The 240,424-nt window shown below is 44.0% G+C and overlaps 7 protein-coding genes across 14 annotated transcripts; 4 read left to right on the plus strand and 3 right to left on the minus strand.

Moving 5' to 3' along the window:
• The first annotated feature begins 2,105 nt into the window (after positions 1 to 2,105).
• mdga2a (MAM domain containing glycosylphosphatidylinositol anchor 2a) lies at positions 2,106 to 135,508 on the plus strand. 2 transcript variants are annotated; one of them, XM_029125631.2, is made up of 17 exons: positions 2,106 to 2,903; positions 30,706 to 30,845; positions 41,071 to 41,245; positions 50,038 to 50,234; positions 51,900 to 52,038; positions 54,026 to 54,295; positions 68,632 to 68,961; positions 71,873 to 72,166; positions 87,982 to 88,251; positions 104,322 to 104,470; positions 116,099 to 116,276; positions 123,340 to 123,360; positions 123,823 to 123,978; positions 126,879 to 127,043; positions 128,403 to 128,533; positions 128,750 to 128,849; positions 131,334 to 135,508. In XM_029125631.2, the coding sequence occupies exons 1-17, from the start codon at positions 2,831 to 2,833 to the stop codon at positions 131,420 to 131,422; spliced, it is 2,877 nt and encodes a 958-aa protein (XP_028981464.1). In that variant the 5' UTR covers positions 2,106 to 2,830; the 3' UTR covers positions 131,423 to 135,508. The 2 variants fall into 2 exon arrangements, with proteins under 2 accessions (XP_028981464.1, XP_028981466.1); XM_029125633.2 differs by having other exon boundaries at positions 51,906 to 52,038.
• A 24,467-nt stretch (positions 135,509 to 159,975) lies between these two features.
• im:7136021 lies at positions 159,976 to 163,135 on the minus strand. Of its 2 annotated transcripts, none has more exons than XM_010879497.5 (4): positions 162,048 to 163,135; positions 161,572 to 161,781; positions 160,690 to 160,861; positions 159,976 to 160,508 (listed from the first exon to the last, which is right to left on the minus strand). In XM_010879497.5, exons 1-4 carry the CDS (start codon positions 162,712 to 162,714, stop codon positions 160,304 to 160,306), a joined length of 1,254 nt encoding a protein of 417 aa, XP_010877799.2. In that variant the 5' UTR covers positions 162,715 to 163,135; the 3' UTR covers positions 159,976 to 160,303. The 2 variants fall into 2 exon arrangements, with proteins under 2 accessions (XP_010877799.2, XP_010877797.2); XM_010879495.5 differs by having other exon boundaries at positions 160,690 to 160,906.
• Positions 163,136 to 163,944: 809 nt separating this feature from the next.
• On the plus strand, positions 163,945 to 175,230 carry mis18bp1 (MIS18 binding protein 1). Its single transcript, XM_029125647.2, has 16 exons — positions 163,945 to 164,465; positions 164,593 to 164,712; positions 164,941 to 165,227; positions 165,817 to 165,890; positions 166,090 to 166,214; positions 166,525 to 166,615; positions 169,500 to 169,606; positions 169,751 to 169,959; positions 170,226 to 170,304; positions 170,766 to 171,999; positions 172,244 to 172,407; positions 173,085 to 173,227; positions 173,485 to 173,630; positions 173,980 to 174,067; positions 174,254 to 174,302; positions 174,398 to 175,230. Exons 1-16 carry the CDS (start codon positions 164,192 to 164,194, stop codon positions 174,493 to 174,495), a joined length of 3,288 nt encoding a protein of 1,095 aa, XP_028981480.2. The 5' UTR covers positions 163,945 to 164,191; the 3' UTR covers positions 174,496 to 175,230.
• A 3,233-nt stretch (positions 175,231 to 178,463) lies between these two features.
• Positions 178,464 to 184,623, plus strand: tpp1 (tripeptidyl peptidase I). The gene is made up of 13 exons (XM_029125336.2): positions 178,464 to 178,606; positions 178,963 to 179,034; positions 179,139 to 179,278; positions 179,474 to 179,624; positions 179,855 to 179,976; positions 180,188 to 180,363; positions 180,604 to 180,802; positions 181,181 to 181,369; positions 182,186 to 182,258; positions 182,544 to 182,664; positions 182,901 to 183,059; positions 183,400 to 183,525; positions 183,919 to 184,623. Exons 1-13 carry the CDS (start codon positions 178,596 to 178,598, stop codon positions 184,060 to 184,062), a joined length of 1,683 nt encoding a protein of 560 aa, XP_028981169.2. The 5' UTR covers positions 178,464 to 178,595; the 3' UTR covers positions 184,063 to 184,623.
• Positions 184,624 to 185,508: 885 nt separating this feature from the next.
• yy1a (YY1 transcription factor a) lies at positions 185,509 to 190,794 on the minus strand. Its single transcript, XM_010879492.4, has 5 exons — positions 190,151 to 190,794; positions 187,486 to 187,648; positions 187,148 to 187,208; positions 186,797 to 186,955; positions 185,509 to 186,255 (listed from the first exon to the last, which is right to left on the minus strand). Exons 1-5 carry the CDS (start codon positions 190,671 to 190,673, stop codon positions 186,073 to 186,075), a joined length of 1,089 nt encoding a protein of 362 aa, XP_010877794.2. The 5' UTR covers positions 190,674 to 190,794; the 3' UTR covers positions 185,509 to 186,072.
• Positions 190,795 to 190,906: 112 nt separating this feature from the next.
• degs2 (delta(4)-desaturase, sphingolipid 2) lies at positions 190,907 to 200,336 on the plus strand. Its single transcript, XM_010879491.5, has 3 exons — positions 190,907 to 191,342; positions 197,711 to 198,453; positions 199,466 to 200,336. The coding sequence occupies exons 1-3, from the start codon at positions 191,261 to 191,263 to the stop codon at positions 199,607 to 199,609; spliced, it is 969 nt and encodes a 322-aa protein (XP_010877793.1). The 5' UTR covers positions 190,907 to 191,260; the 3' UTR covers positions 199,610 to 200,336.
• A 55-nt stretch (positions 200,337 to 200,391) lies between these two features.
• Positions 200,392 to 240,086, minus strand: evla (Enah/Vasp-like a). Of its 6 annotated transcripts, none has more exons than XM_013137632.4 (14): positions 239,704 to 240,086; positions 216,085 to 216,253; positions 215,685 to 215,862; positions 208,928 to 208,985; positions 207,618 to 207,688; positions 206,147 to 206,959; positions 205,566 to 205,810; positions 205,171 to 205,289; positions 204,858 to 204,885; positions 204,151 to 204,181; positions 203,991 to 204,051; positions 203,454 to 203,511; positions 202,106 to 202,163; positions 200,392 to 201,753 (listed from the first exon to the last, which is right to left on the minus strand). In XM_013137632.4, the coding sequence occupies exons 1-14, from the start codon at positions 239,706 to 239,708 to the stop codon at positions 201,716 to 201,718; spliced, it is 1,932 nt and encodes a 643-aa protein (XP_012993086.2). In that variant the 5' UTR covers positions 239,709 to 240,086; the 3' UTR covers positions 200,392 to 201,715. The 6 variants fall into 6 exon arrangements, with proteins under 6 accessions (XP_012993086.2, XP_012993085.2, XP_034153486.1 ...); XM_013137631.3 differs by lacking the exon at positions 239,704 to 240,086 and adding an exon at positions 234,986 to 235,459; XM_034297595.1 differs by lacking the exon at positions 239,704 to 240,086 and adding an exon at positions 232,870 to 232,994.
• Positions 240,087 to 240,424: the final 338 nt, after the last annotated feature.

Consider the following 240,424-nt stretch of genomic DNA (forward strand, 5'->3'; position numbering starts at 1 on the left):
ATTTTTGAAAGATTTCAATTTACCCTTGTGTGTTCCGGTGCTTCCCCAAAATACTCGGCCCCCAGACCCATCAAACCCATCTAAACTGGCTATGAGATGAGGCACTTTCATGGTGCCAGTTATCCCTGAATTGGACTTAAAACATGGAAATATAGGGCTACCGTGACCTGGTTTGACCTGGTTTGCGATCACCATGGCCAGCCTCAACACCAGGACGGGCCAGCCAAATAATTCCGGATACACCGCCTTGATATATTTCCTTGCTAGCACCGTTTTTATGTCCCCTAAATAATAATATTTGTTAATGTTCTGTTACTTATGATGATACGTTCCCCAATGTTCTCTCCGATCCACTTTGTGTTCTTGTGTAGAACATACTATATACCTGGAAAATGCATATTGTCATATTTATATCTATACATTGTGTGTATCTGTATATAAACGGTTTGCATGTAAAAACACTTGTTAACATCTGGGCCAATATGATTGTAAGCTCATCCATTTCAACTACTCTATCCAGGGGACTGTCATGACTCGTATTTCCCTGCCGAACCTACAGGTGTCAGTACTTACGTCCGATTGCATCTACATGTTACAGGAGACCGAATGCTCAAATGAATTGAAAACTGCATTGATTCTGACCATGTTGTGATCCTTCTCCTGTCACAAAATTGGCTCCTGTTTAGGCCAACACAGAACTCCTTAATACAATCCGCTTGGTGCGATTCCCAGTCAAGGTTAAAATAATCGATGATAATCACCAAATTTGATAGAAATGTGGCCAATTGGTCCATTGGGTGATTTAGCATACCTTTACATAGCAAGGAGTGTGCCAAGCTGCCATCAAGGCAAGGTGTGGCTACTTTGAAGAATCTACAATATAGAATGTAAGTTTGAAAGATAATTGTAGGCTAGTAATTGCTAGGTAAAGAAAGACCAGTTTGTGCAGAGAAGTTGCGCGCCCGACGTGAGCTTGATATGTTTCTATATAATGTGCACAATAATGACGCTTCCCTGTGGTCTCGGCCCAAGTGTTCTAACCATCTCTATGATTGAAATGGTTTTAGCTATTCCCAAAACGATTTTGGAGGCTATACCAGATAGTATAATCCTAATAGTTGACACAGAAAATATATCCAATTAATCCACTATTTCTTGAACAACACATCTTATCACAGTGTTAAACACTACAGTGAAGATGTGTAAAATTACCCCAATCTTAAGTCAGTGATTTGGCATATGCTATGATAATCCATCTCAAGAAGTGGTGACTGGAAGCAGCCCACTGCCCCATTGGTACAAAGTTCCCAGTGGAAAAATAGCAAATATTTTAATAGTTTGACATTGGCATTAAAGCATTGCTAGCCCTTGCCTGGTTATAAATATTGTACCTCCTGCCAATGAAGTATCAGAATTAAGATTGCACTCAAGTCCTATGAGAGAACTGGGCTACACTAAATGAAAAGGTGCCAGGGCAAAACAATTTCTCATCAATATTGTCCAAGACAAGAGTCCGTGATCTCTAAATCGCATTAGGGTTTCGCGGGTGAAGAGGAACAAGTAGGCATTGGACTAAACCCACACTGAATCCGTAAAACTCGTTATAACCAATGAAGAGTTTAGGCCTGTTTCCTCGCGCTCTCTGTCATACGGAGGATGATGGAGACAAACTGCGATATTAAATAGTACGTCTATACATCTAGTTTGCGGGCAAATCACACGCACAACTTAACTTCATATGTGATCTGCTTCAAAAGCAGATGCTTTTAACTCTCACCAAAGCCTCGGGAATTTGGTCTATGCGTCATACCTTGAAAATATAGTTTTGCCCGGAACATGCCTCTAGATGCCTGCTTCAGTAGAACAATTGGTCATAGCACCACATTCTCGTGGTTCGTTTTTCAGTGAGCTAGTGCCTCTCATACAAATTAGATCTGGGGAGTCACGCACTTGACGTAGGCGGAAAGCGGAGGGTTGGCGTTTCAGCGCAGCACGTATAGCGCGCAGCATGACTGACCATCTCAGAACACATCCTCTTCAAAAAATAATCTGTAGGCCTACAAAGTCATTTTGAGATTAACCCCCCCCCCTCCCCCCGCCGCAACTATCGATGACTCGCCGTTTGCTCTTTCGAGAGACACACTTGAGGTTTTAGGTAACCAAGCCAACATGAGTCAAATACGCGTTTAACACAGGGTGTTCTCATTCGCCGGTGATGGCACGTTCGCAGCATTTGGCCATAGCGGTAGCATGAACGCATCACATCCAGCGGCTCAGCCTCAGGATCTCAGAACACCTTTTGCCTCACTGTCCTCTCCGAACGCTGTGGCAAGCCTTTCGGTAGGGAAGCGAAAGCCGCAAGTGGATATCACAATGTGTTTAATCTCCGAGTAGCGATGGAAGCTGCTGGAATTGTCGAACTGGCTGTGGATACGCGTGGATACCACTGGACACCGAGTAAGCTTGGTTTCGAAAGAATTATCGGCGTTGGATCCTCGATGACTTTTACAATGTCACAATCAAGGAGATTCTCTTGAGGCTTGAAGTATGCACGGACATTGGCGATTTTGACTGATGTGTCATTCTCGGAACACAATTCACTTGCTTTTATGAATCACTGTGAAACAATAATTTATTCAAGTATACTGAAATATGGACTGAAACAAATATATTTATTAGACCATCAAATTACATTTCGCTACCAGGTGTTTCATCTAGATTTGCGCTGAATCCTGGTGCGGAACCGTGGGAACTCAGTTCTGACCAGCTGCATCTCGCCTTGGGAAGAACCTGTCACCATCGAAGTGGATATGATGACATTAACGTGAAGATGGGTTTAGTTTTCGGTCTGTTGTGGCTGTTCAACATCTTTTTGGGAGGCATTCATTGCCAAGGAGTGTATGGTAAGACAACGCGTTTCTGAATATCCAACAGATATAATTAATACCAACGTGACCTTGTGAAAAACGAATCCAGTACAAAATGTATGTTGTACGGTGCATCCGTTTGTTTTAGGCTGTGTGCTAGCCTATGACTCGCCCACAACGTTGTGGGCTACAACAGGTATGCACTTTATATCACCATTGCATTTCAACACAGTGGCACGCTGAAACCACAGGTGCTCTCAGGGCATTCGGGCTATTCGACCCAATCGATGGTGCATGGCTGGTTCGGATCACACCGAGGTAGCATTGGCCTCTGTTTCTGGGCGTCTGAATCCCGATATCACATCACCGGCGGTGTTTTATACCACCACCGCGCTTGTGCGTGCGGTAAGGCGACTGGGAACAACCCACCGCTGACCGTAAAGACACATTCTCCACCCATGACACCACCAGCCTGGCAAAGACATCAGCCTCGAATCTGACGTTGCCGATATGAGCGGGTGGAAATGTATATAATCTTGTATAGGTAGTGAATTTACATTTTGGAGTATTGTTACATATACATTGTCATAGTACATACAATATGAACGTTGACGTGTGAAATCAATGTTACATTTGAGAAATAGCAATTGTGGGCCTTTAAAACCAAGACCCATGAAATATCTTTAAATAGTGTTTAATTACCCCATTTCATTGACTATTAATTATAATTAGCTCAATGTGGTTTTCAGAGACTTACAGTTTTATTAGAGCAGGTCAGTGGCACTGAGAATATGTCCCCCAGAATCTCTATCGGTTAGTCAATCCCATGCCCGTCTGCAACTGGTAGCTTTTCTCGAGGGCTGTTCTTCATATTCGTTAAATCCCGCCAGTAGCTTGAGTTGTGCAGAAATCATTGGCCTTGTCTGTGGTTGAGTAGTATGCCTCTTCACCTGTTATGCAGCCGGTTCAGACCTCATGTTTTGCTGTTTCCCTCGCATCCACTACACAATTCCCTATTTTTTAACATGCTCTCCGTGCATGATATCCTACCACTATTAATTGTAACAAGTGATATAGAACAGCTGACAGTTATCTGTTTTCCGGGCACAGGTTGAGTTCCAGACCTTTCGACCTGGTGCTGCATACACGCAAGGGGAGGTCAAAGTAGTGTACATCATTGTTTTTGGCCATTTGTACCAAGCGACTCGTCGTTTTAGAATGATTTCCTGCTGGGATGTGACCGACGTCATATTATGTTGCATAAAGGTGTTATTATTCAATCTTACATCCATATTAGAGGAAATGTATTGCAGTATGTATTATGGCCTCTGGTGGTTAGTGCTTTTTAATTTACATCTACTTTCATATTACTAATGTGGGAACTTAGCAACATCAAGCCGAATGCGTTATTATAACAGCAATATCACAGGGGATGTAGTTCAACCGATAGTTGTGATTATCAGGAGAAAAAGCCCATCCCATTGTATGTGTATTGCATAGATCCACAGCATACAACATGTTACCTCAAGGATTCGACCCAACAACCTCTCAGTTACTGGCTAGCTGTCCTAACCACTAGACTGCCTTGCCAACTCATAAACATGCTGCCTAGTGTCTAAAAGTAATCTCTGCTCAACTTGGATAGCAGACATTTTTGTTTTAATAAATCCATTTATATTTTCCAGGTCATTTCTGAAAGCTTATTCAGTACCACATTCTTTTGTGGGCAACATGCCCACTACACTGCCTTTGGCAACGTAGTATTATTTCTGTGAATACACGAGGACCCATTGCAGGTTGCCACATCTTCACCGTCTGCACGTATTTATCTGAAGGCAAATGTTTGCCAAGATAATGGTTTATGTGATGAAGTCAAATTCCCTCCGACTGTCATTAACAAGAAACTTCAGGCAGTAACACAGTACAGTGTGCTGCAAGTATCTGGAAGAAAAATGATGGAGTCAACATCTTTTCCCACACAGCCAAGACCGACCCAAATTATTAATACTCAGTCCTCTGCCATATTAGAGCTTTGAAATATGCATGGCGATTAGAGGCTTCGGCTGATAATGGTACACCTCGACACTGGCTGGTGTGAAAGCATGTTGATTTTCATGCAGTTTCTTTGGTCCTTGTTTTGGCTGTTATTTAAGATCAGGTAGAAATGTAAAGTTAAATTGGCTTGGCAAGAAGACTAATTAACACCCAAACGGTCACCCAGTGGTATTTAGTTGTGCTCAGGGTCAGAATATGGTGTCAAATCTTTCCAGATTCACGTAAAATATGATTACACTTTCAGGATTACATTTTTCTTTAAAGCTGTACTGCGTCTTGACATTATCTGCATTGAACTGATGTTGCGATTTTTACAGTATACTTTTGGTTTCTACTATTTAACTGCAGTCATAGTATACATTCAGAATAGGAGCCTGCAGTTGCCGCTGAGAATGATTTAATTGCAGCTTAGATTAATTGTAGGGTGTCAAATCTTCGCAGTATTTAAATATAGCTTTCCTTTTCTTTCAGTGCATTTGAAGTCTCTACAAAACCTTGAACATTTCTGCTCAAAGGCTCCTTTTCACAGCCTAGACACATAATATGACTTCTGAGCTTGTCAAATTATTGCTGATTGTAAAAGTTGGAAAAAAAGTTTTGTTCTTGCCCTTTCAGTTCTTAGTTCTCCCTGCTCAGATTCCCACACCAGTGTCCTTGGATCCAAGCCCCCTCATTCCACAGCGTGGTGAACTATATTTAAATGAGCCTTCTCTAACCTGGCTGTTTGAGTCTGTCATCCTCAGATGGGTGGACCTGATCTCTGGGTCGGTTACCGTGGCATCTCAAAGCCAGGGTTCCTCCACTGGGTGGTATGGTAGCATGAGAATGGATCCTGTGTGGCTGAATAAAGGCAGGCTCAGTTCATTCAGACTTTCACATTCGCTGACACTGCCTTCTCCATCAGGAATCAGCACGACTTCGCAGCACGTGAGGGCCACGAAGATAACCCATTCCTGAGTCACTTTAACTTAGCTGATCGCCTTCGAGAACACGCCGCAGTGAGCACAAGTATTCGCTCTTATGTGCAGCGTTTGTGAAGACTGTTTTCTTTTTAATGTCACTCTCGAAGGCATCCGATCAATCTGCAGTCACTCTGTGGGCGATGTAATAAAGTATGTCCTGTTTGTCATTAACACTAGAGCATGTCTCCTTGTCTGTTATTAACATTGTTCAGTATGTCTCCTTGTCTTTCATTAACACTAGAGCATGTCCCCTTGTCTGTTATTAACATTGTTCAGTATGTCTCCTTGTCTCTAATTAACTTTGTTCAGTATGTCTCCTTGTCTGTTATTAACATTGTTCAGTATGTCTCCCTGTCTTTCATTAACACTAGAGCATGTCTCCTTGTCTGTTATTAACATTGTTCAGTATGTCTCCTTGTCTTTCATTAACACTAGAGCATGTCCCCTTGTCTGTTATTAACATTGTTCAGTATGTCTCCTTGTCTTTCATTAACACTAGAGCATGTCCCCTTGTCTCTAATTAACATTGTTCAGTATGTCTCCTTGTCTGTTATTAACATTGTTCAGTATGTCTCCTTGTCTGTTATTAATATTGTTCAGTATGTCTCCTTGTCTTTCATTAACACTAGAGCATGTCCCCTTGTCTGTTATTAACATTGTTCAGTATGTCTCCTTGTCTGTTATTAACATTGTTCAGTATGTCTCCTTGTCTGTTATTAACATTGTTCAGTATGTCTCCTTGTCTTTCATTAACACTAGAGCATGTCCCCTTGTCTCTAATTAACATTGTTCAGTATGTCTGCTTGTCTGTTATTAACATTGTTCAGTATGTCTCCTTGTCTTTCATTAACACTAGAGCATGTCCCCTTGTCTCTAATTAACATTGTTCAGTATGTCTCCTTGTCTGTTATTAACATTGTTCAGTATGTCTCCTTGTCTTTCATTACCCCTAGAGCATGTCTCCTTGTCTGTTATTAACATTGTTCAGTATGTCTCCTTGTCTGTTATTAACATTGTTCAGTATGTCTCCTTGTCTTTCATTACCCCTAGAGCATGTCTCCTTGTCTGTTATTAACATTGTTCAGTATGTCTCCTTGTCTGTTATTAACATTGTTCAGTATGTCTCCTTGTCTGTTATTAACATTGTTCAGTATGTCTCAATGTCTTTCATTAACACTAGAGCATGTCCCCTTGTCTCTAATTAACATTGTTCAGTATGTCTCCTTGACTGTTACTAACATTGTTCAGTATGTTTTGTTGTTGCATCCATTTGAATGTATGTAGTATATACAATATCTTTTAGAAAAAAATACTATAAAAATATTGCAAATGTTAAGTGCATACCTATTAAGTGCATGCACTGTCAAGTATGCTTTTAAGTCCACCTAAAGATTTTAGTCGTTTTTGTTGACACTACAACCTGTCATTTACAGAGCAGATTGGCCATAAATACTTTCTCAAATTTCTATCAGTAACATATTGGTATTTAACAATGTGGACCACATTCCTTCCTGGCGCATGGGTGCGGTCTACTGTGACTTAAACAATCTGCACGCTGAGGAATCAAAATGTCCCTGTGATCGTTTTGATGAATCATTCTGGCTGTGATGAGTTCAGTACTTTAGTCAGAGTTTGTTACATACAGCAGAAGAATATAGTTCACAGGACAAACAACAGTTCTGTCTGCTGTCCTCTGCAAACAAAAATAGTGATTGTTCACTGAGAAAAGCGTATTTTAAAGCGGCTGCTCCCCAGCCATTAACATCTATTATTAAGACACTTGTCAAATCCCCAGCATGCACTGCTCAGCATTACAGGGACTGCTGTGATTAAAATTGCTGGCGATGCTGGGTCAGTAGTAAAACAATGCTTATGCCATACTTGGGTTAAATCCCATCGCTCAGGGATCAGGACGGAGGAGATCACTGTCTGACGTCAGAAGTCCCAGGGACTGGAGCTGACATAGAACAAAGACAGAAAGGGGACACTTCTAGGATGTGTGACGGTAGGACAGATGGACAGATGGACAGATGACCGGAAGCGGGTCAAAACCGCATTGGTTTTCTTTCTGATATGTTGAGCATTTGATTAAGCTTCTCCTGCAGTGTAAGATGGGTTCACACTTCTGAAACAGTTGTCTCGTTTGAGCCAGTGGAGCGTAGTGAGGAGCAGCTAAAGAAAACAAATACTATTTGACCCATTGCAGGTCTGTGAATTACTTGTAAATATCAAGAAGATTGGTGCACTTTTTGTAATGTGAATCTCCACAGAGCTTGTTTACCCTCTCTGCTGAACAGTAGCCATGATTTCAAATAAATATTTCTGTAATCTCAAGAGGATTTTTGGAGGCTAAGAGTACCCATTATGCACTGATTTAAGCCTTTAGATCCTACATAGAGCATATTTACTAACATTTATATTGGATGCATTTTAGGATATATCGTAAATATAAAGAATTTGCCAAATGACATATTCTGTATGCATTTTTAACATTAACAGGCGTTTGTAAATACATTTTGGACAATGTTTGCGATACTTTGAATCAGTCGTAGATCTTTGAGAGAGATTCATTGTTCAGTATAGATGTTGACAAATGTTCTTCACCTTACTGGGTCACCGAGCTTCTCCGGGTCACACCTGTTGAGGCTTCGCCTTTCAGTCACATCAGCCTGGACCTCTGTCCTGTTTTTAGGCCACTCCCCCTTTTCTGCTCCCCCTTTGGGTACCGGCCTGTTGTCTTACCTCTGTGACTTCATTTACAGTGTTTATTGCTGGCTATATTTGTTTAATTTTGGAAATAAATTACTGGGGCAGCCCTCCGAGTAATGTTTCTACCATTGGTAATTTCTGTGGAAGAAGCTATCCAGTGGTTCTGGAGGGATGCGCGGATATTAATTTTAACTAAAGTCAGCAGTTCAAAAGGGTGAATTACGGTAAAAATCGGGAGGGTAACTGGAACGGAAGTTTCCAGAATTCAATAATTCATTGTAATGTAATTATTTGTTTTTTATTTGCTCCATTGTTTCCCAGCTAATTATCATCTGCTAAGGAGTCAAGATTGTTGTGATACACAATTACATAACCACACGTTGCATTTGAATAACTCTATTATACGGCTGGTTGGAACATGGAAAATAGGTCTCTTACACAACCTGGTATTCACCAAATCCTGGCAGTACATTATTTTTGCACTCACATCCCTCTCACTGACAGAAATTATGCTGGGTATTTATGTACATATATATCTAATATGTATTATATGTAAGGACAATATATGGTGTGTAAGAACATGATATGGTATGTGCGAACATTAAATTCTATTTAAGGACATGATATGGTATTTAAGGACATTATATTGTATTTAAGGACAGCTCATAATGAATTGCACCTTTGATTTAGATTAAAATTATATAAAATAAGGCTGGTGTTGAAAATATTCTCTACTAATATGATGGCTCTGAGAAAACTTTTATTTTATCATGATTGATGAATTATATATACCAACATTGATTGCTTATATATTGAGAAATGTTCCAGAAAAATACATGCGGTATATTTCTGCTAGATATCAGCGACCATTGCCTGATTGCATGCCTTACAGATGTCAGTATTCCAGTGTCATAACCATGTTTTACCACCACTGACAAATGTGAGAAATATTTGTGAACATGCCCAAAATGATCTAGACTGCATTTTTCAGTGGCTGAACTAGCACTAAAGTATTTTGCTTTTGTTTTTACCTCTATAGCAGATTAGCATGCCCCTAATATGAGGATAAGAGCCAAAAACAGATCTAATCCCTGATTTAATTCTAAAATCTCTGATGCTGTTCATAAAAGAAACTGGGCGGGGGCAAATGCTAGAAAAAAACATCTAGTTTGGACTTTCAAGACATTAAGAAACATATGTTAAAAATTAATTAGATAAGCAAAAGCAGATTACTATGTAAATACAGTATCTACCTGTAATAGATATCCTTCCAAATTATGGAAAACATTAAAAACCCTGAAGTACAGTGCCTCCACCACACTGCCACAACTATTACTGATCAAAATGCAATTGCTGATGCCTTTAATTGCCAATTCATTGCACCAGGTGATAATTTCGAGAAAATAAAAAACAAAAATGCAACTACCCCAAATGAATAAATGATGGAGGAATACATGAAAATCTAGTAATTATGCAGGAACATTGATTTTAAGGGTTAAGGGTTTTTGTTGAGTCCGTTCACTGTATAGAAGGTCCTTGATTCTTTTCTAGTTATAGACACCAAGAAAACCTCCAGGGCTGATGTGCTAGATCCAGGCTTACTGGTTAGTGCTGCTAAAACTAAAATAGAGCTCTTTGTCCGAGCACATGAGTGGCGATGTGGAAAACCGAATGCGTGTACAGAAAATGACGTCATACCTACTGTCAAATATGGTGGTAGATGTTTGATGATATGAGGCTGTTTTGCTTCCTATGGTCCTGAGGCCCTTGTTAAGGTCAGCAGCATCATGAACTCTACAAAGTACCAGATATTTGAGCCAAAAGAACAGTCCGCCTCTGGCAGGAAGCTGAAGCTTAGCTGCAAGTCCATCTCTCTGTATGACAGTGACCCCAAACACACCTAAAATAAAAGAGTGGTTAACAATCACAAAATCAACACCTTGCAATTGCCCGTCCACTCTGAGCCTGATCGCAAAAACTTGAACTTGAAAACCTGTTTCGTATTGAAGAGTGTAGTACATAAGATCTGATCTGAGAGGTTTCTGGTTTAAAATGGTTAAAAATACATAGATCTAACATTTACAATGTCTTCTCTAATCCAGAGGCGGAAAGAGTCATTCTACTCAAGCAGAGGTACTGTAACTTTAATTAAATGTTACCTTTTATATTGCCTAAATAGTCTAGTGGGCATGTTGCCCAATAAATTACTGGTATATAAAACTAGAAAAAAGATAAGAAAAATATATATATTTTGTTTGATTTCCCAGAAACATATTAAAGTACAGTATATTCAATAATAACAATGTTTGAAATGACTAAATAGCTCATTGCCTGTGTTGTTTATTTTATACAGTCTCATCAAGACGTCAGTTATTGTATTATATTCCCCCTTTTTTTAACCCAATTTTTCTCTGTTCCCCATCATGGTAATATTGAATTGGTATCTTGCCCTGTATCACTGCAACAACTCCCAAAATATTCTATAGAGTTTTGGATCGTGGCAAGCCTTTCTCCTAGGAATCCACTTTTAAATCTTAATTTATTTTTTTTTTACACCTTCTCTCCCAGAGAGGAGGTCACATGGGTCCTTGTGTGTGAGGGTACGCCTCACTCCCCTGTGTAGTGCAATGACACCAGGAAATCCCTGTTGAAGATGCTTCCAAAATATTTAAATCTCCAATGGGGCTATCCTAGCGAATCATTACCTAGCAGCGCAGTCAAGAATGTAGACCGCGGTGGTAAGCTTGTTGCTACAAAAGAGCGCTGTAGAACCTTTTTGTACAACCTATCAACAAAACAAAACAATTGAATAGATTTTTTTGGTCAAATCAGCAGTTGTCACAGAGTGAGTTTACAGGTACCCAGCCTAAAAACCCAAAGAGCAAGCAACAATTGCTTATGAAAAACTGCCTAGTAGGATCGGACCACAGGAAGAAAGTGGAGCCGGACTCTGAGGGGTGACCATCTTCTGTCTGTGCCTGGTGAAGATTAGAATATATGGCCTCATTGTGCGACCTCAATATCTTTGTATGTTCAGAAGACCAGTGGGCCAATCATTACTGGTGGGCTGTGTCCGGAGTCTTTAGGCTGAATCCAGATCAGCTGCACAACCAGGTGGACAAGGTCAGGATTGACCAGGTGGGCTGTGGGCAGTGGCAGCAGGAATCACAAGGCAGAATCCAGATCAGCTGCACAACCAGGTGGGACAAGGTCAGGATTGACCAGGTGGGCTGTGGGCAGTGGCAGCAGGAATCACAAGGCAGAATCCAGATCAGCTGCACAACCAGGTGGACAAGGTCAGGATTGACCAGGTGGGCTGTGGGCAGTGGCAGCAGGAATCACAAGGCAGAATCCAGATCAGCTTGCACAACCAGGTGGACAAGGTCAGACACAGCAATGCAGCCTGAGACGTGGCCCAAGAGCTCAGGTCCTCCTAAAACTCAACAGGACACAGCATATCTTGGCAATTCTTCAGATTCAAAAGGTTACCTCAGCATAATATTCAGACAGGACCCTTGTCCCCTGTCACATAAACTAATGCAATGTAATGAATTGGGACTGAAACCAGGCAGACTGACTCCAGTCCCCCGGGATAAAACCTTTGAGGACTAAAACTAGGGACAGAGACAGGTGGCAGTCCAGAGATACTGTGGCCCTTCTCAGAAGGTAGCAGAAGGAAATAACATCCAGTTTGCCAAGCACCGGACGAAACGGACACCATAAACAACACCAAAAATTCACATGCAGCTATTAGTGGTCACAATGTTTAATGAGGCCTACTCCCTCTTATTACTGTCAGTAGAAGAAAAAAAATAACTGCCTCTTTGGATATGATAAGTTGCTCTTTCTCTCCCAAACGAAACAAAGTGATTCAAGAATCGACAGAGACTGAAATTAAAGTTCCAAGCTGCAGGTTTAATGTTAAATCATCTTACCGCCCCTAACAGTTACATCAGTTTGTCATCTTGACAAGGGTGAATCCCTGCTTCCATCCGTGAAGAGTCTTACACAATGTGTTTGTCACATTTCTAAGTAAATCTTGTGTCTTTCATGCCATGAACCAGTCCTGAATGAAGGCCCTCGTGACTGTGGGTTCATTTCCTTCCTCAGAGGCTTCGCTAAACGGACAGAAGACTGTGTTCTCTAAACACCAGATACCGTCATTGTGCTAACCACCCCTGATTTACTTTTGTGTATCGTCAGTTCTCAATCTACTGTTTCCCTCTTCTAACACCATCCTGACTAGCAAAGCACACTACTTAACATCATCACTAGTTCCCCCATATTTAATATCCACACATGATATATCCCTGATCGCCTCCCCTGGTATATCCATTGATTATCCTTGTCATAATTAGTCTGTAGAACAGTTATACGGATGTGTGTGTCTGATATTACACAAATATTAGCCAGGCGACCCTTGCCTGTGTTTGTTTATTCTGTGCATGTGATGCATAAATACAGCTGTTTCGGATGACATCATCACCCCGCTCGCTCTCTGTCCGGAGTGATTGACAGATTCTAACCGAGACCGAAGGATAAAGTGCTTTTAAATCTGCCCAGGACTGTAACAGTTTTTTTTCCACACACAGACACACAAACATGCATGTACACATTAATCCCATTTCTCCCCTAACAAACTACATACCCTGGGAAGAGATCTCTCTTAGCAGCCTGTCCCTTTTCACTTCATCCTTAGCCAATTAATTGCTAGTCAGTGTTGAAGTTATGAACGTTTTAGCCAGTTAGCTTAACATTGTTCTTTGTCGTCGAACCAAAAAAAATAATGTCTGGACGGGATGTATGTTTATTAGAAGAAGTTATATATGGTATAGAGACATGATAGTATTAGTTATACATCAGGTATAACATGATTCACAGTATACAGCAGGAAGGCACTGTATATTTTTAATTTGATCGAATATAATTTATAAGCTGTAAGGACAGAATTAATTGTATGTAAGGACTGATTGCATTGTACGTAAGGACAAGGACTTCCGTTTGTTGAAAGACAGTGATATTGTGTGACTGCATCTGCTCATCTGTCCCTCGTTAATCTGCACTGCTCGCATAATGGCAGTCTCTGGCCTTAGGAGTCCATCTGCCGTATAGAGGAGGCCGGATGTTTTATCAACGCACCCAGATTTGGCGCTGGCAACGTCGATTGTAGATTAGAGAAACTGAAGCCCCTTCTCAATTAGGGTGCGAACGCCGTCGCTGTCCTTCCTCCGGCAGCGTTCGACTGGTAAGACGCGCACCGCTGTTCGGTTGACGTTAGCGGCTAATATTTGATTTGTTGCACACGATTTTTGATTTGTTGCACACGATATTTGATTTGTTACACACGATGCCGTTTGCCTTTACGGGGACCTCGTTGAGTCTGGTGACTATATTACAACTCAGGATTTATGTGGTAAACCACAGTAATTTATCCCTTTGACAGGATCTATTGTTAATTAACAGCTCGCTGCAAGGGGCTAGACCATGAGATAGTCTCAGGGTTTGGGAATGGTTTGAAGGTGACGGATCGCACAACCCTGCAAAATACACCTTTGTGACTGCCTGTGTGGGATTATTAAATGCCTTACAGTCAGACTGTACTGTTATGTATTGATATTTGGCGTTGCATGATAAACGATATGTGACGTCTTGGGAGGGCAGCGTTGGAGATTTTGCCCGTGGCTTTAAGGAGACGTTTTGTCCATTTTCAGCGCTGTGCCCTCAGGGGAGTGTGGCCCGGGATGGCGTTGAGTGGTAAGGCTTGGCTCGCGGCCCGGCCTGCTTCTCTTCCATTCCCGCCTTCTTCCTCTTATTACCCTCATTAGGCAAAGAACACCTCACCATACACACACACACACACACACAAACACACACACACACACACACACACTGGAGGCTGTAATGGAGAAATCAGTCATCTTATCATCTGGAGGCCACCAGGTAAAGCCCAGCGCTCCTTCCAGGTGGGCTGTGCTCAGTCCTGAGGTTATCACGAACAGCCGTGGCATTTACTAGTGAACACACTGAGAGGAGGACGCCTGTTAACATTGCAAAAATGACTCTCTTAGTGGCTTGAACCCCAGGGCGAATGGACTCCTGTGCCCTTATGCGAAAAACACCGAACATCCAGAACCCGGGCTACTGTATGTGATGTCTTGGCGAAATGACATCATCATGACGAAGCGTACCCATTCGTCCAAAACGGCAACATCACCTCCGATTGTGTCGGACCTGGGTTTCACACTGGCGGCCTCGATTCGTGTGGCTTGTCCCTTCCACGTGGGAGTGTAGTCCCTGTGTGAGGTTTCTATCCTGCTGATAATGTTCTCCTTTCCACGGAGCCTCTAAACATGGCTTTGCAGATATCTTACTGCATGACATTACTATGCTCATATTTAATTCCCCTCGCCAGTAGTGGTGGTCCCGCGATCAAGTGAGAAGGGTTTGGGAGACCGAAATATTGTTTATCTCGTCCTCCAGCAGCACCTATGTCACCAATTATTAATGATTCTATTAGAAGTTTTTCAAAGGCGCCCACCAGTGAGTGCACGGTTGGTTTCCAACAGCAGATTGGACCTTGTCCGGAACAACAGTGTTTTCAATGCCTGTACCATCAATTCCATCCAATCAATATCAATTTCGGGCCCTCTGTTAGCTTCCGATCAACCAGCCGATATGGAAAACCTTTTATAATCAGCCCTTACTGGTTCCAGCTGAGTCTGCCTGAGCTGCTAACTGATCACTGCAACTGCTAAGCACCTTACCCACACACATTTATGTCACTGCTCATGGTGAGCAACTTTGCACCTGATCCTACTGGATGTTTATGATATAGTGTATCTTTATACCCGTCTTTGACAGTTTTTTTCCCCCCGTTCATGTGTGACTAAGTATTTCTCTTGCTTTAGCTGTGCCTTTGGCCAGGTTGTCATTTGGAATGAGAATTGATTCTCAGTCAGCTCAGCTGATTCAACGATGGGGGAATAAGTCAAATAATAAATAATCTCACTAATATGATGTGCTTCGGTTGTGTTCTGAATTTGTGATAATGTTCATTACGAATTCATTAGACCTGTTTTTGTGTGCTATATTTGGATTTTTAATGGTAAAAATGGTAGTGTGGTACGGTAAGTACAGAAATACACCGTAAGGGGCCAGCCACCAATGAGTATTATCGAGTGAATTCATTTATTAGATACTGAACATGAATCAGACTTACAAAACAAACATTTTTGATGTGAACTTAGGGCAAAAATAGCTGTAGCGCTTTAGCTGTACATCAGATCGTGACGACCTTTAGAATACAACACAGTCACATTCCACAGAACCACACTGACACATGATAAAACACGTAGGTGGCTGTTTATTTATTTATACATCTTTTTAGAGTTACACCAGAGTGCCGTCATTTAAAAAATAATAAACTTTATTAAGTAGCCTGTACTGCGTACCATGTAGTACACAGCCTCTGGTCTTCACTGTGAGAGGGTGACTTATGAAGTACATCTGAGGTTACCGGCAGTGTGTTTCTGTTAAAGTTCTCTCTATTTCTGCATTTATCAAGCCATTAGCTGTAGATTTAGTGGGAAGGAGTGTTAATAAGTGATAATGAGTGTTAATGAGGAAATAGCACTGCAGATTACTAGGAGCAATATGGGCGCGATTCATTTTGTGCTTGGCTGCACGCGCAGAATGATTGTCTACTCAGGTTGGGTTTTCCCTTGTCAGCGGCACCTCCCCGGGAATGTTTTGTGGGATTTCACCTTGGCTCGCCCGTAGCTACCTCAGTCTCGTCGATGTCGAAGGTATGGCCCATCGGGAGCTTAAGACTTCAGGGGCACAGCTGACGCGGGAGAACATCTGTCACTGCTGCTGTCAACACTGCGTTTTAATATTCCATGAGAAAGAGAGATGGTGTCAGTTAACTGGTTCCAGTTACTGTAACCTCTGTCAGTTAACTGGTACCAGTTAATGTAACTGTTGTCAGTTAACTAGTGCCAGTTACTGTAACCTCTGTCAGTCAACTGGTACCAGTTAATGTAACTGTTGTCAATTAACCAGTGCCAGTTACTGTAACCTCTGTCAGTTAACTTGTTTTGCTTACTGTACCTATTGTTAGCTAGTGTAACTTGTCAGTTAACCGGTGTCAGTTATCCAGAATGACTGGTCAAGCACTTCACAGCCCTTACTTAGGCAGGTGCACACCCTCCGGGGATTCAGATTGACATGGGACGACTCGCTGTGGAGGCGGAGCCCACCCTTATTCTTCCTGAACCTCAGCTTCGTCATATCTGCCCTTTGCAAGACATTCATTAACATGAAAATGGGTAGAATTTCATCAGAACCAGATGCTCCAAGTCTTATGCCATTTCTCCTGTTTTCTCCGTCCCTGTGCAACTTCTCATCGTGGTCACTGAGAGTGCGTCAAAAGACCAGGACATGGTCTAGATTCTAGGGGCTTGGTATCAAAGGAAACATAATGAGTGATGATCTTGGCCCATCTGTCTGAGCCACCGCCTCCAGTGCACGTTTACTACTGCAGTATGGTTTCGAATACCGCCCACTGCTCTAAAGAAGAACTCTCTCCCGTATCTTGTACCACTTTCCTGTCAGATAACGCGTAGAAATGCCAGAAAAATATCTATAAAAGTAATACAAAGGATGAGATCCATCAACACAGTCATACCTTTTATCCACCTTCTAAAGGACCCACGGCGGGTAATGATGCGTACAGTGTCTACAACGCTGTATATGTAGCTGGTGAAAAAGAAGACATTAAAATATCTTACGGGCCTATTTTTAGAAACACTTTGTGTTGTTAAAGGAACATAGTGGTTCCCATATTTCACCTGGAGGTTTTCTGAAGCCGCCTGTAGCACTGCCTCTTTAGAAAGAGACACACTGTTGAATAATAAGGAAAAAAGCGGACTAGCCAACACTTCCAGGGAACAGCGCGTGTACGATTCATCCTGCGAATAAATGATTCTGAGAATTTAAAAAAACAAAACAGTGACTCATCTGTGAGTTTCAATGATCAGACAAGGACAAACGTTTTACAGAGGATGTGGTTTCAAGAGTTACGCTGCTATGCCTGATATTTTATGGATATATGAATATATATATATGTATGTACATATGTATGTATATAAATGCAAATAAAAAACTAATATCACTTGCCAATAGAGGTGTTCCCCCCAGAGATGGGATCAAACAATATCATAACTGTTTAAATTTCCAATATCAAACCCCTGATTAGGGACAGTAAGAAAACCCAAGTTTCTCCCCTCTCAGTTTCTTTGCGCCCAATTACGTTCCTGTCTTACAGCAGGTGCATGTTTTCTCAAAGCACAACAGGGCAGTTTACGCTGCCACACACCTGCTGAGGAGAATGCATTCCCTGGCTAACAAGCACCATACAGATTGCAGGCGCCTGTGCTTTTACAAGGAGTGGCTCTAAAATGACGTGACAAGGCCCCCACCCGTCCACCCTGGTCAGTGACGTGCCAGTTTCCTATGCTGGGCCCTGGGGCGTTATAGATATGCCGTGACCAAGACACCCGGCCACAGAGTCTGAAAACCTGGCATTTACAGTGGTTTCACCTTTCTCTCCAGTGCTTTGAGCAAACATTAGTTGCTGTCAAGAACAACCCCAGTCATGTTTAAAGAACGTCATGTTTAGGTCTTTTTTTTTTTTTTTTCTGACCCGCTGCTGTGTACATGGCATCAAATAGGCCTGCTAATCTGTCAGAAGAAACAGTGTTGTCAACAATTCTCGGTCAAATGTTGTAGACACTTCTTAATGTCTTGAGTCTCCCAGTGTTGGTGGGAATAACTTCATCAGGGGAAACTGAAGCTATACACAAACACTGTCAGGCATATTATAATTTATTTCTCTCAATCTAATTTATAAAGCCCTTTTTACAACAGCAGTTGTCACAACGTGCTTTTACAGAAACACCCGGCCTTAAACCCCAATGAGCAAACAACAGTAGTGTTGAATTTCAGTGGCTAGGAAAAACTCCCTAAGAAGGCCGAATTTTAGGAAGAAGCCTAGAGAGGACCCAGGCTCAAGCACACTTTGTGCCAGTTGTTTGGTCCCAATGTTTCGATAGCATCTTGACGTTGCACCTGATGTGAGTGTGTTTCTAACTGATACTCCTCACTTAGGTGGTTGGCCCATTCAGCGGTCCATTTCACGCCTCGTCCCCCACTGCCTTGGTGAAAGTGCTTCAGAGAAGTGGACTGAATGCCGGCACCGACGACAGGCTGATGAGAATTCACATTTCTGGCCTAAACTGCCTTGGTTGTTTGTGCCGTCGCCACTAGACCCAAGTGAACGAGCACATTTTAGGACCGGAGTCGGCAGAGCATAGGCTTAACTTCTGTATATACACCGGGCATGTGCAGGTTCTGATCGTCTTGGTCCATTCAAACAGCCCCTGACCTTTATCCCGATGGGCCTTAATTGCATTTGGTGCCTGCCAATTGCATTTGGTGCCTGCCATTGGCATTTGGTGCCTGCCATTTAAGTGCTCGCCCCGTGCATCATGAACTGCCTCCAGGCAGATGGAGTTGGATCATACAATATGTGCAGTAGAGAATGCGTTGACACGCCAGCCAGAACTTTGACAGATCCTCCCGAGGAGGATCTTAGTTTGAAACCAGCCTTAGCGGAGCTTTACGGGCGTGTTTCCGCTAGACACCAAGAATCATGCTTTATGCATTCTAGCAAGGGGGTAACATGGACTCGCAAGTCACAGTTACGTCTTGCACAATTTAACATGCTAGCTGCAACCGCAAATGTTTGGTGTGTGCTGTATTCGTTAACATGCCTACAACACTTTAACTAGGCTATTTTTCAGTGGTTTGAAATGTGGCTTCAAAGAAGGTTGGACTTGTGAAGTGACTCCAGTGTAATGGGCTCAGACCAGGGTCTCTACACTGCTGTGCACTTTATAGTCACAAATTTGGAAGATTATACATAGTTTTCAATATTCAAAGCTGTGCTTTATTAACCCATTTTAAATTCCTGTTGTCACCCAGTGATTTTTTTTCTCCAAAGATTGTACTCCAGAACCCAAGTAATGTTGGAATGCCCCATCAAATAATAGCATTGGTCTCACATAAATACAGTAAATGTTTGGTAGACTGTAGCTAGGTAGCGCAGCATTCAGGGTCTGTAAAAATAGATGACGTTTCAATACGGTTCATTATACCAAAGTGAGTGACCACCACTGCACATTTGAATGCAGGAATTGATAACTGTGAAAAAAAATGACATTTTCCACATGACCAAGTCGTTTTTGTGTTTGCCTTGCTTGTATCCTTCGGCCCCCGATGGAATTCTGTCATGGAAGATTAATGGTGTAATCTTGTGCTGCGTCACCAACTGTTTCCAAGTCTTTATGCAAGAGAGGTAATCTGAAATACGCCCGGTGGTTGGGTGATTTCAACACGTTTTGACGGTGCTTTATTCCGTGCATCGTGTGCTATCTTCTCGCTTCCTATTATGGATTTTCCCGATTTGTACTGGATTATGTAACTACAATGATAGTTTGCCATGGTGGAATTGAAATGATTAAATACTGCTGGCCAAACATCTGTTTGCACAGTCGAGGCCCAAAGTATCGGCCCCCTATGCACTTTCCCAAAATAACTCAGTCTTTAAAAATAAATTGAAACTGACTAGTGTTTGAAATTGACAACTTCAGTGTGAATATTACCGAACCTTCTTCATTCAGAACCAAATATGTCCAGAAAATAAACAGCAATGGCATAGACAACAACATTATTGACACACCAAACTCAATATAACACAGCCTTTGCCCAAAATAACTGTAATCAAGCTCTTCCTACAGCAATGTACATTGCTGTCCTCTGTACTGGCAGTTTAGCCCGCTCTTCTGCAAACTGCTCCAGTTCTCCCAGATTTGAAGGGTGCCTCCCAACTGCTGTTTTCAGATGACTCATTGCTGGCAATTTTAGAACAGTCACACGTTTTCTCTTGAACCATTTCAGGGTGCTTTTTGAAGTGTGTTTATCCTGCTGGAAGATGACCCATGACCCACGTTTCTGAAACTGTGTTTGACACTGCGCTCCAGAATTCCTTGGTTTTCTTCTGATTTGATGATGCCATACACATTTTCAAGGCACCCAGTGCCAGAGGCAGCAAAGCAAACCCCCAAAACATGTCTGAACCTCTTACATGTTTGGCTGTGGGTAAGCTGTATTTTTCTCTGAAGGCTTCATTTTGTTTTTTGTAAACATTGAGACGGTGTGCTTTTTCAAAAAGCTATAATTTGGTCTCACCTGTCTAATGGATATTGCCTCATAGGGATTGTGGCATGTTCGGTTGTGTTTTAACACATTGCAGTCTGGCTTTCTTACGTCTCTTCGTCAGCAGTTGGTTTCATAAACCTCCTTTCACTCAGTTGGCGAAAGATGGTGCGAGTTGAAACTGTTGTACCTTGTGTCTGAAGGTCAGCTTGAATCCGTGTGGTAGATTGAGGTGCTCTTTCCCCCATTCAAACAAGTTATGTCTTCCGGTCACGTCCAGGAAGGTTGGCTACAGAGGCATCGGCCTTAAACTTCTTGACAGCATTATGTGCCTTGGAAACAGGAACATTAAGATCTCTGGAGATTGACTTGTAGCTTTAAGGTTGTCAATACTCTAATCTTGTCACTGACCTCCTCTGGCAATCCTCTGTTTTTCTTTCTTCTGTCAGTACTCATTGTGGTAGACACAATGACTCAAAACAGGAGAATGACTATATTTTTCAATTCAAAGTGTTTGAATGGGTGATATATTGCTGATACCTGCTACTCGCCAAAGGTGATTTCAGTTCCAAAGTAAAGGAAAATCACCTGCTTGAATGTAATTGTTTTTAACAACTAGAAGACGCCAATAATATTATCCAGACGTTTCTATTTCTTTGTGGAATGAAAAACCCCACAGTTTTCTGAAAGAAATTATGCATTTTGTAAAGTGCAGGGGTTCCAATGCCTTTGACCGTTAGTGTATATAATGTTGGGTATCATGTCCTCTGAACCAGGCCCATGCAGCTGTAAGGTTGTCAATGTGAACAAAACTTTAATCCAGAAATAACTGATGGTCAGCCTTAATCGTTAAGGGGTTGTTCAGAAAGTTATTCATTTAGCCGGCATTAGGACATTCGAGTACATGTTCACTGTATATGCAAATGCGATCGCTTGGTCAATTAGCCAGAATCTTTGGACCACACTCAAAGCTTGGTACCGTTCAACTGTTATTTAGAGTCCTTAAAATAGGTTGTGTATGTTATGTAACTTGCAGGCGTATCATTTCTGATTCGCCGGCACAGAAGAGGAATTGCTCCAGGGGCCCAAACACAAGGGGGTTCGGTTGCATTTCCGAACAAGAGTTGCGGCTGGAGAGGGAGCCACGCGGATCTGTGTTTCAAAAGAAATCACAGCGACAATTGAATGGAACAAAAAAAACGGCCGTGCCGATGACACGGCGGAGGTATTTTTCTGAATCTGCTGTCTGGCCGTCGTCAGGTGTCCTGGGATCAGGCTGATCGAGTCTGAAATCTCCAATCCTGCCCAGGTCTCCCAGCAGTGGCAGATCAATCACTTCAGTGGAGGTGTTGGGCCTTAGCGCTGTGAAAAAAAGAGTGTGTTTTCCCTCACTATGTTACAACCATTATTACACAGGCATTGTCTTAGGCGACGGTATCACCGATCGCTACCTGAATATCATCAAGTGTGATCAGTGATTTTGACTATGCTACGTCTAAGCCTTTTAAATCAGTTTTCTTAATAGCACTCAGCAAATAAAGTTTGGTTGACAACTCTAAAATACTAACACAGGGCGTGATTTAAGAAACCCCAGCTCCTGTCACAGCAGAGCCTCTGACCTATGTAAACACAGTGACATTCTGCATGTGAATCAGTGGCTAGCTAATGGCTAGCTTTTTACAGTAGCTAATGCTATGGTTCTAGCTAGCAACTGTAAAAGGCTTTTGCAGTATGTACTGTATACCTAGAGAACACTAGTCCTGTTCCCAAACAATAACATATAGTGAAGGGACATTTCTGACGCAAAAAAAATGCTGTTATGGTGTTTTTTCCAGAAGTAGAATGTATAAATCTCAATGACTAGAAAATAGAGATGAAAGTGTTGGGACTTCTCATGAAAGCCCCTTTTTTCAGGTGGGTGATTTGATGAAAAATAAGACATACACATTGTATTTTTTACCGGCTGCTTCTAAATGAGCGTATTTAAAACATTTTCAAAAATCACCCGTCTCACACAGCTAAATACAAAATTAAGAGGCCAGTAAACGTCATTTTATATCTGTCTTGCTCTGGTTAGGGTCAGCCAAAGAGTGATATGCCAATTTCCTGGTACCTGCCTTACTGAACTCACCCTGACACAGATTTAGTGGAGTTGCTTCCAATCTGAGTACATGCATGCACACACAGACAAACATACACGCATTTATTCTCTCTCTCTCTCTCTCTCTCTCTCTCACACACACACAACCTCAGCCTAGAAAAGCTCTCCAAATAAAATTATTGAAAACTGATCCCTGTAGTCGGCTGTTTCCCACTGTGGTCCACCCACAACATCTGCTGCTGTTTTCTGAGCTTTTTGTTCAGATTAAATTTGTGTTTCATTTTTTTTCAGGGAGATAGAATGCCAGGTGTTGGGTTAGAATGGATGAGGGAAAACATGACAGAGGAACACTAAGTCGACCAAGGACGCGTTATCGGTTCTCCATATTTTAGACATTATTTGTAGCCCAATCCCATTTTCCCAAATGATACTCATTTCTTGCAATTGAATCACATCCCTCAGTCATGACACGGAGGATTAACATGTTTCTCCCCACAGAATCCACACCTACTTGAATTCAGCTCAACTTTGAATAATTCATGAAGAAATGGAAACGATTCCCCCTTTTCCCTTATTGATCGCGGTCGGTAATCTCCCCATTAGCACACCACAAAAAAAACTGCGGGATGTGTTAAAGTGAATTTGCTTTCCAGGTACGGTCCGGGCAATTATGGCAACTTGCTAGCTTGTAGTAAAGCCCAGTTTCCCGACCGGAGCTTTCCTCGTGCCTCCCATCCAGTGGACGCGGCGAAAAGCGTTTGTGAATCAAACCTCTAATCTAATCATCACCTTTCACGTGGAGGGCATGGTGCATTAAGGGATTAACTGTCTCTGAGCTATACTGTGAGCTGCTTTGCTAAATTTCATTACTGTGTCCCTCAATACATCAGGTGCTGTATTGCAAAACAATTTTAAATCCAGTTTCTGTGGCGCCCGATTGGTTGGTTAGTGGGATGATTGGGTGGTTGGTTGAGTGGGCGAGATTTTGATTCAGTCATCAATGTTTCCCTCCTCCCATTTACAGTGTTTACATGTAAATACATTTGCTATATGTTATTTTCCCCTACGGCTGGTGTAATTCAACCTGCTCACTGTAGCGTACATTTTATGATGATCAGGGTTGGTACGGAGTTAGCTGTGATTGCAGGTCCATGATGCAATGGGTTCTGAGGAACAATATCTGCTTGTCTACTTCTGAAGACAAAATCCTCTCAGTACTGTCAGAGTGTCGGTGGCTGTGGATCTGATGGAAAGAAGAACTACAGTGTACACACACCCGCCCGCCCGCCCGCCCGCATACACACATACACCCCCCCCCCCCCCCCCCCCCACACACACACACACACCCACAGCACAGTATTCATGCACAGGGTCTGATCTGATGGGAATGGGTCGGTGGATGCGTAGCGGAGATGGCACTGTGACAGGGCCTGACTGCGGAACTTCTCTGTGTGCCTGTCAGATGAGTCACTCTCCGTTCTGTGTGACGGCGCTAAACACTAAAGACCTTCAACTGGGCCAACTATTCCATGTTGTGTTCCTTCCCCAGAGAACCGGAGCGTTGCATTAACGGCAACAAGGATTCACTGGAGGACAACCCACACAGGGCTGCGTTCAGAAGGGCACTGTGTTGTGTTCGTTCAGCAGTTCAGTATGGTACTTGTACTTGCTGTATCACATAAAAATGAATTGCTTTGAACAAACGTGCCTCTCTTGACATTTTGTTTGGAATAATAAATCTGCTGTTTTCATGACTACGACCTGTGAGCTCCTACGCGTGTGGTTGTGAAGTCACGGGCGCTACCCTGGGCGATTGTCAGGCGCCCTGTGGCGGGTCTGCGTCAGGTCTGGGGGTTTTGTGCTCGCTTAAAGGGCTCAGTTATGCCTGAAAATGTTTAATTCAGTCCTGCAAGTTCTGTGGGAATTTGCAGAGCGACCAGCGTCTGAACAACAGTCATATCGGAGACTGTTTCAGCTGTGGCCCTGTGGAAAATGGTACCGAACTGTTGATGTTTCCCTAGCCTTTTTAGAATCTGTACTTATGACACTGCTGTACTAGTATTCTCATGCACAGGCTGTTCTTCTGGGATCGTTGGTGTGTTGGGGGGGGGGGTTCATTCTCTAGTGTTTCTATTTAAAACATTGTGAATGTTTCACCTCACTGAACAACCCCCCCCCCCACCCCAGCCTTCCCAACCGACCAGCGGTGTCCTCTCCAGCTCGTTGCTCCGGGTTAAACGGACATTCCACACACCAGAGCACAGATGGATCTGCAAGCCGTTTCTTTCCAGCAAATTGCAACAAGGTTATGCACCTTTGCTGCGTCAGCCATACGCCCCCCCCCACCCCCCACCCCCACCATGTGCCTCTCCCAGTGGCTGATGGGTAACAACAAGCACTCAGCACCCGCATTTAGTGACTACGTGAGCATAACGAGGCTCCGATGGAGATATGGCAGCCACGAGCATAGCGGCACAACAACGTCTCCAGAATGACAAATATTGCTTTATAAACGGGGGGCAGGGGTAAGAACAGAAACATGCTTATTCACAAGTGAGTGGGTATTGAAAATGTAATGATCATTTATTATGGTCTTGAAATTGCCTACGGTACAAAGACTGGTAGGAAGCTGGTGCCGCGATGGCAAAGGGCATGAAGGAGCCCTCAAATTGCTTCGTCACAGGCCATCCATTCGCTAATTTCACATCACTGTCACAAGACACACACACAGACAGACACACACACACACACACACACAGACAGATACACACACAGACAGACACACACACATTCTCGGATGGCTGCATCGCGTTTATCTGAGTGAACCTGGTGTAGTCAAACCGTACACTGTGTGAATGCTGTGCTTCACGCAATGAGTGGCATTTCGGCGCAACCAATTAGGTGGCTGATGTTCGTGTCTGTTTTGTTGCTGTCAGTGCATATCATCCAAAGCACCAGGGTATGTGATAAGGGCCAATGCTTTGTATTTATCAAGAAGAAAATTCGGAATAAATGCATGGACGTGACTTGGGCCTGTTGGATGGACAACTAAACCACCGATGTGGAAAGTAAACACATTCTACAGCCTGGGACCTGCTGGGTGGAACCTGAACACATTCTACAGCCTGGGACCTGCTGGGTGGAACCTGAACACATTCTATAGCCTGGGACCTGCTGGGTGGAACCTGAACACATTCTACAGCCTGGGACCTGCTGGGTGGAACCTGAACACATTCTACAGCCTGAGACCTGCTGGGTGGAACCTGAACACATTCTACAGCCTTGAGATGACCTTGTTGGGACCGTAGACATAGACTGTTTCAAATGTTTGGACACACTTTCCAATTCACTTGAATGATGCTGGACCGATACTGTACACCAGGGTGTAATTCAGTTGAACAGGCCGCTATGTTCTCCTACAGGGAGGTTCCAGAAACAGCAGATTGTTACATTCCTGGAAACAGCTGCTCCGGGAACATCTGGAGTCTGGTCTCCCCTGGAGCCGGGCCGTGCCGCCGGGCCGTGCCGCTGCATGTGGACAGGAGACGACGGGACACCGGCTCAGTCTGAACACACCCAAGCTGAGCAAGGGGTTGTGGAAGATCCGGTTCTGGGAGTCCCGGGCTAAAAGCGGACAAGTCGATTTGGAATGCGCGACTGCGGGTCAGAGAAGGCACCCGGGCTCATCTGTGTTTCGCTCACCTGCTTGCATTTGTGCATAGAAGCGGGAGAGGAATTGGTGTGTCGCACAGTTTGCCGCTGGAGGTTCTGCTATGTCATCAGTAATGCTTGAAGGGATCCTACATATATTTGGCTCAGTCTTTTCCCTCCTCCGGGCTCAAAGGAAGGGATCAATGTAAACCACCAAGCCTGGCTCCTAAAACAAACCTCAGATACATTTTGTATTTCAAACGAAACTTTCCAGGAAGAGCGGCTACATCGGTTCACAGTAGGACCCTAATACCATACTAAATACCAAAACAGGTCTTTGGCTAACTGCTCGTGTCTACTTCAAGTCTGACAACAGATTTGCTTGTTCAGACTGACTCGTATTGACCAGTGGTGGTGATGATGCAGGCTTTGGAAACAGCCGTTGCCAAGCTTCCATTCAGTCACACAGTGACCCCTATGGAATCAGCAGCACAATAATGAAAAGTAATGAGTCATTTATTCAATTACCACTCTATGAATAAAGCACAAGGGGAATTCCCTAAGATGGTGCCCATCACACGTCACGACAGAGGCTGCCTCTCTGTCTCCGCCTGCTTTGTCCGGTAACATCTCTGATAGTCTTTGGATTGGCCAGTAAGAGATTTTCCCAATGTAATTCCTGGTTTGTCCAGATTGGGTGGAGTGGGGAAAATCAATCCTTAAAGGGACTCAGGATGGCAACATGGTGGTTCTGCTCTCATCCCCAGGATGATAACACAATGGTTCTGCTCTCACCCCCAGGATGGTAACACGCCTTTTCTGCTCTCATCCCCCGGGGTGATAACACGGTGGTTCTGCTCTCATCCCCAGGATGGTAACACAGTGGTTCTCCTCTCATCCCCAGGATGATAACACAGTGGTTCCGCTCTCATCCCCAGGATGATAACACAGTGGTTCCGCTCTCATCCCCAGGATGATAACACAGTGGTTCCGCTCTCATCCCCAGGATGATAACACAGTGGTTTAGCGGGTGGACGGGGAGCGGAAGGAGGCACCGGCCAAGTTAGCAGGCCAAGGCGAGTCGGCCCGAGTGACAGGAGACCGTGTTGCGTTCCGTGGCAGTCTGGGGATCGTGTTTAGCCCTCCTCCAGTTGTCCTGTCATGTGTATCTAAGTGATTATCACGGAGGGCAGCCGGGCCACTCCGTCCAATCCAGGCTATTATCCTCCCGGCCCACAGCTGATTACAGTGATTGAGGAGAAAGAGGAGAGAGGAGCTCACTGTAAAAAATGGGATTACCGGTCCACGTGTGTGTGTGTGTGTGTGTCTGTGCGACTGTGTTTTTTGTGTTTGTGTCTAATGTGTTTGTGTGTCAACCCATTGTATCCTATCCAGCTGACCTAAAGGGTAAACTCTGAGTAATCAAAGCTGGGCTTTGTGTTTTTCACTGTACCTGGAATGAAAACACCACATAGGCCTAGCTCCCCTCAGCTTGAATTTATGGTTGCTTATTCAGGTGTGCAAATCAGTTTCTGTATTTTTTCTGTATTCGAGAAGCAGTACTGTCCCAGCTCTGCTTGAAGTGGTGACCTATAGCCAGCTCAGAGGCCACTGTTATCCAGTGTCCATGCTGGTCGTTTTAATTTTCTTTCTGCTTGGTTTGCCACTCCCACTGCTGTGTTTTTAGAAATGGTGCAGTTCAGGGAAATTAGTCTATTGAGGCGCCCAAAGTATGAATAACCATAGCAAGTAGTTGTTGATAGTACTGTATTACTATTATCTATATAACATCTACAGATGGAAATTGGGTTACACTCAAAATGACAATTAAATAACATTTTATTTCATTGTCATTTCAAGTTTTGCTAAACAAAATGTAACAGTAATTGTAAAATAACTGCTAAGAAAAGACATTAATGTTAGTCGCAGTCAAGAGTGATTGTGAGAAATAAATTTTACTTGTATTTGTTGAAGGTAATATATGTCATTTTATCCACAAAGAATAGAATGCAATATAGCTCAGCATTTGATATTATTTATAGTATACAGTCGTTTTTGCTCATCTTTATCAAGGATGCCAATCCTTTTGGACTTGTTTCTAGCTTCATGAATAACTTCCCTTGATCTAAAATATTTCAGTATTTCTATTTCTCATGTTTACAAGATGTTTTCTAGTCGGAGCTAAACAGGCTTGCTTATGCTTTAATAGTGTCAGCAGTTGAAAGGTTACACTGATTGGCTCGAGAGGGGCGCCATAGTAGACGACTTTACAGTCATCGGTCAATGTGACATCTGACACCACTGGCCTGATCTCAGCTTTGGTCAGTGATTTGTCTCAGCACTGGGGATACTCATTTACAAAAAGCATGGGGATGTAGTATCGTCTGTCGTTTTATCATCTGTTACAGCTGTTCTGTAGCTTATCAAACAATAGTTCTTATCATTATTTAATAAAGAAAATAGTTTTTTGAAACCCCTGCCGGCCTTGCCTCCCCACCGTTAGTAGTGCTGGGGTCAATGTGCGTCAGTCTTTATGGGACTCCCGGATCTAGACCACTTGAACAGTAGCAGCTTAAATTACAAGCTCTTCGGGATATACGGCAGGATTTATTGTGTCTTTCCTATTCTCTGTGGCCCTTTTCTTCTGTCGCAATCCTACACATTTCCGTATGTTAAACTCTGAACATATGCTGCTCCCCAAACCTGGGAAATGGCTCTAATTGACGTGCAGGGTGGGAACTCACTTCATTCTCGTCCTGTGGGGGCACATTTTTGTGATGCACGCCACAGAGAAGACTGACATCACAGTGCGACCACATTAGCAGAGTCATGTGGGGGAGAAAAGAGACTCATTTTGCTAAAAATAGATGATTGAAAAGTAGGCCAGGCTACTGTACATAGCATTCAGCTAGCACACAGGAAGAAGAATACTTTGTGCTTTTACCTTTGTTGAGCCATCCGATGAAAACAGCCTTAACCTTTAGCTTGTTTGCAATTTCAGGCCAGTGCTTTTCTATTAGCGTAGCTGATGGCTGTGTGCCTTTTTTTACACTGTGGGAAAACATTATATGAATAAGATGTGCCTTTTTCCAGCTCTTGAAGTCAGTCTTAGTGTAATGTTGTGCATTGGCCTTGTGATACACATTTTCAACATTCATCTGAACCCATTCATCGGATCTCCATGCAGCACATTTTGAACACTTTGTACCCGACCACTGCATTCTGGGAAATGGGAGGCTGCTAGAACCTCAATAAGAATAGGACGCCGTTACATTCATTTCGGAGCTACCTGGGGGGATGCCCGATAGTGTGGATCACTGATGCTCCGTCCCTGTGATATCGAATGCCTCAGCTGTGCTTGTTCGAAGGTGGAATCGATACTGAAAACGTCCTTGCTCGTTGGCCCGCCGTGCAGAGCCCTGTGCAGTCAAAAACAATGTGGATATTGTTGTCCCCAATTTTTTAAGATGAATAATATCCCTGGCTCCTGCATAAATCGTGCTCCTTTCAACTCCTCCGAGCTTTACATCTGCTGCGGAGATGTAGATAATTGCCTAAAGGTCATTGTATGGAGGAAGGGTCATTTTCTCTTTCGTGTCTCACATTTCAGTGCCAGACATTATACCCGTTCTTCATTTAAACGGTATGGACCGAGCTTCCGGACCTGTGTTTCTCATTGTTTCTATGTGCTTGGAGAGTCGGGGCCTTATAAACACGGAAATGAGCTCACTAAGGGTCTCCAGCGCGGTTCAGCTGCAGTACATTGTAGTGTAGAAGCGCCACTAGACCCCAGGTTCAATAACCCGCGCGTGTCGCAGTGGCTCTAAACCGGGAGGCGCCAGTAGTCAGTAGCTACATATTGGACTCTTACGTCTGATCACGCTTCAAAAAAAAAAAACTCAGGCAGGTCAATCGCCTGCCAGCTCCTTGTGGTCGTTAGCATTCTCCTCCTAGTGCTTGGGTTTACTAAATAACTCCACAGTTTTGCCCTGACAATTAGCTTAGACAAGTTGTTTAGCAGGATAGGATTAGTGAAATGGACTGATATGCTTTTAGTCACCGTTGTTTTTCTTCTCCTCCTAAGCACCTCCTACCGTCCGAATCGTCCACTCCGGCCACGCGTGTAACATCGAGGAGGAGCACTACACTGAACGTGTCTACACCATCAGGGAGGGGGAGACGCTGGAGCTGGCCTGCCTGGTCTCGGGCCACCCTCGGCCTCAGGTGAGTTCTTAAGGGTGTTATCACCCGGTCCGGTTTGCCCGAACGCACCTTATGCCCTGCACCGCGGGCCCACAACAGCACCTGGCCTTTGGTGCTCTGGTTAGGCTGGACTGGTGGCCATTTTGAGTGTACCAGTTGCATTGCTGTGGCCTCGGCATTGGAAGTGGTGTTACCAGAGCGGACACATCTGTGATGGGTGGACAGGCGGCCATTATTTGGTATGTCGTGTTGCCGTGGTTGTTGCTGTGGTCCAGTGGGGGATATCCCCTCGGGCGTTTCTATTTCTGGGGCTCCGGCGCAGCGTCCAGTTATTAGACTTCCCCTCAGCTGCCTCACCCCATCACCGCCTCTCGAACTGGGGAGCGCGGAGCGGCGGTGTGCCCGCCAAGCGCTCCCAGAATGGAGGCTTCTTTAGGCCCGGCGGCACGCTGTTCTGAGAAGGTCCCCGTGTGTGCAAATGAGTGCAGTCACACAACCGAGTGAAGAGGAGCGCCTTAGGGGAAATCGCCCTTAGGGGAAATCATCGGACATTCTCTGATACAGAGTCACCCCGACGGGGAATCAGACATTTACACCGGAAGCAAGAGAGGAGCCGAAAAAGAAGGGGTCAGGTAGGATGGGGGGAGGCGTCAAATCATTTCTCACTGAGACTTTCTGAATGTGTGCGATAGTCGCCTTTGATTACTCAACACATCTCAGTGAATGAATGGGGAGTCTAGTGTGGATTCGACTGAATAGACAGGGACATTTTGAGGATGTATTACGAGGTGATTAAACACATTATTGTGGGATTGGAAATGCGACAGGCCGGGACTGTATTCCCCGCTACGCCACAGGACAGCCCCCCCCCCCCCCCGCAGTAATGACATGTCTGAGATCCATCTCCCGTGCGTCGCCCGACTGTCCGACCTGTAACTCTGTGGACAGATGGCACCGCGGCGGCTTACAATGAAGCCAGCTACTATTTTCATTTCACTGGGTGGATGGTCTTCAAATCACGCTGTCGATTTCCAGTGCTTGCCCTCCGGGGGCTCGTCCGTGATAGAGCTACTGGGCACCATCCAGCCCTGGCATCAGCTGTCCTCGCCCCCAACTGACAGAAGTGTTAGCCTGCTAAAACCAGTGGTGTGCCAGCCAGAAGCACCGGGCCACAATGCCAAGAATATTGTTATTTTCTGCTGTTGTGGACTCAGCTGTGCGGGCAGATGTTCGGTCCAATTTTCAAACATATTTTTTGCTCGGCTGTGTGTCTTTTGCTCTGGTCTGGTACTGAATGTTTTCTTCGTCCGAGATGGGCAACATATCTCCCTCTTTTGGAGGATTAGGTTAGAACCAGTATGGTCCATTACATTGTATTTTTTCCATGGCCATTTGCTCCAAGCGAGGGGTAGGTTTGTGTTACATGTTGATTGAGAGTGCCAGTCACTTATGAAATACTGTAATACTTTAAAACCGTCGGCACCAAGCTCCTGTTTTAAATAAATGTAACTGTCATAACCAATTATAGATATCTGTGTGCCTTTTACTGCACTTGGCATGTAATTTATTTTTCCAATCTAAGTTTCAACTTTTCTACTCCAAAAGGAATGTAAATCAAATTTAGCCGACACCTTATATGTCATTTTCCCCCTCACAAATGAACATTAAACCATCTCCAATTTCTCCCAAACATCTGTCTGCTTTGTGATTTACCAAATATACATTAATATCACTGGATGTCAGCAGTGAGAATAGATTGACGGTGTAACTGGTAAGGGAATGACTATGTTTGGCGTAATTATTCTTATGGAGGTTTATTGTGTTCATGAAGTTGCATAAACATGATCAGTTATTTCCCCTCATAAACTGGGCAAAGGAGGACCGCTTGGTTTTCTTGGTGGGAGAGAAAAGTGTTTGACCTGTCTGTGTTCCTGACTGAACCTGTCTGTGTTCCTGACTGAACTTGTCTGTGTTCATGACTTGAACCTGTCTGTGTTCCTGACTGAACCTGTCTGTGTTCCTGACTGAACCTGACCGTTTCCTAGTTATTACTTATACATTACTGCAGCTGATATAAACTACATAATGGTTATTACACTATCATGGTTTTCTTTCCGTATTCCAAATTGAGCCAAATATGTAGTTCTATTAATTATATTAACTTAACATTTTTCTTTTTTCATTTGACTTTTAATTTGCTATTGTTACATTAACTCACAGGTTTGGGTGGTAGTGGGTGGGGGGCAGGTTTATCGTTATGTATTTTGGCCTTAGTGTGCCTGGCACTTCACACTGTTTAAATTAAATAACCCCCCCCAACCCAAGTACGATTACACTGATTTCTAATTGAATAACCCTTTGACATGGTGAGGACTTTTCTAGACTGTTCCAGGAAGACAACAGTTGACACAGGTTGAGCAGAGGTCTTTGGATTAGCCACTGTGCTTTTAAAATGTAACAGATGTTCTGACCTAATCCAGAGAGGGCTCTGATCTCATGGATTTCTCTGCCAATTCCACCAATGAATTTAGATGGGGCACCTTTTAGTTTTCCCTCCTATTAGCAGAATTCAAGCATGGTCTGCAATTTGTGCAGCAAGACAACATTATCCTAACAGATCAGAAAAATGTGACGACGGCAACACCAAGCTATAGTAAACCTGGGCTAACATGACCACAACAAGCTATAGTAAACCAACGCTAACATGACCACAACACGCTATAGTAAACCAGCACTAACATGACCATAACAAGCTATAGTAAACCAACGCTAACATGACAACAACAAGCTATAGTAAACCAACGCTAACATGACAACAACAAGCTATAGTAAACCAGCACTAACATGACAACAACAAGCTAAATCTGAACTAACACAACCACAATAAGCTATGGTACACCTGTGATAACATGATCACAATAAGATATTATAAACCTCTGCTAACATGACAACAAAAAGCTATAGTACACCTGCGCTAACATAACCACATCAGGTTATAGTACACCTGCACTAACTTGACCACAGCAAGCTATAGTACACCTGCGCTAACATAACCACAACAGGTTATAGTACACCTGCGCTAACATAACCACACCAGGTTATAGTACACCTGCACTAACTTGACCACAGCAAGCTATAGTACACCTGCGCTAACATAACCACAACAGGTTATAGTACACCTGCACTAACATAACCACAGCAAGCTATAGTACACCTGCGCTAACATAACCACAACAGGTTATAGTAAACCTGCGCTAACATAACCACAGCAAGCTATAGTACACCTGCGCACACAGCCCTGGGCCCCCCCGACTTTCAGTTTGCAATGTAAACGGTTCTATCTTAAATAGAACTAACAACGACATAACAATGTACAAAAGCCATGATTTGGTCATTAACTATTCCAAGTATTGTCCCTGTAACACCTCGGCCTACAGAGCCGAGGAGCCTATCAGTGTGAAGGTGAGTGAGTGTGGGTTGTCTTCTGTCACAAGGCACTAATATGTCGTATGTTAAAACAACCCCACACTTCCTTTTCAAGAGGACGTTTGAAACCTGCAACTCCGAAGAAAGGGTCTGACAGTTCAAAAGACATTCTGCATTACGGGGGAGGATTACTCTTTTGTGCGGGAGACTCAAGTCGAGTCTTCTACTTTAACCCTTCCTTTGCCGTATTTGGTTAAAGCTGCTCTGTGCCGTCTCTCTCCTCTCTCCCGCTGGCCGTCTCTGTTCGATGTGGAAAGGGTGGAAGGGAGAAGGCAGGCAAGTGAGACGAGGGGGTCGGGGCAAAGGGAGCGAGGGAGGGGGTAAAACGACGAACATTGTTATGTCATCCCTGTCGCACACCGACAGACCAACACACGTGTGCAACGCACACACACGCACGCACATTACACACATTACACAAATTACACACACTGAGAGTCCAAGATCAATTGTGCTGCCGGAGCTCCAGCCAACAACAAGTGAGGCCGACTGGTGGATCTGCAGTGTGTTGCTGCCGATGACAGACCACAGCGGCGTCTCCGACTATAAATAGCCTGGCAAACGGGCACGCTCGTCTGTCTTCTCCCACAGTGGAGCCCGCGTCACTGCAGCACTGATCAGGGGTTAACGTCCACCACCCATCCCCAGTCATCTGCCGCAGACGAACAGCAGCCAGACTGTGTGAACTCCGAACTCAGAATCCCACTTGGAAACGTTGCGAGGGCGCTTGGTATAACATTTAGGACGGAGCTGCTTAAGCATATTTCGTATGTTTCGGGGTTACGTCACTTCTGATCTGGAAGAAGGGGGATACCTCCGTCTTGTGATGAATCAGTTTACTGCGTAGGACGCCCGACACTGCCTGTGAGACCTGACATTCCCTGTGAGACCTGACATTGCCTATGAGACCTGACATTGCCTATGAGACCTGACATTGCAGTGCAGCCTCCTGAAGATCTGTTTTGTTATTAGCAGTCAATTCAGATAGCATATTGACAGTGATATTATCTGTGGCACTCTCCTCGTCTGTGGTACTGGGTCGAATTGGAATTCTCAACGCCTGGTTTAATTTCAGACTGTCTGGAGGCCTGGAAGTTTCAAAGCTTTGCTCTCTCTATTTGCCGAATGCCAAGCTCTGGTGGTCAAACAGAAACGCGAGGTTAAAGTTACTGAGGAGAGAGAGAACACAGTGCTATTAAGCCCCCCCCCCCCCTTACCCGCAGCCCAAAAAATAGAAAGCTAGTGTGGCTAAGCTAAGCCCCATGAATTCACTTTGTTATTCCTCAGCCAACGCCAATATGCATGTAAACAAATCCGCGCTACCTACCACCTTCAGCAATGCATGAAATGGATTTTATCCTCCCCGCTCGCCACGTTAAGCCAGATTGCGAGGGACTCGGTTCGCTGTGGGAAACGTGCGCCAGTCCCGCTGCATCATTACTGTTATTCTTCTGCCCCCCTCATGCCAGGAGAGAGCTCTCTAACCAAGCCAGACAAAAAGTAAATGTTTTACCTGGAGAATCAGGAAGGAGGGAAGTGATCCGCTTTCAATTAGCCTAGTGAGAGGGTGGGTGGGGTGTTGATATCCCCCCCTACCACATACCTTACAGAATAGATCTGAACTGCCGCTCAGTGGATGCTGGGCTTTATGGGGGGGGGGGGGGCGCGCTCAAGCAGCCCCTAATGATAAAGAAGGGTTTTGTTGCAATGTAGGTCATCGGCAGAGGCCGCGGCACTGACCACACCAGGGCTGAATGGGCAATTTTCCCCTACTTGTCCCCATGACCGGCAGAGTGGGTCCTCTGGATGGACCCAGGGAATCACACAACTGCTCGTCAAAGTGCCCTCCGGTCGAACCAGAGGCCGCGGCTACTGCCCGAGCGTGGCAGTCGTCCCCCTCTGCCGATCGTACACCGATCCTGTAAAGGCAGGAGACATGTGTTGTTACTTCCTTTCCTTTTAAAGGTTACTAACAGCTTTTATCTGTCAAGGTGCCATGGGGGGGGGGGGGGGTTAGTTTATTGTGTCCAGATGCACGACATGATCAATCATACATAACTTATACATGAGTCATGTGAAACACATAATACTACATCCTGAAACACATGGAACACAGCATAAACTAACACTCAAATCATGACCCTAAAATGAATGCTGAGAATCTATAACTTGAACCAGAAAACATGACCCTAAAATGAATGCTGAGAAACTAAAACCTGAACCTCAAAACATGATCCCAAAATGAATGCTGAGAATCTATAAGCCGAACCTCAAAACATGACCCTAAAATGAATGCTGAGAAACTAAAACCTGAACCTCAAAACATGATCCAAAAATGAATGCTGAGAAACTAAAACCTGAACCTCAAAACATGATCCAAAAATGAATGCTGAGAATCTATAACCTGAACCAGAAAACATGACCCTAAAATGAATGCTGAGAAACTAAAACCTGAACCTCAAAACATGACCCTAAAAAGAATGCTGAGAAACTAAAACCTGAACCTCAAAACATGATCCCAAAATGAATGCTGAGAATCTATAACCTGAACCTCAAAATATGATCCCAAAATGAATGCTGAGAATCTATAACCTGAACCTCAAAACATAACCCTAAAATGAATGCTGAGAATCTATAACCGGAACCTCAAAACATGACCCTAAAATGAATGCTGAGAATCTATAAGCTGAACCTGAAAACATTACTCCAAAATGAATGCGAAAAAAACATTGACCTAAAATGAGAATCTACACGTTAAACTCATTGTATTTGAAATCAAAACAACACTAACTTTTGTAGAACAGGGCCAAAAGAATGAAAACAAATCTTATTGTTTCAATAATTATGGAGGACATAAATACATTGCCCTGCAGAATTGTTGGCCATTTAACTGTTGTTTTTCGTCTTGATCTTACACTGAAAATTGTTCAAAGGAAAAACGATTAATTTACCAAGAAATTAGATTTTTTTTAGGAATAGTATGTCACACTTATTGAAACCTCTACAAGTAATTTGTGCATTTGGCTCTTGCAAATATAACGACACTGAGTCTTTTTTTATAACGTTTGAGAAGGTGAAAGTACACAAAGAAAGTGATCTGAGACCATTCATCCATGCAGAATCTCTCCAGATGCTTTAGAGTCTTTGGTCCTCCCTTGTGGAACCTTCTCTTAATCTCACCTCCCACAAGTTTTCTATTGGGTAAAGTTCAGAGTACAGGTGTGGGCACTTTGAAAACGTAATTCTGTGGTCGATGAACCATTTCTGTGTAAATCTGGAAAAATGCTTTGGATCATTGTCCTAGTGGCAGATACATGTTTTTAGAGCCATTGCCTAATTTATGATGGTCAGCTACCTTTTGTCTCATTTCATTTGACCACTTAACAGTTCCTAAAAGCTCAGATGAACTGAAGAGGCACTGTGTAGAATCCTGCCTCTAACATCTACGAGACTTAATATGAACAATATAATGACTCGTCTCCTCTTACTCCTCACTTTCTGAATGAGACCGGACGGGAATTGATTAGTCCAGGGTGGTTTAGGGTAGGGGAGATAGTACTGCAAGTGTCTAAAGTGAGTATGAGGAGATTACAAGTCAAGCTGATAGATGGACCGGTGAACACGTTTTAAAGAGGATTATCTCAGGCACTCGGGACAATTAAGTAAAAACAATATTTTAAAACTTTAACTTTCAACATTAACTGACTTCTGGTCATTTGCGTTGGAATTTATGCTAGTCGCACTGTTACAATCTTACATATGGCCCCTTTTAATAGTAGGGAAGACTGGGGTTAGTTGGCACTAGGGGTTGGTTGGCACACAGCTATTTTCTTGTCCTTTGAAGGTCCCAGAAACAAAACTGTAACATAAAATACCTGCACTCATCTACTATGTTAAAATATCTGAAAGTCACAAACCTTTTTGGTGAGGGTAACATTTCAGTTTTAAAGTATCGAAAGTAAAAAAAGTGGTCTGTGCATTAAACATATTATAAACCTGTTAGAGATATTGGAAATGTGTTACTTCTAGTTAATATACATAGGAATCAGCTACAGATTTGAAAGTCTGTGATGAGTGCTGGTAGCAGGCTAACATCATTTCATAGCAAAGTTTGGTCAAATGTGAACAGGGTTGGTTGGCACACTGAATTTGAAAGTACAGGAGCTTAGTGAAAAATATGGTAAGACGTATTATACAGTACATGTGTCTGTGTCTCTCTTTGTGTGTGTGTGTGTGTGTGTGTGTGTGTGTGTGAAAGGGGGCTTATAGGCTACTGTTGTAGTTAATGTCCATTCTAAAATATTGTACTGAATCCTATGGGATGGGCGGAAAGCATAGTGACTGAATGAGCCCTATTGAGTTCGATGTCCGGTTGTTACGGTTACAGGAAAGAGGGGCGGAGCTGCATGGGGTTTCTGGGAGGGGGATATAAAGCAGGTGAATTGAGACCTCTCGTTCTCTCTCAAGTGTGCCTCAGCCAAAGACGTTCTGTGTCACTTAATGCTAAGACTAACTATAGTGCTTCAAGGCTAGGTTTATTGTTTTGTTCAGCTCCCTAATACCCACTTGTGTACCAACCCCGGTCTCCCCTACATGTATTCTGGCATGAACGCACTCGCTCCAGACGACGCAGCGTTGCACACACGCCCCCAAGAGAGGAAGCAGGTAGCTTCCAGAAACTTCCGGGGGGAAGCTCCGCTCCCTCCCAAGGAGCAGCTCAGGGCTGAGGCCAGGGAAGGAGATCTGGTACCGCCCACGGAGTTGCAGGAGCTAGGGGAAGAGGACAAAGACAGTTTGGGGAAGATCAGTGGAGAGGCTGCCGAGACAACAACCTCCAGAGTCCACGCCTCCCAAACTGCCACCTGGAAGCTGCCACAGAGACGATGCCTCTTCCCCGTGGAAGGACTTGGTTCTTTTTTGATGAGGTCTCCACTCATCCTCATTTTCCTTCAATAAAACCAGGGCCCTATACACCTGTACTGTGTCAGGGCCCACCCTGTTATACACATACTTCTATTAGATTTGATATTTATATTAATTTCTAGGTATGCCAATAATCATGACACTTTTAAACAAATATATTTATTTGTTGATTTCTAATTTGTTTTTGGATACTTAACCTTGAAGGTTAGATTCGTTTCATACTTGAATTTAAGATCAAGCTGACAATTACATTTCTTCACAGCCTTTCCGCCCACCTTTAGCAATGGGGCCAATTGTTCGGGGGGGGAATTGAATCTGACCTTTAAAGGACTATGCAAATGAACAAACCAGTCTTGTTAGGAGGATTTCTGAGGAAAAGAATGTGTGCAAGCAAACAACACAAATGGAATGTTGAAATCAACGCAGGGCACATTCGCTGGGAGAAAGGAAGACATTCAATACATGAACTAGAATGAACAGGAACAAAACAAAAGACTAGACAGTACGAAACAACGCTACATACAGATAGACCAAAACAAAGACAAACATGGAACATTGGGGAAGCTGAATCTTCAGTAGGGTCTGCGAGGAGGGTGTCCGTGATGAAATCAGTGGGAGAGGGCGTTGGATTCACCGCCATGCCAGAACATGACAACGAACAATGAGTGTACTGTAATAACGAGTGCTTCGTCACGATTTGCGGAAGTACAGAGTAACATGTTTTGATAAAATAATTCTTAAGATTTAGCAAAAAACAAATACCAAAGAAAATGTTTAATAACACTATAAAACACAGTGCTGGCTCTGCAGTAGTCAATATAGCTGTGCAGCTATGGCCTTGTTGGTTAACTATGCAGAAATACAGTCATATTGTGTTCGTGCAGTAAACAATTGGTGACCAAAGCCATTAGCGCAGTGAAATGTTATGTGATGTCATCGAATGGGATATACTGAATAACGCAATATAATTTTTAACGCAATAATGTGGAACATTGTGTTTTTTTCCCCATATGAAAGTGGGAAAGGACTTTCTAAGAAGAGTTCATTTTGAAAACGATTTGAGAAGTGTCATTCTAATTTATTTCTGTTCAGTCTCATAACATCAGGAGCTGTTCTTTTCAGTAATATAGACATTTGTTATACCTTGGATTAGATTTGCCATGCTTTTTGTTTCGGATGCAATTCAGAATAGTTTGGAAACAAATGTATTTCACAACTGCACATTAATTACGTTTTAGCCCACAACACAACATATCTATTTTGGGGAATAGGCTTAAAGTTTCTAAATAGCCTCAGAAAGCAAAGGTACGGGTATTCTATATTTAGGCAGCCTTCAACGGACCATCAGAGCTTGTACAGTATATCGCACTATTTTAAAGTTACCTTCCAGTTACATATCATACCTAGCTATTCTGAATCGAACCAAAACACATACAGGAAGTGACTGCAACACATACAGGATGTGACCGCAGCAGCACTTTGTTCAATGATGCGGAATAATGGGGGCTGAGAACAGCACCGATTCCTGATACACTTGTTCCTAAGATGGGTTTGGATCCACCCTGACAGTTTTACCCATGATGTCCTTGTTATTCTTGAATATCACAGGCACGTTCTTCTGTGGTTGCTATTCTCAATACAGAGGATATAGACCTACAGTATAAAGAAAAGCATGCACTATATTGTCCGATTCGGAAACACACGTTGTGTATTTGTTGCGGTAGAAACATCCCCAAGGCTGACCTCATTAGCCGTTGACCAGTCTGTCAGCTAGTCCGACGTTTTTAGTCCTCAATCAGCAGATGGCCTCTGCTTCTCTCTCTGTCTCTCACCCCAGATTCGATGGACCAAAACAGCCGGCAGCGCTTCGGACCGCTTCCAGGACTCCAGCGTGTTCAACGAAACCCTGCGCATCACCCGGATCCAGAGGCACCAGGGGGGACGCTACTACTGCAAGGCCGAGAACGGCCTGGGCTCACCAGCCATCAAGTCCATCCGGGTGGATGTCTACTGTAAGTGTACAGGCCTCGCCTTTGTTGCCTGCCCACAGGCTCTTTTTCCTGTGTTCCCAAAGCACGTAGTCATGTATAGATCGGCTAACGCTACTCGCGTCTGCCTGGTGTTTTGTCGTCAGTGATGTGGTGTTAGTGAGAGCAGGGGCGTTGGACTGGGGGGAAAAGGGGTACTAAGTATATAGGGCCCTAATGTGTAGAGGGGCCCTCAGAAATGTTTGAATCTTGAATAAAGTGGGGAGGGGCCCTCAGAGACCGCCTATGTACAGGGCCCAGAATTTTGTGCTACATCCATGAGTGAGAGGCCCGAACAAGCGCCCCGAAAGCAAAACTACCACGGTTAGGGTGAGTAAACCCGAATGAGCCGAACACACTCTTATTGAGGTGCAGCTTTTGTTTGTGTAGTTTGAAAAAACGAGACCTCATTCAAGAACAGCTGATTTTATCCGATTCAATTTAGTTGATGTCTGATGACGGCAAATTACGTTTTTACTGAATTTGGAATGTGATTGGCTGTCATCTGCCATGTGATTGGTTAAATCTAAACACATTTTCACCTTTAAATGTTGTTGGTTACAAGTTCTTATTCAAAGTAAAAAAAACAACTGCACATAAATAAGTATATGAAATTATTAAATTAAAATAATCCACCTTAATCAGGACATTCTGAGGTGCACAAGACTGTCCGGTAATTGCAGACAATTGAGGCCATGGGTTATTATAAAATGTCCGTCTCTATTCGGCTGGGAAGATAGCTGGCTCCAAGCCGTTTTAAGGCCTGACGGTGCACATTGAGGACAGCGGATGAGGAAAAAAAGGGTCTTGTGTCTTCCTTCAATACAAACTGGCATCCCAATTTCCTGTAAGGTCCACTACTTTTGATCAGGGACCATAGTGCCCTAGTCCAAAACTAGTGCGCTATGTGGTAAATAGTATGCTGTTTGGGGCATAGCCACTGATGTTTCATGTCCATCAACATTATCTCAGGAAACATGCATCTCAAAAGGTGCAAATTGTAAATCTCAGTCTATGGCTGGGTACTAAGTTGTGGATCCACAAGGATAACCACCCGATGGGGCTCACTTCAAATTCCCGTGGAGTACTTCGCAGTGCTTCAGTCGTCTAAGTGTTGCGCTCCTTGAGGGCTAAAGATTGGGTTTAGCTATTAGATGGTGAATTCATTAATAGTTGTAACTGCTCTGTTAATGAGGATTGATAATTGCAAATTGTCTCAAACGGAGCATCATTTCAGATACTGAGCCTCTCAGACTTGACAGACTCTGGAGACTAGTTTCCCCATCTCTCTGAAGAGCATAGTCCTTCCCCCTCATTCGCTCCTCTCCTTTCGCAGCAACTTTTTAAGGCCTAATTAAAATCTGTGTTGTGGAGTACAAGGACTGTGCATCTACTCTGTTGTCGCTTGCTCTTTCGGGTTTCAGGCTGGGTGTCTGTAAAAGCACTTTGTGACAACTGCTGATGTGAAGGGGGATTTATAAAATGCATTTTATTGATTGATTGACTGAAGCACAGGACACACACATATATAGATTTCAACACCATTCGAGTACAGCATTTTCTTTTGTAGGGACTGAATACCTTGAACTCCGTAGATAATTAACAATCTTACTCAATGAAACATCATATAATATAACCAGATGACGCTGCACTTGTGCTAGCTTGCCCCTACTCAAACTGACTGAGAGAGTTGCATGCTCAGAGAGACGGTCCGGTAATTACTTCAAGATATTTATGAACTTTGACATTGCAGATATTCTCCGTCATTCCCCTTAAATTAATAACTGATCTTTTACTCAGTGTTCAATTTCTGATCAACAAAAATATTATAGTTTTTTTTGTTGAGAACCAACCAAACTTATGGTTATCATCATTTGATCAGAACATGGGGCATACGACTGAAAACCTTTGAAGCGGATTACAAACAAGGCAGGGTAGATCAAACTGCGTTACCTGTGTTACTCCAGGTAAAGGCTACTCAAGTTGGCTTAGAAAACCGCCAAGTGTCACACAGCCGGGTCACAGAACTGAAGGAACAGCCATTTTGAGATTACATTGGTAATCTTGAAATTATCACATTTAAATTTATTGAATAGAAGTACAGCAATACCTGCTGAATGATGTAAAGAAAGTGAGAAATATGGTCGATCGCCCCATTGTGCTTTCCAGAATTAAATGTAATTGTCACATGAGGGAGTCTCCTGAAAAATAATCATATCAGCATAGCTATATCTACTGTAAATAAAAATTGATTTTCCTTTTGTGCTGTCACTTATACCTCTAATGTTGAGAGAAATTACTTTTGGATAACTGACTCAGTCTGTCATTAATGAACAAAACAGAACTAGATGGAACTGAAGTGTACACTAGGCTGTATGAAAGAGAATTCTGAAGAATGTGAAGTACCAGATATTGATCAAAGTAAAAAGTTATAGTGAAATAGTAAATGTTAATTTGTACCTTGCCGGTCTGCTGCTGCTAGTACATCCTGGGTTGTTTGTATATACAGTGAGGAAAAAATGATTTGATCCCCTGCCCACTGACAAAGAAATTATCAGTCTATAATTTTAATGGTAGGTTTCCTTGAACAGTGAGAGACAGAATAACAACAAAACAATCCAGAAAAGTTGCAATGATCATGAGAACGGTGAGGAATCAGCCCAGAACTACACGGGAGGATCTTGTCAATGATCTCAAGGCAGCTGGGACCATAGTCACCAAGAAAACAATTGGTAACACTCTACGTCGTGAAGGACTGAAATCCTGCAATGCCCGCAAGGTCCCCCTGCTCAAGAAAGCACATGTACAGGTCCGTCTGAAGTTTGCCAATGAACATCTGAATGATTCAGAGGAGAACTGGGTGAAAGTGTTGTGGTCAGATGAGATCGAAATCGAGCTCTTTGGCATCAACTCAACTTGCCATGTTTGGAGAAGGAGGAATGCTGTCTATGACCCCAAGAACACCATCCCCACCGTCAAACATGGAGGTGGAAACATTATGCTTTGGGGTAGTTTTTCTGCTAAGGGAACAGGACAACTTCACCACATCAAAGGGACGATGGACGGGGCCATGTACAGTCAAATCTTGGGTGAGTACCTACTTCCCTCAGAGCCAGGGCATTGAAAATGGGTCATGGATGGGTATTCCTGCATGTCAATGACCCAAAACACACGGCCAAGGCAACAAAGAAGTGACCCAAGAAGAAGCACATTAAGGTCCTGGAGCGCCGTAGCCTGTCTCCAGACCTTAATCGCATAGAAAATCTGTGGAGGGAGCTGAAGGTTTGAGTTGCCAAACGTCAGCCTCGAAACCTTAATGACTTGGAGAAGATCGGCAAAGAGGAGTGGGACAAAATCCCTCCTGAGATGTGTGCAAACCTGGTGGCCAACTACAAGAAACGTCTGACCTCTGTGATTGCCATCTAATACTAAGTCATGTTTTGCATGATGTTCTCTCACTGTTCAAATAAACCTACCATTAAAATAGACTGATTCTGTCTTTGTCAGTGGGCAAACATACAAAATCAGCAGGGGATCAAATAATTATTTCCCTCACTGTACTTTTAAAATACCTTTTAAATTGTAACTCTCTTTCAATATAAAGTTTTTTTCCCTTCCTTTGTCATCCGGATTTCTTAACAATTATCTCATTATTGTTCACCTTTAAGTTGTACCCCTTTCTGCTCATCACTTATGTGTTCTTGGATATCTTTTGTTCAGGGGATTGTAAAGTGGGATGTATTCAATTATAGCAGCATTGGAGATGTCTCTTTCCTATGAATCAACTTTATTTTCCTGTACGCCTTTTGGGTTAGGACAGTGAGGTTAGGTCATCAATGACTCAACCTCACTAGAATCCCTCTTGACCTAGCTAAAATGTGCTTTAGGACTTAACTAGCTGGTTTAATTCCCTTCACAATAGAAACTCAATTGCTATTTAATAAGTTTAAATAACATGTTGACAAATGTCTCAGAGCTCAAAGGAATGCCGCCACCACAGTTTAGCCCCATTCCTTATATCTATAGGAAATAGCTGTGCCTTGCATTTTCTGAAAGGTTCAAAAGTCACACAAACTGTAGATTCCAATACTAATTCCTTAAATCTAAGAGTAATTGGTTGTTCTCTAAATGTTGCATTAGGTTTTAAACACAGGTCACTCAAATCAGTTTGTTACTCATCCAGAATCACCAATGCAATTTTAAGTATTGTTAGACATTTGAAATGCCTGCTAGCTAGCACAATTTTCTTTAACTTATTGTAGTAAAAACAGAAAGTTGTAAATCAAATTAAAATGTACTTAAAGACTCTTAAATCAAAATTCAAGACATTCGCTGTCTAAGTAGAAACGTGTGTCTTTCCGAGTGAGTTGCCCATCAAGACTTGATTTGACACCAAAAGGTTAAAACTTTCTAAAAACTGGCAAAATATTAGCTTATTTTCAGCTCTGTTTGTCTCCTATTTACTTTCATTGGCTAGATGGATATACATTTGTTCAATGGATGCGCTGTATCTAAAATCCCTTAAAAGACATATTCTGCAATCTTCTCCTTGCAAAATAACAGAGCTTCAGATTCCTCAACCAAAAAAATTAGGTTGTTTGGAATAAAGTGTTTCCCGGGAGCCTTGAGCTGGCAAGTACAAAAACAAGAAAAATCTGTCCCATCTGCATTATGGGAATGTGCTTTCAGATAGAGCGGAGGGAAAGATAGAGGGGTTGGTTCACTTCCAAGATGGAAGATAAACAGGACAGGAGATGGACAATGGCAGATAAAATTACCAGGGGGACTCAGTGAGCACAGAGCCATTACTCCTGTCTGGAAATCCTGCCTTACTGTCTTATGTCAACTCCTCTGTGGTTGAGAAGGCACACACGCACTTCTATCGATCCCGCCTGTTTCAGAACATTAGATGAGATGATCTGACTAATTATACATGTTTAAATTTGCTGTCATTCAGCGATGCCGTGTTGGAATGCTTCACAGTCGGCTGGCTGCTAGTTTGTCAAAATGAAAGACAGAGGACCGCAAGTTCAATAATCTTGTTTCTGTTGTTAGCATATACACTCATGGATGGTAACTCTGGAGTTCATTTGAAAGGGCAGTGCATACTGGGAAATTGTGTTGGAGGTGTGGTTTAGTATGTTACACGATTCCTTTAAGCCTGATACAACTCAAATCCGGACCCCGTTAGACTTGTTTGTTTTGGATAAAGACAAAAAAATGGTAAAGACTCAGATATGTTCAGTGCTGCCGGTTTCCTCAACTGTTTTGGGTAATGAGACGTCATTGGGATGTGCAGATTCAAAGCCATTAGAGACGTATCCATATAGACTCAAGGCTATAACCTCTGCCAAAGGTGCTTCTAGCAAAAATTGTCTGAGTTGGTGAGTACCTATACAATCAATTGTTGTTGTTTCTGTTGATCAATGGCAAGATTTAGATTTTATGTCGTAACATATTAAAATGTCAAAGTCCAATGGGTTGAATACTTTTGAGAGGCACTGTATGCAATGTCACCCTTTACATGTCACGTTTTGGATAAGCAGGACGCCAGGCGCAGAGTTAACGGAACAGCAATGGCTTCAATGAAAATAAACTAGGGCAGGAGAGAAAACAACGACAGGCATGCAGGCAGAACCACATAACACACATATACATATGTATACATATATAAATACATTATTATTTATATTAAATGTAGTATTTATTTTTGTTTGGGAGAGCGCAACCATGATGTCGAGTCACTCAACATTATTTTCTGACATTACATTTGAAAGATGTATGTGCTGCTACTGTGGCAAATCACTAAAACCATTATTTATTATTAAAAAATGCAAAGATATATTAATGGTTTGTATTAGTCTTGCTCTGGCCTTCTCATTGCTGGTAGGAAACTGCATTTTCAAGGTGCTTGTCTGCATCCCAAAGCAGTCCATAAAAGCCGGGAGCTCTCCTGTGGAGCACTTTTTAGCAATTATCAAGCTCTTGTCAAAATCACAGTTTTAAAAGCTCCCTCTTAATTGGAGTGAGACCTTTGGGGTCTACGTGGTTCTTTTAACTGAACTTTAAGCATTAATCTGACTGTCAAAAAAACTTTTTAAAGCACCGAAGTGGAGTGTATGTGTGTGTATTTGTGTGGGTGCTTTTATGTGTATGTCTTTTGTGTGTTTTAACTGACACTTATAGACGGAGTTCAGGATGACAGATTGAGAAAGTGTCAGTTTGTGTGATTTTAATGTTGTTTCTGAAGATAGAAGTTAGGATTGTCATTAATGATGTTCTCCAGAATAATCTCCTATATACAACCCCATATCCAAAGAAGTTGGGACGCTGCATAGAATGTAAATAAAAGCAGAATGCAATGATGTGTGAATAATTTCAATCTTATATTTAATAGTAAATAGCATAATGACAACATATCAGATGTTGAAACTGAGACATTTAATTGTTTCTTGAAAAAGATATGCCCACTTTGAATTTGATGTCAGCAACATGCATAAACAAATCTGCGATGGGGCAACAAAAGACTGGAATAGTTGTGCAATGCTAAAAAACTAAACCTGGTGGAATATCACACAACTAATTCGGTCAGTTGGTTACAGGACAGTAACATGATTGGGTATTAAAATGTCATTTCAGAGAGGATGGGTCTGTCAGAAGTGAGGATGGGGAGGGGTTCACCACTCTGTGAAAGACGGCGCGTGTAAATAGTGCAACAATGTAAGAATAAAATGTCTTAACGTCAAATTGGGAAGTGTTTAGGGATCTCATCATCTACGGTACACAATATGATTAAAAGATTCAGAGAATCTGGAGAAATCTCTGCACACAAAGAAACCACATATAAACAAGATCCAGAAACGCCGCCTTCTCTGGGCCCGAGCTCATTTAGGATGGATGTGGAAAACTGTTCTGTGGTCTGATGGACTTAACAGAAGAGGAAGGACGCTGCGTTAAAAGGCTTCTTATCAGCGCACAGTTTAAAAGCCAACATCCGTGATGGTATGGGGGTGCATTAGTGCACATGGCATGTCTGTGACGGCAGTATTAATACTGAACCATATATTCAGGTTTTGGGTGCAACGTATGCTGCCATCCACACATTGTCTTTTTCAGGTAACACCTTGCTTTTTAGCGTGACAATGCCAAACCACATTCTGTGTGTATTACACCAGCATGGCTCTGTAGTAAAAGAGTCCGGGTGCTAAACTGGCCTGCCTGCAGTCCAGACCGGTCACCCATTGAAAACATTTGGCGCATTATAAAACGAAAAATATGACAAAGGAGACCCTGAACTGTTAATCAGCTGAAATCCTATATCAAGCAAGAATAGGAAAACATTTCACTTTCAAAACTACAGCAGTTGGTCTTCTCAGTTCCCAAATGCTTACAGAGTATTGTTAAAAGAAGAGGTGATGCAACACAGTGGTAAACATGCCCCTGTCTCAACTTTGTTGAAATGTGTTGCTGATATAAAATAATAAATGGACATATATTTTTCCAAAAACTATAACATTTCTCAGTTTCAATATTTTATGTTTTCTTTTTATTATTTTCAGTTAAATATAGAGAGAAATTATTTGCACATTCTGTTTTTATTTGCATTTTATGCAGCATCCAAACTTTTTGGGATAATATATAAATATATAAAATATGTATTGATTGATTTAATGTTCATAAGGGAAGCACATTTAGCATTTAAAACAAAAGAGATTTCCTCTCATACCATGCACAACTTAGTATTGTTTATAGTATCATAGGATCTATAATGAGATAAAAGGAGAAGACTTGTTTGCAAAAGAAGACAACAGCTGTTAACCACTTAAACCAGCACACTTCAGTAAAGCCCATTCATGATGTGTAAATAGATCCCTGGGGTTTAGGAGATATCTAATTGCATTTTATGCATTTGCTGTAGTAAGCTTCCTGGCCAAAGATTGGGTGACCGAAAGTCAACAGTTTTTAATAACCAATTGATTGGTTTATATGTTTCTATACAATGCACACACACTGTAAGTTATAATGACATCAGCCAAATGCAGGAGCCAAAGATCAAGATGTCAAGACCTGACCCTTCACTGACTCTGCTGCTACACAGTGAACACACAACGAGTTAGCACTCTGCTGCTACGCAGTGAACACACACCGAGTTAGCACTCTGCTGCTACGCAGTGAACACACACCGAGTTAGCACTCTGCTGCTACGCAGTGAACACACACCGAGTAAGCACTCTGCTGCTACGCAGTGAACACACACCGAGTTAGCACTCTGCTGCTACGCAGTGAACACACACCGAGTTAGCACTCTGCTGCTACGCAGTGAACACACACCGAGTTAGCACTCTGCTGCTACGCAGTGAACACACACCGAGTTAGCACTCTGCTGCTACGCAGTGAACACACACTGAGTTAGCACTCTGCTGCTACGCAGTGAACACACACCGAGTTAGCACTCTGCTGCTACGCTTTGAACACACACCGAGTAAACACTCCGCTGCTACACTGTGAAAGTCCTGAGTGACCGATCAGAAACTTGCACCTCCACAAACTTTCAGGACTTTCCACAATGAATAAGTCTTCTGATGCAGGCAGAAATCCGACGAAGAAAACCTTTAATTTAGACTGCTTGACTACTGTACATCTTGGACAACCAAGAGCCTAACGAGCAAACAATCGGGCCTGTAGACCAAATGGCACCTATTTCCAACATGGGCTTCCTGTAGGCTTTCTCAGATTGTTAAAGGTCCTTGTCTCTGTATTCTATGTTCTCTCCGTAGATCTGGATGATCCCATCGTCACTGTCCACCAGAGCATTGGTGAGGCTAAGGAGCAGTTCTACTACGAGCGGACGGTGTTCCTGCGCTGCATGGCCAATTCAAACCCGCCCGTGCGTTACAGCTGGAGGCGTGGACGTGAGTTCCTGTCCCAAGGCTCGGACAAGGGCGTGGAGATCTACGAGCCCTTCTTCACACAAGTAAGCCCAAAGTCGGTGTCGCTCCCACCACAGGCCAGACGACCTCGACTTGTGGCCCTGTGATCTGGCGAACCACCTGGTGCAAGAACCCATGTCATTATTCTGTAGAACGGGTGCTTTTCACTGCATTTAAAAATCGAAATTAGATAGAATTGTGACAGTTGTTGCTGCCATGTTTTGAATGTGTCCAGAATTGTAAGAAAAAGGGTTTGAAATGTTGCTTTGTCCCGGTGTGTTCTGGCCCATAATGTTAGGTAATTCAAAGAAACAAATTGTGATTTAAAATCATCATTGTAAGGGTCATGACCACCCAGGAGATGGTATTGTGTCATCTTGTAGCTGTACAAGCATAGTCACCATTGTATACCGCGGGAAATTAGTCTTTTCTTTGTTTTGTTTTGGTTGGATGAGATCAAAGCAGTGTGATAGACACATAGAATATATTGTTTAGATTTTTTATTTCTTGTAATTCTCAAAATGTCTCCTTTCAAAATACATAATGTACAATATATGTCCCTCACTTGGACAAAAGAATATGCAAAAGCTGCCCAATTAGTAGGTGGGACAGGGGCACCTTCTTGCCATGAGCACCAAAAGGGGGGAAGCTGTTTTGTAAGGGTGATTTTGGTGACATGGGTTGTAAAGTAGCATCTGTCTTGTTAAAACAACTCATCTAATCCGTGCCAAGTCAGCTCCGCTGACAGGAGAGAGAAAAACGCTCTGACAGTGAGTCGTATATCTGACAGCTTCGCAAAGGCTGGTTTCGGAAAAAGACAAACTATGGCAGAGCAGGCAACAGCTTGGGCTTGTGGCATCCTGGAAAGCCCATAAATCAGACGTGCTCGTAATGAGCATAGGGAGACGCCACTTCAGGGGCTCACGGTGTGTCTTTACTCCCAGTGGAGTTTCTTAAACATGCACACACATACACACACAAATATACACACACAGGGCATCATTTTTCATGAAGACGCCAGTCTGGCATTCCGAGCGTGGCAGTGCTCATTATTAATTTCAATTCAGAAACATCCAGAAACATGTTCAAGGTATGTTGCCAGTAACAGAAACATGGCGGTGCAGGTGATTTCCGTTGAAAGAGCACTTGGTATCATGTATTTACAGTCTTGTGATGATGTGTGTGTAGTTCCGTGTTTTCTCTCTGTGTTTTGTCAAAATGCAGTGCGTTTTGACAAATCCTAGTACAAAACCCAACAGAATGTCAGAGTCAGTTGTACAACACAAACCCATACACTCACCTTTTCCTCAAATGTAACCAGTGTTTCTGTCTGAGTCATATATTTTAAATCACTGTGGTGGAAGATGGGTACAAATTAAATGAATGCAGGTTTTTGACTTTGGAGCCAAGAATTCATAAAAATCACCACATTCTTGTGATAGCACCAAAACGTACCTTTTCCCTGACTCATCCAAATTGACAGGTAATGAAGCTAACCGTACAGAAGGCTGGGGGATAAGATAACACACATCGTTTCAGGCAGAGAAATGAGCTCATTGTTGAAGTGCTGCTAAGTAAGCTGTTTGACGGGGGGTGACACAAAGAGACAAGGTCAACGCTTGTGCCGTCTTTCCCTTCGGTAGGGCACATTAGGAGAGACAGAGCCGAGGCCGGCCGACGCAACGCTTTACACTGTGTTTCTCTCCGAGTTGCAGGGTGAGACCAAGATTCTGAAGCTGAAGAACCTTCGACCTCAGGACTACGCCAACTACAGCTGTATCGCCTCAGTCCGTAATGTGTGCGGCATTCCTGACAAGAACGTCCTCTTCAGACTCTCCAACAGAACAGGTACACCTCGAGGCGTCTGAGGAACCGTTCTTGATGTTGTTTAGCACTCGGGCTGTCAGGGACCTGCCACTTCCCCGCCCTGGAGAGGTGCAAGGGCCCCCACCTGGCCCCCGAATGTCCGCTCACTGTCAATTCTCCCGGGCTTTGTCCATAACCTCTCCATTATACAGGGTAAAGCTGCAGCTGATGCGATCGGGGGTTTCTTAATTTATTACCAAAATGGGTGACTTTAATTTCTAAAGGAGTGCAGGTACTTGAGACTGGAAACACAATTTGCCGCTGGAGGAAGATTGGGAGGAGTGTCCACAGTCCTTCCATGTCGTCCTCAAAGGACATGTGGCCCGTATTTAGATTTGCATGCGTAACGTGTGCCCCCTGCGCCCCCAGATGACGTCTTTTTTAATTTGTCACGTTTAATGCTGTCATAGCAAATCATGGTAACCTCAGCCCAGCAGTGCTCCTTATTGCCTCTCACTCGGTAACAGATCCCTTTAAGGTGGCCTGACCTTAAAGGGACGTGTTACGGTTCAGAGGTGTGTTGGCTGGTCCCTGGATGACAGTATGCTCTGTGCTGCTTCAGTCACACAGAGGGTCCACGATAACAGTGGAGAAAAACTGGCTGTTATGTATCCTGCCCTGTCCCTTTAAAACACCACCCTGCATGTTTCCTGCCCTGTCCCTCTAAAACACCACCCTGGATGTTTTCTGCCCTGTCCCTTTAAAACACCACCTTGCATGTTTCCTGCCCTGTCCCTCTAAAACACCACCCTGGATGTTTCCTGCCCTGTCCCTCTAAAACACCACCCTGGATGTTTTCTGCCCTGTCCCTTTAAAACACCACCCTGCATGTCTCCTACCATGTCCCTTTAAAACACCACCCTGCATGTCTCCTACCCTGTCCCTTTAAAACACCACCCTGAATGTTTCCTGCCCCGTCCCTTTAAAACACCACCCTGAATGTTTCCTGCCCCGTCCCTTTAAAACACCACCCTGGATGTTTTCTGCCCTGTCCCTTTAAAACACCACCTTGCATGTTTCCTGCCCTGTCCCTCTAAAACACCACCCTGGATGTTTCCTGCCCTGTCCCTCTAAAACACCACCCTGGATGTTTTCTGCCCTGTCCCTTTAAAACACCACCCTGCATGTCTCCTACCATGTCCCTTTAAAACACCACCCTGCATGTCTCCTACCCTGTCCCTTTAAAACACCACCCTGAATGTTTCCTGCCCCGTCCCTTTAAAACACCACCCTGAATGTTTCCTGCCCCGTCCCTTTAAAACACCACCCTGAATGTTTCCTGCCCCGTCCCTTTAAAACACCACCCTGAATGTTTCCTGCCCCGTCCCTTTAAAACACCACCCTGAATGTTTCCTGCCCCGTCCCTTTAAAACACCACCCTGAATGTTTCCTGCCCCGTCCCTTTAAAACACCACCCTGAATGTTTCCTGCCCTGTCCCTTTAAAACACCACCCTGAATGTTTCCTGCCCCGTCCCTTTAAAACACCACCCTGAATGTTTCCTGCCCTGTGCCTTTGAAACACCACCCTTTCCTCTGCAACACGCACTGATGACACCCACGGTGTTTCACAGAAGGCTTGTTTATGCTGATTTAGTGAAGACATGGAAATGGGGAGTTGTGTGGTATTAATACACCTCTAAGATTCATGCAAACGAAGAATATTATCCACCAGATAGCTACACTTAGTTAAATATCAACCAGGAGCAAGATAGGATATGCTTTTGTCTTCAAGGAAACAAATTCACAGTGGAATCCCTTCATTGAGGGAGAGAGGGGGACATTTAGGCTTGTCAAAAGCTGCCAACAGAGGTGGGCAGAGCTACAACCCTCCTTGTGCCACTCGATCATGTTACATTTCTCTGGAATCTCAGAAAATAACCGGGTAGCTGTCAGGGGATTTTATTTCCGGGACGTCGGCGCGGACTCCCGGCCCTGTGTCAGGTGTTCTGTGTTATCCTGTGGTTCCAGCGTCTCCCAGCATCAAGCTGTTGGTGGAGGACCCGATGGTGGTGAACCCCGGGCAGACCGTGACCATGGTGTGCGTGACCTCGGGCGGCGAACCCGCGCCCACGCTCACCTGGGTGCGCAACGCGGACGACCTGCCCAGGAACAGCGTCCTGAACGGTGGGACCCTCACGCTGCCCGCCGTCTCCATGGAGGAAGCTGGCCTCTACAGCTGTGTGGCCAGCAACAACGTGGGCAACCCGGCCAAGAAGTCCACCGCCATCGTGGTCCGAGGTAAAGCCCCTGAGTGTCTCCAATACGCACCTGTTTTAGGAATGATATGTTGCCAAAACGTTCCCAAACGGTTGGTTAGCCTGAGGAGAACCTTATGGGCCCAAATGTTCATGAAACAGTGGGGTTAACAAGCCAGTTAGGATTCAGGCCTTTGTGAAAGAACCGAGGTAATGTCCGTTCTACGAGGTAATGTCCGTTCTACGAGGTAATGTCCGTTCTACGAGGCAATGTCCGTTCTACGCGGTAATGTCAGAAGTGTGTGGTAAATTCAACCTGTCTGTGCAGCGCTTGGAAACCGTTATTTTCTGATGTGTGTTCGGATCCTGATGACTATTAGGACCTGGCTTATGATGTAAATATCCTCTGTGGACAACTGAGGAAGACCAAAGGAACAAATGAAGGCTTGCTGTTGGTTCCTCCCAGTTGTGTTCTGCACCGCGCCGGCGTGAGGGGGAGGAAGTCTCTGCCGGCATGCTGTTTTATCGATTCCCAGGTAATGGCGTGTTCTGCGACCGTGGTCGGATATTTGTGATGCCACTTTAGCTCCTGAAAGGACCAGGAAGACCTGAGCAAATATTTCAACACAGCAACGAAAACTGGCTTTATGACCCACCCGCCCCGTTCCGCTGACCCACGACGAGCGCCCGCTCAGCGGAGATGCAGGAGAGGCTGATAGTCTCGTTCGAACGGGGCATGAGGGGCATACGGCGAAGCCGCATGGTGTTGCTTTTGTACGTAAACGCTCTGCGCTAATGTATATGCGTACGGCCGTTAGCGCCGTCAAACGTTAATCTGCATTCCTGCGCCTTAGTTATTCTCCTTCTGACGCCGATTTCTATGCAGCGAGCTACTGTACCAGAGTTTCGGCTACTGACCAAAAAAATAAAAGCCAGTTCCGTTCCACCCATGAGGCTCAGATGAAATTATAACTGGCCGGGTTTTTGGGCCGGCGCTGCAGCAGCTGTTGCATCTTATTTCACAGTCACCCCCTCTTCAAAGTGGATCGTCTGTGGGCGCAGAACTCTGCTGGCACTTCGGGACGGCCATAAGCCGAAGGTTTAGAGAGGAGATCCATTTATGTCTACGGGCCCTGACAGCACAGAGTCCCAAAACAGAAAGCTCCACATTTGCATTGGAAGGAGGTTTTTGTGTGTGTGTGTATTTGTGTGCATTTTGTGTGTTAGTTTGTGTGTGTGTTAGTGTGTGTTTTTGTGTGTTTTGTGTGTTAGTGTGTGTGTGTGTTAGTGTGCGTGTGCGTGTGTGTGTGTTACGGTGCATGTGTGTGTGTGTCAGCAGGGGTGTGTTTGGGGAGGTTTTGCCAAGGAGATGAGTCTACTGGCGAGGGACCGATGACAGATCAGGCTAGCAGCTCAGCTATAGGGTTCAGGGTTTCTGTTTTAAAATGGACTGAAAGTATCAACACCTAGAAAAGGTTTCCACTAATCACACTCCACATGATAATTCACATTTGCTACAGCTGAAAACTGGTTAAAATAAAGATCATCTGTTGGCAGTCCCAGAGGAATCACTGGGCCTGGTGACTTGACTCTATCAGCATTTTTGGTTTGTTCCTTCCATCTATTCCATTCTAACACTAAGAATTGTGTCCTCATCTAGATTGTTGTCTTTGTGCTTTGTGTAAAGGTCACGACTTGAAAGCCACAAATGAAACCTCAAAGAATGTTGAACGCTGTGTTGTAAATGCATAGAACGCGCTGGATGGAGTATTATGCAGTTGGCCTGTTAGTGCTTAGCTACACATTCAATACATGACACCGTTGCGCGACAAAACCGCGGCGCCCCGGGGCACGTCAACAACATGAATGTGTTGTCGCTATTCACTAACCGGGAAGATTATATAGTCGCCCCCGCCTCGTCGTTCTGTAGACGCTCGCAGAAAATCGTTGATGAGAAGACAGCTGCCTGTCTCCCCGATCCCCCATCGGTGTTCTGCCGCGCAGCCTTCCAGGATGACACGCGTAACCACTCGTCTGACAAGACCCCCGATGCGGTCCGTGCCGGGCAACCGCCCGGAGTGATGCTTGTGTCGCACGGATTCGCCCAGATGAGATGTTCAGCCCCTGGCGTCCTGGACAGACATTTTCAAACTCTGCCCCTCAGCACAGATGGCAGGATCTCATTTGGTGAGGCCAGGAGGGGGAATGGGCTGGGGCCGAGCGGGCAATATCGCACCGCGGTTTGGCACTTTGAGTCGTCTCGGCGTCTTCCTGCCACTTCACTCACGTTGAATCTCAGTGGTCATTTTGTGGTACACTTGGGAATGGAAAAAGTTCAAACATGATTAGGATGGTGGGAAAGCTACAGGGGCTGTCCGGGGGTAAACAGGTTTTATTTCTAGTCGCTAAAGTATATCATATAGTTTGGTTACCTTGACATTGTTGAAATGGACTGAGAAAAGGAAACGGAGTGATATTCTGAAAATAGATAAAAGGACTGACACTTTGAAAATAAGAAAAGAAACCAGTGACTCTGAAAGATGCATCCGCTCTGGAAAAGAAACAAACCGTTTCTTAGAGTGTGTGTGTGTGTGTGTTACCTCAGCAATGGCGAGACGTTACACTGACAACATCATCAATAACATAAGAAACACACAACACAGTTCCACTTAAGCTTATTACATCCGTTCGGTGAGACTCATCTTCATTGTCAAGAGCGGCCATTCGGTACCTCGGTGCCATTGAAAGCTGGCAAGACGATTGGGTCGTGAGGAAAATTACCTGACTCTGTGGTTTATAACTTATTTAGCTGGCGAGGGGGCGGGCGGAGCCCGGCCAGGGTTGAGCCTGCTGACCGTGCACAATGCCTTGGAACTCACCCCTTTCATTTATTTACACATCATCTCCACTCTGTCGGCTTCTCTGCGAGGCCAACAGAATAGGCAGTTGAGATATATTTAGTTGATGCTTTCTTTTGGAGGAAGGAGCACACAGTGGGGTTTATACAGTGTAGATTCCTTATCTTAAAGTGGGGGGGGGGCTCTGGGCGGGCGGCAGAGCTGGTGTTTGCCTTAGCAGATAAAGGGGTCGATCAATGGCCTTCCCTAGCTGTCTGTTGGGTGCGATGTCTCGGTGGGCTGCTGTCGAAGATACAGTCCTTGTGGAAGATCAGGCGGAGGATCTTGCAAAGTGCTGTCTGTGGTTGTGTAATGTTATTTGGGGGACTGGGTGGAGGGGGGCTCGTGTTAGCAAGAAAAGTCAGTGCTGTTTATGTACTGGATTTCTCACGTTTTTCCCGCGACCTAGTGGAAAACGGTGTTACGGTTTGGGGAGTTTCTTAACAAATCAGGTCGTGTTGAGAGGAATCTACATTCGGTGGCCAGGTCTTTAGGTGTATCTTTCTAATAGGCCAGTGTCATTCCTCAGGAATGTTGGTCAGTGCGATGGCATTGCACAGATTGATGCAAACCTGTGGCGTCTGTTAGGCCTGGACGTCCAAGGCTATATCCCCGGATCTTTTATCAATAGCCCCGGATCTTTTATCAATAGCCCCAGATCTTTTATCAATAGCCCCGGATCTTTTATGAATAGCCCCAGATCTTTTATGAATAGCCCCAGATCTTTTATGAATAGCCCCGGATCTTTTATGAATAGCACCGGATCTTTTATGAATAGCCCCGGATCTCAAAATATTTCTATATTTTTATATTTAAAAAAAATAAAAAAAATAGCCACTGATCTATTCATCTGTAATTCCTATCATGCATTGAAGCCCTCAAAAAAATATGATATTGTTGATTAAGAAACACCAATGTTTCATTCATTCGGCAGATCTACTTGGCACAATTTGGCGCGTGTGCGCATTTTGTGTGAGTCCGCAAAAAGTGCACACAGCCCATTAAGTCCACGGCTTGATCCTGTCTCGGACATCGGCGTGAAGTGAGAGGAACCGGGAGGATCTGGGATTCATCATAACACACAGTTTTAGCTGATAGGAGTGGAACCTGGTGTAGTTTGCTGTCGCAATTAAGCCTCTGTGACAAGGACCAAGGAGTGTTTTCCCAGATGCTGTTCTGCAATAGCCAAAGCTGTTTGTCTGTTCGTGGTTTGCTCGTTAGCTTTCGTGCTTCATGCCATTTGTGTTGGACCTCTAATAAAATAACGAATCAAATATTTCGAATTATTTAAAAAACAAAGCTTTATAAGGTATATTGAGATTGTGGTTGTGCGCTGGGTGGGAAGACTTCAGTACATTATATTCATTACATTTCACATTGTTTGGTAGAATAAACCGACATAGCTAAATTGTATCTAAACTGTGTGCAGGAAAACATTGGTAGAGCTCATGTTCATTAAATTGTTTTGGTTTTCAGAGCGATCCATACTTCTCAGTAAGAGCGTAATTGTTCACTGCCAGGGAAAATATTCCCTTGGCGTCTTGCTATTCCTCACGACCCAAATATACTACTCAAAATGCATGTGCCATATCTCACAGTCAATTAAAAAATAGATCTTGTAGATGTTGGTTATTGTGTGATTTATATCTAGCACATAGCAGCGCTGCGGTGAGGAACAAGGGCACATGGCCCAATGACCCAACTCTAGTGCTGCTGTTTGGGAGTGCAGTGTGATAGACTGTGCAACACTGAAATCAGGTACTTCGACAAATCTCAAAAAAGGTTTAGCTATTCCCCTAATATGTCAGTCATAGCAAAAGCTTTAAAATGTCAACATGGGAAGAATTACCCTACATTCTCTTGGCCAAACTCGTTCTTTGTTTATGTCAGTGTCCACACGTGTTGCTGGGGACTCTACACTGACTACACTATCTTCAGGCACGCCACTACGCGGACTACACTAGTCCCCTCTAAATCCCCTCTTTACCCCAGTTCACTCCTCTGTATCAGCCTAACTAACTGAACACACTACTCTGGTAGATATCTCATGCTGTTCATCCCCAAAATCAACACCTCTTTTGGCCGTCATTCTTTTCAGCGCTCTGCTGCCAATGACTGGAATGAATTCGGAAACCGTCTCAAACCTGACACTTTCATCACCCTATAAGTCTATAAGCTGCTATTTGATCACTGTACCTGCTAAGCACCTTATCCACCATTTATGTCACCTCAAATGGTGAGAGACTTTGCCCCTTAATCCAGTTGTATTGATAAGCATCGTCTCATATGGTGAGAAACTTTAATCCGGTTGTATTGAGAAGCATCGTCTCATATGGTGAGAAACTTTAATCCGGTTGTATTGATAAGCATCGTCTCATATGGTGAGAAACTTTAATCCAGTTGTATTGATCAGCATTGCCTCATATGGTGAGAAACTTTAATCCGGTTGTATTGAGAAGCATCGTCTCATATGGTGAGAAACTTTAATCCAGTTGTATTGATAAGCATCACCTCATATGGTGAGAAACTTTAATCCAGTTGTATTGATCAGCATCGCCTCATATGGGGACCTAAGCACCTCATCTATCTGTAAATATGTATCAGTTGTCTATCTTATTGACCTCTTGCTAATTCCATCATTAATAAGGTTTCTTAATTGACTACACTATCTTCAGGCACGTCACTACGCGGACTACACTAGTCCCCTCTAAATCCCCTCTTTACCCCAGTTCACTCCTCTGTATCAGCCTAACTAACTGAACACACTACTCTGGTAGATATCTCATGCTGTTCATCCCCAAAATCAACACCTCTTTTGGCCGTCATTCTTTTCAGCGCTCTGCTGCCAATGACTGGAATGAATTCGGAAACCGTCTCAAACCTGACACTTTCATCACCCTATAAGTCTATAAGCTGCTATTTGATCACTGTACCTGCTAAGCACCTTATCCACCATTTATGTCACCTCAAATGGTGAGAGACTTTGCCCCTTAATCCAGTTGTATTGATAAGCATCGTCTCATATGGTGAGAAACTTTAATCCGGTTGTATTGAGAAGCATCGTCTCATATGGTGAGAAACTTTAATCCGGTTGTATTGATAAGCATCGTCTCATATGGTGAGAAACTTTAATCCAGTTGTATTGATCAGCATTGCCTCATATGGTGAGAAACTTTAATCCGGTTGTATTGAGAAGCATCGTCTCATATGGTGAGAAACTTTAATCCAGTTGTATTGATAAGCATCACCTCATATGGTGAGAAACTTTAATCCAGTTGTATTGATCAGCATCGCCTCATATGGGGACCTAAGCACCTCATCTATCTGTAAATATGTATCAGTTGTCTATCTTATTGACCTCTTGCTAATTCCATCATTAATAAGGTTTCTTAATTGACTACACTATCTTCAGGCACGTCACTACGCGGACTACACTAGTCCCCTCTAAATCCCCTCTTTACCCCAGTTCACTCCTCTGTATCAGCCTAACTAACTGAACACACTACTCTGGTAGATATCTCATGCTGTTCATCCCCAAAATCAACACCTCTTTTGGCCGTCATTCTTTTCAGCGCTCTGCTGCCAATGACTGGAATGAATTCGGAAACCGTCTCAAACCTGACACTTTCATCACCCTATAAGTCTATAAGCTGCTATTTGATCACTGTACCTGCTAAGCACCTTATCCACCATTTATGTCACCTCAAATGGTGAGAGACTTTGCCCCTTAATCCAGTTGTATTGATCAGCATTGCCTCATATGGTGAGAAACTTTAATCCGGTTGTATTGAGAAGCATCGTCTCATATGGTGAGAAACTTTAATCCAGTTGTATTGATAAGCATCACCTCATATGGTGAGAAACTTTAATCCAGTTGTATTGATCAGCATCGCCTCATATGGTGAGAAACTTTAATCCGGTTGTATTGATAAGCATCACCTCATATGGTGAGAAACTTTAATCCAGTTGTATTGATCAGCATCGCCTCATATGGTGAGAAACTTTAATCCGGTTGTATTGAGAAGCATCACCTCATATGGTGAGAAACTTTAATCTGGTTGAATTGAGAAGCATTGCCTCATATGGTGAGAAACTTTAATCCAGTTGTATTGATCAGCATTGCCTCATATGGTGAGAAACTTTAATCCAGTTGTATTGAGAAGCATTGCCTCATATGGTGAGAAACTTTAATCCAGTTGTATTGATAAGCATCACCTCATATGGGGACCTAAGCACCTCATCTATCTGTAAATATGTATCAGTTGTCTATCTTATTGACCTCTTGCTAATTCCATCATTAATAAGGTTTCTTAATTGTCTTTGATTAAATTTTTTGTATTGAAGTACAGGTTCGGCTTAGACAACCAAACCATGTTTTTGTTATTGCAGAACAGAAGTCAGACTTGGGCTTATTGTATGTTTCTTTATAGTAGAAAGTAGTGTTGCTTGGTTACTCTCTATTTACATAATTTACATGATATTTACGAATGTCATAAGATTGCTACCGGTAAACCGAATGTACGGACCTCCCAGGGAAATAGGCATGTCCCTAACTGCTTAGCATCAAACAAAAAGCTGAGTCAGATGTTTCCCTTTCTAAAACTTAGTTACCTCCTAGAGTAAGCTGTATGAACAGCTCTGTGGAGATTAACAAATTGAGATGAAATTAAACCCAGGACTGGCTGTAACTCACCTCTTGCTCACAAGTCACTTTCTTAGACTGTCTTTGCGAAGAATACTGTCTAACCTGGTTTCACACTGCGTCATACGCAGGTCTACAACAGCTCATTTCAAAATAGCTCCGTCCACACCAGGGTATCATGTTCCCAGTAAGCACACTTCAGAGTTTTATTCGACACATGAAAGGAGACTCCAGCCATTATGGCTCAATTACACCATTGATTAACTTCCAGATTTGCCCAGGAGAGGTGAGCCAAGCTGACCCTCGTCCACACCATGATTCACCCCAGACTCTGCTGTGTCTGTACAGCCCTCCGCCTAATGTCCCCCCCCCCCTTGTCTAAGCAACAGAAACCAGTTAGACTCGCAGCCCTGAATGTATAAGTCAACGTTGTTAATCAGATCTTCATGAAATGTCTTAGTAAATAATTTATTGTCTCACAATGCACCCTAGTTCCATTAATAACTGGCAAATTAGGGCTACGGGTGAGAGTGGAGCTACTGCCGGGTGCACTTGGACAATGGCTGACCCACGATCACAGAGTGAAGACTGGGAACACTGTTGGAGAGAAGGGGTCAACTGTGGATGTGCTCCAGGGGAGAAGAGACTCCGATTAAAGAGGAGAGGGGGACTGAAGAGGAGAGGGGGAGAGGAGAGGCGGATTGGAGAGGAGAGGGGGACTGAAGAGGAGAGGAGAGGGGGAGAGGAGAGGCGGATTGGAGAGGAGAGGGGGAGCAAAGAGGCGGATTGATGAGATGAGGAGAACAGAGGTGAAAGGAGTAGAGCAGAGGAGAGGAGGTAAGATGGAGAGTGAAAGGAAGGATATTAGAGGGGGTGGGGAATGTGGCAAGGGAGGTGGGGAGAGAAGGGGAGGAGGACAGAGGTGATAGGAGGAGGAGAGAAGGGGAGGAGGACAGAGGGGATAGGAGGAGGAGAGAAGGGGAGGAGGACAGAGGTGATAGGAGGAGGAGAGAAGGGGAGGACGATAGAGGTGATAGGAGGAGGAGAGAAGGGGAGGAGGACAGAGGTGATAGGAGGAGGAGAGAAGGGGAGGATGATAGAGGTGATAGGAGGAGGAGAGAAGGGGAGGAGGACAGAGGTGATAGGAGGAGAAGTAGAAGTGAGAGTAACTGAGCGTGAGATATGAGAGGAGAGACACGAGCGAAGGAAGAGGTGAGGAGAGAGAGCGTCAGACCTATCATCATCAGCTTGATCTTTCACTCAGTCATATAAATCAATTCTTTAATTGATGGAAAATTGTTCAAAGAAAAAAAAAAACATTTTTATCAAATCATTTGAAAACATGCGGGACACAGTCATTGGCGCCCCGCAATTAGTACTTTGCGCTCCCTCCCTTTAACATGTTAACAGCTCTGAGTCATCTCCATGCTTGATAAAGTGGGAGGACACATAGCAAGGGATTTCCTCCACGCTGAAACGCTGTTTCCTTCAGGGTCCTTGGTCCTCGCTTATGGGCTCTCCTTCTCAGCTTACCCACATGTTTTAAACATGTTTTAGATCAGGAGACTGAAAGAGTCATTATATGGTCACTGGACAATTTTTGTGTGGATTTGAAGGTACGCATTGGATCATTGTCCTGCTGGAAGGTCCAACAATAACTCAGTTTTAGCCTCCTGGCAGGGTCAGAATTTGATCTAAAATGTCCTGGTACTTGATGGAGTTGTCATGTGTCCTAACAAGCTTCTCTGGGCCTTTGGAAGTAAAACAGCCCCATAACATTACAGATCCACTGCCATGCATCACATTGGGCTTTATGATCTTCTCAGCATAAGTCTGGCTCTTCTTATGCCAAACTCACCCCTGCTGTATCTTGACCAAAAGCTAAATGGCAACCCTTTGAAATGACTCATTCGCATGGAGGTGGAATCTTAATCATTTTCTCTGTTTGTGGTGGCAAAATACACATGGATCCTTTACCTGGCAGATTAATCACAGCTCCAGTTGCTTTAAATTTCTTAATTATTGTTCTAATAATAGAGTAGTATTACAGATATTGTCTGATTGGTGAGAATCAACCATGTTTTGTGTCATTTCATCTGTGTGTTCTCTGTTCTTTCCCATGTTGATGGATGCTAATTAAGTTTAGCCTGTGTGTCACCCTAAGTGTATACCCCAAGGAAACAGGATGTCATGGATGTCCCCTCAAAAGACTCAGATGAACTTTAAAAAACAATCTAAATTCTAATTGGGTGCGGTTCACATGCCTTTAAATAAAATAACTTTTTCTTGAACGAGTTTCTCTCAGTTAAAGGGTAAATTCAAATGCTATCTTTACTGTGTAAGATCAAGCTGATAAACAATGACAAGGTGGCAGTAATTCTGGAGGACACTGTGTGTTTGTATATATATATATATATATATATATATATATATATATATATATATATATATATATATATATATATATATATGTATATGTATGTATATACACTCACCTAAAGGATTATTAGGAACACCTGTTCAATTTCTCATGAATGCAATTATCTAATCAACCAATCACATGGCAGTTGCTTCAATGCATTTAGGGGTGTGGTCCTGGTCAAGACAATCTCCTGAACTCCAAACTGAATGTCAGAATGGGAAAGAAAGGTGATTTAAGCAATTCTGAGCATGGCATGGTTGTTGGTGCCAGACGGGCCGGTCTGAGTATTTCACAATCTACTCAGTTACTGGGTTTTTCACGCACAACCATTTCTGGGGTTTACAAAGAATGGTGTGAAAAGGGAAAAACATCCAGTATGCGGCAGTCCTGTGGGCGAAAATGCCTTGTTGATGCTAGAGGTCAGAGGAGAATGGGCCGACTGATTCAAGCTGATAGAAGAGCAACTTTGACTGAAATAACCACTTGTTACAACCGAGGTATGCAGCAAAGCATTTGTGAAGCCACAACACGCACAAACTTGAGGCGGATGGGCTACAACAACCACTCATCTCCACTACAAATAGGAAAAAGAGGCTACAATTGGTGGTGTAATGGTGTGGGGGATGTTTTCTTGGCACACTTTAGGCCCCTTAGTGCCGATTGGGCATGGTTTAAATGCCACGGCCTACCTGAGCATTGTTTCTGACCATGTCCATCCCTTTATGACCACCATGTACCCATCCTCTGATGGCTACTTCCAGCAGGATAATGCACCATGTCACAAAGCTCGAATCATTTCAAATTGGTTTCTTGAACATGACAATGAGTTCACTGTACTGAAATGGCCCCCACAGTCACCAGATCTCAACTCAATAGAGCATTTTTGGGATGTGGTGGAACGGGAGCTTCAGGCCCTGGATGTGCATCCCACAAATCTCCATCAACAAGATGCTATCCTATCAATATGGGCCAACATTCCTAAATATAATAAATATATATATATTAATGTGTGTGTGTGTGTGTATGTAGGTGTGTGTATATATATATATATATATATATATATATATATATGTGTGTGTGTGTGTGTGTGTGTGTGTGTGTATGTATGTGTGTGTGTATGTATGTGTGTGTGTATGTATGTGTGTGTGTATGTGTGGGTGTATGTAGGTGTGTATGTATGTAGGTGTGTGTGTATGTAGGTGTGTGTGTATGTAGGTGTGTGTGTGTGTATGTAGGTGTGCGTATATATTTTTTGTGTGTGTGCATATATATGTATGTGTGTGTATATGTATGTATGTATGTATGTATGTATGTATGTATGTATGTATGTATGTATGTATGTATATGTGTGTAGTATACACACAGGTATTACATGGCTGTGATAATCACTAGTTCCGCTTTTCTTTCCAGAAACAGAAACACCTGCAATCTCCTCTGTTCCCATCAGGTATGAGGAAAGGGGAGAGGGAATGACAGTGTTACTCATTCAACGGGGGAAGATAATGAGTGTGACACAGGGACTGGCAGGCACGATTTTAAAAGGGGAGGATTCGCAGGACAGGTCGTGCATGTCTGTCCGTGGTCGTTACATCGTTGATGAGTGGTGTGTAAAGGTCCCGAACGACATAATATCTGCTTTACACAAAGAGCGATGCTGTGCCGCTGTCTTGAATGTTTGGCGAAAAGCCTTTCAATCAGTCAGCCATGCCCATCCTTATGAATAGACTCCACCAACGAGGGTTCTCATATGAATGTCCAGCCCGGTTTCAAAATGATTCCTCTGACTGTGTACGATGGGTCAGTTCTGAGGGCCTGAGGTCCAGTCCTTGGTTTTGGTGTCCCTCAGGGTTTTTCAGGTGTGCCACTAATAAGCTCCTCAGGAAGTTAGGCATCATTTACCACTCTGACATCCTCTTTGTGACCTCTGCCCCCTGCAGCACTCATCACTATGACCTTTGCACCCTGGGTAATTGGCCCTCTCTTCGCAGTCGACGCCACACTCACTGATACCAACTCATTTATGAGTCACTTTTGGTGCATTGAATGTCCCCTCTACCTAGCTCACTACTTAACAACTGTTACTCCAATAGTAACTTGTGCTCCGGAGGATATTTCACTGTGGTCACTCCTAAAGCTTGTTCTTCCTTTACTCATTTGAGTTTGATGCTGCCATAGATTGGGATGAGTCACAGAAGTTCCGTAAGTCAATAATGGACGACTGTACCTGCTAAATACCCTTCATAATCCTATCTGTACATTTCTCATGATTATTTATCTTGTTCTGTGCAGTGTTCATTTTGGCAGCCTTTTTTTTAATTTATTTTGTCCGGTCTTAGTCATTCTGACTAAATATTTTTAGGGTTTAGTCACATTTATATCATTTGAATAATGATTTAGTCTAGTTCTTGTCAGAGTCATTTTAGTCAACAAAATGCTTTTGTTTTAGTCACATTTTAGTCAAATCAAAAGTATCTCCTCATTAACCTATACATCACTAACTGAACATATATTTGTCCAATGAAATCAGTTACAATAGCTTTGACTGGTAACGACAAAGAAATCGATATTGTGTGAGTAGAATAACTCTCACAACATATTGTAGCTAGCTGGCATCATTATTAATCTTGTATTGGGGCTGTACACTTTTAAGTAGGCATTGCGTATATATTCCATACTGATACGTGTCAAAATAGTTTAACACAGGCTCTGTGTGCTGTCTTGAATTTGAATAGCTTTGGCTAGGTCTTCCTCAAATATTAGAATGGGTACTCAGGTGTCTTACCTGGTTAGATAACGGTAAAATGCCCATGAAAGATTGGCGTTACTTAGAAGGATTAGTTTCATTTGGAAAATGAAATACAACAGAAACACAAGCCGAGGTGCACAATATGAAATAGTTCTTCGTGTAGCAGAAAGTCCATCTATTGTGGCGTTTGTTGCGTAATTCTCTGTTTGTAGTAGAATACTGACAGCAAGCTACACAGGGCTGACCTACAGTTGGCACGTAGTGTTGAACAGACTTCACTTCTTCACCTCCGGGTTTGTGGAACAGCTTACGTAACATAATCACATGAGGTGGATGTCATTACGTGCGAACGAAATGCGGTTGAATGCGGTTGGCTGATTCGCGTTCTGACCCGTCCGAAGTCAATCACTACCACTGTCGCCTTACGGCGTCTGCGAGTGACCCTCGCGTCAATCATTCACTAGCTTGATCCTGTGGCGCTCTGGTTCTCAGTGACCTGGGGGCATTTTCTTTTTCATCTTGATTAATAGGGACAATACCATGTTTCACTCACGCACTTGCCTGGGCTATTTTTAGGTGCCGGTCAGTATGAAAGTCTCACTGATACTGAGAGACTGAAGAGAAATGTACTGAGAATACTGACGATATGTATTTACTGTACACAGCAAGGGCTGGTTTTCCGGACACAAACCAAGCCTACTGTCGTCACAGACTAAGAAAATCAAGCTCAATGGAAATCAAACTCACAGAGATTTCCATCGGGCGAGATTTTTTATTCCACGACTAGGATTAATGTTTGTCTCTGTAACCGGCCCCAAGCTTAAACCAACATTTATGAATACATGTACTGTTTGATACTTAATTACCTTAAATCTCTTTTGGTTCATGTTTTAAGTCATTTACTTTACAATGGTTCCTTTTAATGACTTGATTTTGGTGTCCAGCAAAGATGGATTTAAACTGTAATGTAAATGGGATACTGTTGTTTATGGAAACGTTATGGTAAATGCATTTTAAAATATTTTAAAACACTTCGGTGTTGTTGGAGAAAATGCACTTAATAAACAACCTCAAGTTGTTCAAGGGGCCTGACTGGAATGGTACCTCTCACTGGGACTGTAACTACTAGCAGCAATTTTTTTTTGTTAGCAAACCCAAAGAATTGTCCTGGATTTGTTATGACCATGGAATCTGAACAAGAACACAGGGTTATTATGAACATTGCCTCTCAGCCTCATGCTACAATATACATTTTTTAGGGGAGAAAATTGTGTGCATCTGTTAGTTATCTTCTTTTAGGAACCAAGCTTGAGAAAGTGATGCTGGGTCTGTCCTTCAGGTGAGCCAAGCAGAAGTTTAGCCTTCTATTGTGGCCAGCCTAAGGCACACCTGTGCAAAAATCATGCTGTCTAATCAGCGTCTTGATATGCTACACCTGTGAGGTGGATGGATTATCTCGGCAAAGGAGAAGTGCTCACTATCACAGATTTAGACAGATTTGTGAACATAATTTGAGAGAAATAGGCCTTTTGTGTACATAGAGAAAGTCTTAGATCTTTGAGCTCAGCTCATGATAAATGGGGGCAAAAACAAAGGTGTTGCGTTTACAATTTTATTCAGTGTACTTGATTAGCATTAGCCCTGATGTTGCCGTCACTCTTTCTCTCTGCAGGTCTTAAAAAGGGACGCTTCTGGATCACGCCCGACCCGTACCACAACGATGACAACATCCAAATCGGCCGCGAGGTCAAAATATCCTGCCAGGTGGAGGCCACGCCCCCGGAGGAACTCCTGTTCAGTTGGCTGAAGAACGGAAGGCCACTACGCAGCTCCGAGCGCATGGTCATAACCCACACCGACCCTGACGTCCAGCCGGGCACCACCAACCTGGACATCATCGACCTCAAGTTCACGGACTTCGGCACGTACACCTGCGTGGCGGCTCTCAGGAACGGCGGGATCCCGGAAATCAGCATTGACGTCAACATCTCTTCGACCACAGGCAAGTAGCATGCTGGGATTCGTCTTTCTGATAGCTTTGTGGCGCAGCGGACTGAAGCCTGGTCATCAACAGTGCACAGAGCGTGGCCAGCACTGTCGCGGTCTCTGAGATAGAGGGAACAGAGCAGGCGTTCTGCCTGTGATTTCATAATGGGTGGATGGTCGGACATTTTGGGTGTGCCAGAACATTCCAGGTAGGAAAAGCAGTGCACCCGATGCTATGTGCTTGGATTTGTGGAAGTAACTGGCAATTCCCTGACGGATCACAGGCCGTAATCCTTTGTTTTAGCCATGATGAGTTCCTGGTAAAGTATTCTTGGTACAGATTGTTATTAATTGGAATGCGTCCATTCAATCAGGCCTAAATCAGTTGCTAATTGAAGTGGATGTGCAGGTAATGTTTTGTGACATGGTCCCACTTTCAAACCTAATGATTATTTACAGGCTGCCCGTGATGGGTCACCTGAGTTATCCTCTCCTAATTAACTACCCCCTTCGCGTGTTGCCTTTGGTTTGCTGGCGCTTGAACTGATGCAAAAATCTAGGTGTGTTTTTTTTTTCTTCCCATTATTTTTGCGATAATGAGTTTGTAATGTAGGACCGGAAAGTCGTGTGTTTGAAGACGAGCACAGACGTTGACGCTATCACTCCTTTTGTGTGACGGGGGCTTGATGAATTGCCAAATGAAATGGAGGCAGAACTTAGACACATCAAGGAGCTGGCCATCAGGATTATTGCAGTCCATTAAAACTGCTCTTGTGAATAATGCATAAACAACTGAAACACAGAAGTAGATTAGTCTTTAGCATTTGCGGCACAGAGCCTTTGTAGGACATGCTAATGTTCATCAACCTGGAAATACACCCGTGTGCGCGCGCGCACACACACACACACACACACACCCCTTGCTGGCAAAATCCTCCTGCAGCTACTTACATAAGACTCAGCTGGTGTATATCATTTCTCTCTATCAGATTCACATTTTTTAGGGCCTGCAGTTGCCTTTGTTCTCACCTCCTGTATGTTATCACTGCAGTAGCAGCGTAGCAGCGTCCAACAAGCATTGCTGAAATCCATTTGGGGCTAAGCAAAATAAAGCCTGTCCAGAACGATTGGCATTGGTTAGGATGATGGGTTAGGATGATGGGTTAGGATGATGGGTTAGGATGATGGGTTAGGATGATGGGTTAGGGTGATGGGTTAGGGTGATGGGTTAGGGTGATGGGTTAGGATGATGGGTTAGGGTGATGGGTTAGGATTATGGGTTAGGATGATGGGTTAGGATGATGGGTTAGGATGATGGGTTAGGATGATGGGTTAGGGTGATGGGTTAGGATGATGGGTTAGGATGATGGGTGGGGGAGGGATTACCCCTTCCAACGCGTCGAATAATCGTCCTGGCAATTCCCGGGGGAGGAGTCCCTTCATTTGTCCCCCCGGTGTTCGCTCACTCGATTAAAGCACACGTGTTTTTTTTCGCTAGTTTCTCTATTCAAATCTCTATTCTTTCAGTGTAGCAGCAGCAGATTGCAGCGGCACACAGCCACAGTACTGAGGGAGGGGATCAGAGGGGGAAATGGTCAGGATGCACACAGGTCTTCCAAAGGAGGGATTGGGATCGAGAGTGCAGAGGGAAAGACTCATTCATTACTCCCACTCATACTGCCTACCAAGCCCAGATCATGTCTGGAGGATAGGCTTAACCAAACCCAGATCATGTCTGGAGGACAGGCTTAACCAAACCCAGATCATGTCTGGAGGACAGGCTTGACCAAACCCAGATCATGTCTGGAGGACAGGCTTAACCAAACCCAGATCATGTCTGGAGGACAGGCTTGACCAAACCCAGATCATGTCTGGAGGACAGGCTTGACCAAACCCAGATCATGTCTGGAGGACAGGCTTGACCAAACCCAGATCATGTCTGGAGGACAGGCTTGACCAAACCCAGATCATGTCTGGAGGACAGGCTTGACCAAGCCCAGATCATGTCTGGAGGACAGGCTTGACCAGACACAGATCAAGCCTGGAGAACGGCTGGGTGTGCAGGTTTAACCAAACCCAGATCATTTCTGGAGAACGGCTGAGCGTGCAGGTTTAACCAAACCCAGATCATTTCTGGAGAACGGCTGAGCGTGCAGGCTTCACCAAACCCAGACTGCTGGGAATACAGGCTTAACCAAACCTAGAGTGGTGGGCATACAGGCTTAACCAAACACACTGACACACTGTTTACTAATACCACAAAAGGTAATGCAACATACTGTAACACATAGTTACATAATGTGTAGTTTTGTCACACCAAAGTGTAAAATAACCTTGTGTAAACCAACATCATGTAAAGTAACAGCTATGAAGGTTCTGGCTGCTTGGTGACTATAGAACCCTGTGGACAGCCCCAGCCTGGATGGTGAATATGGCCAGAGAACAAATGATCACACCTGTTATCACTAATGGCGCTCGTTTCTCTACCCAAAAAACCCCGCTAGGCTTGGGAGTCGGGGATCTAGGGAGTTTGAGGAGCACAGTTTGAGGAGGCCATTCGACTAAGCAATTACCCCTATCCCGCTTACAAGGAGCCAGCAGGCTCACCAGGAGAGGCTCCTTCGATTACTGTGTTGATCAATGTTTGGTTTAGGAAGCCTCTGAATATACATGGCTTGATTTTGCATGCTTTTAGGGACTTTGTTCCTGCATACTGCCGTCATTGGCTATGTGATGTTACAGTAACTTTGGTCGTATCTATTATTTCTGAATTCTGTCACAAGTTTCTTTGTGTAGTTGACCCAGAATCATTCTTAGAGCATGAAGTTACATCACAAGGTACCACAGTATCATTATGACATACCAAGCGGTAGAGTAACGTCCCATAAAGTGTAATCGCGTAACGTTTCTGTCTCCTCCTCTCCCAGTCCCTCCAGAGCTGACGGTGCCACGGGGAAAGTCCCCCCTGGTGGTCCAGGAGGGCGACACTGTGGACCTCCAGTGCCTGGTCTCTGGGAAGCCCAAGCCCATCATCCTGTGGTCGAGGGCTGACAAGGAGACCCCCATGCCCGACGGCAGCCTTCACACCGAGAGCTATGATGGCGTTCTCCGCATCGTTAACGTGTCGCGCGAAATGACCGGCACCTACCGCTGTGCGACCAGCCAGTACAACGGCTTTAACGTTAAACCCCGGGAAGCCCTGGTGGAGTTAACTGTGCAGTGTGAGTATTCTGGATAAAGTGTTTTTGCTGCAGTGCACTTTTGATGGATGGAATTGAACTGCGGTTGGCTACGTTGGTACCGTGATCCGGATATAGCTCTTTGAACCAACAAAGGCCCAGAGTGAGCTTCTCATGTATTGTTTGTAATGAAAGGTTATACTTGTTTTTGGACGACCGTCCCTTCCTGATCAATGCCATGGCTTCCTCTATGGTTGGTTATGTTTCAGTTGTGACCTGGATGGGGCTGTGAAAGGAGTAAGAGGTCAGTAGAAGGGGGTGAAGCATTCACCTTTAAAAATAACCCATTTGACTTGCAATCTAATTAGCAATTATTAGAAGTGAGCTATATATTGCACAGACATTACAGGAGGTTTAAAAGAAAATGTTTTTATTTTCCACTTGGTTAGTTGGTTTCACACAGTGAAGTACATTTTGGGGCCAAGATAAACAGCAATCCATGATTAAGTTTACTTTAATCAGCCATGTCAGCTATCCTTAGTCACCGCTAACTACAAACTTAAACTAAACTTAAACTAAACTTAAACTAAACTTAAACTAAACTTAAACTAACTTAAACTAAACTTAAACTAACTAAAAACGTAACTACAAATTATTCCATAGCAAATTCCAATTTATTTGACTTCTCAGCATTAGAAAGTTGCAGCTCAGTTTCTGAAAGCTATGAAGACAAGCCAAATACATCTCTGGAAAAAATCTGGAAAAGAGACCACTGCGACTTTTTCTTTACTTTCCAAAAAAGTTAAAAAGGAAGGTTTTGAGTGAGGAACAGAAGGGTTAAAATTAAGAGACCACTGCAAATTGAACGCTTCTGTACCTCACTCAAAACCTTCCATTTCGACTTTTTTGGAAAGGAAAGAAAAGGTGCAGTGGTCTCTTAATTTTTTCCTCAGCTGTATGGCCCCTCATGCATCATAAGATGCATCATAAGTCCTTTCTTCCTCTGGCATTTTGCAGCTAATTTCTAAATCATGGCAGATGAATGTGTTTTTCATCGGTAACGCATCTCAAGGGAGGTCTCACCTCAATTCATGACAACACATATATGACCTTGAGGTGTAATACGTTCCAAATAGAAAGAAGGAAACCAGTTGCAACTCATCGTCGATAACCGTTAGTGTCTTGTACTTGTGGAAATGCGTGTCGTAGTACCACCACTTAATCTGTGACATTGATTTACGCCATTGTTCATACGTTCAACTGAAGGAAATGAGCTGGAGTCATTAGGGGGGACAACACTGATACAGCAGATCATGGCGCTGTGTGAATGCGTCCTAAACGCAGCCCTTTCTCTCCTTAGTGCACTACTGAGGTCAAAACACGGCACCATGAAGGTTGCCATTTGGGCCGTGGTGGCTGAGATGCATCCTGTTTAATTAACAGCGTTTTTGTGACTCTTACGTGGAGGAAGAGGGGCGATGCCCCGGGGTGACCTATCCAAGCGCAGAGCTGGCTAGCTCCCGTATCTCTGCTACTGCCTTACTGATGTCAGGCCTCTGAATAGTGGGTGACCTTTGACCCACCGCCCACACCGGAAACATGAGGTAACGGCAAGCCTGGATGTGAAGTGGCAAGCCAAGGAGGTGTGCATTGTGTGTGTGTGTGTGTGTGTGTGTGTGTGTGTGTGTGTGCGTACGGGAGCGGGTGTGCGTTTTGAGCAAGACTGGATTTATGCTACCGTGTGCGCGCGTTCGCATGTGTGCGTGTGTGCACGTGTGTGCGTGTGTGCACGTGTGTGTGTGTGTGTGTTTGGATATGGCTAGGCCACACACACTTTCACAGTAGCTTATTCTGAGTCACTGGAATGAGTGCCCCCTCCAGGCAACCTGGCCTTGGCGTTGTCCTTAATGCCCAGGCAGGGCTATTAGAGGTTTGTGGAGTGTGGAGAAACAGAAACAGACAAGGAGGAGGCTGGGAGAGAGAACGGGGAGGAGGAGAAAACGGACAGAAACGGAGAAGGAGGAGGCTGCGAGAGAGAATGGGGAGGAGGAGGGGGAGAGGGAGGGGGGTCCAATGACCCAGACAGACCTGAGAGCTGGGCCTAGTGTGAACCAGCCACAGTCAGAACCCTGGTCCCTCCATAGGTCAGTTTGGGACACATGCTAACCCCAGCAGTGGCATCCAGAACCAGCCCCTTCCCCTCAATGTGATGTTCCACGCTCATTCTCCTATTAGCTGTGGGCCTTGAACATTCAGTACTAGAAAAACTAACAGTTACCTTGGTGGAGAGAGATTGCTGTTCTTCCTCAGGCCTGGACCCAATAAATGAGGGGATTTATATTCAAGGCTTAAGCATTTTGTTCGCCTGTGATTGCATTAATATTTAGCTGCGCTGTCTTTAACAATTATTTTGAGAGAAAACCACAGAGATCATCATAGACCCCAGCCACCCCAAACCATGTTCGCACTGCTACCATCTGGCTGAGATGAGCCCGGGAGCTTCACCGCCCGGACAGAGAGAACGAAAAAAAGCCTCCACCCCCAGGCCTTCAGACTGGCAAACGAACTGCCTGTCTGCCCGGCACACTGATCTACGCCTCAGGGCCCTTTCACACACTCATACGCACTCTCGTTCACACACAGTCTCCCTCAACGTACCAACAAACACACACACTCTCCCTTAACGTACCAACACACACACAGTCTCCCTCAACATACCAACACACACACACACACACTCTCCCTCAACGTACCAACAAACACACACACTCTCCCTTAACGTACCAACACACACACAGTCTCCCTCAACATACCAACACACACACACACACACACACACACTCTCCCTCAACGTACCAACACACACACACACAGTCTCCCTCAACATACCAACACACACACACACACACACACACTCTCCCTCAACGTACCAACAAACACACACACTCTCCCTTAACGTACCAACACACACACAGTCTCCCTCAACGTACCAACACACACGCACACTCTCCCTTAACGTACCAACACACACACACTCTCCCTTAACGTACCAACACACACACACTCTCCCTTAACGTACCAACACACACACACACTCCCTTAACGTACCAACACACACACAGTCTCCCTCAACGTACCAACACACACACACACTCTCCCTTAACGTACCAACACACACACACTCTGTCTCCCTTAACGTACCAACACACACACACTCTGTCTCCCTCAACATACCAACACACACACACAGTCTCCCTCAACATACCAACACACACACACACACACTCTCCCTTAACGTACCAACACACACACACTCTGTCTCCCTCAACATACCAACACACACACACAGTCTCCCTCAACATACCAACACACACACACTCTCCCTTAACGTACCAACACACACACACACGCTGTCTCCCTCAACGTACCAACACACACACACACACTCTCCCGCAATGTACCAACACACACACACACTGTCTCCCTCAACATACCAACACACACACACACACACACACTCTCTCCCTCAACGTACCAACACACACACACACTGTCTCCCTCAACGTACCAACACACACACACACACAGTCTCCCTCAATGTACCAACACACACATACACACACTGTCTCCCTCAACGTACCAACACACACACACACACACTGTCTCCCTCAACGTACCAACACACACACACACACACACACTGTCTCCCTCAACGTACCAACACACACACACACACACACACACTGTCTCCCTCAACGTACCAACACACACACACAGTCTCCCTCAATGTACCAACACACACACACACACACACACACTGTCTCCCTCAACGTACCAACACACACATACACACACTGTCTCCCTCAACGTACCAACACACACACACACACACACACACACACTGTCTCCCTCAACATACCAACACACACACACACACACACACACACACACACTGTCTCCCTCAACGTACCAACACACACACACACACACACACTGTCTCCCTCAATGTACCAACACACACACACACACACACACACACTGTCTCCCTCAACGTACCAACACTCATACACACACACACACACTGTGTCCCTCGACATACCAACACACACACACGCTGTCTCCCTCAAAGTACCAACACACACACACACGCTGTCTACCTCAAAGTACCAACACACACACACACACACACACACTCTGTCTCCCTCACTGAACACTGGGTATGTTACATTGTCAACACTGGTGCCAACTGGTCAGCTCCCGTTTATTTATGTGCAATCCACATTTTGTGTTCTGTGTTTCTCGGACTGGCGTACTTTGCTACCCGAATTGGGTTATCAGTTTGCATGTTTGCAATGTTTCTACACTTGTAATATTTACTTTCTTGTTTAATGTAAAATGTTACTTTATTCAGCCAACTGCCCTGTTTTGGAAGAAGAAAACATTTGGATCCACCAGTGACAACATCTGCTATAATATTTTTGCATCCAATAAAAATGTTAACACTTAATTGAGTTTTACCAGTGCCCATAGGGTTTTGGCCAAAGTAGTTTCCTATAAAGGGAATAGTCTTCCATTTCTCGTTTGTCAGTCTGGATTTGTGTCCTTTTTCATGGCAGTATCGAAGCTGATATTATTTTGGATGTGTTCAACCGAGTCCCAGCTCTCAGTTCTGTGAGAACATGTCATCATAAATGGCACGAAATTGACAGAGTGGGAAAATCCTCAGCTGCTCGTTTAGTTACTTAGTGGCGAAAGAAAAAAAAAACGACTCCATTATTAAATGAATTACTGTTATTGAATTAATGATTTCCTATCTGTGCAGCTGTGCAGTGCTCCAATTACATTTAGTGGAAGTGATGAAGTATTTAACTGTAAGACGTAACGCCGTGCCACAGTGTGTGAACTGTGCATATATCTGTAAACCGACTGCTTGAGTGACCTAGGACCCCTGATCTGGAGGCAAACATGCATGATGGTCACACTATAATGGGCTCCTCTGTGTTGTTGAGTTACATTGTTACCTGCTGCATTTTTTTATTGCATTGATTGTACGTAAACGTTTTCTTCATACTATATAACTAGTTATAAGGATGTGGGTTGTGTTTGGTCTAGGATGTGGGTTGTGGTTGGTCAAGGATGTGGGTTGTGGTTGGTCTAGGATGTGGGTTGTGGTTGGTCTAGGATGTGGGTTATGGTTGGTTAAGGATGTGGGTTGTGGTTGGTCTAGGATGTGGGTTGTGGTTGGTCTAGGATGTGGGTTGTGGTTGGTCAAGGATGTGGGTTGTGGTTGGTCTAGGATGTGGGTTGTGGTTGGTCAAGGATGTGGGTTGTGGTTGGTCTAGGATGTGGGTTGTGGTTGGTCAAGGATGTGGGTTGTGGTTGGTCTAGGATGTGGGTTGTGGTTGGTCTAGGATGTGGGTTGTGGTTGGTCTAGGATGTGGGTTGTGGTTGGTCTAGGATGTGGGTTGTGGTTGGTCTAGGATGTGGGTTGTGGTTGATCTAGGATGTGCGTTGTGGATGGTTACTTAAGGATGTGTGTGGTGAATGGTCAAATCTTAAGGATGTGGGTTGTGTATGGTGATGTCTCAAGGAAAAGCTCTGTAGGCGGGGTGTGTGTGCGTGTGCGCCTGCCTGTTTGTGTTAACCACAGGGTGTTAATATTCGTTCTGTTTCGAACAGGTACTGTAGTAGAACTCCTAGAGGTGTACCAGTGTGACACGTGAAATTAAATGTGCTTTTTAAAAAAAAATGTGCTCAGCCCTCTCTCCCAAGACACCCTCAGAGAACGCTGTCAGAGCCAGGTGCGTGCGTGCGTGTGCGTATGTGTGTAAGAGATGGCTGTTAGTGATGATTCATATGTACAACATCACTTTCCCAGATCCCTCTTACCTTAACTTGTGGTCTGTCTGCAGAGTTTGTGACTGCAGGGAGGGGACCAGAGGCAGGGAGGGGACCAGAGGCAGGGAGGGGACCAGAGGCAGGGAGGGGACCAGAGGAAGGGAGGGGACCAGAGGAAGGGAGGGGACCAGAGGCGGGGAGGGGACCAGAAGCGGGGAGGGGACCAGAGGCGGGGAGGGGACCAGAGGCGGGTGGCTGCTGATAATCCCCCACCACAGGACTCATTACTACTGGTGGGTCCTGGCACCAATGTATGCCACTGGATAACGCCTACTTATATCTGTGACGGCTGAGCGGGCTCTCGCAGCAGCCAGCAGAGATTGCGGGGGCAGGGGAGGAAGAGGAGGAATGATGTGGAGGGTTGACAGAGGAGAGAGAGCGGGGGGAGGGGGGGGGGACAGAGAGACGAGGAGAGAGAGTGAAAAAGGGTGGGTTAGAGAGACGGAGGGGGTTGGGAGGATGTTGCCCACCGGGAGAGATTTCACTAAGCCTCCAGATCACCATTACTCTGTTATAGTGGTAATGAAATGGAAATACCGTTCTCCCCCCCCCCTCTCACCCGCTCTCTCTCCCTCTCACCCTCTCCCTCTTTCTCCTCTCGTTCTATGTCCTTTCTCTTTTCTCCCTTCCCTTTCTCTTTTCTGCATCTCCCTTTCCATCAGTTTCCCTGACTCCCTAACCTCCACCATCACCCTCTACGCAAAGTAACGCCATTAAGGCCATCTGATAGTTCAGCCACTTGAATTTAGTGCATGTTTTAATAAAGTCATCTGTAGTAACATGTCTGTTCTATATGTCAGGGCCGACGCAGACAGGCTGGCACGTGAAAATAATCCACTTTATTTCAGTGAAGTGCTTTGCCTAGCTTGTGATGAACAGCTACATGAATTTCACTCTGTTGTAATTGCGTTTTAATATGCAGAGAAGCCACTGTGATGGCTGTTGCTAAAAAACGTGATAAGACAAAGGCCCGGATTAACCTTGGATGCTTGGTAGAGGACCTCAGGTCACTCACCTGAAACCTCTCAGAAAGCCTCAGAGGACCTGCAGCTCACCAAAAAATCCTAACTGTGAAACCTATGTACTGTGTAACTATGAATTTGCGGGTGGCAAAACAGTTGTTGTGCACTTGAGCAAGGCACTTGCTGTTGTAGGGAGGGCCCTGTCCGGGGCCTCCCCCGGGTAGGGCCACAGTGTCACCGGACCCCCCCGTCTCAGTTTCCAAGGTGTTACGCTGCTATATTATTGTGCTGGGGACATGAGGGATGTACTACTAACTTTTCTCAGTTTCCTCCAATTTTAAATTTTAGAAGGAGATGAGGTCCTGGTCCACACCTGCGGATTACCTGGTTTGGGGGGACCGTTGCTGTTCCTGTCCTTGTCCACCTGGTCATACTTCTGACCTAGTCTAAAATCAAATATACTCTGGATTTAGCCAAGAGAAATGTATTTATTATTCCAATTGGACTCTTAATATCTCACCCGGCACAGCCAGAAGAGGACTGGTCACCCCTCTGAGCCTGGGTCCTCTCTAGGTTTCTTCCTAAAATTCGACCTTCTTAGGGAGTTTTTCCTAGCCACTGAAATTCAACACTACTGTTGTTTGCTCCTTGGGGTTTAAGGCCGGGTGTCTCTGTAAAGCACTTTGTGACAACTGCTGTTGTAAAAAGCGCTTTATAAATACATTTTGATTGATTTTTGATTGTAGGTTGGTCTGGTGGTCCTTTCCTATTTTTGTATTAAACTAGATTAACTGTTTGCCTAGTGAAACTTCAACTCACCCCAGCTCATTCTATTCACAATTTCAATCTTGAATTGTTTTTTTTTTATCTCGATATATCCATCGTTGAGCCAATGGTAGCCCTTTACTTTGATGACGTTTTGTGCAGATCTGTCATTTTGGTGCTGCGCACAACAAAGCATAGCTTACAGCATTAAAATACTATTCAATGTGATCAAAGTTCAAATCAGTTTGACTTCTGAAGTCGCTTTCACCTATGTGGTTTAGCCAGTGGATGAACCAACTGGAGTATCCTAAGCGCCACAAGGGGGGCTTCACTGAGTGTATACCCGGACCGTGTTGGAATGGCAATCCGATGGGGAAGCAGGTTAATAAACGGACAGCAGCAGTCAAATATCAAAGTTGTCCATATGTTTTTAATTTATGCTCGGCCATGATAGTTATTGAATGCGGGCATTGTAATTATAATTAGAGTATATTTGCTAGTTGGGAGGTTTTAATTTTTTTGTCTTTTTTTGAACTCTTGTCCCACCTTTGCAGCGAGGCTGGCAGTCAGTAAAGACAGTCGGTACAGACGGACAGTACCCTGCATTCGCCAGACCTTTCCACTCCAGGGGTTAATTGAGTTCATTGACCAGGCGTGTTCTGCCAAAGTGCCAAATATGCAAAATTACGCTGCACGGCGGTTCAGCTGGATCAACTAGCCGGTAGCGGAGGATCGTGGAGGGCCCCCGAAGGAAAGGTCATTGCCCCTACTTGTCACTGTTTCACCCGCTTTGAGCTGGCGAAGGCATTGGCCCTGAAAGGTGGGCCCTGGTGGAACCAGACAGTCCAGTTTTCTTGGACAGGACGTCTTTTGAATTTGGGTTCTAACCAGGTTCCAGTGCACGATGACTTGGCTGTGCAATGGATTGTGCGTCTTTGAGTGCGGTATAGGGAAGTTGATTCAGATGAACTGTGCGTCTTTGAGTGCGGTATAGGGAATTTGATTCAGATGAACTGTGTGTCTTTGAGTGCGGTATAGGGAATTTGATTCAGATGAACTGTGCGTCTTTGAGTGCGGTATAGGGAAGTTGATTCAGATGAACTGTGCGTCTTTGAGTGCGGTATAGGGAAGTTGATTCAGATGAACTGTGTGTCTTTGAGTGCGGTATAGGGAAGTTGATTCAGATGAACTGTGCGTCTTTGAGTGCGGTATAGGGAAGTTGATTCAGATGAACTGTGCGTCTTTGAGTGCGGTATAGGGAAGTTGATTCAGATGAACTGTGCGTCTTTGAGTGCGGTATAGGGAAGTTGATTCAGATGAACTGTGCGTCTTTGAGTGCGGTATAGGGAAGTTGATTCAGATGAACTGTGCGTCTTTGAGTGCGGTATAGGGAATTTGATTCAGATGAACTGTGTGTCTTTGAGTGCGGTATAGGGAATTTGATTCAGATGAACTGTGTGTCTTTGAGTGCGGTATAGGGAATTTGATTCAGATGAACTGTGCGTCTTTGAGTGCGGTATAGGGAATTTGATTCAGATGAACTGTGCGTCTTTGAGTGCGGTATAGGGAAGTTGATTCAGATGAACTGTGCGTCTTTGAGTGCGGTATAGGGAAGTTGATTCAGATGAACTGTGTGTCTTTGAGTGCGGTATAGGGAAGTTGATTCAGATGAACTGTGCGTCTTTGAGTGCGGTATAGGGAATTTGATTCAGATGAACTGTGTCTTTGAGTGCGGTATAGGGAAGTTGATTCAGATGAACTGTGTGTCTTTGAGTGCGGTATAGGGAAGTTGATTCAGATGAACTGTGTGTCTTTGAGTGCGGTATAGGGAAGTTGATTCAGATGAACTGTGTGTCTTTGAGTGCGGTATAGGGAAGTTGATTCAGATGAACTGTGTGTCTTTGAGTGCGGTATAGGGAAGTTGCTATCTTTACATTCCATAAGTACTAACTACCACTAATGTATTGACTGAAATATTTTGGAAAGCTAGCATCTAGTCTGCTGAACTTCCAGCATCTGTGCTAATGCCAGTTATCATTGGCCTGCAAAACTACTCTGGATGTCAGAGATTTATAGATAGGTGGGCTAAGCCTCTAATAGGAGGGTCTGTGGGCATGCTTCCCCAGGTTATTGTTTTTTTAATGGCCCAAAATTGTCTTGGCATCATGCATTTGTAGAGTAAAATATGACTGTTCAAGTTGGCACAGAGTACATCTGTTTCTTCATGGTTTTTGTTAAGCACAGATATAATATGACTGAAATGCTACCCATTTGCGTACAATAGGCAGAGATCAAGCAATGCTACTGTATCTCCTCTCAGATGAGTTGCAGATCCTAAGTATGTTATTCAAGTACACAGACTATAGCGCAAAAATGTCAGTCTGTAAATCATTTCATAATAAAGACTTTACTGAGAGAGAGAGAAGACATACACAGTATTTTTTTTAATTAAAATGTCTCCCCTCTGCCAATTATGTCTCCAAATAAACACTGAAAAACAGATAAGACCTCTTAAGAGGAATATTATCCACACAGGCAAAATCAAACAAAGTAATTTATTTGCAAAAACTATTATTATTAATTTAGTAATATTATTATTTTGAACTAACTACAACATAATAATGACATCCACAAACACTGCCAGCAAAGAGTCCCTGTAACTCCAAACTTGCTAATTTGCTCCCAGTATACTCTTGCACCTTTTGCAACATTTGTTAAAATAAAAATGTAACTAGGGAAACCCTGAAGCCTACTTCAGTCATGCTAAATCACTCAATGATGGGAAGAATAATGATGAAAAAACTGATGTTATGTGTAAACCTCTTAAACTACAAATATCATGAAAGTCATTTAGTTTATGCATGAGCATGACAGGCCTGTCATCACAAACAGACACATTTTAACTGAAACCTGAAACAACTTCTAGTTGCTTCCTTGTTGATCACTAACATCCATCAGACCAGCCCGCTCACCCTGCAGGTTTTTTTCTCTCATTCTTGCCCCTTATTGTTATTAAACTCAAATTTACAAAACTCAAGGCTTAATGAGTGATCAATCCATTCAATCATTCTGTATCTGTCTGTTTGAATTGGTAAAATCTTTGTTTCTCACCTGACTGCACTTCGGCAGAGCTGCCAGCACTACCTCTCTTGAAGAACTTTCTTATATCTATACTCATTAAAGTAGTATTTACTGGCTGAGGAATTGAAGGATATACAGTTGTATTATGATCATCATTAATGTTATGGCTTCACTAAGATGTACTGTTCATAACCAATCATCTATGGCTACTTTGATACGATTGTTATGTTAAATATGTCAATAACATAATTTCTCTCTCAAGTAGCCTACACTCTGTACCTCACGTAGATTACACCTAAAGTTAGCTAATATTACCTAACAAGCAAATAAGGTTAACTGTAAATTGTAAATAACTTTTTAATTTTAATCGATCTGCCCTAACTTGCCAAAAAAAGCTATCTTCTGAAACAACCACAGAAAGTCTGTTCCTACACATAATGACTGTGTTTTATGGAGGTTAACCCCTAAAATAAGCCTAGCGATGTCCCTGCTGGACGTAGAGGCAAATGGTGTCCATAAATTGATCTGCCTTTGGGGAAGTATGCAAAAGGCGTCATTGACAAAATACGGAACTATCCCTTTAGAAATGACTTTGTCATTGGCACCCACTGTTCTGCTGCAGTTTCCCCAAAGTTCTAAATGAATTGTCCCAAAACCTTGGTAAGACACTTGACGATTATTAATGTCGCTATTTAAAACATAATGAAGAGATAATTGCAGTCCTACTCTGACATTTCACAACCCTCTCAGAATAGTCTTCCTCTACACACGGGTGCAAAAGGATTAAAAGTACAAAAAGAAATCCTGAATCGGCACAGGTCCATCCATCTTCATCTGAAAAGCCCCAATTATTATAAGTTAAAGCATTTCATATGTACCCTGCCATGTATTTCATACCCCTCCATGGTTAAAATACATTAAATGGATTTTGAAGCATATTGATGTGAGCTGCTCTGCCATAAGACCGTAGTCTCTTTAATGAGTGCTTAAAAATGAGCTATGGGCATGCTTTGTAAGGTGAAACGGGGGGGGGGGGGGGGGGGGGTGTGTGTATCAAATTTAATGAACAATTACTATAAGATGAATGGCAAGTTCCAGTGAAGCCCCCTGACTATGGTTTGATAAATGTGGGCATTGTCATCAGCACTGTGGAACTGATGAAAGGTGATCTGTATATCGGGAAGGATTCCTCTGGCTTCGTCATAGCAACACATGTATTTAATCCTGGGCTGTTCCTATGGCATTCAAAGCTGGCTTCCGGTCTAATTAGCCGAGCCCCGGTTCATCCCCGCTAGTGTTCGTTCATGAAAACGGGAGAGCACGTTTCTGAGAGAGAGAGAAAAAAACTGAAAGTACAAGTCGGAAATTGTTTAAGTGCTGTCGTCACCCGGCCACGCGAGGCGAGCAGACGGCGACGTCCCTGGTCGAGACGACCATGAAATGTGGCACGGATGGAGCCATTCACACTGCAATGAGGTTGTCATCATGAATGTTTTAGGAAAAACCCAAGCGCCAGTAGCAGTGCATTGGGGGAAAAAAAATGTTAAAAGACAGTTAAATTATAAAATGTTAGCGGGGCTTCTTGGGTTCACAGACTGATTTTATTATCAAAGGGAATATGTTTTGTGGTGTCGTTCCGACTCGTCCTTGGAATGTTTGCCTTATATAACCTTTAACATGCGGATGCTCCTTTAGGCCGATATTGCATTTTCCATGCACACCATAATGCATTATAATAGTAATATTCAGTAAGGAAGTGAATTGTTTCATGGACTATCAGCCATTGCATCCATTGCTCAGCCCCATCTCTCAGTTAACCACTGTTGTGTGTCAAAGTTACATTTTATGCCTTTACCATTCTCATATTTTTTTATTTCTACTGTTTGTTCTACCTCTTATGTTTTAATCCCTCCAGATACAAACCTGACTCCATTAATATGTAATGTGGGTGGCTTTTAGCAGGAAAACAAGCTTTATGTTTCTAATGTTCACTTCCCTGTTTGCTTTGAAGTGCCGTGTTATGTTCTGCAACCAGTTGCATTTTTCTTTTCTTTTTTGCATTTTTGAGGATGTTCGAATTCCATTCGAGAGTAGTTCTCTGCTTCGCCATCAGAAGGAACTGGACTCTCTAAGGGGAATGTAAATGACAAGAATGTTTCAAGTTGGTTCATTTATGCATATTAATGGATTTCAGACGGTGAACTGGGGAGAGCTGGCCTTCAGGCTTGTCGTTAGTGGCCCGTTATATACTTGTTGGCTGAGCTGCATCAACTACAAGAGCTCTCATTGTTTCTACTCAAGTAGGCTAAAGCTTTTTTCCCTGCTAGCTCCCGAATGGCCATCGGAAAAAAATTCTCCACAATTCAGTTTTATCAATTAGTAGTTACGAGCCTGTCTTATCACAGAAACTGCGCCAGGCTAATGGCTTGAATCCGAGTCTCTGTGAGGCAGTACCTCAGACCAGTGTTTCTTAACTGATTCTGTTTTGCTGTACCATGGGCCGGCAATGCATGTCCTCATTCCTTTGAGGACCTATGTCACTATGTGTCACCTCATTCCATTGTGTTAGGGCTAGCTGTTGCCATTTTACTTTTACTGTGTTGGGCAGAATCTTGCGAACCGTGTGTTATAAGCCGTCCTGTAAATGCTTTACCAAAATGCCTCATTTGCGTCTTTTTGCGGAGATGGGGTACCCTAATGAGACAGACGCTACAAAGACAATGGACCCAAAGATGACAGATATCAAACTGACAGGAACAAACCCATGGCATAGATCATTCGAAGATCCGGCAAACTATACTGTTGCAAAGTTGTGCAAAATCTATTGGATCATTATGTCTTTGGGCTCTGTAGACACTGTGTACATATGTATGCATATGAAGCTTTTTTACCAATTCCTACATGTGTTTATGGAATAGTTTTGCATATCATGCACTCACAAATCACACTTGTTTTTCTCTGAAAACGGTCCCTGTAGATTCTCCCAGCGGTACCGCGTGTTCAAGCAGGAAGCTCTTTTAGTCTGTCAAGAGAAGACAGTTACTCTGAGAGTTATAAAAATTGACAGGTTGAATCAGAGCCCAACCAAAAATTATGAAGAAGTATCCCTATTTAAGGGATATTGCAACAGTTTTTTTTGTGCAAATCCAAGCAGTCAGCGTTTATGGGTTTTATGTACTAGAAGCTCCAGAATCCTCGACGAACGACTTCTGAGTTCTCAACATTTGTTCCATGTAACCTGCCAAACGTGCTAAAATACTCTCAGTGCTGGATATTTTAGACATGTATGGGGGGGGGAAGCATTGGAACGTTGCTTTATTTCTTTATTTTATGACATAGGACAGTATGAAAAGGCCCGAAGAGGAGGGAGAGTGTGCGCTACAGTATTAGTGGGCCAGATTCAGAGCCATAGGTGCACTTGAATCAATGGGCCACCCCAGGCCAGAACATCGCTGAATTAATGTAGTGTTCAGATCACTTTCCGCCAAAGTCGGATTGGCTAATTTGATAAAGTCACGGCTTGTGGCATCTCATTACTAGTGCATTTAGGGTAATTACTGCGAGAGATAATCTGAAGGCTGGATAAATACAGCAGATACGGGCCGAGGAGGATTTCAAAGACCTTGCGAATGGAGAACTTCTGAGGGCAGACGAAAAGATCCCGTATGAGTCGTTGACATGCCGAGCCGGACTCCGTATGTCAACTGTTTTGTGAAATTCAGGAAGTCAGCCCGAGTGGCCTTGCCGCTGATTGGTGCTGGCACTGAACATTTGTACAGTTTACATTTGTGTTACTCAGTGTGTTCACTTGTGCACCCCTCGGGCGTGTTTCCGATGCATGACTCTTTGTCGCAGTGCGTATGCGTGAGCAGAGCGCACTTTGCCCGGCTGCTTATCCACTGGCTTTTGAGCGGCGCACCTGTCAGCGCACTTTTGAGCGGCGCACCTGTCAGCGCACTTTTGAGCGGCGCACCTGTCAGCGCACTTTTGAGCGGCGCACCTGTCAGCGCACTTTTGAGCGGCGCACCTGTCAGCGCACTTTTGAGCGGCGCACCTGTCAGCGCACTTTTGAGCGGCGCACCTGTCAGCGCACTTTTGAGCGGCGCACCTGTCAGCGCACTTTTGAGCGGCGCACCTGTCAGCGCACTTTGGGGAGGATGGTCACATGCTGCCCTGCAGAGGGCAGGTGGTTAAAGACCGTGTGGGAGGAGGTACTCTGTAAGCCGTGTGACATGATCCATTGCTATGGTTTTTACTTGTGCCGTTTACACGCATTTCTAAACCGCAGTTGTTTCCCTCTGCAACACAGGTTTATCTCAACAACACCGGACTGGCTGGTCAAAACCTAGAAAAAAACAAATGGCTGTTGAAACCATTCCATAAGGCGTGGTATTAGTGGACAGATTTTAGGGCTATGGAGAAGCCTTAGACCACACGGAAAGTACGTTTAACTGGTCGCCTGTTTGCCTGGCTGCTTCCAGCACAGCGACACTGGTGATGGGAAGTTCAAAATATAAATATATACATATATTTTTGTATTTAGTTTTGTTGATGAGTGAATGCCGAGACGCAGGACCCCCTATCTAAGAACGAGAAACAAACAGACTTGAAGGAATCATTTGTGCACAAGGCTTCTGCTCTCCGCAGTTCTCTTACCGCTGTAATTTGTGACTGAGACTTATGAATGTCTCTGTGCTGTGACTGTGTGATATCAGGTGTGTGGAATGTCAGGTACTGCTGCTTGAAAGGGGCTCTAATTTATTTTGATTCTCCTTCAAAACTATATATATATATATATATATGCAGACATACATAAATAAAGAGACCCCTGCACCTTTTTTCCAAAAAAGTTGAAAATGAAGGTTTTGAGTGAGGAACAGAAGGGTCAAAATTAAGAGACCACTGTAATTTTAACCCTTCTGTTCCTCACTCAAAACATTCCTTTTCGACTTTTTTGGAAGGAAAGAAAAAGGTGCGGTGGTCTCTTAATTTTTTCCGGAGCTCTATATATAGCAAATATATATATATTTATAGATTTTATTTGTATATTTTAAAATAGAAGTTACCGAACCGTGGGCTTTGGACCAGGGATTGATTTGGGTTTCAGCCTCCCTGTCTGCCTAACACGGCCTTCTGTCCTCCCCTCCGCAGATCCGCCCGCGGTGGAGCCGCTGTTCACAGAGATCCGCCAGGGTCTGGGTCGGGCCTTCGCCCTCAACTGCCGAGTCCTCCGGGCCCACCCGTCCAAGGTGTTGAAGTATGAATGGAAGCTGGGCACCCGGCTGTTGACCATGGGCCAGTTGGACCAGCGCGATGAGACGGACTACCACGTGCGGGCCCTGAATCGGGAGGGCTATGGGGAGTACACCTGTGAGGTGACCAACGAGGCCGGGGCGGGCACCTGCCGGTTCTTAGTCACAGGTACGTACGGCAAATAGTCACCGTTATGTACGGCAAATAGTCACCGTTATGTACGGCAAATAGTCACCATTATGTACGGCAAATAGTCACCGTTATGTATGGCAAATAGTCACCAGAACGTACGGCAAATAGTCACCGTTATGTACGGCAAATAGTCACCGTTATGTATGGCAAATAGTCACCAGAACGTACGGCAAATAGTCACCGTTATGTATGGCAAATAGTCACCAGAACGTACGGCAAATAGTCACCGTTATGTATGGCAAATAGTCACCGTTATGTATGGCAAATAGTCACTGTTATGTATGGCAAATAGTCACCAGAACGTACAGCAAATAGTCACCGTTATGTATGGCAAATAGTCACCAGAACGTACGGCAAATAGTCACCGTTATGTATGGCAAATAGTCACCGGTATGTACAGCAAATAGTCACATGTTTGTACAGCAAATAGTCACCGGTATGTACGGCAAATAGTCACATGTTTGTACAGCAAATAGTCACCGGTATGTACGGCAAATAGTCACCAGAACGTATGGCAATAGTCACATGTTTGTACAGCAAATAGTCAACAGTATGTACAGCAAATAGTCACCAGAACGTACGGCAAACAGTCACATGTTTGTACAGCAAATAGTCACCGGTATGTACGGCAAATAGTCACCAGAACGTATGGCAAATAGTCACATGTTTGTACAGAAAATAGTCAACAGTATGTACAGCAAATAGTCACAGGAACGTACGGTTATTTTTAACACTCCATTCCAGTTTCCATAGTTGCAGTGGACTCCACCACTTTCCCTCAGTATTTACAGTACTGGAACAAAAAACATAACACGCCGATCTGTATCTTGCGTTGACAAAGGGTCGCACACTGCTGTCATTTGTGGAATTCCCAGCGTTCAGATGAATCGGTCAAACCTACGGCTGACATAGAGGAAGTGAGCTAACGGAGTCCCTGGGGAGCTGGCCCTTGTGATTTCCACATCACTCCTGGGAACCACACTGTCCCAAATGGGGTCCTAATCCCTGGCCATAGGGATCTGGTCAATAGCAGTGTACTACTTTTAAAAATTGGATGCTCTTTCGTCTGCAACATCATATTGATTTGATTAACGTTTGCTTTATGTGAGTGCTCTCGTTTGCAGCGAGAGACTCGGATTGTCAACAGAGCAGCAGAATCTACTCCCTTCTGTTATGATGTTTCCCTCGGACATGGCCTTGTCAGCCCTCATTTCTGAAAACCTGATAAGCTGCTTATCACTGACCCAACAATACGTTGCCTGATTTTCTGTCGGCACCAGTGGCACAAGGAGTGATGTTTGCACAAAATTTCAACGTGTTATTGAATAGATAAATGTCAGGCTGGTGATTCGTTCGTTAGAGGACTATAGATGTTTAAAGACTCAAGTTGTCACTTTCACTGTCAACCCACTAACACAAACGGGGCGTGTTAGTGTGCGGGTATTAGTGTTCCTGACTCAGCCTGCGGTTCATTATATTTGTCGAGAAAGTTAGATTCTGAAAAATGAAGCTCTGTAAGAGGTTTCCTCAGAGAATGTGTATTTCCATTCGACCATCAACACTTCTGAGCGTAGGGGGGGAAAAAAGGGGTGTTTATCTCTTCAAGGGAAAAGCCTCAGATTTTTTTTTTAATGAGTCATGCTCTCTATCAATGCGATGAGATACTGTACATTACATTGAAATTCAAATGACTTCATTGTTGCCAGGAGACTTTGTGAATATTGTTGCCAGGAGACAGACTTATACAGTCATGTGAAAAAGTAAGTACACCACCCTTATTTACTTATTTGGACATAGGGATATTTGAGCTAAATTGATAAAGGATAACATAAAATGGCTAGAATTATGCATCAAATGATAGGATCTTGAGAGTAACTTGGGAGGGTTTAGCTTTCCGTAAAGATTAGGAACTTGGTCTTAACCATATGGGTGTGTGATAACACATAATGTCAAGAAGCAAAAACCTGAGGCCTTTAGAAGAAGGATTATTGATGCCCATAAGTCTATGAGAAATTACAAAGCCATTTCCAAGCAATTTGAAATACGTCGTCCCATTGTCCGACAGATCATCTACCAAAGCGTTTCTAAGAACACAAGTGTAACATCAAGGAACCTACCGGCCTCTCTTGCCAGATATCAAATATCAAAGTCCATGAGTCAAATGTCAGGAACTGATTGCACAAACTTGGGCTAAATGAGAGGTCAGGAAGGAAGACGCCTTCCTAATATCACAACATAACCAACGTTTGTGAGACCACACCTGGGAATAAATTAGCTCTGGACAGATGAGTCAAAGGTGGAGTTGTTTGGCTGCAACGCCAGGCACCATGTCTGGCAAATTACAACACTGCTTTTGAGCAGAACAACCTCATACCAACTGGAAAGCATGGATGAGGGGCCAGTTTGGTTAGAGGCTGCTTTGCTGCCTCAGGTCCTGTCCAAATTGCCATCACTGAGTCAACCACGAACTCCATTTTGTACCAGAGAGTTATTGTGGAGAATGTGAGGCCATCTGTCACAAAACTGGATATTGAAACAGGACAATGATCCAAAACGCACAAGCAATGCTTCAACAGAATGGTTGAAAAAGAAGAAATAGAGCGTTGAGTCAAAGCCTAGAGCTCAATCCTATCAATGTTCAATGGGCGGACATGAAGTTGGCCGGGCATGCAAGAAAGCCCTCAAACATGACACCATTGAACCCATGCTGGCTTTGACTCAACCAGTCGATGTGCAAAAAAGTCCTACCAGTCGATGTGACTGATAGACTGTTACAAGATACAACGACTTCGTTTTTTCAGCCAGTTTGGACACATCATGTCTGTCTAATTACCAATAGCTGACTTATTAGCTACAACAAAGATCGTGAACATATACCAGTAACATCCTGTTCATTATCTAATTAGACAGTCCTTAATAGTCTGACATCCTTTGTCCCAAACCCCTATTTTTTCAGGTTCTCAGAAGATTGGATAGTGGCTGGCTTCCACAAGTTCACACATTCTGCCACAAAGTACTTCTGTGCCAAATTGTGTACTCTTAATTTGTAATGTGAGAGAGAATCAAGTTGGGCTTTTCCAACAGAATTTTTCATTTTCTTGAAATAGCAGTAGTATATTCTCTTACACATGTTCTTCCATTCTTCTCTGAGATTATTTTGTAATTTTCCCATTTTACTTTGTTGAATGAAGTTGAGTCATCTTTACTTTCCAGGCTGAGATACTACACTGAGATGACACTAAAATTACTTCTTTATATGCATTGCAAATAACTCTCAAAATCATGTTCAAGTCTGTGTTTTACCTGAAAAGAATCTCTTTGTTGTAGTTATTTCTAAAAATCATGGTTATCCAAATTGGCATGTTGCTTTAGATCCTAAAAGGTCGTAATTTCCCCATTGTCAAAATTAGTACACCGTACCACTATATCGTGTTTCACCCACTGCTTAAACCTTTGATCATGTGTGTTTGGTTTAAATTAGTCATCATTTACACGCCAACTCTGTATACAACTTCCTGTCTCCAATTTCTGTTTCTGGAACATAATAAGCCAAATATCCAACATGAATTTTGTTACTTGGGTCCAATATGTCCGCCATATTTGCAATAATGTCTCCAAACACGGCGTGAATTAGCATCACTGTGGTGTATGTCATTCTTGCACAGCAAAATGTATCACGCCAATAAACTATTGAACTCTGTTGCATAGAAATAGTCTTTCAGTTTAGGTGATGCCATACCTCCTTTATCCTTGGGAAATTTCAATCTGGAATACCTAATCCTTGGCTTCTTACCATCACAAATTAATCACGTTATCAGTTTATCCCATACTCAGACATTCACTTTGAGGCATTATAATTGGTAGTGATTGGAATATATACCATAGTCTGGGTACAATAGTAATTTTCACAATTTTAACTACATTTATATGGTCCTCCTTCCATGATGGGGAGTTACTCTCAAGGGCCAATGAAAGAATGCTATAAGTAAAGGAGTCAATTCATTTTCAAATATTTAGCGCTCTGATGGTTAAGCCATTACGCCCAGGATATTTGTTGTTCTTAAGTCTAGATCCTGCATTTTCCACCTCTTCCTCTGTAATTGGTGCTGTGAAGCAGTCATTTTGTGGTTTTCCATAAGATGACAAATCCAGAGACCCAAGAATCTCTTGCATTGAGTCACCCATCTGCTGAGGGCTGTTGAGTATACAAGTGTTTGTAATAATCCTTGAATATATCCTCTACATCTATTATAAGTGGTAGGGATTGGAATAGGTACAATAGTCTGGGTACAATAGTCATTTTCTACTTCTACTCTGTAGCTAAAGTCCATTGGGATTATGGACCCTCTCTCAACATCTCTCTTGATAACTACATTGATATGGTAGCTTTATTTAGTTTTGAGGTGCAGTGCGTTTGGTTAAGGTTGCCACCAGTTATTTAATTGATTTAGATTTCCAATTCCAATTGAATTTGGCCTTGATTTCTGGAGAGGGGTACAAAACACATTAAATTTACGTTCAGATTAATTACCATCCTCCTTCAACAGGTTAATTCGGCTTTGGGAAACTTGTACCTGGGTCAGTTAAATACACTATGATATCATCTACAAATGGTCCAATTATGTTTTTCTCCGCCCTGGGGTACTAACCCCCCAAGTTCTCACTGTTTAATTGTGTGTGCCAGAGGTTCAATATACAGGGCTAAAGGGTTCAGCGTCAGGCAGTGTTCTTGAGGTTAATCTTGTTTGACAAGATCCTGTTTACCTTCATTCTAGCCATTGGGTTCTGAGAAATGGCTATAATGCATTTAACCCCTAACCTCCCTCGATCTTGTTATAAAAATGTCCCATTCACACAGTCAAAAGCCTTCTCTCCTTCTAGGCTGACCAAACCTAAACATATACCCCTTTTTGCCGGACCGCATCAGCGGCGCCAGCCAAGAAGAGTGAATGTCTCTTTCTGAGTCAGTGCCTGACTGACTGACTGTGTGACTACCCATTGTGAAATAGCATAGTGATTAGAGACGTGGCCTCTCATGCAGGGAACCGGGGTTTGATCCTTGCCATGGTCCAAATATAATCAGGCATTAGGTTTTGTTCAGTTCTAGACTAAAACTTTGCGTTATATTGCGATGTACGAACTGTACCGGCGACGAACATATTGCTCTCGTTTTCGTTTTACACAGCGTAGTTAATTCTGTAGTGGTTAGCTATTCAACTGTCTATTTGTTTTCTAAAGAAACAAACCAGCCATGGAGTGATTGGAGTCATTGTTTTAATTATAGGTACTGTATAGCTACTGCATTAGCTAACCATCCCCAACATAGCGTAGTGGTTAGAGACCTGGTCTGTCATATTGGGTTCGGTCCTCGCCACAGGCCAAACAAATTAGGCATTGGTATTTGTTCATATTGCTCTCGTTTTTGATTTACATAGCTTGGTTCACATTGCCTAGTGGTTAGCTATTCAGCTGTCTGTTTTCTAAAGAGACGAACCAGCCATGGCGTGATGTGTGTCATTGTTTTCAGTATAGGTACCTTATAGCTATTAGCAAGCCATCTCAATGTACAGTAATGTCTTTCTAATTTAACGTGTTGAATGTAGTGTCGTGATCCTGTTATACCTGTTGTTATTTTGGATGTTAATTAATGTAGGGAACCGTGGAATTTCTAATTCGTTTTTCAATGCAAGTGAACAGACACCACATCTCTACACATCTAGCACGTGCACCCTCACCCACTGTTTAAATAGCATAGTGGTTAAAAACACAGTCTGTCACATACTAAATGGTGGATTGAATCCACAAGGGCCAACAACCATCATCCCTTCTAATGGTAGCCCGCCTGGTTCCTTTACTTGTTTAAAAAGTGTTGGCAACATGTAATTTCCTTATGATGCTGTCCAGTTTGAGAACGCTTTAATAATAATAATAATATATTATTTATATATATTATTTATATTCATTTGTTTGTATATAGTTTTTTATTATTTTTATGTATTTCTTTTTTTATTGTTTGTAAAGCGCTTTGTGTAATTGTACTAGAAAAGCGCTATACAGAAAAGCGCTATAAAATTATTATTCTAAATCCAGTTTGGTCATCATCAATCCGATCTGGAAAATCTCTTGGAATTAATTGAGGTATACAGTTTTTAATCTACTTTCTTGGCCCTCCTTGAGAAGAATTGAAATAATAGCCTCCTTCCACGATGGGGGAGTTAGTCCCCCTCTCAAGGGCCAATTAAAGGATGCTATAAGTAAACGGCTCAATTCATTTTCAAAGATTTAGCACTCTGATGGAAAGCCATAACGCTCAGGATATTTGTTGTTCTTAAGTTTAGATCCTGCATTTTCCACCTCTTCCTCTGTAATTGGTGCTGTGAGGGAGTCATTCTGTGTTTTTCCGTAAGATGACAAATCCAGAGACCCAATAAACGTGTCTCCCATCGGCTGAAGGCAGTTGAGTATACAGTACAAGTGTTCATAATAAACCTTGAATGTATTCTCTCCGTCTACAGGTTCATGTTTAATTTGTGTAGTTTGCAGATCTCATGTCTTATGTATTGTATTTGCTCTATGTATGGCATCTACCTAATAGACTAGTGGCTTTCGGGCTTGCCACAGAAAATCTCTGTTGTAGAAATCTTGTATTTTCTCTCTCCTTCTATTTTTCACCTTGTTTCTTTAGCTGGTTATATTATTTATGGATCAAATGTGTGTTTATGCTTCTGTTTTATATTTTTCACATTTTTGATTACATTTCTGTATGTAGTCCTGTTCTGGGATGTCATTAGTGCAGTTTCCCATGAATGACCACTTTCATGTATATAATCTCTTCCTAATATGTGGAGGTCCCTCCGGACAATAAACAACTTTGTAAAGTGCATTTTATTTGTCTTAGCAATGGTCCAGATTATGATTCAAAACCATGTTAAAGTCACCAAAGCAAATTAAATCCCCTCTGCTTCTAATGCGATGATTTCAAAGGCATTTGTGGAAGAAAATACTTGTAGCTCTCTGGGGGGTACATACCCCTTAATGAAGCTTACCTCTTTAAGTTATACCTTCCCCCTTAACAAAGGTTATCCCTTTATGTTCTGTCATCCCCTTAACAAAGGTTACATCTTTATGTTCTACCTTCCCCCTTAATGAAGGTTACCGATTTATGTTCTGTTTTCCTCTTTACAACCGAGTACCTCCCCTTTTTGTCCATCTTTTCCATAACTCTTGAGTCCCCTCTGGTGTTTCTGAGTTGTCAAATGTTTTTCTAAAACCACACTACTTTTGGTTTTCAAGTTCTGATTGTGATAAATGTTGTTTCTTGTAGGAGTATGGCTTGTGCCTTCTCTTTAGTTTTCTCCATATCCTTGCTTCTGTTGATGGGGTGATTCCTACCGTTCACAGTGAGAGACAGCACATTGAGATCATCAGTCATTGCTTTGTGATTGTGCACCAGGACGAAATTGAGACACCATTGACAAAGAACACTTTGCCCTGAAGAAAACCCAATTTTTTTTTTTACCAAGATTGGGTGGCCTCGTTGCCACCCCCACCACACACTCCTCACATGGGTCGAGGAGACAGATCCAAACCAAGTGGAGCCCCCCCCCTACCAGCGTGGAGACGGTCGATCATTCTTCCTCTTCATGCTACCCTACCTATGGCCAATGTCAGAATCACTCCTGATCTCAGTTATTACACGCATTCAATCTGCAAGTTAACCTTTGCCTCAATTACGACATATCCCAAATTAAAACTGGGCATATTCCTAATTAAAACTGGGCAAGTCCCTAATTAAAACTGGGCAAGTCCCAAATTAAAACTGGGCATATTCCTAATTAAAACTGGGCATATTCCTAATTAAAACTGGGCATAGTCCTAATTAAAACTGGGCAAGTCCCTAATTAAAACTGGGCAAGTCCCTAATTAAAACTGGGCAAGTCCCTAATTAAAACTGGGCAAGTCCCTAATTAAAACTGGGCATATTCCTAATTAAAACTGGGCATATTCCTAATTAAAACTGGGCATATTCCTAATTAAAACTAGGCATATTCCTAATTAAAACTGGGCAAGTCCCTAATTAAAACTGGGCATATTCCTAATTAAAACTGGGCATATTCCTAATTAAAACTGGGCATATTCCTAATTAAAACTGGGCAAGTCCCTAATTAAAACTGGGCATATTCCTAATTAAAACTGGGCAAGTCCCTAATTAAAACTGGGCATATTCCTAATTAAAACTGGGCAAGTCCCTAATTAAAACTGGGCAAGTCCCTAATTAAAACTGGGCATATCCCTAATTAATGGCAAACATACCCCAAAAAACAACAAAGCCAGGTTCTACAGATGACTTAGTCAGTACTACATAGGTTAACAGTAGTAAATCCCTCAAACCCTTTATTTCCCTTATTTGTCTTTGGTAGGTCTCCGTTGAAATTCCCTCGGTTTCTCCCTCGCTCCCTGTTCTGCCTCCTTCTCACCTCCTGAATGCCTCCACGCCAATCCTTGCTGCAGTTATCCCACATCTGTGAGATTGCGGGTTTCCTCCTTGCCCCTGGGCCAGCACCTGAATGTCGAGTCCCCTCTTCCTCATCACGCGTTCTCCTTCGGCCACACTGCTGGAGAACCTAGAACCCCAACTCCCGGTGGATTTCATTGTTGTCAATGGGGGATTGAAGGCACATCGCATTTTCCTTCAGAGCACCCTTCAATACCTGCGTAGGTGTTGTGTCTTTGAATCACTTGCAGTTAGTCGTGGAGAAACAACTTATATCTGACAGGCTTTCCTCCAGGTAGTTTCCGTGTTGTTGTATTGAGGAAAGATAACACCGACAGACCTCAGCGGTAGGACTGGATGTGGCTGATCGACGGACCTAACGGTCTCTGCGTACCCTTGATCTTAAGATCTGGGTCTGACGTTTGGGAGAGCTCACTTTTAAGTCGATTTTCTTTAGATTGGGGAATATTGTTTCCTTTTCCTCTGCAATGCCATAAATGTGGATGTTGTTGCACCTTGACCTTCCCTCCCGGTCTGTCAGATTCTCCTTTGCTTGTTGCTGTTTCAGTGATTGTAGCGGTGCCTTGCTAATCTCTATGTTTTGTTCTTTGAGTTGTTCAGTCCATGTCTTTGTTTCTCTCAGCTCTGCACTTTAAGATTGAAGTACAGAGCCTCTTTAGTTTCCTGGAGCATCTTTATAATCTTAAGTTCCTCTAGCGTCTTTATTTTCTTCTTAACCTTATCCTTGAAAGTTGTCAGGTTCCCTCTAATTTTTGCTCCAAATTTGCAGATTTCTTCTAGTTATGCCTCCCAAACTAATTTATTTGAGTATGTTTTATAAGTTTGAAATCCAAAAATAATAATAATTAATTAACAAACAGGAGCTCAGTCATTTAAGTAGCCATATCAGCACTTTTCTAACAGGAAGTCGGCATTTCTGTTGGTTTTGATCAATAAATTGCAACGCATGATCTTTTTGTCATTTGTTGAATCTTCATCTGTCAATAGTGCTGAATTGAAGATTTCATATATAAAGTCGATATATAAAATAAATATTCAACTTTCCAGGAGGTGTACTTATTTTGTCACGACTGTTTGTGGACATATATTAGATACTTCAGGGAGAAGTCTTAGTTGCCACGGTGAAATGGTGTTGTTATTTGTCAGTTTGCTTTGGAGGTTCTTATTCAATATCAGAAACACTCAACCCCTTACTTACTTCCAGCCATTTTCTGATGAATGGGATGAATGTTTTACAGTTGTGGCATTCCAGGTTGGGCAGCGGTCTAAAATGGCGACTAGAAAGCTAACCCAAGGTTGCCACGCGCATTAACCCAAGTTACTTTCTGGTTGGAAGAGCAGTGGGGAGAAAGCCTAATGTCTTGGCACGGATGTCTATGAGGAAATGTTGCCGCGATCTTCAACTCTCCTGAATCCATTGGGAGTTGTTGCGATGTGACATGGCTTCACTGTATATATAAATGCATATGACCAAATTGGGGAGAATAAGCCATCGTATGTTTTGCTGTTAGTAAGTGTTCAGTCTTCAGACCAAGAATTGTTGTCGTATCACTGCTAAGGTCTTTACTGAATGATATCAGCCCCAACTTGGATTTACATTGGCAATTTTCTGCCCTGAGCAGCAGCTACCATGAGATAGGATTACTGTACTTCCTGCCCTGCTCTCAATCCGAATGAAAATGTCAGCAATTTAGGGTACACAAAAACCCAGGTTATATGAGAAGGCCACAGTATCCTCTTATATGGCATTTCCTAAAGTTATTTGACTGTCAAACATGAATGATATTTATTGTCTGTCTTCCTGACAATAGTTTGCGTTTCAAAGATTCAAGACTAGAGTCTCTGGATCCTAATGGTGGTTTGAATCATTCATATTTTCCATCTGGAAAAAGCATTAGCATCCAGAAAACACTGATGCTGCTTGTATGAAGGATTAGTGCTTTTTGAAGTCACATTAGTCACATGAAAGTCAGTGACAAACCTTAACTACTCCACACCCAGACCAACACTCTGACATATGAAATGACTGCTTGTTACTAAGTATGTATATATGTGTGCATATACACTCACCTAAAGGATTATTAGGAACACCATACTAATACTGTGTTTGACCCCCTTTCAGCTTCAGATCTGCCTTAATTCTACGTGGCATTGATTCAACAAGGTGCTGAAAGCATTCTTTAGTAATGTTGGCCCATATTGATAGGATAGCATCTTGCGGTTGATGGAGATTTGTGGGATGCACATCCAGGGCACGAAGCTCCCGTTCCACCACATCCCAAAGATGCTCTATTGGGTTGAGATCTGGTGACTGTGGGGGCCATTTCAGTACAGTGAACTCATTGTCATGTTCAAGAAACCAATTTGAAATTATTAGAGCTTTGTGACATGGTGGTCATAAAGGGATGGACATGGTCAGAAACAATGCTCAGGTAGGCTGTGGCATTTAAACGATGCCCAATTGGCACTAAGGGGCCTAAAGTGTGCCAAGAAAACATCTCCCACACCATTACACCACCACCACCAGCCTGCACAGTGGTAACAAGGCATGATGGATCCATGTTCTCATTCTGTTTACGCCAAATTCTGACTCCACCATCTGAATGTCAACAGAAATCGAGACTCATCAGACCAGGCAACATTCTTCCAGTCTTCAACTGTCCAATTTTGGTGATCTCGTGCAAATTGTAGCCTCTTTTCCTATTTGTAGTGGAGATGAGTGGTACCCGGTTGGGTCTTCTGCTGTTGTAGCCCATCCGCCTCAAGGTTGTGCGTGTTGTGGCTTCACAAATGCTTTGCTGCATACCTCGGTTGTAACAAGTGGTTATTTCAGTCAAAGTTGCTCTTCTATCAGCTTGAATCAGTCGGCCCATTCTCCTCTGACCTCTAGCATCAACAAGGCATTTTCGCCCACAGGACTGCCGCATACTGGATGTTTTTCCCTTTTCACACCATTCTTTGTAAACCCCAGAAATGGTTGTGCGTGAAAAACCCAGTAACTGAGTAGATTGTGAAATACTCAGACTGGCCCGTCTGGCACCAACAACCATGCCATGCTCAAAATTGCTTAAATCACCTTTCTTTCCCATTCTGACATTCAGTTTGGAGTTCAGGAGATTGTCTTGACCAGGACCACACCCCTAAATGCATTGAAGCAACTGCCATGTGATTGGTTGATTAGATAATTGCATTCATGAGAAATTGAACAGGTGTTCCTAATAATCCTTTAGGTGAGTGTGTATATATGTGTGTGTGTTAAATATGTGTGTGTGTAATAAATTTTGTGGATCCGTGAAAATAAGACTGCATCTCAAGAGTTCTTATCCTGAACATTTTCGAATAGCAAGAGTAAATACTCTGTCCTGTTGTCTAATGGTTGCGATGACTGATGCTTTCCTCTGCATTCTCGTTCTTAGCATTGCGTTGGAGCGTTAGAGCAGAACATGTGCTGTGGTAACAGCGGCAGGGACTGGCAATGACTGCTCGACAAGATGACGGCTTCACAATTCTGAGGAGCAGGTTGTGAAATATTGATGGCATGGGTTTAACTCTGTGGCTGGACTGCAGTGGCAGCGGCTTAGCTCTCCGCCCACGGACGGAAAAAAGCGGTTTCACGGCCCAGTTACCTAAGACCAAAGCCTTACCTTCACCGTGGTTCTCAACCCTCGTATCTCTGATGGCCGTCTGTTTAATCATTTGTTCTTCCATACATGTGAAGGGATACATAACACCCACAGTGTAACACTGTTCTGTTCAGTGTCTGTCTGTTCGTGTCTGTTTGTGCCCATCTTTACAAGCGCCTGTGCGTGCGCGCGTGCGTGTGTGTATGACTCAGTCGGGGAGTACATTTGTAGTATTTTTTGTGTGTCCAGCTTATAACAAACCAGCGTGTGTGAGCTGACCCGCCTCCTGTTGACCCCACCCTGACCTTTCTGTTACTGTGGGGCGAAGGAAGATGGGAGGGGTGGTGTCACTGGAGGGGGGGCTACTTGAGATTGTCTGTCACATCTAGGCTGGTCCAATGACTGAAAAGTTGTCTAGGCTGGTCCAGTCATTGAAGCACGTCTAGGCTGACCCAGTCATTAATGGGCGGTCAAGGTTGGTCCAGTTATTGATGAATGGTCTAGGTTGGTCCAGTTATTGAAAAGTGGTCTAGGTTGGTCCAAATTATAGAAATGAGGTCTAGGTTGGTCCAATCATTGAAAAGCGGTCTAGGCTGGTCCAATCATTGAAAAGCGGTCCAGTCATTTAATCACGTCTAGGTTGGTCCAGTTATTAAAAAGTGGTCTAGGTTGGTCCAAATTATAGAAATGAGGTCTAGGTTGGTCCAATCATTGAAAAGCGGTCTAGGCTGGTCCAATCATTGAAAAGCGGTCTAGGCTGGTCCAATCTTTGAAAAGCGGTCTAGGCTGGTCCAATCATTGAAAAGCGGTCTAGGCTGGTCCAGTCATTGAAAAGCTGTCTAGGCTGGCCCAATCATTGAAAAGTGGTCTAGGCTGGTCCAGTGGTCAAAGCCATTGCGTCTGGTAGATATGAACTGCTGTCGCATGGTTTATAATCCAACCTACTGCTCTTTGAGAAAACATTCTGTCAACTGATTGGTTATTTGGCCACCCTACATTCAGTGCACCCTCCACTTGCCAAAATACTAGAATGTTTGAGGTGGGAGAACTCAGTGTTCATCCATGCAAAATCTCTTCAGATCCATCAGTCCTTGGCCCTTGCCAGTGCTGTCCTTTCAATGAGGTTCAGCCATTTTTGTGTGGATCTGAAGGTATGCTTTGGAACATCCAATGACAGTCAGATAATGGGAAGTTTAGAAGATACTAAGGTTTGGTTCATAAAAGATGTTTAGGTGTGCCAATAATCATTACACATGTTTTAAAGAAAAATGTATAAATATAATTTGTATAGATTTTCTTATTTTAATAATTTTACCTCAATTAAAGGTTTTATGTCCTAACATTAAGTGTAACATTAAAGTATGTTACCATTTTTTTTTCTTTTTTTCCAATCCCATTTTCCCCAATGTTGTAATGTCCAATTCCAGATGGTTGCCTTGCCATGTCATGACACTCCATAGCAGGTGCGGGATTATCGAATCATGCTTCCTCCAAGAATATCTCGCCAATCTGATTCGTATCACGCAGCTCGCTCAACCCGAAACATGCTTCCTCCAAGAATATCTCGCCAATCTGATTCGTATCACGCAGCTCGCTCAACCCGAAACATGCTTCCTCCAAGAATATCTCGCCAATCTGATTCGTATCACGCAGCTCGCTCAACCCGAAACATGCTTCCTCCAAGAATATCTCGCCAATCTGATTCGTATCATGCAGCTCGCTCAACCTGAAACATGCTTCCTCCAAGAATATCTCGCCAATATGATTCGTATCACGCAGCTCGCTCAACCCGAAACATGCTTCCTCCAAGAATATCTCGCCATTATGATTTGTATCACGCAGCTCGCTCAACCCGAACCATGCTTCCTCCAAGAATATCTGGCCAATTTGATTCGTATCACACCACTCGCTCAACCCAAAACGTGCTTCCTTCAAGGATATCTCGCCGATTTGATTCGTGTCACACCGCTTGCTCAACCTGGAAGCCTTCAGCTGGTAGACACATTGTGGTAAGGCATTCCCTAGCAATACAGCTACGAATGAGATTGCAAGCGCTCAACCTTAACACAATGAGTATCTAGAGCGTAATGTTGCAAGGCAGTCCCATCTGACTATCCACCCGTTCCCCCTCAGGGCAGCACTTTTCCAGTTTGCACTGCCCTTTGCTGAACCCCTTGGGCTGTCCGTATGCTACAACAAGGATGGGAACAACTGGGTGCCACAAGGGCGCTATCCACTGGGAGTGTTCCCTTAATTTCTTTGAAAAGTGTATTTAAGTAATAAGGCATGGGGGTGTGATATATGGCCAATATAAACCACGGCTAACAGCTGTGTTTAGGCACTCCACGATGCGTTGTGCCTAAGAATTCTCTTAGATGTGGAATATTGGCCATATACATCTAGGCCTTATTGCTTTTAATTCATGTGGTTGAAATCCTGAATGCTGATGGTATTTGAGATCATATACCATAAAGGCTTCTCGGGGGTTTATGATAAAGTATATTGCCAATATACCACGACAAAGTGCTGTATCTAGGCACTCAGTGGTGCATTGTATCTAAGAACAGCTCTTAGCTGTGGTATATTGGCCATATACCACATCCCCTCGTTCCATATTGCTTACAGATGCCTCGTCTGATCAGGATTCAAAGCATCCGGTTTCCCAGTGTGTGGTTTGGTTTGGTTTCTGTGCACCAATGGCAACCTGATGTCCAAATGGCTGAGAATTTTAATGTTGTGGGGACATTTTGGCCCAACTAGGGATAATACGATTTCTGGCTCAGGACTTAGGTTTAGGGAAAAACTTGCAATGGGGCGTATTGTTACAACTGGGGTTAATTTTAGGTTAAGGCATTACTGGTTAAGGTTATCACTTGTTTGGCTTTATCACTATAACTAGGTTAAGTTGAGGCATTAAAGTGGGGTTGTTGAGATTATGGAAAGGGTATGATTAAGGTTAGGGTAAATTAAGGTGTAGGATTAGGTTTAGGGCTAGGAAATAGGGAACATGGATGTCAGAGTTGGGACTCAGGTCCCCAGGATAGAAAAACAAAAGTTTATGTTTTTGTGTGGGTGAGAATTTGAATGTTTATATAGGCCTGGAATTTAAATGCAACTGACCTGAACCTGTTACTCATCACTCGACTGTGCTAGAAAATCGCCTCTGTTATTTCAGTGTGAGACACTGATATGTTTTGAATAATAACTAGCTTCGGTATTAGACCGACCGCTCCTCAGTGTCACATTAATGTCACGGTAGGAAACAGACGCTAATCTAACTCGCATACCTTTTTTCCAGTGCAAATCATTCCTAAAATGTAAGACAGTAATATTTCGGGCTGGATCTTTCATGGCTCACCTAACATCAAATGTGTGTGATAGATGGACAGCTCCTCGATGTCAAATCAGTGTGTGCGTTGGACTAATCTCTTTGAATTTAGTCACACTCCAAACAGCCTGTGTTTACTGCTTCTTGCTTTCCGAGTAACAAGTTTCTTTTTGACGAGCCAGACAGGTCTTTTCCACTAAGCGGTTTTTCATGGCTTGTCAGCTTACTGCTCATCGAGGGACCTTATTCTTTACTGCATATTGGTGTGTTCATGCATTTTTGGGAACACACTTGGAGACCGTGGTTTTCTTTCTGGTCTTGTCTTTGTTTGCGACATCGGGAAAAGTTCAGACTGTCCGTGGAATGTATTGTATCACCGATTTAAAAACTGTTTTTAGGCGCTAGAAGAGTATGGATAAATGCCGTTTCAAGGAAACAAACATGGATTGTTACAGCCGTGCATATCTGTCTGAGGAAATGTATGTGCTTTCACTGGTGATGAATTCACACACACACACACACACACACACACACGTACGCGCGCACGGTTTAACCCATCTTCTTCTCTGTCTTCCTCCAGGGAGGGCCTACGCCCCAGAGTTCTATTATGACACCTACAGTGCTCTGTGGCAGAACAAGCCCAGCGTCTATGGCTTCAAGCTGCAGTGGACCCAGCAGAACCCCCTCTCTGTGGACCGCATCGTGGCCTACCGGCTGGGCATCAGACAGGTGAGGGGCAACGTTCTTCTCAGACTCGTTTAGGTCTGCCTCGGCCTCAGAGAGAGAGAGATCTGAAACCTATGAGATTGATAGGCGTTGCAGAAATACCAGCCAGGCACCTGACACGTGACATCCCTCTAAACCCTGTGAATGACACACTTGAACACATTTTACATCTTCTGACGCGGCGTGACGTTGTTTTGTTGTGATAACACTCCCCCCGATACAACCCCCCCACCCTATAAGTAAACACTAAGTAAAAAAGTAGTGCCCCCCCCCGCCAAAATCTAAATTCCCAGCCTTGCATGCTGTTAGGCACCACCGCAGGGAACTCGGAACATTTTTGTTTTTATTTATTTAGGCTGCCTGTGCATGTCGGATCTGCTGCGCGACGGTTTCACATATTGGGGGCAACTCTCTTTCTCACGCGCTCAGCGATATTTTCAGCGCGTCGAAGCACATTTTCACAGCCGGCACGTACTTTTTTCATTCTTGGACGGACTTTTTCAAGCGCTCGAGGGGGCGCGTATGTATTCAGAGTTGACCCAAGTTCACCAGCTCCATTCTGAATGAACCACTTGTGTTCATTCAACTCTCTCTGTTTTTGTCTTCTTGTTTTTTTTTTTTTGTGAACGCAGCAAACTGTTCTTCCTTATCTCGTCATTCTCTCATTGTTGCTAGCTGGATCTCCCTAAAGAAACATGACAGGATATAATAAGAGTCAGCTACGCCTGGCAAAGAGCAGTAGTATGTAGATAAAAGGATGTTGGGGAGGGAGGGAGGGGAGGAGAACTAACTGACATAAAAAGGTGTGGGTGAGGCAAGAGCGGGAGAGGAGCGAGGGCAAACAACGAATTAACCGCCTCGCCCAGAGGCAAGGAGCTGCCCAAATAAGATAAGGTGTTCAGCGAGAGTACCTAGAGATGGAACTCGCTAGAACAGAGGTCAGCTGTGTGAGGCGCTGTGATTACATGTGCGTGAGCTGCGTCTGAAAACCAGCCAGCCAGCATCTTTCGGTGGCGGGAGGGAGAAGTGGCTGCTGGGAAAAAAGCAGGCGAACCGTGATGAACCCTTCCCGTCCTCCAGACTCGTCTCGCTGCAGGTGCCCTATAGTCCTCGGCTCGCTCGGCGTCTCTGTTGTTTAATGGACAACGTCCTCTAACCGGCTGTCTGACGTGCTGGTGGCGCGTTACGGGGAGCTTGTCCTGGGGTTTTATTCGCCAGGTTCAGTACAGTGGTTTTCCTGGATGTGACCCATCCATCATGGAGGGTTGGCTAGTCACTGCTCTCTCCTCATTGCCTGGCTTCGGTGTCTCCTGGGCCTACGAATTGCTCCTTTCTCCCCATCCTGCTCTCTCTTTCTTGCTCCTCTCTCCCTCCCTCTTTCTCACCAACCCCCCTTCTTGTCATATCTCTCTTTCTCCTCTCTCTCCTCACGTGTGACATTTCCAGGACACCACCCGTTGTACTGGCTGCAGAGTTAAGTTCATTCTCCCTCCGGTGTGTGTGTGTGTGTACGTACTTGTGTGCACATTCGTGTGTGTGTGTGTGTGTGTGTACGTACTTGTGTGCACATTCGTGTGTGTGTGTGTGTGTGTGTGTGTACGTACTTGTGCACGTTCACACAAGTTTGTACAGCTAACCTCATGGGGACCAGAAAATAGAAATTGCATGCTTCTTGCCCTCATCTTACCCCCTAAACCTAACCCTAACCTTAACCTAACCCTAATCTAACACTAAACCTAACCCTAACCTTAACCTAAATAAAGTAACATTTATGCCTAAACTTTACATATATGTAATGCCTAACCTTTCCCTAAACTTAACCAACAACGCCTGGACCTTAAAGAAACCCCAATTCTAACTAAAAAATAAATTGTAAGTTTGACCCTAAACCTAAACCCTGAGCCAGAAATTGACTTTGGCCTCACAGGGACTGGCAAAAGGTCTCAATGGTACCTACTACATGTAGTAATAGATGGGCTTTATAGGTATGGATTTGTTTTGTTTTGTGATTGTATGATGGGATAGTGAAACCCTTAGTCATTTGTGTTTCTCCCAGAATTAAACACCAATGAAAGGGACCAGTATTTTTTACATGCATTCTGTTCAGGCTAATCCAGAGAGTTTAGGAGCTAGCCTTGGGGATAACAATGGAGCACCTACCCTGGCCACCATACCACCTGCAAAATGCACAAATAATTGACTTATAAAATCAGACGAAGGTAAATCAAACCCTCTTCCTTGTTTAAACTCTTAAGCATATAACATTTTCATAATGTTTTATAATTTCCCCTGCTCTCATTGTTGGCTTGGCCTTGCTTATGAAATCCAGTTAAGGAGAAGGTAATTGGTTTACAAATTAGCTCGCTCTGTTTCAGTATTTATGCTTTCCAGCTCTTTGTATAGTGTGTCCAGTTGGCTGGTTTGATTTCTGAGTTTCATTAAGCCTTTGTTTTTGTGAGTGAGTGTGTCTGTGTAATTGTGTGTAAGTGTGTGTAAGTGTGTGTGTGAGTACTAACTTCTTCCCAATCCAGTCATTTACCAAAACCAGTCCTGTTTGTTTGATCAGAATCAGCCTGTTCTCATAATTCTCTTTGTATTGTGCGCCGTTTAATAGCATTTTTCTTTCAGGCAACAAGTAATGATGAATAATGAACCCTGCCATTTACTGTTTAATCACTTCCAATAGTCTTACATTCCTGCATCGTGAACCCGATATGCTTTCCACAACGAGTCTGTCATAGCGACCTCACTGAGACACCACGGTTATTTTACGCGTTAGTGGCTTTTTTTAAGGACAAGCAGATTCCTTCTCGTGATTATAAACCGGCCGAGAACAGAGTCTCACCTGGGCTGTGGGATCTGGCGTTGAGAGAGATGGGGTTCTGTGGGGCCACATGAATGCCTGTGGTTTTCATCCTTTTATCCTTGGTAACAGAGACTGATCGAATGTATCAATATATTGACACGTCGAGGGGTTTGGCCTTGGTGTTTGGCAACTTTGGTAACAAAGTCATCGTTCAGCGCAAAGACATCGTTCAGTGTGTTAGAAATCCAAATTAATTGAATGGGTGTCCCCACTCAACCATTGTCAGATTGTCATGGTGGGAGGGTCCAAGTCCCTTCCATGTTCTGATTTCTGTGGTGGCACCCTGGTCACAATTTCATTATTTATTTTCCTCACAGTTTTGTGACGTCTGATTTGACTATTATGACTTCATTACAACTGCAGGCATGGGATAGCTGAAGATGGTGTTGGATGGCTGGTTGGCTGAATGGATGGCTGGTTGGCTGAATGGATGGCTGTTTGGTTGGATGGCTGTTTGGTTGGATGGCTGTTTGGTTGGGTGGCTGTTTGGTTGGATGGCTGGTTGGTTGGATGGCTGGTTGGTTGGATGGCTGGTTGGTTGGATGGCTGGTTGGTTGGATGGCTGGGTGTCAGGTTGGATGGCTGGGTGTCAGGTTAAATGGCTGGGTGTCAGGTTGGATGGATGGCTGGTTGGTTGGATGGCTGGGTGTCAGGTTGGATGGCTGGTTGGTTGGATGGCTGGTTGGTTGGATGGCTGAGTGTCAGGTTGGATGGCTGGGTGTCAGGTTGGATGGCTGGTTGGTTGGATGGCTGGTTGGTTGGATGGCTGGGTGTCAGGTTGGATGGCTGGTTGGTTGGATGGCTGGTTGGTTGGATGGCTGGGTGTCAGGTTGGATGGCTGGTTGGTTGGATGGCTGGTTGGTTGGATGGCTGGGTGTCAGGTTGGATGGCTGGTTGGTTGGATGGCTGGTTGGTTGGATGGCTGGGTGTCAGGTTGGATGGCTGGTTGGTTGGATGGCTGGTTGGTTGGATGGCTGGGTGTCAGGTTGGATGGCTGGTTGGTTGGATGGCTGGTTGGTTGGATGGCTGGTTGGTTGGATGGCTGGGTGTCAGGTTGGATGGCTGGGTGTCAGGTTGGATGGCTGGTTGGTTGGATGGCTGGGTGTCATGGTTTCCATCCATCAGTCTGTCCAACTCATTTTCTACTTAAAGTGGGAAAAGGGAGAGTGAGGAAGACCAAGTGGAGGGGTGAATTTAGAGGGATACGCCCCCCCCCAACGTCCATTAATAATTGTATTGGAGCCCCTGTGTGTGGGAGTGTCCCATTACAAGACCCAGCAGGAAGCCATCCCCCAAACCCTTTTATCCACCTCCCGGCCCTTGTACTGTTTATCTGCTTCATTACTTTAATGGTAACTCCTCTTCTATCCCTGCTTTCTTTTCTCTCACTCTCTTTCACTCTGTCTTTGCAAGTCTCTACCCTCCTAACCTCCCAACAAATCTCAGACGCTCCCTCAGAGTACAGGCCACTTGGCTGCTGGTAATGTATTGAACCCTGCAACGGCTCAGCAGACTTCGCCTCAATGTTGACAAACATTAGGATGTCTTTAACAGTTTGGTTATTCAAAGTTTGGCCAGAGCCGGCCTTGAGGTCAGAGGTCATGCAGCTAGCTACATGCTATTTATGTCCTTATGGGGCCTCTGATTCGAAGGTCTGCATGGTCTCAGTTCGGGCCGTCGGCCGCTGCGCGTGAGCTGCGTTACCATGGTGACGCCATGGTATCGTCTACAAGTGTGATTTGCATGGGACAAGAATGTTTGGCACATCGTCACACTGAACCCTCCTTCACGACAGAACAAATGAATGTGTGTGACACGTAGACCCATGTATTGAATGAATGAAGTGTGTGTGTGTGTGTGTCAGCGTCTTTACAACTTTGTATGCTCAGGAGTCATAATCTACAGACGTGTTTACACACACACACACACGCACGCACGCACCTTGGATGCAATAGACCGATGGATGTGAAGCTTTATATTTACCGGCTGATATTGTAACCTAAACTTCTACATCTGCATTCACGTCATGAGGCATCCGCTGTCTCTGGAGGGAGGCCATTAACAGCCGCTCCGGATGTCATCGCGGCTCGCTGCTGTGCTGTATAGCCTGAGGCTAAGTGCTCTCCCACAAACATACCCTTATACTGGGAAATGGAGTAGTCATCACACAGAGCTGTATCACACATGGTCACCGACGGAGCCTCGTAGTAAATGTTGCAGCCGGAGGCCGTGGTGTCGTGTCGTGTCCCTCTCGAGACGCGACACCACTGGTTACATAAAGCCACCGCAACTCTGCGTCCCAACGCCGCGCCGACCGGCAGCCGTGCTTGTGCATCATGCTGGGGACATCACACAGCAAGGAGGCCTCTTGCGCCGATGTCTTCCAACAGACCGTAGAGGACGCGTTTGCCAGCCAAAGCCTCGAGTGCTCGGCGCGCGTTCGTCGGCGATTGTCGGCCAGGGGTTCTGCCTCATCGTCTTGGTCACAGACTCCGCTGTCATATCTTGGGTCAGGATTCCCGTGTGGAGGAGGAACATCGTGTTTTCGCTGAAACAGATTGTAACCCAATGCTAATTGGTGTGATTTAAATCATTTAGTGATGTGTTTGCTGCGTGTGAGAAATTGAGGCCTCGGTGTGAATTCATTCCGGAATGTTCTTTAGCCTACACAGGAAATTCTTTGCCCCGGTCTGTGGTGGATTTGAGGCCTCGTTGCTTTATCCTGATGAATGGCAGATGAGAGGATGAGAGGAGATGAGGGAGAATATTTCTTTCTTTCCGTCAGGTCTCTCTGGTTCTCTCTCATTTTCCACTCACACTTTTCCCTCTTTTTGTTCCTCTCCATCACTATAGCATTTTTTCCTCCCCCCTTCTCCCGCTTGCTTCTCCCATCTGTCCGTCTCCTCTCTCCCTCTCGGTCTGCCCCTCGTATTCCTCCCTCTCTTTATCTCTCACACTTTTTAACTGTCCATCTCTACCGCCCCCTCTCTCTCTCTCTCTCTCCTCTTACCTCCTTCCCTCTCTCTTCTTTTCTTTATCTCTCACTTTCTTTATCTGTCTCTCTCTACCCCCCCCCCCCTTTCGGTCTCTCTCCGCTTCTATTATCCAATGTCTCTCTCTCTCTCTGCTTTATACAACAAGATTTGCAGAACGCTGTCATGAATGAGAAGTGAGACTTGTTGCCATGGCAACGCAGCATTTTCTTTCTTCCTTTTTTCTTGCCTCTGACAAGCAACATACTGTACATTGCACAGCAGAATACAAAAGGGACAGAGCAGAATATCTGGGGAGGAGGCATCAGTAAAAAAAAAAAAAAAGGTTTGGGCAGGTTTTCACCCGTGAACTCATTCCGTCACCGTTCGTTGGGTAACGTGGTGGTTTGTGTGACTGTGTGATGGAACCACACATGCTAGTATCAGGGTTATCAGATCTGATCTCTTCCTGTCGGAGCACTTCAGCTGGACTATTCCCCTCCAGGGAACCGCATGGCCTTTGCATGAGCACCGTTCACTGCGTGAACAACCCTAACAGTGAACAGTGATGCGTTCCCTGTTAGGGTCACCTGTTGCCTACATTCTGGGCTGTTGTGTGAAGAGTGTCAAAATGCACGTGAGCACTTTAAGGATTTGATTTGCCCGATGTTATGTCCAAGTCTCTCCCATAAACACTGCAGGGAACACACCAACCTGCATATGTATTCCTGCATGGACGATATAATGAAGGTCAGTGCTGTAGGAAATAAAATGTCAGGCTGGCAGGTTAAGAGGCGGCAGGAGGAGGCTGGAGGAGGCTAGTGGGTTAGGAGGAGACGGGAGGAGGCTGGTGGGTTTGGAGGAGGCTGGAGGAGACAGGAGGAGGCTAGTGGGTTAGGAGGAGACCGAGGATGCTGGTGGGTTAGGAGGAGGCTGAGGGAGACATGAGGAGGCTAGTGGGTTAGGAAGAGGCTGGAGGAGGTTGGTGGGTTAGGAGGAGGCTGTGGGAGACGGGAGGAGGCTAGTGGGTTAGGAAGAGGCTGGAGGAGGCTGGAGAAGACTGGAGGAGACTAGTGGGTTAGGAGGAGATGGGAGGAGGCTAGTGGGTTTGGAGGAGGCTGGAGGAGACGGGAGGAGGCTAGTGGGTTTGGAGGAGACGGGAGGAGGCTAGTGGGTTCGGAGGAGACGGGAGGAGGCTGGTGGGTTAGGAGGAGGCTGGGGGAGATGGGAGGAGGCTAGTGGGTTAGGAGGAGGCTGGAGGAAGCTAGTGGGTTAGGAGCAGGCAAGAGGAGGCAGGTGAAGCAGAAGGATCATTTTCTGTACATTTGTATGTACTTCCTCACATTTTGGCCCGGCTGGAAACACCCTGCGTGTGATACCATGTCCTTCTGAGTGGTTTTCTCTGTGGTCCCAGCCCAGAGCCGGGCTATGTTCATGCTCAAGGATGTGTTAAAAGTCAAGCGCTGTCTAATACGAGGCCGGCTGTCCTGGGTGCTTCACAGGGCGAAGGGCTTGAGTGGCAGATTGAGCTGATAACTTCCTGGCATCTCATGTGACTTGGGACCTAAAGCTGGCCAGTGTCGGGCACTTTGGGGAGATGACACATACGGGTGTGTTGGTGAAGTGTGTTTCCGTGCCATTTACACTGCACATATGCCTTGTTTCCTGAGTCAGACGCTCTGATGCATGGAATTGGTAACCCTTCACCAGCCTGCAGGGGAGATGTTTGGTAACCCTTCACCAGCCTGCAGGGGAGATGTTTGGTAACCCTTCACCAGCCTGCCGGGGAGATGTTTGGTAACTCTTCACCAGCCTGCAGGGGCGATGTTTGGTAACCCTTCACCAGCCTGCAGGGGCGATGTTTGGTAACCCTTCACCAGCCTGCAGGGGCGATGTTTGGTAACCCTTCACCAGCCTGCAGGGGAGATGTTTGGTAACCCTTCACCAGCCTGCCGGGGAGATGTTTGGTAACCCTTCACCAGCCTGCCGGGGAGATGTTTGGTAACCCTTCACCAGCCTGCAGTGGAGATGTTTGGTAACCCTTCACCAGCCTGCAGGGGAGATGTTTGGTAACCCTTCACCAGCCTGCAGGGGAGATGTTTGGTAACCCTTCACCAGCCTGCAGGGGAGATGTTTGGTAACCCTTCACCAGCCTGCAGGGGAGATGTTTGGTAACCCTTCACCAGCCTGCAGGGGAGCTACGCAGACTGAAATAGTGACACGTTATATTGCCCATAACACCTTGCGGCGAAACCTGAAATGGGCTCTTTGTGTTTTCTTACCGTAGATTTTTTCCATAGGGGATTTCTAGATCCACAGACAGGCTTATTTCAGTGATTAGTAAATGTTTACTAGCCTGCAGGAAAGACACATTTTAATGCAATTTTTATATATAGAAATTTTTGTCACAAGCATGTATTTACCTTTTATAAAATCTGATCAGGATTTCTCAAAGGAGGATTTATCTTTTTTCTTTAAGTGATGTTTTCCATCACCCAGAAAGAAGTGTTTGTGCTGAGAGTCATCCATGATTCACTTCTTTAAACAGCCATTAAAAACGTACATCAAGCCATAGCCACCATTAGCTATTGTAAATCTTAATGGCTAAATAATTTAAAATATAACGTTTTCAGGTGATTTTCATATTCATTAATTCTGTAAGTGGTTTACATGCCCATTATAATATATCTATTGATTGTTAACCAGCGGTCGCAAAAGTTGGATGAAGATGGTAGCCTAATGAGTTAGGGTTAGGGTTAGGGATAACTTTTCATTTTGGCATAAATACTTACTTCAATTCGAGAAACCATTTATCATAAAGGGAAATTCCCCTTTAAGGGTCCTGTCTTAAATGACTGCCAACACGTTGTACGGTACAGATGACACGCTACGTCAGTGTTCCATACAGTCAGCCGCGGTTCATCCTTAAGCCCAAAACACAGTACTTGCTAAACCTTCTTGTCGCTGACATTTCAGCCATTGAGTTGGCACTCTGAGCAGCGTAAAGTTAGCGCATTTATCTTTGGATTGCGAGGCGAGATCACAGCACCACAGTGGTGTTCACTCGATTTGAAGGAGTTATTTGTTGTTCTCTGTGCAGACTGGGATGTGTGTCGCGAGGAGCAGCAGGGGAACAAGGTCCTAATGAGGACACCGTGGGTCTCACAGGACCGACCGGCTCCGCTCTCCATTGGTCACATTGTGGCATCGACCAATCGGCTTTTTTTTTCTTTTTTTTTTTTGGTCGACTGAGTGTTGACTCATTCATCTGTCACAAGAGACACCGCAGGCCTTGGCACTGTGCTGCACAGCACTCTGGGAAAACGGCGAGCGTGCCAATTGTCGTAGCCAAGATCAACAGTCATTAGCTGCACAACATGGCCGGGGGGTTGTCCACGTAAACAAGTGTTGTTGCACATCTGCCACCGAGAGACAATGAGTTGAAATGACGGTTTGAGCGGTTGAAATGACGGTTTGAGCGGTTGAAATGACGGTTTGAGCGGTTGAAATGACGGTTTGAGCGGTTGAAATGACGGTTTGAGCGGTTGAAATGACGGTTTGCTTGTGATAAGCGCATTGGAGGGGAGATTGACTCACCGTCATTTTAACGAAACCTGAAACTATTTATTACAGAGTTTGTTTGAGACTAACCCTTGTAGCCTACTACTGCGCATGTGATCTACAGTAGAGCAAATTAAGTTTAGGCCCCTATAAGAGACAATATAATTAGGCAGTTATGTTTGGTGGAAATGTACGGCAGGCCTTCCCTGTCTCGTATCTAATAAACCTGCCAGGCAATGCAGCTGTACAATCAATCACCATATACCTGTAAATATTGCACTCAGCATATGAGTGTGGATAAAAATTTAGCTTAGCCTGTGTTTTCGGCTTTAACTTGTTCATGGCCTAGGGACTGTAAAAGGTGGGGAGAATTCTGTTCTGTGCTGTCGATGGATCTGCCTTGACTAATTAACAGATTTGTCGTGGGGCCCTTCTAACGAGTAAGGTTAATAATAATAATAATAAATATTGTAAGTAATAAATAGTGTATTTTAATTAATACATAGTACGGCTGGAGGAGACATCTGCCAGCCACGAGGACAATGTGTGTAATCTCCTCCCGGATGCGTTTCTCCCCTCTCCGTTTCATGGCAGGATTGTGTTGTCCGTCCTCCAGTGGGCCATATACAGTGGAGAGGGCCACTTCTTCATACGTGCATGTATGAATAAATGTTCATTCGTTGGTGTGTGTGGACTTCCATGACAGGACACTAATCGCTTTTGACTGGTGCTCTGGTATTTACTTCCTTAAGTACCGGGAGACTGAGCGAGTTACGTGGCGGTGAGTTTAATTTGACATGCTTAGCTAGGTTTCAAGGAATCGTGGGACCAAGAAAGCAACAAGGGAATGAAAACAGCAAGGGTTTTTTCCAAATTAAAACCTACCATGCTCTTATTATTCCTTCAATATTTGATTTAAAGATGCATGTCTCCGTTTGCTTTGAAAGTGATAAGTTAATTGGGAAATTCAGAGAGCTTAACCCCTTTTATCGCAACTGAAAACCTCCACTGTGGAGGGACCATAGCTTAGGTGTGTCTCTGCTATTCAGCATGTTCATGATTTTTCTGTGTGTTTGTATGTGTGTAAGAGAGGAAGGAAGATTTGTTTTGAAGTTTCACAACACATTTCCTGGAAGACTGTCTTATACAAAGATATTTAAGAAAATAAAGGAAAGGTCACAGTGGTGAACAGTGCTGCACATGTGAATCTGGTCTTGGGACTTGCCAACGCCAAACTACCCATGACCCTTTGCAGGTGTTTTTTTTTAATCTTCACTCCTGCTTTTCCTACCTGTACTTCTCTACCAAGTGGACACTCAGGGAGAAGGTCAGAGACTCAGGACAAAGGGCTTGTTTACATTAAAAGAGACCGAATAAAACTCTAGGCAGCATTGTCTCTGTTTGCATAATCATTTCCATGGCGTTTGAATTTACATTCTGGCATGTTCGGCACTGCGCAGGATTGTGGACACCGGTCAAGGGGAGAACGGAGCGATATGCATGCACACTGCACAGAAACTTCAACCGGTTCCAACACAATTCTCTTCTCGCTTGCGAAGCTACAGGGGGGCCCTTTTGAAAATGTGTCCGCCACAAAAAATTTAGCGTCTCAAGACTTTCTTCGATATGTCTCTGAAAATGTGTTTGTAAAGAACCAGTAGTTTGTATACTCAGGGTTTCCCTTCCTTCCTCCAGCCTGGAAAGGAAAGGATTACTGTAGAGTTAAGGGAGGGTGACTCAATCCTCTATTCCTGATTGAAGCAAGAAGAACACTAGAAATCTCAAGTTATTAATAGGGAGACTCTGATAATCATCTCCCTCTCTAGTGGCCGATTGGAGATCTCATTTTGGATGAAAGTCCTTCTTTGGGTCAACTGTATTAGCCTGGAATGATGGGAACAACGTCACAATGTGGAAAACAATGTTCTGCTGTATTTGAACTTGACTTTGAGTCTGTCACGGCACGGCGACAGCCTTGTACATTACATCGGCGCAGCCGTACTTCCTGGAGAATGCCGTTCCCGGGTCTGTTCAGACTTCATGGGAGAGGCTGTTCATTCCAAGGTTCAAACTTTTTGGTAACTGGGACTGTGTTATATACTGGGACTGTCTTGTTAAAAATATGACTCTTAATAAATACATTCACAGTTGTTCTGTCATTTTGTATTTTGATGAGGTTTTCTTTGAGGTGAATTGACCATAATGGTTTTCCCGAATTCCCATGTTCTCTAGATGGGTCAGTCGAGGTGGTGGGAACATGAGATCCCCATGGAAGGAACCATTGGCAAGGGGGAGCTGATCAGCCACAATCTGACAGAGCTCATCAAGCCGGAGGCCTACCTGGTGCGCCTCACCCCAATCACACGCTTTGGGGAAGGAGACTCCACGGACCGGATCATCACGTACAGCGGTGAGTGGACCTCACGGTCCGGTACAGTGGGTCTGGTCGGGGCTCATACTGGTACGGTATGTCTGGTCGGGGCTCATTCTGGTACGGTATGTCTGGTCGGGGCTCATTCTGGTACGGTATGTCTGGTCTAGGGCTCATACTGGTACGGTATGTCTGGTCTAGGGCTCATACTGGTACGGTATGTCTGGTCGGGGCTCATTCTGGTACGGTATGTCTGGTCGGGGCTCATTCTGGTACGGTATGTCTGGTCGGGGCTCATTCTGGTACGGTATGTCTGGTCGGGGCTCATTCTGGTACGGTAAGTCTGGTCGGGGCTCATTCTGGTACGGTATGTCTGGTCGGGGCTCATTCTGGTACGGTATGTCTGGTCGGGGCTCATTCTGGTACGGTATGTCTGGTCTAGGGCTGTGTGGAATATATCACGCATGTGAGCTGTCTTAGTCAAGACAACACAGCCTCTGGATGCAGCCCCTGGCCATTGTATATTGGCAATATACCACAAACACCTGACGTGCCTTATTGCCATTATAAACTGTTTAACAACATAAGTAGCAGTTGCTGTTCTAATTATCATACCTGTGGTATATTGGGTCTCACACAGAGCACCGTTTTCTCCTTAATCAGCATTTAATGTTTTAAAGAAAAAAAAAACACCTGATTGATAATGTAGTCTACAGAACATACTTGATCTTCATCAATCTACATGGCCTAACTGGGCGTCGGGCCAAAATGTCCTGCCAGAACAGCTGTAATGTGTGTTTCGCACTCTGTCCTCAGGCTGTGTTGTAGTATGCAAGTTGTTTTTGACCTTTCGGGCTGCATGTATACATGCCGTTCAGAAGGAATGCTCCGACTCTGGGCTGCTCTTCAGAAGGGGCTGCCCTCGTATGCTCACAGTAGTTGTTTTATTCCACTGCATACAGTTGCCTATTGCGTGTAGTCTATTTGTCCCTCGACATTGTATTGTAGAAACGGCATGTTCTTCAGTGAGGAACAGCTCCAAACGTAACGGGGACATTCGGTTTTTTCATATGTTAGTGATGATTAATAGATACTATCCTTATATGAGCCATATAAACATCACAGTTAGAACCACTCAAAATGCTGTCTTTTTTATGAATTCATATGGTAATAGGGACCCCTGCTGGTTAGGAAAATATAATTAGATAGGTCACTCACAGTAAGAGCTTTTGTGCAAGGAGGGAGTGAAAGCGCATAGGGAATGGCGTTTTTACACAGAGATTCAGGCAAAATGACATCTGAACATGGAGCTGCACCACTTAACCATCAGGAAGTGCCTTTGTTGCCAAGCCGTAGGCTGACGGACATGAAAGCTTCAAGACCCATCCATGGAAATATTTCAGTGGGGAGTGCAAACAAATGATCTCAAATGAAATGGTGTATGTAGTTTGAGTGTGGACTTTGCTCAATTATTGATCTCTAATGCCTGATATCATATTAATGTGATTCCATATCAGACAAAAACCCTTGCCTATTTAATTAGTGTTTCTCTAGCTTTCACTTGTTTACCTTTTTTGTCTCAATCCTTTCTCTTTTTGTTACATTCATACCAAGAGGATGAATAGAGAATAGAAACGGCCTGTCCAATTCACCTGATGATAGACAAATCAAATCCTTTCCAGGCTGGCCAACAGCCTGCAGAATTAGATTCAGAATTACATCCTGAGCATTGCTTCAGGGCATCCACAGCATGGAGATAGTTGAAAGCAACGTAAACAACAAACAAAGCAAACAGCGCAAGACAAAGTGGTGAATTCTCTCTCCCAGACTTGAGTAGCTTTTCCTGGGTCCATGTTAGTTCTATCCTTGTTACAAAATTTGTGCACATGGATGCCCCCCCCCCAAAAAAAATAAAAAAACACAACAGACACGCAACAGACACCCAGTCGAGCTGTGAATAGCTCTGACTAACAAACAAACAACGACAGTTCACTGACCTTCGGCACAAATTTGATGCTTCCAACCTATTTTCTGTAATTATGTGCTCTCTGCAACCAGTTGTGGTGAGGTGATAACATTGCTTTCTGTCCATCCACCCATTATGGGGGTTTAAACTGGGGTACGCTAAGTCCCATTATGGGGGTTTTAACTGGGGTACGCTAGGTCCATTATGGGGGTTTTAACTGGGGTACACTAGGTCCATTATGGGGGTTTTAACTGTGGTACGCTAGGTCCATTATGGGGGTTTTAACTGGGGTACGCTAGGTCCATTATGGGGGTTTTAACTGGGGTACGCTAGGTCCATTATGGGGGTTTTAGTTGGGGTACGCTAGGTCCCATTATGGGGGTTTTAGCTGGGGTACACTAGGTCAAGCTGCATATTTGTGGCCCGCAGGCCAGGACTTTTAAGATGGCTGCCTGGCGACCTCTGCCCTTCTCCTGACTTACACACAACCATCGGTTCATGTATAAGGGTCCTGTGAAGTTTGAAGGGCAAAAGGCATGCAACTCTGTAAGGAAACATTTCCACATCTGGTAATGTCAGCATAAGACCTTTTCACTCCTCGAATAGTATTTAGGCAGTTTTACATTCTCCAGTTTAGCCTTTCTACCAACGCTGTGCTCTCTGAACTGGTTAAAGTGATTGGATGTGACTGAGGGGCGTGAGTCCGCCCCTGCAATGTCAGAAGCAGATTAATTGGTCCCCCCTACAATAATAAGAACACTTTGAAATGTACACCCCCCCACAACTTTGAACTCTGTCCTACACCCTTGGTGTGACCGTGAGGCTGACGGTGACCTCCTGGAGATGAATTTCCTTTGAGCGGGTCTGTTGGTTATTTCCATGGTGATGGAGCTCGTGGAGCTGCCAAGCCGGCGGTTAAGACCTGTGGCACGGTGCGTGGCGTTGTTTGTTCAAACCAGACTTTTTATGGCTGCAGCTCAAACGTACGGTGCCAGACAAACTGACAAGCAAGCTGGGGAGAACTGGAATGGCTCATCCCCTGGTATTATACAATAAAAAGCACGCACGCGTGCACACACACACATGCACAGACAAACACGTGCACACACACACATGCATAGACAAACACGTGCACACACACACACACACACACACACACATGCACAGACAAACACACATGCGCGCACACACACACATGCACAGACAAACACACACACGCACACAGACATGCACAGACAAACACACATGCACAGACAAACACACGCGCACACACACACAGACATGCACAGACAAACACACACACTCGCGCACACACACCAACAGACATGCACAGGCAAACACATGCACATACACAAACTGACATGCACAGACTAACACGCGCGCGCACGCACACACACACACACACAGACAAACACGGGCGCACAGACAAACACAGGCACATAGACAAGCACAGTGAAACACGTGCGCACTGCAAGTGCATGCAGACAGATACTCTGTAAGAGAAAACCTTCACATGATTGTTCACCTAAGTTGACACCGCCACCCACAACACAGTTGTTTTTCTCCCGGTTTTCATCCATGTTACAACGTTGTACAATGATTTGCAGGTAATATGACAACTAACAGATGATTCCTTCAGATCCATTTGACCTGTAACCTCGTCCCCAGACTATCCCGGGGAAATATAAACAGGATGTCCCTGCAACATCAGGAGGTTGGTTCATGGGCCTCTGGAGGTCCTTATTACATTCCCTGTTGGCTGAGTCACACAGCTTAAACCCTGGGTTATTTACATCTGGCCAAAGTGGGAGAAATTATCCAGAATTCTATGGAAGGGACAGGACTGATCTGTGGTTCTATATGGACTGATCTCACTGTTGTCAGGTGTGGTTCCGTATGGACTGATCTCACTGTTGTCAGGTGTGGTTCCGTATGGACTGATCTCACTGTTGTCAGGTGTGGTTCCGTATGGACTGATCTCACTGTTGTCAGGTGTGGTTCCGTATGGACTGATCTCACTGTAGTCAGGTGTGGTTCCGTATGGACTGATCTCACTGTTGTCAGGTGTGGTTCCGTATGGACTGATCTCACTGTTGTCAGGTGTGGTTCCGTATGGACTGATCTCACTGTTGTCAGGTGTGGTTCCGTATGGACTGATCTCACTGTTGTCAGGTGTGGTTCCGTATGGACTGATCTCACTGTAATCAGGTGTGGTTCCGTATGGACTGATCTCACTGTTGTCAGGTGTGGTTCCGTGTGGACTGATCTCACTGTTGTCAGGTGTGGTTCCGTATGGACTGATCTCACTGTAATCAGGTGTGGTTCCGTATGGACTGATCTCACTGTTGTCAGGTGTGGTTCCGTGTGGACTGATCTCACTATAGTCAGGTGTGGTTCCATATGGACTGATCTCACTGTTGTCAGGTGTGGTTCCGTATGGACTGATCTCACTGTTGTCAGGTGTGGTTCCGTGTGGACTGATCTCACTGTTGTCAGGTGTGGTTCCGTGTGGACTGATCTCACTGTAATCAGGTGTGGTTCCGTATGGACTGATCTCACTGTTGTCAGGTGTGGTTCCGTGTGGACTGATCTCACTGTTGTCAGGTGGGGTTCCGTATGGACTGATCTCACTGTAATCAGGTGTGGTTCCGTATGGACTGATCTCACTGTTGTCAGGTGTGGTTCCGTGTGGACTGATCTCACTGTTGTCAGGTGTGGTTCCGTGTGGACTGATCTCACTGTTGTCAGGTGTGGTTCCGTATGGACTGATCTCACTGTAATCAGGTGTGGTTCCGTATGGACTGATCTCACTGTTGTCAGGTGTGGTTCCGTGTGGACTGATCTCACTATAGTCAGGTGTGGTTCCGTATGGACTGATCTCACTGTTGTCAGGTGTGGTTCCGTATGGACTGATCTCACTGTAGTCAGGTGTGGTTCCGTGTGGACTGATCTCACTGTAGTCAGGTGTGGTTCCGTGTGGACTGATCTCACTGTTGTCAGGTGTGGTTCCGTGTGGACTGATCTCACTGTAGTCAGGTGTGACTGTTTAATTCTGTCAGCACAAGGTCAAAGCAGTTCACATGTTTCTATTGTATTTTTTCTTCCTCCAACACGGATCAGCTCCCACCTTTGGTTGTGCTAAACCTCTTATGATTTACGTCTGGGGCAGCAGGTAGTGGTAACAGCGTCTGACCAGCACCTGAAACATGGCTGACAGGGTGAAAAATCAGTTCTTCTGTCTTTGAGCAAGACGGTTCTCCAGGACCAAAAACAAGGGTATGAAAATACATCCACTCACTGCTGTCACTCTGGATATCAGTCTCTGCTAAAAGTTGATGCAAGCAGTTGCTCAGAAATGCATGTAGATCTGATTCCATCTTCTAGTGGTTTACATTAGTACAATACATCAGCATTGCACTTCTTTCCTGATCCTAACGTCCTGTGTGTGGTGTGGCATACACCTGTTCTGGGAATTACAGGGTTCAGGGCTCTGAGACAAGCCAGCCGCTACAGTTTGACACACTGGATTGTATTATGTGAGCCGGCTTCTGTCTGCCTAACTATGATTGTGGTTCTCCTAGCAACTTTGGCCTGAGGTGTTACGTTGTCTTCACGCTAGCACCATAATTATTGTACCGCAGTTTAATTTAAGAAAACAGGGATATTCAAATTTGAGAGAACAGGATAATGTAAGAAAGCATGTTTCTGTTGGCCCCTTCTTTGATGCAAGCTTAGGGCAATGTGTGCTCATGCTACCGTCTCTAAGTGCTGTGCCAAAGACTGGTTTAGCCGAGCCCCTGCCTTAGCGTTCCTGAAGGGGTGATTCGAAAACCAGGGCACTCCCGGTGCCCTTCTCTTTGTTGTCGCCTACATGCGTGTCTCTAGTCCCTAGCCGCGGCTTCCAACCGACCCGGAATTAAATAAATATATACAGCATGATGATATCGCAGGTCTTTCCGGTATGTAGTCACACCCGCTGAAAGAGAAACGCAGCAGTGTGAATGCATATTCAACAATGTTGTGTGTTCTTGAGTAAGGCTCCCTGCTTGCCTTCGCCGTCCTGACTGTGGTCCTGCCAGGCACTGGGAGCACAGAGAGCCTGTCAATTAGAGTCAGAGCTAATGCAGAGCGTGTTTCCAAACCAGCAGCATCTGTTCCTCTCAGCCTGTGGAACCTCCTCCTCTCCACTCTATTTGGAAACAGCTGGGTGGTTTTTGGAACCGGGGGGGCGGGGGGGGGGGTAACCTCACGCATAATTGGTTTCTGTTTTGCATCTCGAAAAGAGTAAAAAATAAATAAAATGATGCCGCCGATCACACCTTTTCATTTTCCATTCCTCAAATCAAAATGACTCGATTGTCTGTTTTCTTCTGTGCAATTGTTTAAATATGTTAATATCTCTGTAGTTTGTTTCTACAGACCTAATTGCAGACACACACACACACACACACACACACACATTTTTTCAGTGAACATCTGCTCCCTGGATGTGTCCTTTTAATTTAGCGTTCAGGTCATATCTGATGATTCTTCATTTGCCCGTTCATTTGGATGGACGCCTCTGGCTGCGCTCTTGGGCTGCAGTGGTCCGTTACACCACAAACCGGGACCCAATCCATGGATGTGTGCAGTGTGAATTCATCTCCCCAAGTCCTTAATGCGCTTGAAGAATGTGCTCCCCCTAGTCTGCAGATTAAGCTCTCGGAGTTGATTGGTTGAAACTGGGATCAGTTTCAGGTCGGCTATCTTCACCGCACATTGTTGCAAAACCCCTACCCAGCATGCAGTTCTGCCGTCACTGGGACCGTGGAAGGACTCGGTGGCGGTTTCTGGCCGGTGCAGATATGGACAGTGGTGAATTAAATCGGTAAAGATGCAGGTCTGCCGGTGCGTAGTTCTCAGGAGCGTCGGTGCCGTCTCTTCAATTAGCCCTCTGCAGCCTATCAGCCGTCTTCCCTTGTGTGATAAGGAGGGACGGTGGCGCGGCATCCACGCGGTCAACTTCCCTGCCTTGCGTTGGACCGCGAGGACAAAGTGGTGCTTCATTTAATGTGTTTACAGAAGGTGCTTTTAAACAGGGATTGAATCCTGTCTGAGGTTTGCCCGCCTAAATGTCTGTTCTGATTTTCCTTTCAGCTCCGGTCAACCCTCACCTGAGTAAGTATCGCTCCCCTGAATATTGCCTGTTAGACAGATTGATAGACAGATTTAACGAATCGAGAATTATTATTATTATTTATATATATATACATACATATACAGCTCTGGAAAAATGCACTCTTTTTTCCCCTTTCCAAAAAAGTTTAAAAGGAAAGTTCTGAGTGAGGAACAGAAGGGTTAAAATTAAGTGGCTGCTGCAAATTGAACGCTTCTGTTCCTCACTCAAAACTTTCCTTTTCAACTTTTTTGGGAAGGAAAAAAAAGCTGTGTATATACATATAGTTTAATTAACACTGTCCAGAGATAAAAAAAAATGAAAGTGTGTGTTCCTGTTAATCATCCATGGTGATACACAGGCCCTTAATAATAACATCTATATGTTTTTTTTTATAATACTTTCTTTCCTGACCTTGGCGTGTGGTAGAACCAATCGTGTTATCCCTACATCTTCCCCACCAGGGGAGTTCCACTGCAGCTTTGAAGACGAGGCTGTGTGCATGTTCTCCCAGGACAAGACGGATGACTTTGACTGGACCCGGCATAGCGCCGCCACCAGAAACACCAAGTACACGCCAAACACGGGGCCCAGCATTGACCGAGCAGGCTCCAAGCAAGGTCAGCACATCCCCTCACACACACCCACGCTCCAGTCCCCGCCATACACACACACACACACACACACACTCTCACAGTGCCCTGCAAAATGACTCGCCTACTTGCTAACGATGAGTAAAAAGACTATGGAAATATTTAATTGATTATATCAATCCAACTTATAATTGAAGTAAAATGTTTCTAACAGAAACTGAATTCTTCAAGAAATAAATGTCTCTGAATAACTTGCGCAACATGATTATTGACACCCTGCGTTTAGTACTTTGTGAGCCTTCCTCTCGCCAAGCTGTCGGCAACCTAACTCACTGTAGTTTTTTATTTTACCTCACGCAACGTAGTTTTTATTTTACCTCACGCAACATAGTTTTTATTTTACCTCACGCAACGTAGTTTTTATTTTACCTCACGCAACATAGTTTTTATTTTACCTCACGCAACGTAGTTTTTATTTTACCTCACGCAACGTAGTTTTTATTTTACCTCACGCAACATAGTTTTTATTTTACCTCACGCACCGTCGTCCTCACTTTGCTTCTAGGCAAAATATGCAGACAGGGTCTTCACGGCTCCAGTGATTTAAACTTTGTATTTATTCATGTTATAGTAGAGATGGATATTTTCACAGCTATTACCTAATTGAAGGTCAACAATAATCTGATAACTCAGATTAACTCGAAATAAACATATTTCAACGGGTAGATTTGGCTCATAAGAATTTCTATGGGTGCCAATTATGTGACACATTTAAAAGAAAATGTTTTTTCATTGAAACATTTTACCTGAATTTAAGTTAGGATTTATAAAAAACTTATTTGTAAGCTGATTAACAAAAATAACAATTGTTCATGTGCTTTAGGGTGCCATTAATTCTGAAGGTAACCGTATATACACACAAATGTACCATCACAAGGATCTCCACTCTCATCCGGTACAAAGCAGTGATGGGTTGCCTTTGACTCGGATGGTGTCCTTTTTGTTTCATATAGTTAGTCAGGGAAGGACATTTTGGAAAGTTGATTAGTTATCCAGAGTAACATTGCTGATCATTTGCATAACGTTGGTAGTTTCTCAACTTCGGTTGGCAAATCTACGTCTGTTGTTTGACATTGACATTTCTAGGAGACGATGCATAATAATGGACGATCTGACAACCATACGTGTGTGGTACAATGCAAGCTTTAAACTGTCATTGGGTTTTACTGTACGAAGAGATGTTTGTTTTTTTTAGCTCAGTCTAAAGAGATCTCGCTGATTAGCTCCCACAAACGTAGACCTCTCGCTGTTTGTCCCCTGGGGTGTGTGGGGAGGGCTGTTTGGAGGGCTGTGAGAGACACAGGGAACCATCCCCCATAAAAGTACAGCACTCTTCATTCAGCCAGCAAACATCACAAGAGCCTTCCCAGACACTGGTGTCAGCCTCGCTCAGTTGCCGCAGTCATGCCAGTATACAAGGACATTTCTGGGATAAGACATTTCAAGGACATTTCTGCGTGTGCACTGAGGGATGGAAACCATTTCAACTTTGAAATGCACTGACTATTCTCCATGTGTTACCTACAGACCTGAAACCCAAAGCCATGCCGGGGCGACACTGGGTATTTTATTCGGGTGTCCGTTAGTTTTACCAGGAGCACAAAACACTAACAGACAAGAACAGCAGCACAAACTTAAAATGAGGACAGGACAAAAATGGGAAGCTTTCCAAAATAGAATCGATAGAACTTTTACTGTCAACACAGTGTCAACACAAAGGGGTACAGTTCTGCTTCTTCCCCGGGCCTGGCGAGGCCGTTCCTTGAGAAGTGTTAATGGTAATTTCTCTGCACTGCGTTTCAACGGGGACAGGAGTCATGCGGACACTTCGTCTGTGCAGGTTGAAGCGGTAGCAGCTCCGGGAGGTTCTCCAGGGGCGGGGCCGTCTTAAGCTGAAGTGAAGCAGAGAGAGCCGGCTCCATAACTGCAGTTGCGTTCTGTCACGGCATGCGAGTCAGCTGGTAACACTTGCGATGTGAGACCACGGTTCGTTCTCTTTGCCGTTTTACTGTACCACTGACACGCCCAAATCTCCTACTCATCCTACACACCACCCCCCCCCCCCCCCTTCGTCATATGTGACGTGTGGCTCAAACACACGTCAGCATCGCCACCTGCCCATCGATGTCTGCCGGAGGGACCTAGCGGAAGGGACCCCCCCCCCCCAAAAAAAATAGTACAATCTTGTGCAACACCACCCACAAGTTAAATGCCGAAAGCCCCAGCCATTAAAATAAACCAATTAATCGCTAGGACTCCGGGGGGGTACATTGGTTTAAGTGTTCCAGGGCTTGTTACGATGAATAATGTCATAAATAATGCATTGCTTAATTATCTTAGGCATCAAGATGAAACCCAGGTTTCCCCAGTCCATCTAATCTTCCTCTTTCTGTTTAAAACATTGGCTTTCTGAGTTCCCTTCCATAAGATGATGAAACTATTTTTCTTTATCAGATTGGTATAAATGTAGCAGGCCACTGTGATGGATTGCTCCATACACAATTTGAACTCTTCATTCTCCCTCCAGGTCAGGCAGATAATTGCGGTGCGGTGTTCAGAAAACTGTCTCGATGCCACAGCGGTTTATGATCTGCCGAAGGCATGTGCCTTAGCTGCAATCACTTAACTTAGAGAGATGAACTCCACCACCTGGTTTCAAATTCTGATGGTCTCTCTGTTGGAACGACATCACATCGGACCTAGGCTGAAACAGTGTTTGCTTCAGCTCAGTCAAAACTGCGTAATCAAACCACCTCCATGTTTGAAAGAAAACAAATAACAATTCAATTGCAGACACCAGGGCAGGACAACCTGTGAGGACTGTCGACTGGGGCCCTGACACAACTGTGGTTTTTTTTGTCGTACAGGTTTCTACATGTACATCGAGACTTCCCGCCCACGCGTGACCGGAGACGTGGCTCGGCTGTTGACCCCCATGTTCAACGTCTCCCCCAAAAGCCCCTATGGGACAGTGACCACTGCGGCCTCCTACTGCTTTGGCTTCTACTACCATATGTATGGGAAACACATAGGTAAGTCCGCTAGCCTAGCGTTACCTCACAGGAGGTTTCCACCGCCCTGTGTATGAGGAACACGTAGATGGGGCGTCCCGTTTGCTGGCCAGCGTTACATCACAGGGAGGTCATGGCATCTTTAACAGGCTCATGGCGATGGCTGGAATGGAAACAACACAGCAGTGTCCACGGGCTTCGCGTGGTTTTCTCTCGTTCGGTCCCATTCCGTCCACTTCGTTCCGGCCATTGTTGTGAGCCACCCGGCATGGCACGAGGGCGAATGCCAGATGCCACGCTGCTGTTTCTTCGGGTTTGCCTGTTCACCGTAGAGAGGTCGCGTTCGACGTCTTGAGATACCAGCTAGGTTTCCGCTAGCTTCCATTCGTAATCCTATCTCACGTTTCCCAGAGCGCCACCTCCTTGAGGGTCAGTTGAGGCCGTTTGCTTACCACCCATTTTTCTTGGTGAAATGTGAAATTAAATGTGACTTAAATGCAACACCAAAAAATCACTATAGCTGGGTGTTTGCAACCGTTACAATTGAATATGAATAACCATATGCTCTATTAATATTGAGCCAGGCCTTCTCTGACGCCAAGGTTTCCTTCTCACAGTCTTGTTCTCTCCTTTTGGCACAGTGTCTTTATCATAAAAACATTTGCACTTGAGCAGTATATATGATCTCTTACCTATTAGACACGCCAGCAAACGCAATTTTCTGCCCTGTAAAGCTGTCGTGCTTCTGAACGGGAGGTGTCAACCTCGTCTGCGCAGAGCCCGATGGTCTCATTGCCCCAGAAACCAGCCAGTCAGAAATGTCCTTTTTACCTGTCTTTCCATTTCACTTGTTTTCTGCCAGATAAAGAAATACAACCACTTTTTTGGTCTTTGATGTTGTGTTGAACGTGTCTGCGCGAGTGGGTGGTGGTGTACAGTCTTTGAGTTCCCATATGAAGTCAAGGCCATTTTACAGGAGGCTGGTGTGGTGTTTGATCATTGTGCGATATCTCCGTAATGATGCCACGGTTAGGGCATATTGTAGCACGACGCGGGCTAGTTTTGCCCTACGGAAATCCGAGCGCTCGTTTTGGCATCTTTTCTTCCTCTGAAAAGAAAACCTAAAGGGAAGGTAATGTGTGCAATCCCTATCAGACATTCAGCATTTGCAGTAGCAAGCTTGTTTTTTTAGTTTAGTTTTTTTTTATTAGGTCATTAATGACAAAAAATAGTATTGATAAATGAGGACATGTGCCACAGTGCCAGGCCAATGACAGTGCTGGATGATTTCAGCTCCAAATTGGGTTTGGAAGTATGTAAAAAATAAACTGTACTTTTTTTAGTCCATTTTGTCAGTAAAGCACACGGTGTCTGTTTTAGGGGCGCTAAACGTGTACCTCCGACAGAAGGGCCAGTCAGGCAAAGACAGTTCTGTGTGGACTCTGGTTGGGAACCAAGGTGATCGATGGAAGCTGGCCAAAGTCAACATCCACCCAACGTCCTCCTTCCAGGTGGGTTAAAACAGTCGCTCACTGGTGCTGCACTACAGTGGCCCTGAGATGCCAAACGGCCTTCCTCTGTGCTTGCTTGTACCAAGGCCTTAAGTCCATTTCTAAACCTGTGTGTTTTGCTGTGTTTGATATTCATAATGCATTATTAAGATGGTGGCATTAAGACATCTATACAGTGAATGTTCAGTCTTTGTGCCCGTTGTCCTGTTTTGTTAGTTGGTTCTTGAAGGTGTTCGTGGTTTGGGTATTGAAGGGGATATCGCCATAGATGATGTCACCATTGAGGAAGGAGAATGTAAAGACCCCCCGCCGAACAGTAAGAGCATTGTTTTTGGTTTTAAACCATGGCAACCATCCAGGCACCTTGTACATTATCCAGAACCTACAGTCCCTTCAGATCGTATTCAGACCCCTTGACCTACTCCATACTTTGTGTTCTAGACCTAATTTATAATTGATCAAATTTGCCATCAACATACACACAATGCACCATAATGACAAAAATCCCCAAATATCTTTTAGAAATGTGTGATAATTATTTTGCAACAAAAAATTTTTATACAAATTATGTTAATGTTTTATTCAATGTTTAGTAGTTGCGCCTTCACAGATTTGCGTCTTTTTGGGTTGCCTTCACAGATTTGCGTCTTTCTGGGTTGCCTTTACCAGCTTTGAGTCTTTTTGTTCATGCATATGCTTTGCACACTTGGTTTTGGTCAGTTTTGACCCATTTGTCCTCTCAAACACAGATATGAACTGCTATCTTCAGGTTTGCCCACAGATGTTCACTTGGGTTCAAGTACAGGCTTTGGCTGACCAACTCGAGAACATTCACAGACTTGGCCCCTCCAGCATTTTCTTGGCTGTGTACAATATGGCCCATCTTTCGGGCTTTTGTCGTGTTGAAAGATGAATCTTCCCCCCCTGCCTGAGGGTCTGTGCCCTCTGGATCAGGTTTACCTCAAGGACATTTCTGCATTTTGTTCGTTCATCTTTCTCTCAATCCTGACTAGTCTCCGCGTCCCTGCCGTTGAGACGCATCCCATAGCATGATGCTCCCAACAATGTGCTTCGCCATAACGACGGTATAAGTCAAGTGATGAGCGGAGCCATGTTTTTCACCAGATGTATCATGTGGCATTCAGGCCTAATAAGTGGATTTTGGTCAGAAATGTACCGTAAAGGCCTGATTGATTGAGTGCTGCTGAGATGGTTGTCCTTGCGGCTGGTACTTTCATCAGTGCCCCTGAAAAATCTCAATGCTTTATTTCTTAACCTTCCTTAGATCTTTGTCTCTACAGAGTTTTCCTCGGCCTTCCTGGGTGGTTTTTTCCTCTGACTTGCAGTGTAGTGTGGAACCTTATACAGACACTTAAATAAATTAAATTCATACTCCAATTAAGTTATAGAGGCATGTCAACAATGACCATAGGACACAGGATGAATGTGAGCTCAGTTTGGAGTGTCATGGCAAAGATTCTGAATACTGATGCATGGGATATTTCAGTTTTAAATTTTCTGTTAATTGGCAGACATTTTTTAAAACCTTGTTTTTTTATGTTTTGGTATTGTGTGTACATCAATGGACAAACAGTGTAATCATTATATATTAAGTCTATAACACAGAGTGGTGAAGAAAGTCAAGATGTCTGAATACTTTCTGAAGGCACTGTATGTCATCCAGAACGTATACTTCATCCAGAACCTATAAGTTATCCAGAATGTATTCTTCATCCAGAACCAATAAGTCATCTAGAATCTATTCTTCATCCAGAACCTATAAGTCATCCAGAAACTACACCTTAGAACATATGTATATCCTTCCTATTAGGAACTACAATTCAAGGAATAAAGCATTTATTGTCTCTCCTAGCTAAACCTTAAGATTAATAACCTGTCTATCTCTTAGTGAGAGCATCCGCTAAATCAGTGGTTCGCATCCAGGGGCACTAGGACCTCTGGTGGGACTTGGCCTATTAACAGGGGGTACTTGATAACACTCACGACAACATTAGCATATTAGTCAGATAAAAATGCAGGGCTACTGAAAAAGGTTGGGAACCACTGTAAAAAATCACTACATTGGAACAATAGAATAATTCTAGCTAACTCTCTGAAGAACATTTGCTCACCAGGAGTGTACATCTGTCTTTTTACTTATTTACAGGCATTGTCAGTGAACATACATTTAAACAGAATGAACAAACGGCTGCTCTGAAATGTGAAGCAATCAAGAAAATCATATTGACCTAAAAAGATAAATGTTTAGTGAAATGGCTCATTTTCTTGTTCTTTGACATTACGTGGTAATGTTGTTTTAAATTCTGTTAAATCTTCTCCCAAACACAAAGATATCCAACACTTTCATGAATAATTAGACGTTAGATGCTTTCTCCTTTGTACACTGGAGACTGTCTGCAGGGTCTCCGCCGATAAACAAAGGTTCAGTACAAACACCACTGAAAGGAAACAAATGTTTAAGTAACCGCCTAACGGTCGGAGGAATTGTCTCACGCCTGATGTATTTTGGCAATAAGTACACCGTATGTATCTGGAGTATCGGGCGTCTTCACTGAGAGAAATCAGTCTGCAGCTACATGCCAGACGATGCTAATCCAGATGAGGATCAGACACTGTTCCTCAAAACAACTGAAAACAATGAAAAATATTCAACAACCAAAACATCTAAACACTGAATCATCACCCCAGGCGTCATCCCGTTCAGTTAACTTAAAATGTCTACTAAAGATTTGCATGCATCGTCTTTCCTAGATTTCACCAACATTCTCTAAATCCACAGATCTGAGGTCGCTGGCTCCTCCCACTCTGCCCCATATATGGCAGTTCCTGGTCACACTGACCCTGGTCTATCTGGGCCGTCAGAGGTGACCCCTCTCCCCCTAGAGGAGCGACCTGGCGTCAAACCCGCTCCTGTGGAAGACTCTGCAGACTTAAACTGGACATCAACCCCCCCATCACCACCATCACCTCCACACAAAAAAAAACTAACTACCAAAGATTCACTCCTCTACAGTCTGCAGGAGAACGGAGCCGTCTATAACTGTTCCTGCTCGGTGCCCGAAAGAAACAAACAAACAAAAAAAACTTGATCCGGATATTTCTCAAATATGCACCCAGAGCACTTCAAGGTCAGGATGGAGAGCCAGGCCTCTTCGAGATGGAGACTAGTCCATTTCTTTTTTTTCAGAGATGAAGAGAGTGAGGCAGAGCAACAGTGCCAATGTTTGCATTGGAATGGTACATTTCTGTGAAGCACAAGGACACGCGGTGTGGTTCCATGATTTTCTTTTTCCCCCCTCCTCCATGTGTTGGTTCGCTGCTTGTCAAGGCTGCAGGATTATGATGAAATATTGCTTAACGAGATGGGGTGAAGAAGAGGTAGATTTTATGTTAACAGCGTGTCGAGAAATGTACAAAATGTTTTCAACAACCCACGCTGACCTGAAGCTGTTTTCTCATGAATATAATAGAGGCTTGCTTAACCCTCTGTTATGGCTCTGCACCCCTCTGTGAACTCATGGGGCAGCCTAGGGTCGGATTCATCAGAATGTGTATAAACACACACATTGGCGTACTTTCTACACAGAGGCTGAACTTGGACTGCTTGGTGCATTTGTGCAAAGTGTGTACGTCAGGCAGTTCATTATAATTATTCCCTGGTTGCTTTTTTTCCTTTTTTACTTTGTCTTTGAGGTTGCTAAAGGTTAGGTCGTTAATGTGTGCGTACACCTGTTAGATAGGTTAGGCTGTTATGCCGGGGCTGAGCTGAAGTACATTGAATGCCACGTATATGTAATCAACCTTTTGGCTCATTTAAAGCTGTATGAGATTGAGAACTTGGATCGAGTGGTATTCAAACGTTTCCGGCTAGGAAGGCATTGTTCCCTGCAGAACTTCTGGGGACAGCGTTTCTTTTTTTTTTTGTGGGGGGGGGGGGGCAGAATTTCTCACAACCGCCCTCCTAACTCCAATCCCATAAATCAACCTTAGAATTTGTGAAATTTCTATGTTTACGTTGACTAATAACCTTCAATTCATTATATTTTCATTTCTCTTGAAAATGAACTAATAAATGTACTCTTACTATAATCTCTCTTAAAAACATTCTACTCTGTCCCGTACAATAAATCTACACTCCACCCCACTTTTTCGTTAATTTAGCGACCCCACTGTGGGGTTCCTGGTGGGTTGGGACCCCAACTTTGAATACCACTGCCTTATGCCCCATGCTTGTAACATCAGAATGTTATTATATTGCACATCTCTTTCATTTCCAAAATGGGATTGATGAGGGATTATTGCATTTTACTCTCCCTTACTATAGGCTTTAAAATGATAATTGTATTCAGCCCTCCCAATGAAAAGTGAGCTTCTATCCTCATCTCCCTTTTTTAATTTCCATTTTTATAGCTAAGCTTCTTGATTGGAGCCCGCTTTGTCCTTTAATCTTTAGGCCAATCACAAAAATTCAGGTTCGGTCAAATGTGGTGCTTGAAGACCAGAGCAGTTTAATTTCGGATGCGCTCTGAATCATCCTTCCAGTAACTTACTCTAACAACACTGGAAGAAATTCTAGCACATATCAGTTTTGGTGGTTGTAGTTTTTCTCTATCCCATTCTCTCAACTTGGCTCTATCCCTGTTTTCCTGGGTCTCTGACACGCTCTCTCTGTGCTTCCCACTCTATATCCTTATCTCTCTTTATTTATTTATCTATCTATCTTACTCTATTACGCTCCCTTTCTTTCTCTTATCCTTATCTCTATCTGTACCCATCTTCCTCCCTATTCCTCTTTCACTCTCTCTTCTCTTGCAAAGAGGAACCACCATTCTCTACACAAGTCATTGCCCAGATCTTTTGATTTCTGCATGGCTCCATAAAGCACATCGAAAATAAGTGTAAGGAAGAAATGCCCGTCCACTTTTTCTTTCTTTACAAGTTGCGTGTTGATCATGGAGTCTGTTTGCTGCATGTTATGCATTTTATCAGGTGGGGAAACCCGACAATAAAAATGTCCACTATCTGCAGTGTTGAGCAATGTTAAATAAAACGGCGCCAATCCCTCTTCTGAGAATAACGGTTGACTAGAGATCCGAAAGAAGCTTGTGCAGATCGGGTTCTGTGCATCTGTTTACTTCTGCATCTAGATAATCCCCCCTAACTTCCCTCCTTTTGAATTCTCCCCACGCTGCTCTGATTTGATTGACCTAATAATGTAGCCCACGCCTTATCATATTTCTGAATATCTGAGATTAAATGACTGAAATAAAAAGCCTGCAGCTTTTAAATTAACATTCCAAAAATAAACTGCGGATACAGCCTTAGCAGACTGGCAGACTGTTCGAATTAGTGATATGTAACTTGGGCAACGATGTGTCCAAAAGCAGGGTACTAGTGGTATTTCCTGGTTACCCAGCTATGCTGTATACATGTCCTCAGTCATAATCTGATGACTGGCTACGAGGTAGTAGCCCAGAAATGGAACATCACTCCATAAACATCGTACAGAGGATAAATGCATGCACAGAACATGATCTGTACTTGCACAACAGCTTCTGGGTCTTTAGTAAAAGAGGAACTTTCAGATGGTCAGAGAAACATAGCCAGTGTGGTGAAAAACTTCAACGCCACCTAGTCTAATTTATAATCAAATTGATGAGTAAATTATTGTTGAAATAAGACAGTGAGATTCAAAAGTATGAAAACAAGATTATCAGTTTTGTTCAGATTGTTTCTGTGCAGTGCACATCCGAACTTTAAATTGCATAGGTGACGGATTTGACTGCAAAGGTTGTAAGTTAAAATCCACATTGCTACAGTTTGCTTTAAACCTTTTTTTTTTTTTAAGCTTTCACAAACCTTAAAAATGATGTTAACCGTTTGGAAGAATGAATACCTAACCTTAATGTTATCGTAATACCTAACCCTTGACTCTAATACCTAACCCTAAACATCTTTGTGAAGGAGCTATGTTGTCATCCTTTATTTTTACCTGGATGTGTTGGCTGTCACCATACCTATAGACCTTTATCTCCCATGGACAAACATCAGATACTGACGTGAGACTGTGAGATCTTGTTCGATCGTGATACTGTACCCATATAGGCTTGTAGCAGTCTTTTGGAAGGTTACTTCATGAGCAGTCGAAAGAGCAGTTTTTGCATCTTTTGGTCCTAACAGCTAGTCCTTTCGGGATAAGATAAGACGCTGCTGTCTGCCAGGAAATCAAGTGCCTTCAGACTCCGTGGAAGTGGGAATGGAAAAACCGACATGGGCTATTTTACCATACCAAGTATTTGCCCCTTAGGCACATTTTATAGAGAAAAAAATATGTTGAACTCTAGAACCGAGGGTCAGCTCTGCATGTGATGACCGTGTCAAATGATGACAATGGCCTGTCACCATGCAGCTCTCAGTGTTTTGACCTATGATGACAACCAACGACATTTTCAGTGGGACAAGCGGAAGAATGAACTTGTCCAGGCTTTGTCAGCGTGATGGAGAAATTGAGAGCAGTTCTCAGACATGAGCAGTGAGCTCCAACAACTCGAAGGGGGCGGGAGGCTTCTGAGGTTTCTCCATTCATTTGAGCTGGACCTGCTGGGCAAAGGGAAATTTTTTCCAACACGTCCAGGGACTGCAAACGAAGAGGCTTTCGGGTGCGACTCTGACATCTGATAATGGACTTGTTTTATCTGAGTGTCGGTCATTCGATTGGATCAGACTGACTGGTTCTCACAGACCTATTTTACTACCGAAATGAGAGTGTAACTCTACTTTTACAAAAACTGTAAAGACATTGGAACTACCTGAGACCAAGAGTTACCTTAACCTGCTGGTTTTTGAAAATAATTATTGTAAGATTACTGTTGTTCGTAAAAACAATGTTTTGGGTGGGGAGTTTTACATTTCCCTTATACTTATTTTTATTTTTTTTCTGATTCCTTTTTTTTTCATAAATAGGTGGTAAGAAAACACAATTGGTTAACTCCCCATTAGAAGCGATTCTATAAATATTTTTTTCAGTATTGATACAACAAGCACAATATAATATTAAACAAAATACAAACCGTTTTCACTCAGATTTGGGCCTTGATAATTTCTTTCAGCAACCTGGTAGAATCTAAAGAAATATGTTCTGTTCAATGAAATTATTTATGTAAAACAGCATGTGTGGTCGATCAAATTTTTTATGAAAATAACATTTCACTGAACAATTAGGTTTATAACTTCCATTGCCCCATGTCCCTCAATTCAACATTTGATTCCATTGTTTATCTACCAAGTTGTGCAGACATGAACAACTCCCCCCAACTCCAATTCCTTTATTTTGAAGAAATGGTAAAGCAATCTCTATCAGGCAAATTACTCTCTCAACACTTAGTGAAAAAGAACCAGATAACTGTCCCCTCCACTGCTTCTGGCCCTTGCAATCATTTTACATAAGTACCACCAGCAAACTGATTTTATTAAAGAAATGTCATTGCTTTTTAATGTATGTAGATTTTTTTCCCACCCCAGGCTCCCATCTGGACTTCAATGAGCCAAGCGAGAGTTTCATTTCTACCCTGAAAGTAAACCCATATATTGTTCCATTGTACATTTCAACAGGCTCTTTAACTCAATAATGCATTAGCACTAATGGGAACAAAATACATGTATTATTTTGGGTAATAATTATCTCAATATATGCCCACAGAACAAAACTTTTTCTAAAAATGTATCAGGAAGAAAAAAAAATATTTTTTATATCTATAATTATCTGCAATCGACCTCCTGTGCTAATTTGGATTTGATTTCCCAGATGATGAAATTGCATTGTTATGAATAAATACACTTCAGATGTAGTTACCCATGTCGTGTCATCTGTTGGAGGAACATTTCCTGTCAGTGAGAGTATCTATAAAATGTTATCACTCTGTTAATCATCACCAGAGCATATGTCTTTGAAGAACGTGTCTGGAAGTGAAATTGATGAAAGATATATTTATTATTTACAGTGATCTATAAAAATACAATTGAAAAAGTTATTCTGGTCAGTAGATTTTTTTTACAGTTGTCACAGTTCTTTAAGTCTCAAAGTTCTGTTTTTAAACTCTCATAAGAACCTCCAAAGTTCTGTTAATGTTTTTATTGTTTTGCTGCCCCTTTGGCCATTGAAAATAACATAAATATTACTTTCATACTCCAACTTTACCTTGAGTTGCAATGGAATGTCTATGTATTCAGTAAATGTACAGTCTCTCCCAAGTCACCTGGCGAAGTGTCTACTCTCAATGTAGATCAGATTCTGGTCACAGTTCACATCTGGCAGGGAGAACACCCATCAGCAGGTTCCTTTGCTCCCAGGCACACGACAAAGCAGATTAGTTTATTATTATGGTCACAGATAGTATAGCTAGTATAGTTTTGAAAGCATGAAAACAAGTAGGGATGGATTTTATTCTTCTTAACCCAGAACTGTTACCCTTCAATCAATGGAGATCTCCATTGAGAAAGATTTTTTTCTTAGTCCAGGACTAATCTGTCTCTGCAAAAGCGGTCAGTGCGGTATAAGGATGACCCTGGAGCCTAAAGGGTTTTACAGGATGTTAATAAATTAATAAATTCTAATACTATTGTCTGAACAATTGGCATTAGAGTGGATGTCACAGTTGCACAGCTGCACTCACAGGCAATTCTTTAAACCACTGCAGTGTTCACATTGCCTTTTGCAATGGAACTAGTATATTTTCAACAATAATATTTTCAAGTAGTTTCAACCTGGCCCGGCTCCAGGCTAAAGCAAAGTATTTGAAGTACTTCAGATATGATCTAAACCCATCTGTTCCGAATGGTTCGTCCAGTGGGAAATACGAAAAATGGGACCAACTGTTAAGTTTTAGCTTTTCTTTGACACTGAATGTTTAGTTTCTTGAGTAAAACACGGTTGATATCCAAGAGAGTGTTCCCAATTAAACAGACTTCATGGGGGATTGTCTGGTTTGGTACACTCATCAGATCCTGTCATGGATTCCTGTCATCACTGTTGAAGGTCAGTGGTCACCTCCATTAAAGGGGAACTGTGTACAATCCTGCCTCTAAACAATAACACTTGTCTCCTTGACTTCTTCCATTACCCAACAAGACTGGCATGGTACTAGCTAGTCCAGAGTGGGTTGGAAGGATGGTACGACGGAGCCCAAAGTGAGTATAAGAAGAATACAAGTCATTGTAAACTGATAGACGGACCAGCTAGAAATTTCAAATGAGGAGAATGTCAGTAACCAGGGGCGAAAATCTGATATCAATTTTGGAGGGGACAATTACATTAACTTTTCTCAAGAGCAATTATTGAGGGGGACACCAAAAGTAGTGCTGTAGTACTGTTTAAGTTTGCACCATCGGTTGACTCACTACTGTAGCTCTGCAAATTCAGTTATTGTGTGAACCCTACCAACATAAAACTTCCTGGATTAACCTCACAATAGCTATGTGCATTGAGTCCCTTTCAGACGGTAGACACGAACACCTTGCCAGCTAAGGCACACTACACTGCACTGTAAGCTTCTCTCATTGTCTCAAATCCAAACAACTATAAACGGGTTGATTTTACTGTAGCTAGCAAACGTTAGCTAACCGCTAGCTAACAAAGTGTGACCTCTAATTCAATGTGGTGAAAATGAAGGCTGGTGCCGGTTATGTGTTTTATTGTATTGAGTGTTAGAAGTAAAGAAATGTATAACATGTCCTTTGTTTGAGCTACTTACTGATAGTCAGCCACCAATGACACAGTAATATTCCCAGCCATGCATGCACTGTACACAGTGTTGCCAACTCCTCAGTAAGGAAAGTAGCTATTGGATCCTCCCCTGGATTTCCGCCTATGTCAGTAACTCTGATCCATTTTTAGAAAAAGATTATTTGAAACATTAACTTAAAATATTTACTGCAAATGTCTACTGGTTATTTTTTGCTTATTTAGTAGTACAGTAAAAAATGTATACACCGATCAGCCATAACGTTATGACCCCCTGCCTAATATTGTGTTGATACCCCTTTTGCCGCCAAAGCAGACCTGAACCGTCGAGGCATGGACTCCACTAGACCTCTGAAAGTGTGCTGTGGTATCTACCACTTTCTATCAGTAACAGCATTAACTTTTTCAGTAATTTGAGCTACAGTAGCTCGTCTGTTGGATCGGACCACACAGGCCAGCCTTCCCTTCCCACATGCATCAATGAGCTCTGGCCATCCATGACCCTGTCACGGGTTCACCGCGTTTCCTTCCTTGGACCACTTTTGATAGATAATGACCACCGGGAATACCCTAAAAGAGCTGGAGTTTTGGAGATGCTCTGACCCAGTCGTCTAGCCATCACAATTTGGCCCTTGTCAAAGTCGCTCAGATCCTTACCCTTGCCCATCTTTCCTGCTTCTAACACATCAACATTGAGGACAGAATGTTCACTTCCTGCCTAATATATCCCACCCACTGACAGGTGCCATTAAAACGAGATTATCAATGTTATTCACTTCACCTGTGAGTGGTCATAATGTTGTGACTGATCGATGTATATTGCCCCTTTAAATGCCAAGCTAGGGTGGGAGAGTGACAGTCAAAAGCTATGGGCTTCAGTGATGAAATATATGGAGGTCGGTGAAGACGAGTGCATTTCCCAGTGGCTTTCCAAGCCCAGATTGAGGTGTGAAAGTCTTTCCACATCAGATAGTGTTTTACAAGGCTTTAGCTATCAAAACAAACTGAAATCTTCTGTTATGCAAACTCATCAGACAATAGAAAAACTTAAAGTACATTTTTTGGAATTGGATCGTGAGGCCTGGGGGCTTAATTCCCAGACCTAACAATGACAATTAAACGTTAATGCACAGATAAGCACAACTGTGTCCCATTAACTATTAAGTATTTGTTATACTTTTCACCAATTTCACTACAATTCTTTATGAACCTGATTCCAACTTGAAATGAGTGGACTTAACAAGGACCTAAAATAATTGTAATAATGATTACTTATCGAAATTGTGAACATCTCCAAATGTGAGTATGTGTGTGTAAACCATAGATAATTGAATCTAAATGTCCTTGAGTGAGTTTTGAACTGTCAGCCGTGAGCAACATCCACGTAATACGTTGCTAGGTGATACACCCCGCCCCCACTCACTGCAGCGCTACATACAACCTAGTTGACTAAAGCGAATATACAGCACTAAATTCAGAACGTATAAACAGTCGATTGTGAGACACGTGAGCATTTTCGTTGACGCTGTTATCCTGAGTGACATACATTATTGATACCTTTAGGTTATTCTGCTTTACAAGGGGAGTTTTAAGGTACTGTGGGAGGATGGGGAAAAAATGAACCCGAGTAAGAGACAGACGGGCTACGGCTTCTGAAAGCTCTGACAAGAAACGGGTCTTGCATTGCAGCAGCCAGCATTATCAACCCCCTCGTGTGCAACAACATGAAACCGTTCACCTGGACACACCAGACACTTTCAAATTACATCATACATATCACCCAAAATAATACCTTTACTAGCCTATTCTCAGAAGACATTCCTTTATTTTAATTCCTTTCTCTGCAGCCTAAACAATGTGATTCCTGTGGCCAAAACCCATAGCCCAACTAAAGCAAATAATTCCCCTACGTTTAATTTGCATACATTTCTTTAAAGTCCACTATCTGTCCAAATAAATAATTCCTTGTTTTGTTGGCCGTGTGCGCCTTTTACCTGGGGAAACCAGTGTGGGCAGTGTTCTGCTGGGATCTCCTGGGATTGGGCATTCATGTGGACGTCAATTTGACTTGTGCCACCTACCTAAACATCATTGCAGACCAGGTACACCTCTTCATGGCAATGGTATTCCCTGATGGCAGTGGCCTCTTTCAGCAGGATAATGCGCCCTGCCACACTGCACACATAGTTTGGGAATGGTTGAATGGTTTGAGGAACATGATGAAGAGGTCAAGGTGTTTCCCTGGCCTCCAAATTCACAAGATCTCAATCCGATTGAGCATCTGTGGGATGTGCAGGAACAACAAGTCCGATCCACGGTGGCTCCACCTTGCAATTTACAGGACTTGAAAGTTCTGGTGCTAATGTCTTGGTGCCAGATACCACAGCTCACCTTCAGGGGTCTTGTGGAGTCCATGCCTCAGCGGGTCTGCGCTGTTTTGGAAGCACATGAAGGACGAACAGCCTATCAGGTAGGTGGTCATAATGGTTTGGCTCATCAGTTTGTTTCTTTAGTGTGAAAGTTCTAGGTGTCACTTTGTTATGGCTACAGAGAAATAATAGAGACCTGGTTTCTGACTATATATTCAGTGCTTGACTTGAGCCGGACCTGTCAGGCGCCGAGGACCAGGACTTCAAACTTCATTTTTGCTACAGCCGCAGCTGTCCAGTGTTTTACCGTTACTTTAATTTATTTTTCATACATAAAATAAGTAAAATATCACCAGCACATACACTCACCTAAAGGATTATTAGGAACACCATACTAATACTGTGTTTGACCCCCTTTCGCCTTAAGAACTGCCTTAATTCTACATGGCATTGATTCAACAAGGTGCTGAAAGCATTCTTTAGAAATGTTGGCCCATATTGATAGGATAGCATCTTGCAGTTGATGGAGATTTGTGGGATGCACATCCAGGGCACGAAGCTCCCGTTCCACCACATCCCAAAGATGCTCTATTGGGTTGAGATCTGGTGACTGTTGGGGCCATTTTAGTACAGTGAACTCATTGTCATGTTCAAGAAACCAATTTGAAATGATTCGAGCTTTGTGACATGGTGCATTATCCTGCTAGAATTAGCCATCAGAGGATGGGTACATGGTGGTCATAAAGGGATGGACATGGTCAGAAACAATGCTCAGGTAGGCCGTGGCATTTAAACGATGCCCAATTGGCACTTAAGTGTTAGGGTTACAACATTCTTCCAGTCTTCAACTGTCCAATTTTGGTGAGCTCATACAAATTGTAGCCTCTTTTTCCTATTTGTAGTGGAGATGAGTGGTACCCGGTGGGGTCTTCTGCTGTTGTAACCCATCCGCCTCAAGGTTGTGTGTGTTGTGGCTTCACAAATGCTTTGCCGCATACTTCAGTTGTAACAAGTGGTTATTTCAGTCAAAGTTGCTCTTCTATCAGCCTGAATCAGTCGGCCCATTCTCCTCTGACCTCTAGCATCAACAAGGCATTTTCGCCCACAGGACTGCCGCATACTGGATGCCTTTTCACACCATTCTTTGTAAACCCTAGAAATGGTTGTGCATGAAAATCCCAGTAACTGAGCAGATTGTGAAATACTCAGACCGGCCCTTCTGGCACCAACAACCATGCCACGCTCAAAATTGCTTAAATCACCTTTCTTTCCCATTCTGACATTCAGTTTGGAGTTCAGGAGATTGTCTTGACCAGGACCACACCCCTAAATGCATTGAAGCAACTGCCATGTGATTGGTTGATTAGATAATTGCATTAATGAGAAATTGAACAGGTGTTCCTAATAATCCTTTAGGTGAGTGTATTCATACACAGCATCAAAAACTTTTGATCAAAGCGGAATTTAGAGGCATCTGAAATAACAATGGAGAGTCCACATTCATATAGTGATTCCATGTGTAAATAGTTTGAACCCGACCTACCAGAATGCCAGTGCACTACAAGATTAGGATGCACTATTGGTTATAGGATCGAAAAAGAGACATGACTTCAACATCAAGTAGGACATTATAAGAAGTATAGACTAACTACTGTAGATAGCTTACAATTCGAAAAGCTACATGTTCAAATTGTCTATCTATTTTTCTTTTACTAACGTATGCAATAATGTTGTGGCCAGTCGTGTTCAATTTCAATGCTGTACAGATTTGCCTGTTCGCCCAGCACTCCAGATAAAGGGGCTGATATTTGTTTTACAAATTAGCTTAACATTGCAGTTATTCTAATAGGTGCCTTCATCAAGAGCACAATGTCAAGAGTTGGTAGATCTACAGGATCAGAGACCAGCGACGTTCTACTGGGCATTGCCAATTAGTGTGGTAAGTTGAGGGCTTAAATTTAACAGGTTGTGTTTAACGGACCGACTGGGGAAAAGACAGGCCTTTGCACTTTTTTTCATTCCGAGTTAAGCACTGACAATAAGCCTAGCAAAGGTGCTGTTTTGGTTGATGTGTCTGATGTAATTTGAAGCAGTTTCATCAATCACGTTGTTACTGGGTGGGGGGGATTAGCGTAGCCTGCTTCACATAAGCTGTCTTGCATGGCAGAGTTCTCAGAGTGAAAAGGTAAAACTGTGATCACTTGAACAGAATGAGTCACCATATAAAATGTATATGTCAGCATAATGACCTGCATTCTACCGCTGTCCTGCCTCTGAAGCTAAGCATAATCAGTCTGGTTGGTCCCCAGGTTGGAGACCAGAGGCTGCTGGAAGTGGTGTAGGAGGACCAGGAGGGGGCACTCTTCCCTCTGGTCTACAGATCAAGTATCAAGGCCCGTGGGCCATTGGTGGGATGTCACACTGGTCTCCAGACTTTCTGTGGACTCTAAAGGTCCCATGGCACTTACTGTGGGATCAGGGCTGTAACCCATGACTCTTTTCTTTTATGAATAACAGCAGATACTTCAGAATTAAACCATGGATTAGATTTCACCCTTATCCTTTTATTTGGAGCATTCCTCACTGCTATTGAGGTGAGAACACCAAGGAAGTACTCTAGTGCAAGTCTGTCATCACAGCAGCACAGTCAGGGGCGTTTTGGCAAAGGTCTCATAATGGGTTGGGATTCGCTAGGGTTCTAGCTAACCCTAACCCACCCCATCACTGTCTGGGACAAATCAGATCTAATCAGTTTCTGGAAATAATCAAATAATCGGGTTGTTTTTGCAACCAGGGAGTTCTTGTTGGGAAGGTGTTCAGATTTAGACACTTCAAGAAGATACTTAGGGTCGGTGTTGACTTTGGCCATAGCAAGTAATTTGGAGACACAGGTATTGACCTGTTATAGTAACCCTTTCTTGTTTTGGATTGTGTTATATCAATATAACAAATGTGGCTCGGGAAAGGGAAGTTTGGGGTCCCCTGCTGGAGCTGCTGTCCCCGTGACCCGATACCGGATAAGCGGATGAGAGATGAGATGAGACCAATCTGGATCCCACTTCTCACCTGAAAACGGCATAAGTAGTGCATATGCATTATGTGCATATGCATTAAGTAGTGTATATGCATTATGTGCATATGCATTAAGTAGTGTATATGCATTATGTGCATATGCATTAAGTAATGTATATGCATTATGTGCATATGCATTAAGTAGTGTATATGCATTATGTGCATATGCATTAAGTAGTGTATATGCATATGCATTAAGTAGTTTATATGCATTATGCATATACAGTATTTGTTACAGTTCTTTTTATTCAAATATGATATTATGTTTATTGCCAATATTACTTGGGTGTCATGGTTGATTTCCTTTTGAAGTACTATCACTAATGGCTTTGTTCCTCTGAAACACTCATCATGGGTCAGACACCATACACTGTTTCCCCTTCTCATTTGCCAAAACGTCTTGGTAATGTGGATTAATTTAACTCAGTGATTTTCCACCCTTTGCCCTTGGCGTGACTCCCTGATCTGCAATGATTTGAGGACTCCCCATTAGGTTATTTTGTAAGTGTTATTCATGGCCTGAAGGCAACCAGCAAGGCCATTTGTCACTTGTGACAATCCCACCAGTCAAATGCACATCTCAATGTAAAAATGAAAAGGGCACGTCTCTCTCCTGTTTTCCAAAGACTGCAATACAATTACAATTGGGCAGCTACCTTGTTGACCACTCTCCTTTATTTACCATCTGAAAGCACCGGGAACTTAATGTCAGAGGACCCAATACCCACAATACATCATCCTTAAATGGATTTTCTATTTAGTCTGAGTGTGCGTGTTAAGTGGATCAAAGTTAGACCACTGCATATATTGTCTGCAGATTGAATCTAGTAGTAGGCGGCCAGCGTACGAGACAGATGAGGAGAGTGAGGAGGACGAGATGAAGGAGAGCCGCCAATCTGGCGATCAGATCAAGGAGAAGAGGCAGCTGAAGATGGTTAACTCAGTTGAAAGCATTGAGGGGGCTGGGGCACGGGGGTAGCTTGCCTTGCGGAATGCTAGCTTGAACCCGAGATCCAGTGGCAAGCTTTTTTAACTGCATTAACTTCAAGATGTGCTATTTGAGCTGGAATACATGAATACACTGCCCTCTATGATTACTGATGCCCTATGGAAATGTTAAAAGGCTGTGTTAAAAATTGTCATTGTTTATCAGCTTGATGTTACACTCAAGAAAACATATCAATTAAAACTTTGATGACTGAAAATTGTTCAAAGAAAATAAAATTCAAAAATGTATAATTATTTAATAATAAAACGTGTGTGACACAATTATTGGCAGCCATAGAATATCAATTGACCAGAATCTAATTGGTGTACTCCAATTAAGCATCTGAGTCTTTGGGAACCTTTCTGCTATCATCCATGACATCCTAATTCCCTGGGGTATAAATATGAGTTGACACACAGGGTAAAATTGTTGCAATGTAGCAATGTGTCATCCTTCAGCAGTTAGGTACATTAAGTGGTCGGTCGTGTCTGTGCATCAAGAATCGTCCACTATTGAATGAGTCAAATTGCCAAAGTGCCCAAAGTGATACACGTTTGTTGAAACTTGTGTGTCACATCCACTACGAATAATCACCGGGCTGCATCTTTTAGGAGAGGCCTTAAAATGTGGCACGTGCTGTTGTCCTTTTCGATGCGCTGCATTGACCGCAGTCTTTCTCTCAGAGTGTCCGTCTGAAACGTGATCATGAAAAAACGACTAAACTGACATGTCATGTGTGACTGTGACCCCAAGACCCCATTGTCACTTCAGATATCAGTGGATACAATCTGAGTGGCAACAGGGGCAACACTGCGCTGGAAAATGTCATCAGAGAGGAAGCACACACACATACACACACACACACACACAGAGAGTGAGAGCGAGAGATGGTGTAGGAACTTATCTGACATTGTGGGAGGACACATTTTACTAGAGGGGGTCATCCTCTGGGGAATTTGGTTCTTTATTTATTTATTGAGCATTTCTTGTCTTTTGACAGAAGTATGGCCCTGAATTCTAACCTCCTGTGGAAATGGGCAGCTTTACAAGGTTGAAGGGGTCCTTGTGATGGTGGCGCATTCTCCCTCCAATCATTCATACTGTACTGAACACCATGGAGGGTTAAAGTTAATGTGGATAACTGATGTGGTAACATATTGAAATTTCATCCTGCTGCATCTCCTTAGAACCAGGTGAATCTTTTAGTAGTATTCGTTGTGTGTTGATATTAAATAAGTGGCCTCTGAAACATTACAAACCTTTCCCCAACAGACAGGGATGCTAAATCTGTCCAAGGACATTAATTGAGTAAGTATTTTCCCCTAATGTAAAGGTTATATAGTGATCTTTTGAGTTGTTACATGCAAAGTTTGGCAGAGAAAGCAGTGGTGCGGTGAATTATTACAAAATGCAGACAATAAATGCAGTGGATGGCCAAAGAAGGCTCACCATAATAAAATACCAACAAACAACTGTCTGACAGATTAGGACCACGCTCCAGTAGGTAGGAGTGGATGTGTCAGCCACCACCATTCTCAGAAGACTTCACCAGTTCTACTACAGAGAAAAACCACTAGTTAGCCCAGAGACATGTTGGCCAGGTTGCAGTTTATTAAAATGTACCTGATATAGCCTGCAGACTCCTGGAAAATGTTCTTCTGGACAGGTGAGACAAAAATGAACTTGTACCAGATGCCTAGATAAAGAGGAAAGTATGGAGAAAAAAGGCAGCAACTCTTGATATGAAAAAAATAATGTACGGCTGAAACTTTTACGGACCCCGTTTCCAGAAAAGTTGGGACGCTGCATAAAATGCTAATTAAATCAGAATGCAATGATGTGCAAATCATGTGTACCTATATTCATTTGAAAATAGTACAAAGACAACATATCCAATGTTGAAACTGAGAATTGTTGATGTTTTTGAAAAAATATATGCCCATTTTGAAGTTTCAAAAAAGTTGGGACAGGGGCATGTTTACCACTGTGTTGCATCACCTCTTCTTTTAACAACACTCTGTAGGCGTTTGGGAACTGAGGAGATCAATTGCTGTAGTTTTGAAAGTGAAATGTTGTCCCATTCTTCCTTGATTTCTGCTGCTCAACAGTTCAGGGTCTCCTTTGTCATATTTTTCATGTCGTAATGCGCCAAATGTTTTCAATGGGTGTCAGGTCTAGAGGGCAGGCAGGTCAGTTTAGCACCCGGACAATGGTTTTCAGGAGTGTTCCTGAGCCCATGCAGTGATGTCCACTACAGAATCGTGTCTGTTTTTAATGCAGTGCTGCCTGAGGGCCCGAAGATCATGGCTATATTGGTTTTCAGCCTTGTCCCTTGCATACAGAGATTTCTCCAAATTCTCAGAATGTTTTAATGATATTATGTCCTGTAGATGATGAGATCCCCTAATTTTACGTTGAGAAACGTTGAATTGTTGCTCTAATTGCCTGGGCAGTCTTTCACAGGGTGTAGAACTCCTCCCCATCCTGACTTCTGACAGACCCATCCTCTCTGGAAGGACCTTTTTATACCCAATCATGTTACTGACCTGTTGCCAATTGACCTAATTAGTCGTGTGATATTCCATCAGGTTTAGTTTTTTAGTATTACACAACCTTTCCAGTCTTTTGTTGCCTCTGTCCCAACTTTTTGGAAACGTGTTGCTGGCATCAAATTCAAAGTGGGCATATATTTTTCAAGATACAATAAAATGTCTCAGTTTCAACATTGTATATATTGTCTTTGTCCTTTTTTTCTATTAAATATAGGGTTTAAGTGATTTGAATCATTTCAATCTGTTTTTATTTACATAACACACAGCATCCCAACATTTTTGGAAACAGGTTTGTATAGGTACAATATGTTATTCCCCTGTCCGTCCTTGTCTTTTCCTTAATAGTGTCTGCCCTGTCCTTGAGGGTTCCAGCACCCTGGAACACATATCATGGCAGATTGGGTGAATAAACAGCACGTGTTTCTCCCATCTATTCCTTATGTCCCCATATCTCTGCGCTCGGGATTCATCGATCTTACAACCCCATTACCTGTAAACCCCTGAATTTATAAAGAAGGCAAAAGAAATATAAAGGCTGTGACTGTGGGTGAAAAGGACACGGCTTTGTGACCTTTGAGAGACACAAGTAATGGTTTTAGCGTTGTTATTGTACATTTCATTTGAGTAATTTAGCTTGCTCTTATGCTGTCCAATGGCCTAGTCCTGGACTGAAAATCAGATACCAATTGGGTCACTGGAGAACTATGTGAAATCTGTGACAGGGAAAACTATTGGCCGATTTCACTAACACAGATTAAGCCACACTAGTGTGTGGGATGTGATTGGTGGATGTGACTGGACCCCATTGATGTGTGGGATTTGACCAGTGGACGTGACCGGACAACACTGGTGTGTCGGATGTGTCCCACTGGATGTGACTACACTGGTGTGTGGGATTTGACCAAAAAGCCTTATATGTCATCAGTAAGGGTACCCATGGGTTACATCAAATCTGATGGATCTTTTTCAGAAATTGTTCAGAAAGCAGAATAGGCTTTATATGGTCAGGCCGTTTTTATGTGGCCTGGTTCACGATTGGTTTGTGCTGTTTCCCAATGGCCATATGGGAGCTCACATTGGCAGGATAAAATTGTCTGGGATCAGGCCATGAACATTTGAAAGCCCTGGAAACAGATGCCGACTGACTTTCTGAGACAGAGTTCTTTAATGGAGACTAATATTCTCATATGCACACCGCGCACCTGAATCAATAACAGCCCTGCTTTTATCCATGTTCATAATTAGCACAAATTCCCGGTTGGTAGCCACACATCATTGCAATTTGGCAACTTGAAAAAGAAAATCCATCCAAAATTAATATAACTTACAGCCTGTACTTTTATGAGCTTGTACAGTACATTGAATTGCATCACATCGCACTTAAAGCAGAATACGGCACGCCACTTCATCAAAGGGCTCAGTCATGTTTTGGTTGCTCCCTCCGTGTGTCTGCTAATGGCACATAGGCCTTTTTTTCTGAGAGCAATCACCTTCTTTCTCTTTAAAGTTTTCACTTTCATCTCCTAGAGGGATTTAGAAAGGGACACACTGAGGACATTTGTGAAAATATGTTTCCCTTCGTGGATGTTACTGTGTGAACTTGCTGCTCGTGTGGTGACAGGCATATGAATCCGTCCTACTGTGGCTGGAGAGCAAGCCGCAGAAGGAATTCATTTTCATAATGTGTGCCTTGCAGACATCGCCGTGTCCTACCTCAGAAGATGTCTCTGACACCACCCCTCAGCCTCTTTGAATGAGGAAAAGCCTCAGGACTCCATCGTATTTCATCCATGATTAGATTCAACTGGCAATCATTTACCATCTCCTCTACAAGGAACCCTGAAATGGGTTAGGAAAGGAGTACCTTTTGACCGGCGACAGACACAGACATGAGGCAGTACAATCTAAATGAGCCGTTGAAAGGGAATCCGTTAACTGTGTATGTGTGAGTTCAGTTGGCCCAAAGGGTCCTCACAATGATGGCAAAACGAGGAATCTCGTTATGAGGGCATTTGGCCACAAAAACATAAATATCTTAGGCTTGAAGTTGAGGTTAGAGTAACCTTCTCCCCAGGCCCCGGCACATATAAACCTGTCCAAAACCAAACAAGAAGTTAGTGGGAGTGATTATCCATCTATAAGAGCGGCCTTACTAAGAAAAGTACTTGTCATCTTTTGACTTCAGTGAATCAAAAATATTGCGAGGCATAGCTCCATATGGAGCTGCTATTGTTTCTTTGAATGGTTGATAATGTGTTTATACCAACACTTTGCCCATGACGTCAAGTCTAGCCTGAACCTGACAGAAAACAGGATGGAAGCGGCTGGCAGTGAGCTGCTGACGTGACATTATTTGATCCGGATCAACGCAGTTTAATGAAGCTGCCTGGTTCTCCCCAGTGTCGGTGTAGTATCTACTGAGACAGTTCAGCTGTGGTTTATGCTCAGCTGTCACACAACATTAGCACACAACAGTTGGTGCTGTGTTGAACAGCTTTTTGGAAGATGATTGGGTTGGTAAACTATTCCCGATTAAACCAATGTCTAATGCAGCAGGAAGTTCTCGTACATACAGGATTGCTCCACCAGACCTTCCTGGCATTTTGAGAGTCTGATAACAATATTATGGCCATGGTTAGAATTAGGTTTAATGTGTAAGTATCTTTAGGTTGACAATGACTTGGGTTTGCTTGAGTGGTGGTTCCTGTCTACCACTTGTATATGAAGCTGTTGAACGCCAAGCGGTTCACCAACCCCACCAACTCCAGACGTTACTGAAGAAATGAGTACCGCCACTTGTGTGGCCCATGAACATTGTCTATAATCTGGCAAAGCTTTACCGCGTGTTAGTGACCTTACCACAGCGACATCCAGGAGCCAACTGTGGTTTAATATTTGATTGGCGTCCCTGTACTCCTAATTATCCCACAATAAGTGGGATTTTATTTTATTAAACTTGCTTGCCCATCTGCACATCAGGCTGGCTTATAAATGCCAACTGTGAGATGGTCTCTTGGCCTGGAACACCCGGATAAATGGGCCAAACTGTCCTCTGACGTGTGAATTGGGCCCGGGAGGCGCCAGCGACCTGGATGGGGACGACGCGACGACCAAGCGGCGGCTCGCTATCACACGTGTGACGGTTTGCCGTGGAACAAGTCACGGCACGTTGGTCACATGCTCGGTTGGGTCCGGCGACGAGCCTAATTCACCAGATATAGGCAGCGCAGCGCCGGGTGATGTACACGAGTGGGCGCTGCGGACACACTTGACCCACTTTGGCCGTACACAGCGTTAAACAGATTTCCATTCAGTACGTCGACAAAGGACAACCTACTTCCCACATGGTGCGCTAGATTTGACCAAGGCCCATTGGCTGCCTGGGAGGGGCTGTGTGGTTTTTCTTTTCACTGAGTGTGTGGGTGTGTGTGTGTGTGTGTGTGTGTGTGTGTGTGTGTGTGTGTGTGTGTGTGTGTGTGTGTGTGTGTGTGTGTGTGTGTGTGTGTGTGTGGGGGGGGGGGGGGGGGGGGGGGGTTGTGTATTGTCAATATACCAAGGCTAAGTGCACTGTATGATGTGCTATGATAAAGAAGCCCCTCGTATAATGTCGTGCAGTAAATGTACATGTGCTCAAAAATACTGTCGCACACACTCTTTATGAAAGATTGGATTTCCTAGAACCTAGTTGATCGTCGCTTGCGGCCGGCTCAGAAAGTAGAGTAATGAGACTGGCAGAAGAGTAAAAGTCTGTGGTGGACGGCGAACCCTAAGAACTCTGGCCCCACTGCCCTGACTGTCAACAAAATGTGAAAAATTAGATATCCACTTTTAAAGGACTGCAGTGTTACCACAGTCACGTTATCTGTGGTCATAATTATTATTTGTCGGTATGTTTTATGAGGGCAGAGGGTGTGCAGGATGTTTTATTTTACTACAAAGGTTTACCAAATGCCTCAAATCGCTGAAAACGTTGATATGATCATATCTTGAGAATGGCCAAGTGTAGGAACCAAAAGCTGGTCGCACAGGCATAACCCACATGTTCGGTCCATGAGTGTAACGCACAGACAGGACTTGTATTTTCCAAAGTAAAGGGGGTGGTTAACAAGGGAACCAGCTCTGAAAACAGCAAAGACTGTATTACGACAACTGAGCTTTATTTGAAAATATACGATGTCAAGTCTTACTCTATTATATTTACAATTTGGCAAAGAAGAATTCAATTCTAAATAAGAACCTCTTTTAGGAGTGTTTGGTGAGGCTTCTGGAGGGGTGGTGGGTCAGTGTTTTTTTGGGGGGGAGGAGGGGGTTGTGCTGTCTGTACTTTCATTTATCTCTGTCTTGTTAGTTTCCTGTTACAAAATTAAGCATCCATAATTTTTTTCATGTTGATGGTTTATTTGTTCTGTGAAAATGCGTTTTGGAAGATGACTTCCCTTGAGTAGTTGAGGTGATGTTTGCCTCCGGGGTCCGGATGGCACACCACCAGACATTGAGAAACGTCGCCCGCTCCACGGTCCCTGGTGCTGCCGGACCAGCGGTCCTAGTGGAGAGATATAAGAACCCAGCCGCTACGGTCCAAGCGGGAGCCAGACAGAGTGGAGCAACCTGAATCAGCCGCCACCTCTACACCACCGTATCCAGCCGCAGAGTGAGGGTGAAGCCATTCCGTATACGGCCCATAACACCATGCTGGCTAAGTAGTGCGTGCACGTAATGTGCACCTGTGTCAGCGTGAGGGTAAGATTAAACGTGTGTGAGTGTGTGTGTGTGTGTGTGTGTGTGTGTGTGTGTGTGTGTGTGTGTGTGTGTGTGTGTGTGTGTGTGTGTGTGTGTGTGTGTGTGTGTGTGTGTGTGTGTGTGTGTGTGTGTGTGTGTGTGTGTGAGAGAATGTGTTTAAAAAAGTAGGGGGTCAACAGCTGCAACTCAATCACGTAGTCCTTGACCCACGAGAGCCGAGCGAGGATGCGTCGTCCGGTATCGGCGCCGCTGGACGGCAGATAAGAAGTGATGGATGCAGATTGTTCCCCGCATGACAATATCATCGGTCTCTGGCGAGTTGGCGCCGGCGGGAGACGCGCTCTCCTGCTCCAGTTGCTCTGGCTGAAGGCTGAATCCTCTAATCCTGATCTGCGGCGCTGCTGTGCATGAAAATCCAACGAGCCGCTGCTATCAGACTCCCGCTGCTATCAGACTTGTCTCCCGACAAGCAGGCTGGGGAACGGGGGTCTACCTGCCCTAGGGCAGAGAAACGGGGAGTCCACGGTCCATGTTCCCCCTTGATTTAACGGAACCACTTCTGGGGGATCAGTCCCCAGAGGCTACAGTGAATGATATGTAGATGATGATAAGGCGGCGGTTTCATGTTTCCTTGCAGGGTGTTTTATTATTGATGTACCAGCATTTTGGAATGGATTGACTGATTTCATTTCATGTTGTTTCACGGATCATATCTCTTCAATTCCTGACAGGTTGGCTGTCTGTGGTCTGGTTTGCTTTGTTTTTAAGGTAATTTTGTTGATTTACAGGTAGATTCTGCAATATGATGTAGGTGCCGAAAGTAAACAACATAGGGGTTCGATTTATTTTGAAAATTGTAGACGGCAGGTAATTTTTTCTCCACTTCCACTTTTGTTATGTACAATTTGTGATTACTGCCTTGCCTAATAGCATTATTTCACCTTTATTGAGACAGAAAAACCCAAACCAAGGTCTCTTTTACAGCTGAGCCCTCTTTTACAACAATACAAACAAAAGGGAAAAAAAACATACGTTATGAAAAACAAATCACAATTGACAATAAAAATAAATGTAAAATGCCTTACAGGCGCTAAAACATTTAACGTGAGATCACCCTGAAGGTAATTCCATGAGCACCAGCGCAGGAGCGTTTTAACGTGTTCTCCAGTAGGCTTATAATGTCGTTCTGGTGCAGCTCACCCAGGAAGTCTAGACCGTAACCCTTGCGTGCCTGAGAGAATGCCCTCTCCAGTCTTGAGCGCACAGCCTCCCAAGCTGTCACAAAGAGTCACTAGAGTCCAACAAGGCAACCACACTCAATTGCTATCCCCCAAAACGTGGATGGTGCTAGCCAATTTCTCCTCCCTCCCCAAAACCCCATGGAGTAGGATTCCAAACCTGGTCTCACAATGATACCGCTAACGGCAAACCAGTGACTTTACCACTGCACAGTTCCCTGCCAATCACTTCCACTTTTACACACTTGAGCTCACAGCCACCTGAGCTACCACAAGGAATTCACAGATAAAATGAATCTCTATGTGGATGTCCTTCTGCAACTGAACCAAACAATGACACCTACGTTGCTAAGCACCTGGGAGCGCTTTTGGGTTAACAGTAGCGTCTGTGTTGAAGTCATGTTGCCAAGTAAATGGTTATAATAAGACTTTTACTTTAGGATTTTCACCGGCAGGCATTGCCCCTTAGACTTTAAAATAACGCTCCCTCTTTATTTTTTTATACGTGTTACTGCCAGTGTCAATCAAAAATGAATCACAGCTAACCTAAGAGCTGTAAATCTTTACACCACCCATGTTGATCACTCTAGGTTACGGTGACCTTTGGTAGGGCACGTTTTATTTAAAAAAATCACTTGTCATGAAACCGATTTCCTTTCTCAAGACTACAAAACTTTGACTGTCCAACACTGCCATTTTGAGGTCACACAGCCGTACTGTAAGCCCTCTCATTAACCTCTAAGTCCACAGTTTAAACTGACTCACAGTTAACTGAATGTGATAGGCCTTTGAAGCTGTGATGTTTCAGACAACACAAGAAGCAAGTTTTGCATGTACAGCAGTTTTGTCCAGCAGGCGTAGCATCTTACTTCTTAATTCCACTGGTTTCATCCAAGCACTTTGAATTACGATTCCTTTCAACGGACAATATAATTTAAACTTTAGAGGACTTTAGAATTACACAGTTAATAATGCATCACATGAAATGTGATCAAAAACATTTGTCTGAGTGAGACTGTATTTTATTTATAAAGAAGTCAGGCATAAATATGCCTGTCTCGACAGTCATCCCCAAGAGGATATCATTAGAATCTAAGTTCAGAGAAACTATTATTCATTCATTGTTTCTCCAGTGCTTTGAAGGAGTTATATAAAAAAAAGTTGGCCCCCGAATGAACTCCGAATGTTGTACTGGACCAGTCAAGAGTAGCTTGTGTTGTCGATCCGGTGTGTTTACACAGTGCTACTGCCCTGTGACTGTGCTGTCAGTGTGTTTTGTGTAACATTTTGTAAAGGTAAGTGCAACACTCCCGCGCTGCAAAGGTTGCGTCATTTGTCTTGTCCTGGAACTGCTTGGAATGACACAGTGTCCAGAAAACGTATGTGGTTCCTTCGGGATAACCTGGATTTCTGCATGACTTGGTCATGGAATGTTATCCAGTCTTCATCTAACTCACAGCAATAGACAAACACAGTCTGCTTGAATGAATAACACAATTATACATTCTCATGTCTTTATTAAACACAACGTTTAAACGTTCACAGTGTGGGGGGGGGGTATGTGATTCCTTGTATTTAATAACCCGGTTGACCCTCCTTTGGCAGAAATAACCACAACCAAACATTTCCTGTAGTTGCTATCAGACCCCCACAACGGTCAGGAGGAATGTTGGATCATTCCTGTTTATGAAACAGGGATGTCAGGTGTGAATTGCTCTCTTTTGGTTGTGCCACAGCATCTCATTTAGGCTGAAGTCAAGACTCAAGCCAGGCCACTGCAGGTGTGTTTTCTTCTGTTGAAGTCACTCTGTTGTTGGTTTTGTTCTGTGTTTTGGGTTGTTGTCCTGTTGCATCACTCAACTTCTATTGAGCTTCAATTGTCAGGCTTACATTCTGCAAAATGTCTTTATAAACTTGGGAATTCATTTCTCCATCGATGATAACAAGCTGTCCAGGCCCTGAGGCTGCCAAGCAGGCCCAAACAATGTTGCTCCTTCCATCATAGTTTACAGTTGGAATTAGATTTTGATGCTGGTGTGCTGTGCCTTTTTCTTCACACATTCTGATGTGTTCCTTCCAAAAAACTAAACTTTGGTTTTAACTGTCAACAACAGTGCTGAACTTTCTCGATTCGTGGACAATTTGTCTTACCATGGACTAATGAACATCCGCGCTTTTAAACTTTTAAACATCCACGCTGTTTATGAATTCAACAATTTTTTATCTTAGGTCTTCTGAGATCTCGTTTGAGGAATGTTTCACATCAGGCAATGCTTCTTGTGAATAGCAAACTCAAAATTTGTAAGAGTGTATTTTATAGGGCAGGGAAGCTCAAACCAACACCTCCAGTTTACTGGACTCCAGGTTGGCTGAATCCTGACTCCAGTAGCTTTGGGGGAAGTCATTAGCTGAGGGGTTCAAACACTTTTTCTACCCTGCCTGTGAATGTTTGCACAGTGTGTTCAATAAAGAAAACATACAGTTGTTTATGTTATTAGTTTAAGCAGCGTTTTGTGACTTAGATGAAGATCAGATAAACGTTTTTGAGTTATGCAGAAATACTGTTAATTCCAAAGGGATCCCATTCTTCTTCCCACTGAAAAGTAATGAGATACTCTGATTTCCAGAGTTTGCTAAATAAAGAGAAATGAGAGAGATCAGCATGCAGCTTAAATGAGCCAGGGCTCATTTAAGAGGAATGCCAGAGAAAATCATACATCCCTGGTAGTCAATATTTTTTACACTTTGAGGAATTATCATTCACAGCTTTGAGGAAAACCACCTCGTTAACAAAATTAATCGTTCCTATGGTCAGTCACTCATATGCTAAAAAGTGTGAATGACAATTATTTAATTGTAAATTTTGTAAACAGTCACCGAAAATTGTTTGCAATGCCAAAGTGGAGCATGTGGGGCAGAGGAACAGGTTATCCTTTGAATATAAATGTGATTTAAAACGTTTTCACACAGTGAGTTTATGTAATTCATTAATTTGTGAATCAAACTTTGATGCATAAACAAACTTAGGCCTAGCTAAAAAAAGTGGGACAGTCACTATATTGTAGTTAGATATGTTTTATTCATTAGTAGAAATATGTACAATTACATACTGCATGCGATCCTCAATTACTACGGGTGAATAGTGGTTGTTATTGACTTGAGTTGAATGGCTGTATAGTTCTCAGGCCGCAAACCAATTCAGCATCTTTGGATTGAGTTGAAACAAGCTGTTCGATTAATAAATACAGCACTTTCCAATCTGTAGAAACTGTGCATTGCCATTGTGTCAGCGTGGACCAACATCCTTGTGCAATATTTACGACAACTTGTAGAATCCAGGCCTTGAAAAACTTCACGCTATTGTGCAGGCAAGTGTCTGGCCCAGTACGAACAGGGTGTACCAAATAAACTGGCAACTGACTGTACACACGATCACTTACATTTTTGTCCACCTCAAGGCCCCCACCCCACAGCCCTGGGCCCCCGGGACCTCAGCCCTGGCATTAATCCGGCCCTGTTTAAAGCTCATTCCCACTTATGTCTGACTGTGTGGGCAGGCAATTCATAATGATGGAAAGCTACAACTTCATCTCCGCGAGAAAGACAAATTGCTTACTGATAAGAATGGAGCCATTGTGCTGTGTTTACTCACACGTGCAGTGCCTCGGCCATTCACTAACCTCGCCTGTCACTTTCCCCACTCTGCCGAGCTATCTTTCACATCTTATTCAACGTCGGCTATGACAAATTGGGTACTGGAATGATGAAATGATCGACAGTGGTAGCCTTAACAAAGACAAATCAGTAGAAAAACCCTCATAATGGATACACTGAAATGTCATTGCTACGTTATAATGAGTTTCCAGCACTTCACAATCAAAATGATAAACGATACTGCCAGAAGGCTTTTTTTTGTCTCTCTAGAGAGACAACTGCATCCATATCAACATGACTAATGGATTATTTAAGCATTATTTATACTGCTCTGTATTTCAAATGTAAGCGATGCATTGTATGAAGGACAAAAGAAGCATTTTTTTTGCACACTGCTTGTTGTAAGCATTTTAGTGAAGGAAACACTGTTCCAAAAGCATGGAAGTATGGTGGAACAGCATAAACCAGAGATGCTGTTGATAAATGATGAATAGCTCCAATGTATGTGCCATAACTTCTCATACATTATTAATGTGTAAATCAGTTGACTCTCAGAAAGAATCCATAATTATCACACACTGAATAGTGCTGTAAAGCCGCTTGTTTCCTGGAAAGCTAAACTGCTAAACACCTAAGGCAAGAAGCCTCTCGACATAAGCCTACTTTGGTTAACGTTGAGAATTTTACTGCTACAACCTTTTGTAGTTGTTACATTAATTGGATTTATCCCCATTATGTGCATTCATTAAATGCCTCATGAGCATTTGTTCACCGCCTGTACTCGATCAGAAACAAGAAAATCTAAAAATACTTAACTACATTTGTAAAATGTAAATGTAAAGAAATACTGGGGGGGGGGACTAAGTTTGTGTAGCACTGTGTATCAACTCCTTGTTTGACAGCTGACATCGTGCATTTATTGACTTGTAATTGCCCTCTGTAAAACCTCTTACATAGTGTTTCATACAAAAAATACTTATTTCTGAAATCTTCCATTTCCTGAGCGTAAGTAGTTTTACCATTGGTACCCTAGGAAAAGTGACTTGAAGTTTGCCAGCAAAACCGATTTGCGCTCGCCGCCAAAATTGTGTGGGAATGAAAATGCATTTTGTGTCTCTAAAACATTTTCTCAGAGGAGAACACATGATTTTTCAACTCATCCCTCCACCTCTTTATTCATGGCCACCTGTGGAGCGGATGTATAGACAGGTGGACAGCTTGTCTTTATATCTCAGGAGGGCCTATGCACATAACCTGTTGTTAAACCAAACAAATATGGGCGCTAACAATCCAAGACTTTCTGATTTCTGTAGCAGAAACCATTAACCAGAGCAACGTATTGTAGTGAGTGTGTACACCAGGGCTGGTTCTAGGCATAAGCTAAATAAGAGGTAATTTAGGGCCCTGGACTGCTACGGCGCCTCCGACCACTAGAGGAGAGGGCCCCCCCAAAACATTTTTTTTATTATGGCCCCCAAAAGGCTAGAGCCGGCACTGGTGTATACTGACCCCCAATCAAACCCACAACCCTGGCAGTGCTAAAGCCTTGCTCTTAAACACATGGTCGCACAGGACCAGATCTGTTTTTTCTCCTGTACAGGATTAAGCACAAACACATTTTTCCTACTTTATTTTGTGAACAAATTTGTTTACATCTGTTTTTGAGTCTTTCTCCACTGACTCGATTATCCATTGAATCAAATATGTCTCAGACCCCTCAGAGTTCCAGTTCATCAAACCTAGGAAATATCAAGCCTCTGACAAGATCAACTCAACACACTGTGGGGTAGTCGTCAAGGCAACGTCTTCTCAACAGGAGACACACTAAAATGGAATTGACCCTCTCAGTGGTAATTGTAATTGTTATGGCGGGAAAAAATTAATGTTTAAACATGTTTCAAAGCATCTTGGCTTACTGCACATAAATACCAGCAGTAAACGTGGTACTGCCCAATAAATGATGCATCTCAGTTTAAAGCGGATATCTTAAGCTTCCACCAGGAGCCTATCAATGTAGTTTTGAACACGCCAGATCTGTATGGCAAGACGCCCTGTTAAATGAATCCAAGTTTGCCGCGTGGTGTCTGACATCCTTACATCCCAGTGTATGAATGGCCAGTGTGACTGGAGACAGATCCGTGGTAACCTGGGTGACTTGATTGCGGACAACGTCATTGGAGGCTAGACGATCAGACAAAATATTTATTTAGAGTCATTCTAAAGTATTGAATGTGTACGTAAAAAAAAATGTGGCACACTGATTAGTTTAACTTATACATAGCGGGGGGAAATGTTCTATTTGACGATAACTGTATTTCTGTTCCCTCCACTCATGTGCTGTAGTCATTAACAAGGCTGCACAGATATTTTATGGACTGAACAAAATACATTTAACCTAACAGCACTGGATCCGTCGGCATTTATTAAACGTTTCTGGATTCAATCCTGAAGTTATCAGTTCATCAGTTCCCCAAACATCCACATTAACAATGCAACTACAGGAGATAAACCTTTCTAGATACAGTATCCAATGAGTGCATGCATTCATGTTTACTTGTCAAGAGAGTTCCTGATTCAACAGTGCTAGGGTATGTGGAGGGGGTAAAAACAAATGCCTCTCTAACTGTAGCAAGGCAATGTGCCCCAACAGGCTACAGAAACATCACCTCGACATACTCAGATTTCCTAAAAATCTGATTTTAAATCTAAACCAAATCTAAATTAAGCCCGAAAGCTTTTAGTTAATTACTGTATTACTATCTAGTCAGTTTTGTCTTTGTGGCGGTTATCTAGTAACCCTACAGGAAGCTACTGACTGATTCCCTCTGTGTCATGTGTATTTACTGCCCTCTTGGGGCAACTGGCTGGAACATGGGATGAACTAGGTAATCACTGGATACCCAGAGCTTTCAGTAGTCCAGCTTATACCATAATATGGTCTTAAAAGCGATAAGCAGATAATTAAATTGTAAGTTGCATTCTTACACCAAAAATGTTTTGCCTTTGTAGCTACAGTACAAAAATGTATTCAGTTTAACTGAATCAAGCATAGACACCAGTATGGGGGGGGGGGGGGGCATGTCTGTTCTTTTGATATTAACTGCTTGTTGCATTGTTAAATACAGAGATAGCATCCCACTGAGCAAAGGTAATTGAAAACAGGTATTCTGGTTGAAAATACTCTTTCAAATGATTCCTGACAGAGGAATGACATCCTCATTGTGTCCGTCGCCTTACTTTGCTTTGTAACAGCCAAGCTGACGTGGCAAACAAGAACCAACTTCAGACGGAATACATCGTTTGTACTTTTGATGAGCATGCACTTTTGTGTCACATCAGATGTTCACCCCATGCTGTTGACAACATCTGCCAGTCCACCGTCTTCTTAGAAGTCTTGTTAGTAGTGAGCACAGTGACAGGCTAGGGGATCTTTGTGGTTCTGCGAATGTACGATTTGGGTTCTGTAGTTGGTCAGGGCCTGCAGCTTCTGGACCAGGTCTGTCAGGCGGACACTAGGTTCCTTTGCATCCAGGATCTCCAACCGCTCCAAATACTTCAACTGCACAAGGTTGGAGAACTCCCTGTCCGGGACATCGTAGTATCTGAAGGAGTGGAATGCTAAAGTATTAGTTAATCTGCCTGGTTTATACTAATGATACAATTCTTTGAAGGGGGGTGGGGTGATATATTAGACATTTGAAACTAAGGACTGTACAAGTACTTCATTGTATTACTACCTCTGGGTTGGAAAGGTTTTGACACCAGTATCTTTGAATGACGCACCGCATTTTAAAGGTCCGGAGCTGGGGGAAATGTCGGGGTATCTCCCCAACGCTGCTGCCACCATTATAGTTGCAGGGGTCAAAGTGCAGATGCAAGAGGCCCGGAACCCGTTTCCCCAGAGCCTTCAGATCCTTTGGCTGCATCATCACCTGCCGCAGAGTCAAACTGGTCACTGTGTCCGGAATGGAATGGGCATAAGCACTAACAAGGTAGCCCTCTGGAAACCAAACACACAGCGGCCTGCATGAGCGTTTCCATCTTTTAACACCCTGCACGCACCACTTTAAAGGTGCACACTAGTGTTTGATGTGAGACAAAGGGTAATTAAACGTCAAATAAACTGAAAATTGTTGGTCGAATTACCTGTCCTCGCCACAAATCAATACGTGGCAAAGTTGCGCACGCTCTGTGTTGCTGTTCATGGGAGGAAATGTCCACTCTCCTTAGATATTTTTTCTTACATAGTTTTGATCCAGGCATTAAGAGTAAGGAACAAAGGGAGACAGTTGTAGTACTGAATGTTACAGATTATTGAACCCAGGTCTTCGCAGGGAGATGCATATTTGAATGGTGCCAGGAGGGTAATGGACCAGCAATACTTTCTAACACAGGGCGAACACAGTACTAATTACTTTTGTTCATTTGCGTTGTGTCATTTCCATGGACGTCCATGACAAAATATGACATTCAGACATGAAACATTTGAATAGTGCAGGTAAAAGAATAAATGAACATAACTGAAAACAATCCACATTTTTACCGTACAATTTAGAAGGAGAGGGGATGACTGAGCAAATTTTGATTAGGTGGGCAAGAATACCCTACAGGCCCTCCAACACCACTGTATCACCATCAGTGCCATGACATGAATCACATACTCACTTGCAATGTTGAGATCTGCCAGTTGAGGGAGAACCCTTAACCATGTTTTCAGGTGGCACCTGCTGGGCTGCATGTCTCTGTCTCTGTAAGCCACAGAGAGGCTCCGCAGGGAAGGAAGGCACTTCAATGCCTCTTCAGGTAAGGTCGGGTCCATGTAGTCAAGGAGCTCCAGACTGGTCAAGCCTGTCTGCTGCCCATCTTGACGTTCTCCTAGAAAATGTTTTGTTATTATTGCAGACACGTGCGGTTTCTGATGGAACAGGCTACTGTCAACATATATGAATTTACATTTTAATTCACACATTAGCAAGATCGAACACTGGTCCATGAAATAATCAGCTGGTGAAATCCAACTTAAGTGTTGAAGCATTCATGATATTGTACCATTTTGTAATCGTACCATTACAATTACCAATGAGCAAGAACAATCAAAATCCATTGTCTTGGGATGTAACTATGTAAAACGAGTGCCTCACCTTGAAAGCCACGTATTGTTTTAGAAAGATTAAAATAATCATCTGGAAGACTGCCATGTTGTGTTCCCATTTTCAACGACAGATGCTTTAGATGTGGCAAGCGGTTAAGCATTATATGCAATGTCTGCCTTGGGATAGGACAATTGCCTTCGTGATAAAAGAGAGATGTCAGATGGGAGAGCTTCGAGATCGCATTAATAATCTCTGTTCTTGGCGCACAATGCATGTCGCACAAACTGAAATGAGTCACTTGCTGCAAATGCACAATGTTATCAGCCAGTTCATGGCCATAGCCACACCTGCGAATTGACAGTCTCTTCAAGTGTTGAAATTGTTTGAGAATTTCAAAAGCTTTCACGTCGATACAACCTTCCACCGCTATTGTGGTGAGATTAGGGAGGGACAGGGCAAGCCGTTTCCATTCCTTCAAATGTGCCCTCTGTACAATTACTGAGCTAATTTTCCTCAGGCGAAGAGTTGTCCAGAACTCCGCGGTGTACGCGCACAGCTTTTTGAGGAACACTGTGTATTCTTTCCAAAGTGACCAATGGTCAACCATTGTCTTGAAATATTTGCAGCACGATCGTATGCTAAGTTTGTCGGCTGTTGACAGAAATCCAAACACGTGGACCCAAACCTCTGATGGTAGTTGTGCAGCTCCCATCATATATAGTGCCCTATCTAAGACACTCCTGCAGTTATTTCCATCTATTGCAGAAATTTGCGAGAAAATAGGTTAACCACCAACATTACAACTGAATGATCAACATGTTCTGCAAGTGTCGGGGTTCGTCGAATCAATTTGGACCGAGAGTTTCAAGCCAAAACGACGTGAACAAAACGGAAGTTGTTTGCGGAAGTGACGCATTTGAATCGCGGTCCAATCACACGATTTTGACGGGAAGTTCAAAATATTGCGGATGTCTTGCTGTCGCGGAAGAGCAAATTTAAGTGGTGAGTAAATTAGCATTAGTCTGCAAATGGTTTACATAAACTATGGAACCCAATATACAATTATTATACTGAGTAAATCGTTAATGATTGCAAACCAAATCCTTTACTTGTAAACCTGCAGGTGCTATCGTATCGGCAGGCCGCTACTATTAGCTTGACTACTTTGCTTGCTAGCTAGCTGTCTAACGCGCAGCGAAAGGTTATCACTGGTTGTATTGTGATTTGGACCCGGCGTTTATCAAAAGCTCAGTTGCGACGTTAATCATTGGAATCTACGCATTAGCTTCGTACAGATAATCCTGTCTGTTTCCCAAAGTAATCGTTATTAAATATGCTCTTAAACGCTCCTTCGCCTGTAATATTTGCAGTATTTAAAGAGGTATACGTGTACCATCCATCAGATATCAAATGGATATGTTTAGCCAGAAACAGCGCTGCCTTTTTGTAGTTAGATCTGGTTAGAATACTGATCTGTTCTATTCCACTCCTTCTAGGCACCTGTAAGATATGGACCACATGGATTAAAAGAGTTGTGTATATATATTCAATATCTTGTGTTTCAGTCGTAAATAGTGAAAAACATGTTTTCTCTATCAAGACACAACTTCGATGGAAGTTGTTTTAATGGAGAAGACTCAGTAAGTCGAGATCCAGGTCTTTCTCGCACATTGATGGGTCTGAGGGTCAACGAGTCATTATGCAAGCAGGTCATTGAAAGCCCAGCCAAAATTTTTGCAAAGATGAAAGCCAGAGTTCAGTTGGAGAGGATACTGGTGGAAGACAACGGGTCCAACACACAGAAACACTTCAGAAAAGAGCGAGTTACTGCGTTGAACTTGCCAAGAAAAATACATCATCCTTGGCCGAACTGCGAACAAAAGGAAACTAATACCTGCGAATTTGAACACAAGGATTTGACCCTTTCACCAGTTAAATCACCAAGGAAGGGCTTGTCACATCCACATTTTGACATTCGCACACCAAAAAAATGCCCACCTCTGGATGCTGTAACTGTAGCACAGTCCCCAAGGGAAATCTTTTCACGCTTAAAGGACAACAACACAGTTCAATTCACTCGGGGGTCAGAGGTTGTGACCCTGTCAACGGGTAAATTGCCAAGGAAGCCTTTGACAAATCCACAAACTGTAATCCACGCACAGGACCGTCGACAACCACGGCCCTTGAAAGAAATGGGCAGCGGTGCCTTTATCCCCACAGACACTGACAAAGCCACGGAAGACCCAGCTCTGGAGGCTCTCTCGATACAGTCCCCACCGAAAGCTTTCTCATACCCGCTTTCTCGGCTCAAACTAATGGACACTGGAAAAGAAGCACTGCCCAAAGACCTCCAGTGTGGAGCCCAGGCAACGAATGGGAGTGTACCAGCGAGCCGGTCGACGTCTACGGACAGTTGCAAAAAGAAAGTTGACGTTTGTGACTTTGTTCACGAGGAATCCTATTTCAGTGAGTTGTCCTGTTATCTCTCATATCCTTCATATTTTTTTTTGTGTCAATCAATGGTTAGCAGTCCCACTTTAAGTCTTGGGGAAAGTAGATTAATTTATTATCCATTTTTCTGATTTCTGCCCAGAGTCCCATGCTTTAGAAAGATTGCCCTCCCAGGATTTCCCGTCAAACACATTTTTCCTTCTGAAAGAGAGAGGGCGAAAGGAGCAAGAAGACAACGGCTGCCTGGATCCCATGAATAAAGGTGAGTGCTTGAAATACAGAGCAGCGTTCTGTATCGTCTCTTAATTTTGTGCACACCATTGTCTTGTACACACTATCATTGGTTGGGGTCCCTTGTCTTTCAGAAGGGCCAGACATTGGTTAATGTTTATTTATAAGGCAACTCTGCAGAGACCCCAACAATTGTTGAATCACCATTTGAATTGTTTGCCTTCCCAACAACCCCTCGTTCCTCCTCCGCTCTCCCCAGGAGGTGGTGCCCGTGTGCGATGCACGTCGACCTCTGTGCGTGTCCCAGAGGGTGACAGAGGAGACGCAAGCGCGGCGGCGGCCTTCGTTGTTTCACCCGAGACCGGCTCTCCTGCAAGCCCAGAGGCTGGCCCGAGCCGCCGCACGCCGCCCCCTCCGCCCTTGCCCGGGGGCCGCCCGGGCCTGCTGCACGACCCGCTCCTGCAGCTCACACCGAAGTTCTCCATCCCCAAGAAGAGACGGTCTGAATGCCAGGCCAAGCCTACGGTGTCGGCCAGTGGGCCCAGTGTAAGTAGATGGTCCCATACTGATGATGACGATGGAAAAGTATGGTCCAGGGTGGTAGGGTTGCACGATATTGACAAAATGTGATATTGCTATGTTCATCATTCATATTGCAATATCGATATTCATTTTAATATTCTTAAACGTATGTAAAAACTACCATTTGCACTTGCATTCGTTGCACATTTTATACATTCCACTCATACATACATTATACTTGTACATTTTCTGCCCTCTTCTATTTGCACTTCTGGTTAGGTGCTACTGTAATTGCATTTCGATGTACGGTTCTGTTGCACTGACCCGTGCGCTCACACTTGCATGTGACTGGACAACTGGCCACTGAAACATGGTCATTATATAGCGGTATTATATCAAGCAGGCTCCAAATCAAACACAACTAAGCCACACAGGCAACGGACGCATCTCTCCTCAAAATAAACGGAATATCGCATACTTTCTGCGATATCGTGCAACGTGATATTGCGATAAAGTCATAAAGGCCTTCCTGGATGGCACTGTTCTTATGTCATCAGGTCTTGTACAGTATATACATAGAAACTCACATAACTGATTGTCTATCACTTGATAGTCTATGAAGAACTGCCTTAAAGACTGGGTCCTGAAGAGACTTGGCAGCGGCGTATATGTGAAAGGTTTCCATATGTAAGTACAATTTATTTCCTCTCCGAATCAACGATACCACAGCGAAAACCTTGCCACCTCATTGGCCCCCGATCGCCCTTCATTGGTTTTGTGACTTGGTTTGGTTGTTCAAATTGTTGGTGGCACTGGGGATTTTCCAACATCTAACTCTTTCGGAGAACAAAAGACGACGCTGATTAACATGTGCCTTTCCGCCCAGGAACCAAAAGCTGCCTTGGCAGAGCAACATCATCACAGAGAGAATCTCCAGCAACACCCTAAAGACCACCACCGGAAGCACCTACGTCCTGGTGGGGCCCATGGCTCTGGGACTCAGTGAAAATGGTGAGTCAAGAATAATGCCCTGGTCTGGATTACTGACTGGCTGGTTTGAATGCTGATTGACTGATAGCTGTGGTACACAATGTTGTATACCACTATCGGTGAGGCATCTCGGCAGTTTGTGGTATACTGCCAAAATGTTAAGTCTCGGCGGTGTATCTAGGTGCCAAAGGACAGCTCTTAGGTGTGTTCTATTGGCCATATACCACACCCTCTCGTACGTTGTTGCTTAAATAGATGCTGTTAATCAAGCATATCAATATAGCTCGCTATAATGCTTTCTTCATATTTATGTGCTTTTCTCTTCAACCAGAATTCCCCAAATACATGTTGAAGAAGTTTCTTTTTGGTTTTCCAAAGAATTGGAAGGAATGCATCAGGGACTTTTTTTCGGAGCCAAAAGGGTAAGTCGTGTCTCTGAGGTCAGTGGCTGTTGGCGTCAAACATCTTGGCACAGGATTACTCATCAAGGATTCTGTATCAGCATTTCTACTACGAAGCAGGTTAACCCCTGGGTTGTCAGTGTCACGACACTGGTTCACTTGTTACCGGGTTATGTTACAATGGTAACTTACGCAGCACACCCAACCTGCTCCGGAGCAGGTTATATTCCAGATAACAGATCAACACGTACAAAAGCACCGCCTACTTGACCAGTCAATTCTTGATTGAAAATGGCGTCACCTTTCTTAGAACATCCTGTGGAGCTCAGTGCGCTGATAGTGAAAGGGTCTCTTAGAAAATAAAAAATATTTAAAGACAAAACCTTTGGCTTTCACTGATTAGAAACGTTCTATCAAAAACGGATGCAGAAAAATTAATCCATGCTTTCGTTACTTCTAGACTAGATTACTGCAATGCTCTTCTCTCTGGTTATCCAGACAAATTAATAAATAAACTTCAATTAGTGCTGCACACTGCTGCTAGAATCCTAACTAGAACAAAAAAATTTGAACACATTACTCCTGTCCTGGCATGCTTACATTGGCTGCCTGTTAGGGTTAGGGCTGATTTTAAGGTTTTACTCTTAACCTATAAATCAATACATGGACTTGCTCCTACTTACCTTGCTGAAATGATCCAGCCATACATACCTATACGTACTATTAGATCGCAAGATGCAGGCCTTTTAATTGTACCTAGAATTTCTAAACAAACAGCTGACGGCAGGGCCTTTTCTCATAGAGCTCCACTCCTGTGGAATGATCTGCCAATTAAGGTTAGAAATGCAAACTCAGTGCAAACTTTCAAGTGTCTACTAAAAACTAATCTCTACAGCACAGTTTATAATTAGGTATAGCCTGGCCCGGGGGCTTGATACTATCCACCCTTGCTGTCTTGCCAGATGGGCTCTCGTCGCCACTGGGATGCCCTCCCTCCAATGCCTTTCAGGGGAAGAGTCACTGGCTTGTTGTTGACTCTCTGTTGTGCACTTGTGCAATTGGGCTGTACGCTGCTAGCGATACTCGGCCCTCATTCAGGGGAGTTGCGGTTGGTGGGTGTCCCTTTGGTTGATGCTTGGCAATGTGGGTGGATTGATTTCCTGCCTGTTGGGCCCTGTCCGGGGCCTCCCCCGGGTAGGGCCACAGTGTCACCGGACCCCCCCGTCTCAGTTCCAAGGTGTTACGCTGCTATATTATTGTGCTGGGGGATATGAGGAATGCACTACTAACTTTTTTTCAGTCTCCTCCAGTTTAAAATTTTCGGAGGAGATGAGGTCCTGGTCCACACCTGCGGATTACCTGGTTTGGGGGGACCGTTGCTGTCCCTGTCCTTGTCCACCTGGTCATACTTCTGACCTAGTCTAGAATCAAATAGACTCTGGATTTAGCCCAGAGAAATGTATTTATTATTCTAATTGGACTCTTAATATCTCACCCTGCACAGCCAGAAGAGGACTGGTCACCCCTCTGAGCCTGGGTCCTCTCTAGGTTTCTTCCTAAAATTAGACCTTCTTAGGGAGTTTTTCCTAGCCACTGAAATTCAACACTACTGTTGTTTGCTCCTTGGGGTTTAAGGCCGGCTGTCTCTGTAAAGCACTTTGTGACAACTGCTGTTGTAAAAAGGGCTTAATAAATACATTTGATTGATTGATGAGTTTCTTTATGAAAGATATAGATTCTCATTGGAGGGAATCACGTATATTTGTCAGCCTGAGCTGTATGTTGCCAGTGCGACACATTGAAGTCGTGAACATACAGTTCCACAAACTGTATGCATAGCATTGTGTTTCTTTTGCTACATGTAGTATTGTGTGTGCTGTGGGTGAAAAAAAAACACGTTCTGCCGCTCAATTCGCAAGGGGTTCTTGCTCTAACAGATTTACTTGATACATTTGTTGTGTTTTCCCAGGCCACTTGCCCACGCAATCTATTGAAGAGGGCTTCTATAAAATAGCAGATAGCCTATAATGTTTACTGTTGTATATTAAATGCAGCACACTCTTTTCATAGGGGTCCCCAGAGTGATCGTTGCCATAGATTGCACCCATATTCCGTATAACAGCATTGCTGGATGAGAGTGAAGGCGATTTTGTTCATTGCAAGTCATTCCACAGAATAAACGTTCAGATAAAGGAAAAATAAGGATAGTCATTGGTTGGTCATACTGGTTCATTGCCCGCATGGACACCAATGGTTTTCAGAAAAAGCATTAGGCCGGACGGTTAAAGGTAATTCCTTTCAGCACCTACAGAAATATTCACACAGGACAGGTGTCACAGTTGGAGTCCTCTCTCCACCATGGAGTCCTTTCAAATACACACAGATTTTTCACTTATATTTACATTTTATTTGCTCCCAAGACGCTTAACACTGCCAGGGTTGCAACTGAAAGAATACAGATCTATTTGTACCTTAATGAGGGGTCAGTGATATTGATATTAAGCCTTGTAACTTACGCATTTGCACAGTCGACAATGTTTTTGCCAGCTTTCTTTCCTGCTTTTGGTAGCAAAAACTGTGTTGCTTTTATGTTTATACTCTTCGTATTTCTCTAAAATGTTTCCTCCTCTTTAATGAAATATGCGGCTCTGGTAGTCCATGTTTGCGATTGGTTATATGGCGCAAACACCTGGGCATGTTGAACTTGTAGTTTAGGCCTCAGGCCAGCTCATTGCTGAAAAGGAGAATGTATTCTGACATATCTGGTTAAATCAAAGCATCATATACAATTCTCAGATTTTGGGTCTTTAGTCTCTCCAGCTGTTCAGGTATTGTAGTATTTAAATTTTTTTTTGGAACATCCTGTTTTTTTTCTGTCTCCAATTGTTTTTATTGACCAATCCAGTTCACAAGCTGACGGAAATGAAGGTGGAAAAAAGAAAACACCTCCGGCCCAAAACCATGTCAGCAAGAGGTCTTCATCCACATCCCAAAAGCCAAAGCCTAAGAGATGTGAGTCCAAATGCCAGCACCACACACGCCCCGTCTGGTCTGTTGTTTTGTGCTCTGTCTAAATAATGCACGTCGTTGCGCGGGCGAGCGTGTCTGCGCGGGGGATAATCATCCTGTTCATGTTCCGTCCTCCTCGTCCTCCAGCTGTGTCTTGCAGTGCCACCAGTGAGGCGGACGGTGCCACCAGTGAGGCGGGCGGTGCCACCAGTGGGGCGGGCGGTGCCAAGGTTTCCCGGAGCGGTCGTCTCCTCAAACCGCCGCTGGAGTACTGGAAGGGGGCGAGGGTCATCCTGGATTGCGACCTGAACGTCACCGTTCACGAGGGCTACGACACGTTCTCCGTCCCTAACCCGGTACCGTGTTGCTCCCTTGTCCTCCACTTGTTTCTCGTGTTTCACGACACCCTCCGAAGCAAAACCCAAACGTTATGTGAACAGTCAAGGAGGTGAAACTGTATTTCCATGGTAACATCGAGCTGACAATCAACTGTTTCATTTTGTCATATCATTTCTATCTGTACCGATAACTCTGGCCCACCCTGACAGGTTCGGGAAAACACTGTTGGCAGAGGGAGTTGTCCCATTGCTTCATGATGTTGTCTGCTTCCCTTAATTTTCAGCAACAAAGAAAACCTTTAGCCAGAGTTGTGTCTCAGGGCCCACCAAAACCAGCAGTGGACTCCTTGCCTCCAGGGGAAGGTACATTCTTTTTTGATATCCATATACACACACTTGGTACATTGTGCGTGCGTACGTACGTGCGTGCGCGCGTGTAAGATGTTTGATGTTATGGTGGATACTAATCACACACATTACTTGTTATTTACTTACTTCAAAAGTAAATTACCGTTTACTCCCAGTGAAAAGTAATTGCTCACTTTTAGATGACTTTGAAGTCCTGAATCCGGAGCGGACCTAGTGTCTCACCACAGATAGGGTGGACATCTTTTTATTTTTTAATGAAATATGATGTAATAGTCGGTATCATAAACGTCTGAATGGTATCCGTCATTAGGCTACACCTCTCCTCACCCAGATTAGCCTACCCGGCAAAAAATAAGCACACAAAAGACAAACGCAGATATCGAACTCCTGGGAAGTGACACCACGCTGCTCCTTGGCTTGCGAATTGAGCCTACAGGTGATGTTGTGTTCCCTAGGGCTGCTTCAGGCAGACACCGGCAGGGATGACACTGTGCTGCTGAGGAAGGTGAAGGCTTGTCACAGGCGTCCGAAGACCCAGTCGGGGAATGACGCCCCTCAGCCGGCCCCGACGTCTCTGCCATGCGCGGCTGATGACAACGACCCTCCCAGGGGCCCCAGAAGGCCTCAGAGGGCCAGGCTGGCGTCTCAGCGTTCTAAGGCTGAAGCGAGCCATTCTGCTAAACACCCGGGACCGCCCGGTATGACCCAACAGTCCATGAACCCTCCGCGCCACACCCGCAGGAGCGCCGAGAAGCAGAGCAGCTCTGATGACTCTGAGCTGTTGCCTGGGCAACTGGTTAAGGGACAAGGAAAGGCAGGACGTCCCCGCGTGTTTGACCTGCCACTGGAAGGCGTTCGTCAAAAAAAGCCCGGGGATGAAGTTGAGATGGAGCGTGCAGTCGCCGGAAGGCATGCGGCCAGGTTAAGAAGTGAGAACCTGGGTCGGCGCCGTGGTTCTGTCACAGAGGCCCAATCCAATGACGACGCTGCACGGAAGAAAAAACCCAAAACAGGATCAATGATGCCACGTGGTTTGAGAGCGCGTGGAAGGGTTCTGGGCAATTCCGACTCAAGCCCAAGTGCATTGTTGACTTCCCCAGACGACTTGAATGGGGATTTAAGCAAAAGGGAGTCCCAGACCGATGATGATGATCATCATCATCGTGTTGCACGGAAGGAGGACTCCAAGACAATGGTAGTAGAGTTGGTCAGACTACGGGTTCCAAGGAAAAGAGGAAGCCTTAGGGGTGATCCCATGTCAACATCCCCGGATGACTCGCAGACGGAATTAACAAAAAGGGAGTCCCAGTCTGATGATGCTGCAGAGACGAAAGGGACGATGGTGAACACACCGCTTACAAGGACCCGTGGCAGGGCTTCCTCTCACAACTCAAAGAAGGAGTTCACTACAAGGGCCGATGGCGGATTGGTCCGGAAGACACGGGCTAAGGCCAAACGGGTGGAAGCCGAACCAGTGAACCCGCGGAATAAAAGGACACGTGGCAGGGCTGCGGAGGGGTCCCTGGGAGCTTCAAGAGAGTTGTTCACTTCCTCGGACGACGATTTCCCGAAAAGGGCTTGTCCAGGGAAACGTAGAGGAAAGGACCGCTGGGGCGCTGCATCCCAGCAGGAAGAAATGAAAGAAAATCATGATCAGTGGACAGAAGAAGAATTGCTGAGACTGCACGAGTGAGTCAGCCACTACACTTTGCACTAAGACCTCACTTTGTAAACGTAAATTACAGAAATTACACACAAAAAAACCTCCCTGTTATATTTCAGTTTCATGGGGGAAAAAGTTGTCCACTGCACCATTTATTTCAGTTTACCCCACGTAAACAATATATAATGCATCATGTTTTAAGAAGTTGGTATATTTAAATAACCTTGTTTATATATAGAAATGTCACCTTCCTGTGTGTTTGGCTCCCAGGGCTGTGATGTCTATCCCTAAACATGTTAAGGACTTCTGGGTGAAGGTTGCCTTCGTGGTGAGCACCCGTTCAGCCGGAGAGTGCCAGGAGCAGTTCAATGCCCAGGCCCCCACCTGCCCACGTCCAAGAGGAACCTCCAAAACAAAGAAGGTGCAGGAGCCATGTAAGTTATCCACCTTTTTTTTATACTGTACATATGTAGCATTTAAATACAAAGCATCTGTTGTACCATATGTACTATTTTATTTTATCCATGAATGTTTATGTCCTGAGATCTTCAGCTCTTAGTTAAGGTCTCCTGTCCATGCTCTTATGGAGACACAACCTCCTTAGCTTCGGTGATTGTTCGCGACTGTTACCTGTGTGCTATTGTAGTGTTTGTGTTTTAATACAGCACAAACGCTAAATAGTTTTTAAAAATGTGATCACATAATAATTGGTACTAGAAAGAGATTCATGACGCTATTTCTCTACCAGATTTCCTAGCACCAACTTTAGCTGAATTGCAAGGTCAGTCAGTTAAAACCACATATTAAGAGGTGTGCCGTTTATTGTCGCTAATATCTGGTCCTACATTACCAGGTCATAAAGCAAGATGCGGTCTCAGTTACTGCAGCTCTCCAACTGCAAGCCAAGGCATGTTATTGGTGATCTGAACTCATTTGGAACAGGAAGTCGATTTTGATAGATTGAATTCGGGAGAGACCAATAGAACATGGCCGATGAACAACAAAAGGCGATATCTGCCCCCCGAAATATTGGCCGTTCTGTAATTGGTATTGTCCGTTCTGTAAAAATTAACTGAATTGATGTGGTTGTCATGTTGTATTTAAACTGCAGCAGCTACTGAACCGCCCCGGATAACCGCGAGAAAGGGCACGCTGAAGCGGAAGCAGCAGGTGCGTAACCTCATGGATCAAATGCCGAAAGACGACCACGATGACATCTTCAACAGCTCGCCCATGCTAAACAAACGCGTCAAGGTGTGTTTCCGGCCGGGGTGCATGGTCTCGATCACGCCGCGTCAGGTCGCTGCTTTTGGGTTATCTGCGGAAAAAGATATCAAAATTCACCGTAGACTGAAATCTGGTGTGTTTATAACGCATACAGAGTGTCGAAGCTGATTTGCTCAATTCTAAAAAAAAATATTTAAAGCTTGTGTGTGTGTGAAAAACTATACCAGAAGCAGCATTTGGAAATGGAGTGAACTGAACTGAACTTATGCCCTCTTGTGAATTAGCTGCCCACTCATTCCCTCGATGGGACAGAGGATGTGTTCATGCGCTCTGAACACGACCCACAGACACCCGGATCGTCAGGCTTTCCATCAGTGAAAACCCCCCAGTGTCTCCATATCACACCCGGTATGATGGGCTCCAGGAACAGGTAAACCCAAGCATCCCACTGCCACACTGGTCTTTGTGTGGCTCAGTTGGTAGAGCTTGGACCTGGCCGTGGGATCGCCTCCCGCGACCAACTGTCCTTTTAAATTGCCTGCACGCATTACTGCAAAGTAGATGTGGATTATGGTGCTGTCAAAATGTGTTATGAATGAAAGTCTAACCAAATCATTACTTAATGTGAGCAATTGGATGCGGTTTAGTTTTAAATTGTGATGTGCGCTGTTTTATTTTGTTCACTGTTTGTATATTTTTAAATTAGTGTGTCATAGTACTTATTGCGAAAAATATTAATGGTACATACATGGTTTTGTGGTTCTTCCACATTATTTCAGAAACGACGACGACAAATATATCTACCAACTTCAAAAAAGAATGAAAAAAAGTCAAGCAAAGCTGCATAAGATTGGGGCTGCTCCAAAGGTAGGCTTGTTGAATAAAACATACCTGACAAGCTTATCAACCAAGAGAGGTTGTGCTGAGTCACACCATGACCAGGGCCATTTTGAAAATAAATAGAGGAACAACTACCTAGGGCAGTGTTCAGTCATAGTGATACGTTGTTGAAAATGTTATTAATTTGTTGTTTTTGTTGCATTTTTGGTTTAGTGCACAACTACTCCATCAGCAAAATCTGTTTTGAGGAGATGTAATATGGGTAAGTGTTATTCTGAAGGAACATTTTGAAATGCATTTAACTTGTGCGCTTTTTATGCCCCCCCCCCCGTTCAATATTGACTTGTCTTTCTTCAGATAATGATTCTTCTATGCTGGTGTGGAAAATGTTTGAGGGGGACCCTTCGGTGGACAGCGGGGAAGAAGAGGACTATTATTTTGGGGAGGAGGACTAAGCTGATTGACATGTCTGTATTCACTATATTCTACATTTGTATATAGTATATTCACTATATTCCAGAGGCAAAGGACAAACTGAAGGACCTACTGGAATCAGTCCAATAAGAAAACGGGAGTTGTCTGCAGATGTTTTGTTCTGATAATTTTGTCTTTTTTAATCAAGAATTGAAATACTTCAGGATTGTCAATAGTTGAATAAAAACAATGTTGTTACAGTGGCTAGTGAGTTTACCCCTGTTGATGAGACTATTGTAGTGAGTGTACCCCTGCTCCCTGGTGATGAGACTATTGTAGTGAGTTTACCCCTGCTCCCTGGTGATGAGACTATTGTAGTGAGTGTACCCCTGCTCCCTGGTGATGAGACTATTGTAGTGAGTGTACCCCTGCTCCCTGGTGATGAGACTATTCTTTGTGGACATGTGGTCTAAAATCCCTTCCATTGTGTTCTCTAAATTTATAAAAATGTAAAGAAACAGATCCATTCTTCTTGCAAGGGGAGGGTCCACAAAGTATTAAATACAATGATTTTTAAGGTGACTATATAAGGTGACATAGAAATGCAACATGAAAGAGTTGTTCCCATGTTACATGAACTGATTATTTTTAAATTGTAGAATTTTCTGTACGCACACAGTTTCTGTAATCCCAGTTCTGTAGGCCCAATTATTTTCCGGTTACTGATTTAGGTTTCCCAATGCGAACTGTTACCCAGTAAAATCTTCTAAATTGTTGAATGTTGCAGTCCTGTTTCTGTGCAGTACATACTGTTTAAAAAAATACAAAACCCCTGGAGTTGATGCCTGGTGAAAGCAGTTTGGACAGTATATACATTAAGTATAGACATTGGTGTTTTTATTCTGTAGCCTCCCTGCTACATCTTTGGCTGTCATTTTCATTCCGAAAACCTCCCCAGTTCAGCCTTCTTACAGAGGGCTGCCGGTTTCAGTTTCTCAAGGACATTGAGAAGAGGATCACCCTTTTTTTGACCCATGGCTATAGGAAGCTTTTCTGAGTAATGCCTTATTACCAACTGACCAAACAGATTTGTTAAGTGCTTGGGATACAGTGTACTGACCAGACTTGGCCATGAAATCCTGTACCTGTCTATCTTACCCCTTGGCTGCCCCTGATCAGTCTCTTACTAACTTGGACACCTAGTTTGGAGGGACCTGCTTGATCTAGGTCATACACAGTCCCGTCGCTAGTCTTTTGGGGGCCCTAAGCAAAATTTCAATTGGGGCCCCACTCTCGCCTATCAGTTGGGGGCTCCCCAGCAGTCGGGGGCCCTAAGCGACTGTTTCATGTTGCTTAGTCCTGGAGCCGGCCCTGGTCATACACCCTCCAGTAAATAATGATTTACTGTCCTTCTTTAATGTTCAAGGCCTTTGATATGCTTTTATACCCATCATCTGATTTGGCTTTCCACAACTTTGTCCCTTAGTTAATTTTTTATGTCCTTAGCATTGGCATGGCCATTTCCAACACGACACAGAGAGCAAACTGAAACTGATGAATTCATCCCGTTCATCAATCAATCAAATTTATTTATAAAGCCCTTTTTACAACAGCAGTTGTCACAAAGTGCTTTTACAGAAACACCCGGCCTTAAACCCTAAGGAACAAACACCAGTAGTGTTGAATTTCAGTGGCTAGGAAAAACTCCCTAAGAAGGCTGAATTTTAAGAAGAAACCTAGAGAGGACCCAGGTTTAAAGGGGTGACCAGTCCTCTTCTGGCTGTGCCGGGTGAGATAATGATTAATAAATGCATGTGGGCAAAATCCAGTCTATTTAAATTTGGAACAGAGACGGGGGGGCGGGGGCAAAACTGTGGCACCTACCCGGGGCAGGCCCAACATGCAGGAAATCAATCCACCCACATTGCCAGGCATCAACCAAAGGGACACCCACCAACCGCAACCACCCTGAATGAGGGCCGAGTATTGCCAGCAGAGTACAGCCCAAGTGCGCAACAGAGAGACAACAACAAGCCAGTGACTCTTCCCCTGAAAGGCATTGGAGGGAGGGCATCCCAGTGGCGACGAGATTCCACCGGGCAAGACAGCAAGGGCAGACAGTATCAAGCCTTCTGGTCACCTTCACAGTGATTCATTTGAATCACAACGGTTTTTAATGCAGGCGGAGGGAAATTCACTTGTGATTTTTCAAAGCCGATTTGTTACGCCTAAATTAAATTATTGCTATTACAAGATATGTGGAGTTATCAAATTAGGATATTTTATGATAATACCAATGAAAATGCCTTAAATGAGACCAGACAACCTTAGGCTTAGGCCTATTTAGGGGACCTGTGGTGAGGTACTATCACCAGAGACTGGGGAGATGGTTAGATTAAAAAGGAATATAAAAGGAGCAAAGCTCATTTAAAAATAATTGGAAAACCTAGCTCAACTTATCTAAAAACATAACCCTGGTATATTAGTACATTTATCTGTAGGACAATTGCACATAATCCAAAGAGAAACCAGAATGGCTTTTGAAGTGTTTTGAGTGTTCCTGGGGGGGGATCCAGGCTCAGTGCTGAGGTAATCTTGACAAAAACAATGGGTGTATATAACCGTGATAGTTTGGGAAAAGTTTGTAGGATATTTTTCAAAATGCCCTTCCCAGGTGGTGCAGCAGTTGAACGTGCTCCACAGCCAGCACGGGCTAGGTTGTAGTGTAACAACCGGATTGCCAAAAGGGCGAAGCCAGTATTGGCCGGGTGGAGACAAATGGTCAGCGGGCTTAGTGATGTGAGTGCCCTCGTGCACCTGCTGCCCCCAACACCTTCTGGTTGGAAGAGCGTCGTGGGGGGAAGAACACAGAATGGCATGGATAGGTAAGTGCATATCGCTAGCAGAGTTGTGGGTTTGATACCCATGTGGGCCACTACTATAAGTGATGCGATAAGAGCATATGCTAAATTAATTAAATCTAGATATTTTAAGCATTCAACACTCCCACATAATCCCTTTAGATGTATTTTCAGTCCCAATGCACTTTTTTCATTGGATTTTTAAATTACTTTGTCTATATAAAAAAAAAATCTAATTAAAAATGTGTTTTTCATTATGATCTCTGAGCCTCTTTTGGCTATTGAAATGCTCAGTGTGACTTATAAGTAAAAACAAACCAGGTTTTTCCAGGAGGCTACACAGACCTGATTGGCTTGATCGGTCTTCTTGTCCCCTGAGTGAACATCCTAACCCAAAGAGAACTACTGTCATTAATTCTAGTGATGGGAAGTTCGACTCACTATACTGATCCGGATGTTTTCGAATCGTTCAGTAAAAAGAACGAATCTTTCGACTCATTTCGTTCATTTGAGTCAGTTTAAAAGGTACTAATAATACTAATTTAATCTAAAATTTAATAAATTGACCAAATACCTTTTTTGGTTTGCAAATGACCCATCACTAATTAATTCAGCGTTATGACATCACGCTGTTACGCAAAAGTATAATGTCTCGCCCAAATAGCTGTTTTTAGCCAGCCCTTGGATATCATCATTGCATTACTGCCATCCTCGAGTTCACTAAAAAAGCAGACTTTGTCGTACTTGCTGTCAAAAATGCACCCGCGCCCATACTCGTGTAGTACATGTATATCCTCATGAACCTTATCTTCAACTGTGACAATTTCCATTGCATTTCACTGCATTCTTCAACACGACTGTTAGGCATTCACCTCGAGGCTTACACTAGGGTCACGCTAGTGATGTCAGAATTGAAACCAGAGCTCCCACGCGCCTTTCCGTTTTCCAAACACTACGGATTCGACAGAATTGTGCGGAGGCTCGTTTCAAAGTGACCATAACGCGTGATCGAAGCCTCGACGGTTTCAGAAAGCTTAGACTTAACGCACTTTCGTCCACCTCGACATTTTATTAATTTGCTCTACCATTCTGCCCCACACGTCTAATCTTCCGGACACGCCCACTGCCTTGGCGTTTGACCCAAGCGCGGTTCACTATTCACGTGACGGATAACAGCTGACCTGTCATGTGATAACACACCTCTAATATTATCCCGCAAACAAGAACCTGAAAACTAATAAAGACACTACGAGGGCGGAAAGTCAACGAATGTCACCAAAATGAGGATTCTGTAAGCATTTCGTTTATATAATGTACCACATGCTCGTATTTTTAGAACGAGATCAGTATAATTAGCTAGTCCTTGTTTTCTGTGAGGTGAAAGGCTACGGAAATTGTTGACCTACTTTACATAAAGACTTTCTACCTGCAATATTTATGTTTACCAGTAAAAGCTATTCTAATGATTGTAGCCAATTTTGTTTTATCTGCGGCATACACAGCGAATTGCTTCGCAGACGGCATGTACAGGAGCAGTTCCTTTGTTTGGCTTTGAGGTCAAACGTTTTCCAAATTGAGCATTTACTAAATTTTAAAATGCTACATTTGGTATGTTGTTAAATAGACATTCAATATGAATCGTTTCAGGGCGCCCTTCTTTGTCCTGGCATGCTGCTCATTGGGCTTCAGTGAACATCTGGAGGCAGATCAAAACATCTTGTGAGCAAACAACCCTTTAACATTGTAAAGCTTTTGGGACGCACTGCTAGCCTGTTATGTGTGATAAAAACAAATTAATGCTACAACACACAATGTATTTTCAGGATACCGGACCATTGGGCTCACATGGGTAGGGTCCGTCCCACAGAAGAGATTGAGTTGACTTTTGCCTTGAGGCAGCAAAACTTGGACCGACTGGAAGACCTGCTTCTACTAGTGTCGGACCCATCATCGCCTCAATACGGTACAAATCAATCAACTCACAATGGCAAACACTTACGGTCTTTTTTTTTTTTTTTGGCGAACAATCTAGCAGATTGAAGAGATTAACATGAGCTACTTTTTCACGCTCAAGGTCATCGCGTCATTTGCATTACCATGGGGCATGTGTCTTTAACTGAAGCCCTTCAATGTACTGTCGGATTTCTGTCTGTCCTAGGGAAGTACTTGACGCTAGAGGAGGTCACCGCTCTAGTACGTCCATCCCAGCTGACCCAGAAAGTGGTGCGTCAATGGCTGCAGAGCAATGGGGTATCAAACTGCCAGACCGTCCTTACTCAGGACTTCCTCCAATGCTCTATGACAGCACAGTAAGTTTCCTCCTCGCACTCTCTCTGTTCTGCGTTTCCCGCTGCTGGCCAATCACTCACTGGTCCCGACATAGTTCAGTCTCATCGTTCTACGATACTGTTCACCACTGTCCCGGTTTTTAACTTTACTGCCAATCGAAAAAACAAATCAAACTCCAGCATATTTTCCCTTCAAGTTCTTGTTGTCTTCAACTTCCACAGAGCGGGGCGTTATGTTTGTCTTGTTTCAGAGTGGCAGAGGCCGTGCTTCCAGGCAGCGAGTTTCACCGCTATGTGAGCGATGACCACTCGTTGGTGAGGTCATCATCTTTATACCAGGTCGACGGGGATGTTCTCCAGCACATTGATTTTGGTGAGCATTTTGTTCTTCCTGACCATTTCTGTGATTGTGAAAATACTTGCAGTTGACATTGTGTGATGGCTATAGCCTTTTGTGAGTGAAGCTTTAGTTTAGCAAAAATGATGATACTGCAGACCTGTTAAAGAATGACAAACTTATGTATGTGATTGTGTACTTTATTCCCTGGCACGCTGAAATCCTCTGCCCCCCCGACCCCCAATAGTTGGAGGGGTTCACCGGTTCCCACCCAAGGGGCAGGACCTTAATGAAGTGCTGACAAAGAGACGGTCCGAAGCAAAATTCCACCTCGGTGTGACACCTGCTGCTCTCAGGGCTCGTTACAATTTGACGGCAACAGATGTTGGTTCTGCTCAGAACAACAGCCAGGCTGTGGCCCAGGTAATTAACAACCTGTCGTATCCACACCAATGGCACCGCTGTCAGTTGGAACGGTGTGGGAACTTTCATTTCGTTAAATGTCGAGCAGACCTCCAAATCCCCGTTGGCCCTCTCAATTCAGGAACGAATAAAAAGGGACTCTGCACTGCTTGCATGCTTAACGTTCCTGCCATATTGTTGACTTGTCGCTGTCCAGAACGTTTTGAACATCGACAGCGGTCGTGCTCTTCCCATGTCTAGTTTCTGGAACAGTTCTACCACCCTGCAGACCTGGCCGAGTTCATGGCGATGTTTGGACAAGGCTTCCAGCACCGGTCGGACGTCGACCGGGTCGTGGGAACACAGGGCGGTGGGAAGGCCGGCCTGGAGGCCAGTCTGGACATAGAGTACATCATGAGCACCGGGGCCAACATCTCGACGTGGGTCTTCTCCAATGCAGGTGTGTTGACGTGGACTAACTTGTGTGAAAGGAAAGGTTGCGTTTACAGCGAGACCGCTCAAAATATCTGACGTGAACGGTCGGAAGACCTGTATGAAGGCAGCGTTTGTCAGTGGCTGACTGTACTTCAACAGTTCACTGAACTGAGGTAGGGCAGCTGAGTGAAAATCTTCATCACATTCTGGGTGTTAGGAATGTTTTCGTAGTAGGAGTGCTGTCTTGATTTTTTTTGCCTCCACCAACGGTCTTTGTCAATGTCGTTTTCTTTACCAACGTACCACAGAATGGAGCAATGTATTGGGCAAGCGTTCTAGGTGCAGCCAGTGTATTAGAGAGGATGTCAGTGTGATGATGATGATAATAAATGTCACGGCTCAGGCCGACACGAGTCCCAGGAGCCCTTCCTGCAGTGGCTGCTGCTGCTTAGCAACATGACGGACATCCCATGGGTCCACACCATCAGCTACGGCGACGACGAGGACAGCCTGTCCGCGGCCTACATGACTCGCATCAACGTCGAGTTCATGAAGGTCGGTGTCCGGGGAATCTCCATGCTGTTTGCCTCAGGTCAGTGCTAAGCCGGGCCCCGGATCTGTTCAGTGCTAAGCCGGGCCCCGGATCTGTTCAGTGCTAAGCCGGGCCCCGGATCTGTTCAGTGCTCAGCCGGGCCCCGGATCTGTTCAGTGCTCAGCCGGGCCCCGGATCTGTTCAGTGCTAAGCCGGGCCCCGGATCTGTTCAGTGCTAAGCCGGGCCCCGGATCTGTTCAGTGCTAGGCCGGGCCCCGGATCTGTTCAGTGCTAGGCCGGGCCCCGGATCTGTTCAGTGCTAGGCCGGGCCCCGGATCTGTTCAGTGCTAGGCCGGGCCCCGGATCTGTTCAGTGCTAGGCCGGGCCCCGGATCTGTTCAGTGCTAAGCCGGGCCCCGGATCTGGTCAGTGCTAAGCCGGGCCCCGGATCTGGTCAGATGTTCTTGCTCACACAGGTGGAAATGTACCTCAGACCAAGTTGCTGCATTAAGCTGTTTTTTTTAAAAATCCCATTTTGTTTATTGACTTTCAAATTATCTGTTGTACTTACCAGGAATCTGAAGTAGATTTGATATTAACCTGTAGACCACAAGCAGGTGTTGTCTTATGTTCTAATAGGGGAAGTGGTTTTTATGTCTGTAGTTTGGTAATGTGATAGTATCTTCATGACCAGAGTGTCTGACACTGTATGAATCAACAGGCCTACGACACTTAAAACACTGCACTGTGTTTAGCGTAGTATACGGTTCTCTTAAATCGTGGACACTTTTTATTTATAATTTTCTCCCCATATTGGGTAAGATGACTATCCCTGACCTTTGTTTTCATACTTTGAACGGTCTTGCCTCGTTGCTAGGTGATAGTGGAGCCGGATGCAAACACCTAGCTAAAGGAGGAAATTGTTTCCGACCGAGCTTCCCAGCATCAAGGTGAGCCACTTAATATTTTTTTTGAAAGACCGTGAAGTTGATAGGCAACTGTGTTATTTGGGTGTTCAGTGACCTTTTTTAAAAATGTTTATCTTATGTTGGTATTCATTGCACTGTGTTGATTCACTGCATTCTAAAAGCGTTAGGTTCATTATCAGTCTCTTCTGTTAAACAGTCAAACCGTACTCGGGTCTCTTGTTAATCTGAAATCGATAGAGTAAGAAAACAAATGTTGGCGTGGGATAGGGGAACCGCTCTGTTTTCTACATAACGTTGTGCCTCCAGCCCATATGTCACGACAGTGGGGGGGACCTCGTTCAAGAATCCGTTCAAGATCACCTACGAAGTCACAGACTCCATCAGTGGAGGAGGCTTCAGTAATATCTTCAAGATGCCGGACTACCAGGTAACGGGTTCGTCTCTGGGCTGAACGTCGGATTTCCCATGAATCAGTGCATTTTAAAGTGTTTTTTTTATTGTATTTTTTACGGTTTGGAAATACAACACCAAGTTTGTAACTGAATAAAGAATAAGATGGGAAGGTTAACTACTGAAAGGTTGTGTCAACATGGGAGATTTTGGTGTCAGCTAATTCAAGCAGGCTGACCTATAGTCACCTGACACTGCCGCTTTGACCCGCAGGTTGGCGCCGTGGAGGCTTATCTGAAAGCGCAGTCCGCTCTGCCCCCGAAGACGTACTTCAACACCAGCGGACGAGCCTACCCGGACCTGGCTGCCCTCTCCGACAACTACTGGGTGGTCAGTGACCGGATACCGATTCCCTGGGTGTCTGGAACCTCGGTAAGGAGTGTTTCATGAGGCGTCCAGAGCCTGCGGTCCATTGGTACCGCTCCCCGCTTACACACGTCAGTCCTTTCCCCATCACTTCCCTGATCCAACCTTTCAGTCAGTCAGTCAGTCAGTCCCCCCCCACACCTATTTGTACTTTTGTAACTGTCAAAATATTTTTGGTTTCCTCTCATCGCTTCCTTTCCTTAAACATTTTCCTGTGTGCATTGGAGGCAAGGAATAACAATTAAAAAAAAAAAATCCTTATTTATTTCTATTCTTACTTTGTGACATGTACGTGCATTGTTACAGCGAAGTGGTAACGGACGTTCCTTAACGGGTTCTTCTGCAGGCCTCCACGCCGGTGGTGGGAGGGATCCTCGCTCTGATCAATGACCAGCGCTTCCGGAAAGGCCTGCCTTCTCTGGGGTTTCTCAATCCCCGTCTGTACCAGCTGAAGGGCAGAGGACTCTTTGATGTAAGGCCCTCTGCGCTGTAAGGCCCTCTGCGCTGTAAGGCCCTCTGCGCTGTAAGGCCCTCTGCGCTGTAAGGCCCTCTGCGCTGTAAGGCCCTCTGCGTTACACTCTCTTTGAATATGGAGGAAGCAAGTTAAGTTCCATGTTGAAATATGCCGGTGTCGTTATGCACAGTGAACATTTGAATATTTGTTTTGGTGGTGTATTCTAGACACCACCACCAGATGGCAGTAAGATTTATCAGTGGCTTTTATTGTTAAGAAAAGTTTCCTTTCCTTCCGTCCTTGATTCCTTCCACCAAAACACTTGAAAGAAGGAAAGCTGATGGCTAGTTTCCTCCTACAATGGCATTGTACTGGGTTTATTTTAATTTTATTTCCTGTTCCTGCCCCAAGGTGACGGAGGGCTGCCAGAATAGCTGTCTGGACGAGCAGGTCCAGGGGAAGGGTTTCTGCGCTGCCGCGTCCTGGGACCCTGTTACCGGATGGGGAACACCCGACTACCCTGCTTTTCTGGCTGCACTGCTGGAGGGGAAATGAAGACCTGGGGCAAGTGTTCAAAAAGTCAGCTCATTACAGAATGGAGATGTTTCATCAACCATGATGCTTTGGAATTGCTGCAGCTGCCTGCTTATGTGGTGTAGAGTGATGTCTACTTCCTCCTGTAAATTACGCTGGAAAGATACTTTATTTTTTTTATGAAAGCTTTTTGATTTTAATGTATTTCAAAGAATCACACTGTCTCAGGTTGAGTTTTGTAGGACTAACTTCCATAAAAGTAATTGATTTAAAAAAGGTAAATTCAACTGTTACATGATCATTTAGCCAGGTGATTATACCCAGATCTGGTATGCTAATCAATAACAAGGTAATCAGACAAACATTTCCTCATGCATGCTTTAAAATAAAAATAGGGCTAACCCTCTCTGTTCTGCTCAAGGAGACATTTGAGGTGTTATTGATTTAAATTATTCAAATCCATAGGTCCAAACCAAATGAAATAAGCCCTTTTACCAGATTCTTGGGAAATTAATCATTGTTTTAAATGGACTGCATGTTGACTGTAAACACTGAATAAAGTTTGGGGTTTTATTTTTGAAATTGTCTATTCTTACTGTCAATGCTTGTTAACTCGATTTTCTTTGCCATTGTGAACTCTTTACAGTTGAAATGTCCCTTTCATAGAATTGAAATCCGATGAACAAGCACACCTCCGGTCTTTCCATAGACCCACCTGTCTCATCGGCCAAACCGAAATACGGACCTTAAAATCCATCAGCCTTGACTGCCTGAGCCTGTTCACTAAAGGGCAAACATTCACACAACCGTTTTGAGGAACTGACACATTTCAGCCTGACCTTCTAAACTTTCACAACCTCAAACACAGACTCAGTAGTGACAGCTTACTTAGCAATAAATAATTTATTGTAGCTGAATAAAAACGTTGCCTGTAGAGGACTAGCTGTTACTAAGCAGCACAGCCAGCTGCATCGTGCTTAACTACAGGAGGTAGATGAGAGACACGACACAGGGGTTTTTTTGCTCTCTGGCAGTGCAGGGAAAAATAAAATGATTTTAATCAGTTAAAACTACTTAAATCACATTGCTATTATCTACATGATTCCAATATATCTGTACGTTACAATTATACAAAATGAAAATCATCAAAGAACACCCCCCCCACCCCACCCCAAATAAACTTTTTTTTACAGGGAACAAACGCAGGGAGGTACAATAAACTGCAAATTCCCCTCCGAGTGCTCACTGACCAGGCTTCCATCCAACTATTCAAACCCAGGTGGTTGGCCGACACAATGTCAGGTGATCACTTCCTGGACAATGTTTTTACAGCAAGATATTCCATCTGACAATTGGTGTTCAATCTCTCCAGAAAGACCAACAAGGACATGCAACCGAACACAGCAGTCCATGACAACCACGGGTGGAGAGTCAGAAATGCTGTAGAAGCACAACTTTCGATTTTTATTCAACTCAAGAAAAGTGTAGTGACTTTAGCTGCACTACGACTAGGTCGATTTAGTGGAAACGCGTCAATTGGATGGAAACCTAGCTACAGAATTCAGTTCTCGGGGAAAACAAACATACAAAATACCACTAAGCCAGAAAAAAAAGTGTACAATATGCACACTTAGAAAAAGGTACAAAATTAAAAAAGTAATTATTTTGCTACGCCGCAGTAGGAGATATTATAACTTTAAAGGTTCATTCTCTCTCTTTGGGCGCTGCAGAGTATAAATAACCTGTCTTTTCGTGCGCAGCGCCAAGAAATCCACATCTTCACAAGAAGAAACATATGCCTTTTTCTTTCAGGATTGTGCCATGAAGGCTGGGGTGGGGGGTGGGGGGAGTCAAGCATCATCTTCAGGGTTCCTCACCTCCGTACTTATCAAGAAGTCTGTAAGGTCGTTCTCCCAAAACGTTTTACCTACGACACAATACAAAGGGGATTTCATAGCCGATCGGGGCGGGAGCGCAGGACGTCACAGCCGCGCCGGCGATACGAGGTGGGCGGGGCGCGTCCACTCTCCGTCACTGATTGTTCTTGGCTTTGGCGTGTGTGAGGATGTGGGACTTGAGGTTGGTGGACTGGGCGAACTTCTTGTTGCAGCCGTCGAACGGACACACATAGGGCCTGTCGCCGGTGTGGATCCGTACGTGCGTGCGCAAGTTAAAGTCCAGGGAGAAGCGCTTCCCGCAGCCTTCAAACGTGCACTGAAAGAAGAGGGGAAAGGGGCGGATTTCATCGATGGTCGACAGTCTGCAAACAGGCGGGTTAATGTCACACCCCACCCCCCCACCCCCCCATTTCATGATTCATTTGACAGGAAGGCTTAGAAAGATAAAAGGGAATGGGCCCAGAATTTAAAACCACAATGTGTCAGAGACAGCGTTAGGGCTGGGCGATATCAACAAAATCATTCTCATGATAAGTGGACTCGATGACAATATATAACGTTATTGAGGTACTTTTTAATGTTACACTAAGATAGCAGAATGTCTAAACTGCATTTGGAATACGGTACAATGGTACCTTTTTTAACACAAAGTAATTGTTATATATATTGTTAGAGGTAATTTGGTCCACTTATCACGATACTGATTTTTGTTGATATCGCCCTGCCCTGTACATTATTAATATGAACATTCTTATATAGTGAGTCGTGATAGTGTTTGTTAGGTGTACCAAATGTTATTATACATATGTCCTTTATCGACTCACAATGCCTTGCAAAAGTTCAGGGGTGTAAAATACCTGGAAAGGCTTTTCTCCGGTATGAACAAGTTGGTGCCTCTTCAGTTTGGAGCTCTCGACAAAGGCTTTTCCACACTCGGCACAGACATGGACTCGTGGCCCATGGGTGTGGAGGTGCTTCCTCATGGCAGAGTTGTCCCGGAACATTTTGGTGCATCCCTGCAGGCGCAAAGTCACTAATTACACAATAAATTGATAAAATGACCAAAATAGATAGGTAACACATCAAACCCCTTATTATTATTATTAATAGGCGTATTAGCAACAGGACAGCCACGTCACCCGACCTCGGCCCAACAACGTCACCAGACCTCATCATTCTCCATTAACAAACTAGTAGAGCCAACTTACTTTGTGGGGGCAAGCTATCGTTCTGGGGGAGTCGTCCTCTTTTATTTTCCGTGGCTTCATCCTGCAAAAGACACGCCAGGTTAAGGGCAACATAAATTCAACATACAGACGCAGGGTGAGAAAAACAACGAGCAACACCCTGGGCCGTTAACGGTGGGATTTAACGGTCAGTATTGACCGGAGATGCGAGGCCCCGGAAACCCAACGACAAGGAGTGGTTTGCAGACATGCATGTGACTTGGTTTTGGGAGGGCCGACGTCCCGCACTAAAAGGAACACCGTTAGAACAACATTTCAGTAAGATTTCTTCTGTTTAGCTGAGTGCAGTCGAGACTCACCTGGCAAACTCTGCCAGCTGTTTGGGGTCTGACAGATCGATGCCTGGGATACCCCCAGGGGGCAGCTTCTTGCCTGTCATGTACTCTGAGTAATCAGGAGGGGAGTTCTCCCCGATGACGTGCTCCTCCACCATAGTGTCATGGTCAATGTCCTTCTTGTCATCTGAGACAGAGAAAAAGAACATGGTCGAAATGTCACGATTAGCGTAATCTCAGTTAAGCCCGACTTAGTTTTCCACAAACGTGTTAATGTGAACCGGGCTAAAGACTGGGACCAAATGGCCACATTGCGCAACGCTAGTAGCCTAACAATGACCTAATCACTGGCATTAAAGAACAGCAGGGTTCAATAGCTGGTGTTGCTCCCTTAGGTTAAACACATCATGCCAAGATCAAAAAACCTGTCCAAGTCCCTCTATAGAAAGATGATCGATGCCCTTGAGTCTGGGAGGAGTTAGAAAGCCATGTCCAAGCCATTCAAACCATCATTCCACAGTCCGATGGAGGAAATCCCAGAACACTGGCAATCTACAGAGCACAGGGCTTTCCAGTAAATTCAGATAAGAGCAGACCTAAACACACACACACACACACACGGAAAATGCTGCAACATACAACTCGCTTAACATTATTCAGATCAAGCACTTCACGCATTTCGGAATGACAGAGAGGCGCAGACTGGCAGCTGAGATGTAGTTTACTTTGAGAAGGGATGTTATGGCCCAGTTCCCTAGCTCTCAAGATTACAGAGAGAAAAAAAGAGAAAAAGCCTCAGGCCTAGCAAAGTCATTCAATCGAATTGCAACCCACCCTTTTATCCAAACAATATTCCATGACCCTAAACAGGTTTATAATGAGCCAGTCAGCACATCACTACTAGACAGGAAGACCAATGGGCCAGACCTCTGTTTCGCGCTTCCATACCTAATCTCTGTTCACGTGGATTTAATGGAAGGGCACTCTGAAATGTTTTGACAACCACCGCCATAGAGATCCATGTGACACTGACACAGAAACACCACACTTACTGCCCCCAGAGCTTCCTTGTTCTTCCAGATTCCTGGCACTTTAAGAGCAAGCAAAATGCAGTGGTAATTATTCATATTACTGAACTACAACAACAACAAAAAACATACGACACTACCATCAATATTAATTCTGTTGAATTCCATGTTTGGGTTCCGTCCGCGATCTCTCCAACATGGACATTACTGGACACTAGGTCTAGAGGTTTTCTTGCAACAATCAGTCAAAGTGCATGAGCCAACTGCCAGATAGAGACTAGACAAACTTAGCTTACATGAGAGGTCAGGAAGATCTAAAAACAACAACAATATCAAAACACAACATACCTTTGCCAGACAACACCAGGGCATTGACCAAAACTATTTGAACAATGTTCTCTAGACAGACGAGTCAAATAAGCAGCTAGATGCAGTTATTTCACCTCAAGATAACACCAGCCATTGAAACTAGGGGTGTATTATTTTTTCCCATACTGTGAAATTTTCTGTTGATTTTTTATTAATATATAATTGCACCGTTTAAACATTCAGTGTAATTTGGGAAATTAACTTACCTTTATAAGTCAATAGTGGTTAAGTGAAGAATTTCTCTTTTTATAAGCGGTTGACACCGTTTTCGCCTGGCCATGCCTAGCTTTGATAAGAGGGTTTTTCCCCAGCTATGGTTGTTATCAACTGATCAGATTGGATCACAATTTGATAAATGTTCGCTTAAGTATCTCAATAAATTGACCTCTGCAAGTAAACAGATAGGTAACATTTTGAAACGCTATTTGGTAACATGGTATAGACATTTAACAATGTTGGCGGACATTCTTAAGATTAGCCATTGGAAGCTAAACTTCAAAAATAGTATTTTGGGGCTGGCAAGAATTGAGCGAATAGAATGTGTTAAATTATTATGGCTACCAAATTTGTCTTTTTCAGTTAATTAACTTGGTAGGAATCTAACGGGCAAGATTACGAACCGTTTTGAACTTGCAGCTTGGTACAGTCCTAACTAATGTTAAATTGTTGGCGTTACAAGTCTATTCTTGCTATCTAAGCTAGGTTAGCTACCTAACCAAAACACCTTTTAAAATTCAACAGGTCAGTCAACGAGTCAATGCAATCTTCACGCACAAAATCGAATTACTAAAGTGGAAATATAAGTATTTACATATTAGTACAATTGGACATACCTCTTCGCAACAGTTAGAAATGTTGTTAGCAGTATAACATGCACACATTCTTCTGAAACGTCGCTACCCTCCCCCCGCTCTTGACGACAGTTTCGAGCCGAGCCTGGTGTACTGAACTGCGCCACAGCGGCCTACTCCTGGAGCCAGCAGTAACGCACTCACTCCCACCCGCCGCCATCTTTCCCCGGCTGAATCAACGCCATTTTTTCGGTCCGCCATACTGGTCCAGCCAGGGGAACATGGCGGCGCCCATCAACACATAAAACATGGCTTCCCATAAAAACAAAAACATTTCAAATGCACTGCAGGAAATTCCGATTCGGTAAACAACGCGGAATTCTGCTGAAATGTACCAGAGGACAACGCCCGTACGAGGCCTAGTTATAGTGCATGCACAGGACTCAGAACAATGCAGGTGGCAAGCTTGGAAGAGCGCACTTTCAATAGAACTAAACTTACCCGATGCCCACATCGTTACTGAAAACTCTCCTTCCAAAGTCTTTATCTGGACCTGTTTCTGTTCCCATTTTCTACCACTGGCCTCCGTTGCACCCAAGTAGCTCTTTTTATTCCTCTTCCCGCTTCCTCCCTTCTTCATCCGCCCAGAGCTCTTCCCAGCGACAGTCACCAGAGTCTGCTCGATATACTCCTCTTCCGCCGCAGGAACTGGGACAGGTATGAGAATTTGGTCCTCGTAATCGTCCTCCCCGGGCATGTCCGAATCATCTTCACCAACCACCTCTTCTCGGGTTTGCACCAATATTACCTCCTGATGATGGTGATGCATTGAGTGTTGATCATCAGAGTCGAGGGGCTGTAAAGCGATCATGGGTTGTTCGTCGTCGACGTCGTCGTCTTCGTCGTCCTCCTCTCCAACAACTGTTGTCTCGATGGTCTCTACTTCGATTTCGTGGAGTTCCACAATCTCACCTGGCATCTCCGAGCCGTCCGTCTCAATGTACAAGGTGTCGCCGGATGCCATGTTGAAACCCCTAAATTTCTCACTTGTTATGAATACTATTGCAGTTCCCCCCCTCAACACTGCCTTCCTTCTTCTTCGAAAACAAACTCCACTCTGTTCTACTCCCGTCGCCACTACGCTTCGGCTACGTAGTCTCGCGAGATCTTGTTAGATTTTTTTTTGCTGTGGGGTTACGCTCACACTCAACGCACAGACACAATTAACAGAAGTTTATCATTTGGGTTTTGATGGGGAGGGTTTAAGTCATATATATATATATTGTTTTAAGAATCCGTGGGTTTTGTGTATCATCTACGTCCATCATTATCCCATGCCTCCTTTAATATAACCAGTGTTATGTGGAAATGTTAAGGCCTTCTTCATTAGATTATTTCTATGTGTTTTGTATTATTGGGAACATTCGTCTTGACTAGTAAATTATGTTACATATAACTTATTAAAACTTGGAAAACGCAGCTATGTCACTTTATCGGCTGAGATGGGGAGGAGTGTTTTGGACGGTCACACCTTTCACCTTTGCCTCTGAGAGGGTGTGTATTTTAAGTTACACACAGTCGCTGCACTCCGTGGGTTAGGCTCGGATCAAAATGGGTAAGACAGGTGGACGGGTTGACTTTGAATGGGTCTACAACGATCAACCTCATACTTCGCGAAGAAAAGAAATATTAGGTAAGCTGCTGTTTTAAAGTGTGTACATAAAAACTGCACTCAGTTGCAACATTTGTTTATGTAAAAAATAAATATTGTTTTACTCTTAAAATCGGATCCGGTTTTACCTGTTTTAATGGATATCACGTATTTTACTGTAGACTCCGTGCCCGTAATGTCGTAACCGCTGAAGCACTACAGTGATTATATTGGCACTATAGTTTACTAGGCTTTGTCAAAGCTGAAACTTTGGCAAATAGAAGGGAAAGGGAGCTGACTCTTCTGTTGTCCAAAGGTTTTCATTCTGTATGATTGTTTAATACAACACAAAAAGGGCTGTCCATTAACTTGTTTTGATGTTGTGGATTGTAAGCCACTTGCATTATAGAGTGGTGTGTGGTTACAGCACATTGAAGGTAAATTAATGTCAGTATTGCCATTGTGATCCTTGAGAAATCAAGGCTGACATCGATTCAGCTGATCGTCGATTCATTTCTCTGGGGTCTATCCCTCCATATGTAAACCATTTACCTACACAGTCGTTTTTGGACATGACAAACAATGGTCATTATAATGATAAGCGGTGCGTCTCACAAAGCCCATCTTTGGCTAACAACACTTACTAATGGCCCTCATCGTTAAGTTTGCATATGGGTCATCGTTGAATTGCGTCTGTAAATTCAGTCCCCTGTTATTGGTACCACAACGCGGGGGGGGAAAAAACTCACATATATAAAGTGTTTAATTTAAATGTAAATATATTCGTCTTATAAGCTTAATGCCTACGTTTGTAACAAATGTAGAAACAACTGACAACATGCAGACGTGCTTGTCCCACTGGTTATAAGGAGCGGTATATTTACATGTTTATGTATTCATATATTTAAATGCGTAATAATAAAAAAGAAAATCCGTTTTAGGTCATACACTACTCCATTTGAACAATTGCTGTGTGTAAATCTAGGTGTTGTTATTATAATGTGACGTTAGCAAATAGTTAAAAAAAAAAAACCTGAAATATGTCACTGGTGTTACCATTATTGTTGTTATGCAACTAGGTTTGTCATACCTAAATACCATGTAATTCAAGAACGTCCTAGATACAAAGAATCGCTTATCACTCGCCAGACATATAGAATGTCACAGTCTGACCCGCAGTCGAACCATAGAAATATAATTTTCCTGTGAAATTGCTCAAGCATCACAAAGCAACTAAATGCCTAAATTATGGCAGTGTTGTATGTAATCACAAGACATTTTTGAAGGCACTTTTTCGTGGTGTCATACTCGGCCTGAGCAATCAAATGTTCATCTCTCATCTTCATCCGCTTATCCGTATCGGGTCGGACAATCAAATGTTGTCCCCATTTTTATCCTTATGTAATTTACCTCCAACACACGAAATTATTCGTTTACATAAACGGGGGCAGGGCTCTGCAGCCCTCTGTCACCCCCTTACTTCACAGAGGGTGGATAAATAGGGTGAAGCGTTGCTTGACAACACATGGCTCCTAATTTATTAATTAAGAGGTTTTGTTTTTATGATCCCATTTGCTTTGAAGTGTCACTTCAGGCTGTGGCTGACAGCCAACCAGGTGTGTCTGTTTAGCTAGTCGTTAAGGTTCCATTACACCGCCCCTTTACGTCATACATTTACCTATGCATTTGTATATCACAAAGTACATCTGTTACATGAGAGTATATCGTTTATTTCAAGGATAATTTGGTTATTTTATAGCCATTTTGTTTTGAGGTTTCACTTCACGTACTTTCAAAAGTAATACATTAGGTTGGTCGAGTTGGCAATCAGTAGGCAACAATTTTTGCACTACCAAATTAGGGACATACCAATTGACTATTGAAGAAAATATTTTCACCATCAGCTTGGTTCAACTCCCGTATTGTTCTGTACCCCCAAAATAATCTTGTTTGTAAACAGCAAGTGTACACAAATAATACAAACACCTGGCCGAACAGATCCAAACATCGTCTTATCAAATCCAAAACAGTCCTAATGATTTGACAGTTGCCACGGTTACCCCAGAGATACTTGGCCTGAAACATGTCTTCTCTGCCCCTTTACGAGTTTGGTATTAGTAAGAGGATGTCTAACAGAGTCTGTGATTGGCCCTAATGTCTCTCTATGCAGATTGTTGCATTTTTTAAACACCCACTTAACAAACCCAAAGTCTGGTGGAGAAATGTTTTTCTCTCAACCTAATTATTTTTCTATGTAATGACCAAGTCTTTGAGAAGACAATGAAACATTTCAAGTCATATATACTGTACTTGCATTGATAGCCTACAATGTATATACCATTGTATAAACATGTAGGCTGGTGTCAGTGTCAGGTAAGTGGATAGTTTCCAAGGCTCCTGATACCACAGTAATAATATTGTCTCCCAGCAACAACTGCTGATGCCACAATAATGATATTTACGTAACAAAATGCTAATAACAGATATGGGTATGAGAGGCAGTGTGTAGTGTTTCACAACCTTTTAACCCTCAGGTTATTACAGAATTATTTACAGATTGACGCTTTATGCTTACTTCAAGATTTGTTTAATATACATTTGAGATATTGGAGGATATTAGGGCATTACATAGATTAGGACATATTGGGATGATATAGGGGTGTTCTTAGGAGATATAGGGGTGTTTTTAGGGGATATAACACTGTTACATGGATCGATCTGCCCAACATGGTCCATTATTGGGTCAGTGAATATAAAACTGTGCTCTCTATTGTAACATTACCTCATTGATTTGTTTGATGTTTAACTCAACATTGAGTCCAAATGTAATTTCACACCTAATTTTGTTTGGTTAAATCGTTCTTTTTTCATGCATGAGCTAAACTGCATATTTGCATTTAACAAAGGTGGTCAGTCAAAAGAACTTAATTTTTTCATGTTGTCTGGTTACTGATTAATTTCTATGATCAGCAGAGTTTTATAACTCACTCCATCTATACCCATAGCACATTAGAGAAAAAAATATCACATATAAGTCGGTCCTTTATATATTTCCATGTATTAATGGCCTTTTAGATTGCTATTATTGGTTGAATTGAGCTGTTCAGTTGCAGGGTCTTAATTATCATGTGGCCAGTGCACCAACAAAGCACTTCTGAGAACCTGTTCACACAAAATGGTGAGTGATTCATTTCTCAGTTAAACAGATGCCCAAGCCACTTCAGCTGACCCCTCTCGATGTGGAGGAGCAGTAGCTCTACTCTGAGCTCCTCCCGGGTGACCAAGCTTTTCACCCTATCTCTAAGGGATCGCCCAGCCACCCGAGAGAGCTTCGAGAGCTTCGCCTTGCGGCTCAGCTCTTTCTTCACCACAACAGACCGATACATCGACCGCATTACTGCAGAAGCTGCACCGATCCGTCTGTCAATCTCCCGTTCCATCCTTCCCTCACTCGTGAACAAGACCCCTAGATACTTAAACTCCTCCACTTGAGGCAGGCACTCTCCACCAACCTGAAGTGGGCAAGCCACCCTTTTCCGACTGAGGACCATGGCCTTGGATATGGAGGTACTGATTCTCATCCCCACCGCTTCACACTCTGCTGCAAACCGTCCCAGTGCATGCTGAAGGTCCTGGCTTGAAGGGGCCAACACAACAACATCATCCGCAAAGAGCAGAGACGAAATCGTGTGGTCCCCAAACTTGACACCATCCGGCCCCTGGCTGCGCCTAGAAATTCTGTCCATAAAAATTACGAACAGAACCGGCGGCAAAGGGCAGCCCTGCCGGAGTCCAACATGCACTGGGAACAAGTCTGACTTACTGCCGGCAATGCGGACCAAGCTCCTGCTTCGGTCGTACAGGGACCTGACAGCCCTTAGCAAAGGACCCAGGACCCCATATTCCCAAAGCACTCTCCACAGGATGCCGCGAGGGACACAGTCGAATGTCTTCTCCAAATCCACAAAACACATGTGGGTTGGTTGGGCAAACTCCCATGAACCCTTCAGCACCCCGTAGAGAGTATAGTGCTGGTCCAGTGTTCCACGGCCCGGACGAAAACCACACTGTTCCTCCTGAATCCGAGGTTCTACTATCGGCCGTATTCTCCTCTCCAGTACCCTGGCATAGATTTTCCCGGGGAGGCTGAGAAGTGTGATCTCCCTGCAGTTGGAACACACCCTCCGGTCCCCCTTCTTAAAAAGAGGGACCACCACCGGGTTCGGGGATTGCCGCCTCGACAGGCTTTAGAGACTTTACGGCCACAGCTCAGAGCGGCCGCTTCAACAATGACGGTGGAGAACATGGTCCACTCGGACTCAATATCTCCAGCCTCCCTCGGGATCCAGTTGAAGCTCTACCGGAGGTGGGAGTTAAAGATCTCTCTGACAGGAGACTCGGCCAGACGTTCCCAGCAGACCCTTGTAGTACGCTTGGGCCTGCCAAGTCTGTCCAGCTTCCTCCCCCGCCATCGGATCCAACTCACCACCAGGTGGTGATCAGTTGACAGCTCTGCCCCTCTCTTCACCCGAGTGTCCAAGACATACGGCCACATGTCAGATGAAACGACAATATAGTCGATCATCGACCTACGGCCTAGGGTGTCCTGGTGCCACGTGCACTGATGGACACCCTTATGCTTGAACATGGTGTTCGTTATGAACAAACAGTGACTAGCACAAAAGTCCAATAACTGAACACCGCTCGGGTTCAGATCAGGGGGGCCGTTCCTCCCAATCACGCCCCTCCAGGTGGCACTGTCGTTGCCCACGTGGGCGTTGAAGTCCCCCAGTAGAACGATAGAGTCCCCAGTCGGAGCACTTTCCAGCACCCCTCCCAGAGACTCCAAGAAGGTCGGGTACTCTGCACTGCCGTTCGGCCCGTAGGCACAAACAGTGAGAGACCTATCCCCGACCCGTAGGCGCAGGGAAACGACCCTCTCGTTCACCGGGGTAAACTCCAACACATGGCGGCAGAGCTGGGGAGCGATCAGCAAACCCACACCAGCCCGCCGCCTCTCACCATGGGCAACTCCAGAGTGGTGAAGAGTCCATCCTCTCTCAAAGAGTGTGGTTCCAGAGCCCAAGCCGTGCGTAGAGGTGATCCCGACTACCTCTAGTCGGAACCTCTCAACCTCACGCATGATCTCAGTCTCCTTCCCCGCCAGCGAGGTGACGTTCCACAACCCTAGAGCTAGTTTCCGTGTCCAGGGATCGGGTTGTCTAGGCTCCAGGGTGATTTTTCTCATCATTTAAAGGGTTTTGAACTGCTCTTAGTCTGACCCGTCGCCTAGGACCTGTTTGCCTTGGGAGACCCTACCAGGGGCATATAGCCCCAGACAACATAGCTCCTAGGGTCACTCGGGTACTCAAACCCCTCCACCACGTTAAGGTGGCAGTTCATGGAGGGGCATTTATATTCACACCAGGGTTATTATATTTTTTAATTAGTTATGGTTTCTTTTTAAATACATTTTTCTAATTCAGTTTTTTAGTTTTAGCCTGTTTTAGGTTGGCTTAATTATATTAATAATATTTAAATATTGCCCAATATTTTTATTTTAGTGAGTTTTGGACCTTACATTTCTAGTTCTATTTTTTTGAGTGATTCATTTGACACAAACCCAACAAGGAACATTTCAAAAGAAACACACTTGCTACTGTTAAGCATGCTAGTGGAAGCACCATGTTATGGGGATGTTTGTGGCATTACTTGTAGTTTTCTGTCCTTCACAAAAATCTAGGGGTGCAAAGTTGATGAGCACCAACTGAACACTCACAGCAGCTTCCAGGTAAAATGTTGTGTATTATTTGAATGGTCGTCTTCAATAATTAACCTTTGCTGACAGCCAGCTAATTCATTGATTAGAATGCACTTACTACTAAAAAGTGTGGTTGTTTCACCAATCTCTTGTAAAATATATGACTATGCACTTACCGCAAGTTGCTCTGGTTAAGAGTATCTTCTAAATTACTGAAATAAAACTTTTTCCTTTTCAACTTTTTTAGAAAGGAAAGTAAAAGTTACAGTGGTCTCTTAATTTTTTCCGGAGCTGTATATTTCTCAATAATGACTATGGCAGTGGACGTGTACAATATGGTTTCCAGTCTTTCCTTGCTCTTCAGAAATGTTTTCATGATACAAGTATTCAAAGGAGGTAAAAGCAAATCTGGAGGCTGAATTTGCATCAGCCATGGTGAACTAAATGAACTACTCCACTACTTTTTTTTCTTCAGACAGTAGGATAAGTAAGAAATACAAGAGATCACATTCATTTTCTATAATCTTGATGACAATGTGGGACAGATCCCCAATGGTCCGCCTGGTCCGTGTAGCGATGCCCACTTAAATCCACCACCTGTGTAAACACAGCGTAAATGTCATTCTTTGTCCTTCTGTTTCTTCCACAGCAAAGTATCCAGAAATCAAGGCCCTAATGGGGCCCGACCCCCAGTTAAAGTGGGTGGTTACGGCGATGGTTCTGACCCAGCTCCTGGCCTGCTACATGGTCCAGGACCTCCCCTGGAAGTGGGTGTTCTTCTGGGCCTACGGCTTCGGCGGCTGTATCAACCACTCGCTGACCCTCGCCATCCACGACATCTCGCACAACGTGGCCTTCGGCAACAAGCTGGCACGGCTCAACCGCTGGTTTGCCATGTGGGCCAACCTGCCCATTGGACTACCCTACTCGGCCTCATTCAAGAAGTACCACATCGACCACCACCGCTACCTGGGCGGCGATGGCCTGGACGTAGACATCCCCACGGACGTGGAGGGCTGGTTTTTCTGCACGCCGCTGCGGAAAGTCGCGTGGCTTTTCCTCCAGCCGCTGTTTTATGCCCTGCGCCCCCTGGTGGTGAACCCCAAGCCGATCTCCAGACTCGAGGTGGTGAACGCTGCCGTCCAGTTTGCCGCAGACTCCATAATCTTCTACCTGTGGGGACTGAAGCCGATCGTGTACCTCATAGCAGGGTCGATCCTATGCATGGGCTTGCATCCCATCTCGGGACACTTCATAGCGGAGCACTACATGTTCCTGAAGGGCCACGAGACCTACTCTTACTACGGCTCCCTGAACATGATCACCTTCAACGTGGGTTACCATATGGAGCACCATGACTTTCCCAGCATACCAGGCAGTAGGTTGCCTCAGGTGAGAGGGATCAAATGCGGTGTGTATGGCAGGGCTTGATGAACCCTATTTGGCCGCGGGAGGCCGTGGTGTTGCCAGATAGTATGACAGCAGAAAGTGTGGAATTACGACGATACTGATAATTTTATTATGATCAGTAATATGAACGATGGCGCGATATGAACAATAGCATTAGATTAGAGAAAAACACCCCCCCCCCCCCGGGTAAAATATTTAAACAAGGTTAGAACTGCAAAATTATATCTTAACCAAAAAAGAAAACGTGCAATTATTAAATAGAATTATAAAGCAGCAAATCTTTCTTTATGTAACTTTATGCAACATTTTTGAAATGCAGGAATTTAACCGTTTTTTTACGCACTGGAGATCAATACCCAGGACCACCAAATGTGATTGTAGATAGTTTACCATGATATTCAAAGATCTCTACAATGTACCAGGATTTAAGTTAGCCAATCACTACAGTACGTTGGTTTGTTGGTGTGTACAAGGCCGATTTGATATGTGTCTTTGGGAAATGATCGCTGGTTGCAAGCTGGGTTGCCAGATGTCATTGACAGTATAACGCAAAATCACCCGGGGGTTCTATACAACCCTGTCAGTAAATCAACCAACCCAAGCCCATTTTTGCCCACACACTGTCATAAAAAATAGCCCAATTGGGCAACCAACACTGGCAAAACTGGTTTGCATATCCAAGTCCTGCCCAATATATCCATTCATTATAACTGTACCCTAGGTGCCATTCAACAATGTTTTTTTTTTCTTCCGTTCAGTAGCTAGAGACTAATTACACAATTCCTAACCTTAACCAACATAGCCCAAATGTTTGTTTTTTTGTCAGTGGTAGGACTGTTCAGACAGAATTCTACTGAATGACAGGCTCTAGTCGTATTTGATGTTACCTATGAATACAAGTAATTATTAAGATAATAAACCTGATGTTGCAGTTAGTCAGAAACCTGTCATGTCAACAGAGTACTCCCTCTCACTGACCTGTTATCTGTGGCAGGTGAAGAAGATTGCTGCTGAGTACTACGACTTCCTGCCGCAACACACTTCCTGGAACCAGGTGTTGTGGGACTTTGTTTTTGATGACTGCATAGGGCCCTATGCCAGGATCAAGAGGGAATATAAGCTTGTAAAGCAGGAGTAGTTGCCACATCAGAACACGTTCTCCTAAAATATATTGCTACCAATTGTGATAACGGGGCGCTAGTTTCAGACCGTTCCAGGGAACCCGACTTAAGAACACACAGGCCTAAATTAGAAGATGACAAATCATTTCTATGGACACCTCGGCTGACGACCAATCATTTGTACGGACATAAGCTAACGACCAATAATTTGTACGGACATAGGCTAACGGCCAATAATTTGTACGGACATAGGCTAACGACCAATCATTTGTACGAACATAGGCTAACAACCAATCGTTTGTACGGCGACCAATCTTTTTTCATGGACACATTGGCTGATGACCAATAATTTGCAAAAAAAACATCAAAATACGTTTTAGTTGGTTGGAACCAGTGACATTAACAATGTTCGTCATTAAAATCTCAGACCTTTGCTGGAATTCTGTTTACATTGTGGGAGGCAGTCCTCCTTCCAAAGTTCACCCGAAGGTCACGTTGCTTATTTGCAGTGTATGTAAGGAAATTAGGAGGATGTGGGGAGGTGCAGAGTTAAAATTAGTATTGAAAATGTTTCTTGTGGTTAGAGGAGGTGTCTCTGCGGTAAAGATCTGCTGTTGCTCTCCAATAGTTTTGGTTCAGTAAAAATATACATATGATATTACTAAGTATTTTTAACAGAAATTCATTAGACATAAAATACCCTATTATTATTATTATTATTATTATTACATGGCAGAGGATTCTGTGTGTGAATGTAAATGTGCAATACCTGAACAGATTGACAGATTGAATACCCACCAAAGATCTATCTTTTAAGAATAAAAGCATTCACAATTCAGGTTCTGTATAGGCTACACTGTACATAGTCTTTTTCTTTTGTAACATCAGTTGACTGAAAAATGTTTTAGACGTCGTAACTGTTGATAGGTGAAACACTCCACTCCATGCTGTAAACAGGAGCCAGATCTAATGTTTGATTTCAAATGAATTTACTTTCAGTTTTGAAATTCAATTCAGAACTTAGTCAAAGGGAGTATAATGTCACAACCGATATTCAATCAAATATGTTCCTCAAATAAACATTTTCATATTGTCACAAAGAACGTCTGCACTTCATGTATACTTTTCTTTTAGCTTGAGCCACCGGCTCCAGTTTCACATATCAAATTCCAGTTCAACCTTAAATAGCAAGGAGGAAATTCACAAAAAAACAAACCACCACCGTAACCTTCCCAATTTTTTTTTTTTAAACCCAATTCTATAATTCATAAAGATTGGATTCATGCATGGTTATAATACACAATGACAAGTCAAATAGACTATACTGTATAGTCACTCTGGGTTTCATAGGGGGGGGGGGCCTATGGCTCATTGGGGAAAATCTGGGCTGTGAATTTACAGTTGGGGGTCTGTTCAATAAATTATCCCTAACTTACAGTGATTTCATACACTGGGGTTGTGTTCATTATGGCACAAAATGGAAAAACACATTTTTTAACATTTTGCAATGGACAATGACAATGAGTGTTTCTAACAGCAACAAATCCAGGTAGTCTCCCACCTTGTCAGATGACTAAAGCACGCCATATGCCATATATGGGTGTAAAACATCCAAGGATAAACTAAATAATATAAAATATAAAAGGCTGACGAAAACACTGTGCAAGTTTCCTCCAGGACCTGCCAATGTTCAACAGCAGTTCTGTATGACTCTCTATAATTTTACGATTAATAAAATAATCACAGTTGTTGTTTTTTTTTTAAATAATAAAACGGTAAAAACTTAGAAAACAAAAATATTTTCTTTTGTAAGACTTAGAGCATACTTAGAGCAGCAAGCTGCTAAGTGGACTGAGTCTTTAAATGCACGGAGAGGACAACAATGGAAAACCGTACAAGCGTCCGCCCGTCAATCCGTCTGTTCTTCTGTTATCTTCTCTCTCGTCCGCGTTCTCCCACTTCATTTTTATCCCTCTGTTCTGCACAGCAGACTCAATGTTGGCTCAACCTTTCTGCACCGTTACAGAAATGTTTTCGTAGCGTCACAGAAAAATTGAGAGAACATTCCTTCACAGCACATCTTCTTGTCCCTCATACTTCCAGCAGGTCCTGCCGTCCAGAGATTATGATGTATGGATTCGACCGATTTCTTGTCTTATGGCTGAAAAAGAGGTCAACATTTCGTTTTTGCACATAAACTGTGTGTATATGTAATAGAAGTGCAGTGAAGGGCAGCATCACTGAATCATTCTTTATTTCAAAAGAAACAGGAATAACGACAAAATATTTGAATTGTATGTCATTGTGTCATCTTAGGACATATTTTATTAGTATACCGTTATGTGCTGTAATAATTTTTTTTTTTTACTATAGAAAGTCTATAGAACAGGAATAAGCATAGTACTGTAGGTTGTCCTGGATAAGAGTATCTGTTAAAAGTTAACTGGTCCCTGATGCTCAACGTGTTTTTGGAATAATATCATCTTTCTGACAAACCTCTTTCCTTTACCCACCATTAATGATCTCATCTTTCACCTTCTGCAATTCCCGTACCACCTCCTCCAAGATTTCCTGCCGGGAAATCGGATCAGGGTTTTCATGTTGAAACACAGTCTGATCCGTCCAATCCAGTTTTGAAACAAGGCATCGATAAACACTTTCTACCCCACTAATTATTACATTTTCTTTATACAGGGGAAACCCATTGAGAGTGGGTTCTCATTTGTCATACCAGAATTAGCAGAAAAACAAGCCTTTTTTGTTTCAATCTTGATGATTAGGGCTTACAGCTCATGGAATTAAAAAATCCAGTATCTCAAAATATTACACAAAAAAACATATAAAACAGAAATGTCGACCTGGGAAGTGGTGTGTCTCATTGTCCTCTTGACAATTCAGGTCAGGTGATTTGGCTGGCCAATCAAGCACAGTAATGCCATGGGCAGCAAACCAGTTACCAGGCACTGTGTGCAGGTGCCAAGTCTTGCTGAAAAAGCAAATCGGCATCTCCATAAAGCTTGTCAGCAGATGGAAGCATGAAGTGCTCTAAAATCTCCTGGTAGATGGCTGCATTGACTCTGGACTTGACAAAACACAGTGGACCAACACCAGCAGATGACATGGCACCTCAAATCATCACTGACTGTGAAAACCTCACACTGGACTTCAAGCAACTTGGATTCTGTGCCTCTCCACTCTTCCTCTAGACTCTTGGACCTTGATTTCCAAATGAAATGCAACATTTACATTCATCTGAAGAGAGGACTTTGGACCACTTAGATATGGTCCAGTTCTTTTTCTCCTCTGCCCAGGTAAGACGCTTCTGACATTGTCTCTGGTTCAGGAGTGGCCTGACATGAGTGTGGTAGGAAAAGTGCACCTTTTCCTACCACACTTTTCCCTTCCAGTCAACTTTCCATGAATATGCTTTGATACAGCACTCTGCAAACAGCCAGCCCTTTCAGGAATGACCTTCGGTGTCTTACCCCCCTCATGGAGGGTGTCAATGAGTGTCTTCTGGACAACTGTCAAGTCAACAGTCTTCCCCATGATTGTGGTTGTGTGTACTGAAAGCTCAGGGAGTTAATTAGCTGATTAGAGTTCTTCTCAGCTCGACATTTCTGTATTGTAAATTTTTTATTCTAATATTTTGAGACACTGGATTTTTGATTTCCATGAGCCATAAGCCGTAATCATCAAGATTGCAACAAAAAAAGCCTTGAAATGTTTCACTTTGTGTAATTAATCTAGAATATATGTAGGTGTCGACCTGATTTTTAATGTCTAGTTTTGACGCATCATCGAGAGTTTTGGGCAAAGCTCCCATTTAACTGTAAATCAAAGGAACGATGAGACTCATACCTGCTTCATCCTGTCAAAGTCTACGTCACCTTCGCTGGTGCTCCCCACTGGTCGCACCCTGTCACAACACCAAAACACCAGGCTCAAATCATCAATCATTTGTTAGAATTAGTGGTGATGTTCGATGCAACACTGCCATTCATTAATCGTGTATTGTTGCCATAAATCCGAGATGGTTGTTCAGGGTGTTGCTGTCAAGCTTCGACCGCAATGAGCAAACGCTGTCATGATTCACACTGAAAAGACCGGGCCTGTGGGCTTGGCTTCATCGCAGTATTGAACTATGTCTGTTATTCAGCTCTCAAGGCCCTTTGTTGTCTTACTGACAGGAAAGAATCTGGTTGTGCGATATATAAAACTGCCAGAAACTCCAGAATGTGGCTGAAATAGTTAGCAAATCCATAACAGAGACATAAAAATAAACTTAGCAGTAAAATAAATTCCACATATGTACATCCAATCTACTGAACGCCTTGTCATCGTTCCACTAGATTGTTTTAAAAGGTTTGGGGAGTCCAAAGAGATTACAAGACCAACCTTGATACCAGTGATGGTTTGTCTACAGAGTTTGCCCTGTCCCATGGCTTCTTCCCCGCATCTAGGAGAGAGCATCACAATGAGAAGACACTCCCTTTACAAAGACTTCTGGATTAATACAGCCAGCAACACAGGCAATGGACAGAATCTGAGTGTTTACCTGTGGAGTTCTGGCCTGGCTTGGGATCCTCCTGTAACATAAAATGAAGGTGGATAATCAGTGTGTTTGTGTGTGTATTACCTTGTCTGGAAAAACAACCATTCTAACCATTTGACTGAATGGCTCCGCATTCAAACCGGGAGTGACTGTGTTATTCGACAGGACATAATTGGGTCCCTGTTAGCAAAATGTTTGGTACTGTATATAAACCAGCCACTGCATAAAACAACGGAGACACCACCGAGCAAATAGATGATGACGCTAAATGCAATGTTCCTCCAATTAGCTAGCTAGCTAGCCAGCTAGCTACTGAAGTGAAGTTTTATCAAAATTAACACGTTTTAATGAAACAAGAGCTGCCTTGTTCTGCTCAGTCAGTGCAGCATGCAGGCAGTTCAACTGGATGGTCAGCTGGCCCACAACATTACAACCTGGTAGATGGTGTTTGGATGAAAAAGATGTGTGTGAAGAATGTGTTGTAGGAGACTGGTTGGTGGATTAAAGCCAATTAAGCCAATTTGTATTGCGGTGGGAATTTGTATGAACTTTCTTATTGGCAAAATGAAAGCCAGGATTGCTGGATTGTTCTAGTAGACCTTCCTCCAACTGTTGTGGTTGTGTTTGTGATCAAGCTTGGTGTGTGCAATAATCTTTAGACATCAAACTGAAACGTTCTAGTTTTAAAACAAAGTAGCGAACTGAATTACCTCCTCAGGCTTCTCTGAGGCTTTCCGTCTGCAGGAAAAGGAAATTAAGGCATTACAAAATATAAAGACAACAATTTATAGTGTAATTTCACATGCTAGAAGCTTATCTAAAACCACATTAAGGAATACTTCTTTGTTCTAATCTTCAATTAAAATTTAAAATCTTAAAAAATTACAGAACAATCCAGAATTTTCCTTGTTAAAAAATTATCTACAAAACACAATGCCTCCCCTCCAGGACACCCATGGCCAAAATTGTATTCTTGTTAGGTGTAATTCAATTAAAATGGGGTCATCGTCGTTCTCCTCTCACCTGCGCGCAAGAAGGGCGTTCATTTCCTGCATAAGCCCCTCCCCTCCACCACTACTACCTCCACTCGAGCGGTTGGCATCGCTCTTCACTGCTCCTGTTCCTGGGGGACTGTTTTCATCCTGAGAATACATCACATTGGCCGCCACTTGACTTCCATTTTATATCCGATAAAAGCCAACCAACAGGCAATCTATACACGGTTTCAGGGTCCGAGCAGTTTTGCACATTGATAAGGAGGGCCTTGTTCAGTGGGGTAAACCACAGAAAAACATTTAAAACGTTTTGGAAAAGAAAACAAAAAAGCTTTTTTTTTTTTTGAACGTTCAGGTTGTTATCTCTGTTTAATTCTTCATTTGTTTCGTCCGACTGACCAGGACTAATTTCAGAATACTAACCCTTGCCACTTTGCGGAGTTTGGCTCCAGCCAAGGCGGCCGCAAGTCCTGAGAGTGGCTGCGCCAGCTCGTTCCCCACTCCCCCGACTGGCGGCCCGCCGGGTCCTCCACCAACCGGCAGTGGAGGGGGCATCGGAGGTGGCACCGTGGCTGGGGGCGGGGGGCCCGGTGGGGGTGGGGGTGCCATGGGCGCAGCGGGAGCTGCCGGCGGGGCCACAGCCAGCACGGTGGGGAGGGACACTGGACCTGGGAGGAAATCGAAAGGCAGCAACGGTTCAGGTCATGTGACATCAGGTCTACCGGCTAGCACAGACTGGATGTTTTGTCCTCAGCCAGGGCTTGCACTCCAGTTAGAGGACAAAGCACAGCATCAGGTAGTGGAATTTACGGGGGGGGCGTTAATGTTTGCACAGTAGGTATTTACTCACAAATGATTGGTTTGTGGTTGTTTACTGAATTTTGTTTTGAGGTGTGCGTGTGTGGAGTGAAACCCCCCCTCTCCCCTCCCCCAAACACTCACACACCAGACAAACAGCATCGCTTGTCGAGGTGTCTGGCTCGGTGAGGCCTGGTGGTACTTACTGCTGGTGGTGGTGGAAGCCTGAGTGCCCAGAGCGGCTGAGCCACCCTCTGACGGGGCTGCAGAGTATGAGGGGGGGGAGAATTGGGGTGCCGGTGGTGGTGGGGGCCCGGCTGGGTACATCTGCTGCTCGGTATGGAAGGAGGAGGGGTACTGGGCCTGGTGGCCGGACATGGGGGCGGGGCCCTGGGCGAAGCTGGCCTGATAGAGGTTACAGTAGTCCTCCGATTGGCCATTGGAACTGGGTACGTAGGCCGGGATATGGGGTTGGCCGGGCTGGTCCAGGGGGTGTGGCTTTACCCGGCTGTGGCGAGGCGGCAGAGGGAGGGCCACAGGGAGGACGGGCTGGGGCATAGGGGGCACGGCCACCACGCCCCCTGCATGGGGACTGCAGGGCACAGGGTTGAACATGTGACCATGGGAGGCAGACCAGGTCCCGTGCTTGGGGGGCAGCGCTGGCTCCTGCTGGGCGTGACCCTGGTGGTGGGCCCGCATGGCGGGGGGGGACAGGGGGATCTGGCGCACCTGCCGGGCCAGGGCCGCGGGCACCCCAGGCAGCACGGGTGAGAAGGCCGAAGCCAGGGAGGTTGAGAGCTGGGAGAGCTGGGTGGTGTTGTCGCCAGCCAGCCCGCCCCCCGCCGCCACAGCCTCCCTGTCCTGGTAGGAGGAGGAGGAGGAGGAGGAAGGGGAGGAGTTGGAGGGCAATCGGGCGTAGGAGGGCGGCAGGGTGGAGGCCCGGTAGTGTCTGAACTCAGTGGGCGTGTCATGGGGATGAGAGGGAGGGGATGACACCTTATGTTGGAGGGTGGAGACAACTACAAACACACGGACAGACGGACCAGAGCCGGTGGGAAAACAACACAACAGTCAAAAAAAAGGAAAAGAAAAAGAGAGAACAATGAGGAATCAAGCAGAGGTGATGAAATAAATAAACCGAGAACAAAATCACAGATAAGAAAAACGAAGCAAAATGCAACATGACCACACTCCGCTAAAAAGCAGCATGTCGCATTGTTGCCCAACTGCGGACTGCACGCTGGCAGTGTGAGAGTGGCTTGACGGTCGCCGGGAAACATTTGTGTTTGTGCATGGATAAGCATGATTAAATAATGACTGGAGGAAGGGGTGATTCAAAACAAACCCAGAAGTGTCCAAGGCAGCACCCTTAGCCGTGGTCCCGTTCATTACGCGACAACGCAACGAAACATTTTGCTATGGAAAATTAACAATGAGCATAGCTCATTGGACAGGGTCAATTCACGGTTCCGATCAACTGTTGTGTGCGTGGCACCTGACGAATAGGACCTGTGTGTGCGCTACACTGGGTTCTGTTTGGTTGCCATGGTCGCCATGCTATCCTCACAGAGAGAATAGGATGGGAAGACATTATCGCTCAGAGGCTGTGTTGACAGTGCTTTGTGATGTGTGTTCACATGTCTTGTTTGACAAGGTCTGTTTGTCAGCAGGTCATACCCGAGCCAGACGTCCGCCGCTCCCTCTCTTTGTGGGCCACTCCCTGCATCTGATGCTGCTCCATCATTTGCCTGTGAATAAAAAGAGGACACATACGTGTGTTAGCGTCTTCCTGTAGCCTGCCTGTTTAGGGTCTTCCAGTAGCCTGCCTGTTTAGCGTGTTCCTGTAGCCTGCCTGTTTAGCGTCTCCCTGTAGCCTGCCTGTTTAGGGTCTTCCAGTAGCCTGCCTGTTTAGCGTGTTCCTGTAGCCTGCCTGTTTAGGGTCTTCCTGTAGCCTGCCTGTTTAGGGTCTTCCTGTAGCCTGCCTGTTTAGCGTCTTCCTGTAGCCTGCCTGTTTAGCGTCTCCCTGTAGCCTGCCTGTTTAGGGTCTTCCTGTAGCCTGCCTGTTTAGGGTCTTCCTGTAGCCTGCCTGTTTAGGGTCTTCCTGTAGCCTGCCTGTTTAGCGTCTTCCTGTAGCCTGCCTGTTTAGTGTCTCCCTGTAGCCTGCCTGTTTAGGGTCTTCCTGGAACCTGCTTGTTTAGCATATTCATATTGCCTGCCTGTGCTCATGAATATATTGCTTCTTGACAGTGGGACAGTGGGTGGACGCCAACTGATGCGAAGAACATGCACATCTTAAATTATACCACTTGAAAACAAGCAGTCATGCTTCTGAAATATGAACTCAGTGGAGTATAAGCAGAGTCAATTAGTAAGCCAGAAGTTTTTTTATATATAACAAATACATACATACAGCTCCGGAAAAAATTAAGAGACCACTGCACCTTTTTCTTTCCTTTCCAAAAAAGTTGAAAAGAAAAGTTTTGAGTGAGGAACAGAAGAATTCAATTTGCAGTGGACTCTTAATTTGAACCCTTCTGTTCTTGACTCAAAAGCTTCCTTTTCGACTATTTTGGAAAGGAAAGAAAAGGTTGAGTTTGTCTCTTAATTTTTTCCCGGAGCTATATATAGTTTTCTCACAAGGGACATAGGTTGATTACATTTGTATATCCCCTTTCTACCACTAGAGGGGGCTAAGGACAGATGACTAGCCAATGAATAAGAGGATGGCCAGATGTGTATTGTATGATCAATGCTATATAGAGCCTCCTGATATTTTTTTTTTTATGAAACATCTTAGATTAATTCACACTTGTTTTTTCGACCAATGAGACCAGCTCTAAAAGAAGATCTGATGTGGCTGATTAAAACAAAATAAAAAAAATTTACTGGGTGGTGATGCTTCTGATGCTTCCACACAAACCAGTCGCTTCATAGGTCTGTCTATTTCCACTGCTTTATGTCACCACCACAAAGCTCAGAATGCTCACCTCCTCTGTGCATCGGGGTCTTCTGACGAGGGCCCATTTTGGCGTTGGACAGCGGGTCCTGAGGTAGGGAAGAGAAACGGATTAATTAACTGAACGATCAGTCGAGAAGGGAGAGGATGACGGTGTCAAAGGGCGGCAGGTTGGATTCGAACCAATGAGGACCCGGTGTATGGATCCGAACCAATGAGGACCCTGTGTATGGATTCAAACCAATGAGGACCCGGTGTATGGATTTGAACCAATGAGGACCCAGTGTATGGATCCGAACCAATGAGGACCCTGTGTATGGATTCAAACCAATGAGGACCCGGTGTATGGATTCGAACCAATGAGGACCCAGTGTATGGATCCGAACCAATGAGGACCCTGTGTATGGATTCAAACCAATGAGGACCCGGTGTATGGATTCGAACCAATGAGGACCCAGTGTATGGATTCAAACCAATGAGGTCCCAGTGTATGGATTCAAACATATGAGGACACATCATCGTCAGACCAGCCAGGTCAGAGTAACGCCTCCTGCTTGGAGCAAAAGACAGCCTCCTACGAGAAGACTTCACATGGCTGGGTTTGTGTTCTTCCCCCACATGTGAAAACCCCTTCACTCGTAGCCATAGCAGAGGCGCCTTGAGATCTCAACGGACGGCTGCAGCAGACGCATTATGTGCTAGTCTGGATGTAGTTTCTGTTTTAATTCACTGACCCTGAACCACACTGAAGTAGGACGTCCTGTTTGACGGGGGTACTGTTTATTTTGCAGTTCTAGGGAAAATCACAACAAATGAACAAGAGGAGTCTGGGTACCAAAATTGAACCTTTATTTACACAGCATATGTGCTCTATAAGCTACTGTCACAATGAAATGTTACAGGCTCCTTGCTCACTAGCAGTCCTACTCGTGGTTAGAGGATCGTGGGTAGGGAGCCCAGCCCCCTTCCCAGCACACTAAATGTCCATTGTCAAATATCCCTTCAAGACAGATGGGCTACGAACTAACAAACTTTCCTCTTCATTGAAAAGAGAAAAGCTCTAAACCAGGTCAGCCAAAGTCCACATCACAGATTAACAGAGCCCTGTAGATCCTGTTCTTCAACTGTACAAACAGAATCCTGTGAATCACCCACTCAAATGAATTCCTTCACAAGGCCTTGTTTCTGTAACACATTAGTACGGGGACAGGCATTCGTGCACAGGGAGATGTGTCCATGTGGTTAAACAAAAGACCACGACAACTGTAATATTGCCCACTTACATCAGGTCTACCACCGTGTTGACGCGGAAAAATACATTAGGACCATATGACCTAACGACAGCCAAAATAACCGCCTCAGATGCATGTCGGGCCATTGACAGACAGCCAGTTAATTCCATAAATTGCGAGCTGGGTCAAATGGCATTTCACCCGCTTGGTGTCCTCATGCTCTCCTCCTGAGCCCAACACTGGATTAGCGCCGCATGCCTTGGCTGTTGACATTAGGTTGTTAGCTTTAGCATGGTGTATTGGAGCTCATCATAGCATGAGAAATAGTGATGTCCTGGCTGTTGACATTAGGATGTTAGCTTTAGCATGGTGTACTGAAAAACATCATAGCACGATATATAGTGATGTCTTAGTTGTTGACATTAGGATTTTATGGTTAGCATGTTGTATTTTAGCATATCAGTAGCACCAGACTTTGTGATAGCTGTACATTTGGATGGGATGTCTTGTTGTGTGTCAGCATACTTGGACATTAGGAAGTATTCTAGAAACATTCATCGTGTTTTGGAGCATGGATGCACAAACAGATATGCAAATGTGAATGACACTGTCTGAGGTTTTTACACATGTGAACTGGGTAAGAGGTAAAAACGAAAATTGCGCCATTTTCTCAACTCCTATTGGGTCTTAAAGATGCATTCAGGGTGTTTGGCCACCGGTTGTAAAAGTGGGGCTGTTGAGTCAAAATTGTTCCCTGAAAATTGTGTGCTACAGTATATCATGTATTCACCGACATCACGCTGCAAAAAAACGTGTAACATTCTTTTGAAGAAACACAGTCCCCTACGCTAACACATTTCTTAAACAAGCTATCTCCACGCACTTCTGGACAAGTTGTTCTACAGTGTCACAGGCTGGCCATGTGATCTCCAAAATATGTAACATTCTCATATCCATGCCAACGAGGGACAATAAATCAGGGGTAAGATGTAACTCGTTCAACCGTTTTGTTTTTGTCTGACTTCTTTGAATCCACCACCATCTCCGGGGAAATATTTTGGGAGAGTTTGGCCAATGTGCTTTCTGCACTGTGCGCCGCAGTTTGTCAATCTTTGGCAGACGTCCTGGCTCCCCACTGGCGGCGAATGAAGAATATAAAAAACATTTTTGGAAGGCTGAATGTCTGTAAGTTAGTGTGGTGATGCATTTTCATAACACTGCACAATTTCATGAGACAAACTGGTCGATTCCCCACGAGGAAAGCTTCAACAGAGACCTGGGGTCCAGGAACTCAAAGTTCTATGTGTATTCACTATGTATGAAAACCATGTGGATGGGCAGATTTGGTTTTCATTTCTTTTGTCTATTGTGTTGTGAAATGAGTTAATTTATTATGTATTACAAGAAACGTCTTAGTCACAGCAGCTGTGTTGAAATGTCTCCCCGTACAACACAGAGATCGGTCTGTCCAGGAGCCTACAAACATTTCCACAGGAAACCTCAACAGAACCGGACTAGCACCACTGTTGACCAGAACAGACCTAAACCCCCACCCTCGTCCACATCTGCGCGTAGCTCCTACAGAGTGTTCTGCCTGCAAACGCGATGGCTACGCTGACCCAACCATCCATCCTGAACCAGATTTGAGGAAGAACATTATTTAGTGTGATATTCTTCATGGTATCCTACATGGCTCACAGTCTAATCTAGCGTTTGTCATAAAATACATTATTAACACCAGGATCAATTAGAGGCAACGGGAAACCCCAACCGAGCTCACAAAATGTCCACTGTGACATCACAGGGAGGGGTACCGGATATACCTGAGATGTAAGCTGATGTTACCGAGGTAATGTTTAGGGGAGACACTGAGCCAGAATCTGCTGCTCAACTAAGGAGGAGGCCACCCTATTCTGAGAGAGAGATATAATAACAGGTCCTTCCGGGATGATATTGCATATCAGTAATACTGGCCCATCTAATAACCCCCGGAAGCTCCTTTGCCACTCCAGAGCACCTCATTGGCTGGTATTTCCGCTGGGCGTGTTCACAAAGGACACGTGGAGCATCCAAATATGAACACACCTTTGCCGGTCAGCACTAGACGTCGATAAGACCTCTTTTCAGGGAGAATACATCTCACCATATCCAACCATTTGCAGCTTTGGATGTTTTTTTTCCTTTTGGCTTTCACTTGGAATTATCAAATTTTCAGCAACTGACCACTGTAAGGACATTTGCCAAGTTTGGGCTTATCACAGTTTTGAAATAAGTTACAGAAATGCACGTTCTCTAATACTATGCTGGATTCATTCCAAAAACTCAAACCGTGTTTGTCATCATCGAAAAGATGTGCAAATACAATACTGCCATTTTTTATTATCTAACGAAGCCAACCGTAGCCTTAATACAGTATCTCTTCTCCCTGACAACATGTTCATGGAAAACATTCCCACTGCCAATGAGAAGTGTTTTAGTTCTGTGGATATATATGTGTGTGTAAGTGTGTGCACGTGAAGAAAGTGTGTGCACATGAAGAAAGTGTGTGCATGCATTTGTTCTCTGTTCTCTCAGCCGGGAGCTCTCTGATAGGAATGGCTTTGGGACGTTTTCTTTTCATACTTCCTGAAAGTCCTTTGAGCTGCCCTTGTTAGCGGCTGATCATTTAGCAGCTTGGTTTTCTTTACAGCGTTTAGTTTATAAAACAACATTGTGTGGCGCCTATTATTGTGTGATACTATTCCTTGGGGTTAAAGGAAACCACAGCAAAGCAAATATGCGATTTGATTCTGTCTTTTCATTGACATACTTTCCCAGCCACGTCCAGTTCCAAACTAAACCAAGGAACAAAATGTAAGATGGAGTCTCTAGGGGCTGGTGAGGGCGTGGTTGATTTAAAGAGCGATGTTTGTCACCACAATGCTCAGAGAGACTAGGCATTCGGGGTCCTGGCTTTTGCATTGGTGAGGTGAAACGGGCAGCGTCCCAGGGGTACCAGGGTTCAGTCAAGCCTGAGCCTCGTAAAAGGGATCATCAAGGGACATAACAACCATTACTTCGATGAAAAAGTCCCAGCACCAATTCACCAACTGCTTGTCGCAGGTGTTTGCTAATGTTGGTCATTAGGATGGGTATAGAAATGTAAAGTTTGAAATTAAATACATTTGCTAATCTGCGAGAGACAATACAACAACCATAAAACTAGCATTAGTTGTTTAAAAGACAATGTAAAAACGGTGCATATATACAGTGTAATTACTCTGTTCCTTGTTACTGTATAAATTCAGGCATATTGCTGTTATTTTTGTCCCTGTCGCACAGTTCCACTTTTATTTTCTGTTAAAATAAAACAGAAATCAAAACCTCAGGAGCCATAGCAAAGCACCCCGAATTGCTTTTACCAGAAAATCATAAAAATACAAAAGCTACTTTTGACACCAGCGTGCTGTTCCGGTGGTCGGTGGTGTTAGCTGGCTGTCCACAGGAATGCATACAACTCAAGTTTAATGTGAAGAACAGTTTACACATTCACATATGGATTAACAGAACATCACCTCCAACTGTGACACCAGAAAGAAGCACCATACGACAAGTCACACAACAGCCCTGATCCTGCCCTTCTCTCTTAAACCTACTCAGCATCAACTATCACCACAGACCACACATCCGCACTTACTTAGAGCGATTTTTGCAGAAGTGCACCTTCTGATGGTGACTGGTGACATCTCTGGGACAATGATCATTGTGAGATCCTCTCCGCAGCTCCGACGGTGTCTTTGGCAGGCTACTTTAGCATGCGGTCTGTTGACTAACTCTGGCTTCCAGTCAGGCAGCTGGCCAGACAACTGAAATAGCATTAGCCACGGGTCTGGCAATCCAACATGGAATCCCAGTAGCAGGTACAAAGCAGGAGAACTCCCGCGACTGCGCTCCCTGGACAGAAGAAGCACCTTGGGTTTGCACGGGAACCCACATAGCTCAGCTAGCCTGCAATGCAGCCACCACCGCCCCCCCCCCCCCCCCCCCCCCCAAAAAAAAAAGAGTGGCATGTGAGATTAGGAGGTCCAAGACAGTTGGGCTCCTGTGGGTATTTTAGCCCGAGACATGTACCAATGAGACGCCCAGGGGAAGGGGCCATTACCGGACCCCCCCACCCCTCCCAAAAACTTATAAACAGCAGCAGTATGTAACAGGAGAGCCCCATGTCCTACTTGTCAAGAGTCAGGCTTCATATCTCGCCAGATTTGTCGTCATAAACTACCAGGCCACGTGCATCACGTCAGTCGACGTCCTTAGATAGATGCGGGCCAGTGTCTTTCCTGAATCATGGAACTGGGGTTGTAAAGGTCTACTGGCTTAGATCGATGCGGGCCAGTGTCTTTCCTGAATCATGGAACTGGGTTGTAAAGGTCTACTGGCTTAGATTGATGCGGGCCAGTGTCTTTCCTGAATCATGGAACTGGGGTTGTAAAGGTCTACTGGCTTAGATCGATGCGGGCCAGTGTCTTTCCTGAATCATGGAACTGGGTTGTAAAGGTCTACTGGCTTAGATTGATGCGGGCCAGTGTCTTTCCTGAATCATGGAACTGGGTCGTAAAGGTCTACTGGCTTGGGACAGAGTCATTGTCCAAAGCCAGTAAACATATTATATATATTTTATATATATGAAAGGTGTTTTATTTTTTGCATAACATTACTGGTTGTGCCCCTACTGAACTCGACTTGGGTCACTGAGTCTACGTCTTGCAGGGTTTTTTATTGAATTTTTAACTTGGTGACTGATAGTCCTTTTAGCTTACATTCCACTCCCCGTTTTCCCGTCATTTTCTTTGACAAATGAAAGGAGTACAAGGAAAGTAATATCGCCAGAGTGCAACGTAAGTTTAAGAAACCGGCGACCAGGCTATAATGTCCAGTAGAGGGAGGTAGAACTCAGTTGAGATCAACCCAGCTACCACCTGAAGCCCACCGTCATTGGCTGGACTGAGTATAAACTGAACAGGCTGAGGGCCTTTCTGAAAATAGATTGTTCTCATTACAACCTACACATGTTCAACTAAATACCATGTTCGTCTGACAATTATTAAAGACTGTCCGCAAATGACTGCATAATGAATTTGCACCTGGTTAAATGGTAGTTAGTAGCTGGCGTGCCAAGATTAATTAACAATAAACATACATACGTTTTAGCTCAAGCCCGACTGAGCCTGACTGAGACATATATCTAAATAGACAGACAGACTGACGGACAGGCAGACAGACAGAGACAGAGAGAGAGAGATGGACAGAGACAATATTAGACAGAGACAAGCATAAACTAATTGACAGATAGACAGACTGACATAAACAGACAAACAGATGGACGGACAGAGACAGAGAGAGAGAGAGAAAGAGATCGACAGAGATAATTATAGACAGAGACAGACATAAACAGAATGACAGACAGACAGAAGGACAGAGAGACAGAGCCAATTTTAGACAGAGATAGACATAAACAGACGAACAGACAGCCAGACAGAGACACACAGACTATTTCCACATGGGAAAAGCTCCCACCTCCATCTTGCGAACTGAGCACATTCAGGGCGAACATCATGGCATTGGAGAAAGTGGTGGCCTCCTCCTTGCTGGCGAAGTTGAGGCCATACACCTGCCTGGCATCACGCCACTGGTGGAAGGTGGGCGTGGCCTGGTTATACTTCAGCCCCTTCACTATGGAATAGTTGATCACTACCTGAGAGGGAAAAAGAGCCAATCAGATTGCCGTCAGACAGAAATAGAGCCAATCAGATTGCCGTCAGAGAGAAAAAGAGATTACAATTAAGTACTATGATCTCCTTGGAGTGACACTTCTACCAAGAGGGAATTTTATCAACGGTGCTTATTTTCACTTTCTTCAACACAGAGTGTAATTTAAAATGGCAATATGTGTGTGCTTGTGTGTGTATGTTTGCACCTGCTGGTCCTGCAGTTTGACCCCGACCACTCGGAAGGTGTTGTTGGCCGTGTTATGGTAGATGTTGATTCGGCTGAAACCCTGCTGGCCTGGCTTGATTGGCACCCATTTCTTACTGGCGTCATCGTACACCATGACAGAGGCACGGGCTTGGCAGATGCTCTGTTCACTGTGGGCGAAGAGTACAAGGGGTTTAAGGCTATAGGTCAATAAGGTCAAATATGATGAAGAATCCATTTTAGATGACAGAGGACAAGATTCAAGGTATGCCTTTCAAAACGCTGGGCCCAAGACATTACATCCTCCCTTTACCTTCGGAAATAAAAATAAAAAGTGTTGTAATTTTCTATAGCTAATATTTTAAACAAATATTTACACGTGCCCCTCGAATAAAAGCTGAGAGGGGTGTCAGAGGAAAACGTCCAAGGGGAGGAGGTTGAGGTGAAGGGCATACAAGATGCAACAGACTATCACTCTCCTCCACTCCAGGTGCACATGCTGCAGTTCTGAATTGTAACAGAAAGGTTGTTCAAAGAGGAACATGTAAACATCTCTCAGGTCACAATTTGGAATTTGACGATTTGTGTGCCTAAATAGAGGGAGCAACGTCCACTCAGACCAACCCGAACTAAGCCCAGTGTTTTGCCGGGGCATTGTAATTGCACATCTCAGGATGTTTGGTGGATGGGGCAGTAGGGTGTGCGCTGCCGGTCCAGGATAATAACACACAAGAGAAAACACAAGAGTCTAATTAACATCTGATCGCCAGATGGGAGGAGTTTATCTGCTGAAAAGTAAATAAGGCACTTAAATCAAAACCAGAGGACTGGGGTATTTGCATCCACAAATAATCGTGTGTTTTCGCAGAGACTTTTTAAAGGAAGAGTTTTTAAAGGAAAAATCTACCTTGCAAAGCATTTTTAAACTGTCTATTCGATACACTGAAGGGATTGAATAGCAATAGGGTGTTTATTAGCCAAGGGAAGTCCAGGTGTATAAATATGGGTTGAATCTGACTCTTCTAGTGAAACATGTCCTCCATCACCTGCATTAGCTCTGTGTAATGAAGCATACAGTGCCTTGCGAAAGTATTCAGACCACCTCACCTTCTTCACACTTTGTTGTGTTGCAGACTTAATTTATACTTGATTACTTTTACACATTTACCATCATATAACACACTATATTCCATAATGACAAAGAGAAAACGCGTTCTTCCAAAATTTGCACCAATGTGTAATAAAGAAATCTCATGTAGATCCTCTCAAGCTCTGGGAGATTAAATGGGGAACAACAGTGAGCTGTGCTCTTCAGGTCTACCCTGAAGATGTTCAATGGAGGTCCATTTATAGACTTCTCCAACGCTGAATGATAAATCTTCTGAATGATTCAAACTAGGACAAAGAATGAATACAAAGACCAAATACAAAGACCATATTTCCAACTGTTCATCCTTCCCTCAAACCAGTCCAGTCTTTGCTGCTGAGAAGCATCCCCATAGCATGATGCTCCCAACACCACGCTTCACTTTATTTGTCAGGTGATGAGTGGTACCTTGAGTTTGCAAGATGTAGCACTTGGTGTTCATGCCTAATGTTCTCTTTTGGTCTCATCAGCCCAGAGAACATGTTCTCAGAGTTCTTCAGGAATGGCGTCCATCACTAGCCACTCTACCATAAAGGCCAACTAACTTTTTCACAGGTGGACTCCAATGAAGTTGCAGAGACATCTCAAAGATGCTCAAAAGACACAGGATGCATCCAAGCTCAATTTGGAGTGTCATGGCAAACAGGTTTCCTTTCAATAAATTGGCACAAATTTCTAAAATGTGTTTTCACACTTTCTTATTATCAGGTAGTGTGTAGATGGATGGCTATATATATATATATATATATATATATATATATATATATATATATATATTTATTTATTTATTTATTTAATAAATTATGAAATATTTCTGTAGCACAAACCATTTTGGAAAAAGTGAAGGGGTTGGAATATTTGCAAAGACACTATATTTAAAAATATATAATGCTGTTATAATGTCATATTCCTGATATGTGTGATATTCCTTCATGAAAGAATTTAAGGATTTTGACGTTTCACTGATAGAGTTGAAATGTTTTCACTCTCAGGGGACATTCAACTGACTAAAAATAGGTTGAATATCCCCCATGAAAACCACCGGGATAAAGCAAAGCTCAGCTATTTCTGCTAAAGGCTTTAAATAATCACCTTGCTCAGCCACTAAGGCTACTCAGCATTGTTAGTTGTTTGTTATACATACAATTAGCATTGTGCATTCAAGATGGTCATTTCTAAATACATTTCCTAAATTAAATGTTTTGCAATGCGGGGCCTCGACTTGGAAAGCAAAAGAAGCCTATTGTGAAGGCTTCTTCTATATCTCAAAAAGCCTTTTCAATATCACCACTAAATAATGATTCCCCCACAGTGAGGGACAATGGGTTGTCTTGTCTCCTAGACCCTTAGGACATCACTAGCATTCAAATGCCAGCATGTGACCTTCCTCTTCAATCGAGGTGGAGTACGTGGAGCCTGACACTTCTGCAATGTGTCAGTTTCGCTCCAACCGCTCCATGCAGGGCTCGAACTAGCGATCCTCTTAACACAATGACAACTGTCACCCACAAAGCATTGTTGCCATCGTCCCACAAAAGCTGCGGCCCATTCAGAGCAAGAGCAACATCCACCTCAAGGTCCCAGAGTGACCTAACTGACTGAAATACTGTCAGTGCCAACTGCCTAATGGCTAGCAATTTCACACCTGTTACATCAGTACGGTGTGCCAATATGAGAGCATGCAGGACAACTCAAAATTACATTTTACACCTATAAAATGCTTCATAGTTCAGTCTGAGACTCCTCCCACTGCACTACTGTCTGCTTCGTATTTCAGTCTGAGACTCCTCCCACTACACAACTGCCTGCTTCATATTTCAGTCTGAGACTGCAGTCATCATAGAGACATCAAGGAGGGGTGATGTACAATACATCAAAGCCATCAGAGATTGGATAATCTTGAATACATTATTTCAATACAAATTCTGGCAACCCCAGTTAGACATCAGCCTTCTTTTGTCTGGAGGTAAGCAACCCTGTTACAAAACAGTCACAGGTTTTTTTCATTTAACTGACCTGGAAGAGGTGCGCTGAATGTAGTCACTGAAGTGATAAATTAATTCATTTGGTTAGTTCCTGAACACAGTTTCCTACTACTGCTTTAAAGAAACCAGGGATGCACAACTCTAGTTCTTACAGGCCGGAACAGTGTCAAGCCTTTCTCGGTTCTCCAGCAAACCTGCCTAATTAAACGGATTGCCCCGTAAATAGATAATCATCATTAGGAGATTATTAGAGTCACATGTGTTAGCAGGGCCCCCGAGGACCAATCAGGACCCAGAGACTGGAGTGACCCAACCCTGTCTATGACACCAATAGGGCAAGCAGGCAAGTAGGACAGGGAGATATCTGGACCTACAAATCCTGACTTTTAAATCCCCAACTAGAGTCTGCCCGTGACAAATTACCTTTTTTGATGATGTCAATGTAAAGACATTACTGGGATTTCGTAGACCATGATTGCATTTTCTATCTGGTTCAAAATTGAGTTGAGTTTAATCTAACCACATAACGGCACTTCTCCCTCAGAGAGGAGAGACACCACCTATGTCCCTGAGGAGATACTCAGCTCTTTAGTGTCTGACAGATCTCGTTACCAAAACCATCCCTATTTCTGGAGCCATTACGGTTAACATGCCTCTGTGAAGCATTAGTTTCAAACCCGCCCCTCCCCCGTGCCACCGCGCCCATAGCATAACGCTGTCTACTGATATGACTGATGTTGCTCAATCATTGCATGTGATGCAAAATAACAGCGTGAGGCTTGAAGAATGCCAGCGGTGTCAAACAAACAAGCTGCTCCTATTAAAACACCATAACCAGTAAAATCTGAGGAGAAATAAATTGATAATTGACCTACAATCTTGCAGTTTCTTCAGTGTATACAGCTTGCTAATAATCAGCTAACAGGAAGCTTGACAAGGGAGCATGGAACATTCCAAACACCCCCCAGAAAATGATGTGCCAAATTTTAACAGCAAGGAAATATAACCTCCAAGACTGAATGCTGCCCCGGGAGCAAAATTTGTTTGACACCCCAGCTTTGGGCACAGTAAGCTAGCGAGTCCTTTGATCTACAACAGACCACAACCACTACAGAAGCTAGTGAGATTTTCAAGAAGGATCTTACCATACCCTTTCAGCTGTACTTTTTTCTTTGACTAAGGTACATTTTTGTTTTCTACAATGTCTTGTTAAAAGGTAAAAATGTGCACTTGGAATTAGTAGTGGCTGCGTAAAAAAGCTATCTTCCTAGTTCAAGATTGGTTCTTGTAGGTTGCAAAGTACTGCACTTTGCAACCTAAAAAAGACAATGTAACAAATGAATAGGCTTAACTAACGACTGATGAAAGATTCAGCAACCGCTGTGTTAAGGATCCAAATATTGCATCTTCCTACAGCCAGATTTGAGTGCAGAGACATATCGGCGCGTTAATTAAAGATTTGCTTCTCCTTTGGGAACACGTTGAAATTCTTCCCACAGCCAAGTTGTGTCACCCAGGCGCTCTCCCTGCCTAGCCTCCAGTGACTGGTCGTACAGACTGTTCTACCGAGCCCTCCTCCAGTGACTGGTCGTACAGACTGTTCTACCGAGCCCTCCTCCAGTGACTGGTCGTACAGACTGTTCTACCGAGCCCTCCTCCAGTGACTGGTCGTACAGACTGTTCTACCGAGCCCTCCTCCAGTGACTGGTCGTACAGACTGTTCTACCGAGCCCTCCTCCAGTGACTGGTCGTACAGACTGTTCTACCGAGCCCTCCTCCAGTGACTGGTCGTACAGACTGTTCTACCGAGCCCTCCTCCAGTGACTGGTCGTACAGACTGTTCTACCGAGCCCTCCTCCAGTGACTGGTCGTACAGACTGTTCTACCGAGCCCTCCTCCAGTGACTGGTCGTACAGACTGTTCTACCGAGCCCTCCTCCAGTGATAGTGAAAGTCTGAACAGAGGCTACTGCTACAATGAGTGCTTAACCGTGTCAGATTTGCCTCATGGGCGCAGCAGAAGACAGGCGGCCACCATCCATTAGCCGAGTGCTTTCTGGTGGTACAGTGCTTTCTGGTTGTACAGTGCTTTCTGGTTGTACAGTGCTTTCTGGTGGTACAGTGCTTTCTGGTGGTACAGTGCTTTCTGGTGGTACAGTGCTTTCTGGTTGTACAGTGCTTTCTGGTGGTACAGTGCTTTCTGGTGGTACAGTGCTTTCTGGTGGTACAGTGCTTTCTGGTCTGGGCTGTAGGAACCAAACGGAAGCAGAAGGGCAGGAATGGGGAGGGACTCACCTGAACCTGTTCAATAAAAAAGGCCAGTCTGCATGGCAAAACGTTTACGTTGCAAAACATCTCAGTACGCTGAGCACTGGCGGTTTAAAATGGTCTCAGAACTTACATTCAGAATACTTTTTTTCCTCAGAAAAAGTGGGAGGCCAGTTAAGCACAGCGGTCTTAGGGCCCTAATTTTCCCATCAGCAAAAAATGAAACCGTATTTTCTCTGAGAACAAGTCAAGGTTTTTTGTCTGTAAGCAGAGCGGGCGCCAGGCGGTGAGGGGAAGACTCTAGGTGGTGCCCAGACAGCTAGAGGCCAGAGCCTTTGTTGCCAGACAGGGTAATTGTTTAATGCTGCTGGTTCAGTGGAATTTACCCGAACAGACCCGAACGCAGGACACAGCGAAGGCTCACCCACTCCATCCAAAGCATCGTGTTTGGTCAGGGATTTCTCTCTCACTCCCTGTTGACAGGGTACCAATTATATATCGGCTATGATGCTAATTGTAGTTCACATTTCAGTCACACTGATTCCAGGGACAAACGCAGAGCGCAGACCTGTAATGAAGAACATGTGTACGACAGACGATGAAGAGAAAATATGCCCCCCGCCACCAAACGACAGCCTGATGATGATAAAAGTTCCAGGGATGCTAAGACATCACTTTTAGACTTCAAGGTTTAATTAGAGACTACCCAACTTGAAGCACAAAAATGAAATGCAAAATGAGTAGCACCAAACTCCAAATTGTAGATCTCCTCGAAACCACTGAGATGTACTTCCAGAATGTACGCTGTCAAAATAACTTTGAGCCACAGCAGAATACAGACAGGTTGGTGGAGCTCAGACGATAAACCGGAAATTGACAACGATAACCGCTAAACGTTAACATTTTGCTTATAGCGTTCATTATGTATATAAAGGAAAACGTTTGATGTTACACAGGTAATATGTGTGATTGTTAATGGGCAACTTGGTCTAGGGGGAAATATAACATACAGTAGTATACACAAATCTGTGTCAAGCAAATTTGGATGACATTTTATGTTAGGGCACTTCACAACGCACTAATAAAATGTGTAATGTGTTACAAATTTGCAAAAACCCATAATATCATATCAGTTTATAGAAACGCATACGTTACAAATGTTATTTTAGTTTAGGGATCAGGTTAGGTATCACAGTACTGATGTTGAGGTTAGGATTAAGTTAAAGCGTAAGTACTGAGGTTAAGGTTGGGATTAAATTAAAGCATAAAAGTACTGAGGTTAAGGTTGGGATTAAGTTAATGCATAAAAGTACTGAGGTTAAGGTTGGGATTAAGGTTAGGCATAACAGTACTGAGGTTAAGGTTGGGATTAAGGTTAGGCATAACAGTACTGAGGTTAAGGTTGGGATTAAGGTTAGGCATAACAGTACTGAGGTTAAGGTTGGGATTAAGGTTAGGCATAACAGTACTGAGGTTAAGGTTGGGATTAAGGTTAGGCATAACAGTACTGAGGTTAAGGCTGGAATTAAGGTTAGGGTTAGGGTTAGCTGTGGGATATGCTGGACCTGTTTGTCCAGCATATCCCACAGATGCTCGATTAGATTGAGATCTGGTGAATTTGGAGGACAAGTCAACACCTTGAACTTGTTGTGTTCCTCAAACCATTCCTGAACCACTTTTGCTTTGTGGCAGGGTACATTATCCTGCTGAAAGAGGCCAATGCCATCAAGGAATACCGTTGCCATGAAAGGGTGCACATGGTCTGCAACAATGCTCAGGTAGATGGCCCGTGTCAAAGTAACATCCACATGAGTGGCAGGAACCAAGGTTTCCCAGCAGAACATTGTCCAAAACATCACACTACCTCTGCTGGCTTGCCTTCTTCCCATAGGGCATCCTGGTGCCATGTGTTCTCCAGGTAAGCGACACACACGCACCCGACCTTCCAAGTGATGTAAAAGAAAACGTGATTCATCAGACCAGGCCACCTTCTTCCATTCCTCCGTGGTCCTATTCTGATGCTCACATGCCCATTGTAGGCGCTTTCAGCAGTGGACAGGGGTCAACATGGGCACCCTGACTGGTCTGCAACTACGCTGCCCCATATGCAACAAACTGTGATGCACTGTGTTCTGACACCTTTCTATCAGTACCAGCATTAACTTTTTCAGGAATTTGAGCTACAGTAGCTCATCTGTTTGATAGGTACTGACCACTGCAGACTGGGAACACCCCACAATGGCTTTAGTTTTGGAGATGCTCTGACCCAGTCGTCTAGCCATCACAATTTGGCCCTTGTCAAAGTCACTCAGATCCTTACGCTTGCCAAATTTTCCTGCTTCTAACACATCGACTTTGAGAACAGAATGTTCCTGTCAGTTGTCATGTTATGGCTGGTGTTTATTTGGTGTTAACCTACTTGAGTTTTTCATCTCCATATCACCTAGCTTTACAGACAAATCTAAGTACAAAGACCAGTAAAGAAGAAACCTGAGCAGCCAGAGGGTTTCATTGGCAGAGAAGACCTCATTAAGCCTACTGCTGCAATTCATTAAGCCTATGGCCACCACTCATTAAGCCTACGGCCACCACTCATTAAGCCTACGGCCACCACTCATTAAGCCTACGGCCACCACTCATTAAGCCTACGGCCACCATTCATTAAGCCTACGGCCACCACTCATTAAGCCTACGGCCACCATTCATTAAGCCTACGGCCACCACTCATTAAGCCTACGGCCACCACTCATTAAGCCTACGGCCACCACTCATTAAGCCTACGGCCACCATTCATTAAGCCTACGGCCACCACTCATTAAGCCTACGGCCACCATTCATTAAGCCTACGGCCACCACTCATTAAGCCTACGGCCACCATTCATTAAGCCTACGGCCACCACTCATTAAGCCTACGGCCACCATTCATTAAGCCTACGGCCACCATTCATTAAGCCTACGGCCACCATTCATTAAGCCTACGGCCACCACTCATTAAGCCTACGGCCACCATTCATTAAGCCTACGGCCACCATTCATTAAGCCTACGGCCACCACTCATTAAGCCTACGGCCACCACTCATTAAGCCTATGGCCACCATTCATTAAGCCTACGGCCACCACTCATTAAGCCTATGGCCACCACTCATTAAGCCTACGGCCACCACTCATTAAGCCTACGGCCACCACTCATTAAGCCTACGGCCACCATTCATTAAGCCTACGGCCACCACTCATTAAGCCTACGGCCACCATTCATTAAGCCTACGGCCACCACTCATTAAGCCTACGGCCACCATTCATTAAGCCTACGGCCACCACTCATTAAGCCTACGGCCACCATTCATTAAGCCTACGGCCACCACTCATTAAGCCTACGGCCACCACTCATTAAGCCTACGGCCACCACTCATTAAGCCTACGGCCATTCAGCCTCAGTCCGTAGGGCTGACTCCTCACTCCACACATCGTCAATTACAGAGCAGCCTGTAACGTAACCCTGGTACTCCACTGTGAATGGGGGATGACCACAACAGAGCAGACTACCCTCATCCTTTTCCTGACACACGTTTCTCACAGGTCAAGGTTGAAGACAAGGGGCAATATCCCAACTATTTTAAATTATACACGTTATTTTCTGGCTAGCACCGTTTTGTAAAGCAACTGTTGTGTGTGTGACCATGTAGACAATTTTCTTGTGGTCAAGTTATGGTATGTGTGGCATGTTCTGACTTTTATAGTTTACATTGCTGCTCTGTATCGAGCAAAGGGGTCAAAGGGGTCAAAGGGGTCAAAGGGGTCGCGTAGGTGGCGCAGCCGTCTAGCTCCCATTTGGAGCACCAAGCTGAACACTTGAGTGTCGGTTCAGACCGTGATATTACTTTTCCAGTCACGCCCAGGCAGCAGGGATTTCCTGGGCTCAGCCCATTCCAGCGACTCCCTCAGGTGGCTTGTGTGTCTGCACGCTCGCAAGTCCACCCACATGACTTCCGGTTTGTACGGCTATATGGGAAGCTTGCCACAAACTTCAACTCTCCTGAATCTGTTGGATGCTGTTGCAATGAGACAGGACCGTGGATGTGCAATTTTCCTACGATGAAACTGGGGAAGGAACATTTATATTGGCAAAGAAAGCAGTGTAATGTCACTTAAAGCCTTAAGCTTCCTTCAAATTGCAAGAAAACCCAGGCCTGTAATTTAACTAACATGTGTTTCATTGGCTTTGGCACAACTAATCTGTAATAGCTGATATCACAATAATACGACTTGAAATAACAGTGAGAATATCTTTTGTTGAAGATAGTAGCCACTGAAGAAAAATGTCCCCTACTAATATCCACAAATGGCTAGGAGGTGTAGTTTCTCCCAGAGTGCAGTGCGGTAAAATCATTTTGAGGCAGCTCCACCACGCACACACCAGCTGACAGCAGCCTTTCAGTGGGAGGATTACAGATGGCTTCTGAGGAAACTGTTACCTTACTCTAGCCTTAAGGCCAAATTAACCGCAGTTTAACTCTCACACGAGCAACAGGCTTTGATCACAGCCCAGAGAAAGTGCCCCTAGGTAGGACCACTGCCGGTGGAACTGCTGGGTGGTATTCATTAGCTAGAAAACTGGGAGGGACTAAATTCAGTTGTCCTAAGACAAACATGCGTTTTACCTTTTCATTGCAAAATGTTTTTTTAATGGTGTGACAACATAAAGACATTTTCCAGTGTCTACTACAACTTATGTACGCATTTGCGAAAAACTTTGTGATGGGTTGGCTGAGCTCTGGGACAGCATTCTAGAATGATTGTAAAAAAGTGATTACATAACAATTCCATAAGTATGTAATTATGGCCTATTACGGTGGCTTAATTGTTTCAATTGTAGTTCATGTAATGTTTGGGAGAAATGTTTTGGGGGGTAGGAGGTCCGGCTGTATGAAGGAGATGGACAGACTGTCACGATGGTGAGTGTGAATTTCGAGTCCATTACAAGTGTGAACCGACATGTACCTATGTCCTAAGGATCAAGCTCTTTAACATTTTACATCTAAGTCATTTAGCAGACATTCTTATCCAAAGTGAATCGGGGTATTGAGCAGATATATATTTTTCATACGAGTCCCCCGCAGGAGTCAAACCCACAACCCTGGCCTTGCATGGGTCAGGTCGCCCGTGAGAATCAAACCCACAACCCTGGCCTTGCATGGGTCAGGTCGCCCATGAGAATCAAACCCACAACCCTGGCCTTGCTGGGGTCAGGTCCCTGGTGGGAATCAAACCCACAACCCTGGCCTTGCTGGGGTCAGGTCCCTGGTGGGAATCAAACCCACAACCCTGGCCTTGCTGGGGTCAGGTCCCTGGTGGGAATCAAACCCACAACCCTGGCCTTGCTGGGGTCAGGTCCCCGCAGGAGTCAAACCCACAACCCTGGCCTTGCATGGGTCAGGTCGCCCGTGAGAATCAAACCCACAACCCTGGCCTTGCTGGGGTCAGGTCCCTGGTGGGAATCAAACCCACAACCCTGGCCTTGCTGGGGTCAGGTCCCCGGTGGGAATCAAACCCACAACCCTGGCCTTGCATGGGTCAGGTCCCCGGTGGGAATCAAACCCACAACCCTGGCCTTGCATGGGTCAGGTCCCCCGTGAGAATCAAACCCACAACCCTGGCCTTGCATGGGTCAGGTCCCCAGTGGGAATAAAACCCACAACCCTGGCCTTGCATGGGTCAGGTCCCCAGTGGGAATAAAACCCACAACCCTGGCCTTGCATGGGTCAGGTCACCCGTGAGAATCAAACCCACAACCCTGGCCTTGCATGGGTCAGGTCCCCAGTGGGAATAAAACCCACAACCCTGGCCTTGCATGGGTCAGGTCCCCAGTGGGAATAAAACCCACAACCCTGGCCTTGCATGGGTCAGGTCCCCAGTGGGAATAAAACCCACAACCCTGGCCTTGCATGGGTCAGGTCACCCGTGAGAATCAAACCCACAACCCTGGCCTTGCATGGGTCAGGTCCCCAGTGGGAATAAAACCCACAACCCTGGCCTTGCATGGGTCAGGTCCCCAGTGGGAATAAAACCCACAACCCTGGCCTTGCAGGGGTCAGGCTTTGTTGACTCAGGTGAGACAAGCAACTGTAAACTGAGCCTTAAACACCAAAAAACACCTGCACTCACTAATGCACAACCCCTTCAGCCACCAACAGGAAGAAAATGCAATCCACCCAGCTTCAACTTCAATCCCCAGGAATCACTTGGTCCACCGTGCAACCTCTGACCTCTGATGTGTTCAAGTACAGCACACTGACAGACGGTAATTCCTCTGCGTACAAGGAGGGCTGTGGATTTTAATAGTCTCCTACTGCTTCTGCCCTGATGTTCTTAGCTGAAAGTGCCTGCTTGTGCAAAAAGGTCTCATGCCTTGCAGCCATCTGCAAAGCTACATTTAATACACACGCGCAGGCTCATGAAAATGCATTTAATACAACACGCACGCGCACGCATACACACACACTTCTGAGCCTCTCTCCCTGAGCCAGTCAGCCAGGCATAGTGTCCAAAACCCACAAGGTTCATTACCATTTGGAAGCGGTTCTTGTCCAGTTTCCTGTTCTGCATTATGTTCCCTCTAAAACTCCCACTCAAAATAACAGAAACCGCCATTTCCTGAAAGTTCATTCAGGACAAGTATTTTTTGTAGGTCAGTGTTCAGTGCATTAGTGTTTGTCATGAGGGAGGAGGTGACGTCAGCTGATGTGCAGCAAAGGAAGGAGCTATCATCTAGAATGCTTTACCTGTCAGGGCAGCAAGTCACATCACAAGAGTCACATCACATTATCACATCACATTGTCACATCACATTGTCACATCATAACAGTCACATCACATTGTAGGCTTTACGATTATTCCACTGTTGTCTCGCCGCTGAAGGCTACATCAGGTATCCCCGAAAAATAATTAGCAGCTCTCTGGTATCTATTACCGTCACAAAGGCAAATCTATAATCTAGAAAGCTTTACCATCCAAGGCAGGTTACACTACGTGTTAAAGGATACATGTATATAAACCTTTTGCATAATTGATGAAATGCACACAATGACCTCCCTTTGGTGCGTGGCTGTCTGGGATCACACGTTTTTATTCTTCATTTAAAATACAGAGTGGGGAAAGATAGAGAGCTGGGAAAGAGAGCGTGGGGAGAGATAGAGAAGGGATAGACTGAGTGGGGAAAGAGAGAGCTTGGTAAGAGGGCATGGGGATAGACAGAGAGTGGGGATAGATAGATAGATAGATAGATAGATAGATAGATAGAGAGTTAGGATAGATAGAGTGGGGATAGATAGAGTGGGGGTAGATAGAGTGGGGATAGATAAAGTGGGGATAGATAGATAGAGTGGGGTTAGATAGATAGAGTGCGGGTAGCTAGACGGGATAGATAGAGTGGGGATAGATAGGAGGTTTTGCTGCAGCAGCATTTGCATTGGAGGCAGCGGCTTATTAGACTGCTGGACAAACCTGAGCCACACAGGAGGCTATTTTCACTGCTACACAAAGAAGGTGTCTGATGTGCAATCCATGAGAGAAACCACTGGTTCATGCTATGAGTAGAAACCACTGGGTCATGCTGAGTAGAAACCACCGGGTCATGCTGAGTAGAAACCACCGGGTCATGCTGAGTAGAAACCACTGCGTCATGCTGACTAGAAACCACTGGGTCATGCTGACTAGAAACCACTGGGTCATGCTGACTAGAAACCACCGGGTCTTGCTGAGTAGAAACCACCGGGTCATGCTGAGTAAAAACCACTGGGTCATGCTGAGTAGAAACCACCGGGTCATGCTGAGTAGAAACCACTGGGTCATGCTGACTAGAAACCACTGGGTCATGCTGACTAGAAACCACTGGGTCATGCTGACTAGAAACCACTGGGTCATGCTGACTAGAAACCACTGGGTCATGCTGAGTAGAAACCACCGGGTCTTGCTGAGTAGAAACCACCGGGTCATGCTGAGTAAAAACCACTGGGTCATGCTGAGTAAAAACCACTGGGTCATGCTGACTAGAAACCACTGGGTCATGCTATGAGTAGAAAGAAAGTAGACAGTTCTTGCTAATTGTGTGCTTCTGCCCAGAGTGAAATACTCTGCAGTGGTGTCCAAAAATTGACAAAATGTCCAGGTAACCATCCTGTAATCACATTATCATATGATGCATTACCAAATATGAATCACATTAGTTGTGTTGTAGCCCTGTGCATCACATTTGTTGTGTTGTAGCCCTGTGCATCACATTAGTTGTGTTGTAGCCCTTTGCATCACATTAGTTGTGTTGTTGCCCTGTGCATCACATTAGTTGTGTTGTTGCCCTGTGCATTACATTAGTTGTGTTGTAGCCCTGTGCATCACATTAGTTGTGTTGTTGCCCTGTGCATTACATTAGTTGTGTTGTAGCCCTGTGCATCACATTAGTTGTGTTGTAGCCCTGTTCACAGCACCGACAATGTTTGGTGAATCTCAGTCATCACTGTATCCAACCATCTACATCTGGGTCCGTTACAAAACATCCCATCCATCTTTTCAGGAGGAGCATAAGAAGAGCACATGAGCAAAACACTGCGTTGTGTAGCCTGGAGCCCTGTCTACAACATGGGTGCGAATGAAACACATCCCTGTACATATACAATATGTGTCTATCCAGAGGGCACAGTGTAGTCAGTCACAAAGCCTGCTCAGTCCGACGTTTCCCTCTGGTCATTATTAGTCAGCGGGTGTTTCTCCCTCTGACCTGCTCAACAGCAAACAGAGGGTTAAGAACAATGCTGAGGAATAGAGAAGAACTCACTTCAGACATGCCATTTCAGGCAACACGGTCATTTCAGTGATTTTTCATGTAATTTCAGTCAAGCCCATTTCCCATTCCTCAGATGAATAAGCTACCACTGGGAGAACTCGCTGGGTCAAAATAGACATTTTCTACATTTCCTTTAACCACACAGACCTGCTGACTGTCAGCACTCCAATTACATACGACAGTACATATTTTTGTGTCTACAGTTCCAGTTACATAAATGCCTTTCGCTCAGTACGTTAAGTGTGAGGATGCTTAGAGATGAATTCAGATTGTTTAGGCTCCATTTAAAATGTGCACTGGTGGCTACTGTGACTGAGTTCGTATTCGAGGTTCATAAGGTTTTGTTGTTTTCCAGTCAAAAACAAACTCTGAATCACTAACAGCTGCCCATTGGCAACGTTAACTCGGTAACCCTTCAGAATAACTTTAAATAATCAGTTTGAAAATGTTTTAAAGTGTATCAATATCTTGTAAACAGTTTATATACAGTTTATTAATGCATATTCATAAAAGTTACTGGGTGTTACTGAATTTAAATACAACCAACCTGGCAGAGAAGTTGCTGTAGAAGAGCCCAGAATCGCTGACACTCTGACTCATGTAAAAGCGCAATGCTTCAAGTTGGTGGATGTCCATGTTGACAGGATAAAAAGACTGTAATTAATGAATAAAAGTAAAAGTATTTGTTTCTCTTGTCGCAAAACGACCTCAGTTTCCCATTACTGGGCTTGCTTCCAGTATGTCAGGCAGCGTTTTAAGACTAAAGTCTACAGATCAGATGTTTCCTCATCCTCTTAAACATGAACACTACATATCCAGCCAGTCTAACAGCTGTTACCAAAACAAGCTTGTGTGTAGACAGAAATCTCACAATTAAAAAATGCTAAAATAATCCTCCCTTCTTCTCCCTTCATATAGACTAATCCACAACAAAGAGATGAGCGTCTCTGGGCCACTGCGTTGGGCCGCTGCGTTGGGCCACTGCGTTGGGCCACTGCGTTGGGCCATTGGTCACATGACAGATCGCCTAGCAGGAATGCTCCCAGGACTGGCCCCTCTAAAGTGCTGTTGTTCTGCTGCTGTTGGGCTGCTGTTTGCCCCCCGGGAGATTAGCCCGTATCCACCCACCCCAACCCCCTGCCCAGCTGGGACAGGGGCCAGAGAGAGCAACACACACCCAATCACACACACACACACATATACAATCATGTACACAGAGCTAGTTGACCTAGCTGGTTCCATAAGCCCTGCTGATCAGCGTGCCCCCCCCCCCCCACCCCCCTTTTTACATCACCCCCGTCCTTAATCAACCAGCCGCCAGCTGTTGCCATGGCCACCCAGGATGTGGGGCAGTCCGTATCGATTGGGATGCCCCGACCTGCCCCCTCAAGCATGACTTACCCAGAAGTCAGTGGGTGGGTAATGGAGTGATGACTGTCAATACATATAGTTGTAGGGCCCATACATCAATTATGAGGCTGCAGACAAACATACACAAACAAGCGCACACACACACACACACGCAAACAGTTGTATACACACACACACTCAGCAGACATACGGTACCATGACACATACAAACAAACAGAACATTTGGGTAATCGTAGGTGGTTGACAAAGAGTACAGTTAACTCTACACAAGCACTGCAATAAACTGAACTAAATACACTGCACTGAACAATACTAAGGTACACTGCACTAAATAACACTAATGTTGACTGCATTAAACAACACAAAAGGGCACTGTACAGAACAACACAAAAGTTAACTGCACTAAAAAACACCAAAATAAACTGCACTAAATAACACTAAAGTCAACTGCTCTACAAAACACTAGCAAATTGCACTAAATAAAACGAATGTAAGTTAGTAACACTCAAGTACACTGCACTAAATTAAGCTTAAGTTAACTGCACTAAATAACACAAAAGTTAACCACACTAAAAAACACCAAAGTAAACTGCACTAAAACAGTATTGCAAACTGCAGTAAACTACACAGTAAATTGCACTAAATAACATTAGTGCACTGCATTAAACAAAACCCCACTGGATGAGCTGCCACACCATCTCCATCCCTTAAAGCTAAACACCCTCTATAACAGTGGCACATTCTGTGTCAGACAAAAAACATGAACAATCTTAAATGTCATAACACACGTAGCACCGATATGATCGCTACGCCAACAGAAATCAGAATCTCCAGGAAATGCTTGAAACAAACCACTGGTTGGATCATCGTTTAACAAGACAGCGGACACTCATTCTATTCATGCATATTTCTATGAGTTCTGCTACAGGCTGACCAGCTGACACGAAGTCATTGAGGGCAACCAACTGTTGGTGAAATTAGTGTTTGCAATTGGTCAAATTAGTCCCCCTGGGATTGGTGGACACCGTACACATCTGTGGGACCCACTGGGCTGCTCCAGATGGTTGTCATGGTGAATTACCATCAGTGCGCCTGTTGTTCCAAGAATCCAAAACCCCAGCTGGACGTCAACAGGGGGCCATTATGCCCACTTACTAATACAGTAACCACTGGCACATACCATGATGGTGTTCAACGCAGGAGCTCGACACGTCGAAAACGGTGCAGGCCGCAAGTCTTTCCGGGATCAAAGGAATTGCTGTGAAGACGAGCTCAGTGGTCGTCAAGGAGACAAACGGGGTTAAGTAGGAGACACATGGCTACGGCCCCTTCCCCCACGTCCATCCCAACCCCCCCCCCCCCACACCTCCACCCCGAGCCCTCTGTTCAGGCAGCAGATAGATGAGGGAGCCGAAGCGACCGGCTTCATTCCTTTTTATTTCAGTGGAAGTCAGTGAACTAAGGACAGCTTCGGCTAGTCATTGGTGTGTACGTGTGACCCAATCTGTTAAGCAGGCTGGAACGTACCTTTTTCTTTTATACAGGAAAGAGCCTGATCAGACTATATTTACCGAGTATCCGCCATCTTTGCAGGCAGGTTACTGTCTGGCTAATCTTTATCCTTAAAGGGGCAATGCAGCCATTTTAGCAGTTTAGTTTAGTAATGGGCCCGAGGAAGCACTCTCAGCGCAGGGTTAGGCTAACAGCTAACGTACTTTATCTGCTTCATGTTCAGTGTCAATCGTCAATGGAAAAGTGAGGAGGATCGCAGAGCGGGTAGAGTTTCTGGGAGAATGACAGAGGGGGAGAAAGGTTAAAGAGAGACCGGGAGAGAGCGAAAGAGAGAAGGTGAGTTAGGGTTAGAGAGAACAGGAAGATAAAGGCTGAGGTAGTTTAAAAGCCGGTAACTGCCGGTTCAGCCACAGCAAAGCTCCCCAAGGTCATGAGGCAATGTTGTTCCACATTGCAGACAGGAAAATGGCCGACAAAGGTAAATACATTCCTGACCAGGGGTAAAAACAATATTCTTGTCATTCCATACGGACTGTTATTTCCATCCATTTTATTTTCACAAGCTCATAAGTGTATAAGCTTACGATTATACAATTGGATTTCTGGCAGCCCCCTTCTGGGTTTACTTTGGGGTTAATTGCATTCAGTTTGTCAAGTGACAGCACCTTTAAACCTGTAACTCCCTCCAAAGATTAGCTAGATCATCATTGTACTTTCTGTCAGTGATAAGCCTCACACACTGACAGAAAGCGTTGGTCCACTGGCATTTGCATGAAATATGCTATCAAACAGCTGACAACCCACTCCAAGTCAATACACTGTGCACAAACAAAACAAGTTCACAGGATCCCAGTCATGCCTAACAGAGAGCGCCAATAGGTCATTCTTCTGTTTACGACCACACCACATTGCTTGTGTTCATTAGGGCACATCCTAGCAAACCGCGTCACAGAAAGAAAAAAATCCACTCTGTCCCTTGCATTTCTCTTCTAATCGAGGCACAGAATGAATACAACGCAAAACAGTAAATACAGTCCTGCCAGATCACAGTGTCTCAGTCTGGGCCAAATCCACTTGAATTCAGTACATTTTATAATGTTTCTAACCTCTATGAGGACACTTGATTTATGAACTGACTGAATCCAATTGTGATTGACCCCAAACCTGCTCCTAGTCTCTTTAGTCTCCAACTGCATGTTATCCACAGACCTGACCAGCCCCCCTGTGGTGAGAGTCCTATTACTCTACACTACACAAATTGGCTTCAGCTTAGCATTCCTAAGCACAGACAGTCTGTACACAACAGGCGTAAGATGGGATCAATCCTCTCTGAAGAGCAGTGGACACACTGATTGAAATTTTCCAGGCAAATATGGGGAAGAGATTTGTCAAACGGGTTCCTCTGTAGGGACAGAACTGCTGGCTGCAGTCTCCAAGCTCAGTGGAGTGAAGGAAATTCCCTGGAACAGCTAACATCTGACAAAAAGCGGGTGTAGAAAAGTGCTCCCATTGACACAAACAGAAAACTCTGTGGTTGCTTATAAAGCTAAAGACAGAGTTTTAGTTGTGTAAATACCTACCAATTCTAATACTGTAACAATTCTTCTTCAGCCCAAAAACATTTCACAACTGTGTTTACATCCTAGTCCAGTCACATACCTAAATTAGCAACATCCGTTTTGTAGTCAAGGATTAGCCACCAATACTATTTCTCACCTGTCCTGAACTATCTATACAATCAACAGAAAACTCTCGAGGCCGAGGGAAAAAGGCTTCATCCTTACCCAAAGTCGTCCAAGGAAAACATGCTTGGCTGATGGTTGCAACGGAGGAATCGGTTGATCGTTTCGCAGAAGATGTCATGTGGGGAAGGCTATGCAGAAGAGAACACATCAGTGAGAGCAGAGAGCATGCAGTACGCACACTTCATCTTCTGTCTTCTCCAGAGGGGTAAAAATGAACCACGGTTCCAGAAGCACAAGAATCCGATGGGAAGGAAGAATAGCGCAGCTGGCTTAGAGGGTAAATGGCAGATACACGGAAGGCGTGAGTGTAAGAGTGCGTTTGTGTGCACAAGTGAGAGAGGGAGAGTCCGAGAAGGGGGTGGGCGAGAGTGTCAGAGAGAGAGAGAGAGAGAGAGAGAAAGAGAGTCAGAGATACACTCAGAGCGAGTCACTAAGAGAGAGTCAGAGAACATGTGATCCTGTCAGCTCTGTTACCTTGCTGTTCACTCACAACCACTCAGAGGACTGGAGGACTGTACATCCTCCAGGGAGTCTCATCCACTGGAAGCACTTAAAGAGCCACATGATCCCTGTAACCAGTGAACAAGCATGGTATGATAGCCTGGTTCCCCTTCTGTTTGTGCTACCGACTACTATTACTGACTACTAATGCCAAACAGCAGAGTGAAGGGCAGATGGCACTAATGGAACGTGTCAAAATGTTCCCTCATTTTAGATGAACCAACCTCGTAACTGAATAGCTACACAATTTGGGGACATGGTCAAAAACAAACAGCACTCGCAAAATATGGATCAGCAGGTTGTTCATGACTTCTACCTCAACCATTTACCGCTGCACAGCTTGTTCACTGTTACAGCGTTTACTGGTGGCGCCGCTGGTTAATGAGATTCCCCCAAGCTAACGAAAACATGAATCGGTACGCTGCACTGCAATCGAACAATGTATGGGGATGGATACCGCCCTGAAATGACACACCAGTAGGAGTTTACAGGGACACAACAGATCCAAAACAGAGCGGAATGGGTGTGTTCTGATGACGAGCTTGAAACACACACACACAAACCCCACACAAATACCCAAACTGTAAAGAACACTCCAAATAAGGATTCAGTGGGATGCTTATTTGGGGGGGGGGGGGGGGCAGTAATTTGAAACCTCAAGTACGGTCGGTTTCTACGCTGAGAAGCGGAATCCGGCTCGTTGCTGTTCAACTGCGGGAGGTTTCTGGGCATAATGCAATGCATACGATAGGGTCGCACCAAGAAAAACGCCCCTGATCGGAAAAGTCTGTGGGAAAAACGCTTTACTCAGCATTTTCACAGAGCCTTCTACCTTTCTTCGGGCGGATGAGTCACCGCGGCAACAGCGCCCAGAAATCCTCCTGAATTAACGTTTCCCAGTGGATGGGTCCATATGCAATGACTGAGTGTGGCTGGCAGGGAGAACACAGGCGCATCACGGCATGATATAACATTAAGGCTATAAATAGCCCTGCATAAGAAAGTAGCGGAGTGAAATGGAAGCGCTGAGGGGGAACAAATCATTTTCATTGAATTCATCCCCCAGTTTTCACCTTGTGCCCCTCTGCAGATTTAAGACTTCCCTGTGGTCTCCTGACTGAGAGAAAAGCCTCTACCCAGACACAGGCCAGAGGACATGGATTGGATGGCTTCCAAGAGCAACACTTAGGACACACACACACACAATCATGTTTTTTTCCAAATGAGACAAGAGGTGAATCATACAGTACAGCACAATGGTTTATGACAGAGATCCACATGCGAAGCCTGTACAATCTGGATGAATTACATTTCAGTGATGTCACACTCTGGCAGAATGTGATGACATGAGGACGTATCACCAGCCCAGAGGGACACTGAGGGTCTGTGGTGTTTATCAAAGACACTTTATATTTATCTCTCTACCTTTCCTCTTGGCGTGTGTGAGATTCTTTTCGCATCTATTATGCAAAATTGTGTGTGTGTGTGTGTGTTTGAGTGAAAGACAGGGGCTTTGTTGACTATGGTTAGCTAGTGTTATGCTAGTGTTTAAGTTAGTCTCATGTGCTTGTTGAGAAAGTAATGTTTAAATGTTGTCGCACTGCTGAGTGTAGGAACATAAAACATATCTAGGCTGTAGCAAGATGGCAAATTGGTACGATATTAAGTTGCATGTTTTAGTCGCAACAGGGAAAAGTTTATAATTCAAGCAATGCCCAGACCTAAGGTGGTTTCTCCTAACCGGCTACGTGAATTATCCTAACCTGTACAACCTGTAGGTATAATGTTTCTGCTCCTACTGCAGAAGCACATGATTCCACAATCCAATGGGAAGAAGGAAGACCGCAGCTGGTTTAGAGGTTAAATGGCAGATACACAGAAGGCGTGATGAGAAATTAAGTGGTGTTTGTTGACCTGTTGAAGGCGCTCGATACAGTAGATCACTCAATCTAATTGAAAAAGTTGTCTTCATTAGGCTTGGCCAAGGACACTTGCCTCTGGTTTCAAAATTGTTTTAGCAACAGACTACAGCCGATGGAATTAAATCTACATGTCTTGTAGCCAACAAAAGAGTTCCACAGGGTTTAATGTTGGGTCCTATATTGTTCAGTCTATATATTAATGACATTTGTAGCTCTCTAAGAGTGGATTTATTACTATGCTGATGACAGTGCTACATGCTAAGGCTCCCTCTGATTAACAAGCTGTTGCACACCAGCAGTCTGAATGACACCAAAAACCCCTTATGGTCCGCAGGTTGGAATTAAATGCAAATAAAACTAGTACATGCTATTTTCTAGGCAAACAGCACCAAGATTAGGATGACCTGACAATTTTAACCCTAAATCATTATTTTATTGAACGTGTTAACTCTGGCCTTGGGATTTGGCTCGGTGAAAATCTGTCTTTTAAAATACATTTTAGTTAGTTGGTGAAACAGCTAAAGATTAAAGCTGGTTTATTTTATAGAAAGAAATAATGTCTTTCACATTAGCATAGGAAAGATACTGTGCCAGCAATATATTTTACGTTGCCACTAGATTATGGTGATATACTATATATGCATGCCTCAGCTACTATACTCAAATCTCTGGATGCAGTCTATCATTCAGCCTTGTGTTTTATCATCGGTACAAATGTGTTCACACATCACTGTCTGATTCACGCTTCAATCTGCTTGGAGTCACTGACATCTAGAAGGGCCACACATTGGTTGATGTTTTCACATAAGGTAGTTAAGTAAAATCTTCCTGATTATCTAACAGAAAAAAATGTGTTGGAAGAACAGCAGTTACCAAACACACTCTCAAGACATGATAGTCTGCGGGCCTATTCAGAACTGGGTAAAACTGCTTCTGAATACTTTACCCCACTCATGGAATTCCATTTAGAGTGATCTTAAGTTAAATGTATTAGTACCTATAACACATTTTAAATTTCTTATGAATTACAATTGTATATTTTATTTGCATTGTGTTTGTTTTTATTGTTGTAATACAGGGCTCAGCTGTAAAAGAGACCTTGATCTCAGTTAATTTCTGTGTATAAATAAAGGTAAATAAATAAATACACTATCTAGTCAAATGTTCCCACTCTATGTAGTTCTGAGTTCAAACACAGCCATACATCTACCAGTGGTTCTGTGGCAAGTCATCCACCTTGTCACCAGCTGACAGACTGTAATAAATTGATGATGTGGACACTTAAAATACCCGTCCAGGTGTGATAAGATGTTTGAGGTGTCAGTAAACGTCCTAGCATAAGATCCGATCGGAAAGCAGCCCCGCCACTATCACGAAGAGGACCGTCACGTGTGCGACCACAAACGGTACCGTTCCCTGACCACGTGGGTCACGTTCTTCCACTCAGCTGCCATACTGACTGCTCAAATGATAAGATAATATTTTAAGTGCAAAGTACAAGGATACAGTCAGGAAAATCTAAAGCTTTAAACCTTTTGAATTATTGCTTTGGATTTTTGGCAGTTACACGCATGCATACTAATGAATGCCCGAACCGAATCACGGAGATTCCCTGCTGTATTCCTGAATAGAGCATTCAGATAGGCCTTTGGTTAAGGCCTCGGCATGTATGTCCAAACGTCCCAAAATGCAGTTGAGCGAAAGGGCAACATTTAGTTGACACTTGGGCCTACTTATGTTCAACGCACGAGCATACAATCGTCAGCCTCCGCCCATTGATGAAATGTGAAAGCAGCAGGACCGTAAATTTGTAACAGAGCTCACGCCTATTCCATTGTCTCTGCCATTCCGTAGGCGTGGTAATGCCGTTGACTGGTCTTGATACCGCTAGACCAGTCAATAATAGGATTGCTTGGCCTGTATCGCAATATAGCCTAAATGTATGGTCTGGTTTCCATGACAACATTGCTATTTCATGCAGGCCATCCAATGCCGCATATTCACACAGTAGGTGTGTATTGAATGACAAAAGAATAAGCAAGAGCTGAAGGGAAAAACTCGTACGGAGTATGTAGTTACAATGTCCATTAACACACAATGGGCGTTGGGGTACTTGACCGGTGATCCATCAAAAATGAACGATTTCTCTATTGTGTAATTAAACGTAGACAAAACACGTGCTACTTTGTAAATAGCATGCTGCGATTTACAATATCTCGTTCAGGTCATTAATGTTTTGGAACCGTTCACATGCATGTTATTAAACGCCAACATCATGTCGTGTTCTGACAAATGACGCGGCATCGCAAACCCCAACACATGCTAATTGCTTACCTCATTTTCTCTCCTATTCAATGAGACGATGACATGAAGAAATGTACATATATCGGTTTTCCCCTCTCAGACCGTTTGTAAAGCCGCACGTTCTAATGCTATACAAGTAAAATATCATACACCAATGCACATCAATTATGAATGCCTGCTGGCAATGCAATGGCAGTCTGTTACTGAATTCAAAGGAGCGGATCCGAATGTTTTCTCTTTCTCTCTCAAAAGCTTTGCACTCCGTTTATTTGCTTGCATCCTTAATTCCATGTTCAAATGGCGGTTGCGTTGGTCTCAATTAAGACTGGGGTCTCTATCTGACAGCAGCCTCACAGGAACCATATTTCCCTAGTATTCGTGGTGTTTTGGAAAGGTGGGGATTTCATTGACTCGCCGACAACATCATGTTACCAGTCCATTGCTGCCCACTTGCGACGACCACCTAGAACTGCTTCCTCCTCATCCTCATCTGCCTCTCCCCAAAACTTTGCCATTTCAAAACGTCAATAAGAAAGACATACACAAAGGTTTGAAGGAATTTCAGGTCGTCTTTACTGTCAAACAAATGAGTACTGTATTCATACGTGTTATGAGGAAATTAGCATTTTTACATTCACTCTAAATGGTAGTGTTCTGCATTTTTCATACACCCAAACGGACGGAAAGGACTACAACCATCTCTACAAGGCTTCTGATGTCTTCAACATTCACACCAACTCTAAACCGACCA

This window comes from Esox lucius, chromosome 15 (assembly GCF_011004845.1).
Source record: "Esox lucius isolate fEsoLuc1 chromosome 15, fEsoLuc1.pri, whole genome shotgun sequence".
NCBI classification, from domain to species: Eukaryota; Metazoa; Chordata; class Actinopteri; order Esociformes; family Esocidae; genus Esox; species Esox lucius.

Coding starts and splice junctions, on each gene's coding strand:
- tpp1 (XM_029125336.2), top strand. Junction 181,370..182,185: donor CTCCATGCTGTTTGCCTCAG/GTCAGTGCTAAG, acceptor CCTCGTTGCTAG/GTGATAGTGGAGCCGGATGC. Junction 183,060..183,399: donor CCTGGGTGTCTGGAACCTCG/GTAAGGAGTGTT, acceptor GTTCTTCTGCAG/GCCTCCACGCCGGTGGTGGG.
- degs2 (XM_010879491.5), top strand. CDS start 191,261: ATGGGTAAGACAGGTGGACGGGTTGACTTTGAATGGGTCTACAACGAT. Junction 191,343..197,710: donor GCGAAGAAAAGAAATATTAG/GTAAGCTGCTGT, acceptor TTTCTTCCACAG/CAAAGTATCCAGAAATCAAG. Junction 198,454..199,465: donor CAGGCAGTAGGTTGCCTCAG/GTGAGAGGGATC, acceptor TATCTGTGGCAG/GTGAAGAAGATTGCTGCTGA.
- mdga2a (XM_029125631.2), top strand. CDS start 2,831: ATGGGTTTAGTTTTCGGTCTGTTGTGGCTGTTCAACATCTTTTTGGGA. Junction 41,246..50,037: donor CATCCGGGTGGATGTCTACT/GTAAGTGTACAG, acceptor TTCTCTCCGTAG/ATCTGGATGATCCCATCGTC. Junction 128,534..128,749: donor ACCCAACGTCCTCCTTCCAG/GTGGGTTAAAAC, acceptor CTGTTTTGTTAG/TTGGTTCTTGAAGGTGTTCG.
- evla (XM_013137630.3), bottom strand. CDS start 230,954: ATGGACATCCACCAACTTGAAGCATTGCGCTTTTACATGAGTCAGAGT. Junction 207,689..208,927: donor GACCCCGATGCACAGAGGAG/GTGAGCATTCTG, acceptor TTTTATTCACAG/GCAAATGATGGAGCAGCATC. Junction 203,512..203,990: donor AAACCATCACTGGTATCAAG/GTTGGTCTTGTA, acceptor GTGTTGTGACAG/GGTGCGACCAGTGGGGAGCA.
- yy1a (XM_010879492.4), bottom strand. CDS start 190,673: ATGGCATCCGGCGACACCTTGTACATTGAGACGGACGGCTCGGAGATG. Junction 187,209..187,485: donor CAGCTGGCAGAGTTTGCCAG/GTGAGTCTCGAC, acceptor TGTCTTTTGCAG/GATGAAGCCACGGAAAATAA. Junction 186,956..187,147: donor CGATAGCTTGCCCCCACAAA/GTAAGTTGGCTC, acceptor TTGCGCCTGCAG/GGATGCACCAAAATGTTCCG.
- im:7136021 (XM_010879495.5), bottom strand. CDS start 162,714: ATGATGGGAGCTGCACAACTACCATCAGAGGTTTGGGTCCACGTGTTT. Junction 161,782..162,047: donor AACAATACGTGGCTTTCAAG/GTGAGGCACTCG, acceptor AACATTTTCTAG/GAGAACGTCAAGATGGGCAG. Junction 160,907..161,571: donor GGCAGATCTCAACATTGCAA/GTGAGTATGTGA, acceptor TTTGGTTTCCAG/AGGGCTACCTTGTTAGTGCT.
- mis18bp1 (XM_029125647.2), top strand. CDS start 164,192: ATGGGCAGCGGTGCCTTTATCCCCACAGACACTGACAAAGCCACGGAA. Junction 173,228..173,484: donor TGCTAAACAAACGCGTCAAG/GTGTGTTTCCGG, acceptor CTTGTGAATTAG/CTGCCCACTCATTCCCTCGA. Junction 174,068..174,253: donor AGATTGGGGCTGCTCCAAAG/GTAGGCTTGTTG, acceptor TTTTTGGTTTAG/TGCACAACTACTCCATCAGC.